The sequence below is a fragment of the Molothrus aeneus genome, chromosome 3 (genome assembly GCF_037042795.1).
Source record: "Molothrus aeneus isolate 106 chromosome 3, BPBGC_Maene_1.0, whole genome shotgun sequence".
Lineage (NCBI taxonomy): Eukaryota > Metazoa > Chordata > Aves > Passeriformes > Icteridae > Molothrus > Molothrus aeneus.
Window position 1 is genome coordinate 68,338,775 of NC_089648.1, and position 262,333 is coordinate 68,601,107.

Sequence of the window (262,333 nt, forward strand, 5' to 3'; positions counted from 1 at the left end):
ACCACAGTGGCTGCAAACTTTACTATTCCAAGTGAAGCAATGTTCAGGGTTTAGCCTGAGTTAGGAAAGGGTGGCTTATGCAGATAGAGCAGCAAACTTTGTCTTCAGACTCAGGTGTAGCTTGAAGCAGCAAAACAAGGAGTGTTTCTTCCTAGTGTAGCAGGAATGGTGTAACTTGTGCTGGCAATGAGTTCTTACCAGGTAACTGTGATACCTGGGCTAGGTATCACAGCTTTGCTTAAATCAAAGCCTCAAAAAAAAAAAAAAATCATGTCCACAACATACATAATTGACCCAACAAACATTTTAACAATGGGCCTTAGAAAAACAGAGAATGTAAAAAAGTCATAGAATGAAAAAAGGAGAAAAAAAAAATTATTTCCAAAAAAGATTCATGAGGATTCAAAGATAGGAAGATCATTGCTGACAGCAACGAAAATCACTGGTGACTTTAGATATGGATTGAAGAATGACTAAAGGGAATGAAAAAGTGGCTCAGATGCCCCCATGGCATTGTATAATTTAAAGAGTAGCATTTTATGGAACCCTTTCCACTTGCCACTTTGTTTTTCACTCCCATGTGCTCACATCTCTTGACATTTTCTCTGCACCCAAGGAGAAGCCCCCTTGGATGCATGGTCCATGAGATCTGTAAGGTGGGAGCTGCCCACCCCTCTGCTCCTTAAACATCCCTTTGTGGGAGAAAACCAAACCTTGAGAGTCTCCTGCTAGCAGCAACATCATCTTGTCATCCCAGAGGCCCTTTCTTAATAAGGGAACAAAGCTTTGGCAAAGGAAGGTGAAGAGATTGTGGAAAAGCAGAGATGTTCTGGTAGGAGATTCAACAGGCTGGAAATGCAGCCATGTCCCCCAGGACCCAGCAATTCGGGGCACCTTCTGCAGGCAACTTCTCACCTTGACATCCTCTGGTGAAAAACTGAGTGAAATGGGCTCACCCTATAGTGCTTGTTATGGGTGAGGAGAAGGGAAGAGAGGCTTTGCATTTGTGTTACTCCAGGGGAACTTCCCCCATGACCTCTCCTGTCTGTGTAACTTGGTTGGTGCTGGCCCTGTGGTGACAGCCACCATAGCCAGACTGCAGAGCAAACACACTCCACTGCACATCCCCTCCACATCCACATCCATGCCTGACCTCCCCTCTGATACCTTCTCCAGAAGCTTCAGAGAAGACACCCAAAGGTAGCTGCCTTCCTCAGGAAGAGACCGGGATCCAGCTCTGAAAGCCACTATAATTTTATAACTGCTATGGCAGAGTAGAATTTTAACTTCAGTTGTGGCTTTTCCATGGGAGTCTGCTAGGCTGAGTGACAGTGCATGGCAAGAACTTCTGTATAAATGAGGCAGACTTGCCATAAATTCTGACTAACAGATGCACACTGAGGTTGATAACACAATTTGATATTGCAAATATGACTCTCCAGAGAAGTGTGAATGACAATGGGTTTAATTTAATGAGTAAAAGGACTTTGTTTTTTTATTGTATGTCTTTTATGAATTGCTTTATTGCTTGCTAAGCAGTAACTTTTCTCCAGGACACTCATCCATGAATTAGTTAATGGTGTACAAGCCTGGTTAACCTTAAGTAAGAGAAGCCTGAGAGATTTAAGATAAAATGCTGGTGAAGTATGAATTTTCTTCTGGAACAACAAATCCAAGACAAACACTAGGCTAGTCATTCACAGCAGAGGCTTGGAATGGCTGGACCTCTCCCTCCTGGAGGGGAAGGTGTCAGGAGCAGCTTCCTCTGCTGCTCTCCAGGGTCACCTCTGAGGTGACTCTGCCAATGCACACATTTTTTCCACCTTTTGCATTGGAGGTCAGAGGTAGAGTACACCTGTATTTCTCAACTAGCACTTTCTAACCAATGCCATCCTTTTCCAAGGTGGCTGGGAACAGCAGAAGGAACCATGCAGCAGGTGAATCTTAGAGAGGTTATCACACACCAGAGCAAGGTGCTGGCACCTGCTGTGTTTGCTCCCACTGATGTCCTTCCCATCCTCCTGCACTGGACCTCGCTGCACCAGCCATGGGATAATTCAGGGTTTACAGTGGCCCTCAGAGCACGAAGTAGAGCCAAAGTCTGCCATTCTGTGGTGCCAGGGTCCACAGGTGCCAGCAGCAGCCTCAATGCCCATTGCAGAGAGTGTTGCTGGATGGCAGATCCCCAGGGAAAGGCAACATGTGGGAATTGCTCTGTGCTTTAAATTTCAGCAAAAACAAAGTTTTAGGGTATTGCCTCAAAAACATGAAAATTGAGGGAAAAGACTCCTGATCAGCATTATATTTGTCTTGGAAGTTGGAAATATTTTTATGAGATGTCGTATTTCTACAGTTTTCCCCCCATTTCACCATGTCACTCATAGGACAAAGGCATCTTTAAACCTGCATGGCATAATGTAACATTAAAAGAATGTTACAACAGTTAACCTCATTTATGCCAGCTGCTCCTACTGAATTGGGACATTTTATCTCATTTTCTAGATTAAATCAGGTCCTTGGTATGTCATCAAACCATCAAAAAATAAAAGCAGGAGATGCTTTGTTCTAGCAAGTAAATGTTTTGACATATGCAAAACTGCTCATGTCATGAGTATGCAAAGAAAATCCAGGTTCAAAAATAAAAATTCCCATCTGGAGATTCTGAATTTTGTCAGACAATTCCAAAGTTTCTCAAAGATTTAAATCACAGTAAAAAAAAATTAAAAGCTTACTTGTTTTTTGGTTTGTTTTCTATGCTTTATATTTATGTGATAAATACATTTTCATTTTAAAAAAATCCACAGGCAGACCCAATGGGAAAAAAAAGCTCTGTGGGCTGGGTTGGGCAAAGAGAGATGCCATGAAACAGCCCAGAAGCTGCTGGCAGTGGGATGAGTGTGTGTACCAGCAAGAGCAGTATCTACTCCATCTGGCTTGGGCTCCACTTCACCCAGGAAGACTTCCTTTTGAAGGGGGAGATTCCAGCCATGATGGCTCCAGCCAGTAAAAGAGGTAGCCTCCCAGATTTACTTATCTCAGCCTTCTTGAAAGCACCCCAAACTTCCTTGGCAGCAGTAACCAAACAAGAGCTGTAAAATACTGTTTTCCCTGGTCTGGCTGAACTCACGACTCAGCAAATGTGGTGGGGAGCTCCTAAAATAGCTCTCTGTTGCCTCATCAGCCTCAGCAGCAATTTGAAAAGTCTTTTGCCTTCTGGGACAACCTGGAGAAGTTTTAAAATGTTTGGACTTATTTTGAAAGTACTGTGAAAGATAAGAATGATCTATTCCAAGGCCGTGTGAACTGAAGGTCACAGCTGAGGCATTGCTCAATAGACCCAAGTAGGTTCAGCACTAAACTTGCTCAGGAGCTGATCAGCTCATCTTCATTGCTGTGGCCACCCCTGCCTAAATTCAGGTTAAAGCTGAGTCCCTTTGACTTGGCACCTCACTAGGCCAAACAATCACAATATCAGTGTCCCAAATATCAGTGAGGCGATGCCAAGGCAGAGGGCCCGGTCCTTCCCTGGCAGAGCCTTGTTGGAGAAGCCTTGTGAAAAAAAGCGAAACAGCCCTGTTTGTGAGGAGAAGCTGTAGTTGCTGCAGGACAAGTGCACTCTCACTCTGGCAAGTTTAATGCACACTTTCTCCTGGTCAAAGGCTATTTACTCCCTGTCTGGATCTTGTGATGTTCCAGGCTGTCTCTAGTTAGAGCAAAACCTGAACAGTTCTTGCTGTGTTTAACAAGGGATATCCCCAAGCTGCTCTTTATTGCTGCAGTACTTCAGTGTAGTGTTCCTGTGGGCTCTGCACGGACAACATCACGGTTTGTGCCCCTGGAGTAATGAAAACCCCCTCCTTCCTGTGAAGAAAGGCTCCTCTTTCTTGAAAATATCATTTCCTCCTGGAAAACGACTCAAGAAGACCATATGCATCTCAGCTTCCCATCAGGGTGGGAGAAGAGTTTTTTTGTTGTCATGTCTCTCATTTCTGAGCACGCTCTTCATGGCCTCAGCCAGAGCCCTCAGTATAACTTTCTGCTGAGTCAGGCTGCTGGTTTTATTATCCCAAATCCCAAACGGGTGGTTTCAAGTACTCCAGGCATTTTTCAAAGACAGTTTGAAACCCAGCCAGCCCCTGGTGGGAGGTGTAACCCTTCTCTGGACGGGTCTGCGGTCGGACTGGTTCTCTCCCAGGTCAGGAGAGCTGGTCTGCAGCTGGCACAGTGCAGCTGCCACCTGTGGGGAAAACCCCCCTCTGTCCCCAGATTCAAGAGAACTTTGTGATTTTTTAGCAGCAGTAAATGATCCTCCTGGGGGTTATTTGAGCACCAAAACTACACTGGCTTGGCTGAAGGATTGAAGGGCCAAGGCCCATGTCAATATGCATTGACAGATATTAGGGGATGCAGGCTGGGGACCCCTGCCCAGCCACAAGCGCCCCACCACCCATTTTCACTTGCTGCTAGAAAGTCAACCCTTCTCCAGGTCCTGTGTAAACACACATCTGTCTGTGACACAATAAAACAGAGCAAAGGCAAATGTGCAATGTAGAGATCCATTATGCTTTATTTACATGCGTCACCATCTCTTTTACAAACTAGATTACAATTTAAAATGGAATACACAAGGCAATATCTACTAACACCAAGTGGAGTAAGCACTGCATCTCTACTTCATTTGGAAAGGGGCAGGTTTTGCTCCAAAACAAACTTCCTTCCAACCTCTGAGTAGTAAGGTAATATATTCCTCCAGGGCAGCATCTTTTTTCTTTGTTTTCCTTTTTTTTTTTTTTTTTTTAAATATAAAATCCTCAGTAAGACTGCAACATGAGAGTGTCTGCTTTCAAATGAAAGTACAAGATAGCCCAAATGAAAAGTATAAACTGTTCAGCTCTTCGGTATGTAAAGACGGCCATGCGCGATAAGGCTGTGGATTTAATATTCTTCCAATTTACATGGCTTGAAACAGAAACAGATAAAACAGTTTTACAGATACTGTATACATATTTTTTCCAATCATGCAACTTTTTAAAAAAAAAGTTAAACATGTGAAGCCAAATGTACAATCCATTTTTTCCAACCCATAGTTACGAAATGTATCTGGTCCCCCTTCGCATCTGTTGGCAACTCCAAAGGTATACTGTGTACTTGAAACACTTACAGGACACCAATTGCCAAGCAATGATATAATTTTGGAGAAATACATGACCTAAAAGGTAATTTTTTAAGCAGTGGCACAAAAATTTCTGGAGTTAAGCAGTGTTTAACTATCCGATTATTCTACAAAGAAAATTTCTTTTACAAAATCATTAAATCAAGCCCCAACCTGTGACTAGAAACTGCATAAATAACACCTTTTTAGACCTTTTGTTTAGTCCAAGTGTTGAAAAGCCAACCATGTAATTGTGACCTTGACCTTCATCTGTTTGACATGATTTCACAAGGACAACTCCTAGGCATAAACATTTTCAAAGACTCAAAGGCCAAATTTTCAAAATGTAAGTTCCTCAAACTAACTATTCAAGGCTTAATTTTGACACCTTAACAACTGGCCCTTTGAATTCAGGGAGATTTATCTAGCACCTCTGGAGTAAAGGGCCTTTGCTGGGCACCTCAGCAGGTGAAGAGGGCGATGACCTTCCCCTGGGCCTGGGGGGACCTGTCCCTCCCCGTCCTTCAAGAAGCCATGAGGGCAGAGCAGCTCGTCCCCTGCGGCCACGCTGGAGTCCCCAACGTTTGGTGCCTGATACCAGGCACTTCTGCTTGAAAATTTTGGCCCCAAAACTGAGTGATAGAAACCAAACCAAACTGAAGAGGCTGGCCAGGTCCATCCCTCTTCAGTGAGTGCTGGGATGTTCTCCAAAGCAGGGGCCCAAGCTGTTCCAGCCACGCCAATGGAAATGCTCCCCTTGACATTGCTGGGAGGCAGGTTAAGCCTTTCAGCCACTAATGCTTTTATTGTTTCTTTTAAAAAAAACTTTTCTGCCATTGATGGGCTGTCTCTAAACCAAGTGGTTTTTCTCCAGAAACAGAGCAGGCCATCGCTCCATCTCTCATTTCTGCCAGTGGAAAGCAGTTCCTCTGAACCCAAGCAGGCTAAGTTGCTGGAACAGAGCAGAATTTGCAGCCTTTTCATTTTTCAACAGGCCTTCCCTTGCCTTTGACAAGACAAGAACTGTATCTGTATTAAGAAAAAAATAAATTATGGGGTTTGCTGACTTTGGCCATACCATCGTGTGATGCTTTACTGATCTGTCAGTGACAAGGGGTCTTTGGGCAGCACCATGGGTCTCACTGGAGGCTCATCTGTGTAGGGATCAAAAGCTGCACCTCAGCACGGGGAGCCACTGAGTGAGCTCTGCTGACAGCCAGAACATGGGGCTGGGGCACAAGTCCAGTCTCAGGGCAGCAGCTGCAGAGAAGCCTCAGTGAAAGAAACACCAGAGGGAAGTCCTTCAGCATACACTCACATTTTGGGGTGTACCAGGAAGATAAGGGCTAATGGCACATGCTCAGGGGAGGCCAGTGATGACCTCTTGACCAATTTCAGTAAAAGGTGTCTGCAACTGGACTCAGGTAAGCAGGGTGCCCAGCTGTGCCACACAAGCATCCTGGGAAGCTGGTTGTTGATAGACATGGGTAATGTGCACCAGCCAGCTCCAATGAATGTAATAAACTAGGCCACATGCTAACAAATAGAACCCCTCAGTGTAAAAAGAAAAGAGAAGTTTTTTTAAAAGGCAAATGATAAACCCTTGGCTGCTTGAAAGAGTTGATATGCGATATGCTACAGGGCTATGCTACCCAGAACTGCACAGAGCCTACAGAGTCGTAACTGGGGGGAGAAACCAAGAGGCGCATCTTTATGAGAGAACAGCATGGGGGCTACGGTAAAAAACCAAAACTTCCATCACACTAGGAGCCACTGTTTCACCAAAATCACCTCAGGGACCTGGAAGGTAAGGAGTGAGGAAGGGCCCACGAATGCGTGTGAGTGTTGGTGCATGACTGTGCATGTGTGGTGGCAGTGGCGAGAGGGAGTCACTCCACATTGCATGGGACACGGGTCGGTGGGAACTCATGCACTGAGACCTTGGGTTAAAATGCTAGTTTTGTCTTCCTAACATCCATGCATAATGATTCATTTCTGTACATAATAAAATATATTTATATATTTATATGCATAATGCTTTTATGCAAAGGAAAAAAAAAACTTCATATATCGCTTTGGAGAATTATGTATACACTGTCCTATTCAGAACCTCTTCATACCAAATTCCTATGTACCACTGGTGTTTTCCCCTCTTTTTTTGTATCCCTCCCTCCCCCAGATACTAATAAAAAGTAATCAAACTTTCCAGATTATAGAGAGGATCTATACAGCACCATACCTTTTATTCATTATTATTATTAATTATTATCCATTTTACAAAAGAAAGTCTTAGAAGCAAAATATATAAAACTGCCTTGTCTTTCAGTGTCATTTATCCTGCTACAATCTATGCTCGTATGAAAAGCCATTTGCATGATACTGTGCCATTCCCACTCCTGCTTCTTCTGCCACAATGGATTATACATAATGAGAAGGAAAAAATAATCAAGGATATGTCCAAAACAACAACAACAACAAAAATAAACAGGATCACTAATGCCATAACACACCTGCAGTGATCTGTGCCTCAGCTCCTGGCATTGTCACTGCAAGTCACCTGCCGACGCGCAGCCGCTCGGTTTCCTTTAATTCCTGTGCTTCCAAACAACATCTCTACAGGTGACTACATCCACCTCGTGTGGCAGCTCAGCCTGTAACCCTCACCAGCCCCCCACAGCAGTGAGGGCAGCTTTGCTAACCTAAGGCAGGAGGGGAGCCTGCTCCAGCGGGCAGGAGACGGGCTCCTGCCTCGGTGCATGTGAGGGCAGTGGCACCCGCTGTCAGTCTGTCCTCATGAGCCAAGAGGCACTCACCAGCTTCCCCTGCTTTGCAACCAGCTCTGGGCTGACCCTTACGGAAAACAGGGGTGTACCATTAAACTTAAGGAAAGAATAAGGAAGAAACAAACCAACCAACCCAACAAACAAGCAGGCCACACACATCCCCTCTCTGGAATCCAGCTGGCTGACAGGACTGACAAACGCTGTACCTTCAGAAAACCCTGACACCTGAGCGGTGCTGGGTTACAGTCATTTCCATTCGTGTGCAGAGTGCCTCAGATTCCCCAGGGAGAGAAAGCAAAAATGGTTCAAAATCTACAGAAATCAAACTGGAGGCTGTAGGGGGGGAGGGTGGGCAGACAGGGAAAACCTCCAAAAAGAAAAACCAACTTAAAACATCCCATAAACCATTAATATATTGAAACACCACATACTCATTGACAAGTAACTAGTGTAAAGGCTACACAGTGTGTTCTCAACAGGATGGTGCTGAACATTGTCTCCACAACAGGTGCTTGGCCATCCCAGAAAAGGAAGATTTTGCATACTTCAGAATGAGTTCAATTTTCAACAAAAAAAGAAAAAAAAAAAAAAAGAAAAAGAGGGAGAAAAAAAAGTAGATTCTTCACTCCAGTAAGGGGCCTATTAACAGTCTGCTTCATTAGGAAAATAATGCAGGGTTCACAAAGGTCGTAAGCTGTAAACAGTATCACTGTCCACTTGCTGACAGCAGATTTGGCAAAGGGTTCTCTCTCTACATCTTGTGTCAGTTTGAGGGCCTGGAGAAGAAAAAGAAAAAAAGACAGTGAGATTGCTGTTTGTAGAAAAAACAAACAAAAACTAAAAAAAACCCAACAAAACAAAAAAAACCCCACCACAACAACAAAGGCAACCAAGCAAACATCCAAACAAAACAACAGCTTACACTGAGGAACATTTCAGGTATATTTGCACCCAGGAACTTCAAACATATAGCAAGGAATAAGATGACCCTGCCTGAAAATACTTTTCCCTTGCCAAGGTTCATGTGTTTATTTGATGGCTTAGCTGCTCCCAAACAGGACAGAAAAACCCTCTCTCTGATGAAAAATGATGGTCAAGTCTGATTTACAGAAACCCAGTGCACTGTCTATTTGTTAAACATATTTCCAGGTAGAAGCAATAAAAGATCTTCCAGCTTTTCTCCATTTTTCACAATCACCTTTTCTCAGCATCACCAAAAAGCTGAATAAATCTTCTCTTAGTGTTTGACATCCACCACCACCCTTGAAGGACAGATGAAGAGGATGCTTAAGACAAACAGTAAGGAGCCACGAATTTCAGTGTGGACTTTGGGGTTTTCCATTTTCCTGCTCACACAATACACCAGCAACAGACAGGGTCCAGCTGGCTTTAAAAACTGGGTTAGGGTCTATCTCATTCTCTAGCCAAGAAACTTCTCTGAGGAGAGAGAAGCATGGGGAAGACACCTTGGATACAACACTGAGATAACTATGAAGAAACATGGTAAGTAGGTAAAACACTGAAAACAGATGAACATTTCAATGAAGGGGGGCAAGGGGACAGAGTTTTAAAGGTATTCAGTGGCTTAGAGATATAGGCAAACACCACATAGGGTTTTGGAAAGTATGTACATTTAAACATTCCCATGAAATCCTCTCACATTTTCAGAAAGTTCACTTGGTAGACATCTGTATTGCTGGGCATGTAGCTTCTGGCTCTGAAATGGCTTCTGAAAACAGGGTTTAGTCCCCTCACACCTCACACGTATTGCCTTTTGAGGATTTTCCCCAAGACGAAAGATTGATGATTTTTTTATACAGTGCAAGAACAAGGGGACACTGGCTGAAACCAAAAAACCATTGAGTTGATTACAGGAATGTCTTTATTTTGAAAAGACCCTGATAGCAGGCACCCTCATGAAAAATGGTGGATTTAGTGGAACTGCTGCTTTAACTAGGATGGGCATCTCCTGCAAGGAAGATCACTCAAACTGTCTCCTGTCTAAGGTGCCAGGCACTGATCCTATGATAACAATTTATTAAAATGACCTATTCTGATAATGCTAAATGATTGATGGAAATTTAATCATTTTGTCTCATGGTTATTAAAGCAACAGTGTGACAGCTGCTCCCTGTGCCATTAGGGGAGAACTTCATTCAGCACAGCTTAGGGAGCAGACAGATTGTGCATTTCACCCAAACAAAATTTGGCTTTAGCCTTAATTATGTGGAGGGGTTTGGGGTAGACTATTTTGTGAATAAAGGGATTTCTGACTGGATCAACATATTGATTTCTTCATTTTCAAAGGGCAAATTAAGGCTGGCCGTTCGTTAATGCGACTGCCTGCCAATGACTCCATTTGGTGTGCCCCGATGGCCGTAACAAGGTCAGCAGGAGATACCCAGACAGGCCTGGCAGCCCCCAGTAAAACCTGGCCAGTGGCTCACAAGCAGCTCAAACAAGTGCAAGCCCATTTCTCTGTTTCTTAAAGCCTGAGCACCAGAGGGGGCTGGAAATGAGTGACTTCCCAAAGCACAACACCCTCTGAAGGCAAGGCTCGTGTCCCAAATGCCACAAGCCCAGCAAGTCAGCCCCCTCTCAGGCAGCTGCCAGTTATGTTGAGCATGGACTTAACTGTGGCACATGTGAGAAGTCTTGCTGACTTTGAATAAAGCTATTGATTAAAAGTAAAAGAGTACAGAAACTCCCAATAAAGCACCAGAGTACTGCTTAATGTTTAAATTAAAAATCTATGTGAAGCATTATCCTATGAAACCAAGTGATGAGAAAAAAACTGGAGGATGGGTTAAGCTGAGCATCTTTTGTGGAAGTGGCACTGCCAAATATTTTTTCTTGTGGGACCTGTACTTCAGACAGTGCCAACATTTTGGAGACAGATGCACAGCTGAGGTGTGCATCATATAGCAAAACCAAACTATGTTCTATTTTCACACCTCTGCTTACATGGACTTTGCAAATGGCTTAAAAATGAAAAGAGCTAGATCAAAGTCTTAACCTGCCTGCCTTCAAATTACCCTGTTAACATCTGTAGCAGACACACACAGTCTTGCTTTCTGTCTCACCACAAAAAGCTTATTTACCCTGAGTTAGCAGCTGGCTATCCCACAGTGATGAAAACTATATCAAGGCAGGGAAACAAGTGCTCCAGTTATGCCTTCATTTATCACAGAATCATAGAATGTTTTGGGCTGGCAGGGACCTAATAGATTGTCTAGTCCAATCCCCCTGAAGTAAGCAAGAACATCTTCAACTAGATCAGTTTGCTCAGAGCCCCATCCAAGCTGGCCTGGAGCACTTTCAGGGATGGGTCATCCACCACCTCACTGGGCAACCTGTTGTGGTGTTTTACCACCCTCATTATAAAAAAAGTCTTTCCTATTATTTTTTCTAAATCTACCCTCTTCTGGTTTAAAACCATTACCCTTGTCCTGTTGGAACATGCCTTGCCAAAAGCTTTGCAAACAATCATGCAGGAGATGAGATGCCCCTTTCTTCTGTCCTATTCTCTGCCCTCCCACCCTCTACCTTGCTACTGACCAGTTACAAATGCTACTCTCATTTCACTCTGCGGCCAAGCTGACCAGTTCTAATCTCCCTCCAGCAACAACATTTCTTCACCTCTGTCTCACATCATTTCACCACTTAACCGGACTCCCAAGCCCCATGCCAGCTTGTGCACCATCAGAGCAGCTCTGAAGAATCATCTGCCACCTGTGGATTTCTCCCTTTGATTCCCAGTGGTGCCAATTATGAAGCACTGGAAATTTCTTCAGAACAGAAAGGTGACGTGGTGATGCTCCCCAGAGCAGGGTGTAGATAATGTGCCCTGGATTATCAGTGAGCCAGCACAGCCACCAGCACATGAAGCTTTCTGCTGGAAGAAAAGCTGTGTGCTCCTTTACACAATTATGGTATGAGAATATGCACTGCCAACACACAGCTCCTCTGTATGGCAGCCTAACATGGATCTCCTGATTTGGCTGGAAGGCTTGTTCAGTGGATCTCATATTGGAAAATATCAACCTTCAGAGGTCTGTAAAACAAGCATTCTCCCTGGGTACCACTTTGCAACTCTCCAGGGACAGGAAATCCCAGTAACTACTTTTACTGTCTAGACACTTGGGAAGCAAACATTTTCAAGGAAACTTGTGTCCTTTAGTGACAGATGTGCATTCGTTCTGGTGCCTCTGCCCTTCGATTTGTCATCACTTCTAGCAACTGAGCTTCTACTCCAAAGTGGGGGTAGGCTCAAAAAGCAAGATTTGATTTCGTGTGGTTAGAAGTTAATATTCTGCCTGAGGTTCACAGCTGAAGACTGAAAAATAATCAGAATTTGCTGAAAAACAAGTAAGGAAGATAGCTACTGTGGCCAGTCTTTCTGTAACAACAAAACTACAGCATGAGATTTATATTTCAAGCACAATAATAATTGGAAATCCCAATGCCCACAGCAGTTATGCCACAGTGACACCCTACAGGCTGCACGAGGATGCCACAGGATGGTGTGGTGCTGAGGGACAACACTGAGGTCAGGGGACAAAGCCCAAGGACAAAAAAAAAGGAGTTGGCAACTTAATGTGGCTTTATTTCCTGAACTTTCAGGCATGTTGCAACTTTGCTTTTTCTCTTTAAATTCTGCTCATAAAAATAGATTTTTCCCAGCTCAGAACTGGGGGCAGAGAATAAGGGTTGAAGGATGGAAAGAGGAAGAGAGGAAGAATGCCAGCACAGAACCAGGACTTATGGGAGCTAAAATGTTGCAGTGCTTGTAGCTGCATAAGCATGTAAGGCACAAAAGTATCTCTTTTCCTTCTGTTGCTGCTCTTCTTCCAAGGAACACTGCAAACCATAGGAGACAACCAAGTATTTTGGAAGTAAATGTAATTTAAGACAGCAGATCGTTTTCTCATCCTGTACCAGTGCCCTGGGAAAGGCCAGAACTGTAGTGGGGTGCCACAACTATTTATAAGCAGGTTATTCTGATATCCCACTGCTCTACAGCACCATATACAAGTCCAGGCTGGAAGAGATCAGCATCATCTGGTCCAACTTTCTGTTCAAGTCAGGAGATGCAGGCAGTGCAAGGAAAAAACAATGGGCAAGACATTCAGCTCAGCTATACAAGTGCATAAGCACAAGCAATTCTCCACAGCATCATCTGGGAAAAGTGGCCTTTTTCCTGGAGGAATGGCAGACAGCCGTGGCTGCACAGCAGCTTCCGCTAGCCGAGCTGTGTCCCTGTCCGATTCCTGCTCAGCAGATGTCCCTCTGCCAGACTCCAATAACTGCCACCCTGTGCAGCAATCTGAGCAGAAAAGCTGATTAAACATCCCCAGCAGACTGGACCAGAGCAGGCATTCCCACCACCCAGCCACAGGTACCTGATTTAACGGGGTCAGCATCCCCACACACCGCTCGGGCCTTGATCGGGGACAGTGCTGATGGGAACATCCTGCTGGAGCTCCTTCACCATTGGCACCAGGAGCCCAGCGTGGCTCCTTCCTTCATCCCCCTTCCCCAGGCCAGGACAGAAAGGCTGGCTAACAGTACTACTCCATCGTGCACTCCCACTGCCACACTGTACCTGGGCTTTTTGGCTGGCATCAACACAAGACTTAAACCTCTCCAGCTGTCAGTTCATCACCTGGGCTGAGTGCCCAATTGATATGAAAAAAAGACCCTGACCTTTCCTCAGCTGCATGACGCTATGTTTCTAAAAAGGAGCTCTTATTACGCACTTCTTCAAGAAAACATGCTTTCATGGGGGCTATTTCAAAGTCTGGCTCAAAGGAAGGAATGAACAAAGAAAATCCACCTGTAACCAGCCCAGTTATCAGGCAAACTGCATACCGAGGGACCAACACTGATCTGCAGCTCTAAACAGTCATTATGGCTCATTCACATGAGAGAGACGATTTGCAAAGACTCATTCTGTAGCAAAACCTGTGCACTGCTGATCCAAGGAGGAAAGCACTGGGGAGACCAGTTGATGCGGGCTGTGCTAAAAATATCAGTTTGTGCTGTCATCTGGTGAGAGTATGTCATCCTGTAATCTTAGCATCTGCAGGGACAGCAAGTTTCTGCCTAATTATTGCTGCTGAATCACATGACAAAGCATGAGGTTCTAAAAAATACATCTATATAAAACACCACCAGAAGAACACCCAAACCACAGGATAAGACCACTGTCCTGGCTTCAGCTGCTTTACACTCACAAAACAAGCCTGTGGAGCCAATCCTGGTTTTTACAGATCTCTTCTCTGGGTTAATAAAACCCCAAACAATAAACCCAGATTAAAAACATACCAGAACAAAAAAGCCCTACTCCCAGAAGGAGTGAGCAATTCATTTGTGTGTCAGCAAGAGCCACAGCATCCCAGCAAGCCCAGGACTGGCCTCTGGATGCAAGGGGCTTTGATGAGCTTCAGTGGGACCTCATGGGGGACAGTCCCAATGGGGTGTGCCACAATATCCCCTCTCCTCCTCCCCAGCAGCCATGAGCACAGAGTTTGTTCCTTTGCCACAGATGTGTTCCCCAGCCACTGAGGAGCCTGCTCAGGGCAGGCCCTCCTTGGAGTTGAAGGGATCCCTGTTCCCCACAAAATACATTTTCTACATAGATATTTTTGTTCAAAGACTAAACTTGGCATGTGTAGAGTTCAGCTAGTCACAAAACCACCTTTCAAAACTTGGGCTGGCAGAAACAACATTTAAATGTTACAAGTGCCACTACCTTAACCACTGGCCTACTAGAAATGGAGCAGCAGAATGTGCTGGTCTTGAATTTCCTCTAGATTTTTTGAAGGCGGACAGCTCCACCTTAGCTCTGTGTAAAAAACCTGGCAGTCCTATCCCTAAGACCTCATTTTTCAAAATAAGAGAAAAGGAAGTGCAGCTGTGGTCCTGAGGCAGTCACATGTCATCAGGTAAGAGGTCCAGTAATTCAGCTTTCATGGGCAGAAGTTTTCTGGCAACAAACAAAAATCATTTCCTTTGTGGCAAACTGTACACAACTCTCTGATTCAAAACTCCATCCAAATGGAGATCTTTGATTACCGGTTTTTACTTTTAAGATGGTGTTGTAAACATGAAGTCATCCTCAGACCAATTTGTCTTAGGTATGAATTGTACAGAGAATTGGCTGAACACCAATTAACAAACTGGCAAGTAGTCCAAGCTGATACGGACTAATGAATGACTAACAGACATTTTGTTAGGGTTCCTAAGATTTTTTTTCACCAGAGATGTTAGTCATCAAGTGTGAATGTTACGTGACTATTTGCAGCTTGTGTATTCTGCAGTAAGAATATGTGGGACCTAGATGATACTAGTGGAAAATGAGTGACTTTAACTCATCTGTCAAGTATTTTACATGTAATTTTCAAATAAATCAACGTGAGTCCAGCACAGCTCTGTTACAGAGCCCAGAGGCACCCTGATAAATGACACACTGAAACCTCCTTCAGAAGATGCAGCTTAGATGAGTTTTTCAGACTATGACACCAACTCAAGAAGTTCCTGCCCTGATCGTGCTGAGCCTTTCTCCACCCTTTGCCTAACCCTGACAGCATTGCTGCCTACATGATGCCATTGTAAACTGGATCACTGAAACAATCCAGGTAAAAGCAACTTCTTGGATGAGTTTTGGTGCTGGAGAAAATGTTTGCTCATGCAGCAACTGCTCACCAGCTCCTGACCTTCCAGGCAGCAGCACAAGTCCTGAAGTCTTCCCTGATGCTCTCTTTTGGGATTATTCCTCGGCAAAAGCCAAGTCCCTTTGAACTTGTCAGGTGAGACAGACCCTGGAGCAAAGTGCAGAGTTGTGGGAAACACAGTCTAAGAGAAGGACCCATTAATTTCAAAATAAAAGGTATTCTAGAGACAGGTGAAGGAATAGTGATGCCTATTTATTGCTAAACCCTCTGAAATACCAAGGTGATGATTATCTGAGTGGGTGGAGGGCATTATGCAGTGCTTTTGGAAAGTAGGTAGAGAGAGAGGAACAGAGGCCCCAGGCAGTATAAGAGGGGGAAATTATGACTGAGTGAATAAAGCAAGAAAAAAAAAATTATTTTCTCTATTCCTTCTTGTTATAGGAAAAAAAACCAAACCGAACCCAAATTCATTTATATGCCTCAATGAGGGCCCTCTGAAAGGCTGGGCCTGGGCAGCCTGATGGGCACAGGTTGGTGGGGTGGGACTGGCCAGGGTTCTTTGCAGGGACCATGCACAGGCTTGTGTGCAGCAAACGTGCACAGCCACTAAACCTGCAACAGTGGCATCTCCTGCAGGGTTTTTTAATTTCCCTATGAAGAAACTGTAGTTGATTTTCTTCCAAAGTAAACCTCCCTCAATACCTAAGTATGTATAAATTAAATACCTGTGTATTTGCCTTCTTTCTTTTCTTCCTGAAAACTGACTCCAATGTTTCTCTTATTTTTAATAGAACACACAGCACTCACTATTCCTTGGTATGCCAATAATCCATTGTAACCACTTTTGCCTGCCTGCAAAGCACACCTGGCTGCCCTAGTGAAACGGATTTAACGTAAGCAATTGCCAGGCTGTTCTGCCAAAAACGTACCCCAGTCTTTGGACTTGTAAAGATTCATTACTGGGGCCATGAACATTGCTGAGAGAAGATTTTAATTCAGGGATCCCTACTGCTGCAGTGGAGAAGTAACCAAGAAAACCAATTCAGAACGATCGCATCTGATGTCATGCGAGAAGCCCCTATCAAAACACGAGATGCTCACAGGGAGGCAAACTCTCAAAGAGTGCTGCTTTACAGATGAGGAAGGGTGATGAACCAGCTCAGCAGAAATCATCTGTGCTTGCACCTGATACCAGAGGCACCCCACAGCAGCCGGTCCACTTGTCAGGGAGAGGGAGAGAGGCTTCCACAGATGACTGGACAGTAATCCAGCGAGGAGAGCTGTCTCGTTAATAAATCTGTCCTCTGCAATGAGACTCTGCTCACACAGATGTGTCAGCTCCTTTATTCAGAGGCAGCAGTCTGAAAAAGATCATGGCAGCTATGCTTTCCATGGATGCCAGCAGCCAGGGTGAAGAGGCAGCAGGGAGCATCAGTGAGGAGGTGGGGTGTTGCGTCTCCTCCATGCTCCCCACACAAGTCCCCCTCGGTGGCTGCCACCTACACGCAGCACACGAGGCTATGGAAGCAAGAGGCTGCCCTACTTACTTGTGTCAAGCAAAACTGTCAATAACATCTATTTTTCAGGCTCCATTTGACAGATTGTACCGCTGGATGTTGCACAGCAATAAAGTCCCTACAGCCTTTTTTTTTTACATCATGCAATGAAGGTTTTTAAATCCACGCAGCACACACACCTGAAGGAAGAGATAAGTGGTCAGCAAGCCTGACCTGCTGTAAACTTTGGCTTCCTCAATTTTGAATCAAATCTCTTTTTTCCCCCCTTTCTTTTCCTAAATTCTCCACAACCAGAACTGAAGAAACCCCAAAATTCATCTGTGGCCCTGGCATTGCCACATTGCTGCCTTGCTCAGGGTTTGTGGGATGTGGTGTCCTCTACAGGCCTTCTCCACAGCCCATCTCCTGGTGAGCACTGCAAGGCTCTTGCTAAGAGTGAGAAGATGTGCAAGAACCAGAGCAAATCCTTGCACTGACAGAGAAAGGACTGTGCACACCAACAACTCCATCAGAGCGGGGAAGCTTTGCAGGTGGACTGAAAGGAGGCTGCCTGGGCAGCCTTGTTGTCCCTCCCAGAGAGCAGATCACAGCACGTATCCTGAGGTGCTCCGTACACACAGGAAACAGGAAAACATTCTCCAGGTTCACCACTGCTGCTCACCTACCACAAAGCTTCCCCTTGAACATCTAACTGTGAAACAGTGAATGAAAACACAATTAAAGATGAAAGGGGCAAATTATGCACTGTAAAGTCAAAGGACACAGACTCCTTCTTTCTGTCCTTCACCTGGAAAATAAGAAAGCTGGAAGTAAGCTGTAAACTGAATGAATGCCTCATTTAACCTCACCACTGAGATGCTCTACATACTATTCTGAAGTTAATAGAACACTTTCAATAATTTATAGCTAACCTTTTATCCTACTACATTTTGAAATTTACTCCCTTATACTAATAAATAAACAAAGGAGAAAGGGCACTTCGTGTGGCACCTGCCCTATGAGTCAGGGAATACGTATGTGTGAGCAGGCAGAGGTATGGGCAGGATCCTGAAGAATCACAAAAGAATGACAGAAACAATGATTACAAGCCCCCAGCTGTGGAAAAGAAGCAACAGAAAAAAACCACATCAATCTTGAAAAAAAATTAATCTGAAGAAGCTAACATTTGAAAAACACCTATGTCAGAATCTAAATCTACAGATATACTCTTGGAGGAGTCCAAAAAAAAAAGATGTTTTTTCCTCCTCCCCCATTCAGGGAGGGGGGAGGAGGAAAACAGTTATTGCATACTTAAAACATTAAGTAGGCCAGGACATTCCTGAGACCAGGATCCCACCAATATATAATTCCTCCATTTGATACCTTTTTTTGGCCAAGAAATACAATTTTACAAAAAAGCAAACCCAAACAACTTTGCTAGTGTTGCTAAGACACAGCAGCAGCACAACTCTGATTCTGTCCAGATCTGTCCCACACACCTGATCCCAAGTGAGTGCTCTGATCTTGCAAAGACACTCTTCCTCCTCCCCCAGAGCAACTCTGCTCCACTGACTGCAGAGCCTCTCGCCCCATCCCTGTGTAACACAGCTTGGGTACACGTGGCATCGGCTGCAAGAGGGAATCCATCTGTTGCGACTTCAAAGAAGACGAGTTAGAGCTCTGTGATTCCTAAAAACCACAAATATTCCACCTTGGTTTGCCTGATTTGTCATTAACATTTCTCATGCCTAAATTAAGAAGGGCGCTGAACACCAGATGCGTGCCGACAGTGTTGCAGTCGAGCAGCTTTTATAGCTTAGCCTCGTTTCCTTCCACACCTCCACGTTTCTTGGTTGTGCCTGTTGCATACCAACACACAGCAAGCCATCACAAGCCAAATTACTATTATTAGTGAGCACTAACTATTAAGAGTTCAGTGCAAACTCCAATAAAACTAAGGAACCAATTATTTTACCACATCTATGGGGCACTGACCTGTTTGCCCGTTTTCCCTGTTCTCAAAGATCCTTCAGCCTGGTACCCAACTCTGTGATGAAGCCTGTTTAGCACCAGTGAAGCTCCCCACATTCAGACTGACAACGTTCTGAGCTGAGATGAGGGAATCAAAGTTAAAATCCAGCCCATCGGCATCCATGAGTTCACTGCGGATAATGGACTCCATGTCACACTCCAGGCTCCCATTGAAAATGTCCAGGTCCAAGTCACTGGGGAACTTCTCGTGTCCCATGACCGGGAGGTTCACGCTAGAGGAGTACAAAGAGGAGCCTGACAGCGGGTCAGAAAGTGTTTGCATAGACTGATTGACAGGTGACTGCTGATGTTTGGTGGATCCCAAGCTGTTGGAGTCACTCAAGCCTATGTTACTGATGGAATTGGACAAGGCACGGCTGCCACTAAGAGAGGAGTTGTGGGACTGGTGCTGGTGATGGGACAGGTTCTGATTGACCAGACCGCCCTGGCTGGACTGCGCGGCAAACGACATCATGGGGTCGTTGCGGAGCATTATATTCCTGCGGGAATTCTGGGCGGACACAGCTGTGCTGGCTTGTGACATGAGTGGGTCAGACTGTGTCATCATGACATCGCTGTGACTAAGCGCATCAGAGGTGAGGAGATCCTGCAGCGTCTGGTTGTTGTAATGAGAAATGGAAGAGAAGGTGGCCTGCTTGTTCTCCTGAATCGTCTGCATGGGCGACTGGCGGAGGGAATTCAGGGACGACGGCCCAAACACAGCGTTGTTGAAACTACTTGACGGGGAGCCCAGCCCTGAACCTTTGGAACCATAAGGAAAACTGGAGCTTCTCTGCATTATCCCTCCTGTGGGTGACTGCTGGGAAGGAGGGAGTGTTATATTGTCCAAGAGATCATCCATGAGGTTATCAGTCAGTCCATCATTCAAGTTCATTGTCCCAGCCATATCAGTCAACCTAGGCAACTCCACAGTGCACGGTTTGTTTACCGACGGGGACAAGCTCGATGGACTACTGTACAGCATGGGAGAAAGTGGAGCATCATCATCTTGAACATCATCGAGCTCGGTGCTTGCCAAAATTGGTGACAAGCGGCCACTGATCGTACTGGCGTTTGAATTTGTACGGGAGCGAAAATCTGTCCATGCGTCCAGCTCGTCGCTGCTGCGGGAGGTGGGACTCCCTGGCCACTTGGAGACCTGGGAAGGGCTGTCCTCACTTGTCTCCTGGGCTGTCTGCAGGGCTGCCTTTTTCTTCGCTGCCCGTCCTCTGCTCTTGGTGTACTTGTTGCTGTTGTCCATTGACACAGCGCGCCTCCGGGGCGCCTTGCCGCCTTTTCCACCATCTGGATTGATCATCCACCAAGAGCTTTTCCCGGTGCCTTCATTCTGCACCCTGACGAATCGGCTGTGGAGTGACAAGTTGTGCCGGATCGAATTCTGCAGGAAAGGAACAAAACAAAGCGTCAAGACCAGCACCCCACTTCTTTTACAACCCAAATCTCAATCATTAAACCAACATCCCATGATAACAGCAACATGAATAAAATCATTGGACCCTCCTGGACATCTCTGTGAATTTCTCAGGTGCTGGATATGGGAGGGCTGGACTGTGACATGGCAGCATCCTGCTGTAAAGCAAGCCCCAAGCTTGCACTAGTTGTGCATTCCTTGTGCCCATCTCCATACCCCTAAAAGCTTCATCCTAAGAGAAGGTGACATTGCTAAGAGAGTGACATTCCTGCTAGAAAGGAGCTAGATGTTTCTCCCTTACTTTTTACTCAGGACAAACTATTACTATCAGTAATCTTGCCATCAGTTCCTTGAAATAAAAACTGCAAAGGCACAACAAAAATCTGGCTGGAGGGGTAGTCACACTCATCGCAGCCTCTGCAAATGTCTTTTTAATTCTTCATCGGCACGTGTGCTGTATATTTGTTATAATAATTCCTGAGAAAACTGCAAGTGCTGTTGCTCCTCTCCCACAGGCACTCTGTGCATGACTAAGCTGTACTTTCTCTCTTGATTAGAGGCACCAGAATTATGCCCATACGGCAGTAGCTGGCCAGCTGTCCCCTCGCTATAGTATCCTCACCATCTTCAAAACATGATGTGACACAGTGTGCAACGATATCCCTGTCCCCGTAAGCTGCTGGATGCAGAGCTGTATGAAGCTGCTGTACACAGCCGGATGCTCCGTGCTGTACAGGATGCTATGGAACACAGGGCTCTCAGGGGAGCCTGCACACAGCCTGCTCTTGCACCCTACCTGCTTGCACTAGTCAGCAGCATCAAACTGCCCAAACACCACATTGGCCCAAACTGGTGATAACCACCTCAGAATCAGAAAGAGCCTGAGAAAACCAGCCCACGGTACCCCCAGAGAAACGGCACCAGATTTAAACCAAAATAACTGAGATGAAAATCCCACTCCACTCATCCTACTGATCTTGTGCTTAAAATATGGAAAGGAAAAGCAAATAGTATTTGTTAGTGTGAATGCTTCCAGGTTTGGTAAACCAACATTTTTTTCCCATGTGGAAATCCAAAAGATTTTTGGAGCGATCCCATATTCCTTTGAGAAAGCCCTTGTGCTATTCCTCTAAGCTTAAAGAGTGTAGAGTTCTTTTTTCTTAAATTTTAGCAATTAGCACGTGTATCTATGAAAAGAATAAGAGTATATTTGTCCTATTCACATCTTTTAAAAACACATAGTCAGCAAGACCATAACACAATCAAACCATTCAGAACAAGTGCCCTTCGTTTACAAAACACTGAAGAAACTCCAGATTTAAATGGGCAAAGAATGAATCAATCGACAAATCATTCACCACAATATTTGCATCCTTAGGAAACATGGATGCTTGACATAAATAAACTGGAGATACATATAAAGAAGTACAGCCCAGCTGTTTTTTAAGAACAATTCTTTTCAGTATAAAATGCCTTTCTTTCCTCATTGTTTTGTGGTTTCTGTCAGATTGTGAAATGGAAAACATGCCTGAAGTTCTCGCACGCAGACAGCAGACATGGTTGTGATTATCACTTAATGAAAAGAGAAATCATATGGACCACGCTTCAAAACAGCAACTGTTATGTTTTAAACAATTTACACAAAGCAACTGATTGGACTTTGCTGACATGCTCAAGAGAAGTTTGGGTCAGTGCCTCAGCTATAAACATTTCCATTTCTGAGTGACTATCATGCCATCAAAATATGGTGGATTGAGTTGCATCATAATAATTCTTCAGCCTAAGAAGGGGAAAAGCTTTTTATTGTTTAACTGATGGCATTTTAACAATATTTTGAGTCTGGCAACAGTCTAACTTCTAATAACTAGGTACCACTCCTTACTTTTTCAGGTTTCTCCCTGTAAAACTGGCTGGAGAACTGATTTTTTTGTTTTAAATAACCTTTCTTGATATTCCAGCTTGTACTGCATCTCTGCAGGTAGCTCTCACCCTCAGTCCCTGTAACTTCCATGGACAACCACTTGTGAGAACATCTTTATGGGGATTTTTCCATGTAAAGTCCAGGCCAGGCTTCAAAAGCCACAGGAGCTATGCTGTTCCCTACCTAAAAATGCTGGGTGAAAGAATACATGGCATCATGACTCTTGCTAATGAAAAATAAATCTCAGAGAGGAGAAACACCTGAGGTGGCATGTGCAGCGTGCCATGCACAGATATAAAAAAACTCATCCAAAGTGCCAGCAGCTAACAGTTTTCAGTCTATAGTATTCTCATAAAAGGGCTTATTTCTGCTGCTGGTATCCGTAGTATGAAAGTATTTGGCTTAAAACCATGAAAAATCCTAAATGGTAAAATTGTGAGACTGAGGCACCTTTCAGGATGAGGACTCCTGTATCTGTGGATATGTATATGCACATGTGTAATTTTCTTATTATATCTTTTTGCTCAGTGTCGGTTTTACTCAAATAATAAAAGAATGTAATAATCCTTCTGCATTGAAAATTGGTAGTTATAAAAAATCCAAGCAGTTTGTTTTCCTTTACATTAAGCACTATGCCACTTATAATCCTGCTTCTGTTTTTCTTTGCTTTTCTTCTGCAGGAAGATTTTCTTAAGCATAATTGTGGGCTAATTTATTTTTGTGTACCCCATCTCCACCCTCTGTTCAAACACTGCCTTAAAACCCACTACTTTCACGTAACCTCCCCCACTAACCTCTTCAGCAACAGTATCTGAGTTTTTGGTTTCTCCTTCTGTTGGGTGCCCTGCCAAATCAAATCAGAGCTGGATCCTATTATCCTTTCTCATGCAAGTTTTGCTACAGAAGCCACCAGGATTGACAACTCACATCAGTGAAGGCTGTTGCACTGTGCTACCAGGTGGCAATCTGGATGGAAATAACTGTATTTTCTACCTGTTTTCTGAGCTGTCAAAAAATATTCCTATCTGCTTAAAAGACAGGAAAGTATATGGGGACAATCACTGCTCACAACTACGGGCATTACTAATATGTGACCATGCAACAAACCACAAAGGAGGTGGGGAAGCAAAGAAAATACAGTTTATCATTTCAACCCACTGCTGATGAAATTAATGGGGATTTGTCTTTGACTTATGTGGGAGATGAATTAGGCCATGATGATGGAAATTTAACACATTTTTCCATGCCAAAATGCAATGAGAAACTTTAAAAGATCCATAAAGGAACCTCCATCATCTGTCCTGGAGACCATATGTAGATGGGAGAGATGCTAGCCAGGCTGCAGACAGCTCAGATACCACCGATGGGTACAACATATGGGCTGTACTTGAGCAGAGCAAAAAAGAAATATGATGAGCTCCTCCCTTTATTAGTGTTGCTATTTATACCACACTTGAAGAATGTCGTGTGCTCTACTGAAAGCCAGAGGACTGAGGTTCCTGCAGATAACATCTAGAGCATCATGTACTGCCCTGAGGCCAGACCAGCTGGGTTGAAGTCCCCTTTGAAAGTGGTCCTGCAAGAAGAGGGACTGTCCCTGGAGACAAGGAAGACTCAGGGCAGAACTGGTGTGAGCAGAGGGTGGTGCAGTGCCATAGGCAAGCAGTGCTGCTGTCCTCCCTTGGCTTAGGCTGATGGCACCAGGAGAAGGGGTGAGCTGGGGGCCAGAACAGCCAGGCCAGCAACACCAGGGCTTATGCCACTTCCCCCAAACTCAGGGACACGCTCTCAATTTCAACAAATGTTGATCCACTGCACTGTGTTTTATTCGGTTAGTACTCCTTGAGGGATCCAGCTACATTTTGCTCTCAGGAAAATCCCCTGAGATCAGCTGGCATGTCCTAATTACACGAGTCTCTCTCAATATTTTGATAAGACTGCAAACGGGCAAGCTGACAGAGAGGACACTCAAACATTTCCAAAGTGCCCTATCCCTAATCTGATACAAACAACTGAATGAGTCTCCCAAGGAGGCTGGGACTGTGTGTTATTTCAACACTCAGACTTGGTCAGACAACAGCAGCAAATGCTTGAGCTTTTAAAATGGAGAAAATTCCCCCTCCCTGTGCCCATTTCAGCCTCTTCCAAGCAGTGTTTACCTTGTGGAGCCTGTCCACTAACTCAGACACCAGCTGCAAGCGCTTCCACTGCAGCACAGAGTCTTTTTTGTCTGGAAGCAACATGTGGTATCAATTTATCATCCTCGACAACGCAACATGGAATCCACTCTCCTTAAAAATAAAATGAGAGTTGTGTAACTTAACTCTTAAAAGTCCCTGTTTTTTTGGTTTTTTTTTTTTTTTTGAAAAAGCCTGAAGATTAGCAAGATGAGGTGCAGCTGGTGGCTGATGAGTCCAAGTTACACACTGGTCTTTCTTTCAGTGTTTTGTAGTGAGTAGCAAATTTCAAATTTCAGATATGGGCTCCTAAACTCTAAAGTTAGAGCTAAAAATCAAAAGCAGTAGTTTAAAAAGTGGGATATTAAGACATGGTGGGAGAAAAACAAACACTATCTGCAGACCGATAAATGCTGCTAATGCTCACTTGGGAGAATTACACTTTATTTTATCCTGTATTAACATATATAATGTTTTTACTTCACCACATGAAGCTGTCTGGTAGCCATGCAGCAGAGAAAGGCATCAGATGTAATACCACTGAAAAGAAGCCATGAAAATAACTCCAGCTTAACTGAACAGAGGGAGTCCAGCTCCTCCATGGCTCTGCTCGCTCACTTGAATTTCAGTTTTCAGCTTATGTCATCTTGCTCAAAATGTTGTCACGCAGCTCTCGTTTGGGATGAACACCTCTAGAGACAGCTTCCACCAAAAAATTATTTTCTTTAAGAAAACCCTACTTTTTTGCCTTCAGTGGTTGACGAAACCAGAGTCTGTTAGTAATTCAATGCATTTTGCCCACCTGTTCAGACCAGTGTCTGTGCCTTCTCATGAAGTAACTCAAAACTTGCTTCAACTATCAGTCTTCACAGAATCATAGAATCACAGGATATGCTGACTTGGAAGGGACACATCAGAATCATCAAGCCCAACACCCAGCCCTGCCCAGGACACCCCAAGAGTCACATCACGTGTCTGAGAGCATTGTCTGAACACTTAAACTCAGACAAGTGATGCTGTGACCAGTTACCTGGGGAGCCCAACCACCCTCAAGATGAAAAACCTTTTCCTGATATTTAACTAACCCTCCCCTGGCACAGCTTCATGCCATTCTCTTGGGTCTTGCCACTGGTCACCACAAAGAAGAGATCAGTGTCTGGCCCTCCTCTCACAAGGATGCTGCAGACTGCAAGGAGTTCTTCCCTCAGTCTCTTTTTTCTCCAGGCTAAACAGACCAAGTGACCTCGGTGCTCCTCATATGGCTTCTCCTCAAGGCCCTTCTCCATCCTTGTGGCCCTCCTTTGGACACTCTCTAATAGCTCAGTTTTATACTGTGGTGCTCAAAACTGCACACAGGACTAAAGGCGATGCTGCATCAGTGCAGAGCACAGTGGGACAATCACATTTCACATATTTTACATTTTGTTTGCTTTAAAGTCCCCATGGAGATTCAGTTGCAAGTAAACAAGAAAACAGATGCAGTGGCTGAAGTTGCCAATTGTGTGAATGTACATAGGAATTCCTGGTGAAAGGGATTTGCAAGCCGAGGGAAGCTGATCTTTAGAAAGTACCAATCTAGTGGTTCCATACAGTCCCTTGCTGCCTAACTGCATAAGGCTGCAGTGCTACATGTCTCAAAGAACTTTGAAGTCCCAAAGTGGCCTCAGAATTTCTTCCTCTTTCCCATGAGCTTTTGCAAAACAGAAAAATGTATATAATTTAATAAAGTAGTGAGGGTGCTCTGCAGATACAGAAAAATCAAGAACTAAAATATAAAGAGAGTTCTCCCACAATATCTATCAGCCATGTTGTCCTGATATACCTCTTTTCCATATAAAACAAGTATTATGTGTTCCAGATTGTTATATTTTCCCTAAAGTATGGAAGCTGCAGGGACAAAAAAAGCATTAAGAAAATTACACACAGAAAAAGAAATCTTTTCTGACACCCAAAGTGGTTTTGATGTCTGATGTTTGGTATCATCTGCACGTTCCCAAGGCAGCTCCCAAAAATCCCACCAGCTGTTCAGCAGAAGCAGGCAGCCAGCACACACCAGAGTCCTGCAGGGTACAGCCCTTCACACCCAGGTGGCGAAGGCACCATCCTCACACTCCTGCATATGTGGGGTGACACAGGCTCAGCCCTACCCAAGCAGGCCCTCCTTCAGGAAAATGGAAAAAAAAAAAATCCCAGAGATTTAAGAAAGTCAGCTCCACATCTGAAGGGTGGTTCTGTGGTTTCCCCTCCTCATCCACTCTTCAAAGGAGTTTTCTGACCTTGGTGGTAGGGGAAGAACACCAGAAGATGCCTCCGCTCTGATCAGTTCTGCCTGCACCTCTGGCCATTGTCCCCCACCCCAGAAGAGCAGAGCCTTGAGAGATTTAAGCTCCTTGGGAGACCAGTGAGTCAGGAAAAGGTTTATCCCCCAAAATGTGCTCGAACAGGAGAGCAGCACACGGATCTGCCTCCTGTGTCCCGCACACGGGGCACTGCACTGTGCCAAATTCCAACAGGAGAAAGTGATTAGCAGAGGGAAAACAAACCCCCCCCGACACGCACACCACGCTCCCCCAGCTGCGCTGGCCACCAGGGCAGGCAGCCAGCCACTTGCCCATCACGGGGCTTTGTGCCCTCCTCTTCCAAAAGGAAAGCATCTCAAAGCATGGACCTATGGGAATTGAGTCATGACTTGAAAGTTTTTCCTAAAAAAAAAAAAACAGTAAGAAAAGTTAAAAAAATTAATTCTAGTTAAAACAACCACTGCTTCACTCTTTGCAAACAGTGATATTGCAAATTGCTACGCTGACGTAAATAAAACTTAGCTGAAAATATACACTGCCTGGAAATTGCCTCAGAGCACCACGCTTCCAGTTAGCAGAAAAATCTCCAGTTATTTTACAGTCAGGCTTGCTCTGACCACATGAGGACTCTAATAAATAACATTTGTTTTGCTGTGAGTAGAGCATGCTGGTTGTCATTTACACTGGGTGTTGGGAGACAGGAAGCAGAGTGCAAGGAAAACGCTGATATTTTAACACAGCTGTGGACCAGGAAGGTCAGGCTCTCCAGCAACCCCCCCCCAGCGTCAAGAGCCAGGTACCTCAGCACCCTTTGCCATAGGAAGTCCCCTAAAAATAAAATGTTATCCTCTGCATGCTGTGGCAATGCTTTTCCACATTAGAATGGGATTTGGGAATCAGGAGGCAGGCACTGCCACTGAGGTTGCTAGGGCACCTTGTCAAGAGACACCTTTTTCAGTCCCTTCCACCCACTTCATATTGTGGCTGCCCAAAACTCAAAACCACAGCTGATTTAAATAAAAGGATTTAAGTTAATTAAGAGCAAGAATTTACCGCGAGGGATTGCTCTTGTAAGGTGAAATCCCAAGGGAACTCATCACAAGCTTGACTGGGACATGAACAGAGTCAGCAAGAAAATGGGAGATGTTGCCCTTATTGAACTTAAGCCCAAGGAGCTGCATACAAAAAGGCTGCAATGGACTATCAGGGCTGGGTCTTTGCAGAGACAGAGCAAAACAGTTGTAATTTCTGTTCAGGAGTGGTATCACCAGCAGGTAACATCTTTCTTTTCTCCTATTGTTTTTCAATGGCAAGCCCTAGCATTTCAAGTGTTTCCACTGTAGGAACTTTGGAAATAACACCATGCTTTATTTGTGGAGCTTCTTCAGCACAGCATCACTGCATTTCTCCACCACACCAGAGAGCCCTCAGAGAAGTGCAAGCACACAGGAGTAATCAACCTGAACACTGTACATAACAGTAACACCCACAAAAGCAGCTACTCCTGTCAGCACAGCCCCAGTCCACCCCTGCTGAAGCTACTGAAGAGTCCTCCCAAACCTCAGTGGTCACCCAGTTAGACCTTAATGAAAACAATGCAATTTTACTGCAAGGCAGACTTTCATCATGAAGGCTTTGGGTTTGTATTGCTAGAAAGAAGATCTAGGGAGAAAAAAAAAAAGCTTCTGTTTTTCATTTCTTAGATGCAAAGATCTACGCATCATTGTGGAAGCCAGAGTGCTCAATTCTATTTTTACTCATTCTCAGCATATGGCTGTTACTATACATTGACTATTTAGAAACACGTATGGGCGTTCTTTCATGCCTTTATAAATAAATGTGAGTGATGCTACTGCTTATAATAATTCACTAATAATAGTAGCTTCCCATGGAAGATCATAAAAGCCTCTCACTGCTGAATCACCTATTATAAATCTTCATTTTTTGAAATCTTTTGCAGTCATGAGTTGATTTTTCTAACACTTTCTATGAAATGCAAGTAAACCAGCAACAACTCCCACCACACAGTGGCAGGGGAAGAATAAAATCTGTGTGGACACAGCATTCCAGGGTTCTGGAAGCCAAGCTCAAGGCTGCCCTGCACGCGGCTCTGCGAAGCACTAGCTCTGAAATGATAGATTGCTAAACACCCGGCCGGGATTAATTGGAAGTGTTGAGCTGCACACACTAAATTGTGAATCTGGCGACAGTAACAGCAAACATGTGACTGATGAGAGGAATAGATCTGATGCACTGTCGCCTGACTGAGTTTGATCAGGCCTCAGCAAGCCCTTCAGAAGCCAGCAAAGGCACCTGAGACCTTCTCACAAGAAAGCCCACAAGCAACCTCCAAACCAGCCCCCAGCATTTCTGCTCTGTCAGCTAATCTGAAACAGGACCCCTCTCCTGTGCTATTTTAAGCACATAATTACTTTCTTATTGAACCAGAAGATACTACCTGATTTTTTAAAAAAACAACAGTGTTTAAAATATGATGTGCTTCAGTGGCAGCTGAGGTGGCAAAGGGAATGGTCCTGTTCCACAGACCTGAGCTCTGGGGGAAGCTGGGGATGCATCTAAGCATGGCTCTCAGTGGGTCTGACCCACTGACTTTTACAGGCAAAAACCCCTTGGGAGCCTCCCAAAGGGCAGCTGGTGTGGGAACACACAGCTGTGACTGCAGTTACTGCAGCACTGCTGTGGACAGGGTGTGAATAAGGAGACAAGGGATAAGTGAACAGAACAACTTGAAAAACAGGTATCTCCTTCATGACTCCAGACTGGATAGCTACCAGTAAATACCTGAGCACTCTTCAAAATGTAATGGCAGCTGTAAAATATTAATGCCTTTTGAAAGTAGAAAGTGATCAGTTTTCCTTCTGATGTATTCTGTTGTGCATTCTGCTTTCATCCTGAGAATAACACATGGGTCCTCTCCAGCCTCTTGGTTACACAGATTCCTGTATTTTCCCCTCACTGGCATTGGGGAACATATTTTAAACACTGCACTTAAGAGTATATTTGAAGAATCCTACAGATTTGCTTTCTGTATACATAAACACAGCTCATGCTGTGCCAGATGACATGGGTGGACAAAAATACCCATCTCCACACTGTTTTTACAAGAACAGTAGCAAGGTGGGTTTACTCCAGCAGTCTTTCCCCAGCCCATTCTTTGATCTGACTTCTACTGATGCATTGCATCAGGGCACTCAGTCCCAAAACCAGGTCTGCCCAGAAACTCACCACCAAGGCATGTGAAGTTAGTTTCCATGCTGTGATGCCCTGGGTGTAATCTCCAAGTTGACAGCACTTGGTTCTTTTTCCCCTCCCTGTGGAAAAAGCTTTTCTGCAGACTTGAAACCCGGGCTAGTGACACCAGCCACCCTCAGGATTCCTGGGGAGAAAGGGGCACCTCCACCCAACATGCCCACCAGCCTGTCTTCTTGTTCTCGTCTGAGAGTGCCTGACCCTCTCTGCTGGTGGGGGTAGATCTGGCAGGCAGGTTTTGGGATGGTGACTCCCAGTGCCCAGGGCATGGCAGCCTCAGAGAGCTCCTCAGGACTCAAACCAAACTCTAGATTCATCCCAGCCTCACCTACCCCACTCATGAGCTGTTTTAGTTTTCATTGAACCTCACTTCACTCAGATGACTTGCATGTTACTGGTTCTACTGGATTTTGAAAATTTATTTTCTGTTTACTGCAGGGGCAAAATATACCTGAGGAGCTGACAAAAGGGAATATGACACCTATTACAATGCCAATGAATCAGCCCCTTGCTACAGAAAGCAGGACATTCCTGTTTCTCATGTAATTGGCAGCAGCACCATCCCAGAAACCTCACAATCCAAGTAAATGCACAAGTATGAAAATCATCTTTTTTTTTTTAAGCTGTTTACCTAATTTGAGAAAATAAGACCACCATCATCGATACAATCATAAACCCAAGTGCTGAATGTTGAGCCTAAAGCTAGACTGTCAAAATGCTTCAGCACTCAATGCTTTGTTCAAGCCCCACCCCAACACCAGAGCCTGAATAGCAGAATGATGAGTGGAGGAGCCTTTTCATGTTCTGGATTTGAACCTGTACACATGAGTAATCCCTCCTGAGGCCAACACTTGGGCCATGATGGGGTCCTTGTATTGCTCCATACATGCCTTTTTCAGAGGCAGCTGAGGAGCCACAGGGCAATGGGTTTTAGGACCTCGACTGTGTCAATAGCAAGAGTCCTCACAAGGTAATGTGACAAGAATTATCTTCCCTGTAGGATGCAGTCTGGTTGAGCTCCAGGTGTGGGAAGGACTGCACCATTGAAAGACACTTGCATCTAAAAGTTTACAGCATCAACAGGCAGACAAAGGAGCACTAACTCCATAAAGATTCCACAGAAAATAAAATCAGGACACTTGTTTTGCTTTCATTTGCTAGCACAAACCAGCCTTGTCTTCCCTGCCCTTTGGGACAGGCCTTGAGCCAACTTCACAGATACCATCTTATACTCTGGAAAATTCAAAGTTTTGACTAGCTGAATCAAAATCTATGCATTTTGGGGTTGCAGCAAATGTATGGACTCTGAGATGCCCTTACAATTCCTCCAGATATATTCTCTCTCAGATAATTTTCTGCTTCTTAGAGAAACTATCCCAGATCTCACATGGGTTGGGTGGACACAGGCCACATCTGGTTTTTAGGGGAAAACTGATGAGTTTTATTAGTGAAACTACACTGCTTGAAGTAAGCTCTTTTTCAACACCTACATGTCCAAGACACAGGGCAAATTTTAAAGGACAATGCCAAGAATGATGATGCCTTTGTACATCATCTTTTTCTTATGACACTGTTCACAGCATTCATAGCTCAAGAATGCAAGGCCTCCTAAGTATGCCAGGTATCATTTTCATAAGCAAAGTACACAAGAAACAAGCACTTTCAAGTTGCAGTTGAATAGATGAGGGCAAAAAGAGCGAGCAATGGCAAATAATTATAGAGATATTTTCCCTCCTTTGGAACGGGAAAGGACCCACTGCACCAAGAACCCTGAGATGTACATCCATTATGACAGGTCTGCTAATACTTTTGCAATATGAGACAATATGCAAAATATAAAATGGGCTTACTAGCTTTGTGCTTTTTATTTCCTTCTTCTTCCCCCTGCCCCCATGATTGAAGTTTAGAGGAGATGGGGTATCTAAAAAAAAATAAATGAACCACCCACTTTCTGATTAAGGTTAGAAAAAGGGGAATAAAAAAAATAAAGAGATGGAAGAGTCCACACTCATCACCAGTTTGACTTTTTTCAGAGCTAGTGGAAATTAATTCTGTTTATGAGGATCTGCTCATGTGCCTGTTGCAAAGTGAGATTCTCACCTGCAAAGGCTTTTTTGCATGCCTAAATGCATATGAACTACTTTGTGTGCTTCAACAGGAATGCCCTCAATGTGTAGGGTAGATGTGCACCAGCCTTTGCCAGACTCTGCCTTGTTGACAAGGATAAACACGAGGAGACATACAGAAATTGCCAATTTTGTTCACAGGCAAGTTTCAAAGCTTGCAAAAGTTAATGAAAACCTTCTAGTACTTTTGTAACAGGCTCTTTTTGAGGTGAAAATGCACCACATTAATTATTTTCAGCAGAAATGGGTTTTTGGTGCCATCCAATCACAGCTATGACACCAGCAGCCCTTCCGCAGGAGAGTGACAGCTGAGTCACTAATGCTAAAACAGGGATAAGAAAAGGAAAATGAAAAAGAAACTAGGCTACTTCCCCTGAGGAGCTAAATACAGTATTTAATGGCATATTTTTATAAGGTTAACAAATCAAATGCTTCAGCTGTGAATTGTTGCCATCATCATAACTACAACAAGGATGACCCCGAACACCCTATCTCCATCTAGGTTTTTTTCCTCCTGTGACACATAAATAAGGAGGAAGAGGCTGGGAACAGCCTGGTCTTTCACCACACTCTGGTCTTGGGGAAACTCAGGACACAAGGACTCGGCAGGACAAACAGCGACGCTGTCAGCGCGGGGGGAAGGCGGCAGGAGGGAGCAGCTGGGTGCTGGTCCTTCCCTGCATCTGCAGCAGCTGCCACCTCCACCAGCTGCTGCCCCCGTGGCACTCTGCCTGCACGAGCTGGAACAGGCAGCACTTGGGCTCCTCTTGTTTAACTCACACTGAAGAGTTGTGTCCCCTCCCTGCCCCACTGCCCTTAAATGAGTGTGTCAAAAGCAATTAAAGTCAGGATGGCAAGAAACCTTAAGGCTCTGTGTACAGAGGAGCATCTTTTTACCAACACCACAGAAGCATTGGCCACTTTGGACTCCATGTCTCAAGCTGCATTTTAATAAGTTGCATTTTAGTGAAGTAGCTAAGAAATATATGCATACTCTAGAAAATATCTGTTCAGCAGAAAAGTAAGGACTGAAACTAATTCTCCACAAAATCAAGTGACAAGGTCTTCTGTGTTAAGAGACCCTATATACAGTCATAAGGTTTTAGAGCACAACAGGATGAAATGTTTGCTTGCTTACCCAAGGTCATGTTTGCCAGCAATAGCCCAGGATCAGGGCTGCACCAGCAGAGCTGCTTTTGCCCCTTCAGGCCCCAACAAATGGTTCCCACCACAAGAGCCAACAATGTAATCACAAATGCAACATGATCATGGGGTGGTTCAGAACACTGCCTCCTGATCTGACAGCCAAACACGGGAGTGCACAAGATACTGGCATGCAGGGAACTGGGCCACCTGGGCAGATAAATCCTGGCAAGATTTATCATGTGCTAACCTTCCTTCTTGAGGGCAATGCCAGGGAGTGCACATTGGACACTGCATTTATATATTCTTTTTAGAGAGGCACTTTCTCTGAGTCCTAGAGGTTAGCCAAACCCAGCCACGCTTGCCAAACACACAAAATTTCTATTTAATTAATCCCATGCATGTCTCCAGCAGACTCCCTATTGAGCTGGCTTAAAGCACCCCATCCACGCCTTATCACAAACTCTGACCGTGTTTTTATGGCTACTTTAAGCATAATTCAAGCATGATGCCAAATAGCAAATAAGTCGCTGTTCGTGCAGAATGTCTGGCTGACCTCTGCAGGACTCTTCACATGAGAAAAAGTTTGCAGGATTAGGACCAAAGCCTGGAAGCAGGGTCATCTCTTCCCTCTGCCCACACCCCCTCTCCCTTGGCTCCAGTATCCAGTACATGCTGTCCTCTTCATTACTTCAACACAGTCCTTAAGGCCTTAGACCTCAATGAAGAAAATGAGCAAGCTCTGTGATTCAGGGTATTTAAAAGTGGAAAAAAAGGGCAACTGTTAGGCAGAATCTGCTAGGAGGAGGAGGAGGAATCGGCAGAGTGCCAAGAGACAAGAGTCCACAGTCTTCAAATTTCAAAGGTTTTCAGGATAGAAGACCTCAAGATACTTTCACAAACTAGTCTGAACAAGTCACAGTTTGGGCTGGTTTTTTCCTCCTCTCCTTTTTTCCACCTGGATAACTTTGGATTTTTTCACTTGGTGAAAGACAAAACAACTTTAATAACTTCAAATAACTTTACTCCCCCGTGGCACTTACATGTCAATTAGTTCTGGATTGCTGCTATATACAGGGACAGTGTACATGCTTGGGAAAGAGTCCCTGGGAATTGTGACACCATGAAATGCCTCGGTGCTTCAACCCTACCCCATCATTCTGGTACACCAGCCAGTGAACACAGAGTGCTTTCTTCTGCCGTGCCCCTCTCTGTCCCCCACTCCATCCACGGAATTAGGACATTGCTGGAACTCAGCACAATGCTATTTGCAGCCACACATGTTTGAAATAAAACATGAAGTCCAGGATTGTACCTCAGGCTGCCTGAGATTCAGGCCCCTTCTGCTACCCAAAACCACAAAGATAGTGTTTGCATGTTTAGATAACAACTATAGCAAAATGAAGACTAAAACTGTAAGCAACCCCTTTTAAATGCAGACAGGGCAGGGAGTGACTGCCAAGACACACTGGCACTAACCAGATGGAGCCTTATGAACATTTGACTTGTTTTACTCCCAGGTTTCCACCCTGAGTCCCACGTGCATGAAGTCATCTGGGGACACAGTTGGGTTTGTTATCAAAGATCTCCTGGACCCCCATGTGTCAAATGACAATGAGCTCGGCTCTTCTGGTGAGGTATTTTTAACTTCAGGAAGTACTTAAAAAAAAGCTGGGGGAGGAGTCCCATGAGCCAAGTATTCAGGGAAGTCACTGAGAAAAAGAAGAAAAATGTCTGGGAAACGTGATGGTGTCACACCATTGTCCTGTCAGATGGATTTTTGGACATTGCCACACATGCTGCAGCAAGGTTTCCACCCCACAGCCCAAGCACTGCAATACAGCACCTAATGGGTTAAATCACATCAGTCCTCCAGATTTGCAGTGGTTCATAGAAATGGTTTTCTTCAGGAACAGGAAAAATCCCAAGCATCCTACAGGACACGATGCACGCTTCTCCATGACCATCCCAACACATAAGGGTAAAATGAAAAGCCTGGAACAGACGTCAGCAGCTCCCAGAGGCCTGACAAGCAGTGGAAAGGAGAGCTTTTCAGCACCAAGAAAAGGCTGGGAGTATCACCTTCCCCTGGGTACATAGCAACAGTTGCTAGTTTTGGCAGGCAGCGAGATGCAGTGCAAGACGTGAGGGTGACATCATTTGATTATCACCTCGCTTCCCTCAGATTCAATTGGATTCCAATAAGAAATTATTTTTAGAATCACTACAGACAAAAGCCTTGAAAACTAATTTATTACAGATTTGGGTAGAGGAGGCTGGGGACTATATTAATAGCAGACAAAGCCTTAAAAAGACCCAAGTATTTGGAACCCAAAACCACAGCAGGAATAGCATGTACATATTAATAGCAAAGGTAATTAACCTTCTAAAAAACACACTTGAAGATGAAGTGGATTCTTCATTGCCTTAAGCTTTTGCATTTAAGGCTGGATATTCTTCCAAAAAGTGGGATGAAGCTGAAACTGAATTTGGGATGTGTTGTTGAAAGATCTGATGGAAGCTGTGATACTTTTACTCAGAAGTCCTGCCCTTAAAAAAATCTAAAAGCCTGCTTGTTGCCTGTGCTTGGGAAGTTAAGTCCTAAGTTTGCTGACATAGGCATTTGCAGTTTCAAAGAAAATTAAGAATTACCAGAAGATATAATGACATATGAAGTTAACTCTCAAGAGAAAGCAGTACAGGGGAAAAAAAGTAAAAGCTCTCCAAAATGTTAAGCCTGAGATTCATTGCTTTTGCACTGGACACAAGAAATGAATAACATCATTTCTTGTTACTCCATGACACTGAGAGCTTGAAAGTAATTGATCTTGCCTCCAATTTCAAGTTAGCCAAGGTGTCTGTTTAGGAGAAGAGGATCACATGACAGGCTGGACCTTCTGAAGGAGACCTTTCCCTGAAGTGGTAGCAGCTCTCTGGAAATAAATAACTACAGGGATTCCCAGGCAGTTGTGGAATTGTCAGCAGCAGTCCACTGCTTTGTGGTGCACAGCACTTCTTCTTTCTGTTTATGCAACTACAGGTATTAGTATTTACAGCAAGCAGCTTCTTTTTACATCCCTTACTTTGAATATTTGATATCCTATATGAATTTTAATGGACTGTTGTACTGTCTTCTGTTTTTTTAGCTTGTCATTTAGTATGCTTGTACAGTGACAGACTAACAAACTACTGAGTGATGTGAGGAACCATGTAGAATGCCACAACAACTTGTTTTGTAAAATAACAGGGCAGAGCTTTCTCTACTTTTATAGCAAAGACACAGTCTCTGCTCTGCTTGCCCCAAACGACAGTGAGAAAAAGTCTTTTGAGCAAGAAGGAAGGAAAACTAAAAAGCAGAACAGAAGTGAAACTGCACTGTCAGGTTTTCACTGTGCTAGAGCCCTTGCAATCAAAGCCAGGAAGGCTACCCAGTGAAGGGCCCTGGGCTATCACATCATCCCCACCGCAAAACTTCTGACTGACGTAAGCAATTGACTTGCCTGCTAATTTGATTTCTACAACTCACTGCATCGGGACGTGACTGATAAGAGCTGAGGAGGAATTCCCACAGATGGGGGCTTTGCAGGGCCTTGCACACCGTGCAGCACGGCCGACTCCACCCATTGCTCTCTGCACATGCCACTGTCGCCCACAAATCTGAGGCAGACACACACCACTCTATCAGCAGGACCATATGTGTCTGCAGAGATAGCAAAAGCCAGAGACTGCCATAATTTAGCCAAATAAACAACTTCACATACAAGAAATGACATGTGGCAGAAGAGATCCAGGAAAGGACACGGTTTAAGCCTCCTAAATTCAGAGGCTTTTTGCTTCAAATAAGAGAGCAGAGGCAAGAGGCAACCCAATAGCCACAGATTTCTCTGCAACACCAATTTCTATTAGGGAGAAGTCAAGAAGGAACCATACCCAAACCATACTCAAAGCAGAGAATACAGACTTCTTCAAAATTGATGCATCTAAATTAAGGATTTTTTGTGTGTGAAAGGCCCTGGATAAATTTTTGGGTAAGAATGGGGAAATAGATAGGAAAATCAGACCAGCAAGTAACAGGAGTAATGTGAAAATATTTGGTGGGGTAAAGTGGGCAATAAATTATGAACCATCTGGCCCATAGAGATTTATGAGAGACTGTCTGCCAGCGAGGCCAAGCAACTCCTCTTTTTGGAGTGTGATAGGAGAGGAAGCACAAGGGCAAAGACTGAGACTCTTGTCCACTGGAAAAGTAGATTTTTAAAAACCCTCAGAGAAGGCAGGAGAGACTTCAAAGTAGACTGCAAAAGCTCAGGCCTCCTGGAGCTACATGCCTTAAGCTGAAGGCTGTGCCCATAACAGCCTCGAACAAAAGATGCAGCACTGCTGCTGGAGGGCTGGGAGGTGCCTGACCTTATCTGCCCAAGTCTCATTGCACCCTCCTTCTCAAGGGCCTGCAAGGATTTACTGCTTCCCCTGGGGTATGCAGGGGTCATAGAATCACAGAATCCTTAAGGCTGGAAAAGACCTAAGATCATGAAGTCCAACCACTAACCTAAACCCAGCGTGTTCAGCTCTAAACCATGTCCCTAAGTGCCACATCCACACATTTTTTAAATGCTTCCAGGGGTGGTGATTCCACCACAGTCCTGGGCAGCCTGACCAACCCTTCAGTGAACAAAAAGGGTCAGTGTAACACAGAGTATCAAGCTGCAACAGACACACTCTCCAGTGTGGCTGCATCCTTTCTCCCTGTCCAAAAGTGCCCACTGAGACTCTGTGACCACAGCTCTGAGGAGCAGCACTCAGAGACCTCGAGTCCTGTTGGCTGCTGATGACAGTGAACCCATGAAAAAGCTTCCTCAAATCAAGATATGATTTACTAGTAACAGAAGGTAGGTAGCATAATGCTTTGTAAAACAGACTCAAAAGAGGGTAATTGTCCCTCCTAGCTTGGTCCTATGCCAATACATGTTCCAGGAGCTGCTGAGAAGTTGAGATTCCCGCGAACTTACAAGCAAGGTGTCTGATCCTAGTGAGTGGCTCTCGAACAACTGCCTACTTTCTGCCTGAAGAGTTTTTTTAACTCTTCGCAGTTCCTTTGATCTGTTCCTCCTTAACATTGGCAAAAAAAACTGAAGCTGAGGAGGTAGCATATTCCCAGTTAATAGCTTCAGCATTGTATCTTAATCCCTCCTGAGGCACCTTCCTAAAGTTATTTTACCAGCACCTGCTGTCTTGCTTGCCTGGTTGTTTTTAAAACTACTTTGATACCAAACCAACAATACACACATCCCTGAAGCAGCCATCCCAGTACTGGGGCATACACCCTCTCCATCCCCAGCTGGAGATGCACGCCATGCTGGGGATAGAGGGCAAGGAAGAGAGGGACAAGCCCTATGGCACACCTTTAGGCATCCTGGATGTCCAAGCTGGGAGCTGAGGCTGCTGAGGCATCCTGACACATTTCAGGCTTCTTTCAAAGGCCCCAGAACAGCCCTGCTGCTCATGTGAGGCACAGGACATCTCAAGCTTTACCATAGTGATTTTCTCCTCTTCCCTCTTTCTGAAGATATTTTTTCTTTGAATTTCTTCCTTTTCATTGCTGGGATTACAATGTCTGTGGAAGCTGTTCTCATCATTGCATACCCAGAGAAACAAACCAAATCATAATAATAGCATATGAAAAAGCAGAAATTTATCTCAGGACCATGGTGTCACCTCCATTAAGGTGACTGGAGGAAAACACTTATGCCCCAAATGACGGTGAAGGCAGGCAGGCAGAAAGGTATGGGAAAAGGAATTAGTAATTGAAACAACATGATAATTCATCTCTACCAACAAAAAGGTGCTATAGACTTTCTTCTTGCCCTTCTCAAATAAATAACTTGTAACAAACAATAAAGGTTTGTCTAACAATAAAACAGACAATGCACTTAATATCTGTAATTTCAGCCTCAGAGAATAAACTATTTAATCCTTCATTTTTAAAATTTCTTTTACTTCTAAAAAAGATCACTAGCTCCTCACTCTGGTGCTTCCACAGCAATTTAGCAGGCATCAAATGATGAGATAAGAAACTGATAAATTTCAGTCCAAAGGAGAAATCTGTCTACCCTGATTCAGAGGAGAAACTTTCCTATTCAGCTCCCTCTTGAGAAAAGCTGGCATAAATAAGTACAGTGCTTTCCTACCTTCCTTATTTAGGAAAAAAACAACATCACCAACATGTGATACAGTCTCAAGACCACAGCTTTCTAGAAAGAAAGGTCAAGTGAAACAGTTCTTCCTAAAGAGCTTTCCTAACTGCAGAAACAGGATCTCACCAAGCAATGAGCAGCAGGACAAGTGCCTTAAATCGCACATCACAGGTGCTTCTCCATCCTCCATGAGGCCAGCATGGACAGCAAAGGAGTGGGGAGGTGTGGGGGAAATACAGGGATGCTGTCACAGTTTTTACATTGACCATACTTTTGCCTGACAGGTCCTGTAGAAGGCAAGGCCACCTGGCCACCAACAACAGCTGGGCGTTGGACCAGGCCAAACAGAAGCCCTCTATCTCCATTCCACTGAGGTGGAGGCGTGGCCAGGTAGAAAGAAGGCAGGAAGCCGTGATCAACTGGAAAACTACCATGAACAAAACCCCAAGTACTACCACAAAAACATGAAAACCCAGGGGAAAAAATCCTAAGAAAATACTGTAATAGGTTACCTTTATGTGAATGAGTCTTCATGCTGGCCTAGACTGAGTCACTCTGGGAACTGCCTCGCGGTCCATCTGGCTGCCAACTCCTGGCTAAACCTGAACATCCTGTGACTGAAATGAATGCATCAAAGCCTAAGGCACCGCAAGGTAACAAGGTTTTCTTTGTCCACCACTTCCAGATGCACCAGCATTCCCCTTCTGCTAACTCTCACATATCCTCTGGGTCTGTGTTTGGTATATTTCTGACTTTCAGTGGCTGTAAAGAAAGGGTAGACTGGAACTTTAATCTCTCACCCTAATTTCATAGACCTCCTCAATCCATCTCTGGCCATGTATCAGTGATAGTATAGGTCTGGATGTAAAACTGTTTACAATTTTTTATTACTCTGGACATAAAATTTTGCTACCACCTATGTAAACAACTTTCAAATACTGAAGGATGCAGTTGCTGCAGATGGATGTAGGCATAGAAACCATTCTGACATGATCATAGACAAAGTGAGACTGCACTGCTGGATACTGCACTTCCACAGTCTTTCAACCCACTTACAGTTGTAGTGGAAGGGGGAAGGAAAAAAAAATATTAAAAAAGTATTCCTTACATTCCCAGCTTTCCTCCCCAAATCAGGAACACACTCCTATCTCTTAGGTGGCAATATAAACTTAAATAATCTTGCCTGCCCTCACTAAAACTATTTTTAAACCAGTAGTCAGGTACAAAACAGATGTCCCAGCTAATGCAATGTGTATTACTCAGTGATGATAAACACTATACACCCACCTAGACTTTTCACTTGATGTGGTTGGAAACTGCTATGTAAGGTGGAAAAAGTAAGGCAGGCTGCTTTATTTTTGGCATTTACTTTAGAGTTTAGGCTTACTGCAAGAGTACATTTACTCTGGCTCCGTGTACTGCTTCCAGCCATCTGTGTAAAGATATTTAGTGGCTATTTTTTTGTCAGGAAGAAAGAGGTACCACCCCCCCACCTCCCTTGTGTCTCCTACTCCACCACACTGCCAGGCTGCAAGAAGGGAGCGTGCTGGGAGGGACCTTCTCCTCATCCGACAGAGCAGAGCTCAGCAAGGTAAAGCTCTGTCTAGCCAACAAAGCTCTTTACCACGAATATCCTTATTAAACACAGCCTTATCAGAGACCAGTTTCTGCAGTCTGAAGCAGTCAGGAATTAACTCTGTCAATATAAAATTTCAAGCCAGGATTAGAGCCCAGACCCAAGGGGATGTGAGCAAGTGTTCAAGCCACAACAGAGTCACCTGACCATGCTCACACCATGTCAGGGGGCTGCCCAAGGTGCCAGGGCTCAGACTCTGCACCCACCACCCTGGTGCTACCCCAGCCCCATAAAGGGCTCACTGCCCAGGCTGCTGCAGCAGGGCCAGGGGGATGCTGAAACTTGTCTGTCTAGCAGGATGGAAGGGAAAGGCTCTGCCAGTACTTCTAAAAGAGGACAGGCTGGTACAGCAGCATCACCTGTGTGAAGAGGGCATGAAAAGCTAGCCTGGAAGGGGCAGACAGCACTCCATAAGTGTAGCCCAGGACTGTCAGCATGGGAGGTTCACCAGCACCTCCCAAAAGGGTGCCACCACCCAGCAAGGTGCACGGCCAAGATACAAACTCATTCAGTATGCTCCTTTGTCAGCCTCTGGCTCTAATCCCCACCCACAGGATCAGGCTGTGTCTCCTGCCTTATCCACAAGACAAAGCTGTCTATCCCCGACACAGCCCTCAGGGCTGTGGCACCAGTGCTGCTCTGCCTTCGCTCCAGGGCGAGCCTCCTCCCTGGCACAGCACGGCACGGCACGGCCTGCAGAAGGTGTGAGCTCTGCCCCACAACTCCATGAGTCAAGGCCTTAATGGTGACCTCGCTTCTCCTGCTACATATTGAAAGCTGGCAGTGCTATTGATGGGGACTCCATGAAACATGTTTGTAATACCGAGCTAATAAGGCAGCAGTGAGGCTACTGTGCCCTGTCATTAGCAATCCCAGTGAAAGAGCCTTCATGCTGCCCTTCCCTACAAAAAAACCTGTCCATCTCCCAGTAAGGCAGAAGTACATTTCAGTGCATGCCTAAACTACAGTCGTTTTTTTTAACTCTTTCCCTGAGCTTATTTTACAGCAGCTACTAAACAGTTAAGCTCATTATGGAGTCCAAATATGAACTCGGGGAAAATACTTCCATCGCTTTTGGCACAGAGTAAGTGCAAAAGTTGCCTTTCTGCTTGACTAAAAGCCTGAAAAGCAAACAATGCACACAGCATACATTGTTCAAGAAGGGAGTGCAAACAAGCCTAAAAGCAGATTAACTTTGAAGGTGTTGTGCGGGAGCAAAGCAGGCAGCACCTACTGCTCCCAGCCCAGCACCCCAGGCAGCGGGTGCAGAACCCAGCACCAGCTGGGAGCCTGACCATTAATCTCCTCGTCAACACTGGGAAAGACAAAGTTGCACTTCAGAAAACAAGCAGCTATTAAAAGAAATTAAAATTTAAAAAAAAGAAAAAAAGAAAAAAAAGAAAGAGGTACAGTCCTAAGAGCTTTAACGAGACAAGGCCTTCACCCCCAGAGCAAAACAGCACACACTCCTTGTTTTAAGACTTATTAATCCTTTTCTAAACAAAATGAAGAAGCTTTCAGCAAGCCAAAACCTTTGGGGAAATTTTTAGTCACCACAGGCAGTAGCACATGCCTTGATTCCTACTCAAGTCTGCAGAAATCAGGTGCCTAACCCATCCACGCCTCTGAAATCCCCTCAGTAACAGCTTAATGCCACAAAAGGGAGAAACAAACGAGTTTTGTCTATAGGCTGCTTCTCAAACAAAGAATACAAATTGCATGTGACATGCTGCTGCACAAGTTTGACTGTATGTGTCTACGTGCAAGTGGAAGGGCTAATGGAGAAGTATGCCAGCTTCAGAAGGGCATATTGCTGCCAGTCATTCTTAATAAAAAAAAAAAAAAAAAAAAAAAAAAAAAAATAGCATCCCAGAGATTCTGTATGCCCCATTATGCAAGACCATTGATTTGAGCAACCTGCAATTTGGAAGTAGCATGTACCACTGCCTGCCCATGGCCATGGACCCCATGGGCCACACAGCTCAGCCATCAGAACTGGATTTACCAGGCACAGAGCACCAACAAGACTTCAACCTACTGTCCTAAGAACTAACCCCAGTCAATCCCAAATCTTCCTCCTTTTCTTTAAAGGAATTTACCTCCATGTCCTAGTGCATCTGTTTAGAGGAGCACAGCAACTCCATGGCTACAGATGTGAAACAGACCTGCTGCCCAGGCCTACCCCTGGACTGTCCCCCTGGATTTTCTGGAGATGATTAGGTGGATGCATGAGTGTATTGTTTTCCACCCCTAGCAGCTCCTTTGTCTAGGGAGCTGCCTGCCTACACACAGCTTCACAACCAAGATGTGGGGAAGGCTCATGTTGGGTGGCACTGCTCCAAACAGGGTTTCCAGAGTCCACTTGTCTCTTTTTTAATCTTCTTCGCTCCTCTCTGTGCTCTGCATCATGCGTCAGTGAGCATGAGACCACCTTGAGAATTCACAGCCATGGCTTCAGATGAAATCAACCAAGCACTGCAAATTCAAGTATTTTTTTAAAAAGTTTTGGTTCATCTTTCAAAAGCAGAGAAAGAGCACAATTCAAAATTTAGATCTCATCTTCCTATGCAGGATGCCTGGACTCAGGTAGGGACCCAAGTCAGGCAGCTATGAATTCAAGTTCTCTCCTGGACCTGCTTCCAAAAGGTTCTTATGCTCTTCACAGCACAGCAACTGAACCATCATCCCCCACCCCCACCCCACCCTTCATCTTCTGCAAATCTCCCTGGGTGATAAACAGTGAAGTTTGTAAACACTGGCATTTTGATGTGGATTTTCAGTTCAAAAATATTCAAAGCGACGCACATTTGGCAGTACCGGAGAAATTATGTGCAGAAGGTTCCATCCTCACACTGAGCATCTGGGGAGAAACATCCAGGAAGGTGTTGGGTGTGCTAATGTGAAATCAGTTTGTAAGGGCCAGCACCTCCCTCACTTGTTAGCATTTAAAAGAGGCCACGGCTTTCAGAGGGACCCAAGACAGACTCATAGAATTTCAATTAGTGTTCTAAATCAAGGCTCTTCTAAAATCAAACCCAGTGCTTACACCTATAATCATACCTAGGTTTTGAAATACCTTTCTCCTTTTGTATGTGTGCAAGTCTTTATTGGGGAAAATCTTTTATGTGGATGGTTAACTACAATACTTAAGTATTTCTTGAAGTAAGCACAACTTAAGCTCATTTAGATTTAAGTAGGTGCTTGCCTGCTTGCTTTTCTGAAGGCAGATGAACTTAATTACATGTGTACCTATTCTTCTAAACAAGGGCCCTTCGGACATCTAGCATTACTTTTTACAGGGATTTTTTTTTTAATCAAGATGTTCACACCACACTTCAGAGTTTATAAACTCAGTTATATTTATATCCTTATAATATTCTCAGACTGGGATATATAAGTACAGAATATACTTACTTGGAATACATTAATTTTCATCTGAAGAAAACTATTTACACATACCCAGTTTCACTACAAATTTAGGCAGCATATTAGCACTAATTGTTGGATATGCTGTTTTACTGTGTAATACACTGATCTTCTAAAACCTTGAATTGTAATGTTTAATAATCTGTCCCTAAACAGGGGTCAAAACTTGGCTTCTCCATATGTTTTGTCTTACTGTATTTGACTTGTTAATTATCTGCCCAAAAGCAGCACTCAAAGGAAAGTAAAATGTAAAGATCCATGTTAAGATAGGCATATTTGGATTCATCTCATTGGAAATCAGTAATGCTAACTTTCACATTCTACGTAATGCTTAAATGAAAGACAGGCACTAAGTATTTTCCATTGAAATGTGTAGAAGTCCTTGACAGTACCTTGTGTAAGATTTAAAAAAAAAAAAAGGCACATGTACAGCCGACACTGAATGACCACTCTCATACACATCTGTGTCTAACTCCTCAGGAACTTGTACCTTGAACTCGTACAAGCACGCCACTTGTCCAGATGAATGTTGGGAGAGCCCAGGACAGGTCAAGGCAGGGACAGTGACTAAGGTTAGCTCACTGGCTGTACCACACTCTATTAAAATTGCAGCTGCACCAGAGTGGAGGTTTTATGCAGAAAAAGAAGTGGCTCTGCCCTTTTGCACATCTGCGATGCAATGCACTATTAAGCAAAATTAACTGATTATGTAGCAAACATGGCAAAATGAAGCCCTGACTCCTCTGACAGTGCTATCTCCTTTTTAATGAGGCACAGAACAATCTGTTACCAGGGTTAGTGCTGCAGACGGTGTTTATGGTAATGGGTCCCAGCTCATCTATTTTTTTAATAGTTCAGTAGGTACTGCAGATGCCAGAGGTACCATACATTAACTGCTGAGCCTACAGGGGCACAATGTTTGGCCATGTCACTGGATATTAACAAACTTGTGCAAAGGGCCTCCAACAGTTTAATATGTTTAATGACATCTATTCCACTCATCCCAATCTGCTCCTCCAGCTTGCCTCACTAACACTCAGTCCAGTGCATTCACACCTGTGTGGCTCATCCTCCTTCATTACCTGGAACCTTCCTTGCCTCAAGTATGTTGTGCTGGCCATGCCTAACTTACCAGGCTTTTGTAAGCCAAGGAGCAGCTGAAGAACATTGCTAGGAAACCCTACAGGCAACTGCAGAATCAGCTGAACGGAGCACAAAATAGGTCACTTCTGCATTATCAAATGCATTTAGTGCAATTACAATCATCAGAGAAATGAAAAAAATACAGGAAAGAACAGAGAAGGAGGGCAGGCCATCAACAGCAGTGAAGTCCTGTTTCTTCACAAGAGAATGCCATCATCAGGTCACCCTCTCTGGTAAAAGAACAGACTTTAAATTGGACACGGTTTTTATCACATAATTAAAGGCTGCAAGGGGGCATATTTAGGTTTTTCAGTACTGTGATAAACATCAGAAGCAAGAACATGGAATAAAGCATTAAAAAGTCTGTAACAGCGGTCTCTGGAAAGGAACCAGATAGGAGCTGCTACCTGTTAAAGAAACCCACTGCCTTTCCACAAAGCCTCCTCATGACTTGTGACTTCTCAGAGGAGCACGTTGCAAAGGGGAAGAATGCACTTTGCAGGGCTTTTAGCCCATGAGATAGAGTAAAAAAGTAGTTTTCAATTCCCAGTTCTTGAGAGCCATGCATCTCTGAAAGACTGTCTCCAGGATTTTCTCCCCAGTCGCCATTAACACCAGCTCTTCTGCCTGGATATCCTGCTTAAAACTCACATCTCGCTTAAAATTTGCTCACAACTAACTCTAATGAACAGGTCTCACAAAAGTGAGGCTGTTCCCCTAAGGAGCCAGGAAGTTTTGTATTTAACATACCCTGACATGTCAATGTCCAGCATTAATGGAGCAAGTTGACACAGGACACAAAGATGACAAGTGCTTTAGTGAGGATCCCTTCCTGCACAAAGCAGTCCACAGGCTGCACTTCTTCCCCTTGCAGACAGAATCACCTGCAATCCATTACAGCCTTGAGCATCTTCATTATTTGAAATCACAAATGTAATTTAACACCTTTAAAAGTAGTAAGGGCTCATCTTGGAAGTTGGGATTCAAACCATTTTGAGTGACACGGTGTGCCATGATAAGCACAACTCTTGCTGTGTGCTATGCAGACTGACAGGAAAGTATCACAAGGTAAGGGGTATTCCATGTCACCCAAATTTTTTCATGTCAATTATCAAATTATTTCATGGCAGTCAAGATCACTCTTCTCTCTTAGGACACACTCCAGACAGGCCATAAGCACCGTATTTGTCAAGGAAGAACTGAAAACAAGATACCTGTTTTGTTTGCTGCATGGTTTCTTGTGCAAGGTGAATGCTTCCATCGCCTAAACACACGTGTTTCATAAATGAAAAATACCTAAAGTGAAAATAAAACTATTCTGACTGCTTGGTTGTTCTCCATACTTCACTTGAGAAATACAGATTGAAAGATTACATACAAGACAGCACTGATGCAGAGGGATTGTGACACCACACCAAACCATAACGAGACTAAATCCTCCATCTCCTCCTAATCCCTCTGAGAATGCAGGATATTTACTTCTATTATCACCATAGCTCCACTTCCCAGCCCTGACTGCTGGTTACTGTAGTACAGTATGTACTCTTCAGAGTTGCTGAGTCAAAGAAAAACCAGCCCAAGTAATTAGAAAACAAACAAACAAAAATAGACTTTTCCTTCTGTCCCTCCCTTCCTCCTTAAATAAAGCAACATTACAGACTGTGAATCACATTGTGGCCATCATATGACCATATCAAAAGCCTTGTATTTGTTATTTCTTTTGCTGTGCACGCAGACAAGATAAAAACGTTTTACTGAGAGCTAGTCATCATAAAGTGCCCACTGAGGCAATCATTTATCTTTGCATGCAAGCGATCTCAAGACGTAGATTGCTGTTTACAGACTACAGGTTTTTTGGAGGAGGGAATATTAACTAGGGAGAAGTCATGTCATATGTTTGATCCTAATATTTGTTGGCTTTGGAGCAGCACGGCTGTGTGGGACTTGTTCAATTTTAAAACAGACCTGCTGATACTGAAAGTAAATGTCTTTTCACAAGAAAATCAACAAATAGAATATATTATGTATACATTATGTAATACACTCTCTCTCTTTGTGCCTCAGTTTGGACCTAACACATAAACTGGACCCCTTAAAGCTTCACTTGAACTGAAACTTAAAGTTAACAATGTGTAAGCATGCCAAGCAGTACATGAACAACAGTCACCATTTAAATAACACCAGAAAAACTGGAATCAATTTACAGTAAGTTTTCAAAACCAGCATTTAACACAGCCCTGAAGTCTCTAAGTGACACAAGAATGCCTACTTCCAGGTAGAGCTACGCTGTGGCTGTGCTGAAAGGCATGGGCAGAATGGAAAATGCACTCACTTCAGCCAACCACGGCCACTGTATTTCTCTCTAAAGAAAGCAAATGACTGAATTATCAACTGTAAATGACTTCTGGGTCACAGAAGGAGGTGGAAGGGTTGAAACCTTGAACTACAGCTGCTGATGCCTAGTGTCTTTATCTCCCTGCTCCCTATGGCGTGTAGTTGCTGGTTATCTCAAAGGATGAACGACCTGCCTGCAATGAATTATGCCTGCTTATCTTCCAGACAGGCTATACACCAAGTCATTAAGTCATCTAAGAGTATAACCCCAAGGGAATTACCAAACGAATGTGAAATCCTGTTCTGCTCTTAGCCCTTGTGACAGACTTCTCCCTGCTTCTGGGTGCAGGCGCCACAGGGAGCAAGAACGGGACTCGAACATCTCTCACCTGTTGGTGTGGCTACTTGTTTTGTCATTTAATGTTTTCTGCTTCAAAGGCTGCAAAGTAAGGTGATGTCAGAATAGTAACAACAGTCATTTCCTTCAGAGGGGGGAAAACACAGCCCCTCTCTGACCACCAATATTTCCAAACCTCCAATGCACCAGCTGAGACAAGCAGCCAACATGAGACTAGCAGAGAGCTTACGGCTATCATATTTGTGTTGGGATATAATGGATTTTGTCCAGATGAAAGGGTGCACTTCTCCTGAAGAGCAGCACATTTTTTTAATTAAAAGAAATTGATTTAGTGACAGGATTTACAATTGGTTATCTGACAAGCCCACTGACCTTCACACACATATACAAACAACTGAGGCTTGATGCATTCAGAGAAACGAGTTCTCGCTTGAAACCACAAAACATTGAGATCGCTGACTCCTACAGAACCCAAGGAACCCCCTCTAAAGCAGAGTGTATCAAAGCAGACAGGATAAAGATTGATCTGCACAGCAAACCTTTCCAGATAACACTTCATGAAGTCAGGGGGATAAATAACATCTTTAAATAAAGAGAGAAATGCATGTCTGACAAAGGCTCACCCATGCTTTATTACAGCCTGACAAAGCTTTAGCTCACCATTTGCCTGGGATGCTGTATTTACTATCCCTATTCCCATTGCTCCTTGTACTGAGCAAGTTGTGCAGTAGTTAAATATTTTCTTTCAGGTATTCTCAGCGCCCACACAAAAGAAAGAGGCTCAGCAGCACCCTTAATGAGAAGAGACACACTAGCACCTCCAGACAGCACTAAACAGTTTGGCACCCAGCCTCTAAAGCTGTTTTCAAGGGGCTGTTGCTCAGGTTTCTTTTTAGTTTCCCATTATCTGCAGCCCGGCTAATGAACACCCTAGGAAGTGTTTCCTTGAAAGTGGTGGTACAACAGCCTCTGTGTTCCATCCTGGCTGAACAGCAACCCAACCTGAGTTCCCTGCTTCTGGGAAGCAAAATAAGCAGGATCCTCCGTCAAAGAACGAGCCTGTCAGAATGAAAATCTGCAGCTTCACAAAAGGGCAATGACAATCTCTAACTTTCTGCCTGGTGATGTCTACAAAATGAATGAATGATGCTCAGCACCATTTCAGGATCCCCTTCTAAATTTAAAATTATAGATTAAAAATAATAATAATTTCTTTAAAGCTCAGTTTTCTTCATTTACAAGCTTTAGTGAATGAAACCCCCCCCCAGCCTGGTCAACCTGATAGGTTTCTCTGAATGCTACAAGATAAAAAATAAAACCTAATCCTTGCTTGAATGTTCCTGGGACAGGGCCAGGATATTTATATCTTTCCAGGGCAAAACTCAAACTAGGCCTTGTGCTGTGCCAAGAAAAGTCCTGCTAGGACAAGGAAAGAGGAAATTGTTCCTGTTTCCATGTGGACATCAGAAAACGTTGTCTGGAAAACAGAAGATGCCACACAGATGGTCAGAGAGCAACCAGACTTCCTTTAGAAAGCTACACACAACACTCCTCCCAAAACTTTTTTTTTTTTTTGGATGATGGCTCAGGCTTGTTGTTCTTCTGTGTGTGTTTTGGTATGCTTTTTTTTTAATCAGAACCTTCTACATTAATAAAAAGTAATCTAAGTAATCTAAGTTTCTTTTTCAATCAGTACCAGAGACATACTGGGCACCTCCACAAGTGTGATTTTAATCTTATCTTTCTATGCATAGTGGTTTATGTAAGGACTTAGGGTTTTTTCTCTTATATAAAACCTATTTTTTCACACTGTACCTCCAGCCACTGCCATAAATGAGGAATTAAACTACATGATGGTGAGAAGTTTTCACTAATACACCAGCTCCTAAGCCTGCAAGCAGTCTGCTAAAGGAAAAATAAAAGCAACAGATTTTCAGTTTTAGTGGACAAGGACGGCAAGGGCTCCCTTGTTAGCTTCTATTTATGGTCCCACAGCAGATGACCTGAATCTCCTCCATACTCATCCCCCTCTACAGAGCCTATAGCTTAGATTATTCACTTCTTAATGAAAACACCACCTGCCAGATGGACAAGAGAATAATTACATTACACTTACATTATTAAAATACATACAAGTCCCATTTGCTTTGCACAGAGCAGTGCTATACATCTGGGTCTGTGTACAGTAGAAAGACTTTCAGAAATGGGATTTTCCTTGTTGTATTTTATGGTAATAGAGATCAGCATCTGATTCATGCAATTGCCTGATGCAGATCTACCTGATGTGGGAAAGGCAGCTCTTGGAGTAATAAGCTGCCTTTCCTTATCATCTGAGCTGGCTGGGTTTTGTAGGCCAGGGTTCAACTATTGCATCCACAACAACGCTGGCATTCCCATCTGAAACCCCAAACAGAATGGAGGAGACACCACCAGAACTACACAGAACAGCAGAGCTCTAATGGGAGTCATATAGAGGTAGGGACCTTATCTGAACTTGATAAAAAAGCTTTGGACTTAAGTCTAGGGGTGAGCAGAAGTTCAAGCCAATTATGCTCCCGTATCCCTAATACCATCCATGGCACCAGCCAACAGCACGTCCTGCCCTGGTGGTGTGTCTCAGGGAGCATTTCCACACCACTGGTAAAAGCATCATTAATAATATTTCTGGGAGCCAGGGGTAGAGAATTAGAAACTAAAATGCCTGAATGGGCAGTGCAGCACATAATAGTTTCATCATTAAAAAGATGGCCACAGAGTGAGTCACTTACTGTATGGCCACAGCTGCATCTGCATTGAACTGAGGAGTGCAGAAAATTGATTTCCCCTCCCGAGAAATGTCCTGAACCTTTAATGGTGTTTATCCAGGAGGGCAAGAAGACCAGGGAATGCTTTCTGCTTGTTGAACCCAATTCTCTATTCCCCCAAGAGAAGCTACATCCTTAACAAAAAAGGCCATGTTTTGTTGAAAACATATTTTAAAGTTTAACATCCATAAATTGTGCTAACATAGAAATTTCGGTAATACCATTTCTTTCTGCTGTTCCACTGCTTCAAATACTACTCAGAAATACTACTCTGGGGCTAATGACACTTTTCCAGCCTATTCCTACTTTCTTGGCTCTTGTTCCTCAGATGGAGCAGAGCTGTAAAAGACCCTTTGGGGACTTATCAATGCATATTTGCAGACACTCGAAGAAACTACTGGTTGGTTTGGCTGAATACATAAATTCTGCCATTCAGCTCAGTGGTATCAGAAATGCTGGATGGCTGTTGCCCTCACAGGGTGAAACAACAGGAGCACGGCGTTCAGTGCACGCTCGGTTCACTGCCTCTGCTACTGGGAAAAACAGTAAAGTTTTTAAATCATCCTTAGAAGGATGATCATGTTTTGGGTAAGTAAATAGGATGGAAGAAGTCCAGAGCTCACACTAAGCAATGCTACAAAAACCTTGTACACAAGCCATCCTGTCTTTCTGGCTGACAACTAAACACATATTTCCTTGAGGGAAGAAAGCATCTCGATCAGTTTGCCTGAGACCCGAACTTCAGTCCTAGCCAGACAGCAGTCCTAATTTCACCAGGAGCCAGACTCCAGCCCTGGATGGTTTCCATCAGGATTCCATTAAGCCTGTGCATGTGCAGCTCTCATAATTTGCAAGAGCCACATGTGTGTTCAAGAGCAGATTTGGATGTTGTGTTTCTGGCTTCGTGATGGTTCTCATGCCCCTTAAGTAACAGTTTGTTTTCTGGAAACTCAGTAATTTCTTAAATATGTTCACAAGTTTATCGCTCTTATCTGGCAAACAAGATTGAAATTATCAAATGTCTGTAGCTTTTGTTTTTACTTTTGAAGACAAAAGACTGTTTCTCTGAAGGAAGATGTTGGGTAGACTGCATAGTTTCCTGCTCAGGAATCTCTTTCCTTTACCAATACCAATGTCTGCAGAGGTCCTGCCACGTACAGCTCCTAGTTTGTCTCCCAGGCTCCACTGAGTCAGTCTAAGGTGTCATAGAACTGGACTAACAACTATTTTATGAAAACAGAAATTACCTCAGAACACAGAATACCCAAAGAAAAGAACAACTTTGCACAAGACATAGTTCAGGTAGGCTGTGATCCCAAGCAATTCCCATTGTTCTTGGCAAGAGCAGGGTATAGATCTAAATTCCCAAACGCAGCAATGTTTATTGCACTACCTTGGTGATTCACTAAGTACAGGATGTGCCCAATTATTCTGTGTATTTTTCTAATCCTATTTCATAAACTTCAGTTGCACAAGTACAGGAATACATTCTTTCTTGTCCATTAAAATTAATTTAAAGAAAGGCCATCTCACTCAAACAATAAAATCACCAACTGGCTATATGTGTGAGGCTTTTTTGTTTTGTTGTTGTAACCATGGAATCAAAAAACTTGGCTGTTAAGTGCATATATTCTGTGATAAAATCGCTTTATTTTTTGTCTCAACCTGCTGAGAAAACTTTTGCTTTTAACTTAGGATGTTGGGTTTGTTCCAAATCCAAAAATTAAAAACAGCAGTTCTGAAGGACATGGATATCTAAGCCAACAACATTTGACTGTCTAACATAAAAATTAGCAGAATTGTTATTACTAAAAACAAACTATTACATCTTTCCAAGATAAATAAAAACTCAGAATTCTGACTATCAGTCCACAAACAAAGCTTCTAATTTAGTTTGTTGAACGCAACACCATGGATAAAAGAGATACAACTTCAACTTTTGTATTTCTAAGTTAATTTCACTACATTAAGCAAGCTGGCTGTAAACTGAAGCTTTACCTCATTTTCCTTCCAAGATGTCTCATTACAAGTAAATACAAGTCTTTGAATTATCAAGGTGACAACCACGCTCCATTGCTACACATTCAAGATTATTTTATGAAGTGTGGGGTTCACTGCAAAAGTAGCAAGGGCAACAACATGCAAGACAAATGCAGTCAGTGCAAGGTCCCCAAGTCCCAGCACAAGGCACATGCAGCGTTTATGAGAACACCAGCAGGCAGGATGTGTCCATTTGGCTGGGATGAAGCAGGTTTCACCTGGAGAGCTCACATCACCCTTCCTGAAGCAGATGGGGCAGCCTGAGGTGCAGCAGTTTCCCATAAGCCACATGGCTCCCTTTGCTACCACAGATGCAAAGGAAACCTGGGTTTCTTAAACCTCCAGCTAGGATCACCCTGGCTGTGTCCACACACGTGGGTGGTCCAAAGCAGTTCTGAAGCAACCCTCCTAGCCATCCCTCCCATTGCAAGATGGCTTTCTTCACAAGGTGCCTCTGCTGGGTCAAAATTAAATTATTTTCAGAAAAAACTAAAAAGGAAATTCAGCTCCAGGACATACCAAATGCCTTCACATCGTTGAATTAAGATTGAAGTGTATGAAACAAGTAGTTTCTGCTTTGGGCAGATTCAACCCACACATGTAGTGGGGACATTTAGTCCAAAGGACCAGACAAAATCTAGTCTGGAATAAAATGTTCAGTTTGAATATAGTGTAGATACAGGAGCCTCTGTACCTGCTGCTTTGATCTACTCATCCTCCCCCACTGTGCCACACAGCAGGTAAAGCCCCTGTCTGTCTAGCATGGCGAGCTGACAGGCCAGCCAGTGCCTCTTGCCGTGTGTGCAGGACACACATCCAACATATTTTTCATGGACAGCCAAGTATTGCACTAACAAACCATTTTATGCTCTGAATGTGAGGATGAAGGTACAACCTTCACACTGCAGAACACAAATTCACAAGGCAGATCAGAGTTCTGATCCAGCTTGTATGAGCTCCTCCCTGACAGGACCTGCACATCTGTTGAACCCCATCACAGAAAGTGCCCCAGAAGCAGATGCCCGCTACGAACCTGAGGCATCCACACCACTGCACAAGGCCAAGCAACACCTGAATCACCACTGATGTGAGCCATGAATGAGATCACCCACTCTTCCCAGCAGCACTCAGACAGCTGAGCCCAAGCTGCCCTGAGACACTCGCATCTGGCAAAGCCGTGCCATCCAAACCAGGTCAGCCAGTTTGAAGCAGGCTCACCCCCGCTCCTGGCAGCAGAGGTTTACCTCCAGCAGCTGCCCAGCACTTCAAGGAAATAAATGTCACCTCACCACTTTGTGCACACACCCCACAGTCACAGTGATTGGTCAGGCTTTGCAACCTCACTGGGAAGAGACACGAGAGTAAGATAGGCCAAATTAAAACCCTAAACCCATTAATCACACCCTCATGACTTCAGATAATGCAACGTGCAATGTGCACCATATGCTTATGTAGGTCTTGCCCTTGGCCATAATCTAGATTATGGAATACACTTGGAGCAGGGCTGTGGTGAAAAAATGAAACAACACAAGGCAGGAGGGACAGGCAAGAGTCACGTGAATTCACTCCCTCGATGGAAGGCAGTTATGCAAAGAGTTCATACCTGAACTCAAATGGCTCAATTAACATTCCTGAAATTAAACTCGTCGATTCTTCACATAAAGTGAGACCAAAAGTGATGGCATGTACCCACTCTTTGACACCCTCAGTGCTTGAAGTGGAGCTCAAATGGATCATTGCTGCTTTGCAAAGTTCTCTGTGAAGAACTGCCAAAAGAACAAAGTTATGTGAAATATCACTTTATCATTCCTAGTGGAAGCAATCACAGAAATGTCAATGGAAGAATGCAGCTGAAGTAGTTTCCTCTGGCCTGCTGCAAGGCACCGAAAAGCTCTTCAGCCTCACTGGAGAATTGCAGGGATCTCTGCATTACAGTGATTTCAAGCCTCTATTTGCAGACAGTGTTGCATGATATTTGTAGAGCTGCATTAGTAGAAATCCTTTAAATAAACAACACAAGTGAAAATTGGACATACTCAAATTGCATGATTTCCATGCCATGCTAAATATTAATGCTCTTTGGTATAACTGTAGACTACTTCACATGGAAAAAAGCCCATTACTTTTGAGGGGGAAATGATCCATGTGGAGATACACAAAGATTTTAAATCAAACACATCAGAAAATGAGTATTCCTATTTAGACCAATTGCTTAAAGTCATTTTTTTTTCTATAAAACTGCAATATTTCCAACACATACACATCTGATATAGCAGGTTTACAGTGGGTAGATGACAAGTCCCAGAGGGAAGCTGTCCCTGCAATCCTTTAATACTTAACATGTTACACAGAATCACAAAATCTATTAGGTTGTAAAAGACTTTTGAGATCATTGAGGCCAACCTATGACCTGACACCACCCCTTGTTAACCAGACCATGGCACTAAGTGCTACATCCAGTCTTTCCTTGAACACCTCCAGGGGTGGTGCCTCTATCACCTCCTTGGGCAGCCCATTCCAATATCTAACCACCATTTCTGTGAAGAAATTCCTCCTGGTGTCCAAACTAATCCTCCCCTGGTACAGCTTGAGGCCATTTTCTCTCATCCTGTCACTGGTTGCCTGGGAGAAGAGACCTGGCTACCATCTCCTTTCAGGGAGTTGTAGAGAGCAGTAAGGTCAGCCCTGAGCCTCCTCTTCTCCAGGCTAAACAACCCTACCTCCTCCTCACAGGACTTGTGCTCCAGACCCTTCACCAGCTTCACTGCCCTTCTCTGGACTCACTCCAGCCCCTCAATGTCCTTCCTAAACTGAGGGGCCCAGAACCAAACGCAGGATTTGAGGTGTGGCCTCATCAGTGCCAAGTACAGAGGAAGAATGCTCTATCAACAGCCCTATTCTCCAGATACAAATCACCTGATTTTTCAGTCTATCTCCCAGTGTATTTTTTCTGCCTGCAGATAGTGAAAGATTGCTTCTAAGTGATAAAACTGTTAATTCCTGCAACTCCACCTGGCAGAAACAGCAGGACACTTTAAACAATGTAGTCTGCATGTAAGACATTTACCTTACAGGTGACTTTTAATGCACACAATAGAAAATGTCCTTCCATCTTCATCAGAAGTTGCTATCAGCTCAAAATCCAATTAACTTAATAAAATAAAAGGAGGGAAAAAAAAGACAGAGCGGGGTTGGCGAGAACAAGGGTAGGACAGAACTGCCCAGAACCTCTTTTGTATCTGAAGAGCCCTTCAGCCCACCTGAAAGGGCTTGTTTATACCTAGGTAGGAACCTAGACTGATGCCAGGATTGGGAAAGTGTCTTTTTCTGACCTTAAGAGATCAAATTTAGATACCTGTGGTACCTAAGTGCTATAATGGAAATATGGGGAGTAGAGAGGGTTTCCTAAAGAGAACGATTCAACACAGCAGGTGTGAGCTGTGTTGTGAGCTCTCCTTGCCTGCAGAGAGCACCTTGGACACACACAGCCACTGCAGTAACACCTGCAGGAGCTGATGGGGGGAGGCAGCCCCAGGTAACACAGATTCATCCTGAAAGAAGCCTGGAGTGCAGCAGGCACAGTAAGAAACACTGTGGACGCAACTGTTTTGCCTGAGCTTTTCAGTTTGAGTAATCTTAGATAATATGACTGATAATAGTAGGTAATAAAAAACCACATAAATATACAACCTTAAGCCTCCTGAACTCCTTTGATCTCAACAAACCATGCTGTCAAGCACTTGCAATGCTGTAAACCTTGCCAGGATGGTGGGGGAGACACCAAAAACACCCCACCAAGAATAGCACGCCTCTGAGAACTGATCAGTGCTGTCTGCTCTGCTGAAAAGGAAGCCACAGAGCAGGAGAAAGGAGAGCACACCCTCCACAGCCAGGGCTCTGCCTGGGGACAAACAGCAGCTGGCATTCCCATTCCATGCACCCCCCAGCTGCCACTGTACAGCGTGGGTGGGCACCCCGCCTGCCCAGCGGGCACAGTAAAGCCATGCTCTCTTCTGCTCGGGGTAAGCAGACGTAAAAGTCAAATACCTTCTTGGACAGGGACTACAGGCACAAAAGCACAAGCCATGACTTTTATTAGCAATCCCTGTGCTGGAGCAAATGCTTTCTCCAAACGTGTCGATATGCACCATTGGAAGTGGACAATGGTTCTACCCCCCCCCCAACCATTCTTGTTGATAAAACACAAAGGCACCATCTTTAGTGACCTTCCTCTTTTAACTCCGCCTCAAGCCAACAGTAGCCAACCACTAAAAATAAAGGTAAAAGCTGCTCCATGAGGGTTCTAAAGACGACAGCAGTGCTGCATGCCTCGAAGGAATCATTTGTCCTCTAACATTTCAGGCATTCAGACAGAGACGGACAGAGAGACACTTGGCTTAATGCTCTTTCCCCTCTGCCCTCCCCTCCTTCTTGGAAATGGTATTCTGTTTGAACAGTTTGCTCCGAGTACCCGTAGCCATTCTTGGCTTTAAATGCCTCCTTCCTCCAGGAATCATTTCAATGTAGGCCACTCTATTTATGCTGCTCTTCTGTAATCGGGGGGATGAAAGAATATCACTTGCAAGACATGCCTGCCTGGTTCACAACCTATCTCCAGGCACTGCCAACAATAGGACTGCTTACAGCTAATCCATTTACTTGGCTTACCTGTTATATTCCCATCCCCTTAATAAGCACTACACAGCAGCTTCACCAAACTTGGAAACTGCTAAATGACCCGTAGTAACCTCCCCTGTGCCACGTACTTGGAAAGCTGTGGATTTGGATTTACACAGAAGCAAACCAAAATTGTCATGGAGCTTCCAGCAGCCTGCCATTGAGAGAAGACATCTGTGACCTTCCCTGCACGGAGACAGTGTTGTTTTTTTGGGTTTTTTTTTTTGGGTTTTTTGGTTTTTTTGGTTTTGTTTTTTTTTTGTAACCATTTGTGGGTACAAGCACCTCCCTCTCCATGGCTAACTTTCAAGGAACAGAAGCCATGTACAACACAAATACCAGCTCCCTTTTCAATATCTGAAAAAAAAAATCACATGACACTTTTTCTACACCCCCATGCAGCAAAAAAAGGTTCCCAAAACGGTGCTGACCTCTGTGGTAAAAGTGCATTTAGCCTCCTGCAAGTGGCTCTGAAATGCTGGAACTCAGAGTTTCCTTTCTTCCTTTCAAGAAGTAGCAACTTCAGTGCTGCTTCTCCCTGCAAATTGCTGTGCAAAGTAAGAGGCAAACAAAAAGCAGCAGAAAACGGAGACTGGAGCTCCAGTCGCTTCAGAAGAGCTGCAGCTCCTACATCTACAAAAGCCCAAATTCTTCATCACAGGCAGAACAAAATAGGGAAATGGATCAAGAATACAGAATGGAAGACCCACATTATTTCTACTTAAAACACTTAACCTATTTGGGTAGGTAAAGAAAACTATCTTTCCCAACACAGAGGTCTAGAGAGGGAAGTGGGGATTTTGAAGCCCTAGCATCAGAAATATATTCAATTACAATGCTAAACAAACAAAAATCCACAAACTAAATTCAATTAAAAGAAAAAAAAAAATCAAAATCCCCACAAACCCTGATGTTGACTAAAAAATCAGCTTCTAATAGAACTGAACTTTAATGGAGACTCCAACTAGATTCTTTGGAGCAAATGAAGAGACTCATATACTATGAAGTGTGTTTGCAAGCACATTTCAGGATGCACTATAGTAGCAATACTTACATAAATTTTATTAAGAAAAGTAAAGGACTACCAGAGTAAAGCCCTAAAAGATACAACTTTCAGGAGGAGCAGGAAGAGTCCAAGGATTCAGGTTATCTAAGAGAACACCTGGTCATTTGTACCTTCCCTGGGCAAAGTTCTCAGATACGAGACATAAGCTGATGTTAGCACACAAAAATGGAATACCAAAAAGCCCAAACAGCGGCTTGACAAGTTCAGAGAAGAAAAGAAGTATCAAGCTTATAACAAAACAAAACAAAAAAAATTAAGGTAATTATCGACTGGGAAAAAGAATTACAAAAGCTTCATCTTAAGTCTTTAAATCAGAACTAGATGCCTTAAGAGTAACCTCAAGCTCAGCCAGAATTCACATCCTTTATGCAGGAAGTATTAGATGAAATTTGATGTCCTGTATGTCACACAGACATCAGATCATGAGCATAATCAGTCCCTCCAGCTTTAAAATCTATTAATTCTATTCTATATGTGTTAGGAATTCAATTACATTTTGGAACCATCAAAATCTATACAAATATTATCACATTGCTGCAAAAGACAAGCTAAAGAAGAAACAGTTCATGAATCACAAAGCACTGCAAAATGAGGCTTCTCATCATGATGAAAGTGTATTAATGAATCAATTTTTTTTAAAAAAAGGTGCTTTATAAAATTCATCTAGACCTATGCCAATTCCTCCTCCTGCTACCACATTGTTAAAACACAATTTTTTTAGTAAAATTTCATGGTTAATAAGTAGTATCAATAATCATAACAAAATGTGTTCACCTATTTTCTACTGCTTGACTGGAAGAAAAACAAAAACAAACAAACAAAAAACCAAAAAACAAAAACAAAACAAAACAAAACAAAACAAAACCAAAACAAAACCAAAAACCAAACCCCAAACAAACCAAAAAAGAGTAAAGGGGAGGAAAAGTCTCTTTTTCAAATCCACCACCTGGACCCTAGTTGATAAGAAGGTGCTCTCTTTACAGATGCTTCATTCCAGAATGGAGAAAAAAAAATCTTAGGGAATTGGAAGAGCAATTTCCATTATTAGCACTAGAACACATTATCAGTTAATGTCTTTCTCATAAGGATGCATCCTCCCTCGTGGCTGGCCTGGATGAGAGACCCACAGTGTTGGGTGCTACCTGAACACAGAGTACCAAGGAATGTCTACTCTTTCAAACAGCTTGTTTAGAGCAAGCTGCCTTTTCCCCACATCTCAAGGAAATGCAGAAGGTAGGTGAGAGAACCGTACTTTTTGGAAACTGCAGCTGTACTTTGTATCACTCCAACATCTCCCTCTTCTCTGTTGTGCCATCACCTCCCATCCCCTCTTACTAAGGTTGAACAGTACATGCTTACTCAGACCTGGGAGTAGATTAATCACAGCTCCTGATACATTAAATGAAGTAGATGAGGCTCTATCATATTTCTACATTAATGCCACTTTACTTAATCCAATCTCTTTCTTTCACTCAAACATTAGGCATAGTTTTCAAATTTGCATTTTATTATTAATGGAAAGAACTTTATGGTGATTTTTTTCCCCTCCCTAAAAAAACAGAAAAAAAAAGGTCTAGTCCATTTTTTTGAGAACAGGCTATTTCTTAGTAATAAAAAGGATCATATGACAACAGTTTTGCAGTGTATCGTGCAAGCTCTGCTGGAGTCAATCCAATTTCTATACAAGTGCTGCCATTTGGACAACAAAGCCGCCTTATTGAAACGGGCAGGCTTCATCTTAATTCTGGCACTACTGAATGGAGAATACACACTAGCTGGGGAACAATGAACCAAGAAAAGAGTTACAAATCTTTCGTGACAACTGCACGCCAAGGAAGAGAAGACGCATTATGATAGTGTTGTTTGCTCTGCTTCTTCCCAAGACCACTTTCAAACAAAGGTGGCTTTTTTGAGCTCAAAGCTGAAGGCTCTTTCCAGATTTTACACATGTACCTTCAACCCCCATCACACATCCAGTGAGATCCTCCACTACTGCACCATTCCTTGGACAACGGTGAGGAGGCTCCCACTCCCTTTCTTCTACTTCCTGCTTTATCTGTCACCCTTCCCTATTTGGAGCCTCCCTTGCTATTTTCACATTTAAAGCACATACAGCTGGACTGTTGTATTGCTCTGGGGAAAAAAAGTATTTGCCCTTTATTAAATTTACTTAACTTACTTCTCAGTGAAATTTAACTTCTGAATTCCTGAGATTTTCTGAAGTTAGGCTTAGTTCAAAAGTGCCTGCCTTGACCTTGGCTCCTAAAATAAGTTTGGCTCACACTGGTCCCCAACTCACCTGGTGACACAAGCAGAAATTCCCCCCAGCATGATGCATTTTGATGAACCATTAAATAAGTGCTAAAGTGTTTATGTGGTACACTATATTGTGCAAGTGTGCATTACAACTCCTACAGAATAGTGTGCATAAAATCCCTTACAAAACAGGTTAGAAAATGCTGTGACCTTCTTAATGTTTTCTCCCAACACGCATTTTTAAGTGGGAGTGTAAGAAACCAATATAACCCCATACAGGGGAAAAAAATAAAATTAAATCTCAAGGTAGCAGAAGATCATGTGCACATCACTCAGTCCTGCCAGTGATTCTCAGGTGACAGCTGTGACACTACCAGGGGAACACACTCACCTGGGCAGAAAGGGATGGTGGCTCTCACTTGTAGTGAAGTTTTCTACTTTGCTTTAGTTTGCACAGAAGAGACTGGGATTGCACCCATACGAGCAGAGCAAACCTTTTCCCGCTATGCAAGGCAATTTCACCAGTGTTTGCAGGAGTTTCAGAAAACCTGGCAATGGGTATTTCTCCTCACCACAGATAACTTTGGCTCTTCAGGCTGCTAGCTTTTTGGTAGGGTAAACACAAGGACATATATACACCCATATAAACATGCACACACATAGGGAGATAGGACAAAACCTTGTGAAACCTGTGAAACAGGCCAGCTCAGTCCACGAGCTTCAATGTAATGAGGTTCTTAAAACCTTTCAGGTATTTACTCTGGCAAATACAACCTGATAATACAGGTATTTGTAATATAAATCAAATGCAAGTAGGTGCATGTTTTTTTTAATTAAAGCAATTACAATCTTTTAAAGATTTGAATATAAAGCTTTGCTTGGTAATTCTGGTAAGAAGGATCCAGGAAAATACTAGCTTCAAAGACTCCTGGAGAGAAATACCAACTCATCACAAAATGCTAGACAATTTACAAAGAGATCTTTCAAGGACAACAGCTCATGTTTCTCTTCATATCCCACCAGTAAAAGCCAACAGGAGTTGAGAGACTAATTCTCCTGGTATACCTGAAAATCTCCTCATTATTCTTCAAACTGAAAACTGGAAAGCATGAATGACTTTAAATTAAAAGGCATTTAAACTAAAGTTTTTTCTGTTTCAGTAACTTGATGATTCTAATGCTGATTTGTACAAAATGTCCCGTGGAAAGGGGGAACGGAGGGTCAAAAGCAGGATGAGTACCCTTCCCATGCCCACACATACGAGATAAGAAGAAGAAAGATCTGGCACTTTCTTTTCCTTATTAATAAATAGCTTTGGATTCTCACTCAGCAAAAAGGAATTAATTTTATCTCCAGTGGATTGCAGCATCTTGGCAGGCAACACAGAACACGAGTTTAATCTTTCTAGACCAAGTCCTCAAGCTTGGCTGATGTGAACGAAAATATGCAATGGGAGTTTTTCTCTCTGCAAATAATTGTATGGGAGGGAGATGAAGCAAGTTACAGACCTAATGAGCAGAATTGCTCAGCTCAGCCATTTGCTGTCCTGCAAGAGAAGCACAGCTTTTGTTTTCTTTGACAAATGGGAATCTTCTGAGACTAGGAGCCTGGGTCCTCAGTCCACAACAACCGCTGCTCTCTTACCTCTAACATGGATTAATGAAAGATGGGGGGAAAATAAAAGCCCTGGAAGCCAGAAATCTTGAGAACATCAGAAAAAATTAAAACAGTAAGAAGTCCAGTCACTCAGAGTACCTGGAGAAGACCTTGGAGCTAGAAGGAATGTGGTTTGGAGCACGTGGTTCAGGCTGGGGCTGTCCTCTCCAGCTAGATGCAAAGGGTACAGAGAGACAATGACAGAGCTGGGTCGTGCCTAACAGGTCCTCCTACCAAAAGTGAATTACAAAACACAATGTGAAAGGTACCAATAAGGAGATAACTACTAACCTGCTAATAAAGGCAAAGGTTGACTGTGTTCAAAAAGCTGCTAGACCAGCTACATGGAGATCTCAACCCTTCATGGAACACTTCCCTTGAAGACCACAGCTAAAGCTGGCTTACACAAATCAGTCAAGAGTTCACCTTTCTGTCCATCAGAGCTGGGGCTCACAGTGCTTACAAACCTGCAAATATGGGTACAAGACACTGCATGGGGCATGCACATGACAAAGATGGATGAGATCTCCACCAGCTGTCAGGGATCCTGAAAGCCTCACAGCACTCTTTGATTCCTAGGAAGTACATCCATATCAAGATGATTTGTGTCCAAAGGCTTGGACTCCTCTGGGAAAAAAAACCTCCAAGTTGTCATCTCCACTGGGTCAATCTTGCTAGAGAAAAAAAAATGCAATTGTCCAATCCAACACAAATTCTGAGAAAAACCACTGATAAGAAAAGATACCGGGTTACATGTGAAGGATACAATGTGCTTTTGTTAAGAAAAATGTACTAACTTGATCCCTAAAACTTTTGATCAAAGCTCTGAGAGAAGCAACTGAGTAGTGAACAAAAGAACCTCCTTCATCACTGTTTAACACATTTAAATCCACAGGTAATAACTCTGATAAAATATACTAGATCTTAGACTCAGTTCTACTTCCCTGCTTGCAATTTCTAAAAAAAACCCTTAGAAAATAAAGAGCACCTTGCAAATCTATCATAACAAGTCCCTAGAGAAGAAGATTCAGCCCACAAGGTTAAAGCTGCCACCCATCCTTCACACAAAGGAAGACAGAAGGTGACTGCTCTGGTGTCTGCCCTTTTGTTCTCATTCAGGTGCCAGTGACTGAGAAATGCAATGCAATTTAAAAAATCCAACAAAGTCAGTTTGTGTATTCTATCTGATTATCGGGTGTTTTAAGATTACACTTGAGTAACTAGATTAACAATGCAATAGGAAAGAAATACAGCTTTGACATAGGGTGCTTTTTTGCAATCCTTTCTGTTTAAAGTATTGTGGAAAGCACAGGTAAATTTCCAGCATTTTCTAGCACAGTAATACTGGAAATCTCCTTCATCTGAGTCAGGAATTCCAAAAAGGAAAAGAGAAAAAAAAAAAAGAAAATGGAAACCAACCGTAAATAAGGAGAAATTTAGAAGTGCCCAGTCTATTCAAGGGAACTTTTAAAGTTCACGAACAAGCGCTTTTAAATCTTCTGCATTTGTCTTTGTTTCCAGCATTATAAATTCAGCCTAACCAAGGGGAAATTAACACAGACTCAGAAAGAAGTACTGGGGAAATAAGATGAGCTCTTTTATGTTTCCCAAGTGAGGAAAGGTCACTCTCTAAAACAATGTAAAATATGGTATTAATTTCAGTTGGTTTGTCATAACTCACTGAAGGTCTGAGCCACTTTTCAGCAGCCCGCCAAGCCAGACTGAGAACTATAATAATAGAAGACCAACTCCCAAGTGGCATTCTTTTGGAGCCCAGAGGCTCCCAACACGGAGTGGCAGGCAGCAGAGCCTTTTGACACCAAATAAGTCAGCTTTTGTGTTGCCTTAACACAAACACTGGCCAAAGGCAGACGTGTCCAGCTCAGTTGCAAAACTGCCCCATGTCCCAGTGATGTCCTCTCATCTTGCCCCTTCCTGTCTCAAGAAGAGGATGTTTTTGGGAAGGTGTTTAACATCCTGAAAGCACAGCCTAAATCATTCCCTATGCCTAGCCACATTGGCTCTGAAGAAGCAATTATCATCTAAAGCAAGAGTTTGTAAAATGATGCCTAAATGCAGTAAATGAAAAATCTCAGTATGTACTTTTATTGTCTGGGAAAGTTGTTCATACTGTTCCTTAAGAACTTTTCACTCTTCTGTGAAAAAACAGAGATGTAGTCCAAAACTGATGTCACATTATGACATTAAATCAACTTTCATTCCCTCCTTTCTGAGTCAGAAGACAGAGAAGTACATCTTGCATTAAACCAAAAATATATGGAATATTAGCTTCATATAAGACTTCTGGCATAATCCTGCAGCTGTATTTAGATAAAATAAAAATGACAAGTATGAAATTTCAAATTAATTTTCTTTTTTTCCTGCTTAGAATCCAAGTAACTGCTGTTGGGTAGACAACTATGACCCCCACACACACTGGGCTAATGAAACAACCTCCCAGAAAAATAATCTCTGGAGACAAAGAAAAGAGAGAGGCTACTGGAAGGTAAAAAAATCTGACTACTGAGAAGTACCTAAAATAAGTAAAGGATTACAAAAGTGTTCTCAAAACCATTCCATTAAATATGAATTTTGAATTATTTCTGTTGAGCAGGAATTAGTTCACCTAGCATATTATGCACCAATATAATTATCAATACATCTTCATCCTGGTACAGAGAAGTGGCTGACAAGTATCCTGACAAAAACAATGATCCCATGATAACTGTAACCCTCTAATATTTGCTACAGGAAAACAATGCAGAAAACACTCAGTCTGTTGATTGTTTGCTCTGAATACACCTAACTGTCTACAACAGAATGAAATTTTTAAGGTCTTGCAAAGGAAACATTCAGGTTTTTGAGTTACCTGCCTGCACTCTGCAGTGAACAGAGCCTTTGAGTCCCATGGCTTTGATTGTCCCTGGTACCTCCCACCTGAGGGAGGACAGCTGTAAATCACACCCCACCAGACCATGTCAACATCCTCCACCTTCAAACAGCCTGGTAGGATCACCCCATACCTGGCAACACTTCCAGCAGCACATAGGCAGTGCTTTAGGATCACAACCTTTAGGATTAAAATTTTGCTGGCCCAACACACAAGGAAGACAGAAAAGCTCCCGAAACGTGCAGCCTCTTCTGAGAGAAACCACTTGCACAATGTGGAAGAGGCTGGAAGAGAGGGGAACATCTTTGGATTTTGCTCATCTTGCAAATACTCAACAACCTTAATTGCTTCACATATTAGAGATAATAGCAAAGGATCTGAGTTGACTCTATGTGGAAACACAGCACTAATTTGAAATGAGCACGGGCTAAAAAAGAATAAACACAACTCCCTCAGTAAAGTACTGGCTGGAGGCGGCAAAGATAGAAAGGCTGGACGACTGTGTCCCAGCACTGTAAAGAACTATTTATTCCTAAAGAAAGATGCTTGCTTTCCCCAGGTGGCTGGGGAAGAAGAGGCAGAAGGTTCCTAAAGACAGGTTGCCTCTGATCCTAATACACTAGATTAAAACAATTTCATTTCTTTTTGCCAGAGGTCTTGGAAACATCTATATCTTGGCTAGCTTTAAGATGCTTAAAAAACAATTCAGTCCCATCTCTTGCTATTTATTTCTTTAAATGACAGCATGAGGTATGAAAGACAAGTTCTTGCAGCCAAAAGGTATTTAAACACAGACATGCTATTAGATTGAAATATCACATGCATTTACACTCTTCCCTTTCTGGCTCTCTAGTTCCTGACTCAGACATCTCCTCACAGGATAACGGGAGTCCTGAGGAAGATGGCGAAGTCCCCACCAATGGATCCCCCAAATGCCTTCAGAAGTCTTGGTGGACACAGTACCCATATCCTAAGAAACCAGCCTAACTCCAGCATAGCAGCACTGATATGTTTCACACAATGGGGCCAGGCTCTCCTGGCAGCTCAATGTGGGGTGCCTCTGCCCATGAAAAGGAAAGAGCAGACACCAATTATCATTTTGCCATCTTAAACATTCTGCCACTGATTTGCCCAGTTTTAACATTAATGCATGTTTTAAACAGGGAAGGACTCACGTTCACCATGGTGAGCAGTAAGAGCAGTGAGGAGTATTTTCGTGGCTTTGAAGAAGAAACCTGGCCTCACAGTTAACTGCACGGGGAGTGTGCCAGCCCAAGATGTCTCTCTCCTTACACCTAAAGGCTGGCCATCATCTCCTCCTTACAATTCAACCCCCTCTGTTGCAAGAGACAGCAGACCCTCAGCCTGAGTGAGTGCTCCCCTAACCTTGCTGAACCTATGACTGCCAAAATACCTCTTATGAGAGGGTTAGGCAGGAGGCAGCCAGCAAGGGAAGGAAGTGCCTGTGGAACTGGTAATGGAGGTGGATATTTCATACACCACCAAAATGGAGCACTACATAGAGGAGTGAGCTGGCCCTCTCTGTGCCCCTATTTGTGTTAGCAACAGCATGCTGGGGAGTACAGATCCTTTTCTTTTGGTTCTCTCTAGCAGAAGTGGGGAGATCCCATCAGAGGAGATGGAAAGTTGGCAGCCTCCCAACTAAAGCTGCTCTGCCTGGCCTGGCAGCATCTCCCCACCAGCCTGGGCAGCAGGGTCACCCCCGAGCTGCCAGAGCTGCTCCAAAGAGCAGAGCAGTCTCCAGCCTGGCGCAGCCCTGCCTCGGCAGCAGGGCCTGTGAAAGGCTTGTATTAAAAACAGGGTGGTAACTGCAAATCCTCAGGGTCTTTCTGGCTCTGCAGAGCCCTTTCAGAGCCATTAGGCAGGGAAAGGCTGCTGCCCCGAGGCACCTGGAGCCACACATGTGCTGATAACCACACAAGTGCACACACACAAATGGGTGCACAGCTAGAAAAGCCACGGGTGAAAGGGAATCGTGCTTAAGATTAAAACCATCAACAAAAATGAAAAAAACTTTCAATCATCAGAGGGCTTTGAATTCCTCCAGACATGGCATTTTCACATAGATTATCTTTAGGTAAACAAAGTGCTTTTATAATTTTTTTAGCCCTCATAAGACACTCATTAAATGCACAGCAACTGCAGGACGCAGAGGTGACAGTCTTACCTAGAACCTTTTTTGTCTAGGAAGCTACTTCACTTGCTGTTAAAAAACAATTTGCACCTTGGATCAAGACCACCACTAAAAACACTTCCTTCTTTTGGGATGAAAAGATCAGAAGCTCCAAATTGCGCCTTTTTCAGAACTGAAGTGCAAAAATACAGAACACTAAAACTCGCTAGTTAACAACCAGAAGGGTTTATATTCATCACCAAGATAACCACAGCTGCTTTTCCTAACCAAAGTGACCAAAATTCACCCTGTGTGGCACCAGCTCAGCCCCTTGGCCTCCTGACAGGCAGATAAACTTTAGCCTTCATATGCAGCATCAACCTGTCCTGAAACCCATGGAAAACACAGAGGCTCTCAAAAGTTCTTAAAAATGTTGTGAACGGCTGTTTTAATTCCCTCTCTCATTACACTTACTGGAAAGAGGGGAAAACCACCACCCTGTGCAGTGCAGCCTTGCAGAGCCACCCCACCCTGAGGCACACAGCCATGTCTCAGGTGAGCTGGGAAGGTGTCAGATTAAACAAAGGCAAGCACGGGACTGTGCAGGGGCCGAGCCCAGGTTGCTGTGCTGACCTGGCACACACCTATCTGCACACCCTGGCAGCTGAGTGGGGCTCAGATCGTCTGGGCATTGTGCAGGGAGCGGACGGCAAAAACCTTCAGGCAAGCAGTCTCTGCAGCCTAACACCAAATTTCTTCAGATACACAAATAAAAAATCACATTCACTGAACAAATACAAGCTACACCTGCAGCAAGCTTGGCTTCATGCGGCAGATCATCCGTCTTCAGCCTTTTTGGAAGACCTCAAACAGCAGGGGAAATGCATGGGTTGGGTTTGATTTTGTCAGAAACCACCCACAAAGTGTGGCAATGGACCAGTGATGGGGAAGGGCCTTTCGTTTCCCCAGCATCAGACCAAAATCCTACCCGGGTCAGCTTCTGTCTGACAGCTGTTAAAAAACCTCTGTGAAACAAGTTGGCTGTTTTAATCCAGTTTCCAGTGGACTGTGTGTAGATCCCAAGGTGGTAAAAGCTTTAGCAATGCAGTGGACAGGAACCTACCCTTCATATAAAGCTCAGTACAACAAATACTAATCAGGAGCAGCCATGCAGGAGAGGAGCCAAGGACAGAGAGAAGGCTGGAAATCCAGTTACCCACTCCATTCCTAGAAATGATTCAGCTAGATTGGACTTACAGAAAACGGGCAGAAGCACAACAAGTAGCTTGTCTTTGCTCCCTACATTTTATGAATAAGTATTTCAGCTCCTGAACCCTTGATCTTTCTTCCCATAAATTGCTATTGCAAAAGCCAACTCATATTTTCCACACACATGGAAAAGTATTTGCTACCCATTCAATTCCTTAACCAAACACACACACTTAATATACCAGCAGCTTTCTTCCTCACCCCTTTTGCATTTTTTTCTTCAAAAATCCTTAAGCTTCTTCTTTTTGGATCTTTCTTTTCAATACTACAATAGTCTTTTTTGACTGTGCCATCACTAACTTTTGGGGGCAGCAGAAATCTTCAGGACAATGCAGTAAACATTAATACCAAGATTTCTGCTGTTTACAACCTTATCAGAGCATGGTGTTTTCCTGTGAGATTTTCAGTCTTTTATAGCAGTTGACAAGTGAATGAAAAATTAGTAAATGCCTTGAGTGCACTGCAATAAAATAACTTTAGGAAAAAAGTCTAAAAGCCCCTAAAGCACAGAATATAGGAGGGGCAAAAGGGGGTGTTTTGGAAATTGTACACGTGCAGTCACGATGGGTTACTTCCAAAAACATACTTCCAGCTGTTATGTATAAATATTGGCTTGAAAATGAAGTCCTAGCCGACATGCTGGCACTTGGTTGGGTCTGTTGGCTGGTGGGGCACTCTCGGGTGACACCACGTACATGCTGTGCTGTCACAGAACGTGCTGGTCCCTCCCGTCCTGGTGTGTCACCAGCATTGCATCACTGCCAGTGAAATAACGCAGCTGCCGCACTGCTTTTTTTTCTCCTTTTTTTAAAGTGACAGCAAATTTCAGTGCAATAAATCTCTGAGCCTGTGCCCAGCTCTACTGCTCACACAGGCCAGCTTCTCTGCTTTGTAGGATCCTTCTTTCTCCTTCAGCATGGCCTCATTTGAGGAAAATAACTTTCTCACCACCTGAAAGATGTCATGATTAAGCCTAAAGTTTGGCAGCCACATTATTGCCTGTCGTTGTCCCTTAGGCTCCTGGGATTACTGCTTTCACTGGCCATTATCACTGCCCTCCCTGAAGCAAGTGAGTTAGTCTCTCCAATAAAATCTACAATCCACCACAAACCTGAACACTGCTAAAAGGCCCCAGAAGTCATTGGCAAATCTCAGCAGCAAGATAGACAAAACTTTCCTGGAGTAAACACAGCAGCAGCAATAGGTGTGGTAAGTACCCTCACCAGGCTGCTGGCCTTCACTACTGTTCAGCAGGCAAGAGGCCATGGCCAGGTTGCCCACGTGGCTTTCAAAGAGCACCTCAATGCCATAACTAATATGCAGAAAAGTTCATTTATCCAGCTTTATCCACGTCTTACCCACAGTAAACCTGCTCAAGTGTCACACTGTATAATGGCAGAGCTGTCTGTAGCCACTATTTGTCATTTAAGTAAGATACCATGGTCCATCAAAACATCCCACCATATAGTTCAACCACAATTTTACAAAATCCACTCGGTTAGCAGCAAAAAATAAAAAAACACCAAAGAAAACCCCACCACCATAAAATAAAAATTCCTTTTTTCTGTATTTTGACAGTGCAGGAAAAACCCACTTTGTGCGAGCTTTCAAAAGGGTTCCCAAACGATGGATGCATGGAAAACACTACTGATCCCTCCAGAGCACCCTCTTTTCATTTTGACAATTAAACACATGAGCATAGAGTTCAGCATCGTCTGCAGCTGCAAACACTCTAGCTGAAACCTGCAAGCTACATACTTGTTCAACCAGATTCATGTTATTATCTTTTCCCTTTCCTTTCGTTGTGGCAAGAGTAACAATTTAATTAGACAGGGGAAGAAAAAAAAAAAACCCGTATTATTTATAACTACAGCGCAATACATTATTTTTAGCTAAAGGACTCTTAAGGAAGAAATAGTGCCCAGACCGATTTTCATGTACAACTTCCTGAATTTGTGATTCACAGCCAAATTTCAGGGACAAGTTTAATTTAGGTTTTGATCCTTTTGACCTTGGCACATTAGCAAGAGCTCCAGATTTAGTGCCTGCAGCTTTGCTTCTTCTGAGCTCTATAGATTTAAAGCTCAACAGGTCCACTGGCTGCAAAACCAGCAACACTTCAGAAAAGGCAGCCTTGGGAGCAACAAAGCTGTCATCCATCTGACTGTGGCTCTTGAGGAAGTTTGGGAGGTGGGGGGCATTCACCCAGACACAATGCCACACTGATAGGAGCGGGACGGATCCCGTTACGGGAACTGTGCGTCCACAAACGAGTGCCAGAGTCACAGGCTGTTCTGGGCCACGCGGCAGAGATAGCACCTACAGGCTTCAAGCTGCAAATCCACCCTCCCCAGCCACTTTTTTTTTTTTTACCTAAACTATATTTGACTTCACTGCCAAGTATTTCAGCACAGCTGCTATTCTCAGGTTCTCCTAAAATACACACAGTAGGTACTGTACTATTGCACATACAAACATCTACCTTCCTACCACAGCTATTTGTGATTAAAATAACTTTTCTCCATTTCTGATTTCATTTCCTTTCCCTGGGCCCTGTTTTACATTGCACAGGAGGTGCTTTCAAGACCAGAACTAGCCTCTAGCATGAAATGAAGAAGTAAAATGTTAGCCTGGTTAGAAGTTTAGAATTTAATGTCCAGTTTCCCTTGTGGGTGACTATAAGCAGGACTTATCTCCGATGCCTCACAGTTTAGGGAAAAGAAAGGACTGAAAGTCAGCAATTAGCTAGGGGCTGGTGGTAGAGAGGAGCTGCCTGTCATCTGGTGGTCCCTCACGTACCACCACTGCCCTTTCCAGTCTCTGCTGGGTTTGTTACATATGTTACTAGGGCTGGCACAGCCGGAGTTCCCTCTAAAGATCTGCCCCAACTGCAGCCATCACTGTCAAAAATTGTGCAGGTGCACAACAGCAGCACTTGGCAACGGTGGATCTTAGTCTGTCTAAAAACAAATTTCTTGGGTAAAGAACACCACACATGCTTTTCAGTTGCACTGAATTAGGATAAAATGGTGGCATAAAATTTAGCACACTTTTCCACCCTTATGGGACACTTCCATGGTTCAGGGGTTCTCTGTGATGCGATGCAAAAAAAAGAGCCAGTGGCTCCTCTGCATCTGGAAGATGGCCTCTCTGAACTGAAATCCACAGCATCACCTTCTAAACTCACCCATACGGATTGGAAAAGCAAACTCACCTTGTTTTCACCCACCCTTGCACCAGGCAAGAGGGGAGGTAAAGCATCAGCACCGCAGTTACAGTGCAAAGGAGGCTGTACACAGGAGCAGACTAAGTTTTTACTGAGCTCCAAGGAGAAGCTCTGTGAGTGGTTGGGGTGCTCCAACAGATGTTCTCAGCACCTGGTTCTTACCAGGAACACATCCCTTAGAGGCATGTGTTCCACTCAAGAGAACCTTGCTTTCAGTGCATGCATTCTTCCATAATTGAATGTGTTAAAGCCCAAAGCTTCTTCACCTCCCAAAGCTTTTACACGATTCCTAACTTCAGCATGACATTAGCTCTGGTGCTTCTGGAGGGCCAAGCAAAACCCCTCCTACTCCATGAAATATTAGGCAGGACATAGTTGACCAGCCTCATTCCTTATCCATGATCATCCTGCCTACTCAGCCAACTATTAAATAATTAACCCACACTGAGACAGAGGCTCCTTTCTGCCTTAGGGAATGGGGCCTCAAGTTTTCAGTGTGAAGCTCCTTTGTACTGAACCCAGTATGTCCCAGAAATCTTTCTGTGGGCAGCTGTACTCTGTATAAACAGTAACAAACAACAGAGATTAAAGGGGTTCATCTCCCGCTGTTAAAGACAAACAAATACAACTGTTACAAATCATTTTGAGGTGATAAGGGATTTGGGGTGAGCAAAGCTGAACCTTGACTCCAAGACCCTGTGGCATGTATCCAAGTGCAGTAAGAGGAAGCTCCCAGTGGTCCAGAAGCTGGGCCTGCAAGCCATGCCAGAAGGGCACAGCACTAGTGCTGCCAGGCTGCACTTCAGCAGCACTGCACTCCATTCTGCCTCCTGTTTGGAGTCACCTCCCCTCACTTACCAGTACCCAAAGCTGGCTGCACCAACTGAACCTTAATCCCAGGTTTTAGCACAACCCAGGCAGCCGGATACCTTCATACGTGCACACACTCAATCTGTCCTTTCCTTACACAATTTGGTAGTTTCCCTAAACAGCTGCTGCTTCCAAAGATCCCTAGCTCTCCTTCTCCTTGCTTTTAAGTTCCCTTTTATTTAGAATTCAGGCATTTACATTTCTAGGATGGGAAAAGGACATTTGTGACTAGATGTTCAAGACACCCTTATACATCAAAAATCAGGGGAGGGACAGGAGTTTAAACTAAAATACCATGATATTACTGGTCTGTGCTGCCTCTTCTTCCTGCTCCACAGCCCACTGCTGGAGGAGTGAAGCAGCTGCTCTCCCTGCTCCAGCACTGTCAGATCCCCAAGGCAGAGGAGGGTACTCTTCTTGACACCTGCCCATTTAAAACAACTGCTGGATTTGCAGTCAGAGAAAATCCCCTTCTTTGTCCTGCCCTCAAAATCAGACTGACAAGGAAGGCTGTTGGAAGATTTTTTTTTGTCTTGACTTCTCAGCAGCAAAATACACAAAACTTTTCCTGCGATTTTAATGGGATCCTTTGGATATTTCATTTAACAGACACGCTGCACCTGCAAGGCCTTCAGTTTTTCCTGGTATCTGCATGCAATACATCGCTGTTCTGGTCTCTGTCTTGTAACTACAGGACTTTGGTTTGCCATAAGGTGACAGAAAAATGCTTTATCTGATGTGCTGTGGGCCAGATTTCTGAGAGACTTTGGAAAAAGATACTCATTGGCACGGGTGACTAGACTAGGCCCATCCATTTCAGGGCCTTTGTAGGCCAGAAAGGTGCACATACATTGCAAAAAAAGAGAATTACCACAAGGTCAGAACCCAAAGTAACATGGTTTTCTTTGAATTTTTTCTACCTACTTTTCACATCTTTCTACTGAAACAAGAGGCTTACAGCATGGAGAGTTGCATCAAACAAAACTCCGCTCAAGAGCCTTATCTCAAATTCACAACATGCTAATTCAAGATTGTTACCTCTTCCATCTCCTTTCCTTGCACACTAGCAAACAAACAAAATACACAAAGGGCACATGGAGAAGCCTCAGTGCAGTACAGACAGGACAGATTTTTGATTCAACTTGAATCTCTTCACTTTCTTAGGGTCTGTTTTACACAGACCCTAAGAAATATGTACAATTCTTGTAGCTACATAAATTGCCCACTTCTAACTGGTGCAGGCTTCAATAGATGACCAGCAGCATGGAAAACAAAAGTTACTTAAACTTCTCCACTCTCCATAAACTCAAAGGAAAACCTCAGCTGGCAGCCAGCACGGTGCAGTACTGAAGCTGTTCCTAAACCTCAGTCCTCAGCATGTATTCCTGCAGACACTTATCTGCACTTTAAATGTGTACATTTGAATGTTTCTGAATGTGCAGAAACCAGGCAATGTAAATAGAAAACAGTTTTAACATGACACAGAGACACGGGGTAATGCTCCCCCTGCATTACACAGCTAAAGCTTCAGCCAACAGCAGGGGCTACATGACAGAAATGCTCCATCAAGCCAGAGCTACGGCTCTGCAAAACTGTAAATGATTACAGAATAATGCCCTGCAATCAAAGAACAAAATGTGTGCTGCAGATTAATCACTTTCCAAGATGGGAAAGGAAAGATAGGCTTGAGAGATAAATCTGGCTGGGGTGTTTATGCAAGCGTATCATGCTCCTTAGTACTGAATGTCCCAGAACTTAGAGAGGAAGTAAACAATGTGCTGGGGGGGCGTGCGGGGGGTGTGCGAGGGGTGTGCGTGTGCCCGCGCTCACAACCCCAAGGAAGACAGCTTGTGAAAAATGCTGAACTTTCAGTTATGAAACACCGGCGTCAGGAGTCACTTCATTGCCAGCTGCACTGCTCCTGCCTGGGAAAATCTCAAACAAGGAGCCCTTCAGACACAGCTGACGCTTCCCTCTGGCATTTCAAGCTTCCCTACAAGACTCCACAAGGATGCCCACGGACTCCTGAGCCCTCTCCCCCATGGTGCCTCAGCAACTCCAGCACATGGGCAGTGCATTTGAAGACAGGGACTACAAGTGCTTCTGGTTGGGATTTACTTCTGGAAGCACACTCCAGCTACCTGCATTTCCAGTGTCCCTCTAGCATAAAATCACACTGCTTTTGGCTGTTTAGGCAATGCCAGCTTTCATGCACTCCTCTTTTCTCTGTAAACATATTTACATTTGTAACTCCTAACTGGCTTAACACTACACAGGCATTTCGAGGAATACTCTACCAGCCCCTGAATTAAATGCAACACACTGACAATCAATTACAAACACTGTAAACTTACAGCAATGGGTGCAGGAGAGGCTGGTGATATGGATTTAGTTCAAGGGCTGCACAGGTTTGTTGGGAAGGCTTTCTGCAAAAGCTCACCAGGGGCCTATGTCTCAGTAGACTGAGTCACCAGAGTGACACACATAACAAAAAAAGTTAGAAAATCTTCATGCTGAGAGTTTTAGTTGTCATCAATGGCTTTGGAAGAGGTAGGGACATCATGCTGCAATTCCTCACCTGAGGATGACAGTTTTATACCAAATTTATTTCCACACAGGAGCTAATAAAAATTTCCTAAAAACTAAAGTGAGAAAGAATGCTGGAGTATGCACTGCAACAGTGCTGCATTTAGGGAAAATACTTCACAGAAACCAACTACTGAGGTTCCTTCTCCCTGCAAATATCTGGCTCTGCATTAAAACAAATTAACAATATGCTACTAATAACAAGACTGTGATATAGCTGTGAGGTTCTCCTAAAGCAAAATCCTACCAATGCTAGTAATTGATTCAGCAATGTGCACCAGTGCAATGGCACAGGCGTCTCCAATTCTTGGGAACATTACATCCACTCTAATTCTCTCCCCAAGGTCACCACAACCATCAGAAAATCCCCATACATCGTGACCCAGAGCCCTGTGTCTAAACAGCCATTATCAATAGCCTGGGAAACTGAAACACTGCACCTGAAAGGCATCAGCCATCACAAGTAAACCCTTCAGCCAACCACCCTGCCAGAGTGGCTCGGGGAGCAGTGGCAGAGAACAAACTGCAGGAGAAAAAGCAGGGCGTGCTAGATTTGCCTTTGCACTATTTGTTGCAATGCGTGTTTGCATACACTTTATTGCAACGGAAAGAGGACAGGACACCCTGTTAACCTGATTAAAGTTTTGAACTTTTATCATGAAGGAACAAGAGTCTCATGGATGACACACTCTATGCCCAAGTTCTTTAATAGGTCAATACAGGGTTATTCACATCAATAAATGACTTGGTCTAGCTAGCACCACAATTCAGTATGAGTTTCTCAATCTAATTCTGATAACAAAACCACTGCCATCAGCTTCCCTAGATGTCAAAGCATTTTACCAGAACCATTAAAGACCAGGCATGAAGTCAGCATCACAGGCAGAAGGTACAAGAAACCATGAAGCAATATCAGAAAAGGTCAGCTGTATCATTATATTTTCAAGTCTAAATCTATTCATCAAGTCAGAGGGTCCTTACTGGAGGACACAGAATATGCTATGACTATGGACTGTACACTTTCATGCACTTCTATGCCTTCTATCTTTTCTATTTTTGGTGAGGTACTCAAATGTCTCCTCTCTTTTCACAGATAAGGAAGGAAAAAGGAACAGCCCCTCACACCATGGAAATAAGAGCAATTACTACCTATACCATTAAATACTTTAGGGACAGCTCAGTAGCCCCATCAATTGTAGAATCTCAGATGCTGTTTGGTGTCTAGGTCAGGCCACAGAGAAGTAAGACATCCAGGTCTCTCTGAAACAGGACCCTCCATCTCTTACACAAATGAGCAACCTCTCAGTACCCAGTATTGGCACAAGGAACAGGATTATCCCAATGACTAAGGATTTGCACATTGACAGCACCAGGACTGCTTACCTAAGGGTGGATCAGTTAAAAATATAAACAGTGTTCTAAATTATAGGTGGTGCTGTGAGCCCCACCTACACCTTGTATTGTCCAACACTTCCTACTACAAAACCCTGTTTGTTCCTCAGCACTAATAACTTTACAAACCTGAACTGAAGCTGGGATTAGAAACAGGATAAGTGTTCCAGGATAGGCAAGCAAGACACAGGAAATACACAGTCCTGGGTCAGGGGGGAAATGTGGAATGGGGAGCTGGGGGGAAAAAAAAAAAACAGACAAGATGGACCAGCAGACCAGATATGAAAACCAGTGGTGGTGGGCAGAGGTGGGGAAGGTCACAGGAAAAGGAGGGAGGAATGCATGGAGCAAGACAGGGAATCACAAGAGAAAGAGACTGGGATGACAGAACATAGTAAGGAGCTTGGGGAGGGGAGAATATCTGGTGCTGGGACAGTGCTCATCAGGGAAGCCTATGGATACTGAGGAGGCAAAAGACACAGACAAGCACACCCAGAAGGGCGTATTTCTTTACTCAGAGCCAAGTGCAACAGCCATGGCACGGGGCCCACACTGAGAGCACAGGGGATGAGCTGAAACCCTGAGCACCCCTTGAAGGATCCAGCCCACCAAGGAGAGCGGGGGTGGATGGAGCCTGTGAGCTCCTTACTAATAACAGTGTCACAACCGGCATGAGAAGTAATTTCAAGTGTTAGAGGCAGCTTCATTTCTGACATTTTGTACTTCCCAAGCACTTAACTTTTATATTGATACTTTTTTTCTGAGTAGATTTTTGGATAAATAAAAAATGCTCTTATTTAGTTCTTCTGCTTAGCCCTTCACTGTTCAGTGAAGGGCCAAGCAGAAGATAGTGAGAACTATCCACAGAGATACTCCGGTGATCTACAGTTTGCGGTCAAACCATGCAAAATCTCCCTGACAGCTCCTAGAAAATGACGAGAGCCCATCACCGGCATTGCTCAAACCCACCCACTGCCTCATGGTACTTCTAGGGAGAAAGCTGCTGACCCCCACAAGTCTGTGATCACCTAGAAGAATTTATGGTCTGATATCTCATACAATTTCCTGCAAAAAATAAGGAAAATACCACCTCTGTGGCAATGAAAAGTTTTTGTTGTTTTTTTTTTTAAACCAAACACAGCCAACAGCCACCAACAAAAATGTAAAACCAGAAAGCAGGCACTCAAAGCTGGATAAATTTAGCAAGATGCCATGATTCAACTACAATTGAAGGAAATCCATACTTAATTTCTCAAACAACTGCTATCATACAATTCAAGCAGTGTTTTCCTTCAGGCTGAGAAGATACCAAATACACACTTATTTCTCAATTTACTACTTTATTCCTCTTTTCTTACTTTCAATTAGAGAACATTGTCATTCGACATGCTTACAAGCCTGAATAGCAATGACACGTGAGAAGTTTTTGCCAGGGTTAAGTCCCAACACAGCTGTTGGAAAAACCCAAAATGAACATTTTATCCTGGCCAAACCAGTGTTCTTTTCACTATTTATACTCTTGGATCCAGCAGCTGCAAGTGACACTACAGGTCACGTTTTCCAAAATGGACAGGGAATCTGAAGATTCTTTTCAAGTTTTGGAGGCTTCTACTTTTGGAGTTCCTACTTCTGTTCTCCCTCTCAGTGCTTCACAGCACTGCTGCACCAATGCTAATTTGCTGCAAGTTTAAGTAGAATACCAAGCTCTGGTCAGAGCAGACTTTTCAGCGAAAATTTCCATTCTTCATAAGAAAGTGCCTTTTTCCTGCTTTCATTTTTCAGCACCATAGGATCAACACTGGCTGCTCAGCTGATAATGCCCCTCTTTATTTGAAATTATTTTTCTCCTTTCACCACCCACATTCATTTAGGACTTATTCAGTATTATTCTGCCTGACACTGGTCCAAGACAGCAAATAATTTCTGTAACTGCACAATAAGCTGAGAAGACCCTAACAGAGCTGCTTCATTGTCTAAGAACCCCCTTACATATTAAAAATAAGGCTGAAAAACTTGTAAGGACGCTAGATACAGCTGTGCCTTTAACAGCTCAACCTCTCTGGTATTTTACATCTGGCATCTGGCATTTTACAAGCAGGGAAACATTTCTGCTGTACTTTGGCCTTCTGTCATCAGAGAGAGGTGGAGATTTATGCCCTTTCTCCTTCTAAATTGGACTACTTCAGTGCCCTATTTTATATTCCTCCTGACAGGTCCCTATTTTGTATAAAACAAAAAGTACTACTGTCGCTGTGTTGCATGGCAAAAGCCCTTTCCAGCTGAAAGAGAAAACTCCTGCCACCGAGTTAAGTGGCAAGATGTAACTTTGCAGTTAAAACTGCGAGGATAAAATAACTTTGCCCAGCAACATATTAATTTCCAGCAGGATTTGGTAAAATTATAATTCACTGTCCAGGAAAAGACGAAAACATTAAACATATTATACTGAGAAAGTCAAAATAGGTCATTCAATCAGCGTTATTCCCCCTTCATTTCACACATAATACAAAGCAGTTAAGTAGTTTCTCTTGCAATTAGCATCATCTTTGTCTCCTTGGTGTCTAAAATACACTGGAGATATGAAACTGCTCTGACAGTACTGCAGCCCAGGCCCTGCTTCCCACCATCACTGACTCCTCAATAAATACAAAGGTGAAATCCTGTCTTCAATTATTTCAACGATGATAATTTTCTTTTGTTATTCCAATTCCCTGGTCTATCATCTCAAACAATATGCCTTTTCCCTCTGATTAAAAAGGAGTACAGGTACACTCAGGAAGAACCCCAGCATTCTCCAGCTGCTAATGCACATCCCACTCCATCTTCCAACCAAGAACACTTGTTACCTGGCAGAGCCCTGCAGAAAGTGGGCTAGAAACAGCCTCCATGAGGAACGGCGGGGTTTTAAGAGATCTTTCCTGGATGTGAGAAGTCTGACATATGGTTCAAATGCATTTTAATTTAGAAGAATGTTGGAAAGATTTTATTTATGTTTCTAATTAGGTAAACAATATGCTTCTTCCACCTGCTTTGAGCTACCCCACTAGGCCCAGTAGACATCAGATGTCTATGAACATACATCAGGTTGATTTACACCCTACTGCTAGCTCAGAGAATCCTTCCTCCTCCCAGTCCCGTATGCCACTACCTTATGGACTACACACTTCCCCTCTTCTTTGTATGGAAAATGGCCTCACTGTTGATTTTCAAATACCTTCCTAAGCACCACAGCTCCCCTCCCCATAGCTTTATATAGTATAGTTCCTCATAAAAGATTTCTCTCCTACCCCAAGCATGCAAACCTTCTAGCACATTTTAATCAGAAGTATTTTTGCCGTGCATGAATCAGGATGCAAGAGCACTGGGGCAAGAAATAAATCTCAACATGCCATGGGAAGTGAAAATCACACTGACAACATCATGATGAACATAATACTAGGTCAGAGCTTTTGGCTGCTGCACAAACTAGGCTGGAAACCTCTGGCCCAACTCATGCAGAGCTCTGACGTGACTTCCATTTGCAAATCGAAGATTTTACATGTAGCCCACTTATACTCAGCTGAGGTTTCAAATTCAAAAAAACGCTTCAGAATTTTTACAGCTCCTCAGTGGCAGCATCATTATCAGTGCCAATGTTCTTGTCCTACAAAGGCATAGAAGGGTCAGCAGCCTCCCATTGTAGGTCTTGATGCATACTTAAAGAAGCACCATTCACTCTGAAACCTGACATCTCACACAAACGGTTTTGAGTTCCCCCATACAGTGAAACTCTCAGGCACAATAGATCATGTTGCACAAAAGCAGGGACAGCAGCTCCACGTCTCAGCTTACAAGCATCTCAGGACACGACTTGAACTGGCATCACCTTCTTGTACAAATTCCTGAAAAAAAACTTCTCTGAAAATTAGTCAAGGCTCAGAGCAGTTGTGCAGAACAAACAGTAAGTTATAGGCTTTCAGGAAACCACATCACTGCTGTCCGCACAAAACCAGTCAGCAGAAGTGGTGATAATGTGAGAACTTGTGAAACACTCACAATAAGACATTCTTTCTTGAGCACTGTTCTCACTTGTCAGATGCCAAATTTTATTTACTAAAGCATATCTAGAACTTAATACGTGAAACTGATAAATCCTCCATGAAGTATTAGCAAATATATTTACACAAGACTGGGGTTCACACAGTCAGAAACTTTTGATCTGGATTAAGTCTCACATTTAAAGGTATGTTTACACTGCAAATTTCAAGTAAGAAAGTGGAGTTAACCTTGGTCACAATGTGTCTTTGGAGAACTGCAATAGGTGTTTGAAGAGATAGTGTGGAGAGAAAAAACCCCAGATACAGCAGGATTTAAAAGAACTGCTGTGTGAGTACATATCAAGACAATTCAGTCCACATTTTAGACAAAACAAATATTCGGCCCATGTTCCAAAATTATTTCTTTAGAATAGTACATTTATTCTTCTGCAACCTATTTTGAAAAAAGCATAGAAACCAACATGATACAGTACGAGAAAACACTAAGTTATAAGGGCAAATTGTCTCCAGAGTCAGAGGTGCTGACTGTCTAGACTAGGAAAGCAGCTTGTATTAGATATTACTAGGCAATTAATACATTTTTAAACAAAGCTTTGTTTACTTAAGTATGACACTGTTACTAATGCTCCCTGGTCATACTCAGTCCTCACACAGGGCTCAGGCTGAGCTGCAACCAGAATTTTTGGCACTGCGGGCTTGAGTCTGTCTAGCACTAATGCAAATGTGTGCTCCTGCCTTGACACAGCCTTTAGCAGGGATGAAACTCAGACCTGCCCTCTTTACTTCATCTACCCATGAAAGCTGCACTGTCATAAACCCACATCCATGCCAACTCTTCTTCATTCCCACTCCCAGCTAAGCAGTCGCAGCACCAGGACGCAGAGCAAAGGCCCAGCAGACACATCCTGATGTTTTTGGGTGTTCCTCTATCTGTCCTCCCACAGCACTCTGTCTTCATCAGTCTTCCAACTTATCTGTGGTCTCCCACTCCTCTAGGGCTGGGATAAGCAGATGTTACCTCCCTGTTCAAGTCCTGGCAAGCAGCCAGACCTGCCCTTTTCTGCTCACATGACTCAGGAGCCAGCAAACCTCCTGGAAACTCTTTCCTAGCACTGAATCCCACCCACTGATCACAGTCCCAGGAGTGCCATGGCCTCCGCTGCTCCCTAGAGACAAAGAACTGGAAGGCCAGGGATGGGGAATCAGGCTGGTCTGAAGACAACACAAGGCTGAGAGCTGGGTTGTGAGGAATCCCAGGCAGACCCACAGCCCAGCACAGAGTGTGAAGGCAGCCTGAGAGATAGGTGTCAAAGGAGAAAAATGGCTTCTTTGGCAGCACTCCTCCCTCCTGCTCTCATTCCAGAGCTCTCAACTGGGTTTTGGCATGGAGACGTCAGCAGGGACCCACCCTTCACCTCAGCAGGGGCAGTGGGTGAAGGGACGGACACAGGAGTGGCGTGATCCAGTGACTCACCCCACGGAAACGCACCTGACGCGGGCAGCACTTGGGTGTACAGCAGCCCCAGGCTGCACAGGCACAGCCCTGCGCCCACGGCCTCCTGACCCCCAAAACTGGATGCACACACTGCAAGGGCCCTGACAACAAGCTGTCAGTGCCACACAATGCTGTCCTTGCTTCAAGTGGTCCTTCCTCCACCAGCTCCTCCAACAATGGTCCGTGGGCTGCCTCTACACTTCTGTACCAGCATGCACCGTCCTCACACCTCTCTTTACACACAGCGAGTAGAAACTTCACCATCAGGGGAAAAATAATAAAGAAAAGCAAAATAATACCCTGCCAAATAAACATGTTCATGTGAGAACCCAGCATTCCATAATTCAGCTCTAAAGTATGTAGCATGTTGTGATAGAGCAAGCAATCCATTTAATTTGTTACCACAAATCTGTTATAAGAGCTAATTTTCACAAGGCATTTCTTTACTAGTACAAATCCACAGAAGGGCATTTCTCTGTGAGATCTTAAGAAGGTATTTGAAAAAGTATTTAAATAGCCTTTATTTTTAATAGGTATCAGCATACAGATACAGAACATTGCCCCAGTAAGCAAAGTCCACGTAGGACACACACAGACAGAGTTATGAAGAACACATCAATGCTACTAATTCCCAACCTCCCTCAAATTCCCTGCAAAACAGCATTATAAGCATATCAATCCTTGAGCAAATGTGCAAGGTAGGTGGCCCAAAGAAAGGATTCTGGCTTTGCAGGGCAAGAGGGGTTCCTCCTGGACTTCACAGCCAAGCACACCACCAGGAGAACTCTGCTTTTTGCACTCTGGCAAAAAGCAATGCTCTTCTCTAGCCCTACTGGAAGGCAGCTTCCTTGCTATTTCACCCCAGGGATGAGGCAGAGCATGGATGCAATCACTCACTTGTTCCCAACTCCTCACACTGAAATGGCATTGCTTTTCATCAGTCCTGTAGACTAATCATCTCCTCGCTGTATCCCCAGCCAAAACTGCCAGCTACAAGCCAGCCCTCTACCTCCCACTGAAGTGTAACATGCAACCCTCCCATTGGTGTTACAGGTGGAAGGATGGAGAAGGTGAAGTAGGACATAACGTCCCTGGAGGGGAAGTTTCTCCTTCCAAGACAGGAATGAGAAACTGGGATATGGGGAATTGAGGCACAGATTTTTTTATTTTTTTTTTTAATACTGGTATTTGGAAAGCTAACATGTCCTCTCTGGTTCTTACTACCCTCACAGGTTTTAGACCAATGATCTGTGACAACCTTTACTCAACACACTGCCCAGGAGATAACTTGGGTAATGTAGTTGATGAATACAGCAAGACTCCTGCTGTTGTTGTTGATCACGCTCCACTCCAGCAGTGTCCTGTTCTCAATGGCTGCAGGAGCCCTAAGGTCCATCTACCTCCTCCACACAGAGCAGAAGATGACCTCCCTGCAAGGCACCACGGTGTGCCCCAGCAACTCCTACATACCCTCTCCAGCCTTGCACACCTGAGCTTTTCCTACTCCTTCACCCCAAAGGTGCTGGGGTCACATCACCACAGGACTCCAGATGCCCCTGCAGTTCCTGGCAGGCTGAGAAGCACGGCTCTTTCTCTGCTGCCTCAACCAGATGAGCAAGAGCTGTACCCACCACTAGCAGAAAATGCTTGGAAACACGCTAGTTTGCTTGGGAAGCTAAACTGTTGTCAAATAAATGCCAAATACACGTGGGTAAAGAGCTGATGCCTATCAGTGGTACAACTGTATCCCACAGGTACAACTAGAACATCAGGAAACTGGTACAGTCATGCAGAGAAGCACGGGATACCCCAACCTGAGTTCATCTGAAACAAGTTAGAACAAAACATCTCACTCTGAAGGAAAATCCCCTTCTGTAGACAAGCCACTTTTTAATAATAAGTGCTAAATGGACTATTCAAGCAGGTAATTAATGTTAATTAACATATGTCAGGCCATAAATTGGCTAAATGCACCTCATTTTCCAAGCTTGGTGTGTGGCAATGCTCAGGAAATTGTAACAGAACAGCATAAGTTTGTAGAAGCACAAAAAGGAGAGCAAATAAAAGGTTAAGCATAATCTTCACTTAACTCATGGTGTGCTGAGCCAGCAGTACAGAAAACTGCATGACTATGCACATTACTCGAACACTTCATTTTGCTCCTGAACCACTGCGCTACGCACATATTGTCAGTCCCAAGAAAAGCCACACCAAAAAATCCCTGCGCTCCCTGAGTGCTGCTATCGGCCAGGCCTTTATCGGGATTGTCACTGTGTGCAGGACCTGAATGTACCTTCTGTTCCAGGGCCTGGCCAAGCTGTGCCCCTTTCCAGAGCCAATTTGAAAATAGCAGTTTTCCATGGCAAGAGGAACAGATCAGCAACAGGGAGGATGCTCAGAGCATGCATTTCTCCAGACAGAGTACCTCCAAAAGAGGAGGGCTCCTTGCCTCTAAAGCAAACTAATATTGCCATTTTGTAATGCTGCCCTTGGGCACATTTTCTGTGACAGACAGAGTAGTAAAGTAAGGCTTTTTTAAAAAGTGAGAGAGAAACAAGAACATGCAGAGACTTTAGTCTAAGTAGCAACTTGCATTAGGAAACACTTTCAGTTTCTCCTTTGGCAATTCGCCACTACACCAAGACTGAGTTTAATTGCATTGCAAATAAGAAACAATCCTCACAAAAGATTTTCCATACTTCCACGCAAAATAGCTGGCTGCCAAAATCTAGCAGGGCACCTTTAGGAGGCTGCCACCTAGAGAAATGCTTTGGCTGCTTATCCTCAATTTTCCCTATCTCCAAGGCAATCCCTTCGGCCTCCCTTTGAAGCCAGCACACCCATTGTAGTTTTCTGGGGTGGTTTCACACTTGTTCACCCCGTGCACCCCAGGCGAGCTGGCTGAAACCCACCCAGCCGCTGCGGGAGGATGCAGGGGGGCTGCCCCAGAGCTGCCTACCTTCCACTCTGGGCTGCTGCTTTGTCCACATCAGCACAAAGAGCTTTCACAAAACCACACAGCTAACCCTAATCACTCGCCTTTCTAAATGCACCAGCACGTGCCCAGCCTCCCCTAATCTCCCAGGATTACAGCAAAGTAGTGTAGCACCACCAAAATGACCCGAATACAAAATGGCCTCGAGAGTAAGACGCCGCTCGCTTCACCAGGACAACACCGAGCAGAGGCAGGATGTCCCAGGGCAGGAGTGCCAGGACATTTCTTCTCCCCGGCCTCAGTCTCAGACAATGTTTGTTCAAGCCAGTACAATACATCAGATATTGCTGCCACTAAGGTGATTTAATTTTTACTGGCATTAACTGGGTGCTTTCAAACACAGAGGTAAGAGGAGAAGCCAACCTCTGACTCTCAAGCTTCCTATTTTAAATATGCACAAATTTTAAATATGTACAAATATTGACACTAATCGATCTATTATAGACAATGTCAATTGCTGCATGACTGTTTTAGGTAACCTTCTGTCTCTGAACAATGGAGGGACATCGATTCCAGCATTTATCATGCAGGTCTACCTGGCAGTGATAACTATCCAGCAATATCACATCATCATTGATTGGAAGTTTCTCATTCACATCAAAATTTGAGTTCATCAGAGCCTGTGATTCTTACCAGCTGAACACATTCACCAAGGTGATGTGTTTCTGTCTGCATTTAACAAGTCCTTCAGCAGAGGTGCTCCTCACTGTCACACTGTGGACCAAACAATGAGAGCGATTCTGGGAGAGCTACTTACTTGGTCTCTCTCTCACTGCTCTAATAGCTGTCACCTGCCTGCATGAGCTGGGGAAAAGTGAGATCTCTGATGTACACTACAGATATGAAATAACAATATGTGCTAATACCTACAAATGGTTTCTACTGGAAAGTTTAAAAAGTCATTTGTTACTGTGCTACTACAGTATACTCCTCTTTGATGAAAGACATTTGTTATCTGATGGTTTCAACCGCTGGAACCACACATCTCTTACACTGCTCAGCACAAAAGTCACTTACAAATGTTTCTGAGTATTTTGTTAAAGCACAACATAGTAAGGCTTTGATCAGGTAAGATGCTTAAGCAGCAAGTTTAAGCACACAAGTAATCCCAGTGAAGTCCCAAGGATCCATTCACGTGCTTAAATCCATGCTCTCCTTGGTAGGTCAAAACTTAAAATAATCAGGCTACAGCTTGTAACTCAAACCCTTCTGTACAGATGAATAAGGCAACACAAAAATATATTTAAAAAATAATAGAAGGTTGAAAAAAATATTCCTGCTAGCAGTTAATTGGGAAACAGAACCTTTAAATAAATAAAAAGAAGTTTAGAAGTCAATAGAGGAAAAAAAGAAACTGACGCAGACTCCAGTTTATGTTGCCACTCCTGATGAAGACATTGTGTGTCAGTCTGAGGAAGGAGAAGTAAGAAGAAAGAGTGTGGTGTTACTTCCTTCTCACATCTTTGCAAGAAGATGATAAAAAGAGTCCGACACATCTTGCATATCAGCATCTGGCTAACAGATTTAGACATCTGTCTACATCACTGGCAAATTTCTCAAGCCTTTTCAAGTCTCAGTAATTAAAGAAGAGACTCATGCATTTGGTACACCAAAGGGACTGCAGCCCTTTGGTACATACTGGCCAATAAAACATGGTAAGAAATGTACAAAGTTTACAAAAACCTCCCCTTCAAAGTAAATATCCCAGCAGCGAGTGTTTATCTTCTATGGGGAAGAAGAATACAACAGGTGGAAAACAGAATAGGCTTCTGATATGAAAACCAATTCAAAGCAAATCAGCTACATTTAAATTTGGGAACTGCTGGTATCTCTGTATAAAGGATGAGACTCATAGTCTTGCCATATCGCTTAGCAAAGAGGAAAATAGTCCCCCTAGTGTACTCTCCATGTAGAAAAGACTGTTTCACAAGATAGTGCTCAAGAAATTACAAAATAACATTGTGGGAAGAGGTATGGAATTACTTAAACTGTAGTGAAACTGGGCATCTCTACTATGTACACAGACCAAAAGGTTTTCCAGTTTCTTATTTCAAGATTACTGAGGGAAGTGAGTGCTTCACCTTAAATACCTGCAAGATAAAACTTGGTTTTTAAGTCAGCACACTAGTTTTGTGACTGCAGGACTTCGATTGGGTAACAGATACCTGAATGAGGAAAGATCTAGTCATCAAGGAGCTCTGTGAAGTACCTGGAACAGTCACCTGGCACAGTGAATTTCACAAGGGTGAAACCAGCTCACCCTCGGATCTGTTCCCCCCTCCGGTGATGACGAAGATAAATACCGACCTTCCCTAAGTATTCAAGACAGAAGCCAATACCGGAACATGCATGGAAACCCTCTCCAGTGGTCTGGAAGTGTATGGGATTGTACCAACCGGGGCAGCCCGTGGCACACAGGAGTGTCGGAGTGCGGCACCTCTGCAGCACTGCACCGTACACCACTGCCCCAGTCAGCTTCAGGCACTATTAGCTTAGCCAATGTCCCACCGGGGCCAGGGGGAGGGGGAAGCAAAGGAGATTGTTGGGGGGGTGTATTGGGCAAACCTTATCCAAATTACCGGAAACGTAATATATGCCTTCCTAACCACATCTGAAATATTCACTTCTGCTTTAATGCCCTAGCCAGGAAAAAAAAAAAAAAAAAAAAAAAGAAAAGAAAAAAAAAGTGATAGTTGTAACTTTAATTTACAGCTCTTAAAATAATTGTTTGAGGAGAATAATCCTGGCTATATTTACGGATTATGGTGTTCAGCACATCTCACTGGAAACAGTATTAATATTTCATATATAATAATACATAAGGTAATAAGACCAAGTTCTCTTTTTCCCTTTGTTTAAAATAACAATTTTCCCACTCAGTGGCAGAGCAGAATATTGTTAAATGGGCTTACTGCCTTCAACAATTAATTTAGCTGTGTAAAAATATTCTAAATTAAGATGAAAGCCTTCTAACACAGAACTATCTTCTGTTAATTTAAAGTCTCAGTGTAACTAGCGATCTGAAGAAGTCTAATGTGAAAAGCTGACATTAGTTCCTGAAGAGTTGTATTCATTACCTGTAAAGGAAACAAAGGTGGTAATTAAGATATAATGTCTTCTAACATCAGGAGACTAAGATGGAGTCCCCATATAAGAGTGCTGCCCCTGCACAAATTAAGCTACTCTCCAGCCGAGAAACTGAAGTAGTCCTCTTCTGAACATATACGCACTTGAAAAAGAAATCCTAGCCTTGCTAAGGAATTACATTTTCCAGTTTTAGATGTCTGGCAAATTATTATTCTTAGCTCCTGACCTCCCCTTTGCCCCTTCCAGCATGCCCCTACCACCCACACACAACTGCACCCACTGTTAACGTGACCGAACGCCTTACCCTAACTTCAGAGATGGCTCACAATCATCAGAGACAGAATTTGCTGCTACCAGTGTGCCTGCATCTCCTGAGAAAGGTCATCCTAAAGGCTTATGAGAAACTTCTGAACTAAATTGTAACAGAAGAATCTCAAGGGATCCAAATTTTTAACATTTTAATTAGCTCCAAGTACCAGTTAATGCTGCTTAGCAAAGGAATCAATATCAAATTAACAGTACAAATTGTCAGAAAAATTGTGATGGTATTAAGGATACTAATCAATGTAAGCACTTCATATTATGGCCCAGATTCTGCTTCTGCAAAAGTGAAAAGGAGTTTTGCCACCAAATTCAAAACAGTGTCAGCCCCGCTGTTAGGTAAATCTTCGTTTGAATCAGATACTGAGAATTTACTGAAAATTCAAAGTACCAGATAAAAATGCTGGATTTGTCATCACAGCTGACATCTAAAGCCACTGCTTCTGTGTGGAACCAAACAACTTACGAAGGCACAGGCTGTCATTGGAAGATGTAACCCTTTATCACACTCTGCATCACACTTGTAAAGTCAGATCAAAATTCAACACCTAATACAGACACAAAAGCTGTAAATAGAATGTGTGGTTTTAAAAGCCTTGTCTTCAACTAGCTATGCCAGAGATAAACTTTGTGTTTGTATTTTCCCCAGCCTGAGACAAGTCTGTCAACTAAGTATTTCCTCTCCTGTGTTTCATTTGGAAGGTAAAAATCATACAGCTACACTTCAATTCCTAGCACCAAGTCCTACTCAGGCACCAAAATACAAGACAGGGCTGCTAGTACAGAAACTGCCAGAAATGTTTCATCTGTACAATATTTCTGACCAACTTGTATACTGAAAGTTATCACCTGATCCAACCTAGATAGATTCAAAGACAAAATTTAATTTCTCTGTAAAAGCATTGAACTTGCTGGCAAATTCACCTTCAGTCATCCACACAAAAACTCAGTGTCAGATGCAGCTAGTATCGGCCCTCAGCAGCAACTGAACCTTGCCGGGATTTCCTTCTGCAAACAGTATCGGCGTCAAGCAGCACCTGCATTTCTGTACAGCTGCAAGTACGTGACATTTTGGCATCCAACAGACGCTGACAGATGAACAGGAAAACGAGAGGAAAAAAAAAAAGTAGCTCTGGAAATCACTTCAAATGTGCTTTACGTGCAGTTCTGGCTCCTGGTAGGCCTTATAAGATTCTTTCTTGAGGGTAAAACCCTGCCTGCCTGCAACGTGCTTTTGCACGTGCTGAGTAAACAAGCCACAAAACCAGATTTTATTTTTTGCCCCCCTCACTTATTAAAACGGTAGTACTCTTAGCTGCTCACTGTCGCAGTGCTGGACAGAAAATGCTGTGCTATCAGTAGACGGTGCTCTCATACACTGGCAAGGCAGGAATCGCACACCAAGCATTCCAGGGGCTGAACAGCCAATAACTCCATGCTTTGATTAACTTTATGAAGAAATGTCAAAACCCGAATTTCCCTCTACGGCCTTTGAGGAACACATAGGCAAAAAACTGCGGGTTTCCTTGACAAAAAGAATAAAGTCGTTCTGTATTTGAGCTTTGAGACGCAGACTGAGCATACATAAAAGCAATTCTGCTCTTTTCCAGCATGAGTTACCTCTGGTGTTACCATAACTTTAAAAAAAAAAAAAAAAGGCAAAACAAAACCCACACACGTTATAAATATTTTTCATTTTTCTTTCTCTCTCTCCCTCTCTCTTTCCTGCTTATGTGCTCGTGCATCACAAAACTCAACTCCGCTCCGGAGTGTACTCTGCCCTCAGAGTCAATAGCCCTCACCGCCCGTACACAGCAACAGGAAAGAGACAAAACTTTCCATAATCTCTCTCTTAAAAAAAAGCAAAGCCGACAGGACGACCACCATCAGCACGACCAGCACCAGCGCCCGGCGGGCTGCTGCCGGGGCGAGCCGCCAGCACCCCGCTCCGCGGCCGCATCCTCCACGGGCAGCCCGCCCGTCCGTCGGGGCGGCGCGGCGGGAGCGCCGCAGCCCCGGGACCCCGCCTCACCTTCCACCCGGCCGAGCTGTTGCTGTCGCCCTTGTCCTTGAAGTAGGGCACGCAGCGGACCATCCAGTCGTAGATCTGGGAGAGAGTGAGGCGCTTCTCCGGGGAGCTCTCGATGGCGCGGGTGATGAGGTCGGCGTAGGAGAGGTTACCCCACGCGTTGCGCCGCGACGAGCACTTCCTCGGCGCCGCCGCCGGGCCCCCGCTCAGCCCCCCGCCGCCTGCCGCCGCCGCTCCCCCCGGCGAGAGGCTCGGTCCCTCCGGGCCGCCGCCGGGCAGCGGGGCCAGCAGCCGCGCCGCCTCCTCCGGCACGGCGGTGGTCGCCGCCGCTTCTCCGGCCGCGGGGGCCGCGCTGCCGACGGTCATGGCCGAGCCGCCCCCCTCCTCCTCGTCGTCCTCCTCCTCGGGGATCATGGAGGCGGCGTCGGCGGTCGACTCGCCGGCGGGCTTGGCTGGGCTGGCCTGCAGCTCAGGCCTCTGCAGGGGCCAGGTGCAGGAGCGGGGGCGGCTCTGCGGCTCGAACTCGGGGTCCAGCTCCACGTCCAGGGGCGAGAGCGGGGCGGGGGGCGACGCCTCTGCCATCTTGGCCTCCCCCACGGGCGGCTGCGGGGCGCTGCGACGGGGCGGGCGGGCGGCCGCCGACCCCGCTCCTCCTCCGCCGCCTCCTCGGTGCCGACGGGAGCCTAGCAGGCAGGGGGCTGCCAGGCGGGCATGCCGCGCTCCGCTAAGGACTGGCCGGCTCTCCGCTGCGCTCCGAGCTCCGCTCCCCGCAGGCGATGCGCACGCCGAGGCTGGGAGGCGGGGGGAGAAGGGGAGGGAGAGAGGAAAAAAAAAAAAAATCAGATTAGGAGCCGGAGCGGCCGCGGCAGCACGGGCCGGGCGGTGCCGGAGTTGCCCGCCGCGCTGCCCTCCGCGGCGGCGGAGCGGCGGCCGCTCCCGCGGTGCGTGTGTGCGTTTGTTTATGTTTCACTCCATGCGGATGCAGAAGTAGCTCCGGCGGGAACCGCGCTGTATCCAGCCGGGAGAGGACCCCCTCACGCCCCCGGCGCCTCTGAGCTCGCTCCTCGTCGCTTCCGCAGATATCTTGCCTTTTGGGGGGGTGGTCCTTCGCGCCCTCCGTCGGCAGGAAGGCAAGGAGAGCGGTCCTTCGGGTTACGGCGAAGACTTTTTCCTTCTTCAAAACGCCCTAAAGGGAGCCGAAGTCTTAGCATACATCCAGCTGCACACTAGCGTAAACCTGTCACTTTGCGGTGCCCCCAAGCCACGCGCAAGCAACCCCCCAAAATCTCACAGCCGGCGGAGCAGGGGGCAGGAGAAGGCCAACCCGGGGGCTGGTCGGTTCAAAAAAAAAAAAAATTAGTAATAAATCCTCCTTCTTGCAGGGAAAAAGCAAACACAACGGGAACAAATCAAATCGCCAGTCTTCCAACAGGTCCAGTAGCTTTAAGCCCTCCCTAGGGCTGCCAAAGAGAATAGGTTTTGTTCCAGCACCAACACCACATTCATAACCTCCTTGCTCCTGCTGCTGCCATCTTGACAGTTTTTCCCCCCTTCACTTAAGTCATTTAAAAAGCGCAGGCAGACGAGGCAGGGAAAGCCACATCGGGAGGGGCGGGAGGCGGCAGGGGGGGTGCTGGATCGAGAGCCACCTCCACAACCGGCAGCAATCGAGATCCGAATTCACGGGAGGAAGAAGCAGCGCTGCTGCATGGTTCCTGCTGCTCCTGCGCCTTCAGCTCCAAAGAGCCTTCCCTTTAAAGGCGAAGGATAGGAAAACGGCAGAGCGCCCGCTCCCCCTGCGAGCAGCCGGCGAGAGGCAAGCGATCCGCCCGCGCCCAGCCCGTCCGCCGCCGCAGCCCGCCCGAGCAGCCTGTCACCCTGCTCGCCGCCGACTTCCACATCCCTCCTCCTAACAACCACCGGCAGCAACACAAAGTTATAGACACACGCAGGGAGGCTCAACCAAACCGCACGGCTCGGCACGGCCCGCCCACGGGCGGGCGGCGCCGCGCTGGAGCCGCCCCAACGGGGCGGGAGCGGCGGGATGGGGGGAGCCGCCGGAGCTGGGCGGGCTGGAGAAGCTGCCGGTACCTGGCGAGGGCAGCGCATCTCTGCTCGCCCTCCCTGCGGCTGCAGAGCCCTGTCCGGCCGGCCCAGGGGAAAGCGCTCAAGCCTCTCCAAGTACCCGGTAAATCTCTCCGAGGGTTGTATTAGGCCTCTTTCTTTTCTGTACTTGTTTTCACTGGTCATAAATTATTGGTGTACGAGCTATTCTGGTAAACTTTAAAATATAGACTAATTTAGTAATTCTTTGTAAACTTTCACTCTGCCTTTGGGTGATGCCAGGAACATGTTCAGACATGTCCACACGTGAATATAGTGCTGCTGCACCTCCTCCTTGGAGGCCATGCCCTAGCAGAAAGCCCTCCAAAGTAGCTCGCTTGAAGATGTTAATTGTGGGTTGAATAAAGGGATGACCCACAAAACCAAGGAACATAAAAGCTATTAATATGGATGTAGTTATAAATACTTCACATGGCAACTTCTATGTATCAGTTCTCACCTGGCTTGATATCGTCCTAGACTGTGGACTAGATTTAGTCCAACAGTAGCATTGTCTCTGAGACAACATACAGACAATAGCATGGACTGAGAAGCAGCGTGCTTCTGAAGCTTTGCTGGATAGAATTAGCAGACAAATCAAACTATTCCTGATGTATTGCATTATAGACAAGTAGAGAGATTTGAAAACCATTCCATTTTATTAGAAAACATCAAGGCCCTAATCCTAAGTCAGTGCCTTACACTGCTGCTAAGTAGGGCCTAAGGGTCTAGTTAGGTTTTGAATTCAAACGCCACTGAAGTTAGGAATAATTTAGTGTGATTTTATTACAAGGGACAGCATTTCAATATGCATACAATTAACCCCTGGTTATCTAAATGTACCAGAAGACACTGAATTAATCAGAATGAATGCAGGTTCGAGTAATGGAAATAATGGCCACAACTCCATTTTGGGTCACCATGTTGAGTGCCTTGCCATGGCTTTTGTTGTAACATGGCCCCTACAGGAATGCAAGGCAGCTCAAAAAGACAGCAGCCACTCTGCAATTGTGACACTGGCATTCATGTATATGATTTAGCAGTTGGTAGGGAGGAAAACCACAGTGGAATTGAAGAGCCAGAAACCAAGTTCAGACAAAAAGACATGGTGAGAAGATGTTTAGTCCAACACCACATCTCCAAGGAGGCTTTCCTTGTGGCTTTCAGCAGTTAGCCATAGAAGGCTGCCTGTGAACCATGACTGGTGCTCAGCCCTTTCCCAAAACTAGGTACTGCTTGGGGTTGATTTTGACCACTGCAGAAACCTCCACATGGAGCGCATCCTGAGGTTCCAGGGAAGCATAACACTTTGACCTTGGGCTGGGTTGCAAGCAGCAAATCTAGTCCTAAATGATATTATCATCTTCATCTATTTATTTAATTGGCATTGCATTACTCTACAGGCACTGCTATTAGGTCTTACTGTACTGGATGAAGGCCCTGCACATGGTAAGAAATGCTCCACTCCCTGGCAGAATTGCAGTCTAAGTGAGGCAGGAGAGGGCGGGAGAAAGGAAATAAGTAAGTAGTAACCCTATTAAAAAGATGATGGACTGCGGCACTGAACAATTACATGACTGTACTGAGGTCATACAGGAAGCCCATGCCAGACCTGAGAAATAAAACTGGATCACCTGAGTGCCAACCTTGAGCAAGATTACCTATCCTCTTCAGAATTCACTGGTATATCAGCCACATAACCTTTATCACATGTCATGATACCAGTTCTTCACAGCTCCATGCAGCACGTGTGTGCCCATGATAATGCAGTTTAGGGGCGTAATTAAAACCACAGTATAATTTTTCCTACACATTTTGCTTATGAAAAGTGCATGAGCAAAACAGAAAGACACAGGAGCTCTGCTTATTGTGATTCCATGGCTGGGTCCTCTGAAATACACATAAAAACCGATCAAAATTGAATCTAAAGCTTGCACAATTTTCAGTCTCCTCTTTTAAGTACTTTCATGCCCCAAGGGTGGGATTTTCCAAAAGGCTCCATTTATGGGAGTTTTATCACTGACTTCAACAGGAATAAAGTTAGGCCAGCCCTCAGGCCATTTGAAAGCCAGCTCACTTACTTTGCCTACTTAGGCTGTGAGTGTTTTAGGGCAGGGCTGCATCTGCCTCTCCTTTTATCTACTATGGCCGCTCAAGTTGATGTGGGTAACCTGTGCCTATCACGGTGTCTGGATTATATGGATCTGGCAGGGTCACAGTCACATGGCAGCTAGAGAAGTGCAGGTGACATTTCTGGCTTCACCTCTCACACAAATATCTTAACTGCAGAAGCAGGGTTGGAGATAAAGTCACATGGGGGGTGGGAGACCTGGAATCTCTTGTCAGTACAGCATTATGGACATCTCCTGTGAAGTGTACTGCCGCTCAGTAAATGAATGTTATATTGCACTTATATTAAACAACGGCTGCATTGTCTGTGTGGACCTCACACAGACAAGCATATCATGGGTTGTTCTGTGAGGCACCTGCAGCCTGGTCTCTCAGCAGTTTGTCTCCTGCAATAACCCTGTGTACCCCTCCCAGTTACACCGTGAGAGAGTGGCTCCCTTAATGTGTTTCTGTTCTTCCCACAGTTCCCTACTGTGTCCTTTAAACACAGACTGGGCAACAGGCAATAGGCTTTGTGGCTGATTCAGAGCAAGCTGGATGCTGATGATTAGAAAGAAATGTCATTTATAAACCAGCCAAATTGATACCCTAAGACTAACTTTTTGGCCCAGTTTGGCTAAAACGGGCTAATGGGTTTTGCAGTTGTTATGGAAAGATTGGCTGACTGGCAGACACAGAACAAGGGTCCAAATTGTGCCATGGAAATTGATGGGTTTGCCAAAGATGGCCACAGATTTCTAACTATAAAATTTTCCCTGAAGTGATGAACAGCAATTTAAAGACCACTTCAAGTTAGCTTCAAGTTGGACTCAGCATTATTTATGAGGCCTGCAATACTGGTATTTCCCTGATATCCCTCTTCTTAATGTCCCATTGAAGGAGCATCTCAGCTTCCATTTTAAACCAATAGCCAAGTTCTTGATGCACCATGGATGTGACCCAAATGTGCTTTGAGGGCTAGGAAGAAAGGTAAGGGGTGGGGAAAAAGCAAAAACTAATTACATATTTTAAACCCTTTAACAAAAACTGCTCTTTAGGCTGACTTTGCTCAAAGGCTTGCTTCATAATTTTTAAATACTTGGGGGTACATGCAGTTCTTGAGTTTATACTGTTAGGGTGCAGTCAAATTGCTGAGATACACCAAGGAATTCCACTTCTATTATTAATCTTGGATTATATGAAAGAATTTTGACTTGTGAAGATAGACAGCTCTCTCCCTTAGCTCGAGCTAGTCTGAATGACCAAATGCCGTTCTGCCCCGCCACGGACTCGTTGTGCAACGCGGCCGTGTCCACTTTAGCCCGTCTCGGTTACCCTCACGTGGGGTTAATTAGACCCACTTATCGCTTAATTGCTCCATCATTATAACTTAACACCTTCCAGCTCCCACACGGCGCGGGGAGGGGGAGCGGCGGCGCTGGCCCCGCCCCCTGCGGCCCCGCCCCCTGCGGCCCCACCCCCGCACCGCCCCCGCCGCGGCCCCGCCCCCACCAAGCTAGGCTGCGCCGTGCGAACTGAATGATGTCATGCTCCGGGGCCGCGCGTGACCGCCGGGGCCCGCCCTCGCCGCCCATTGGCCGCCGCCCGTCGCCCGTCAGGCCAGCGACACCTCCCATTGGTCGGCGCCTCCGCCCCGCCGCCGCCCCTCGGAAAATAATAAACAATCGAGTAAAATGCGGCGCGGGGCGGGGGTCCGGGCGGGCTCCGCGCCCCCTCCCCGGAGCTGCCCCTCGCTCCGGGCCTTGCCTGCAGCCCTGCCGCCAGAAAAGCCTTTCCTCGAGGTGCCGCGGCGCTCGCACGGAAATTGCCTTCAGCCAGAAGGTACTGCTGCACTGAGAACCAAGCAAAGCCATGTCTCGGCTTTCCCCGATCCCCTTGTCTCAAAGCTAAGTTGTGCCAGGCTGCAGGTGCCCTCCAGATGTGAGCTGGAGGCAGCGGAGAGCTGTGTGCGGAGGGAGGGGAAGGGGCTGGGTGGGTACGTGTCTGGCAGCCAGGGGTGCCATTCCAGTGTGCCAGATGCCTAGAGGTAGGGCACCGACAGGGAGACCTGGAAGCCACACCTCTGAAGCAATGTCGGTTGTCTTCGCGGGACCAAAAACGTCCCCGAGGTGACTGTCCTGTCCGCATGGTGCTGTGCAGAGATGCAGCCTCGATCCTTGCTTCGTTGTGGTGGTGCTCACGCAGCACAGCCCTAAAATAACTACCTCTCACAGCCCTGCTTCCCTCTACCTGCAAACAGAAGGCGCGCTTGTCCAGCAGGGGATTTAATCGGGGATCCCGTGACGAGAATGAGGGCTGCGGGAAAGGATTTACCTTTTCTCAGGCTTGCAGCCTGGCCTCTCCTTTTGACAGCAGGTGCCCAATACGGCCTATTTCGCTTCCTCCAAAGAATTAATTATTTTCTCCCGTACGTGGCCCCTGGAGGAAAAAGTCTAAGCACCTCCCTCATGCTGTCATCCTGTATTTCCAGTGATCAGAGCACTTGTTCAGGAGCCGAAGATGTGGCTCCTGGTCCTCTTCCCAGGACGTTGTGTTTTCTTCTCTGACAGATGTTTGATGTAAAGTACATAGAGCACACTTTCAAAAGGGGACTGAAATCCAAGGCTGGTCCCCTCCCTTCCCCATGGCGATGTTATTATTGCTGGGTCATGGCCTCTCCTTGATTGCTCCCGTGAATCCCGAAGCCCCACCCTCTCCCCCAAGCAGCAGTACGGGTTCAACAGGCTGCTTGGAAATGGAGTGCGTGTCAGGCTGGCCTGCCTCCCTGGTAAAGCACTCTTCGGGAAGGTCAGAGCCAGGCATCTGAACCCCGGCGGGCAGAAAAGGAGAAAATGACCTCGTGTCTCCTGGTGTGTGTGAGGGGCACTGCAAGGCACACAGAGGGAAGGAAATCTCCCCTGGGGAGTTGAGGAAGGGTTCAAAAGGGCTGCTGAAGTGTTAAGCAAAAGCAATCAGCGGCTTAGCACATGGTGGAGAAGTTGATTATAAGCATTTGCAGCTGGTTCTCTCTCTCCTACCTCGGAGGAACTGGGTAACTGCTGACTCAGGAGCTGCATCAAGTCGGAGGAATGGGAGGGGGCTCGTGTTTCCCGAGTGCCTGTATAGCCGCAGAGCGATGGGATAGCGCCGGGCACCTCCTACATGCCGTCCCGTCCTGGAAAAGCGATCCCAGCAGCGTGCTCTAAGAAGCCAGAGCATGGTTGGTATGTTGAGATGTGCTGGATGTGCTCTGAGCAGAGTTGGTATGTGCTGGATGTGCTCTGAGCAGGCTACGCAGCCGGGGCCGTGGGTCTCGTCTTGCATGGAAACGTGTCCGAGCTACGAATTCCAGCACTGGGTCCGGGGGAAGACAGGCCCAGAGCTGCCCAACATGGGGTGGTTGTGTGTATGTGAGAGGCAGAATATCCTGTTTCTTGAGATGCTGACAACCTAAAAATAGGACTTTATTGCCTCCAGGATTAGGCATCTAATTAGGAGCAGGGGATTTTGGGAGGGCAGTTCTGAACTTTAATGCCTCGGTTCTGCCCCGGTACTGTTCTGCTCTTAAAGACTTTACATTCCTTGCAGCTCATGTGAACGTGATTCAAACAAGCTCAGGGCATGCAGTTATAGCAGCTGCCCTGCAAACTCTTCCTGGAATCTGAAAAGTTGAATTCTTCCATTTGCACACACCCTTGCCTGCCTTGCAAAATCATTTCCTTCAGTTTAGCAAATCAAAACTTCAACTAAAGTCGTTCACTGCCAGTTTATCTATGGAGAGGCAATGACAGCAAGAGTGAGACTTGATTTTGTTGGTTTTTAAATGTATTTTTCGGGGGTAATTTTATTTTTTGAGCCCATCTAATTGAATACATGCCAATCTGCTAGAGAGTGTGCTGCTTCTAAACACAGTAGCTACTCTTCATAATAGGCATGTCTAGTTTAAAATATAGGTAGAGGTATTATAAACCTTGTTTAGTCAAAATGGACTTGTTTCCTTGGAAGTAAACAGAGAAAACTGGGGGAGGAACTCTAGCTGAGGTCTGACAGATGTTCAAGTATGTGAAGCTTAAAGAGGAACGTGTGCTATTCAGTTTGCTCACGGAGCCTTTGTGACCTGTGTCTTCGCAGTAATGATGACACAAGCTTTTTTGAATAAAAGGAAGAAATTAACTGCCGTGGCTAATTGCACCCTTGCTAGCTTGCTAACCAAGGACACCATTTGACTGTGAAAATGGTTGGTGTACCCAAATCTTTCAGCTGGAGAGAATATCCAAAGTGAGAGTGTTCCCATATCTGTGGGTTAGAAGGGCTATTTAAAAAACTCCCTTTAATTAGAAAATTAAACACTATTGCTTTAAAACAGTGGTGCACTGCTTTGAAAAATTAAGATCATATGGAATCATTTATTGCTTTTCAATATGCATTCAGTCTCTGGTGCAATTTTATGTACTCGCTAATGCATAAAGTCTTTTGGAGCAGGAATAAAGCACCACAAAGCATGATTTAATGCTATAGGGTCACCAGATCTGTTTCACATTACTGGATGTTTCAATCTGCTGAAAAGAAGGGGTTGTCCCCGAACCAATGAAACAATGATGGGAAAGGAGGGGGGAAGCCCATAAATCTGAAACACTTTGGAAATATAGCGCACATATCTAGAAAAACTTTTAAAGGAATCAGTGGGGATTTGGCTGCATAAGAGATTAAAAATCTGTAAATTTATATTAAGAACAGGAAAGTTAAAACAAAGTTGCTATTAACAGTACAATACTTGGTTGCAATTTAAGGTGTCTTAATAGATCATGTTTTCAAACAGTACAGGCCTACATAAGCATGTGACTGTAAGAGAAAATAAGAGCAAGTAATCCGGGAGTGCACAAAAGTGCTTTTGTTTTTAGTTCTGTGGTCACTGGAAGTGCCTATTCTTGTGCTTATTCACAAACACCTCTGGCTCCTTCTTCCAGAAATCCTATCCAAACGTTTCTGTTCTGACTTTGTTAGAAGACTTTGTGCTTTGGTTATTTTCCTATGACTTGTTCAGGGTTCAGTCTTACAAAGTCTTTCCTCTGGCAAGGGACCGAGATGGGTCCGATGTCTTCACGGCTTTCTTTTTTTTTCTTTTGTCTCTTTCCCCCCCAAGAATAACAAGCTGTGGGGCAGTGTTTGCTCTCAGGGCCTGGGCATTTCCCTTTCACTGGTTCAGCAGGGATCAACAAGAAGAGGCCAAGTCTGACAAGTAAACCATGCATGGTTTGAGCCACCTGGCAATGAACTCTGCAGGCATGGGAGGCAACCTTTCTGCTTTTATCATGAGCCTGAGAGCAGTATAACTGTCTGGCTAGTTATAATTTAACAGAAACCCCATTTTTCATCTCACTGTGGTGGTATGCTTTCTTTTAAATGTCATCTGTAGAGTCTCCCAGTGAGTGGGAGCTTCAGTTTTGCTTTGTATTTCTTACAGATACTGACAAAAAACTAGTCCGCCAAGTTACTGAATAAGAGCCATATTGCTTCTTAGAGGCCTAAGCACACTAAAAAGAGTTTGAATTAATTTTAATACTTCCTTCAAAATATTTTTCAGTATATATTTGTCATTTATAACCAATAGAGTAACTGGTTTTTTATTAATTTTGAAATCTTATATTTTCAGCTTTATTAAGCAAGTAAATTAATATTCAGCTTTCCTGTAGCACTGGAGCTTGTTCATCATGGCTGTGCCTTCCATCATTCTTTGGTAATTGATATTAGTAATTTCAAATAAGTTCAGATCTTTTGTTCAAAATAAACAGAGTATACGTGTGTCTTCTGGATCAGCCCCTTAATGTGACCTCTCCTGTCTGCTCAAATTATAGTATCAAAATAAAAATCTCCAGAAAAATGGAGCCAGTTGAATGAATACATCATCAGAATCAAAACCAGTACTATGAGGACTAATTGCTGTCTTCAATTAACTTTTGCTCAGATCCTATATCTTAGCCACTGGAAAATCTTAAATAAAATTCTCTTTTACATCCTCTCGGACTTTTTCAAAAACAGTTGTCAGTTTAGGCATGTATTCCTACTTTAACTTGTATGTATGTTTGTTAAGACTATTGCTTGTCTGTAGATGGCAATAGCATTACAGTGCTGAAGTAGCCCCCAGCCTGTAAAATAAGGCTGTGATGCTGGTGAGCATTAACTTTGAGAATGAAGAGAAAAAAATATCTTGCCTTTTTCTTTTCTGTTTGTTTGATTGTTTTGTTTGTTTGTTTGTTTAATGTCTGCAGCAGTGGCAGTGGGGACTGTTCTACTTGCAGGAATGTTGGGACTAATCATGTGAGAAAAGATCCTGGAGTGATGAGGCAGCATATTTCCCATGTCTGAGGTCAGGATTTGTTCTGTGAAGCTGACCTTTAAAACAGCCAGAAAATGAGGAACGTGGCACCAGAAAGCAGAGCAGGAAGCATGAAATTATGTAAGATATGTTTCTTCTGCATATGAAATAGTTTTTTTTTTAAAGCTCCAGGTTTGTGATTCAGCATTTTCTGCCACTGAGAGATACAAGAAAGGGGAAAATTCTGTAGCAAAAAAAGAAAGTCCCTATTCTTCTAATCAAAACCTAATAAAATATTAGCCACCAGGTACTTTTGTTCCCTTCTGATGAGCTGGGGTTGAGATTATATTTTCCCAAAATCACTCTCCCCTCAGCCTCCTGATCTGAGGACCCTGGAACTGAAGACAAAGTTTTATTTAGGCACAGCCTGGGCACCTTTTCTATGTATAATCTGTGTGAAGTGCCTCCAGCTTTGTTGGCATTGGATTCCTGGGTGACTGCTGTTTCAGCTCTGACAAGCAACTGTAGGACAGGCCTGTGATGAGGACACTCCAGGGTGCTGGTGCCCAGTGGATGTTTGGTGCAGGACAGGCAGGTCAGGGTCTCCCAAGGGCTAAAGCATCAGCTTGGGTGAGGTTGCCAGCCTGGGTTGGATCCCAGCTGCATGGTGATGCAAGCCCTAGACACAAGCTCTCCTCTCTGAGCTTATGCAAAAATGCCTTCACTGCCTTTTTTTCCTTCTTGCCTTTTTGCCCTGTGCCCTTTCCCTTGTTGGGAGGCATGAGGTTGCATTGAGTGGTTTGATGCAACTGCCAGATGCCCCAGCCTGTTGCTGCCTTCCTGGTCTTAGAAATGCTGCTGACCTGTTTGGAAGGAGAAAATGAGGGAGCCATTTCATCCCTCTCCCTCTTTGGAGGCTTGTTCTGTGTTCAGATGGCATTTACCTCTCTTGATAAAGGAGGTGGCAGAGGTGGGAGTACTCCCAGATAGTGGAGCCCAGCTGGGTCCATGGAGAGACTGGTCCCTGGCAGAGTGTTGGCCTCAGGATGTTAGCATTTTCCCAAACAATTCCCAGGTATGGGCCTAAAAGGTCTGCAGTCACTACACTTCGATGGGTAAGAGGGTTTAACAGCCTGTTCACAGCTAATCTGTGCCCATTGGCTCATTTATCCCTATGGATGTGGTCTGGGTGTGCCTGGGGCGATCTGTGCTCAGAGCAGAACCCTGCACAGGGGCAGCCTTGCTCTCCAGTGTTGAATTATGTCACCGGGAAGAAGGAAGACGGCCTTGTCATGCTTCCCCTTTACCTGCTGAGATGGCAGCAGCAGCAGCAGAGGTGACTGATGGCTCTTTTTTGGTTGCTCCAAATGCCAGACAGAAGGAAGCAGGCTTGCATCTGCCTTAGACTCTGAATAGATTTATTTTTTTTTTCTTTTTTTTTAAGAGTCCTAAGGGAGAAGCAAATGGATATAAGCATGTACTGTATTTGTGAGACCAGCCCTGGGATGGCCTGCACATTACAAATTGATGTTGAAAAATGGGTGGTGGAACATTAGAGCCGCGCAAAATGATTCAGAGCCTGAAGAAAATGCTTCGCAATGGGAGACATGAAGCACTTTGTCTCTTCAGTTTATCAAAAAAGGCTGAGCAGAGAATTGATTATGATGGTGAAGGAACTTCCTTGGAAGAAAAATATCAGGTACTGAAAGGCTCTTTAATCTAGTAAATTATGGGAATGTGTTTCAGCAAGCTGAAATCAGATACATTCATATGAAAAACTGGGCACAAATTTATTGGAATGAAGGTGGTTAATCACCATAACAAGCTGTCAGGATAGTTGGAACATTTTCCAGATGTGCCCAAGCCAAGACAGGCCTGTTTCTGAAGGGCGTGCACTAAGCACAGTTAAAAGCATGAGGGACACTGCAGTCAAGTCTCAGGCAAGGTAAACAGGTGAGGTTTGAAGGACTGTGGTGTGTGACAGGCTTGACTAACAGCTCCCAAAGGAGCTGTGAAGATCTAATGGTTCCCATCTGTCCTTAACCTCACAGAGACTGAGAAAAACAGCACTTAGCAGAAAGTGGAAGGGAGGAATCAGAATGACAGACTCATTGCTGGCACACTCCTGTGACCTCTGTTTCTGGAAGGACTGTGTCTTTCACCTGCTTGGGGCTCTGCTAATGTTTGCTCCACTGCCAACACAAGAACAACCTTTCTCCAGTCCACAAGTTCTCTGTACAGATTGGCATCAGCACTCTTCATTTTAGGAGAGCATGAGTAAAAATTTGTGATGTTCAGCGGCTCAGTGGTAGCTAGGATAAGTAGTTTCCTTTTTCAGTTTGGTTTTTTTTTTTTTTTTAATTCCATCTTCATAAGCTTTGGTCTTGCCTGTTCTTCACATCTCCTTGTTTCCCTAGTATCCATTTCCTTGTATTGCCTTTGCCACCAGGCTCAGTGTATTTTCCTGCATTGATAATCTGTGGTGCAGGATGTCTTGGAGAGTGCTTCCTACCCATAATTTGACAAAATAAACACTGTCTTTCTTGCACAGATTTCACACGAGATGGGTATGTCAGTGATGTGCTGTGTAGATAAGAGCTTGTCAGGAACTTTTTGATAAAGTACCTTTCATCCAAAAGTACAAGTTTGTATCTGCTGTAGCTATTGATGGAAACACACTAAGGTGTCTTTGTAAAATACCTGCAGTCTGTATCTCGAGAATCTAATTTTAAAAACAAGGCTCCTTTTCCAGAAAACCAGTTGGTGGTGGAAATCAGGAATTTCTTATCTCCTGTTGCCTTTTCTGGGGTCCCAGTGCTTTCATGCTTGTTGGCCATCTGCCAGGGATGATGCAAGTATTTTATACTCTCAAGCCCTAAGACAAGTTTGCTCACTTTTCCTGGTTCCAAAGGGCAGGGTACAAAGTCAGAGCTGAAACAAGGCAAGTGATTTCCACTCAGCATCCCTGTCTTCAAATTGGAGAGACGTGGATTTGAAAGGTGGACTGTTTGGTAGATAAGGCAATGACTGGATGGATGCAGCCAGAGAGTTGTGGCCAAAGATTCTATGCCTAGGCTGGTGCTGAGTGTGCCCCTTGAGGCTCTGTCTCTTTAGTAACTTTATTCATGACAGTAGGACCAAGTACACCCTCAGCAAGTTTGCAGATGGCATAAAGCTGATCAGTGCAGCTGGCACAACAGAGGGAAGGGATGCCATCTAGAGGAACCTGGACAAACTGGAGAAGTGGGAGCATGAGAACTTCCTGAGGTTCAACAAGTGCAAGGTGCTGCAGCTGGGTCAGGGCAATCCCAGACAGTACAGACTGGCAGAAGAACTCATGGAGATCAGCCCTGTGGAGAAGGACTTTTGGGTTCTCGTGGATGAAAAGCTGGACAGGAGCCAACAGTGAACACCTGCAGCCCAGAAAGCCAAACACATCCTGGGCTGCATCACGAGGTGTTGTCAGCAGGTCAAGGGAGGTGATTCTGTCCCTCTGCTCTGCTCTCAGTCCCCACCTGGAGTGCTGCATCCAGCTCGAGTTCCCAGCACAAGATGTGAACCTGTTAGAGAGAGCCCAGAGGTGGCCATGAAGATGATCAGAGGGATGGAGCACCTCTCCTGCCCAGATAGGGTGTGTGAGCTGGGATTGCTCTTCTCTTGATGGAGAAGAGGAGGCTACAGGAAGACCTCATTGCAGACTTCCAGTACTTAAAGTGGCTTATAAAAAGAGAGAGAGAGGCTTTTTACTTGTAGCACTAAGACAAGGGGGAATGGTTTTAAGTTTAAAGAACATAGGTCTAGATTAGATGTTAGGGAGAAATTCTTTACTGTGAGGGTGGTGAGACACTGGAACAAGTTGCCCAGAGAAGCTGAGGATCTCTGGAAGTGTTCAAGGTCAAGCTGGATGGAGCTTGAAGCCATCTGATCTAGTGAAAGGTGTCCCTGCCCCTGGCAGGGGTGTAGTAACTAGTTGATCTTTAATGTCCCTTCCAACCCAAACCAGTCTATTGATTTTATGAATGAAGGGGTGGAGCTGTCATCCAGTTGTCATGGTATTGTTGTCAATTTCCACAAACCATTAACCTGGTTCATGGACTCTCTAGAACACGGAACTTAGAGGTAGAGCAGGGTTTTGAAGTGACATCTCCAGATAGTGAGAGTCCTGAACTTACTTTTGTGTGGGGAAAAAAACCTTTTGAAGAATAAGAAATGTTGGAGGGCGAGGGTGGTCGTGTTTGTTTTAGATTTGGGGTTTTTGGAGGACACGCAAGAAGTTTTCAACCAGTTTTCCTGAAGTCCTCATGCCTCTAGAAAGCAGCAGAAGTATCTGCATGAGCAAAGAGCTCCAACACAGGAAAGTACAGAGGATGTAAGAAGAATAAGGCTTTACTGGAGAGATGGAAGTGGTGAAGTCCTGCAGCCACTGGTAGGCTTTTCTGCAAAGACTGCAGCTGCAAACAGAGCCTGGCAGGAACTCACCCAGACTTTAGGAAACATTTAGTTTTAGAACTTAAGAACCCCATGTTTTAGTCTGAACTGAATGCATGAGTCTAAAACTTCTTTAAACTCTGGATGAATGTTGCTTTTAACCTTACCCTGTAGCTTGGATCCATTTGTTTAGTCATTGCCCAGATGAAGGTTATTCTTTGTCTCAGAGAAAAGATTTACCTTTGCTCTCTGTCTTAGATTAGCTTACTGTTGTCCCCACAGTTTATCTGCATATCCTGCTGCTAAATGTGGATAAAATTAGCAGATTGTCCTTTTACTCCCTTTCCTTTCAGCTTGTTGATGCAGGATTCAGTCATATGCATGGTAATGTGTAACTGAAGGATGTTGGCCCTGCCCAGCTGGCTTAGATCTCACCTCCAGGCCTGTACTCAAAAAAACCTACCTATTCTGAGCAGCATGGGAAGCTCTCCAGGGCCCAGAATGTGAAAATCAATCAATTCTTGTAGAAATGTTTCTGTAATGCTGTGGAATCCAGCCAAGAGACATGATGAATGTGAAAACTGTTTTCTAGGACATCCAGTTTCATTTAATTTTTTCAAGCCCATAGAACTTTTCAGCAAATGTCTGTATCCTTCCATCCTGCATCCTTTTGTGATGTGGTTACCCTGGCAATCCAGCTGACTTTCCAGAAAAGCCAGAAGTTCATTGACTGGCTACATAAAGGCCTTCAGTAGGCTTCAGCATCTATTGATGCCAGTCCTTTCATGAGCTTGGACTGTTATGAGAAGATATCTGCAGAGAGGGTTATGCTTTAGCATGCTTGGTTGGAGCTGATTTTTTCCTTGTTTCTTCTTCACTCTACATGGACCAAAAGTCTTGAAACACTGAGGTAATTTTTCTGCATATCATCAGACTTCTGTTTCAGCAGATCCTCTATAGGGGTAAAGTGTTCCAGTAAAGGTCTTTTCTTATGTACTTCCCTTCAATGTGTTTATGCAATAGTTTGACTTGAAAAAATCTCAATATATTTTCTTCCTTTAGGCAAGCCACAGAGGGACCAATGTTTAACAAGTTTGTCTATATTTTCCACTTGAATTTAGCATTTTTTTAACACTTGAGATTAAGAAATGGAGCCTAAAAGGTACTTAAGTATGCAGGAACACTGAACATTGAAATGCATGACTCCCTGAGTGCCACATGGAGTGCTTGCACTTTATGAGGGGAAAGTTTGGTGCCTCAGAAGAACAGAACCTGAACGCACAAGGAGCTGCTTGCACCAATCAACAGAGGTATGAGCCTGGAAGGGGAAATCACACGGGGAAGACCAAGCAGACAAGAGCTGCTCTCATGATAAAAAACAAACAACAAAATAATTTTTTAAAACCCAAACCAAACAACAAGTTGTGAAATGTTAAACAGAGGTTGACCCATCCCCTCTAGTACCTTCTAGTTTCCTTGCTCATGTTTTTGGAGAGGATACAGCCTGTACATTCTCCTAGGATGTTGTCAGTGGGTAGGATTTCTCCAAGCTGAACCCTGTGGGAGGAGGAGGAGGAGAAGTGGAGACACTGATGATGAAGGGGTGGAAGAATAGGACTAAGGGAGCTTATTGGAGCTCTTAACCATAGTAAGCCAAAGCAAGGGCCATCTTCTTTTACAAAGGCATGGTCTTGGGGGCATTTTTGAGGAGCCTGTCATAAGCTAAATCCTACAAGTGCTCCAGGTTTCACAGCATTGGGGTTTCAGGCTGGTTCAAAAGCTAGACTCCTCTAAGTCTGTTCCAGATACTGTGATTTTTTGAGAACAGGATCCCAGCAGAAGACAACCTCAATAGATTTCTTCACTGAGATACAGAGATACAACTCATTAACACAGCTGCCCTTTAACATGGGGAATTCACAGGTGCGTCTGAAGTTGTGAGAGTCACTGTTTCTTGTAAGACCACCTGTATGTGCAAGAAGAATCCCAGATTTACTTCAATCCCAGGAACAGATGGCACTTCCAGCTCCATTTGCCAAAAGGTCCCCACATGCAGGGGCAGCAATGACCCCCACCAAGAACTTCAGCGCTCCAGGCTGGAGACAGCCTTACATCACCCAGGCAGCACGCTGACAAATATATGTTCAAAATGATGAGTTGGAGACCGGGATCCCTGCTGCCCACCTGCCCCACACTTCCCTGTCCAGCAGCCGCCCTGCAGCCCCTCACGACCCCTCTGCCCCCCATTTTTGTATCCAGCCTGCCTGACATAGGACACAGTAGTCCTGCACCATCCTCTTGCCTTTGAGACAGATACCTATGCATTAATGGGATACCCTCTCAGTCTTCTCTACTCCAAACGGAACTTTCTGGAAGGGATCTGAGCCCAGGCTAGTACGGTCTATTTGCCTGACTGTTCTCAGCCTGGCGGTGACACTCCGGGGTGTATTTTTACCCTCTCCTTGCCAGGCCGCATCCCCCGCGCCGCCGCCGCCGCCCAGCCGCGGAGCGCGCCCGCCATCTTGTGGGCCCTGCCCGCCTTGCAGGCCGCCCTCAGCCCAGCCCTGGCGGCGCTCGGGGCTTCAACGGGAGATTTCCCGAGCAGACTTAAAATAGGGAAGATAACTGGGACTGGAACAGGTTGCCCAGAGAAGTTGCGGATGCCCCATCCCTGGAAGTGTTCAAGGCCAGGTTGGGTGGGGGCTCTGAACAACCTGGCCTAGTGGAAGGTGTCCCTGCCCATGGCAGGGGTGTGGGAACTTTAAGGTCCCTTCTATCCCAAGCTATTTTACGATTCTGATTCTGCGATTTTGCAAACAAGGGTAGGAAAAAGCCGAAAACAGTGTCCTAAGACAGGCTTTCCCTTTTATCACTGGGAAGTGGCTGATTGTAGAGTGAGTGGATGTGTTTCTAGAGCCCCTGCAGGTGCAAGTCTTGTGGGGAACCTGGGCTATCTGGATGACTCCTGTTATCCTAAAGACAGATATCCCCACAAATCCTTGTCAGTATAGGATTTAATTGGCCCAGCCTGCTAATTTTTTACCATCGGAGAGTTCAGCGTGTGCAGATTCTGGGGAAGATGAGCAAAGAACAGGGAATGCATTTTGACTGGAAGTGCCACTGAATCACAGAAGCAATGAGCGTGGTTGATGAGAAATTGCCTGCTTGGCACTACTACAACAGCCTGCTGAAGAGAGAGTGATGCAAGTGCATGCACACTCCTCTAGGAAAGGGTGAGGAACAAAATTTTGCCTCCCCTGAGGCAAGAGAAGAGATGGCGTGTGATGTGCCCAAGTACAAAAGTATTCCTACAGAACTAGGAGCTAGCTTTCCTTTCTCTGTCAGTCTTTCATGATAATTTACTGTTTATCCTGCCTTAGCCCGGACTCTCCGTTTTGCCTGGATAATGGAACACTTAAAATGCAGCATTGAACTTGACTGTTGTCAGTGATGGTAGATGCACCAAAGTCAGAGGAGGGGGACCCACAAATCCTGACAGCAGTGCTTTCCAGCCTCTCGTTCCCCAGTCTGTCCATACATCCAGGGTTGCCCCATCCCAGGTGCAGAATTCAACACTTTCCCTCATTGAAATTCATATGGTTGGTGATTGCCCAGTCCTCTGATTTGTCAAGGTCTCTCTGCTGGGCCTCCCTGCCCTTGAGAGCTTCAGCAGCTCCTCCCAGTTTAGTATCATCAGCAAACTTATCCAGAATCCCTTCAGATTCTGCATCCAAGTCATTTATGAAGATGTTGAGGGAGCACAGGGCCTAAGATGGAGCCCTGTGGAACCCCAGTGTCAGGCCACCAGTTTGCTATCACTCCATTCCCTATAACCCTTCATGCCTGACTGGTGAGCCAGTTGCTCACCCCATGGCATGATGTGTTTATTCAGCTCTGTGCTGGACATTTTGTCCAGAAGGATACTGTGAGAGAGTATTGAAAGCTTTACTGAAATTAAAAAAGATTACATCAACTGGCTTCCCTTGGTCAGCTAGGTGGGTTCCCGTGTTGTAAAATGAAGTTTGACAAGAAGGACCTTGCCCTCAGGAAGCCATGCTGGCTGTGACCACTGAATGGTGGTTTCCTGCTCAGTTGTGCTTTCCTTGCAAACCTTGTTCCTCTTCCACACCAAGTCACTTATGACACTTTGCTTCTGATTCGTCATTGCTGCCTCATTTTGGAAAACTGAAATAAATGCTGGACAAACCAGGAGAACTGCAGGGCTGCCTGGATGCTGTGCTGTGGAGGCAGGTGGTTGAATTGCAGGCAGCTGGCAGTCAAGCCTGTGAGTGTGATAGAAGGAAGAGCTGAGGTGGAGGAGTGGTATGGAGGGTGCCCAAGCACCATACAGCCCACCAAGGGCAGGCAAAGGGATGGAAGGCAGTCCCTGTTCAGAGAGGGAACACTAGTTAGTCTGAACAGGAAAAGGGAATCTGGCAAGGACAAGTGCGCACTTTTGTAATGGTACAGGGGACCCCTGGAAAGACCGCGAAATGAGAACAATTAATTAACAAGCTGCTGTGGCTTCAGAAAAGCCATTATAGACAAACTGGTGTAATGAGCACATCTGATGCACAGAAGCTATTTAATCTTCAGCCCCTTGCCTTATAAAGCACCTCTGGGGCAGTGGGTAAAGCTGTTAATTATTAAGGTCAACCCTAGCAGACAGAGGTGTCCTCAAGTATGGGCTGCTGTGATACACTCAGGTAATTTCTCCATTATGTCAATAACTAATTTCCTGAATTGTTCAAGAATTGACAGATTAGCATCCATTAACCAAGTCTTAACTCATGGCTGTGGGAGCAGTTACAGGCCACAAGGGCTGCAGAACCCATTTGTAACTCCTTGAGCACATGTAATATATACACATAGACAGTACTGCAGCAACTTGGTGTTAGTAAAACAAATAACCAAGATATGTAAAAAGGCTGGGCAGGCAGTGACAGGCACTGGCTTGAGCAGATGTCTCAATGTTTGTCCTCAGGTGCTCTGAGAGCACAGGATGAAGTCACTCTGACTTTAAAGAACCGTGTATTGAGGAATTGTAAATTAGCAGAATCAAATAAACCAAAATACCCATTATATTCACTACCAAAAGGGCTTTTTTCTTTTTTTTTTTTTTTTCTGGGGAAAAAAAATCCATACAGCAAACATTTAATGGATTTGATAAGTGTGACTTTTTACATTGTTCACCCTTATGTGGCAAGACAAATCTCATTGCTTTTATTTATGCAGGCCATATGATTTTGTGTACCTAAATGGGAACCTAGCACAGCCTATGAAGAACCTTTGGAAACTGCAATACAGGTAGGTAAGAAATTCCTTTGATTCACAAAGTGGTTTTATTGTTTTGCCTCAAAGCCAAGAGCAAAAAAGGAGCTGACCTAAGTGGAGCTGTTGTGAAGGGACACGGCGGGGGGGCACAGTGCTGAGGCTGCCTGAGCCTGGCATAGCGGCTGCGTCCGGCTCCTGGAGGAGGAGGGAATGGCCGTGTGATTGCCCCACAGCGTTACCTGTGTCTGTACTTACCTGCCTGACACTCTTCTGGCTGACTGCCTGGAGTTAAACCTAAGGAGGCTGAGGAGAGACAGCAAAGAGAAGGAAATGAAACTATGGTGGTGATAAAGCCTGCTAATACCAACATTCCTTTAGGGGATCAGTGGGGAGCAAGGTGCTGGAATAACTGCTGCCAGCCTGCTGCCAGAAGGGTGACAAGCTGCTTTACCAAGGCCAGCAATGAACACAAAAAGATATTAAACCCTCCCCCAGCACAGATGAAAGGGCTGGAGACTGGGGGTATGGAAAGAAGGTCAGAGCAGCTTCTCAAGAAGAATCATTACTGGACTTGCAGCTACACCTGGGTGTCCCATCAAAGCTGGGGACAACGGGCTGTGGGAGGGGATTTCAGGGGCTTGTCTATGCTGCTGAAAAGGTGGAAAAGGGGAAGTTCCAAGCACCAACACTTCCCTCAGACTTAGGCTTGTTTTCTGGTTTGTGGCAGGCTTTTGGCTGTACTGCCAGCTGTTCTGCCCCAAAGGAAGACTTTCAGCTGTCCACTGCCGGCTGTTTGGAGGGGAAGGGTTGGCAGGCAGTGTTCAAAGACAGCAGTCCTGTTTAAATGCCAACACAGGGAGTAGTGTGGGTGAGACAGGCTGGGGGTGCCAGCCCAGTCACAGGGTGGTGAACATGGCAGCAGCCCTCATTTCCTAGACTTATGCCCTGGGAGAAATGTCAAAGCTGGAGTGGGTAAGGACACTGCTCCCTTACCTGGAATGATGTCTGGCTTTTTTTTCCCCCCCAAACATCCTTTACCAGACTTTTCCCCACAAGCCTCATCTCACTAGTATTCCTTAGGCTGCCATGGCTGCAGCATGTCTGCAGTACGTGTGTGCAAGGGGCAGGTGGCCGTGGGAGAGGCCACAGTGGGAGAGCAAGCCCAGGTGCACCACAGGCTGGAGCTGTCTGCCCACCGAAACCACCCAGGCGGCTGTGACTGAAATTTAATTTGCCTGGTGCATTCTGTGGACATTTTAATCAGCATTTCCTACAATCTACTTGGCAAAGAGGCTGGATTGGCAGCTGCCTGACTGAATGGGCTTTGCACCCAGTCTAACCTTCTCCATTCGCAGTTTCCAGTGCTGGAAAACCTCTCTGTCTCACTTTCAGAAGTTTCTATAGCAATCACAGCCATCCTAGTGAAGCACTGGAAATGGCAGCCCATTCAGATTGTAATTTTGCTGGACAGTAATTGCTCCTCTCTCCACTGGCCTCTGAAATGTTACTTTTTGGGAGGTATCAACTGCAACTGGAGGAGACTGGTCCTCTGCCTGTGTTTCCAACCAGTTTTGTTCCTCCTGCCCCCTGAGGAACTCTGTTACCTGTTTAAAGCATGTGAACCTTGATTAGCAGGGAAGTGTTGCTGGGCACATCATACCTCAACTACAGGAAAGACCTGACATGAGTGATGCTCTTTACAGGCCTGCAGGAGCAAACCTCCCCACCCAACACAGCATGTTGTGACCTGAACATTATCCATCACTGCATGTAGAAAAAGTTACAGAAGTGTGTTTGCCTTTGCTAATTGTAAAAGACCAGAGCACTCAAAGGTTTTTTCTTTGTGCTGGTGAGCTTACTTTTCCTAGTTTCCTTGACTTCAGCTTAAACACTCAATCTTTTGTTCCATGCTTCATTTTTCAGTGGCTGTGATTGCTCTTAATTACTGTGACACTGAAGAACCATGTGCTGAAAATACATTAAGTAACTTCTTGCAATAAGAGAATGTGGTAGAATTATCCCACAGCTTGTGAAGAAATCAGTTAACCATTTCTTAAGCTCTTGTAATAATCTTCCTCTATACTTTTATGGCTATTGTTGCCTGCTGGAAAAATTAGCTTAAAGCTGAGTAAGGGGAAATGGGGATAAGTGTTTGCAATTTGGCTTTGGACTGACATAGTGTGGTTGCACTCAGAGAATTTGAAGTCTTTGCTCTGGCAGCAGTACTCAAATCTGGGAATATAGGATTCGCATTGGAAAAGAGTGGATTTTTATAACTATTTAAATGAACAATTTCAGCTAGAGAGTAGATTAACAGAGCCAACTAAACCCTTCACCCTGACAAAGAACTGGCGGGAGGACTATAGAAACACATCCAAAATTTTACCAAAATGAATGCAGAGTACTAGGTCAGTGAGAAGCATTTCTGTATTTTAATGGCTCTCTTAGAAATCAATTCAATTTAAAACAAAAGTTGTTTTACAAATATGTGGAGAATGCAGAAGGCTGGAGAGGGAGCAAGTGGCCTGCATCCTCCATCTGCTCCATCCTCCCTCTCCTCCATCCTCCCTCTCCTCTCATGCTAAGAACTGCTACTGCAAGTCCCCCTTCTGGGCAGACACAGAGGCAAAAGCAGGCAGTGCCCTAAAAACAAGGGTCAGAAATGTCTCCCATTCTGCAGGTGCATGGGTGCACCCCCAGACCCCACAGCCTGTATTTTATGTGTGCCAGAGCTCCTGAGGCCCAAAGCCAAGCAGCAGGAAAGTCTAAGCCCAGGGGTCTTGGGGAAGCTGAGACACAAAAACCTGTGCTTCTCCATCAGAAATGAGGTTACAGAACAAGAGAATATTAAGTACCCGAGGATGAGGAGCAATCTTCATTGACAAGAAATGGACATGTTGGGGATTGCTCATCTCTGAGAGCAAATGGATCAGGGTGACACGAGAGGAGCATCCACTGGACAAACAAAGCTGCAAAGGCAGATTGGCAAAACCTGTTCTTGAAGAATTTCAGAAGAGGCAGCAAAGCCTAGGGACCTTTTTTTGAGCAAAATTTCTAATGAAACCCTGACAGCTTACTGCTGCAGGATGTTTGAAAGAAAAACAGGATCTTAAATTGATCTGGAGAAGGGTCTAACATTTCCATGAGTGGCAAGGCATGCAAACATAGTTAAGGGTACATCCTTTTCCTTCACAAATCTGTGTGAATCTGTAATGGGAGAGTAAGACATCCCATTCTGGATGCTCTTCTCAAACACTGCGTACCATAATGCTGCAAGAAAGATACTGGAGCAAGTTAATTGCTCGACTTTCAGTATTACAATATCCCTCTTCAAGAAACGGGAAAATACAATGTTTGCAATAAAAGGTGTAGAAATAGACCCAAAGTTTAACCTAAAAATTTTACACCCCTGGTTTCTCAAGTCTGAACTATGAAACACTGCTTGCCATCTGCCAGCAAGACCTGCGTGTCTGCCCCTGGCTTCCATGGAGAAGTGCCATGCTCAGCAGTGCTGTGTCGCTCTCAGCACTCAGAGGTGCTCCTTTGGGACATTTGCACTGGGGAGCTGCAGCAATCCTCAGACCCTGCCAACCCTTCCATGTGGGGGCTCTCTGCCAGCCTTCATGTCAGCCAACTGCTTCCCCCAGCAATAATCTAAGCTGTGCAGAACCTGTAACAACCAACCACAGAACTAACTGGCTGACAGCACAAGCACATCTTGAACAGTAAGAATCTCAAATTATGAGGGTGAAAATGCACTTTAATTGTGGTTTCCATGCAGCTATTTTGTCTCACCCTCAAGTTGTTGGAGGAAAGAGGCAAAGAGGTGGAAAAAAGGGTTCCAAACTCAAAAATTATGGCTGCTGGCAGCAGTAACTGAGGCAGACAAGTCTAAACTACTGCTGGAGGAGGACCTTTCTGACAAGCCCTGGATATTCCAAAAGCCGAACCATGTGTAGGGCAATGGCTACAGCTTGTGCAGCCAACCACATGCCCAGAAACTGGCAGTGCTGCCAGTCCAGGTTTGCCCCCTGGATACAGACATCCAAGAAAAGCAATCACACTAAGGTCATGAAGACCAAAGGGCTGGAGCACCTCTCCTATGGAGACAGGCTGACAGAGGTGAGATTGTTCAGTCTGGAGAAGGCTCCAGGGAGACCTTACAGCACCTTCCAGTACCTAAAGGGTACTCCAAGAGACCTGGAGAGGCACTTTTTACGAGGATATGTAGTTACAGGACAAGGGGGAATGGCTTTAAACTGAAAGAGGGAGGCTTAGAGTGGCTATTAGGAATAAATTCTTTACTGTGAGCATGGGGAGGCACTGGAATAGGTTTCCCAGAGCAGCTGTGGAGGCCCCATCCCTGGCAGTGTTCCTAGACAGGTTGGATAAGGCCTTGAGCAACCTGGTCTAGTGGGAGGTGCTCCTGCCCATGGCAAGGGAGGTTGGGTTTAGATGATCTTGAAGGTCCATTCCAACTCCTTAAAATTCTGTTATTCTAACTAATAGTGGGTCTGTCTATCCAGAACACATATCTAAAATTAGCATGAGTAAGTGACAAGTTCATAACATCTGGATTTATTAATTTTTATTACAAGATAAATTCTTCTCAAATAGCAGATGGATTTGACAGTGTTCAATTTGTAATATACTAGATTCAAAATGACGTATTTTAAAAAATATTCTCTCTATACAAGGAAAATGCCAACAGAATTTACAAAACCACTGTATTTCAAATGTATAGGATCTGAGGTTGTTATGAATCTTATAGGAAATTCGTTATTACAAGTAAAAGAAAAACCACACAAATGGTTTACAGTTTTAATCACAAATCTCAATTTTTTTTTCTTTAAATAGATTCTTAAAATAGATGCATTAATTAAACAAAATCACTATGAAGAGACGTGGTGTTTAGTGGATGACATTAATTCTGTAACCCAAACAAGGAGACTAATCCACTCTGAGTAGCTAAATTATTTTTTTGCACTATTTACATACTTTACTGAAGTATTTTCATCCCAGAGCCTCAGCAAGCATCTTAGAATATTAATGAGGGAAGCCTGGCAGCACGCCAGAGTTAGCAAGTGAGAAAGTAGCATCATTCCCATTTTATCAACAGGGAAACTGAGGCACCAGGTGTATTCAGACCCAGGAAACTGCAGGAAGAAAAATCCTGAACCTTAATTCTGTTAGCCACGTCATGATGGAGAGACTGTTCTTCCTCCTTGTTATGTGGCTGGTGACCCTACTGGGCACTGTTTGAAACCTGCTCAGTTGCTTTTTTTCATGTTTAGATTGCTGCAAAATAGGTGACATCTATCCAGCTGTGTTGTCATCACAAACACCTTTACTAAAAGAAAAGACATTAATGCTTTTCCTTTTCAGATCAAAACCCAGCAACAGCAAAAAATGCCTCTTCACTCCCTCCAAAGCCTTTGGAAGGCCGTCTTGTTCTACCCAAAATACTGCAATTGTTCCCTCAATCTGCACAGTAACAAATACTGAAAACCAGCAACTCTGAAAGACTTGCACTATTTATTATTAAATTATTATATTATTATATTATTATAATAATATAATAAAAATAAATTAATATAATAAATTTAATTATTAAATTATTATATTATAATATTATTGTATTATTGTTAAATATTGCACTATTTATTATTAAAAAAAAAGAAGTTAAATTTTTGGGCATTGTGAACATTCTTTGGTCAATCAAGTATTTGAAAGAAGTTAGTTGAGAGATTCTCAGCCAGGATGTGACCTTTAGAAAACATGAAGTGTTTCACATGGTCCATAATCACCAGGATTTTACTTCCTATGACAGCAAAATACTATACCACATCAATAAAGGTCACTTGAAAAGGCTTTTAAAAATAACTTGTCAATAATGTTTGCTGAACGACTAAAGGAAATAAAAATTTGTTGCAGATCTGAGATGACATGAATTCACAAGTTAAGGAAAACCTAAAAAGCCAGGACTTAAACTCTGGATAGAAGCATTCAGCACAAATCCAGCAATTTTTAAGGCTATTATGGAGCATGCATAATTTAGTCACAGGCATCTCACTCTTTACATTTTGGCAAATACAACATCTTCATGTGGAATAAAGTCATGGACTGTTGCTGTCTCACAGCAGCAGGAGCAGGCCAGGCAGCAGGGGACAGGACAGCTGGGAGCACAGGTGGCCCAGCACCCTGGGGCACAACAAAACCACTCTTGTCCATGGTATCAGTGAGATTCTGGCCAGCACCAGTTGCCTGGAAGGTGTCTGACCCCAGAAGCAGCACCTCCAACTCAGCACTGGAAAAAGGCTTTATACATGCTACAGCACCATCAAATAAGCAAATAGGGCCTCACTTTCTTCAGGGAGGTAGATGGGCATAAATGTGCTGCTTCTGTGGTTACAGGGGCACCCTCTGCCCTGTCCACATCTGGGCTGGCTGAGAAACCAGTCCAATAAATTTCTCCTTGTGGACCTGACCCAAAAGTGGCAAACCTCCCTCTGCAGCACAATCACAAATACAGCACAGTGATTTAGGCAACTTTTCTTGTTTTCAGCCTCAAAACACTCTGGAATCTTCCCCATTTCTTTTCCTTGATTATTGCTGGTACATACCAGGGACTCCCAACAGACAAATTCCTTGCTGGCCAAGGAAAGACTGCACTATGGTGTTATTTAGCAATATGTCCCAGAAGTAGTGCTGGCTCTGGAAGCTTTTGGGTGACTTCTCTCCTGTGTTTTCACAGAGCTCACCTATATCCTTAGAGGCTTTCAGTGGTACATCAGTCCCACTGCATTTAGGTGGTACATCAGTCCCACTGCTTTCAAAAACCTGGGGCATCTGAGTTTGGGGTGTGCATTCAGACTGCAGAAAAGCCTCAAATACCAATGGGCAAAGCAGCAGCAGTTTGAACACAAACAGGGATCCTGTGGTTAAAGGAGCTTCGTCATCACCCACACAGACAGTGGAGAAACACCTCACTTCCCTGGCCTGAGGCAGTCTCTGTGGGAATGAAGAACCTGCCAGGACCTCCTCTCCCATATGTCCCAGACGTGTCATCTGTGTTCTGCAAAATTGCACATTTCCCCTATACCACCTGACAGAGAAGGACATACAGGCTAAACATATAAATAGTTTTTAAGCAAATGTAAATAAATATCCAGATGCAAAGTGCCTTAGGTTATCTACCACCATCTCCCATTTTCCTACAACACATTCTGGTTCAAGGCAGGAGGCATTTGAATGCTACTCAAAAAAACTCAAGGCTGAAGCTTCAGGAGAGTTATCAGCATAGTCCCAGGCTGATAAGTATAGAGTGCCACATATAAATACAGAAACACACACATTTAAATCATATATATTAGTTTTATCTAGATTTATATGTACATGTATAAATTAAATATACATATGTGTTTGTATATACAGACACACGTGCATGAATGTCAATAGTCCCTCGGTTGAGAAACCTAATCCAAAACTCTGAAAGCATACAACAATTATTTGGATATTCTTAAGTATAAACAATGTATTCTGATTGGAGTTTTCATAAATATGCATTACAATTCTCCATGGTAGTCACCCTTGTGGGAATAATAATACAGTTCCATTAGTTGCAAACTATAAATATAGGCTTTAAAAATTATTTGAAGAGCAGGTATAGCCAGAATAAGTAACTTCCAGGACAAGCAGAAGGGATCAGAACAGAAAACTAGAATTGAGCATGTGGCTCCCTAACAAAAGTAAGTGCACAGGACCTCTCCAGCCCTCCCTGCTGCCCAGAAGGCCCTTTTGGATGCCTTTTGTAATTGTGATGGGAGACAACTTGGTAACAGACAGAAAAAGGTCATGTTGCCAAAATCCAACAAAACCTCTTAAAGTTGGGGACAGTGTGTTATACATCTCCTCCCTAGGACATGAGTGCAGTCTTTTCAGTCCATCTACATGTTTTTTTCTACTCAAAGTTTCTAAATATGCTCTTAAGATTACTTTATAAAAATACACAATAAGCCAATACACACAATACCATGTTTTGTTTCAGTTAGATTAAAATCAAGAATGACACCACTGTATCTTCAACTCTAAAACAGAGTTTCCAACTACAAACATGAGGATGGGTGATGTGTCTTGAGGTATCAGTTCCTATCCTATCTTTTCCATAAAACACATTCCTATGGTAATGTGATGAATTGCCTCAGTAGTACTGAGTACTGCTCCCCCTAGACCAGGGCAGGTGTGTCAGCAGCAGTGGAAGGCTTGGTGTAGAAGAAGCACAAGAAAATTCAGGGTAGAGATGTCACTGGTGTAGAGGCAGCATATCCAGGCTTGCAAGAACCACAAAATTAAGGAAGAATATGAACTTGCACTTACTGTTACAGCATACCCTGTCTTATCAAGGTCTCTTTTCTCATCCATTATTTAAATCTTAATCCTGTGCAGCTTCAAGTACCTTAAAGCTCCTCCTCAGGGTTCTCTCTTGGCTAAAACCATTAGCTTTCAATGAACCAGACTGAGCAACAGTCTGATTTGAAAAAAAAACTCCTGGAGCCTGCATGTCAACACATCGCTAGACTCAAGAGAATAGAAAAAAAAACCAAAACCAAAACACACTACAGAGGAGTTCCAGGAATATCAGGAGTTATGGACAATATCAGGAGTTTCTTAAAGAAGCATTTGATTTTTCTTTTGTGCAAGCAGCATTATACATGACAGAAGCAGTGCATAATCACTGAAATACCCGCTTTGTGACATCATAAAATTACTCTGCATAGTGCCCCGCCCCATTAACTTTGTCTGTAGAACAATTCTCCAGAAAAATTCTAATCCCATCAAACTTCCTGAACAAAGGTATATTTTAGAGATTCATTAAGGTTGGGAAAAAACTCCAAGATCATCAAATCCAACTTTTGTCCAAACCTCACCCTATCAAAAAACCACAGCACTAAGTGCCATGTCCAGCAATTTCTTAAACACTTCCAGATATGGTGACTGCACCACCTCCCTGGGCAGCCTGTTCCAATACTAGACAACACTTTCAGTGAAGAAATTCTTCATCATGTCCGACCTGAATCTCCCCTGGAGCAGCTTGAGGCTCTGTCCTCTCATTCTGTCACTGGTTGCCTGGGAGAAGAGTCCAAACCTCCCCTCATTATAGCCTCATTTCACGTAGTTAAGACAGAGCAGTAAGGCCTCCCCGAGCCTCCTTTCCTCCAGGCTAAACACCCCCAGCTCCCTCAGCTGCTGCTCACAGGACTGATGCTCCAGACCCTTCACCAGCTTCATTGCCCTTCTCTGGACCCACCCCTGCCCCTCAATATCCTTCTTGTACTGAGGGGCCCAGCCTGGACACAGCACTCAAGCTGAGGCCTCACTAGTGCCGAGTACAGGGGAACAATCCCTGGTGCTGCTGGCCACACTGTTGCTGATACAGGCTGAGATTCCATTGGCATTCTTGGCCACCTGGGCACAGCTGGCTCATGTTCTGTTTTCCAGCACCCCCAGGTCCTTTTCCCCTGGGCAATTTTCCAGCCCCTCTGCCCCAGCCCTTAGTGCTGCCCAGGGCTGTTGTGACCCAAGGGCAGGACCTGGCACTTGGCCTATGTAGAACCTCATACAACTGACCTCAGCCCATTGATCCAGCCTGTCCAGATCCCTTTGCAGAGCTTTCCTGCCCTCCTGCAGGTCAACAGTCCCACCCAACTTGGCATCATCTGTGAACTTACTGAGGGTGCACTTTGATCCCCTTGTCCATACCATGCATAAGGATACTGAAGAGGGCTGGCCCCAATACTGAGCCCTGGGGAACACCTCTGGTGACCAGCCACCAGCTGGAGGTAATTCCATTCACCACCACTGCATGGAGCCAGACATCCAGACAGGTTTGAAGAAGAACAAATGAAGGCAGAATTTCACATGTCCACACACTGGTGGTACAGACAAATAATTGAAACCTCATGTCTTAAACTCAAAAAACTATTGATGAAAGAAAACATGGTCCAGATGATAAAGTGCAATTATTATTCAAGTTGTGCTAAAAAATTTTCCAGTGCTTTCCTGAAGCTTTTCCAATTTTTCTTCTTGGCGATTTCATGCTGTAATTTTACTTCTGGGTGATTTCATTCAACTCTTAATTATGTTTTTTTGCTTCTGTCCCCATCATTCCAGTACTGTTCAGTTTGCATTTCTGTGAGCCGTGAGAGAGTACGCTGAAAGGCAAAGACTTCCTCTTCTCCTGTAAACACGGAGAGTTCTTTGGCAGAATCCTACATCAATACACAAAACCAGTACCACACACCTGTGAGACTCATGGCTGTACTCAAGTGCATCCTGCCTAACTCCTAAGGCTCAGTGCTCTACAGGCTTTAACAAAACAAGACAGCAGTATGGCACCAAAACATTAAAACTGATGTCCAAAAATTAAAGAAAAGCACCTATTTCAGCCAGGAAATCCCCTGAAGGAATACATAAAAAGAATAATTTCGTTTTAAAACAACACAGTAACAGGTTAACCATCTATTTTTCCTTTTTTTGACTAATTGTACACCCATTAAAAATTATTTAAAAAGTCATTAGCAATAACTGAGCTACAGGGACAAAGAAAAACAGAATAAGCAACATGCAAAGCAGTACTGTTTGTGAGGACTTTTGAGGCTGTTCTGTAGTCTAGGAACAGGTAGAACAAACTATCTTTTATTTCTGTATTTTAAATGTAGGTGCTAAACTTAAATCAGTGTTTTCATATATAACTGAACAGATACAATGATTAGCATTCAAAATTACCCTAAAACTTAAACAAAATGGTTCTACATATAGTGACATTTTCTTTGACTATGAATAAGTAGCACAACATGTAATAATCAGAGGGACAGACACTGCAAAAAAAGCAGCATATCCATAGTTAAATGTTTCCTTATTCCCCCTCTTAAAATGCACTGCAATGATGAGACTAAACCAAATTTTGTTACAGAAGGGAGACAATGTTAAAATCGTGTACCTGGCTCAAGTCCAAATCATCCATCAACACTCTGTTGTCCTGCAGTTCAGCACTGTCCTGTTTCACCTGGAACAAGCTTTGGAGAGGGGCTGCTGCAGAACAGATAATGCGCACCTGAGAGGAGGAGAGAGGCAACAACAGTGTAATCCCTTGGGCTTTACAGAAATAGGGTAAAATGCACCATCTATGCACGGCAAACTTCACGTTAAATTGGCAGTGTTTTTTCCCCAATGATTTTTCTTTCTCTTATTCGCACTGCTGTTACAGATTTACCTGCTTTAGATGAACTATTAACCTTACAGGATCTTTTTCTCAATAACAACTGATGTAACTTTTACTCACAGAACAGAACTGTGCTTTCAAATACCCAGAATATCTGCTACACAGGCAGTGAGTTCACCACAAAGTTTACTTTCTAAAATGAGAGCTGTACAGTAAGCAATGCTTACTTTTCATCCATAGTGAGACTCCTCTCAGTGGGTAGATACACTGCGCTATTTAAAAGAATACTTAAATTCCAAATTTCCAATTTCCAAATTTCCAATTCCAGAATTACAAGTTTCAGAAGACTGAGTGAAGCCTTTCCTGCCTCCATCTGTGCTACTCCGGTAAGTTATTTGCTACTAAAAATAATGATGCTGTTTTCATGTCTGCTGGGAAGAGATACAACATGCAGTGTGAGATGGGGCTGCAATGAAGACAGACTGAAATAATCCTATAGAAGGAGACTCTTGTTGAGAGCATGCAAGCAAGATGTTTGCGTTGTGGACAGGCATCCACAGATATACTTAGGTATTGTTCCCAACTACTTTTGATGGGAGTTTAACCTTGTGTTTTTCCTATGGAGGAAATAATAGAAAGTGACTGCTTGCAATTCTTAATGACAGCCCAAACACAGAGCAGACCATCCCTCTATTTCTAACCCATTCGTTTAATATTAGCATATTGCCTTAGCAAATGTCCACTTCCCAACCATAAAGAATAAAGAATCTGGCTAATTTGAATGACACTGATTTGAATCTGGCTGATTTGAATGAGACTATTCATACACTGAGTCAGTTCAACACCTTACTGAGTTGGGGCCCTTCTGATCAGCAACCCATGCCAGAACATTCTCGATAAGAGCCAATCCCAACTGACACTTCCAACTGCATAAATGTTTAAGTGTATGCAAATATCATCACATATACGATAGTGTTTCAAACCTTGCATCACTTTTAAAAAAATCACCTTAAGCAGGAACTTCCCTTTGTTTTAGTTACGCTGATTTTGCTTTACAGAGATTGAAATCTCTGTAAATCCACATGAAGTGCTGCATTTATCATTATTATTCCATGAGCAATTCTGCAATCTAATGTAAATCCTATAGTGACTGTTTCCTTTAAACTTTATGATGTAATTGTGCTATTAACTCCTCCTTCCTGATCAAAAAGGCACTGATTCCTGACCAACTGCCCATACAGATTAAAATCTAAAAAACTCCATTTCATTCCAGCACAGTTGGCAGCACAATCTTTCATTATTAAAATAATGACATGGTTTCTGTTGTTTTCCTCGGTTAGGAAAGAACATCCTAATTCAAAAAAGGCAAATGAGCTCAGACTTATATTTATGCTCATACTTAATATTCGTAGAAACAAAAAAAAATCTGTTTATTTGCCTTATTGAAATGGGACCATTTTTTTTTTCTTTTTTCTGTGAAGCTGGAATGATGTTTCTTTGCAGTGCTACTTCATTCTGCTTATGTTTTCCAAACCATTACTACAGAAAGCCTTATTTCAAACCAATAGTAAGAATCAGTTTTAGGACTCCCAATATTATTCCTATGCATACAGGAAAGGCTTGGTTCTCACCTTATGCTCATAAAAGGTATCAATAAGAGTAATGAAACGACGAGTTTGTGTCCTTTTTGCTATTGTAAGGAGTGGTATGTCACGAACAAACACTGTGTCAAAATGCTTTGATATTTCCAAATAGTCGCTGGCTCCAAGAGGCTGAAACAAAACAAACCATAAGCAATGGAAACCCATGACAGAATGACACAAACTCTGTATCTTCACATACTACAGTAACAGAAGAGAGCTGTCAGGTCCTGATCATAATCTTATTTTTATTCCTTTGTATCTCGCTTGAGGAATGCTCGATTGCCCTTAGGGACATAGGTACCTGGGGGTGTTCATACTCCTGGCTTTACACGAACACCGAGAGTGAAAAATGTGGCTCTTCTGCACCCAGACAACATTATGATCTCTCTCTGACAACCTCAAATAAAATAATCACTATAAACCATAATCCATAGAAGACATGTGATTTCAACCTAAAGCATAAATAATTTGAATAGCTATTAGGATGCTTTCTAGATCTTTAAAGATTTGTAAATGCAAATGTATAGGCTAGTTACTAAATCCTAAGTAGACCTGCATTTAGTTCACCCAGGACTAACCCAGCCTGAATAAGTATCTTATTTTTTAAGTATGGAAAACAAGAGGAAACAGACAGAAATACAATTTTGCAGCAGTTCCTTTGTTCACGGTTTCTCCTGTAATGATGAAATAAAAATCTTCAAGAAGAACTCATTAGTTTCTCTTTCTGTATCTAAACCATCAACGGAAAATATGCACAAATAGCAGCAGCTCACTCAAGTACTTTCCTCTAAAATTACTTTTTCATTACATGGAAGGTATTTTTTTATGCAAGACCTGTCCTATCAGTACCACAGGCAGTACTTTATCGTGAGCTATTAAAATCTGTACTCCTGAACTTGTTCCATTAGTTTTACTTGTACAAATACTTCAGAATCATGTTTGCAGCTACTGCAGGAAACAAGTTCAGCAGCATTTTGGATGGTCACAACTCCCTTCCCAGGTAATCACCTGCACCTTGTGCTGTACCAAGTATAATACTGTTATAAAGCACTGCAATACTGCTATTAACTTAAAACCACTAAATATAAAATATTTGCTTTAACTGAAATTATGAGACTAATTTGTTGTAGGCCAAACATAACTTCTTAAATAGAACACTTCTGCAAGAAGTTACTTAAAGCAATTATCAATAGCTGCTCATGAACAGGACTTTAGGTTTTGTTTAGATACTAGAATAAAAAAAAACTTGTAGAAATGGTCTCTACACAAGCACAGCAGAGAGAAGCCCTGATGGCATTCCAAAAATTCTTGGGAATTAATGGGAATAAGCTAACCTTCCAGGCAGGTTCTAAAGCCCGTCACTCTCCACCAGTTCTCCCACTTGCAGTCTCACAAATCACCCTGCTTTCCCATTCCCAAGCACTCAACTTCCCTGTAGCATCTATGGAAAAGAATTATTACAAAATCTTTCAATTCTTTAGAGCAGTGTTTAAGAGTAGTATATGCTGTATTCTCCCCTCAGAATTATATTTAATGCTTATTTTCTCCCTCCATTTCAGTCCCCTAGTTACTACTATGGACTTGTTCATCAGAAACCAAAACCTCATCATCATGAGGGCCCCCAGCAAAGCTTCATGCAACACCTCTGAAAAAACCAAAATCCTATCTGGATAAACCAGAGTAGCTGAACTCAAAATATTCTGATGAAATAAAGCAGGAAAAGGTTTAAGAAAGTGGAAGGAACTGATGGATGGAAACAACACAGAGCAAACTCACTGGACACCTTGCCGCCAGATACAAGTGCTACATCTGGACAGCAAGTATCAAGTGCAAAAGAAAAACAATGGGAGCACTAAAAGCAACACAACCAGGATGCTGCTGGAGATTTTAAGATTAGTGATAAGCAAATAGTTTCAGTACTGGTAATTTTATTCCATACTTAGGACTGAAGCACTGTTAAACACAGAGGAGATCAAGTATGCCTGTGTGATGAGTACCTATGAGGGAGAACAGCAGTAATCTCACTGTACACAAGAAAGGTAAGAATTTCTCATGTCTCCCCTTAGGTAAGAAATTAGAGAAATCACTGCTATGCTGATTCATTCTTTTATCACATGAAGAGCCCAAGCAGTCTTCTGCCAAAACCCTGAGGAATTATTCTGCCCTGACCCAATGTGACACACTTTCTCACACAAACCATACCAATACACCCTCCTCATCTCAAAGCACCAGATATTAAAAAGTGATTCCTAAAATAAATAAATATATAACTAAAAATTAAAGCATACAAACTTTTGCAAAGTGGGCAAACTGAAGTGCCCAACTAATAAGCTATACAGAAAAGTGCCCAACTAATGAGCTATAGAGATAAGAACTTTGGTGGATATCCAAACAGGAGATTAAAAAACCTGGGTAGTCAGAGGGAAGAAACAGGTGGAAGACAAAAATAAAGCTAATGCATTTCAAATGGGAAGAATGGAAGATGTAATACTTATACTGCTTTTCATACAGACATAACATCATGGTTTATAGAAGGTTACAATATGCAGCTTTATCAGTCAAACAGAAATTCAATCTACCTCAGCAGTGCAAAAAGCAAGCAATTCAAGAATTCCTCTAATTAAGGGCATAAAAGGCAGAACATTTCAAGCTTTAACAAGAACCTCTGAAAAACTGACACCAACACTAAGTGATAATATTCTGTGAATGTTAGCAGAAACGTGCCTTTGGAGACTCCCAAATCTTACACTCAGAAAGATTTGAGTCTAGCAGCATGAGTACTTTATTAGAGTAAATTTGGTACCTCCCTGACAAGACTCAAGTCTAGTGAGGCACAACTGAAATGCCAAATCAGCCATTCTGCTGTTACATATGGCTCAGCTGATATCAGCTGAAGTCCCTTACACAGAGGAGTTCTCAAAACTCCTCCTCAAAACAGTCCTGGAGATGAAAGACAAAGCTTTTAATCTTGTTCCTAACATGACTTACTCTTGTCTTGGGAAGTCCTCTAATTTCCTTCTTACTCAGTGTAAAAAGAAGGAACCACCAGCAAGTTTGCAAGTGCTCTGGTTACAGGTTAGAGCCCTTTTTTGTATCCCTCTGTCCTTGCTATAGGCCCAGTTTCCATGCTCCCTGTAATTGCTTCAAAGCTAGTCTAACCCACCAGCTAACTCAAAATGCTCCAAATGCAAGAGACCATGATGCAGGGGCACCCTGGCAGCTTCTCAACTCACATTCTCACTAGCCTGGTACCCCCCAAACCTGGCATGAGGCTGGCACAAGCACCCACATTCCACCTCTGCCACACAGGAACAGAGACAGGGAAATGGGTTCAAGGCCAGATTGTGCCACTGCCACTGCTCTGGCTGTACAGTCCATTTACCAAGGAGTAAATTCCTGCTCTTCCAGCAGCTCAGAGCCCTCCCCTACCTTCACAGCACTGCCTTATTGCCTTCAGGCCCTTTTTCCCTCACCTTGCAGCAAGCACTCTCTGGGTCCCAACTGGCAGCAACACCAGCTCAGACTAGGCTACAAGATTAGAGGCACACGATTTTAGACACATAGCACTGTCCTCTGTATAACTTTCCAGGGCTGAAATTTATTTTTTCAATCTCAACCAATCACAGAAAGTATTTCACTTTAGTTAGCAGCATACATGAAGGTATTTCTTCCTCTGAAGTTGCTAACGAAGCCACAAATCCTCCTAATACTAATACATATATATGTAATCCTCTTACTAAAAGTTTAGCCTGATTAATCTCATCCTCTGAATAACACTGTAAAAATAACTTCATTTGGTGTGTGTTCCTGGTACTGTCTGATCTCTTTTGTTTCATCAATTATTGATCAAAACTCAACAGCAGAACAGTGAGACATTTATGTAATGACCGTCACTTACCATTTGTTACCAGTTCTTTCACATTCTATAATATTATTTTAAAAACTCAAAACACTAATAAATAAGAATCTTTCTTATGGTATTATTGTTTCTGCATGTGTATATATTGTAAAACTGTTGTGGGTTTTTGTCATTAGCTCTGATGCCAAGAGTCAGTATTTTACAAGCATCATACTAATGCAAGACACATTAGCCCTAACATGGTCTACACTCCTGACAAAGTGTTTACTCCACTTCAACCTGCTTGACTGATTTCTCACCTTTATTTGTTTTTGTTTCTCTGTCTACTTAATGCATTTTCAGCTATCATCATCTCAGTTCAAGTAGGATGTTTATTATTTGGAGCTCTCTGTGTGCTGTTTTAGAGTTAGTCATCTCCTGTTTCTATTATAGAGTTCATTTAATTATAGTATAAAGCATCTTTTTTTCTTTGTTGACTCATCAGTGGCCCAGTATACCACCTTTAAGAGATTGTCTGAAGAATACAGAATGTTTTACATATTATAGAAGAGGATATGTCATCTCAATTTGTATTTTTTGTTGATGCTGCAAGATATTCCAGGACCAGTTCCAGCCAATCCTGAAGACGCATGATTGACAGTAACTATAATTTTGTGCAGACACTCTTAACACTCCAAAACTTCCTATAGACAACACCCAGTTTAAGAACAGGTAATATTTACAACTTAAAATCTTTAAGTATAAACAAACAAAAAAAAAGCTCTGTTGTTTCCAAATGAACAACACACTATCACTAGTGAGGCTCATAGAAGAGAGCACTGAGATAATGTGTGAAGGTCATAACTCCAAGAAAGGAACAGAAAAACCCAAGGCATGATATATGATGCCACAGCACACTAAAGTTTAAATAAAAATGGGAAGAGGTAGGGCATGGCTAACTTGGTTAAAAAATTTAAAGCTACTGATTGCAGTGCAAATCACAGAACCATAGAACAGTCTGGGTTGCAAGATCCCTTAAACATCATCTACTTCCAACCAGGACAGCAGGAATATAAGATCTGTAAACCCTGGAATGAAAGACATTTTCTGTACCAAGCACAGCCCCTCGCTATCTCAGGTTATCTCACCACAGAAGCCTGCTAAGAAGCAATTTTCCTTGTTCTTACAACAAAAGTTTTATAATCTCATTTTTCATAGTGGAAAGTTGTTTCAGATCTTTGCTTTTCTGCTTAAGAAGATGCTTGTAATTTCCCATTCTTTTATTTATTTATGTATTTTTTTAAACAATATGCTCAAAGCCGGTTGAATACTGGAAGCATAGAAAAGGAATGTTTCTGCTCTAAAAGCTCTCACTGCTAAATTTCCAGTTCCAACTGCGAAGTATAGCATTATCAATGAAATGGTCTCCAAAAATAGTTAAGGCTTAAAAAAATTATAGGGCTATTTAAGTATTTACACATACTGTTAAGATTTCAAAGCCATGATCAGAAAAGCTCTGAAAAAGAGAGAGAAGTACATTCAAGACTTTAAGAAACAAAAAAATTAAATTAAAAAGGCAAACCCTTAAAACTCCAATGAGCTTCAAAAAGCTTGTATTACCTGGTCTACAAAGTATAGGATCTAAACCCTCAAGGTTTATGCAGCTTTCACTGAAAGGAGTACTCTCTAAAAATTAAGCTTTGATACACATAAAATATAAAACAGAAAGGTGGTTTGATTAACAATATAACTGTACTGCAATATTTACACCTGAAATAAGTTTCTTGGGTTTGTTTTATAAAAAATGCTTGTGAATAAGATAAGCCAAATTTTTTGAGGAGTAGAGAACCTGATTAAATCTTTAAGGTAAATGTAGCTAATAAAAAACAGACTCTCAGTCTAGAGCTTAAGCTACAAAAGCTAATCTCTTAGGAATAAAACTAAGATCACAAACTAAGGAAAACTATGATTCTAAGGTTACTGGAAATAGTGCTTATCTATGGTACATTTATTTACACCTATGCCTGACAATCCTACAATCCTAAAGATGACACCAAATTATACTGTGGATACATTCAGCAGCCTTTAATGAAGATAAAACAGTTCCCTCAAAATTACTCAGAATCATTAAACCACAAATGCAGCTGAGTTATGTCATCATGTAGGGCAGACATTCAGCTGACTCAAAACCAGACACTTGCATTTCTAAATCACTTGATGCATTTGAAAATTGTGAGTTTTTTATTTTCTTTTCTTTTTTAAAAAGTTAGTTACATCTTTTCCTTTGAAGTGCAAGCTATTCAAGTTAAGAACTACATCTTCCTCCTGGTTTATACAATGTGCCCATTGCAATGGAACAGCAACCTAACAGAAACTGTTCACCACTTATTTGTTGTGTTAATCTACACGAAAATTCTATTTTGCCACTTTCAGAAACACTGAATAACTACTAGGAAAAAAATCACAGTCTGATAACCTTTTACAACATAAATACTGATACTAAATTTATTTGCAGAGTTTTAACGCTATCGTATGTTAGCTAATGGTTAGAATGATGTTAAGACACTGCATTCATTGGTACTGGGAGCGGGATGAAGGGATCTATTGGATTACCTAGTGGAAAGCCTAGAGGATCCATGAAGCAAAGCAGCTGAGGCTCTGGGAGGAGCAGGCTGCATGCCCGAGCGGCCGCAGCCGGCAATCCCGGCAGAGGGCAGCAGCTGCTGCGCGCAAGCCCGGGGAGCACCGAGAGCAGCTCGGCACCTCCCCACTCCCGCAGCTCCATCGAGATTACACACCAGGTACGCTGTCGGCTGCGTTATTTACAACAGATCTAACCGGCACTATAAAATTTTCCTGTAGAAATTGTTAAAAAGGGAAGTGAAGAAAGGGAACTGGTAGAGAGTAATTTTTTCTAAGGTGTCAAGAACAGTGTTCTTCATGTGTGAACACACTACAATGGGCAACACTTATATTTGCACAATTGCATATATATATATACACACACACATTTATATGTATGTATATATAGGGATTTTAAAATCAAGTTAATATATACATTTTATTTTTAAAGGCATCTGGTGATCTTTCATTCAGACATTTAACTCAATTAACTAATAATGTTTTGCAAAAATATAACATGACTGGTAGTGTTTCCCTCATTGTATAGATGGAGAAACTGGAAGAAAGGAATTAAAGGCCCCAAAGAATGGAAGAAGTCAACATTAGCATTAAAATTTGGGAACTGTATGTCTCTATTCTGCCTGGTGGCTGTCCCAGCCTCCTGTGGCTACATTTTGATGAAAACCAAGCAGAGTCCTCCTGTCTGATTACACTGGAGAAGCACAATCACAGGGCTCCATTCTACTACTGGGTAACTACTTCATGCCCATGAGGAAGACCAGCACGTGCCACTCTGCCACATAAACCCTGGTGTGTCAGTCTGAAAAACTGCTTCCCCTTTGCTTTAAAGCAACCAAAATAGATGAGTATCCTCTCATCCGGTTTTTTGTTGGTTTTCCACATGTTCACATAGCTAGTAAAGAAAAAAAACAAAGTGTATGAATTTGATATTAACTTAGTTACCTAAAACTTGGGATTGTCCTCATCTGGGAAACCAGGATTTACAAATTGATGCACACAATAGCTTAGCAAGTCAACCGCATGTCCTATCAGCATTGCATACAATATATTCTCTGTATTTTATTTTTATGAACATTAATGAACAACTAGTAATTACCAGTATCTGATGCATTATTTTAGATAGAAGTAATTCTTTATACTCTTGACATGAAAAAGTTTGATGCTAATATATGAAACAAGAATGAAATATTACAATACCAGAAAGGTATCAACTCTTAATTCCCAAGGTCTCCAGGTATTAATTAAAAAGCAGTTATTATGAAAATTCTATTTAAGCTAGGAGATGTTATAAATAGTTACCAATTGCTGATTTGCTATTTTATTAGCTAACATCTCATTAATTCATGTGCTATCAAAGTGGAAAATGTTTCAGTATTTCCCCTTAAAACATAATTTTGATTTTATTTTAAAGGAAACTATAGTGAAAATAAAGAAGTTTTACAGGCTGTTCATATGAAATATTGTTTTACCCAAAATGTAAATTTCAAACACATCTCCTTAATCCTACACCAGCAAATGCAGATTTTTAGGTTTGGATATTTATCCCTTGGAATGCACTGTAACAGTTACCCAAGACCAGACCAGAAGACAGATTGCAGCAATGAAGTGAAAGCAGAGTCACTTGAGTGATAAGCTATTTTGCCAACACAACAAAAGCATCTATCGTTTCACATGTTGATTCTTGCAAAACTTACTCTTTTTTCTGGAACCCTTAAGGGTAATGGACAGCCAAAGGAATCAATTAACCAAATTTTGAGTACAATGCTGTCCACTCGTGCTGCAATTATTACTGACACCCACATGAGCAGCAGTATACAACAGTTTCAGAAAACTCAAAAAATACTACTGCAACTCCAAGATAATGCTATAACTTGTAAGTGCTTCCATAATGCAGACCAGATATGTCAAATTTGGAAGAAAGGTTGCTTGGTATGAGGGAAATGCCCCATAACACTTCCTGTGAAACCCCCCTCAAACCCAAGGAAGTTATAAGCCTTGGATAAACTCAGTCTGAACTGACTGCACAGACTGATTGTAGACTAAGAAGCATTGCCTACTCCCAGAAGTATGAGGGGCATAAGAGCTGGTTATTCCCTCAAGATGGACTGGGCACATTCCCCTGCTGGCTGCTGAACTTGTTCACTGCATGTGCAGGAGCAGTGAGAGCTGCCAACAGGCAGCAGGAACCCTGACTCCCTCACATCCCTTCTTTCAGGCACTTTAAAACCAGAAAAGATCATGGGGTACTTCAAGTTCCTGTATTTTAGAGATGGCTAAGCCTAAAAACTAATAAGTAGCTCAAACACAAAAGCCTCCTCCTAAAATGACATCCAGTTTTGACCCAATACACAGTAAAAGGAGGCTGTGTCTACTCTTAGATGTAAAAAAACCCAAAATGAAACAAACTCTCTCTCAAAAAAAAGTAAACAACCCCAACCATTTCCTCAAAATACCTGTTCTGATAAACTGCACAAAGCATTCTTGTCTTCATTGCTCCTTCCCCATACACACAGTACTCTGTATTTACAGCAAGTTTGTATTAGCATTTATGTTATATTCAAAACTCCTGGAGGAAAAAACCTGTTACATCAGGCTTAGTATAAAAATGTGCTCATTAGAAATGCTACAAACAAAAAACCTTCAGCAATATTTCTTTTTATAGGTTGGTTAACTAACTTCGGAACCCATTTAACAAATACTTTCTTGAGACTGCATAATGTCACTTTCCTAATAAGAACAGCATCTTCAAAACTCAACCCTTCCTATAAAGTCAGGGAGACTGGAGAATTAAATCTTATTTCCATTCTTTAGTCATCCATTGTATGCATCCAGAATTAGCTTCTCCATTACCCTTCCTGGACTAAAATCTCACCAACAGCCTGCAGTTCCACCCATCATCATAAGCATTCTACTTGTTTCTTTTTAATACTGACACACAGAGCATTCTTCTAGTGACATGGAATTTCTCTTGCACTTTAACATTTATAAAAATAAAAAGCTAGTCAAAGGTCTCAGTCTAGTTTTACAGGACTCCAATGATACAAAATGTATGTGCAGGCTCTTTTTAACATATATTAACTATTTAGAGACTGAAAATTATTTCACTATCCTTAAATAAAATTAATATTTCACTCTACTTTACCTAGAACACATATTATTTGCCAAACCTTTTCCTTTTTCCACATCATTATTAAAAGTTCATCCAGCTAAGAATAAGCCAGTACCATTCAGATAATATAAAACATCAAAACTCCAATTTTACTTAAGTCTTTTATGTGACTGGACATATTTGCCCATGACCTTTACTTTATAATTTTCCTGCACTTCATAACTAGTTGCCATTCATTCTGTATTATTTGATTGTCTCAACACTGACACAGGAGATACTTTTACTATCTTCCTCCTCAGAGTTCTTCTTGGGTTTGTGTTGCTCTTTTTGTTGTTACTGTTGTTTACACTTCACTTTCCAGTTAGTCACACTTCCCTTTTGCTTTTGAAAATTACTCTTCCTGAACACTCAAATATGCAACTTCACTGTTTGGAATATCTTTCGGTTTCATTAAAGGCTAGACAATTAAGATTATTCCTACACAACACAAATTTCTAGATTAATTCATCACCACCAGCCAAATGACCTTGTACTGGATGTAGTACATTTTATGCTAGAAAATTATCATTTGCTGTTTTCTGGCTAATTACATTTCACCTTTTCCTGTGTTTCATCTATAGTATAACATACAACGGTATATTTTCTTTATATGCTTCTTATAGCTCAAGGAACAATCTATCTCATGTTCCATATGTAACAGATCCCTACAAGTACTTTCCTTTCAGGTTTGTTAATTAGCAGACTGATAGGTACTCAAGAACTTTGTATTAATTAACTTTAAGGCAGGTACCAGTACCTTCAATGTTGCACACTGCTCTCCACCTCTTTCAGCCACTCTGTCTTTAAGCAGGCTGTAAGCACCCATTCTGTATTATTATTTTATGAATTGTCCCACAAGGTTTCAATAATAGCAATTATCTCTCATTTTCCCCCATTATTGAGAATTTCCCATTTATCATGCTTGTCACCACATCTTAAAACTGTTACAAAACCGACTGCAAATCTTGTTTTCAATTCTGGTACAAGTTTAATGAGCTCCTACAACACCAACTTTAGATTTCATTTATCTACCTGGAAGTTTTGCTTAAGCTGTCAATTAAGCTTCACCCTGGTTGCAACAGGCTCCAGCAAGGAAGATTTCCTGCCCCATGTCCTTTTGTACAATCTGTCTTCCCATGGGATTTTGTCCCCATGTCCTGCACAAAGAAATCTGCAGATCTGCTCCATGCAAATCCAAAAAATTCCCCTCCAGTATTTTCTTTTGTCAATCTTGCTTTTCATTACATCTTTTTCAGCTTTCTACTTTCCTTTTTTTAATAGCAGCACTTATGATGCCTGTCAACTTATCTACCATTTGGCTTCACAAGAAGTAGCAAATATCTTGTTGCTATGTCCCTTAAAGATTTCTGCTTTATCCCTCCACAAATCCCTCCTACTATTAGCAATCTTAGTGGAATATATATAAAAACTTTATACTTCCTGTCATGTTGAATGTCTCCTAATTTGGGGTAATTTTTTGCTATAAACCACCAGTGCACTCTTCTGGATCTTCCCTGTGTCTTCTGTGACATGAGTGGGAGCAATTTCCCTCTCTGACTGTTTAAAAAAGATACTGCATGTTTTAAGTTTTTCCATCAAAATTTAAAAGAATTCATGAAAAAAGGAAGAGGGTTTCATGGGTTGACAGCTGCATTTTTCCTTTTTTGAAGTTTTCCTTTTAGCAGATTTTAATGGCAGCAGGTCAGGCAAACAGAGCAATGGGGCAGGCAAGGTCCTAAACACAGCTTATATTGAAATATAGTGAAATTTTCTACCATTGCTATAAATCATTGCAAAAGTTTACAGTAATGGAAAAAAAAATCACAGTGGAGGCAAGTCTGACCATTCATCTAAATTTAATAGACAATTCTGAAGTTCAATGACTATACTTTTTTGCCTATGAAAGGAGCACACTGATACCCCTTACCAACATACTGATGTAATATTTATGAAGATACATCAGTGATCTGAAGAGAAAAATCAGTGATAACTGAGGAAGCTGTCAAAAGAAAACCATTTCCTGTCTGCCATGTTGTTTTAGTTTTAAGCATGTGATTTTGCTGTAAGGGACTACTATCTGCAGAAGGCATCTGATTTGAGACAGCAAGATTTCCTAAGTCCTGGGCAATCCATGTAAGAATGATCTGAACCTCAAATAATTCTTGAACAGGATGAGAACCTTCAGTCCACTGACATGTGAGCCAATCAGAGCACTTCTACTTAGAAGCAACTTATTATCCCGTTTAAGTACATAAGGCATTTCCTGGACTAATGAATTGTACTAGTATTTGCTGACAGCATAGCTTCCCCATGCTTTAAGGGGCACAAGGCAGAAAAAAATCTCAAAACCTTACGTGAAAAGCAAGCTATTCTACTCATGACACACCTCCACTCTTACAAATGGCTTATTGGTTTTGTCTGAAACTAAAAACCAACTCCAGGTCTAAAACCTGCAGTCTGAAACACAACCAGTATAATTTCTGTCCAAATAGTTATCAACTCCTTTGCTGCAAGGAAGTGAAAGCAAAACATTATCACCAAAAGACTGGTCACCATCCTGAATCAAAAGTGCTATTGGCCAGTTTAGGGTTGTGATCATTTAACAGCAACTTCACACATCAGTACAAAGAACACTGAAGTGCAGTGCAACTCCTGGGGAATTGTCTTCCAACCCACTGGAGGTCAAATACAAGGAGAACTTTTCAAGATTCACATCTCACATGTTTAAGCAGAGAATGTGCCAGTATTTAGCAAAATCTGGAATATTTTGAGAAGGCCTCGGATTAAACATTCCTTGTACACGCAGCTGAAACCAAAGCATGGAACAGTGTGTTACTCTAGTGGTGCCAGGATGACTGCTCCTTTGCTTGAGTATCAAACTGAAATCCCAGATTATAAAAACAGCATTTGATTGCTATTTACATATTGAGATGTTACCACCACTCATACACCAGCACTGATGTTAGGCCAGGCATATACTGCAGTAGGATTTTTGTAGATAATCTGTGATACACCTAAGAGTGAATTTACTATATCATTAAAAAGAAAATTAGTATGGTTCTTTTGAAGAAAGGGGTTTTTCCTGTTAAATTAAAAATATTTCTGTTAATCAAGTTTTTTAAAAAGCCTTTTTAATTCAGTGCATCTTGGGAAGATAGCAAATTTTTGTGGTTTGATTTTTTTTTTTAACTGTGAAAAGCCTGAGCATTAACCGATCTAGATTGGACTGGGTACTCACTCTGTCGCACAGCTCTTCAAACGTGAAGTCTGCAATGGTTCCACATGCTTTATTCAGCCCCAGCTCTCTGCCTTGCACTTTCAGAATCCTTGGTCTAGTTACTATGGGAACATGAACAAAGACTCAATCTTCTCTGGATAATTACTATAAAATTCATCTCTTACAGATAGGAAATGCATAGCTTCATGAATAATAGCACATGATTCAACACATAAATTAGACAAAATGCTGATACAATGACTGCCACTTGAGTGTGGCATCAACCCATATACAGCAATGGAACTTATTAATTGGTCAGTGGAGATTGGGCATTGTGTTCTAAATGTATTCTCTTTCAAGAGAAATTAACTTACGTACAATCATTTTGTTTCTGAGCCAGCTCATCAAACAACTTATCCATGACAGCCTCCACATCAGCTTCACTTGTGCTACAGTGAAAAGAATAATAGAATATGAAATTAATAACACTTGAAGCCAACATCAAACAGCTGCCTGAGCCTGCTTAGCTTTTTGCCCATAAAAAAAGAGAACAGGATGTTATGCTCTAAATACAAACATTACATTTAGAATACACTTAAAAGTAGAGAATATTAACTCTCAGGTAGATGATTCTGCCTTATTTGCATACACTGAAAGACTTCTGTGTTTTGAGCTGTTTCCAGTAATGAGGCAATACAGGCAGAGCAGACCCATTAACACTATGTGTACACAATGAGAAAAAAGGCTTCTGGCTCTATCTTGCATGCAAAATAAGAGCAAATAGACAAGGCAAGGCAAGGCAGTCAAGCACCTAAAGAAGTATCCTTTGAAATTTCTGAGAGGGGACTTTGTGAAATTAAATGTTGAAACAGATTTTTCTTTTTTTTTTTTTTGGGGGGGGGAGGGGTTTGCTGTGTCAAGTCAACCGATTATATTGACCAAACAATTTGCAAAATTAAACTGTGAAATTAAAAATACCACTATCATCTGTTTATTAGCAGTTTTAGCAGTTTCCCAACCTCTGTTCCTAACACTGCTTGGTAAAAGATCAACCACAGATGGTAAAAATGCAAAATATCTGTGCTGATAGCTGAAGTAAAGTTTACATTCATCTTCTGGGCCAAAAGAATTAAAAAATCAGTCCAATCAGAAAACTTTTTTTTAATCACTGAATAGGATAGTGAGCCAATCTTTCCATGTTTTATTCTTAAAGATGAATTGAGAGATAGATAGATAGATAGATAGATAGATAGATAGATAGATAGATAGATAAGATTTCCAGCTGAGAATAGTAAATTACTATTACAGTAGACAACAAACTAGAACTAGGATATATAATGCTTCATAAAGTTGGTGTAAACTTTTGGTGTGAAATCTTATAGATCTTGATGTACTGAAGTCACACTGCTTCACACAATTCTAGACATCCTCTTAACTGACAAATGAATATCAGCTTGTTAAACACATACTCTCCTGCTCATTAGGCCTTAAGCACCTTAAAAATGTTAAGAGCAGAACTGAAGTAACTACTTTTTAGCTAAAGCTTAATGATGACAAACCTTGTAGATACAAAGAATTTGGGAAAAAAAATTAAAAACCCATGGACTTATACAAGTGCCATTTTGAAGACATGAAAAACCTTTTCTGACTAGGAGGTTACATAAAATTCTAGAAGCTTCTCTCAACACTGATATTGGTGTGATGCATTCCTCTGACAAAACAATAAAGAACAGACAAAACACCAGAGAAAAAGGCCATAAAAGGGAGTAAAGAGTGTGTGCATGTGTGTATAAATGTATCTATATATCTGTATCTATCTCAGAGAGTATGTGCATGTGCATGCATATGAGTAACAGAAATTTCAACTGAAACGCTACCAGAAGAAACAGGTGAATATGATGCTAAGGTGAATATTTGTACCTAATTGCCAAGAAAGTTTGTTTTGAAAATAGACACCTGAGACTGAGATCGATGAAGTTGCTTTGATCAGGCATCTTGTAATGGTGTTACACTGACTGCTCTCAGAGGAGTATGAAACAGTTTTAAGTAACCCTCAGTTACATGTTTTAAATGAAGACAGGACTACATAACATATGAAGCATTAAGAGGATTCTTTAAAAAAATATGACAATGATACTATAGCCATTAATAGAAGAACATATACATGTTGAACAAGAACATTTTCTTTGGGGGACAAGCCTGCTAATTAAATTTTAGAATCTGTAGCAAAATACTGTACCCAATTTTAAAACAAACCAAACAAAAGGAATCCCCACATACTAAGCTAGTTCTACAGGGTTAAAGCTCAAATGAACCAATTTGAATAGAAGAATTAATAAGATTCCCTCAGAAGAAGAAAGGATAAAGAAATAAGTACCTAATTCCACTGGCAGCTATGGGGGTTTTTTAATAATTTTTTCACCCCACTGCTTCCTAATGATTTACACATCAAGTTCTGAAGGCAACCAACATCTATCCAGTAAGAGAGAATAAGATCTATCCATAAGACAGAATTATTGCCCATCTCTGCTATTCACTTGATCAGAAGTTTTACAGCAGAACACAATGAGATATTTTGGCTGGGTACTACTCCTGGAATTTGTTTATATTGCTCTCCTCTTAGAGCTGATGCCACAGGCACCATGTTTGGCCTATTACCTGCTAGAAACCACAAACATCCATTTCCTTTCTCCAGATTATGGAAAACAATGTGGCAGGTGCTCTCCACAGCGTCCAGCAGAAAGTCACAGAGTGCAGCAGGCCCAGGGAGCAGCACCACAGGCAGGGACAGCAGCACTCAGGAGGGCCATGATGAGCACAGGTATCAGTGGTGGCTTCAGAAAGTTCTTCTGAGCAGGTGTGACAAAGCACTGAGCAAGTGCAGCCAGGCAAAAATACAGCACAAGAGCTACTTTTCTCAAGTTCATACAGCCACAGTTTAAGGATACAGAACTTGCACTGGACCTGTTTTCCATATTTGAAATTCTGTCACTTCCTTTCAAAAGCAGGAAAAGTTCTACCAAGCAGTATTCCTCCTTCCAGACAAACAGCTACAACATCTAACTTCATTAAAAAGTAGCATGGACATACATGGTTTCAAACACCCATCACAGTGATGAAAATACCCCACCTTTCTGGAAACATGATTTTTAAATCAGTATTTTAAAGATACAACTATTATAAATCTAATATTAAGTGACTGTAGTCTGCTTTGTTCAGGTTGTCACTGAGTAAATAATATTACAAGAGAAAATACAAGACAGAAAAATGTAACATTGCAAAGGTTTCAAAGTATTAAGGAGGATATTCCTATAAGGCAGATTTATGCTGCAAGCAGAAACACATCTGCAAATATATTTTAAAATATATTTATTTGCAAATATAAAGTGCTAAAGAAATTTTGTCATGATAAACAAAAACAATCTGTCAAAACAGAAGGGTGTTGGGTTTTTTAATCCACAGCATTGGAAACACCCAAAATTAAATAAATCCTTGTCATTGGATTTCTATAAATACTTAATTACTTAAATACAATAAGGATGTTATTCTATTATAAGAGAATTGTGCAGTCTCTTACAAGAGGATATTCATCACTTTCTAACCATCTGTCACTTCAGTTCTCCAAATACCACACCTCCCCAAAAAATCTAATTAGTTTTTATTCAGTCACACATTATAAATGATGCTAGTGTGGTTACCAAAAATGTAGTTTAATGAAGTTAATATCAAAGCATAATGGAAGGCGGTTTGCTGAACAAAATGGACCAGAAGGCAAAGAAAGGAAAAGTCACACCCTGCTAATTCTACTTTACAATTTTCTTTTCCCCTTGAATAGGAAATTATTGGCTAATAAGAAGGAAGAAGGAAGCTAATACAATATCATAGATAAACTTACAGGTAGTAAAGTTTTCCAGCAGCTGGAAGCTCTCGTTTTCTGTAGTCTATTCCAGAATCAAGCTGGACTGTGCTGCAGTATTTCTACAGAAAAAAAAAAAATAGCTTTCCTTGAGCCGAAGCTGTATTTACTATTGTCTGTGATACAGAGAAGACACACTGCTGTGATAAACCATCAGCATGAATATCATCTGCAAAACTGAAATTCAAGATCTAAAAGCTGAAGTCTCATTTGCAATTATCGAAGCAAAAAAATAAGCTGAAAATCACTCACATATGCAAAACAAAAAGGCCTATCACAAGTCCATCAACTAAAAAATTAATATAGATTAGAAGCACATGGGATGAAATGAGGGTGGATATTCCTCATTCTCTCTAGGCACCGCTTTGTTGCAAAAATTATTTTCACATTAAAATATATACCTTTTGAAATACAAAATTAGAAGCACTAGAAGTTTGATAGAACACAAATTCTAGCAACAAGTGAAACTACTTCTATTTTATAAGCTAAAAATAATTTTATCTTTTCCTTTTACTAAGAGGAGTAATAATTTTTGATCTTGATACAAAGATCAAACATGAACTACAACAAGTTTTGCAGCAAAATGGATGAGGGGGGAATAAAAAAAGCTCTGTACCTAGAAGATTTTATTTCATTTTTGCAATGTATGAATTAACTCAGAAGAGGATCCTTTCTGCTCTCCTTTAAACAACCTGTAGGAGTCTAAGTGTGAAACGGATGTCCCTGAGTAGTTACACTAATTGCTTCTGTTAAAAAACTTAAACCCAGCTGTACTAAAGGGTGCTTTTTTTGATTCAAGGCCTGAGGCTGACAGTAAGATTCTCACTACTATCAGTAAGATCAAGATTTTACCCCCCCACCCCACCCCAACAAAGGGAATAGCTCTGCTTATCTGTTATGACTATTTCCAACACACACAACTTCTGGGTGTTATATAGAGCAAGAAGCAAAAGAAGCTATAGAAGAAAGAGAGGAAAGTTTTCGTATTTTAGAAAACACAGCTGTATCAACAATTAAATTTAAGCAATAAAACATTTTTTTTAATGTAATTCAACACCAGTAAAATTCTTCCATTTGCTAGAATCCACTAAATTAGTCTGCTTCTTCACTGCACTGTGAACTATCTTGGTTTATCTTTAATATTCCTGTCAAGTATTTCATATTCTGCATGTTCAAAATTTTCAAGGCCTCCTTGAGGCCAATCAAATAACAAAATTGGAAACGTCAAACCTCAGTCACAGCAACTACATTGCAGGAAAAATATTTAGAAGAACTACCATCAGTGATTTAGGGAACAATGGCCCTTTTGAACAAATGCATTGCATAGGACACAGACCACAAATATCTGCAGGAATTACTGTGATGACTCATTGCACTAATTTTTTGCCCTTGGCTATTAGTGAAAGCTCTATACCTACTTTTAACCTCCAACTTCTCTGCAAAGATATACAGCTGAAGAAAGAAGGTAAAACAAAAATCATCCTGAAAGCACAGAATCCCAGGAAAATCCATGTATCTTTAATTCCAGTTAGTGAAAAAGCCATGCTAATCAAATCATTATCTCGGACTAAGGCTACTGCAAACACAATAGCATCGGTGCTACAATATTATTATAATCTATTCCCTTTCTTTTCATGAGAGCTCACAAAGAAAGAGAATAACAGAGCAGAAGAAAAAAGTTCCAGAGGCATGTAATAAATAATATGCACAGGGGAGGGAGGATGTTTAAGCTTTTCCTCAGCATCAGTCTGGCAGCCAAGGCCAGAAGGAAGATTACTGAAATTTCACAGCAAAGCTAGTTCAGTTATTTTTTCTTTGCCAGCATCTTTCCACCTAATGGTTTCTTTTTCCAAAGTAGTAGAATAACTTAAGTACTATTTTCTTTATGTTTCTTTATGTGGGAAAAACCCCACAGATTACTACTACAGCTTTGAGGATGATGAGATTACTTGGATTAACTTTAGATACTTGCAAATTTAGTAATGCTGTTAATCAATATGGCTTGTTTTTTCCTGGAAACAAGAGATGGGACTTTTACATGAATTCAGCCTCATCTCTTTGGCCTTCAAGTCAGATTTATAAACTCTACTGCTCCCTTAGGGTGTTGTGTTGCACATAGTGAAAAGTGAACATAGACCCACATATACTTGAGAGTATTCCATGGTTATGGTAGAGCTGAAAAAACAAAAGCACACCTGAACACTGTAGCTGGTGTAAAATTGTTCCCTGATATTTACAGTGGTGCTGGAGGCCCAGCTGCCAATGACAAGCAGGTGTCCTGTGCACTCAGATACAGACTTGTACTGGGCTATGTTATGCAGGTCTGTGCAGCTTGATGAAACAGAAATGGGTGCCCAGTGCTACACTGTTTTAGTCCACTGTGTTCCACTTACAAATTTGTCACTCCTTCCATGCACCGACAGCTTTTATGACTCCATGACATAACACTGAATGAGTTTCAGTAAGAAAGGTAAGAACCATGAAACTGAAGATGTAAATACCACCAATACAGCTAAAGAGAAGATGCCTTTTTCTTTTTTTTTTTTTTTCCTTCCTTCTCTTTTCTCTGTCTTTGAAGTAATTAGTATTATCACTCTTCAGGAAAAAACACTATAATTAGTGACTCTAGTTAAAAAGAACTTCTGTGTTCAAAAAATTATTTAAGTTTTTGGACCTCTTTTAAGATACAAACATTGCCTAACAGAGATATTTCCTTCCCTATAAGCTTTGTTTGTTTTGTCTGTAATGATGTACTATTTTTGATTCTAATATGATACAACATGATGTAGTTTATTTCAAAAAACCCTGTTAGATGTAAGACCTTTCAGCCAAAAATGCAATAGCAGAATCCAGTTCAGAGATCTATAAAATACAATTCATATAGTCCTAGTGATTTTTTGCTTCCTTAGGAGGCAGAAGTCAACTGAACCAAATGTAAACAAAACGGAAAAACAGAATTCTGATGTACAGCAGTTTTCTGTAATGCACAGTGTAAGCATAAAAGCAGAGGACAGCTAAGAAGAGCCAAGAAATACTTAGTTCTTTTGGAAATATTTGGCATTTTACTCCTGGGAAGTTCCTATTTAATTGATATGTTTGGTCTCTCCAGACTGATGGTCAGTTCAGGAAAGTACTCTGGCCATTTAGAGATCATATTCTAAATACAAATAAGAGCCACAGGAATTCCCTAACCCTTCTACAGGTTCAGGTGTCTATCCATACTCATTGCTAATTATTTTCACTGAGACACTTCAAAGCTCACCCACACCTATTGTGTTAAGACACTCTATGAATATACATAAAATGAACAGCTCCTGCCATTCAACTCAAATATCATCATCTGAATCACAACACACTCTCAGAAAACAGCCCTTTAGGACATGATCCCTGCAGTTAGAGTATAAGCTACCTTTGCAGGGTAGGAACAACCTTTCCTTATGTGAATATGTGACAAGTACAGATCCATAGGTGCTAAAGGAAAATAACATAACAAAAAAACCCCAAAGCACCAAACAGAAGTGGGAAATGTTATTTACACAAACTGAGCTCAGCATAGTAGAGGAGAGAAAAGGTGGGACAGCAGCAGCAGCAGTGAACCGAAGGGCAGTAGTAGGAGGATTGCTCACACTGCCAGACAATAACACCACCATCTCTTCTCTGAGCTAAGAATGTACCCTTGGAGATAGCTCTAAAGAGAGATGCAGCACATGGTGATCTTTGCTCACTCAGAAAGGTCACAGAGAAGTTATGTGCTGAGTAGAGATCCAAAGATTTTCTTTTTGGGGTCTCCTTCGTCAACAAGGATACCCACCCTGGTTCTTTATTTCTGTACACATAAACATTCACTTATCTGTTTCACAGGAAAGCAGAAGGAAAACTATGCATATTTATAACTTTTTTTTAGGATACATGGCTAAATGTTAAAAAGACAGCATATAATCAGAATACACAACAAAATAAAATAAAGCACACAAAAAAAAAATGTAAATGTTCAAGCTAAACATTTAAAATACTAGATCTGGAAAAAAGAAAACCAGATGCATGGTAGCATGGTACAGAAAAACAAATCCTGCTCACAGTGTAAAAATGAAATACTGAACATCAGAGAGAGTGTCTATGTGAGTATCACCATGCATCTTGTCTACCCTTCACAGGTATCAGCAATATTATTCTCCTGCATCATGGTACTAAAAAATCACTACTATAATTTAAAGATCCTGGAAGTTTGGAGAGGGGTGAAAGGATAGGCTTCTCTACTTTTTACCATTCAGCTTCTTACAGCATGGGGAAAACCCCTACTAAGATTACATATAGAAGTTCTTTCTTTCTCCATCTTTGGACTTCCTCATCCAGCACGGGACTGATTAAAGCTATGGATGTGATTGCATTCTCACACTCATTAATCACCATGGAATCCTAATCAACAGCCAAAGAACTAACTGGAGTGCTCAGGTTGTTAGCACTTAATTGTCAAACCCATAACTATAACAATTGGTTTCCATTTCTTAAGATGGAGTTTTAAATTTGCAAATTTCATTTTGGGCTAAAATCCTTTTGAAATACATGCTTAATATTGAAGCTACAGTCAGTCTGCTGGAACCATCCTCAGTTTCCAACAAATTTTTTATTCTATTGAGATATTTAAAGTCTGACTTACCCTATTCAATTCAAATGCATAAAATTAATTAGTTATTATGTATTTATGTGTACAAAGAGCAAATACAATTACAGAATTGAAAATGCAATTAGTAAGTTGAAAATGCAGTGTAAGCATGGACTCACTCCCACTGAGTGGCTCAAAAACTTTTTATTTCAGAAGGGAAAAAAAGGTAAAACGTCATGGCTCAACTCAAGACACTTAAAACAACCACCTTTAGACAGAATAGATAAAATTAGACTGTCAAAAGATCTATTCTAGAAAGTTATTAAATACAGACTAACAAATACTTTTTTTTTCCAGTAAGCATCTCTGATATTCCCTTATTGCTGCAATCAAGAATGGTAGCTATTAAAATGTTTAACTGCTCAAGAAATTAAAGCACATGACAGATAGATTATTATGAAGAAAGAAACTTCAGAAAATTTCAAAAGGCAATCTACATTTGCTGAATAACCTGCAAGTTCTCAAGTTTTAAGTTTTGGCAGTAAATATTGCCAAATATAATTTTTGCAATCAATCTTTTTATTACACTTGTGCCACACATGTCTCCCCTGTGTCACAAAAAGCCTTGAAATGCCATAGATGGCCTTGCAGTCCACAACGAACACCACACTAAGTACCATGTGCCCTCTGAGCTCACTTATTGTGATCAGCTTGTAACACTTGATAATGCAGGTGAGTAGATACTTCTTAACCTTGAAGATCACCCTAAGTTAACTCAATTATCATTCTCTGCTCTGAATTTTAATGGTATTAAAACAAAAATAAAAAAAAAACAACATATAAATCATCCTATTAGACCACAAGAATAGACAAACTAATCACCCCACAGTTCTAATCAGCAGCCAAAGAACTAAGTGGAGTGTTTAGATTAGCACTTAGCTGTGTCCACCTGAGGACCTCCAGAGAAGGTGTAGGGGAGCAGAGATACAAGAGTGCTTCAGTTTAGGAGGATCGTCACCTTAATTCCCACAGGTGCTGAGCTTCCACAGCCTTTCATGCCTGGATGAAACCAGACACCTGGAAAATGCAGTGGCAGCACTGCAGTATCAAATGCTGATTTTCCATATGAGCAAGGAAGAGTACAGTCCTATCTCCAAGCAGGCAAAGCTGCACAATTCACACTCTTGGCCTCTGAACAAGCCCATCAGAACACCTACTATTAGTAACCATGCCTATCTAAGAAGTGCAACTTCCAGCCACTCTTTCTGAGGAAAAGTAATCACAATTTTCACATAGATCTCACCCTCCTTTTCAAATGCATCCTCTGATTTGGTCACAGGATCACTAGTACTCCTTTCCTCCAGCAAACCAGAAAATAATTCGATTGTTCATTTGCAATCATTCTTTTCATACATTTACATTCAGCCTAAGGTGTTCTTCCACATCACACAACATGTAGATGTGATGAGAGTCACCAGCTAACAGAGAAAGAGTTCCTCAGGTAAACAAAGCTCACTAGACTTAACCTTTTTTATTTTTCATTACTTGACTCCATATAGTGTTAAATTATCAACTAGCGTATTATTTCTTCTTTCTTAATATTCTTCCTTAAGCAATTTAAAGAAAAGGCTTCTCCATCCAAAGGATACTATTACAACTGCATTTTCTATAACCATGGCAGAACAAGAATCATCTTCAGCAAAAATGTAGTATGTAATGAATAAAAATATTGCTGATATACAAAGCATACCCACAGGTTTTTAATTCAGTGTACTTTCAAAGTCACCAGCCAGTGTACTTTCAAAGTCACCAGCATGTGACAGTCACCAGAATGTGAAATTTCAGAATATGAAATTTCAGAATGTGAATCTGGAGCTGGACTGGTCTGTCCACAGCCTGCTGAGAGAAGTGTACAAGGGTAAGTGCAGTTTCCTCTCTGTTGCAGCTCTACAAGGAGATCAACCAGACTGTTAGACAGGAGTATGCATGGTACAGGTGAGGCACCTTCAAAGGGCTGCTTCTTTTCTCCTTTTGCCTTACTTGAAAACAAAAAAAGAACAAACAAAAAAAAAAGGAAATTAATCAAGTTTGTAGCGCTCCTAACTTTCTGCTCCACTAATCCTTGGGATTGAGATGTACTCAGGAATAGGAGGAAGGAGAAAGGGAAACACCAGGTATTTGGTGGTGAAGAAAAACTTGGTCCAAGCATTGTTGGATGTACATATAGTTTTGTCTCCTTGTTCAGATGTTGTTGAAACAGTAGACTTTAAAGAAAATGTCAATGAATCCTCATAAGCACTATACATGACCTCTGGGGTAATTAGCAATCATTCAAAAGCAACAAGACTAAAGTGTTCTATTCTTTATTACTGTCAGCTCTTTTCTTGATCAGCATTTTAATAAAGATGGTTCATTGCTAAGACAGTTTCATGAATCAGTCATAATTACATTTTGACATGCAGTGAATAGTAAAGCAAAACTAAGTATCACTTCATCAACCTTTCTAACCTTTGTGCAAGTATTAACTGTAAATAATTTTTACACAATCTTACAACAGAAAATCTGCATATTTCTTAGCTTTGTACATACTCTACCCTAACTGAATTTCTTGTGACCTATACCTGAAAAAAAACCCCAACATTACAATCAGGAATAATTACTTATCTGGCGTGGTATTCAGGTACTGCCTTTCACAGACCAAATTAACTTCAAGCAGAAAAGGCTATTTGCTCTACAAAATAGTGCAATGCTTTACAGGGTTAACTAAAGATTTTTTTACAATCTTTTCCCCTATATTCTTCTGCAATAATTAAATATGGGAAACGATTGCAATAGCCTCAGATACTTCATGTTTATCCCAATTGCAAACATTGTAACAAAACTAAACAAAAAAAAACCAACGAACCACATGAACAAATTTTGAGGAAAACTTTCTAAATGTCATCCAAAAATCCTGTACAATATCAGGGAAAGCAATCACTCTCAAGCTGATTTGGGATAACAAACATTTTGCTTGCAAATTATTTTTCAGTGGACTTAGAGCAAAAATATCTGGGAAAATAAATATTGCCAAATATAACTTTTGCAATCAATCTTTTTCTTAGACTTGTGACAAGAACATTAAAACTTTAAACTGAAGAGTTTAGCAGAGATAAACTGAGAGGCAAAATTCATTCAGTGGAAGTTGCAAAAGTTTACATTACAGCCTTCAAAACTTTAACAACTAAGAAACCCCACCATTCTTGCAACCACAAGGAACATACGATCTATTGTACAACTTTTCAATAACTTATTTTAATGTCTAGCTACAAATCAGCTACCCCCTAAGAAGAGGAAAAATAGACAATTAACTTGTAAAATAATGGTGCATGAATAAAAAGAGAGACTCTTAAAATGTACTGTTCTGTGAATAGTATTTCAGATATTCAGACAAAAGTGAAAGAATTCAGGAGGTACAGATGTGGCTGTGCCGGCTCTGAGACAAGTAGCCTCTCCTTTTTCCAGTCAGGAAACAGAAGAATGGCAGAGTAAACTTCCATGCACTAAGAATTACACTGAACAGTGCTCCCCATTTCCCATCACTTCTGAAAAAAATCTTCCTTGCAGAATAAGAATAAATACAAAAGGAAAAAAACCCACCTGCAAACCACAAATCACTGCATAACACCCAGTTTTGCTGAAGGACCAGTAATGACTGTAACTTTCAATCTCCTAATAAGCAAGCTGTGCATTCTGTGAGAAACAAACACCAAGAGTTCACGCTGAATTTATAACATGATGTTTCGTAAGCTAAGGGTCAAATTTATCCCAATACATGTACTTCACTGGAATTATATCCTGGACAAAGTTATTTGTCTAGATTTCTTTTATGCTGTTGTTTTTCTTTTTAACATTTGATTTGTATTTCTTTTCCCCAGTATTAGCCTTTGCTCCTGCCAGAACTGTTGGCAGGCAGGAAAAAAAAAAAGGAAAGGAAAAAAAAGTAGTCATGATTTACAAAACTGAATTTCCCAGAATAATAATAATAAAAAAAAAGCGATTAAGATCTAAACAAAGGCTAAAGATGGCTTACGCTTAGCTCTGATGAGGTCCACTACCTCATTACCCACAACTGAAAACTTCTGATGCATTTTGTTTCAAGGGAATCCAAAAGTCCTTGCTGTAAAGCAGGCTGGGGGGTGCAGGGTCCATTCACTCTTTCTGTATCACAACCATTATGTAAGAAGTATAAAACACTGCCTTTATGCTGCCAAACCACAATGACTCTTCTTACATCAAAGGGTTTTTGCCACTAGGGTTTTTTTTTCTCTGAAATTTATTCAAGGCAAGGGCAGGGAGACAACAATTCATACACGCTAATTACACCTAATTATCTATTCCTTTTTTTTCCCCCTTTCCACCAGCTTCGGCCAGTGTTATTTGCTATCTGGGTTTCTCACAACCTCCCCTTGCCCTGTCCATCCAACTCAACAGCAAAGTCTTTGAAGAAAACAGTTGTGGCTTCTTAGAATTTTAACAATATAAGGTTCAACTCAAATTAAATTATTCTATTATTAGTTTTGACACATTTATGTGTTAAATATGAAGGCCTCTTGGTTAATTTGGCAAATTCCTCACATCTCTTCACAACTAGAATTGCTGGTAACACCCTCTCTTGCAGGAGCTTCTCCTCATGCTTTCTTTTCATGATCTAAATGAAATGTTTATTGGATTAAAGTTCTTCTCTGCAGACCTCCATGGTGGCCTGTGACAAAGAGCTTAAAAGCTTTATTAATTGGCTCGGGCTTTTCAGGGGGAGGCAGGACCTCATTTCACATTACATCACAAGCAAACAGAACTGCCACGTGTAATTAGACTAATTTACCCTGATACAGCAGGAATCAACTATTCCATATCTATGATATGCTTTCATTTAGTCATTTTAATCAAGGAGCAAACAAACCAAGCAAGAGCTCAGGAAAATCCTAACAATTTAAGAAAGGGAGAAGGCAGGAAGCCTGGCACAGAGTTACAGTAGCAACTATTTAATCCTAAAATAAAGTTCTGATCTGCATCTAAATAAGCTGTCTAGGAGGAAGTACCTAAAACAGATATAAAAGGTAAACAAATTGAACACTTCATCCCTTGAGAACACAGTAAAGAAATAGATACATTATAAAATATTGTAACAGTTACATGCTCTGAACTACAGAATTCAAATAACCCTGGTGTTTAAATTTAACACACACATAGAGGTTTAGAAGGCTGAATGCAGAATGGATTGGTAGCTTCTAATCTGACACCTTGCTTTCTATATATAACATTTTATTACTTGATAGTTTCACAAATTTATCAAACTAAGATTTCACAGAAATTATACTGAGGTTCAAAAATACTTGCAGCACAAAATACTTGCAATCAGGCTGTATTTCCTATTTTTATTTTTTCTATGTTTAATTAGGTACACTTCACAAAAGATGAGCACTTCTATTACTTGCACAGAGAGAGAACAAGAACAAATGCTCCTTCTACTTAGGAGTTTGCTTGGTTACATACTAAGAAGGGAAACAAAAGGCCCAACATCTTCAGTAATGAAAAAGTCAATTGATAGGCGAAGCCATCACAATATCAAAGGCCTAATCCCTGCAATTCTGACTCAGGTGACAGTTCACAGGGGTCAGAGTGGCTGACACTGACCTCAAAAGCAGGTTTTAACTATTCAGCATACTGAAAGCTGCTGGGCTATCACACCATTAGACTGGAACAAACTGACAAATCAATTTCATCAAGGAGATGACTTTTTTGGGAGAGGGGGGAGGAGAGAGGCAGATCCGCCACTCAACAAATCCCTGCATTTCTCACACAGGTGGTTGGACAAAAGCTGACTGCACCATCAAAGACATTTTATATCTACCAAATGCCTTTGTACAAAACTAACTCCCACAATTTCCTTAGAGGCAGCTCTAAATGTTTTTAAAACAAGTATTTTTCATGTTCTCATACTAAGCTATTGAAAACTGAAAATGCTTTTCAATTCCTCAGTTTGTTGCTTTGTAGGAAAGGGTACACTTTAATTAAAACCACAGCCAGCAACATTCTAAATAAATAATCATTAACTGATTTTAAGAAAGACAGGGAAATACAGTGTATAAATAATGCATTGCTTTCTATTTGAGAGGAGTGTACAATGCTTACTTATGGTTAAAAGTCATTTTAACCGAACAGTTTTAAAATAAATAATTATTTGGTCCCTAATAGCAGAAGGAAAAAAAGAAGGGAAAAAAAGATGTTGAAAGTAAATTCATGTCCCACTGACAACAGATTTCTAGCTCATTCCTCTCCTTTACTCAAAGCAAAATGCAGGTAGCCAAAGCCTATGTTTTTTTTCTAAAATTTGGCCTTTTTAAGTTATACTCAGACTATGAAGGGCCCTAAAACTTTTTGACTTTTAGTTAAAATTTAGTGTAGTGCAAGTCTATTGCATGAAGAAAACCTGACAAAACACAGAAGTTACATACTTGGTACTTCAACACAGCTTGACATTTTGAAGCTTCATGCTACACTTCCAGGAAACCTTTGGAATCACAAGAACTGCTCACTCAAGTTACTGACTCTACACAACAAATTATTTGAGGAGCTTTCCTTCCTGATTTTCAGAGAATGAAACATTGAACTAGCCATTGAATTAGAGTTAGGATTTCAGAACAGTTGAGGGTTGATGTAAACGTCTTCATTAAATGTCTGCCAAAATTAAAATGTTGCCAAAATTACTGCCAAAACACCAAAACAGTAAATTAAAGCACGCTTTCTCTCCCCCTTTTTTTTTTTTCCAAGAGCCTCACATAACACCTTACATCAAGTTGTTAAAGATTAGCACAGTGTTGATCTGCCTGGGGGCAGGAAGGCTCTGCAGAGGGATCTGGACAGGCTGAATCCATGGGCCAAGGCCAGTGGTGTGAGCTTCAACAAGGCCAAGTGCTGGGTCCTGCACTTGGCTCCCAACAACCCCAGGCAGCGCTACAGGCTGGGGACAGAATGGCTGGAAAGCTCCACAGCAAAAAAGGACCTGGGATTAAAATTTCTTCACCAAAAGAAAGGTTTGTCAAGCATCAGAACAGATTGTCCAAGGAAGCGAGACACCATCCCCAGAGAAAAGACATGCAGATGTGGCACCTGGGGACATGGTAGCGATGGGTTAACAGTTGGACTCAATAGTCTTCAAGGTCTTTTCCAATCTTAACAATTAATTGTGTGATTCCAAGATACACAGCTTTATTTGTAAATCAGCTTTAAAACATTTAGAAACTTTGTATATTTCTTTTAGGTTGAAAGTAACAATTTTTAGAGTATTTCTGCTCTCTGCATTTGAACAAAGTAACTGTGAGCAATCAATGATTTTCTCAAGAACTGTCTTTAAAAAAAAAAATCACACAGGAATTCCACATACTTTAAAATGCTCAGCAAGAGATCCTGTGAGATTAAAAGCTCAATCGGAAGAGACTGAATCGAATTACAATTATAGAATTAAAAGATTTTTCTTCCTAATACTTCTCTGTAAAGCTCTATCTTTGTAAAATTTCATGGATTGAAGAAGCACTCTTATCTGTTGCAGAAACTAAACTCTTTCATAAGGAATACAGTGTCCCAAAGAATCATAGCCACAACAATGAACTGATGAATTCAGAGTTTATAAAGCTTTGAGTTAGAGGATTAAAGAATCACTGAAAAAATACATCTCAAACTATTTATTATTTCAAGAGAACACTGGGATAAGATCAGAATTGAACATAGGGCAAAAAAAGCTGCCAGTGGTGTTACTGACCTGCCCAATGACACAGACCTGGGGCTTTTATGTGGCTACCAGCTGTAGGACCTGAAGTTTTCATGTGGCTCTAAAAATTGGAACTTTTCAGTTGCAACCTCACACGACAATCACTTGTCCCAGTAATCTACCACCTAGAAAGACAATATGGACAAACTCTGGAAGATAACTGTATCTTCTCTAGAGTGCTATTTCACCCTTTTGCTTATTCCACAGAAACAGGTTTACAGTTATCTTTGTAAGAAATAGAATGCAAACACAGATATTGGAATTACATAGACTGTAGAAAATTTAAAAAAACTTGAGGATGAACATGGGTAACTCCAGATCTGGGGAAGAAACCATTACTTTTGATCATTTGAAGACAAGAAAAGATATTTGTGTAACAGTTACCCAGGTATCTAGAAAGTATGTGTTCCACTGACAAAAATGAAAAGAGCCTGAAAGCTATTTCAAGTGAAGCATTTCTTCACAGAAATATACTGCCAATAGTTTCCATTCATTCCACCTTCCCAAGAACACTTAAAGAAATTTGAAACTCCTGTGCTGAACTTGAACTACTTTTAGTGCTCAAGTCTTATTTTAAGGTTTATGATCATAAAAGTTAATTACTGAAAAAAACAAACAAAACCAACCCACCTATTCACTCCCACTAAACCCCAAACAAAGCCCTCTGGGAGGCTTTGAGCCCAGAGAAAACTAAGCTAGGAGTTAGTCCCAGCTGTCAAAGCCAGTACCAGGGGACAGGTCAGATGAGACCAACAGACACACATGGCTTAAGAGTGAGGGAAAGGTTGAGAAGACAGTAAATCAAACATTTGCAAGCAACCAATGCAGTATTTTCCTTCCCACTTTCACAAAAATCCTAGAAGAAATCATATTTACATTTCCTAGTCACAGAATTATGCGCATCTGAGGCAGAAGCTACTTTATCCATTCACACCAATGTCATCACACAGATTCTACACATTGGGGAGGCCTAAATCTGCATTTCTCAAACCACAAAAGCCAGAGTATCAATGTTCTATCCACACCTTTGTAACATAAAGGTCAATGGTTAAAATCATACTCTAGAATACATTCCAGTGTGATTTTTAAATGCTGACTTCTGCTATATTGAATTAAAAATGTAGATTTCAATATTTTTTTATTAATAATTTTAATATCATGCCCTTATCCTTCCACTTCCCAACCAGGGTCAGAGAAGCATTTTGTGAATAAGCTTTCTCTGATCCAGCTTTTCATTACATCATTATGTCTGTGGGAAAGAATATTGCTACACTGGTAATATTTATTAAAGTGACATTGAAGGCACATATATTTAGAGCAGTGTAAAAACACAAAGGTGCTGGGAAAAAGAACAAGTACAGGAAATCCAGTATTTGCCCTTGCGAATTACGTTAACATTTGCTTCTCCCTTCATTCATTATGATGATAATATTCATCTGCCTCTTGTCTGGGTTGTGCTACTTGTTTCTTTTTGCAGTACTCCATTCTCTAGACTAAGCCACCTTTACTGCTTCTCTCAGCATTCCATCTATTTCCTACTAAAAAATTTTTATTACCTTCCCAGTCCTGATGAGGTGCTCTGATGCAAAAACTACATTTCATATTTTTTAATTCAGCTAGCTAAAAAGACAAAAAAGGAAACTATAAATAAGCATACATGATAGGTATTCTTAAAGCCTGATGATCACTGAAATGGAAGAGTCTTATGTTTATCAGGGAGAAAACTAGGAGTCAACAAAGAAAGACATATAGAAAAGAATGACCCGCCATGGTTGCTGCATTTCAAAAAGCAAATGCATATGAAACTACCTCTATGCTTGAAAATACTCTATGATTGGGAGTTCTCATCCTATGCAGACAGCTACAAAATAAGCCCTTTTCAACGATTTGAAATGGAAGTTGTATGTTAATTTGTTTTTATGTTCCTTACTTCTCTAAAGCCATCCAGGTAAGAACCACTCTCACTAGTAACCTCCCTGACTTCATATACAGCCATTCTGAGATGCACCAGAGTGCCATAATCATGTCAATGGCATATTAACTTTTAAACCTGATAATTGTACAAATGTCAACATTAGATGGGATTTTCAAAGGTTCTTAGGCAATTAAGCAATCTTATAATTCTGAGAGGGCCCACTGAAACTGCTAGGGACTGTCAGCTGCTTTGCTGCTGACCATCTGAGCAGGAACATCCAGTCAATGCATCAATTCAGTGATTCCAAATCTCCTATCAAAAAGCCAAACCTACCTAAACTCAACCTTACAGTTCTTTTATCCTAGATACCAATATTATTTAACATTATTTATGCTTTTATTCTAGCAATACTTCTGTGAAGTAGGGAAATGCTGATATTTCCATTTTACATGTCATGTCAATCCAGAGCAGGATAAGAGACCTGTATGTTAGCCCCCAATAACATAACAATACAATTGTAGCTTGGGAATAAAAAATATCTGCAACTTGTCCACAACTTCTAAGTGTCATTTCAGCTTATACTCTTTTTAACAGCAAAATAAGCACCAATTATGTTATTCACAGAGGAAGGATCCTCCATTTTTAAATTTAAATGAAGCTATTATAGTTTTTGACCTCCCACAATACAACATGCAGACTGAAGGAAGCTTGCTTCAGAGCCACTGCTTCTTGAACATTATGTGAAGCCTCACAAACAGCCATTGAAAAAAAACTACTTACACACGAGAAAGACCTAGAAACAAGGTAATTGAGAAGTACAGAACAAACCCGACTTTCCTTACATCAAAGTAACTGCAAGCTGTTCTAACATTATAAATGTAAGATATCCACAAGTACAACACAGTATAAATATTAGAGGGACACTATGTTACACAGCATACCTGTGCCAGCAGGAAAATCTTATCCAAACACACACTTTCTGCTGCCTTAGTCAAAAAGATAATTTTTTCTCATGTTAAAAAAGTCCAGCTTTAAAAACATGTTAATTCCAGAAGGAAAAAGTCCCTTCTTGCCTTACCTTCAACTAGTTTTGCTCAAAATAGCTAAAGCAGATATATATAATGTGGAAACTTGCATCAAAGCAATCCTCTACAAATCTCCTACAAATTAATTAATAAAGCAGGCAAAACTGAAAAGCATTAAACAAGTGGCTCCCCTTACCTTCAGCACAGCAATGAATGGTACAAAATTAGCCCTCTGAAGACCATTTTTATAGAGATCTGAAAGAAAAGAAATCAGTACCATTTTGCTACTTAGTCTTAATAACATCGGCTTGTCTTCTAGTCTAGCAAATAAAACTCAGTGTTGCTGGAGACAGGAGGAGGAACAGGAGACAGAAGGCAGAAAAGGAAAGCTAAAATCCATTTCTCTTATTTTACTATACAAAAACTCAAAACAACCTTAAGGTAGAACGGAACATCCCTAGAAGTGTGAAAACAGCAGGAAGCAAAAAATGACTTAGATCTCTAATGACATAAAACTAATTCTAGCAGAAGAAATTAGAGCAGCATCTGTTTTAAAGTAAGGTCTTAAAATATATCTGTAATACTGGGTATACATTGGTATAGATTGTAAGGCCAAACTATGCAACTGCTAAACCCAAGTATTTGGCAGAGGTCAAAAACCCCACACAAACTAAAAATATACAGTTTGTCTTTGCTAAGTTAGCATCATTCTTATTTGATGTTCTGTGATATGCTTTATCTTCTAGCAATCCTGCCAGGTACACTTCCTCCTCAAAAGCAAGAAAAAGGATCACCCCTAAGGCCAAAAACCTGAAAATTAAATTAATATGTAAACTTAGGCAAAGTTGCTAAAAATGCAACTGAAGAAAGAAAAAAATAGTATATTATGTAACAAAATGCAGACCTGCATCATCAAACAAAATACAAATTAACAAAAACTGTAAAGCAGCATTTTTCATCTTACTTATCTCTATATATTTATACAACATAAACTTTTCTTCTCTGGAAATAAACCAACTGCCCAACAAATTCATAACAGAATGACTTCTTTGAAAACACAATAATTTAAAACTGTATGATGATCTGCTCTGTTTCATTAATATTCAGAAGCCATATAAAAAGGCAGCTTAGCACCTATAGCTGACGAAAGGAATGAATAAGAGAATACAGACAGCTGGCAGAGATATCACCAAAATTCCACTCAAAGCACGTGCCAGGTTATGATTATCCTTTATATTCCCCATAAGTCCTGAAGCCACAAATACACTAAAGCTTTTATGCTTTACCAACACTTCACAGTGGACAGAAGATGCTGCATCCATGAGACAGCAACAGGCCACCTACAGAATGGTTTTCACAAAATTGGATATGTATGTGGAAACATTTAGAAAAATTAGCAGTAAAGATAATTCCATTGCCCTAATTACTAAAAAAAGTTCTAGGAAACCATGTATCATGCTCATTCCCAACTCAGCAAATCAGCATGGTCATACATTTGTTAAAATATATAGCAATCAATTGCATATTTACTTGCAAAAATTAGTAGTGTAAGACAGCTACTCCCATTAGTTCTTCTAGCTGATAGGACTGTGAGCTGTGTATTATGTCTCTGTTTCATGAGATCAGAAAAATAAACAGTAATTTTGGAAATGCTGTTCTTGTCACTCTCTGGGGTACTTAATATAGGTGGATGTATTTCAGGTTGATACAGTGACTTAATGTATATGAAAAACACCCATACAACCATAAAGGTCACAAAATGACATCTTGATTTAAAGCACTGGCTACAATCCTCAGGTTATGGTAAAAAATTCTCCTGAACTTTAAAGAGTAGTCCTTAAAAAAAATCCAAGGATGGCTCTCAAGTGAGTAAAGCACCAGCATTCAGTCCATCTGTAGTCAACACAACTACAGTAGTTACAATTCCATCTTTTTTGTGCAGAAAAGGAAAATAAGCCAATGGGAAATAATTTTCTCCCCTAATAAAAACATTTGGGTGGGTTTTTTTGGTTGTTTTGGGGTTTGTTATCGTTGTTGTTTTTTGTTTTTTGCTAAGATAAAGTTCATTGTAGAATTGCCCGTCATTAGTGATTGTCTTTTACTCAATTAATTTGGGTAGGAAAATTAATGGCTGTTACAGTTAACAATTAAGGTAACTCTTCAGTATTTGAAATTGATCAATCTGAAATGTCATAAAAGTTTATGCATTATGCTAACTGCTAATGCTCTACAACACAAACATTTTTCTCCTTCACAAAAAATTACAGTTACTGAATGGTTAAAACCCATACAGATTTGGGAACTTTGTAGAAGGACCTACTTCTTGTAGAAGGATCTAGCTAATCACTAGAAAGGACTAGTCACTGTAAGAAAGAGGTAGAAATGGAAAGAGCTCTCCACTTAATTCTCTCAAACCAGCTTGTAAGAAGGTAAGAATGGCATCTCAGTAAGTGGCTCTCCTTCAAGCTGGTGGACCACATCTGCAAGTTTCTGAGTTAGAAACTGGGAAGCAATGTGCTATCATTTCCCTTCTTTGGCAGGATCTGATCTTTTCCTATCCTTAAACACATTCAGAACAGGCAATATTTTACTCCTCTTCAACTGCCCTGTGCCCAAACACCCTCTCACTGGTTTGGATAGAGTAGAGGAGATCAGAAAACACAGGAGGTTTTGAGAGTGGTGGAGGAAAGAACACTGAGTTCAAGATACAGGAAGGGTAAGATTAAGTGAAAAACCTTTCCTTCTTTAAGAACAAGAAAAAGTAGGGGACAAGCTGGAGTATCTCTGATTCTTGCAGTCTACAGAGTTCCTTAGAACTAAATACTGTATGATACAAATACAACTGTTTTGTAAGATACTGAGATTCACTGGATTTGGGTAACACTGGTACAATGTTTGTTTTTACCTTCTGGCGGCCTGTTAGATGTCGCCACAACGACAACCCCATTTTGGAAGAGATTTTCAAAAAGCTGCTTCAGAATCATGGCATCAGCAATGTCAGTGACCTGAGAAGACAACACATTTGTTATATCTTGCTTTCAGCTTCTGCTGCAATAGATCTGCAAGTGGCTTTGTAGCTAGGAAAATGCTTGTTAGTGAAAGCCATGGAAAAAGATTCTAATTATTGCTTGGTGAGAAAAAAATAAAAGGGATAATTAATAAGCAGTGAATGTACCACAGTCTTTCAAAACTTGCCCATTCTTTATTGCAGAACTCCACCATTTCTTTACCAATTGCTAAATGATTCCATGTTAACTTCTATTATGAAACTACAGGTGGGAGACACAGAAAACAGACCTAAACATTTAAGAGACTACTTAATTAGGAACAACATGAAAAAAAACAGAAGATAAAAAGAGATACACACTGGCTGTTTTACATTTCTATTACCTTTGAGGCAAAGGTTTGTAGAGGTGAATTTAAAATGGTCATGGGACTTCAGAAAATAAAGACAAGTAGCCAACTATACATAATCAGCTGCTGTTGAAAATAGAATGATATGACATAGATACTATTGTGTGATTGTTGCAAAAAACAATTCAACAGATGGCCCATCACAAAAATAAGCAATTTCATTGTTCTTTTTAAGTGCCTTCTATTACTGTCCATGAATAATCAAAAGGCAGGCAGTCACTTCCAGCACAGTCAGCCTCTTCTAACCTTCAGGCACAAAACACGAATGAAAAATAAAAATGGGTAGAACAAGAGATACTGGGGAGGGGTAAGGAAGAAAAAATGACTACAAGATAAGCCATTAAGTAAAATTTCTTTAAGCATCTTAATTTTAACCTAACGAATTTGCTTTATAGTACCATGAAGTAAAAGGACACAGGAACAATGCTGTAAAGAAATACATCAAGTTTTTCTGAAAAACCAGCAATTCATATTTTACAGGAATTCACCACCTTAATACATAAACCACCTTTATGATAATTACACTCCATTTTCCTGCAGACCCTGTAGTTATTATAAAGACACTTGTTGCATTTTGGCTTGCCAAAACAGACCACAGTTCTGAGGAAATAAACCAGTGGTGGCATGCTGGGAGTTATTCCCATTACACAAGAGACTGACAGATTGCTGAGCTTTCACCAGCTTAGATGTGTATGCTGTGATATCATCACATGTGCCATCACAGAAAGTTTTACCAGCATAATGTTTTCTTCTACTCCACACCCCTTCACCCCCCCATAATTCTCCCATTTCTAAATTACTTTTCAGTGCAGAAGAAAAAGAAAGGTAATACTACACTAGAAACTTAAGTAAAAGACTTAGGTTTCATTTCTGGCAACTAGTTTTGAAGCAGTAACATTCTTAATGAACAATACATAAACACTAGCTTCCTTCTTCCAAAGATTTTTTCTATTTTGCTCTATTAATGCCTTAATATGGATTTTTTTCCTTTATAAAAAACAAACTTTTACATAATTACACATGCCTCAGATTTGCATCTCTCTGCTACCTAAGAGCTGATATTAAAAAAAATAGTAATTCACTATCATACCATATGTTTTACACACTTGCTTATGTTTCACTTATCAATAATTTATTTCTTCCAGATACTAAAATTCAGGAACTTGTCCCATTCCTAAGAACACCAGACACACAAGGAATCACTATAGATGTGCATCTTAGGGGTAACTGAATTTCTTGTACCACAAAGCACACCTAAAAGCCAAATTTTAAAATTCTATTATAGAAATAATTTTGTTACAAACCTTTTTGTTTAATAGCACTACAAAGATGCTGCCTCTAGCAATCAGGGAATGAAAGAGTAATAATGCTCACATAAAAAAACCCAATAACAATCTCCTATTAAGAAGAACTGGTTTTTGATGCAGAATTCTGAGCTCCATTACAAAAAAGGAAAACACAAAAAAAACCCCAACAATAACACACAACCCCCCCAGCCCCAAAAGCCAAAAAACCAACCAACCAAACAAAAAAAAACCCCAACAAACCTCTTGAAAGTTCTGTCAAAAAGCAAGAGCCATTTTGAGGACAAGGATGCAAATGTGAGCTCTTTTTATCTAATACACTTTAGAAAAGATAAACAATTTCTACAAGGTAAAGCAGGTAGAAGACAGTAACTAAAGGATTGTAAGTTCTCATGTTTTTTACTGTATCCAGCATTTATTGCAACTGATAACAAAAGCAAAGCCTACAAATTACCAATAAGGAGGGCCTGCTAGAGGAGAGAATGGAGAAATTTCATTAGCATTTAAGAGAAAAAAGAAAAAAAAAGCGAAGACACTAGACTAATAGTTAATTTACATGTTTAAGTGCCTGAGACTCAGTCAGCCACTGATTGGTACAGTTCCACGTAATGAATGACAAACATAAGCATGTATTATCAGCAATTAGTATTAGCACAAAAATAAGAGCCTAATTTTTATTAGAGGCTTTTAATAGAATGTAGGTTAGTAAAAACTCCCTAAATTGTTAGTTCACTTTTGTAGTCCAGATGGTACCATTGGTACCTTAAGGTTAACACTGCATCATCCCTCAGCTTCCCAAGAAGGAGAGACTCTGGTTTTATTATAAATAATAACATAGGTTACAGTCCTGTGCCAAAATTAGAGCTTCTAACTACCTGTGTATAGTTATTTGGTCACTGCTAGCCACCCCTGTGCTCTGAAATCTCATCATTACAAAAAGCTTAATTTTAGGGTTTTTCTTCAAAGTGAAGATATTTTCAGAATGGCTTAAGAGTTCTGTGATGAAAAAAAGACTTTAATATTTCCAGTAAACTGTATGACAAAGATCAGTAAGACACAGCAATGCTTTAAGAACTTGACAGCCTGGGGCTCAGGCAACTGTTGACAAAATCCTGCTTCAAAATGGACAAACACAGAAGCATAGTGCTGTCACTGAGGTCCTGGCCATCACGCAGTATTTGCACAAAGAAACATTAAAATATAAATTTTAATCCAACAATACATTGGAACACAGAAAATTACTTTTAAAATAAGTACTGAAATATTTTTCTAGATCAATTAGTCAATTCTCCATTTGCTTAATAGTTCTCTGGGTTTTGCAGGAAGATTCACTTCAGAATACTTCTGTTTTGCTTTAACCCATTGTCAATGAGGAAAATGCAACCTCAACAATGCTTTTGTCTTCTGAAGTTCTGCATTTGGTTTCCTCTGCAAAATGAGCATTAACAATATGTTCTGCTGTCCCTGTTTAAAATATCTCATATTAAAATATCTCATTTAAAATATCTCATATTAAAAAACTCATCCATGTTTCTGTTCTTAAGATAAATGAATAATTATTTTCAACTTATTCTCCTTTTTTTTGTTCAGCAGGCATCTGAAAGCAACTTGAAGTGTTTAAAGCAAATCTCAATAGTTTTCTGATGTTGTCTCCACACACTATTATTTTGCCAAAACAACCTCACTTTTCATCTGTCAAAACAGAGGGTTGCTTTGTCCAGAAGTCAGAGCAGTGTATGTTCTAAGCCTGCAGCTCTTTCCAGTTTCATTTTAATCTAGCAATTCTTTAAATACTAGGAAATCAGACTGCAGGGAAATAAAGCCATGAATCTCCACTGCAGAAACGAGCTGCAAACATCCCAAATTAAATATGGCTCCTTAATATTGTTAACTGTCTCACCATATGAGCTCCTCTTCCAGCCACTGCACTACTTTATGACTATTTAAGCAGAGGGTTTCTTATCCCGAATTCATTGCCTTCTGAAAAAATTCAGAAAGCTGGAACTCGTCCTATCAGGCAGAATCTGTGTAGAGTTCCACGTTACAGAAAATCAAGCAAGAAATCCAGCCATTCAGAAATCTGTGAATGTAGAATATTAGTATAACCAAACCAAGTAGATTTTAAAAATTCACTTATCAATGCAAAGTCTTGGAAACACATTTAAAATGTATAGTTCTTGTATTAATTTCCCAACTGCGACAGTTCAGCAGAACAGGTGATTTTTACAACTGAAGTCATTGGTGTACCTCAAGCAAGTCAGCAGGGGGAGCAGGCAATCAACTTGGGAACAAAATATCCCCCAGTCTCTCCCTTCAAAATGTGGAAATATGACAGACAGTCTGTAAACACCACAGTACTGCCACATGAAAGCAGTGAGCATTTATACAGAAAAGCAGGTATTTATACTAATACATGGTAAAGCCATTTTCTACCATTTGAGCATTTAATGCTGTGACAATTAACACTTCCCTCTCCCAACCTTCTCATTTCTTCATTGTGTAAGTACAATTGTCTCTGTATTTAGATTTTACACTCAGGTTGTGGAAGCCCAGCATAACCATATTCACTGGACAGAGCACAAATTAAATGACTGAACAGCAGCAACTGCAATGACCCCACACATTCTGAAATCACTCCTGCCTGAAAAATGCAGGAGAAATTTAAAACAAGAACAACTGTTACTTGATCAAAAGCCCCTTCATGGCAGCCAACCATAGAACAGTTATTTCCTCAAGTGTGCAGGTTTGCAAAATAATAGCTAGGGGACATAAACTGGTCCATCCATTTCAGAAATGTGTTAATTTAACACCATAACAGACAATTTCACTTAATAGATTATTTTACTATTGGTGATTTGAGAACTAACATAGATCTGTTCATATCTTGCTCTGCATTTTCTGTCTGAATTAAAAAAATATCTCAGCTGGTTAAAGCTGCCAAATACCTCTAGTTTTTTTATTAAACATTTGTATAAGGAATTTTACATTTAAGTTTGTGACATTAACATTCACAAACTGTGTAAAACAAATGAAATAATCAAGTTAGCTTGGGTAAAGATCATTTTATAAACTTATTTTTAATTTTCACATTTAATTCAATAGAACTTTCTTAAAATCCTTAATCACATTGAGAGTGTTTGTTGCATTATATGAACTACAAAAGCAAAGATCAGTGGCAAGCAAGCATCAGGTGGCACTGTACAGACTCAGCACAGGATGATGATCCCTGTCCTGAAGAATTCATGAGCCTCTAGACAAACTCTAACACCTCCTTGTATGATCAATGACCAGACTGGTAAACAAAAGCACTGTAAGAGGACTTACACTGCTAACTTGCATCTTGTCTGTTGTGGAAAAAACCCCAAACCCTACCATCTTCAAAACTGTAAAGTGACTTCTAGTCTTTAACTTCTACCAGTCACTACTGGCCAGTGATTCAAATATGATATTCGCAGTAACAAGTATCGTATTTTAAGATCAAAAGTAATTTTATGAAGTTTCCCTTGAAATGAAGGAGTAATCTATGACTTACCTGAAACTCATCAAAACACAGGAGAGCAGCCTCTCTGCTTATTTCCTCTGCCACAGGTGCAATTGGGTCATATGATTTGGCCATAAATCCTGCTTTTCTCTTTGGTAAGTTCTGCTTAAGGCGATGTATTCCTTAGACGATAAAAGGAAAAAGAACAAATATTTCTTATTTCTCTTTCTAAGATAGGAAGAACAAATTACTTAGCTAACAAATAAAAAGTAAACTAGTCCAGTAAAAATAAGAAAGCGTCAAACTTAATCCAGTTTCAAGAGGCTAAAACACTTTACAACCACATCCACACAACAGTTAAAAGCTCACAGATTTTGTGATTCTTATTTTGTTTAGAAGGCTGTAAAACAAATGTCAAAAACATCTTGAATGCTATGCACTCTTCTATAAACTGATACAAATTGGAGTTTTATCTTGCTCTGAAGGTATTCTTAGAATGCATTTAGCTGAAAGAAGGCAGATGTAGCAATGCAGTTATACTTCAACACTTGAAGATGATGATAATGGCATATGGTAAGATAATTAAATCCATACTTTACTGTCTCATGGATTGTATTGCACCTGACTATAAACAAAGATTCAGGAAAAAAGGATCTTGAAGAAGGAAGCTACCCTTGTTAAGATTAAGCACAAATGACAAGAAATGGAAACAGAAAATCTCAAGTGACCCAGCAACGATTGAAAAGTGGGCACTAAGAAGTGGCTCAAGTTATCTACACCAGTGAAAGCTTCCCAAGAAAAATGCAGCTCTTTACAAGTCACAACACTTGTAAAATAAAGCAATAGTTAACAATTTGACAGTATTTTAAGGTCATAGAATTTAGAAACAGAAGCAAGTTTTAAAATCTTCAGAACAGGATCCCTGTCAAAACAAAATGCCTTATTCAGCTGATCAGAAAACTTTCTGAAACTTGGAATGTGCTTCTTTCTATTGCTTTTTTCCTCTAAATTACTGACAGTTATTACTAAGTTACTCAACCAGAATAGGTCCCATTCTCCTTGGCATTTATATCTGATTTAGTTATTGCTTATTCAAAATACAGAGTGAGTTTAACCTTTCCATTTTCAGTTTTAGGAATTGCCTTCTTCAGATTTCAGGTAAGCTAATTGGCACCTGGAAAACGTTTCATTAAGTATTTCATTCTAAGCAATATACTTGAGTTATATATACAACCAGGTATGTATATTTTTCTTTCAGAAAAGATACTTGAAAAATAACATGCAATTAATATCTATGCTGGTATGATAAACAATTCTAGCTAGCATGCATTAACTTTTCTTCTATTTTTTTTACTTTTTTTATGCTTAAATATTTAAATAAAATTACAGTGATTAATATGAATATGAGACAGATTTTTTAATAGATACTGTATTTTATAAAATTCTTGTCAATACCTGTGTCTGCACTTACTCTGGTGTACATCCAACATGAAGCCATGAAAATGGACTCTCTTTTTCTTTTCTACTTCTAAGTGAGAATAGAACATGTCCATCACCATTGTCTTTCCTGTGCCTTCAAGTAAGAACAATAAAAATCACTCAAGAGGTAGTTAATTTAAGAGCAGTATGTACTGATTACAGTAATGACTGTTTGTCAGCTTGGCCCTAATGAAACTCTAATTTTCCACAGGCCAAGTACAAGACCAGACTGCTGTGAGGAGCAGTTATGTTTTCTGTTCAAAATCTTGGAAGAACTACATTTTTATTTTTCTGTTTTAAAATACAGACATGGCCCAAAGGTTGCACAAATTACTCCCCATACACCCATAAAACATGTTAGTATTTCATTTAGAAAGCAAGTATGTTTTCATGCTGCACTGTTACAATTAGAATATATGAACTCTCTCCCACAATTAGTTCCCAAATTCTTAAATTGCATTCTTAAATATAAGAGAATGGCTAATGCTGAAAACAACTACACACAGTAATGTGGTCCAATCAAACAGCTTCCAGCATTCAGAGTGTAATTATATTAAATAACATTATAATGTTACATCCAGTAAGATCCATTAAACCAATAAAGCTACATAAACATACAGCTTCAGAATTCAAATAGACATGAATTTAGAAAAAATTCTATTGGATGCAAATGATACTTACCAACATCTCCATAGACATAAAGACCTTTTGGGGGGTCGGTTTTGGCAAAGAGCTGCAAGTCAAGAGAAAAAGAGTAAATATAGATATAGGTTAAAATAAAAGCAAGCACATGGCTGTGATAAAGTAAGAAAGAAGCTACACTTAACCACAACAGTAGCACTAGGCAGCAAAGCGTAACCTTGACTAAATCATTAGCTCAGAATTCATAAGTAATGTTATCATTGTGCAAATTCTATATAAGAAGCAAAACACACATGTAGGGCTTGGGATTTGGGGTTTTCTTAGATCACTGCAAAAATATCCCCATTCCCAGCCCTAGCATATGTACCTTTTTATCAGAACACATAAAATGATTCAATGTTTCCAAATCCACCATCATCAAAATAAATCCTTTTCCTCATTAAGCCATTTGAGCAAATAGTCTTAGAAAAACAGGATATAAAGTTAAGCAGTATGGTACCATGCATAGACATATGTACTAAATACCTATTAGAGCAGACCTGCTAAAGACATAAAGTACTAGGACTCAGAAAATCAGTACTGCAAAGCCCATGAACATTGTACATCCTATTCTCTCAGCTTTGAATACTAAACCCAAAATTATCTCTGGTTTAAACATGGTTAAAATCAATAGAGTCACAGTAAAAATATGTACCTATATGCACATGCATGTGTCCTTATATGTATAAATATATAAACATATAAAAATATTCTTTCAAAGTATGCCTTTTATTAACCATTTTTTCAAGTGAGTTACTTTCATCTGGAATGAATATTGTTTAAAAATTTTAAATCTCTTAATATTATTCAGGACATATGTTATGACACTTGATATCTATTTTACTCAAGTATATATTTTTATGCAAAAATTTCCAGAAATGCTAAGATTTTCTATTTGGAATAGTTCTCTTTCCCTTTCCCCCACTACTATGCACAGCCACTTCCAAGTATAATTCAAAAAAGAAACAGTTTCTAAAAAACAGGAAACCTTACCAAAATTCAATCAAATCCATGAAACTGAATTGACATCCACAAAACACACTGCAAAAGAGTATTTGCTTATTTTAAAGTGCTCCACTTTCAGAGCTCTATGGGCTGAGCCAACACAGAAGAAAATTAAAATTGCAACCCTGTGGCTGTGGTCTCATTTGGAGCTGGGTAATTGCTAAACAACTTGAATCTAAAGCACTTTTTGAAAATACAGTGCTGTGGTAAAGAAATAGAGGAGTCAGTACAAAACACTAATTAAATATAAAAGAAAATGCATGACCAAAAAGTAGAAGGGTAATATCTCGGGTTTATAGTACCAGCTCACTCAGAAAATATGCAAGCATGGCTCTTACACAAGAGCCCCTTTTAGATTTAATTTGGATCTCTATTAATAGGGTAATCAAAAATTTGTATCATCAATCTGTGGCTGGAAAGGGTTTCAGATGTTTGGAAACTATTCCATTAATTTACAAGGCTGCAGCTATTTGCTAGTACTTTGAAAGCATTGTAAGACAATTTAATTGTTGAATATTTTTCAGTGTGTACTTTTTAAAGAGCTTGTGCTCAATAAAACTACTCATGCTCAAAGTTACAGGAGAAAAGAAACAGAGACATCCAAATGAGACATTTTCAAAATAATTTCTTTGGATTTAGTTTTAGATTACCAACAATCACTTTAACAATATAATGGACTATAATATTCAAATTATTATACAGAAAGGCTGTATTGATGTGATTTGCAGTTTCACAAGAAGCAGCACAAAGTCAGAAAAACAAATCAATGTGTAGAGTACAGCTTCACCTGCTTTTTTGCAAAGGTTATACAACCAGAACAAATAAAAATGCCTACATTTTTATACCAATATTTTAATTGTAAAGCTTTTATTAATTTAATTTAACTACTTTAATATTTGTCTTTTTAGGCATACTTATTTCCAGATAACATGTTACAGAAAAAGGAACTTTTGTTTTGACTAAAGGAAACAAAAATAATGGCCTGGCCTCCATAAAAGTTGGTTTAAAAATTTAAAATTGTTTCCTTTTGAAGGCAGTAATTTTTGAACGATATCTGCTATCTGCTAAAAAACATGGATACTGTGGCAGAGCCAAGTATATTTGCTGATCATCTCTAAAAACAAATCAAATGTCAGAAAACCTTCTTTCCTGTTTCAGCAATTAAAGAAGTTTGTAGAAAATATTTTACATATAATTCTAAACATCACACTATTGATAGCTTTAGGATAATGACTTCCTCATTCCTGTCAGATACTATCTAACTCTAATAATTTCTTTTTATATTCTTTGGTTGTTCTGTTTTGTCCTTTTTTTCTTAACATAGATTTTATTTCAAAAAGTAAAACTTTATCAGTAGATTTTTTTTTTAGTACTGACAACTCAGGTATCCTACCAGTCTCAAGCTATTTTGCATGATCATGAAATGGATTTCTTTTCTTTTTGTTTTAGTTATTCTAATGCATCTTCTGAAGCCTGGAAGCTGTCTAAGAAAAAGGGAAACCTCGACTAGGATTGCTGATAAAACCCCATCAACATTTGATTCAATTTAAATCACAGCAAGCAGCCAGTCAATGGTATGTGGGGGCAAAGAAAGCAGAATACTGATCTTGGTTCTATGCAAACATACGCTCTGCAAGAAGGAGGGAGGAGATCTAAGGCAGAAGATCCTCCAGTCACGCTAAAATAAGGACATTCTACTTTATTTCAGGCAGGAAAGGGAGAAAAGTAGGAAATGTAGGAAGACGAACTAAATTAATGATTTCTCCTTGCTCATTTCCATATTATCCTGAGGTACATTTGGAGTCTCAGCATAACAACGTTAAATTTGTTGACAATATGTTTTCTTTGACAACAGTGGTAAGATTTAAGTATGTTAATACATACTTAAAAGACATTAAGTGATACACAAAATTTGAGTTTGAAGGGGAGAATATCTTTAGTAACACGCCATGTCTTCCCACATTCTCCCCTGCTCAGACACCAGAAGAAAGCAAATCATTTCCTGGCAGTATTTACACCCTGATTGGAAAAACTTTTAAGTGCAAATGCATGTCAATACTAAGATGGTTAATTAAAATATGCAAAATTCAAGACAAGTCTCCCAACAGCAGATTTTTTTTTTTTAAAACCTAACAAAACTGTCTCTTTCTCCCACTCTTTCAAGACTCCTTTTTGGCTGTTGTTGTAGCTTGAAGACATTTTCAAGGTCTTGAATGGTGTTTACTATTGTTCATACCTCTTTTCAAAACATGACCTCACTTATAATTGAGCTTATTTCAAGTCATTAGTACAGCAACTCAACAACTCTTAAGATGTCCCAATTGGTATTATTTTGAAAGGCTGGAGATCTGAAATGTCTATGCAAACTCTTACAGCCTTGAACTTCAATTCAGAGGATCTCAAAATATCTCAACACACAAGGCCATGCTTTCACCAAGTTGAAGATCAAAGTCCTTGTTCAAATTTGAGGAGTAATTTTAAAAAACAGAAGCCTACTTGGTTGGCAGCAAAACTAATTGTTTTTTTCCCCTGAGATTCATTCTAAGCTGATGTCCCAAAAAAACCTACATCATAACAAAATAGTTTTATTACCATGAAAAAAATGGCATCTGGTGTGTCTGTGTGCCCCAGACTACTCATTTCAAAAAGGTTTGGCCTGTGAGGTAACACAAGTGTTCTGGGTAAAAAAAAACCTGAAAGGCCTCTATTGTATCTGATACAAATATTTGCTCCCTAATCCTACTTTTACCACAGTTTAGTGAATAAAACTATTCAGAGAAAAAGTGACAAAAGAAGAACAAAGCTAAAACCAAAGCATACCACTCTTGTAACAGTTCAGAAGTGCAAGAAGTTTCTATTTCTGGAATAGTTTCTGCTGTTTTGGAAGAGGCTTCTGCAATTCTATCACAGAAGAAATCAAGCAATAAAATAAGAAATATCAGACTATAGAAGAGGCTGCTAGAGAGAGGTTTCTCTTCCACCACCCCTTTTTCTTCACCACAACCTCTCAACCACATTCCCTTCAATAACAGAGCCAGAAAAATGAGCACACTTGAAATGCCAAGCACCACTATTTTCTTTAAAAAAGCTGCCAGTAGATTAATTTCTTCTCAGAACAGGAGATTTCATACTAAAAGTGGGCTATTCAAGTTTCTAGAAACCTCTTGAAAAAGAACTGAACTTACAAAATACTAAGTATAACTGATAAATTATTTCATTTTTTCAAAATATATCCTTAATTAGTTTAAAAAACATCCATTTGTTTCATTTACATCTATTAAAACTCACCAAGTACAAAACAGAAAGGAAATCCAATGGTTTTATTACACAAACATGACAGTATTCAAAGTTACAAAGTACCTGGCCTCCATGACAGGAGACTGCCAACAAGCTACTCACAAATACAGGATTTACCTGTATCATTAGTATTTCCTGGAGAAGCCTTCAACTGGTCAGAATGAATTCCACCCATAAACCTATACAAATCCTATTCAACCAGGCCAACTCCAGACAGCAGTACTCAGCACCAGCTCTTCTTGGCATCAAAAGCCTTAGCTCTAACTGAACCAAGTCTGCAGCAGCATCACTACACTGAAAGCCCATAGCAAAAAACCAAGTATACTGCTTACTGAGGAAACCCCTCAATAGATACAAGCATATGATAAGCATATGATTTCACAACTACCTAGTCACATTTGTGACTTATCTGGGGAAACCTTCATTAAGATGTTGATTACAGCTTTGCTGAAGCAAAACCTGGCCTGCACTAGAATTTAAACTATCATCTGTTTGGCTTCATTTTATCTCATAAGGAGCTCTGTTTGAACTGGCAAATTGCTTTCTCAAATATAGCAGAAGAGGAACAAAGCTGTTGTGACGACTTCTCCCTGAATCATGATTTCAATTGACCTACACAAGCTAGCAGACACTGACAGATTTATGGAGAAGTCACTGCTCTCCTTTTCTGGGGTTTTAATGTACGGCATGGCACTATAGTGCTCAACCTGTTACCAATCTTAAGATTTCTATAGAAATATCAAACTCCAGAAGAAAAACCTCAAACTGTAGAAACACCCCTGTAGCAAGTAGTTCTTCAGCTGCTTCTCACTGACTCATTAGTTCATCAGTGAGCCATACAACAATTTTCAAAAGTTGGTTTAAAATCAAAGCAATGTTAAATGCAGAAGTAGAATGCTTTAAAGAAATTGGTGAAAAACACATTCTCAAGTAAAAAATGGCATTTAAGTAAGAAAGTGTCAGTCTGGCTTTACTGCAATTAGCTCTGTTACATACGGACATAGTAGCATCATAATTCCTAAATAGAGTAAGGCTGGTAATTTGTTCTCTGCAATACAGGCTTTCTCTACTATTCACACTTTCCAATCAAAGAATCAGTAAATAACAAACCCACAGAATGCTTGATCTACAAAGCCATGACACCTGCTCTAACAATGATTGGGGGCACTCCAGTTAACACAAGTCAGCTCTCAAAATTATTCTCCAGGGCAGTGCTTTTAGAACTTAATAACCAAATGTCCACAACTTCTTGCCAGAAAAGATCAAAATATTCTAGCCTACTGATCCCTCAGGTTTGGCAGTAAAGGCAATGCCTTCATCATAACATTTTTTTCTCAGGCTTTGGTTCCCCTTATCTTGTGCTACATCATTTAGTCTTGCCCTGCAATCTGCAAACATGACAGTATTTGTGCCAGGTAAGAGAACAATCTGGTATGGTTAGGTAACAAGTTTAGAGTAGCCTATTTAAATTTATGCTCATGAGAAGAGGAGTGTGGTGCAATGAACGCTTAAAAAGGCTGACATGGAGATTTGTTAGCAAGGACTGCAAAAGACATTTATTGACCATAAATGTTAAAGTTACTTCTGATGAAAAAAAAAAACCCTTAAGTGATGCAAGAAAAGAGTGAAATCAAAAGAAAAACTCAGAGTCTAGCTGGGGAAAATGCTGACAGATTCCCTCCTCCCAGGGACAAGGAGGTCTCTCCAGGGTGGGAAAGTGCAGGTGAGACAGCAATGTATATTTTGCCATGCTTTTTCCCCAGCACTATACTTTTATCATCATACTTAGTCAAACACCCCACTCTTTTTGTTTCATCCTACCACAGCTTACAACTGTGCTGACTGAAATATGTTAATCAGGTGCAAATGAAGCACATTCACTGGGCATTCAACTTTTGTGCACATCTATGCCAATATTTAGCAATGCATTAAATGTCTTATCTGCTTTGCTAGGTGCTACATTTGGTTTTCTGGGATATACACTCAGATCTACAAAACAAGAGGCAAGGAAAGCTGAAGAGGGAATTCCCACATCGGTTCTAGTTGCTTCCCATGAGAACGTGCCATACCAGTGCTATCAATATTTGCAGGTGCAAGGCCACCAGAGCAGCAATCTGAGAATAATAGCATGACAACAAGAGACGTGGAAAATACTGTCAAAGAGAGTCTAGAAAACATTGTGTCTAGAGCTTCAGGTAAAAGTTACAGAGATGCAACAGCTGGCTAACATCTCTGTAATTGTTAAGGCAATGTGCAACAGGGATATAAACTTTTGTAAATCTTTGAAAAGAAACTGTGATGCCCCCAAAAACACAACAAGGGTGCAGATTATACCAAGGCCTTCTTTCCTTACCTCACGTGGAAACTAGCGACATGGAGCTGTTTTTAAAAGTCACATTTGATACATATTATAATGTGGAATTATTTGTGGAATATCTGTTAGAACACAAAACATCAGTGTTCAGTTTATCTAATCCAAACACACAAGTATAATACCAGTGCTTGAGAATTAAAACCTGGTTTAGGCCCTTCTCTCCTAGAGCCAAATGATGTTTTTGGAAAAGTAGGCAGTGGACCATAACTAAAACCACATTAGATTTTCTTACAGAATTATTTCAATAGTATCTAATTTGGCTACTTCTAGAGTGCTACTGGATTTTACAAACCAAAAAAGAAAGAAGACATATTGAAACATGAAGAATCATCTATCTGGAAAGATACATTTGCAAAAATAAGATTTGTGCTCTTGGCAGAAATTTATGTATTTTAAGCACATTCTTAGGAGGAAATATAAATGCAAAAAATATTTTTATTATTATAAACCTCACCTGTGAAAGAACATTTTTCGAATCAATGCTGTAGCCTTTAAGGCTCTCATGCAATTTCTGCAGGTGCTGCACAACTCTTCTTTGTTGCTCGTCATTCTTCAGCTCTTGATGCTTAATCAAAAAGTCATAATGTTCTAAAGGTCCATTGCAAACCTGTAAGGCTCTGGCATGAGCATCTGTAGGAGTAGCAGGGCCTGTCTTTTCATCTGCCTGAGCTGTGTAGGCTGTAAAAATAAAAGTAGCCAATTAATAGAGAAGTTCTTAAAAGCATCTCCTTATAAACAACATATATTTCTAGCAGTTTACACACAGACATATATACATGACAATGTTTTACCTATATAACCACTGGTTACCCCTTCATTTTTCATTAACTCGATTTCTAACTTTTTACTAACTCTACCAGTATGTTTTAACATTCCTTTATTTTATTAACAAGCACACATTCTAAGAAGTCCAGCTACAGAGTTGGTAAGATTTGGCTGAGCTGTTGCATGGGAGGTTTTGACCCTTCTTTTTTTCCAAATTGGGGTAAAACCATTTACATTTCCAAAGTGCATTTCTCTAAATAGATAATCTTTTAGGTAAAACTTCAAAAATATTTAAAAGTCAACAAATGAGACCAAACGAGGAGTTCTGTAAGGAATTTGAAACAACCTGTCAAACACCACACTAAGCAAGGCAGCAGCTGTGAAGCCCTGCAATGCCACAGCCTGATCTGCTGGCATTATCTTCTGCCTAGAAGAGACAGGGACAAGTCTAGGAGAGACAAGGACAAGTCTAGGTAGGAATACTGTCAGAAATAAGACATTAAAAAAAAAAGTCAGAATTGCTAGATATAAAACAAGACATAACTAGGGAAAGAAACAATGCACAAGATTACAAAGAAGGCTTGCCAAGTCATTAATATCAGAAACAATGGCATACATTGGAAAGTTGTTAAATATCTTTGCTTCCAGTGTCATTTAACAGGTTAAGTATAATAAAGAAAAATATGATTTCTTAATGGCTAAAGGAATATCATGTTAATTGCGGTAACACTTTTGTCCCATAGCATTGCCATCTATAAAGCAGGGAAGAAAGTTGCTAGTGAAAGTACTTTTAAGCAGGTACAAAACAGCTGGAAAAAGAATATGTGGTAAATAATTACTACACTTAAACCAGGTGTATATCTGCAGCAGAGTTTCATAGAGAGCTCAGGATCTCATCTTGGTGCAACCCTGAATTTCCATCCATATATGGAAAAATAAGGTAAACAGACTGGGAATACAAATAACAGAAAATCAGGAGAGGGGTGCAGACACTTAGGAAGGCAAGTAAATTCTGACAAACTGGACAAATAAACTAATAAAATTAAGATGTAATTCAATAGGGACAAAGCATGTTATTTAGAGGAAATAACTAACTCAGGATAGGGGGAATGACCAGCTAAAGAGCAAAGACCTGCAAAAAAGGATCCAACAGCTACACCGGATTACAAAATGCCAGTGAGACAATAAAATAACACTATTAGAGGAAAAAATAAACTAAAATAAAATAAATACAAGTCCTCTGATATAGATACACAGAGAGAAAAAAACACCCTGTTCTATTCAATGCTGGCATAGTCTGCCCTGGAAGACGCTTTTCCATTTTCACATAATATGTTATAAAAAGTATGAACCAAATGACAGAGTAAATAGAGATTTTTTTTTTTTTTTAAATATGAGTCACAACCCAAAGATGCCATAAAAGGCACAAAAAGAATTTTAAATAACAATAAGAAAGATAGAATATTAGAAAACAACAAAACTGAACTAGGAGATCAAATTATGTTTACTTATTGCAAGTAACAGTTTTTCCATAAAAAGACAGTCACTGTTTATATCTGCAGCCAATAACTGCACCAAATTCTCTTGTTCCTGGAGGAACTGAGTTGTTGCTTTGAATTAAGAGTAATTATCTCTATCCAAAGAGATCACATAAAGAAAGTTGAGTTCAAAGTATGTTATTGCAAAAGTGTGAGTAAAACCTGTAGAGAAGAAAAACATATAGCTGTCTCCAAATACATACAGTGTACTGAGAAAATGAAAGGATATAGTATTTATACAGATAACTTAATAACTGTAATTAAGGTAGTGACATAGATTAATAGTCTAGAAGCTGTAAAACTTCCAAAGATTTGGTGTGAATTTTAAAAATAACTTTGAGGAAAATCTGTCAGGAACAGGTCAGCAAAACCTGATCTGCCTCTGAAGGGAAGGGGAAAAGAGAAGATCACACAATTATAGAATGGCTTGGGTTGGAAGGGAGCTGAAGTATCATCTAGATCCAACACTCCTGCCATGGGCAGGGACACCTTCCACCAGACCAGGTTGCTCAGATGATCTCTCAAAACTTTTTCATCTTGTTTTCTACTATTCCACTCCCAAAAAAATCCACCTCAGTCCCGTGATCCATACCTCTGAACTATCTGTGCCTTTGCAATATGTAGAAGTTGATGGCCCCAAGAGCTCCAGCGTGCCCCCTTATACCTATAAATTCTGAAGTTCTTACTTCTTACAGACTCAAAGAAAAATAAAAAATAAGCTGATTTAGGGGTAAGAAAGGGTTTGTGGCTCATTACCTTCCTGGCCATAGACAAAGCACATCAGCAGCAGGACTGCTCAGAAGCATGGGCTCTGTCTCAGATTACATGTTCTCACAGCTAACCATCCTGGGAGTGGGAGAAAGTAGTCATTAACATGTGACAGAGGTGGAGACTATGCCCAAATGGCCATAGAGGGTGTCCTGGCACAAATCACTCACTCTTCTCATAATATAATATTGAACACTGGGATTTAAATATCACGGGAGAACACTATAGTGCACTACCAGGAGACACCCAGTAACTGGTAAAGTGATAAACTCACACCTGTAGCTGCAAAAAAAAGGCAGATGTTACTGAAGAGCATGTGGGGTTTTAGAGATAAGAGATAAGTCAACAGAAGGTACAAGTGATACAATATTCTAAGAGACAGAAAAAAATGTGCACCTTCCATTCTAACCTGCATTTTGTGGAACAGATTGCAAAATCTATCACTCAACTACAGGAGCCACCTATGATTCAGTGTACTAACTACAGTCCTACAGCCCTCTTCTCCACACTGCAAAATAGGGGTCTTCATTTATTCCTTACTGTTTCATTATCTAATCTTTGTATTACAGAAACTTCAACTCAATTATTTATTATTTTCCCTTCTGAAGTCTTCAAGTGTCACACACAGAAAAAACATCCTCCACACCTATGCAGTGTTCTGGATACAACTATAGAAAAGCACAACATCAATTCACTGTTCACACAGTTTTACACAGAACAGTGTAAAATGAGACATGGTTATCCATAACCTACCTTTCCCACCTTCAGGACAGTGCAGGATGTTACCACATTTAACATGATGTTCCCTGCTTCTTTAAATTTGACACCAAGCTGCAACTTTTTTCCTAAATTCCTGTTCCCAAAACATACATATGTCAGTATAATCTCACTTTATTTCATACCATGTAATTAGGTCTTTGCATGTGCCTTTCTGCTTACACATAAAAGGATCACAGACACAGCTGCAGTGGAAACCTACCATGACACACCCAAAAAAAAGAAAGAAATTGGAGGGGAAAATCTCACCAAGGCAAATAAAACTTATTTTTAAAAAGGCCAATCTGGAATTATAAGAAAATTTTTTTCAAGAGGGGTACTTAAGACATATTTGGTAAACTGACATCAATTTACCACTGCAAAGATAATGAATGCCTACATAAAATTATAAAAAGTGTTCTTAACTCCAGGGACTTTCTGACCTGGAGAAAAGCAGCAAATTGGAAAACTGATCAGTGTGTTGTTGAGTTTTTCTACTGATACTTAGAACTGATGTCTGAGACAACACAGAAAAAGGGATATGAGTTTCAATGACACAGCTTATGAAAGCAACAGTCACTTCTGAGGCAGGCATTAGAGTTATTTATGCAAGAAGACAAACTGAAATGGAAGTTGAGTTGTGGCATACCAAAACTGATCCTGACAGCAGCCAAAAGAGAGAGCACAGAAGGGTTACCAAGCTACCAGGTAGAGAATTAACACTTCCTCCTTCCTTCTTTGCTGTTAATTACTGTTTGTCTTAAAAACAGAGAAGATTTCCAACTGCAAAGAAATGCAGAACTGCAAAGAGTTGTGAGAACTGCATCTAAACCAAACTCATGTAGGTTACAACTGCACCAAAAGTCAGTACCCCAAAATCATCCGAGTGCCACCTTTGCTGACAGTCAAGATCAAGAAGCTGGAATAGCTTCTACTAAATCAATGTTAATGCAAGGTACAAGGATCACATCTGTTTCATTACTGCTCTGCCAGCACAATCTGCCTTGAGAGCTTTTCACAAACTCTGGAATTTGTGTGGAGAGAGGGGGAAAAAAACGTCATAGAAACTAACTTTTAAAAACTGTCATGCTTTCAATAATCCAAGCTGAAGTTCAGAATATCAGTTTGGGTCACAATGAAGCCAAACTGCTTCAAACATTAAAGCTCTTAGTGTAAAGCTGTTAAAACTGCCTATGAAACACAACTGCCACGACAGAAAAAGAGGACTTGGGAGTCAGAGGGCACTTTCATCAACAGGTGATGGTGGTATCAGAGACCTAAACTCAAGATTAAGCCAGTAATAGAACTGCTGCAAAATGTATCCTTCTTAGATGACACCACAGTGACGAGGACGGGCAATGGTAGTCTTGCAGCTCCAAAGGTTATTTTCCTGTGTGAAAATAGGAGCAAAGGTAGCAAAATACCAGAAAGAATTTATTTTCATGTTAGTATCTGTAAGCAATAATCATGTTCTCTTGTATCATTTTTTGTTAAATATATATGCAAGTTTTGCAGAACCAGTCTCAAGCAGGTAAATTGCCCCATGATGTATAAGGATTTGGATAAATAAAACACGTGTGTTAAAGTTAAGCACACGAATAAACCTGCAGAAGAACAAAGACTTGTCATGTAAGCTTCTTGGGAAAGAGGTCATGTGCTAGGTATAAAGCTAAAAATACATTTATAGTCCTATAATACACAAATGTTCCTTTCAAAATATTGCACTATGATTAATGACAAGAATGTAAGAGGAGGTGATCTGAAAAAATTATTTACTTTCCAGTGCTTAACAGAAAGCTTAAAAAATCAAAATCCAACCAACCATATTGAGGGGGGGCATACACACTAAGTTATCTGCATGAATTGAAGATGTTAGGCCTATATAATGTAAAATTCATAAAAGCCCCCCCACATGCTAAAATTAGTGGTTCAAACCAGAAGAAGCAGCTTGCAACTAAGACAAAAGGACAAGGATTTACATTTTTGTCTCATTATATGACCTCAGATGAATCACTGAAGGCCATTCATTCAGGCAGCATAAGACACAGTATTTAATCTTCTAGAGAAACATGAGTTGGAACTAGAATTCTACTTTGTGCATAAGTGCCTGATACATTATTCTGCTAGAAGATTACTTGTATTTTTTCCATGCACACCTCGTTTCACAACCTGACCTATAGATGAAAGCAGAGACAAGAGAAGCATACCAGTGAAACTCTGACTTCAAAAATACTTGTCATGTCTTTACTTAATTAAGGAAAAGGTACACAACTGTGGAAAGCAAATCACAAAAACAAAGAAAAGACTATAAACCAGTGATCATAAAACCAAGATTATAAATCAATTCCATGATGGCAGCCCATCCCTGCAGTGTGATGTCCTCAAACAACATATGCAAGGACTACCTTTTCTTTGACACAGAAGCTGACAAACTGCCTGAAGCCTCTAAATTTGCTCAGACAACTTTTTCTAAATACTAGTATGTTGTTTATAAAAAAAAAACAAACCTACAGAGAGTCCAAGTGTTAGACCAATATAAAATAAAACACACGCAACTACAGTACTACCTGCAGTGCTTGTCTATTTTTCTTAGGATGTATAAATATTTTACAATCACAACATAATGTGTGGATGTGGACATTTATCAATCCTGGGACCCACCAGTCACCAGCTGAATTCTCACACCTTGGCCAGACTGGCAGAGGACGAACAGCTCTCACTGAGGAAAAACGATCTCTGCTCCTAACCTAAGCCTCAAGTTAACAAAACTCCATAAAGTTTTGTACTGAAGAGGCTTTCAAAGCAAGGCTGTGAAAGCACAGCTGTCGTTCGTTATACCCCGGAGGGTCCTTGAGGGAGAACAGTCCCCGAGACTCCCCAAGGCCCGGCCGAAGCGCTGGCAGCCAGCGGCGCACTCGCCGAGTCCCGGTGCAGCCGCAAGGCTTTAACCGGGCAGCGCACCGAGGCCCTATTTGCCAGGGGAAAAGCTCGGGAAGCCACGGGCCCCCTTCGCGGGTCACCCGGTGGCCGGGGCCGACTCTCGGTGTCACCCCCGCAGGCAGGTCCCCTCCAGGGCTGTGTGGCGGACAAGCCCCGGCCGGAAATGCGAGAACACCGGCAGGTCATGGCAGAGCGGCGAGGCCCGTGCGTGTCCCGGCGGTTGCCGTGTGGCCCGCCCGGCACCGCCACCCACCTCCCCTCCGCCGGGGACAGACCCGCGGCACGACGGGGAGGGAAGGCACGCACCGGCTCCTGCGACCGCTCCTCGGTGCCCTTCCTGTGCGGTGCCCCGGCAGCCTGCCGCCCGCCGGGGCCTGGCGAGCCCCGGAGAGCCGCGGCGGCGGCACTGACCTCTGTGCGGCGGGAGCAGGCGGCCGCGGCAGCCCAGAGCCCGCAGCAAGCAGCGCGCAGTAGCCAAGGGCGACACAAGGGCCGCCATCTTCCCGGCGCGGCGGCGGCGGCGAGAGCGCGGGGCGCGCTGGGAAATGGAGTCCCGCGGGGCTGTGGGGGAGCCCGTGCGCGGCCGGTGCCGGGCGAACCGCTCCCGTTGGGTCACGGAATCACAGGGTCGATTAGATTGGAAAAAACCCTCTGAGATCATCGAGTCCAACCTATGACCTATCATCACAATGTCGACTAGACCATGGCACTAAGTCCTACGTCCAGTCTTTCTTAAAAACTTCCAGGTACGGTGCCACCACTTCCCCGGGCAGCACATTATATCTAATCACCATTTCCGTGGAGAAATTCTTCATCATGTCCAACCTAAACCTCTCGTGGCACAGCTTGAGGCTGCGTCTTCTCATCCTGACACTGGTTGCCTGGGAGAAGAGGCCAATTCTCACCTGGCTAAAACCATCTTTCAGGGAGTCAAAGGGAGCAATAAGGTCAGCCCTGCGCCTCCTTTTCTCCAGGCTAAACAACCCCAACTCCCTCAGCTGCTCTTCACAGGACTTGTGCTCCAGACCCATCACCAGTTTCATTGCCCTTCTCTGGACTCGCTCCAGCCCCTCAATGTCCTTCCTGTGGTGAGAAGTACAGAACCAAACACAGGATCTGAGGCACAGCATTGCCAGTCCTGAGTACAGAGAGACAATCAATGCCCTGGTGCAGCTGGCCAGATACAGGCCAGCATGCCAGTGTCCTTCTTGGCCACCTGGGCACACACTGGCTCATGTTGAGCCACTGTCAACCAGCACCCCCAGGTCCTTTGCTGGTCCCTGGCTCCTTCCCCCTCTTTTCCCCCAAACTGTGCCGCAGGCATTTTGGGAGCCCCCAAGGAGCCCACCTGTCTGGTTGCCCCAGGGCCACACTCCCTGCACAGCCACTTGGTACAAATCCACTTTCCAAACCCACTTGGAGCCTCACACAGCACCCTACTGCCCTACCCATGCACTCCAGTTTCCAAACTGAACTTCCTCATCCACCTCAACACAAGGAAGAGCTTCTTTACACTGAGGGTGGCATAGCACTGGAACAGGCTCCACAGCAAGGTCATGGACTCTCCCTCTCTGGGGACTTTCAGACGTTTCTGTGTCACCTGCTCTACGTGACCTTGGACCTGCTAGGTAACCTGCTCTAGGTGCCATGGACTAGATGATCTCCAGAGGCCCCTTCCAACCCTAATGTTATGAATAAGAAGCTTGACTAGGCCAATATTCAAGCAGCAATCAGTTTATTATGTAATATGGTAAAGTATGAGCAATACAGCGCTGGGTACAGAGGGGGAAGTTTTCCCTCCAACTGCACACCGATAGTTGAGGGTTACAGGTATTTATAGGGTACTTATCAGCTTTTTCAGCAGTTTCTATTTCCAATTTTTACTCATCAGCAATTTCTAGTCCAAATTATTACGTCACAATTCTATACACTATTGTGATTTTAGTTTTTCTCAGGATGTAACTCAAAAGGAGTATCCCCAGATGGTGGTGGTCCAGTTTCTGAAAGAAGAAAGACAAATCCCATCTGGTAGAGCCCAGCTCCCCAGATGTGGGTCCACCTTTTAATTGCAGAGACTATAAATCTCATAACAGTGATGTCCAGCTTCCCTTGGTCGAAACCATAAATCCTTCAGGTGATGTTCATCTTCCTTTCTCAAACTGTTTTTCTCTGCTTCAATAAGGCGTGAGATAAGCATATTTCCTTTATATATATTCTAAAGCTATAGTTTCAAGGATATAAGTAATATTCTAAAATTATACTTCAAAAGGTTGTTATTGCAGAGCTCTTTATGGATGAACTGCAAGCAAAAAGCAACATCCTTAACGCTTTAATTCCAATGCTCCTAAATCAACCAGGGTTAATTGCAAACAAAAGATAGGTTCAAAGGCCTTTTTCCATGCTTTATTTTCCTCAGTTATTATTGGAATTCACAGCTCTCCCACTGTCGGACTCCACACATTTCGCACTCACAAATACACACGTCACCTGCTTGTACCTGACACGAAATACAGCTTTGTATTTCACACTAACTATTCTGTGAGTCTGTAATTTTTGTATTGTGCTGCACCATGCCTGTATTGGGTGCCACAGCTGTCATCAGGGAGTTTTGGCAGCTGAATTTGCATTTGTGGATAATTTCTGTCTTGTGCTATTTGCTTTTATCTCTAAAAACATGGACCATGAAATACTAAGGATAGATATTTGTAAAATATTAAGGACAAATATCCTTGGCCAGAGTTACAACCTATCTGCACATCAGCAGTATCAGTTTTACATCTATCAGTATAATTTTTATGCCTATGAATGTGTGTTTAGAATGCAACAAGAAGATATGTTAGCATAAAAGCAGATTTCTCTAGAGATAATTCAAACCCTAGAAGCTGATTTAGTCTCAGTGTCTGCTTAGTATACAGTAGACCCTGTCTTTGGTATCAGTTCAAATACCCACATGGGATTTCTGAGAACTCCTCGGGAGAATGCAGACCACCTTCCTCCTTTGGTAGGTACCTGACTGCCTCATCCAAGCACCTCCACTGCAACTACAGTGGAGAGAGAGAAAGGCACAATGAAAAAAGCCTGCACTCCGAGGGAAGGGCACTGGCACTCAGGAATCACTAATCATAACATTGGCCAGCCTGTCATTCCTGAAAGAAATGCACCCAAAGGTCAGGATGGGGCTTCAGGAGATGTTGTCTGCAGAGTGCATTGTGCAAGAAATAGTTTACAAAGTGTCTGTTCCTGGTAAAGCACGAAGGAAGTGCTTAAACTGACTTTTGGTTTTGTAACATCAGAATTCTTTTATGTCATTCTAGCATTTAATTTCTGAGCAACATGAGAAAGTGAGCAAATAGTTTTCATAGAATATCAATGAACTTTTTTTTAACAAAAGTATTGAAAAATGTTGCTTTAGGGAACTACAGAACAGCTTGCAAACAAAAGTTGATTATATCCTGAATAGTATTGCTAATTCTAAAAATAATGTTTATGATCTTGAAAATATTAGCAGTCATTGAAGTTACACTCTAACACGTTCAGCTGTTTAAAATACGTAGTTGCTCCAGACACATCTTCAGCGCTATATACCTAATTAAGTAGTGAATTAAAGTGCCTATTTATCACATCCTAAAAGAGCTGTTTTCAGTGCATTTTCTTTCATCTTTCCTCTATTGGGCATTTATTGGTTTTGACTCATTCCAGCATATTATAGCTATCAACACCTGTGCCCATTTAGGAATGAATTCCAGTACAAATCATAGTGAATTGAATAGGCATCTCAAAGATGCATCACAATTGTTGCAATATATTTAGAAACTCAAACAAGGAAACAAACAAATTCTGTAAAAGTGATTTAAATAACAAATAAGTTATCTTTATAAACAGCTTATCTCCTTGAGAACAAAGAATAAACAAGGCAACAAGAGCTGGGTTTTCTTCCATTATTAACTCAGATCACAATATGAATGGGTGAAATGTCAAGAATAATTGGAGAAAATGACAGTATAATCTTCAGCAAAAACATCTGATTTATTTAAATTGTCCCTGTTTTTTTCTTAACCTTGCTATGCAAGGCAGCATAGAAAAACTTCTCATTTGGATCTATTTGGACATCTTCTACTTAAATGAATAAACCCTCTGCGATGCTCTGAACTTTCTATATACTGGCCAATTGAAATGCCACCATTCACTGCACTGCACATCCCAGGAAATCACTCTCCTTTGGCTGTAAGCACTTGGCAAAAGCAAGTTTTGGTGTTAACCTAAACAAACAGGACGTTCAAGTACATTTCTGGAGATTACCATGGTTTATGTCCTGTAACAGGTACAGATCCATCATGTGGTACATTTGTACCCTTCATTTTCTGTACCCATGCCTTTGCCCACCTTCAAAAATGTGACACTGAAACTGTGTAGAAATGAAATTGGCACTTGTTCAACCCTGCTGCATTATTACTCTGCCAGCTAGCCAAAAGTGGCCTGCAGCATGAATAAAATAGGAATAAAAATGAAGGGTAAAATCAAACCACTCCAAGTGTCTTCTACGGCCTCTGCTGGTATAAATGCACTGCTTTTAGAAATTTGGATGTGCTGAACCCTATGGGGATGGATATGTCCAAGAGTCTTTGGGTCTCTTCCAGAACCATTCCGAGTTTCTGCAGAAGGAGGGCTGGGTTTACCTGACTGCAAGGCTCCAAGATATTCCCACCATGGGAAATATCTTTGGTTCCCAAACACAAAGACAAAGACATTTTTGATATAGAAGTGACCATTCAGCCTACTCTGCAAAAATGGATTTTGCAGGTAGTTTTCATCAACACAGTTTCCATCAAAAGTCATTTTCCTTGGATTATGTCAAGACACTTGGGGGTAGACTTGATATTCACCTCATCTATTTTGAGACAGTCAAATACGCTGTTAAAAGTCTACATTGCTTATAAACCCTCAGGTTAACAAAGCCATGAAAACATTCCCAAAATTATGGATTTACAGCCCTTTTCACTATCTGTTTACAGTTTGCATCTCAGTCAGCTCAAATAGCTCAATGTGTTAGAAATTCACTGCAGTATTTCAGCTACACAGTATCTCTCAGAATAGGAGTTCACAGTAAATGGATGTATATATAAATGTAGATATTACAAATTATGTTTAGAAGCATATTACTGTCTTGCAGGCAGGAGCACAATGCAGACATTCAACATCTTGTTTCAAAGCACTGGCAGCTACTGCAGGGATCAGGAAGTCATTTTTCCACACAAGGTATTTCACAATTAGTTCCATGCCTTGTGGGTTTTGCCTTATCCCGAGTCAGCATTTCCCACAAGTTCTAACAAAATATGCCTATGCTGTCTAAAATGTGCTAACCCGGACACTTGTCAGAAAGGCTGGAGAGTCTTAACTGGACAATGGAGAGATTGTTCCCTTTCCTGTTAAATGTGAGTCTTTCTTTCAAAAAACAAAGAAAGAAGCAAAAAAACTACTGGAGAAGTATTACTGCCCAAAATTCCAGGAGTAATCATCCATTCATATTGCTTGTATCGGTTTGTGCTGTGAGACTCTGGTATCCATTTTGCCACTTGAAGTTATGCCAGAAAATCTTTGTGTCATGGTTTGATAAACAAGGTGTAATTACAAATCATTGAATACTTGATTGTTAAAGAATTTAGGTTCACTAGGATTTTCACTGATATGACAGAATATACTGACTTGGAAGGGACCCAGAAGGATCGAGTCCAATTCTAAATGCTTGACCTAATCTTCAAAACTACAAACACAGCTGACCTCTCTCCCTCCAGATTTGAAATTTGGCCCAAAGTGCATGTCAGAAACAGAATTAAAACTTTCTATTTTCTGAGTTTATGCTCACCTTCATGCTTAGAAATGAACCTTTCTAGCATGAAGAAACAACTACATTTAACATAACTCTAGTCTCATGATCACAAAAAAATCCCTGGAACATGATTCAAAGTAAACATGAGGACTGGAAGGAAACAAAGAGGCTCGAAGGACTCTGCTTTTCCCCTACCTTTATTCCTTCTCCTTGCCCCATTAGCCAGTGTGGCATTTATGCTTTCTCATGATGTAAGGGTGGCTCTAGTCATGAAGCTAGGCATCTTCCCCTTCATCTCCCAGGTTAGAGGAGTTGTATTTGACTTCAGTGGGAAAAACAGAGATGGGACACCTCATCAAATCACTGCAACCCCTTTATATACCCATGCTGTTGACAAGTGGGGACTAAAACAGTCACTCCCTGTAGCCTCCACAAGGCTCTCCACCACCAGTCATCCCTGACAGGAAAAGCAGACAGAATAGTGGCACTGAGAAGGTGTGGTGTGAGAAAAGCATTCAGCTTAAGCCTCACTCTTAATAGCTACCCAGCATGAGAACAAATTCTTTATTCATCACAGACACAGCAACTTCCCAAATGTACAGCACTGAACACTTTTTTGTTGCTTTGAACAGATAACGAAACCAGGCTTGGCCAGGAGACAGACAACGTATTGTAGTTAAGACAACACCAGTGCTCTGTTTCTTTTTCACATTTGCAGTCAGATGTGGCAGCATAGGTTGTGTAACAAACAAAAGCTTTTCCAGATGCATATGTCATCTCAGTAGAATTAATGAGTTTTTTCTGGCCTTGCAGCACGACCAGTTTAATAACTAGTATAACTCAGGTAAATCTCCCCTTCATTCCTGCTTTGTAAAACTCGTGTCAGCCTAATTTCTGTTTATAATTATAAAGTGAATAGTTGGCAGCTACTAGTGGAAGTAAGGAAGGTGCTCTAGTATGTGGGAGAAATAACACTGAAGGACTGATGACAAGGAAATTCACAGAAAAGTTACCAAGCAAATCACCCATGGTATACTGGTTATGGGGATGAACTATTTTTGAACTTTGGAATCATCTCTGCTTTCTGATTACCTTTTTATTAACACAGACAACAGCTAACTAAACTTGCCAGATGTTAACTTTGTGTCTCTCAGATGTGATTTGTGGGCAGCCTGCCATTTTACCTACTGCCTACACAGATTTTTGGAAAAAATATCACTAGTTTTCACACAGTCTCATTCAGCCTGGATAGTAAAGGAACATTACTAGAACTCTTTAATAAGAAAAGACAGAAGGAAAGTGATATATGCATCTAATTATTGGAGGCGTACTTTTAACAGGTATTTAAAAAGTCTGAAATCCTCCAAGATAATAGAAAAATTTAGAAGTAATAGCGGATTGATATAAATTCAATTCACTGACGTTCTAGGTAAATATTGCACTACTTTCAGAAATACTTCTTTTATCATGACATACCACTTACTTAATCAGATAATGAGAAATAAAGACCTTATGTCTTAGAAGGGGACAATTCTGTCAGCTCTGCTCCCTTTCTCTCACTCTCTTTCTTGCTCTCTCAAGTAATTTTAATAACTTACTCTGTAAACATTATTTTCCTTTCCTATCCTTTAAGAACTCTTTAGCTTTGCAAGCTATGAGAACAAAAAATCTGACCCCGTTGGTAATATTATTATTAAATGTGTATAATTTGTTAAAATTGCAGTAAGTTTTAAAAGGTTTCAGGCTACTACAAACAACAGCGTCACATCGATTGCAGCTTGAGTCAGTGACTTAAGACTTTGTTCTCAATATCAAAGCTTTTGGCGGGGATCTCCACCAGCCTACGTTTGCAGCGGGCTGATTCATTTTCCATAACACCTTGCATATAGAGCATTTCCCACCCAGTCTTTTCAATCCCCGAAGAATGAGGATGTGCTGGCAGAGCAGAACCACCCCCCACAACTCCCCCGCCTCCGCCACCCGCACCCGGCCGAAGGGGTGGGCGAGCCTGACAAATCAGCGCGCTCGGCCAGCGCGGCGCGCTCCCAGCGCCCGCTGGGACGTGTAGTTCAGAAGGCGGGAGGCCGCGCCAGGCATGAGCAAGCGGGGCCGCCCCCGAGAACTACATTACCCAGCGTGCCTTGCAGGCGCGGGCGGGCGGCGGGTGCGCGTTCCCAGTCGGTCAGCTGGGCGCAGGGCGGGCGGTCGGGCGGCGCGGGCGGTAGCGGCGCTCGGGGCTCGGTCGCTGGCTCAGGGGAGAAGGCGCCCGCTCCGCCATGGCCGAGACGATCGCAGACACCCGGCGGCTGATCAGCAAGCCGCAGAACCTCAACGACGCCTACGGGCCGCCCAGCAACTTCCTGGAGATCGACGTGGGCAACCCGCAGACGGTGGGGGTGGGCCGCGGCCGCTTCACCACCTACGAGATCCGCGTCAAGGTGAGCCGGCCCGGGAGCGGGGTGGCGGTGTCGGGCTCTCGTGTCGCCCGAGGCTGGCCGGGGTGGCGGTGACGGGCTGCCGCCGCCGTGTCCCTCAGGACCAGTGTCACGGCTGCTGCGGTGCGGGGCGCTGGGAGGCGGTGGCAGAGCCGCAGTGGACTCTCCATCCTCGGCCTGGGGTTGATAACTCTGTGACGGGCTCCTGGTAGCTAAGGCGGTGCAGCTCGTTTCAGATAACCAAAGGACAAGTGCTCTTTCGGCTCCGCTGTGTACAGCTTGTCCTCAGACTTGAAATACCGCTGTACTGTGAGCCATTGCTTGTCTGTCTCCAGGTAAATAGAGGAGAGCAAACTCTCCGCTCTCTGAGATGGGGTAATATGGGTAGATCTGCCCTGAGGAAGAGGTCAAGTTCAGGATTTCAGCGGCTTCAAAAAGTACATAGAGAAGGTGTAAATAAGTCTAGTGGGCACACGTGTTTAGATCAGAGCCAGCTGAAGTGATAAGGTGTCTGTGTGTGTGTGTGTGTGTAGGTATGGAGGAGGGCTTCCTGGTTTTTTTTTGTACTTGAAATAAAATTGTAGTGTTTAATAAATAGGGCTGTTTCTCACGATGTGCTGCTGTCAAATGCTTCTTATTAACACTAGAATCCTTCCTAGCTGGAAGGGCTGTGTTCAGTGACTTGCCCCAAAGGCTAGTAATCTCAAGCTTGAGAAAAGCTATGTGAAGTCATTACTGTGTTCCCTAGTCTTTCTGGTTTCATAGACAGGGCCCAGAGGAATGGTCAGAAAATGCAGTGTCTACAGCACAGTCCTTGCCTGTGTCTGGTAGGGCCTTGAGGCGGGGAACCCTTTTTGGTGTACATGGCTAGAAATAAGCTGTGTTGAGGAAGTTGGATACTTACAGATGGGGTTTTTTTATAGTTTGTAGTTGAGTCTTCTACCTTGTATAGCTTTGCTCTGTTATGACTGAGCTCTGTTATAATTTTTCTATGTTACATATGATTGAACCTGGTCAGTTGTTACAGTCAGTAATAAAAGGTGAAGCTTCATTGATTTCCTGCACACATTGTCTGCAATATGTGTTCTTCACAGCAGGGAAGGATACAGCTGAGGGCTGCTGCCTTGGTCACCGAAATTCACCAGACAAGACTTAACCTTGTGTAAATTTTCTGGTTTTAAAGGTCTAAGTCCCCAGCTTGGTGTAACCTTACTTGAAAAAGAAAAATCACCTGAAATGTAAAGCTGCTAGGGAGGATACTTCTTTATTTCTGATGCTTATAAATTGTCATATTCAGTAGCTATTTCTGTGTTTCAGGATGTGTCTATGGGGCAGGAAGAATAAACTAACATGCTTGGAGCCTATGTTTGGCCTCAGTGTGAAGTCAAACTAGAACTTGCAGATTTGTGTTGCATTGCACTGCCCTTATCAGAGCCCTAGCAATCCACTTAGAAGAAAGATGTAATTCTATCTTGCTGGAAAGTATTTGCACCTTAAGTTCCTGATGACATTTCTTTCCATGAGACTGAGCATTTGGAATGGTTGGATCCAGGGAAGATGATCCAAAAGGGACTGGGCCATGATATGGCCTTGGGAATTATGTCGAACTTCCTAAGTTCTTAATCAGAAAGGGAAGCAGAAAAACAGATTTTGAGACAGGTTAGTCTTAGCCCACCTGGTGTTAGGGGTAGAAAATTCTGGATTCCTGTTGTAATGAAGCCCAAGAATGATTTGAATAAATGTACACTGTGATAGTACTGTGACCTTCCTCTGTTCTTCCTCCCAGACTGACTGTCTTGTAAACATTGCATCCTCCACCCTCCTTGCTCACATCTCTACATGCTGGTATATGGGACTGTCTCCTGATCATTCCCTTTTCAGTTGTGCACTGCCATACACATAGTTCATAGCTGCCATCAACTGTAAATTTGAGTTTTATGTCTCTGTGTGCTGGAAGGCTACAGAGCAGGTAATACAAGTCATGCAGAATTATGTTCACTGTCTAAACTTGTATCAATTAACTGCTTCTCAGCAGAACATGGACCACGTTGCTAATACACAAATTTCAGCACAGAGGGAGAATTCAAGCATGGATTGCTGTGGTATTGTATTTGTGAAAGATAGGCCTAGTACCATAACCTGCTCATTGGAGTGTGGCTAACAATAGTCACCAGTGGTCTCTGTGGTTTAACAAGTGCCTGTGGTCACAGAAAGTAAGAAAGTAGCAGCTGATATGCAGTTTCCTTCAACAGTGCTGGCAGCAGCAGCAGAGCAAACCTGAGAAGATGGTGTGAGTTACCTGTGTCATATCTGGAGAGCTGTGTCTTCAAGTAACACCGGCAGTAAAACGTTAAGTGTGCAGAAATGGATGGCTTAAGTGCTGCCAAATTCTGGTGAAAGCTAAAGGACTGCAGCCTCATGTTACAGCTGGAGAGCATTCTAAGCCAGAAACATTGTCAGAGAGGACGCTGAAATTCAAGTTTGTGTTGAGACAATTACACTTGTACCATTGTCATGGTGTTTACAGACTCTGTAATTCTATCTTTGTCTGAATCTCAAAGCTTCACTTTTGGGGTTTTTCGGAAAGACTGAACTTGCCAGCTGACTCTTGAAGTGATATCTGATTAAAAGTATCTTGCAAAACATATGTGTGTGAAATACTGCAGAGTTTCCCCAAAACTTTTATTGGCAAGCTTTCTACTGGTACTGCAGTTGAAGCATGTCTGTTGTCTGGAAAGCAGCAAGTGGAACAACTTCATGCTTTAGTTCTTGTAATGCTGTACTCATCAAGTTCTGGTGGAAGTCAGAAAGCCTGATGGGGAACTCTGAAGTTTTGGGTAGACTGCTCAGCAGTACGCTGCTGCATAAGCAAGGCAGTAGTGGTTTGGAACTGAGGAAGGTTTGTCACAGTAAATGTCTCTGTGCAGGGTGGCTGTGTGCTGGGGTAGTTGAGTGGTGCTTTGACAAGCGTTTAAGGAGTCTTAAATGAGAGGAGTGTTGCAGGTAGACCCTATGCAGCACTTATAGCCAGGCAGCTTACTTCACAGATGGACAGTTGGCCAAAGTATTGACTTTCTGAGGCTGAGTCTGTGCATTAAATAACAGGCTGTTCTTGGCAAGCTGGACAAGGTGATGACAGAAAGCTTTCCACTGTAGCAGCCACTGTAAGGCACACAGTGTGGCAACGTGCCACTACAGTGCAGCCTAGCAATGAAAGTCAAACATCTTGTTTGGAAGTAAGTGATAGAAAGTGCCATCCTGCTGTGCTAAAATAGCAAATTTGCGTGGGTCATGTTTTCGAGAGGGTACTTGAGAATTTGCTTTCCATCAGCAGCATCAGGCAGAGCATTTGTACCATTCTGAGGTGTCCTTTGTGTGTGAAGGCTTAGGGTGAGCTAGACTGGGAATAATGCAGCACGGTATAAAGCTCTAATTGCTTTGTCTAGCGAAATAAAACTTGATAAAGTACTTACCTCATCTGAAGGTATCTAGATGATCACAATATGGTGATTGTGCAGCATTTAAAACTAACATAATCAACTAGACTGCCTGCTAAAGGAATACAGTAAACTACTTAATCGCCCTTTCCTCTTGAGGAAAAATGTGAACCAAAAGTCAGGTTCTCAGTGTAAATACCCCTGCATGCTGTTTCTCGTAAGTCCTTATTAGCTCTTCTTATCTTATAATTAAACCTTTTCACAGTGGGCTTGTTCAAGTCAACACTCTTGAATGAGGGCATGGGAATACCTTTAGTATTTATGGACTAAAAGCCAGTTCTCTCTCTGAATTTCAGGAAACAAACAGAACAAATTACAATTATCATATTAACATCCTACAGCATGTATTTAGTCCTCAGTCCAGTTCCAGGTATCATTTGTCTTCTACTGGAGTTGAGACATAGTTTTCTTGATAAGTGGGTCAAAAGGAAGGCCTTTGCTCAAGCAGATTCTGTGCAATAGCTTCAGTTGTTAAATCCTTTAAGGAGACAAGACTTAATCTTTACAAGCTGACTGATCCAGTGGCTGGTGTCACACGTCACAGCCATACACCCATTGTAAAGGCAGTGCCATAGGAGATAAGCACTTTGGTTAGAATACTGTCAACAATGCATATGGATATCCAGGAACTTGCTACATTTTAGGAAGTATCCCTTTGGCAACCCTGAGAATAGCTCAGTTGGTTAGTGCATGGTGCTAAATAACACTAGGCTTGTGGACTCAATCCCTGTATGGGCTCTTCTCTTAAGAGTTGGACTTCGTGATTTTTGTGGATCCCTTCGAACTCAGAATATTCAGTGTTCTGGAAATAAACTGTTAACACTATTCCATCTGGTTTTGTTTCTGTAGAAGTAAAAGTGACTTCTGTGCTGCCCATTTTGGTTGGGCTTATCACCTAGACTGAAGGGTTAAATCATCTGTTCATGGTTAGTGAGAACTTGCAGAGAAGTCATTGATATTCAAACTGACAGAAGTATAATAAAATACCTGTTACAGGAGCTATTAGTCCAAATAGTTAAAGAATTCTTTTTTTGTCAAACCAAAGCCAAACTAAAAGCCTTTGTCATCTTAGCTCTGTTCTTTAATGTTCAATGGCCTCTAATCAGTATTACTAAATTTGGCCCTAAGGTTTACCTTAGATTTTTGATATTCCATAGTGCAGTTGCTTGTCTTGTGGTGTAGAAAGGGAATGTCTTGCTGTGCTTCCATTGTGAAATGCCATAGTTGGGTGGTACTAGTGCTCTTTAGGGCAGCAGTCAGGTTTCCTACATGTTCTGCAGACCTGCAGAGGTGCTCGACTGTGTAGGTCCAGTGTGGGGAAGGAAATGAATACACAGGCTGTAAAGTGCCTGCAGTATTAGGAGCAGTATTGGTTTCCAGGGATTGGGGAAGTTTATCTGAGTACTGCTGAACTTGCATTGCTTGTGAAAGTCCTGTTCTCTCCTTAACGATTTTTTTCAAGACCTAGTTTGGATACAATATTGACATTTCAGCATGTTTATAGTGGACTGACTTGTGATTAACTGATTGTTGTCTGACTGCTGTGATCAAGTCAGAGTAAGACAGAAAATGAACTGAAAGTCAAACTTGCTCAGAAAGCACTTACCTTGTGCCATGTTTTGCAAAGTAGTGCTCTTGAATGTGTTTTGCAATGTTTTGTCCTTGAACAGTTCCAAATGTCCTGCCTTTCATGTTAGAAGCTGCAAATTCTTCCCCCACCACAAAAACAATCAAATCAGCCATTCCTGTAGTTGACTTCAGCATTGCACAGTTGAGTAGTTGAAGCTTGTGGTGGAGTCATGACTAAACACTGACTCAGTGGGGATGTGTTTATGGATGCATAATCAGCAGTAATTCTCTATTTCTCTACTACTACAAATCTTGCATAACACTGCAAGTCTGCCCTAACTATAGTAAATTGTGCTTTTAAAACCCATTCTAGACACTGCTACCAGTTAGGTATTCTCAGACTCCTCTACAAAGAATAAAAATGCAGTGATTCAGGTGAGCGTTTTTCTGTTCTACAGCCTGGGTACTGCATCTCACAAACATCTACTATTCCTTCAAGCAGTAATTCAGAAAAAGATAACTGGAAGGCTAAGAATTTCCAAGGACACTGATTAGGGAGACAGAGAAGTAGAATGGCTTGGATGAAAGAAACTTCCAAAGCAAGGAAAGTGGATTTACTCTTGAGCTGTTGTTTTTTTTTTCTGTAGAGGTTTGTAATTAAACTAGGTTCGAGAGGCTGGTCCAAAGGTTTGAACTAGTTTGGCATTGATATCTGTTACTGTGTAAGTAAAATAACCAAGTTTCTGAATGGTGCTTCTTATTAATATATTAGTTTAACTGATGACTTGCCCTCCTTTTATTTTAGAGCATACAGTGCAGTCATGTTTTAGGATTGCACTCTAGTACAGTGCAGAACAGACCAAATCAAATGGAACAATGACTAATCTTTATAGGACAGATGGCTGTAGTCCAGGTAGGCATGTGATGCCAGGGAGTTTTGATACGTGTTTATTTTTAGATGGCTTGCTGAAAAAGTGTCAGCTTGAACTTTAGAGCAGTCTGGTCTCTGCTGCTTTTCATCTGGGGAAATAAATGATGCAGCAGAAGTTTATGTCTTCTAACAGTAAGGGAAGTATTTTATTTAAAGTTTTTTCACTTGGTAAAGCAATGCAAGTTGCACTACTGGAGGCTGTTTTAACAAGTGCGTAATCCAAGTACCCTGTGGAGCTGTAACACTGAGTAAAGGGTCTGAAGTTGCTATTGTTGCTCTAACTTCTAACATAAAAAGGATGGATTTGTTTTTAACCTTCTAGTCAAAGTGTAAAAACAAATGTTCTACCAACTGAATATAGGTCCGTGGTTTGGTTATTTCTTTAGAATCAAATTCAAAATCTGTGTTATACCCCAGAAGATTCTCCTATATGACAGTATACTTTGTGTTGGCCACAAAACCGATTTGAAAGTATAACTATAAGCTAGTGTATAGCAACTTTACTCTAAAATCCAGAAGAAAATGAAACTATATATTAAGTGGTTTAGAGCCACCTCTAGACCTGTAAATAAAGCTTAGAGATTATTTCTATAGGCCTAAGCTGTAGCACCCTCTAAGTGTTAAGATATGCTACAAATTAATAAATAGGAGTTGGAAGCCTTTCTATAGCTTTTAGTGGCTACTTAGGAGTGTTGTGTTACTGTTCCAGTAAAACTGGAAATATGAAGAGAATTTTTTGCTACTTAGTAGACCCACTTTTAAGTTAGTTAACTTACTGCTTTTTTTCTTGTGTGTTTGAAGTATAGGGATGCTAGACAGTCTCTAGCTCACAAAGCATATTAAAAGTTTAGTTTTTGATAAAAAATTAGCAACTTCAGCAATTCACTGAATTTTTTTATTCCCATCTGACTATAGCTGATAATTATCAGTAATGATGCTAAAGCATCAACTTAATGTGATCCCTTTTCAGTCATTCCTAATGAGGAATGAGTAAGAACATTACAGTAGGTCAAATCAGAGCCATATGGCTGTTGCACCTTGAATTGTGTAAAAGTAGCAATCCTTTCTCTTTCAAATCAATATTTGGTATTTCACAGGAGGCTTTGACTTGCTAACCCCAATCTAGTTACTAGTTCTATCTGGGTGTTGTAAAAGTCTTTGTCCAAATGTGTCCTCAAAGCAGGCTCCAGTTTTTATTTTTGGCTTCTGAGCATGGAGCCTGAAGAATTAAGAATCACTAAGCAATCTCTTTTTCTTAGCTTACCCTATTCAGAGTCTTTTAACTGTGGCATGCCATAATTCAGCTGTTCATGATGTTGTTGAAGTTGTTCAGGTGATGATAGATGCTTTTTGGCAAAAATATGGGCATCCCTATGCTCATTTTTCAGAGAGCAACTCTGGACTCAAAGCACTGGATTTGGCAAAGGTTATGATAGTCTCTGTCATTATGTTGCTATTAGGACTTCACTGTCTTAGTGTTCAAGGTAGAAAATACCCTGGCCCCATAGCTCCAATACTGCAGAGTGGGAAGCTCAAAAGTTCATGGTATAGTTTAAGTCAGCATTGTTTAAAAGTTGCATGGTCAGATCTTTCAGTGTTCTCTTAACTTTAATATGACGTACCTTCAGTAGATCTGGACACCACATGGAGAAAAGGGGAGATAGATCTCTGTTTTGATGAAAAGGACTGAAACTTAGAAAAATAACAGTTTCTAGTCTGACATTTTGCAGTGGGGAAAGAGCTTTCCTTCAGTAATATACCCACCAAAAATCTAAACTTCTAGAAACTGAAGTTTAAAGCATGTTTTCCTTCTTTCTTGCTTTTCATAATTGTAGGAAATTGAGAGGTAGCTGCTTATGTTGAGTCGGGAAGGAAACAAACCTCTGGCAAGGTTTCTGCAATAACAGTGGACTACTGGAGCCAGTTTCTTGTACTAAAGGACAGCAGACTCTTATGTTAAGAAAATCATAATGCTTTTTTTATCCACTCTGAATGCTATTTACTGTGGTACCCCAGAGCTCTCTTTGACTGTAAATGTAGTCAAAGAGTGTAGGCTCTTGACAAAGATTACAGCTTGCATGAGACAGTCAAGATGCTTGAATTTTGCTTCTATGAGTCAAAGCCACAAACTTTTATCAAAAGTGAGCTGTGTGCTTTCTTTCACTCTATTTTAATGGAAATAGAGTTCTCTCAAGGCTACCATAACCTACTTGAAAAGATGACATCAAAGTAGGTGCTGTGGCAACAGTGCAGCTTTATTCTTAGTCTGTTAGGAGTGGGAGACATGGGCAATGCAGTGCTACTGCGGAGTGTTATGGTGGCAGATGAGGAAATCAGCCAAATTTACCTCCAACTATGCCGAGCAACAACATATGGGGAATTTGCTATTGTGGGGATGGACTGGACTGCAGTGTCACACAATCTTGTGGACTGTCAGCATGCTCTTTGAAGGAACCCAAATGCTATTTGCATTTGATTTATGTCTGGAAACAAATTTTTAGGAGCAAGTTTGACTATTTGCAAGACTTCCACTCAGTCTAAAAACTAAGACTTAAAAATATTTAGAATTATTTTATTAATTGAAACTAATTATAAACAAATAAATTAGTATAGTTTTCCTCCTGCATTTAAGGTAATTTGTTTACCAGAATGGCTACATTGATGACTGTATCTGAAGCTGAATGGACAGTTATGACTAGTACTCCAACTACGTGCATTCTGCTTGTGAAATTCTCTTCACTTGCATACAGAAACAATTTTTCAGCTTCTGACTGGGCATAGCTTGGGGAGTGACTGTTTAAGAGCTGGAAGACTGTTACCTGGTTATTTAAGCCACTGTCTTAGGATTGTCATTTGCTTCTGAGGTGAACTGGGAATCTCCTGAATTTAGAGTCAGGCTCAAAGTTGAATATGTTATGGTGACATAAATGAAGCTGAAGAAATGTTCTTACAGGGAACATGGACTTTGCCCTGAAGTCTGTTGGTACGGAACCACTGCTTTCCATTTCTGGTTTGTCAAGCACTAGCCAAATGACTGTAGAAAGTTTGTTTGGCATCTGAGTAGAGAAATGCAGGAGTGACTTAAGGATCTGAGTTTGTCACCTGTTGTTTAATTATGCAATGTAACTTGGCACCAATTTTGACAATATTTCTTCTGGTGTACTGGCTGGCCATTAACTGCCCCAGCAGAATACAGGCTGTTCGACAGTTGTCAGAGAAAGCCTCATGGTGTCTACATATAGTCCAATAAAGGGACAGTGCTACACAAAATCCATCTTGACTTTCTTTGGATTTTGGGCTCTGTGTGACTTCTGCAGAACTGGTTTGTTTGTCTTTCTGCAACAATGCTTTATCTGCAATTCTGACTAGTAATTTACAGTTGTCTAACATCTTGGGTGATGCATAATCCTTTCAGGTTGAGGGCTTGCATTCAAACTGCTAAGCAGCATGATTTTGGACTAAGAAGCTGTTGATGTTTTTTTTTTTCCAATCAATTTTATAATTATTGCACAGCTGAAGAAAGAATTTCTGCTGAAATTGTGCTGAAATTGTTTCAGGAATAAGCTGTGCTCCAGGGCTGTTCCATGTTTCATGCTGTCATGAGTTTTGTGACAGTAGACTTAGCAGATCAGCAGGCCGGAAAGTTGACACTATAATGCTGAATAAGCATGGGCAGAAATGCTCATAAAAATGAAACTAGCCTGACTTCAAGTTTTGTGCCTTACTCTGCTCTCTGTTCTAGCAGACAACCAAAGCATGGGAAGCGCTCAGAATAGCTGGTAGCACCTTAGTGACTGAACAAGGATAGCTCGACATAAAATGTCAAGCAGAGAATACATTTTTGATAGCCTGCATGGTCTTGAAATAACAGTTTAATAGAAAATGGAAGTTTCTGTTGGCTCTTCAGGATTGTCTCCTTCTACCAAATTCTTGTCCAGTGAAAGCCCATGCTTCAGAACATATCTGGCTTGCTTAATGAAAACTGTCTATCCATAGGAGATGGAGGCGGTAGGGCGTGCAGAAGTCCAGCCTACTGAAGCAAAGGGTGATCTGTTCAAACAGGGCAATAATCCTTAGTGATAAAGGCCCATACAGCAACTTCAGATGTGAATATAGCCTGAATTAAAAATAGGGACCTAAGATATAAATAGGTTAAGCGGTCTAAAACAGGACTCTCAAATTGCATTTTTAAATAGATCCTTCCTAACAGCTGCTTACCTTAGGAACACTGCTCTGTCAGTACTTACTTCTAGAGGAAGGAGAACTGCTGCAATTTCTGGGTTTAAAGAACATGAGGTTTAGAAATTGATCTCAGTAGATGGCTCTAGTTCGTATCCAGACCAGGTGAACATGTACTTTGTTTTGGAATATATTTGTCAAGTTGTGACTTGCAAGACACTTAATTTAGTCTATGCTTTTTGACATACTTTACAATCTGAATATTTATGGTACTTATGATGAAAATTTGAGAAGATTTTTCAGTTGACAGGGAAAGCAAAGAACTCTTGCTTTTTAGAAACAAAAACTCCTTTTCTCCTACTTGCTAGCTGAGCTAGCATGTCAAAAGTTGAAAAGGGAATGTAGAAGGTAAAGTGAGCTCAATGGCACTTCTACCCCCACATTGCACTTGTAAGCCTGATATGTTGTTTAGAGATTAACTTTATAGACTTCATGCCTAGAAGCATGAAAGAGTTCCTGAAGACCTGGGAACTTAAGTTTTTTAGCTGCTTTTATCCAATTCTAATCCCTTTTTTAGTAACTTGAGAGAGAAATTAATATTTTCTGCAGGTGAGAACCTATATGTTAAATATTTTAAAGGTCTTTCTACCAGAGACACTGACAAAGAGTTGATGTACTGTGTAATGGTGAACTTGGTTTAAAAAACAAAAGCTGAAATCAGAGGAGAATAATCCAGTACCTAACTTCTGGGTATCTCCTTCATGCATTCAGGGGAGCTTAGCTGTATTCACTCTTGAGTAGAGTATTCTTACCATCAAGACAAGAGTGTTTGTTTACAAAGCCTGACATCTGACATTAGTCTTAAATACAATTTTATTATTAGTCGCAAATACAGTCAACAATCTTTTACCTGGGAAAGAGAGCTTGAATACTTTCAAACATTTAGCAATAAGATAACAAAATATTGTTCTAAACGTTACCACCTGTAAATTATGAACTAACTTGCATGATGTGAAAGTACACAACTAACTTATCAAGTACTATTGTATGACTGGCTGGCAGCAGTACAATGACGCAAGTCATGGACCTGCCCAGTGCAGGAAAACATATCTGCAATTAAACCTGTTTTGAGCAGCCAAAAGTATTCCCTAGTCATAGCTTAAGCATAACTTGCTACAAATGATATTGCACAGGGGTATCTACTCAAACAGTGACCAGATCCTGAGTTAGGTGGCCTACAAGATAAAAACCAAAACAACAAAAAGTAGAAGGCAATAGCTGAGAATGACTGCTGTGCATCTGCCATCAGGAAAGCTGGAGGTAAGTGTAGTCCCAAATGAACATCAGCTTCCTAGAGTGCTTCTCAAGAGGCTTCTTTAAAAGTACACAAAGACTGTTATTGAATTTGTAGTCTGAGAACAGTAGGCATTATTCTGGGACTTCTGGTTGTGTATGGTAATTACAGGCTCATGCTCTTATTTTTAGGAGGTCATAACTCCTAGAAACAATTTTGTAGTGTTCTAGCCAGGATTTCATTAGGAGAGGATTCTCTCAGTGTGTATTTTTAAAATAATGTGTGAGTTGGATTGCAAAAGTGAGATAACACTGCACCACAAGAATGAACAGAAGTAATGTAGGCTCTCACACAAGTTAATATAAGGACTTGTAGCAGGGTCTTGTGCAGAATTATAACCTTGCTCCCATGTGATGTCCCTTTCAAGCGTATTGAGTTTGAGTGCTGCCTCCTAGCCTTGTTCAGCAAAGCTCTACCTAGTCATGCTCTGCTTGGTTTAACTCTGTAGTCAAACAGTCTGATCTCCTCAGAACTGAATGTTGTAAGGCGTCTCAGCCTTGTTGGCTTCTCTGTAGCTACCCAAACTTGGCAGCTTGTGCTATCAAATCTTCATCAGTCCTGAATGGATTCACTGTAAGACTTACAGGTTTTGCTTTTGAAGATGCTGGAGGCCATGTTGTATCAGGAAGTAGAAAAGTACAGGAAGTTTTGTTAATGCCCTATGCTGATATTTGAATGCAGTAAGAGAAACTTGTGTGGAATAAGAATTTCTTCCCCCTTCCCACCTCCAATTTTGTATGTATTGGGAATTCAGCTCCTGAGACAGTAAGAACAGCAGATGCTTCTGCAACCTTAGAAACATCTCAAGTGGCCAGAAGGTCAGATATTCTGCTTGGTGATATGATGACAGAATACCAGTAATTGGGATACCATATAAATGAGGCTCATAACTATGGAGTTCAAGGCACAGCTTACTCATGTAGCTTAGAGCCTTATCTCTATTTCTGTATCTTGAATGTTTCTCAGTACTACTGTTGTTGCTTAAATGGAACTACTGTGTAACTTAACAGCTTGGTTCTTGTTTCTGCTCATCAGAACTTCTAATCTGTCTAATCAATAGCTTATGTTCCTGTTTTTAGACAAATCTACCTATCTTCAAACTGAAAGAATCTACAGTCAGAAGAAGATATAGTGACTTTGAATGGCTAAGAAATGAACTAGAAAGAGAAAGCAAGGTGAGTAAAGTGAAAAGTAAATACAAGTCTTCAGAGACATACAAAGAGTCATGATGCTGAAAAGTTTTCATTTTGTTATAAAGCATGTATCGTATAAAGCAGATACTGTGGTTGAAATTGCCCAGAAATAAACCAGTGTGTCAGTCTTTTTATCAAGCCTCAGTGCTGCACTGCCAGAGGCTTTTTGTTTTAATAGTTTTGAGTAATTTCAGAGATAAACTACTTAATTTGAACTTATCTGTGTGGGCAGGTACTGTTCTTCTCTGCTCATGTTTTATTACTTCACTAGAAATGTGGTGAGTTGGGTCTTCCAAGAGGAAGAGGTGGATGAACTTGCTTACAGGCTGCACTTAAGGACACTTGTGTAAATCTTTCAGGTTGTGGTACCACCTCTACCAGGAAAAGCTCTTCTCCGCCAGCTCCCCTTCCGAGGAGATGATGGTATATTTGATGATTCCTTTATAGAGGAAAGGAAGCAGGCTCTTGAACAATTCATAAACAAGTAAGTGTTGGATCTAGTTATTTAGAGACAAACCTGGAGCTCAGCCCTGGAAAACTGAATTGAAGCTACTAATCCTCCTAAGGATGGTAACTGCACTAGGTTCAGAATATTAACTTTCACATAATCTTGCAGTAGGAGATACTAACATTACTCATCCCATGCTTAGTTTGGGTATCTTAGTGCTTACCTGAACAGCTGAAATGACTGTTAGTGTTGTTGTTAATTTATGCAAATTGCTACTAAAATTAGTGTTCAAAATAATTCTACTTTATAATTTCTGGAAAGATATCTTCCAACTGGGTGAACAGTAGACTTACAGTGGACTTAGAGCAGTTTACTTTGATTGCAGATGTGAGGTATTATCAGTTTGTGTGATGATGCATATTTTCTCTAATCATCTTGAGAATCTTTCTGAAGATTCTGAAGTAAAAACTACTTGAGGTATGCACACATGGTTTGAAATAGTCACTGTGGATTTTGTCCCTGCCTTTCAAAAGGTGAGCAGAAATTACAGTAACAAAGTCTTTTGATTCTTTTTCCACCATCTGACACTACTAACCACTGTCTGTACACTGACCTGAGTAGCTGGTTTAGTCTCTTTAACAGTGTAGATCCAAACAGTGGGTAAGGAGTGTTGTCAATTAACCAACTCTTCTGGTTAATGCTGTTCAGACCAACTGGATTTGGGACTGCTCCCTTGGGGAGTTGAAGCCTGTCAGTTCCCCTGGCATTCTAATCTTGTTCAAATAGTGATGCTGTTTAACAGGAACAGAGGATGCCTGTGAGTTATGCCAGAACTTACAAAAATGTGCTTGTCAGTTACTGTTAGTTCAGGCATGTGTCTTGGAGGTGCAAGTGACTGGTTCACTAAAACTGTCTGTCCTGTACAAGTCAGTGTGACCATATGAAATCTATGAAATTTTTCTTCACAAAGGTGCTTCTTAATTCATTTTAGAATGGTTCTGAACTGGTAAAATGCTTCAGACTGCTCTTTTTGCTGTTCAAAGACAAGTGGAGTGAACTTCCAAGACATCCAGTAGTAAGATGGAATATGTTTGGGTTTGCTGTAAAATAAAGGCAGTCATGGCTGTAAAGTACAACCTTTATCCATGCAGACTTGGAACTCTATCTTAAATGGAGAAAAAGTGCACTCACTGAAAGTTTTGTATGCTGAGTCTAGCAATATGCATGGATGAAGACGGTGTTCTGAAGCAGCTGATGTGAATCAGTCATCTTGCCCTGTCTCTCTGAAAAACTCTGTATAGCTGACAGAAATGGAATGGCCAGTTTATCAGTATCCATTTTTCAGTCTTGCTGCAAGTAATAAATTGATTTTGTGGAAGTGTAAAACTTATTGATTATTTTTTACTCCTTTGAAACATAAACAGTGATTAATGTAGATATTGATGTAGTGGCAGAGTTGAGTACATCTGGAATAAAGCTTTTCAGGCACAAATCATAGCCATTTAACTCATCAGTATATTATAATGGCATGACCAACTCATTAGGTAAATATTACTAAAGTTTTGAACCGTGTAGAAGCTTTAAGGCTTCTGCCAAGTACTCTAGGCACAGGTGAATTTATACCTGATGGTTCTTTGCATAGTATATTCACATTATTGCATAATCCAAGTTGATCTTTGCTTCCGGAATTAGAGTGCCTCAGATAACTGATACCACTGGAACAAAAAAAATCTTGGTGCACCGATGCTAGTTCTTAATATTCAGGAGTGTGAGATGGATGTTATGGAGAAGCTTTGTCCCTCTAAATGTAAAATCTGAATCACAAGAGTGCAGCTTGAGTCAGTTCTCTTGGGCCAGTTTGCTGGCAGCACTATCAATACTACATACAGTGACATTCACAAGGGTGGTTATGCCTCAACACTTGTCTGTCTCAACCTGACTTTGAAATAGATGAAAATTCTTCAAGTAGCAGCTGCTATATGTAAGGGTTACCTTGGTGAAAAATATTGAGGGAAAGCCAATGCAGAGTAAGGTATTCCTGTGAAACCAAAAGCTGAATCAGAGATCAAATCTAGTCTTGCAATTCAGCCACCGATTTTCAACCCTTCCTGAAAGGAAGAAGGAATTTACTGCTGCCTCATCCTCTCCTATATCTTTTCCTTGAAGTTTGACATCAGTAACTTCATTCTGATGGGGTAAGAAACTCAAACTAGTTACTCTAGACTGTCATCCTTATGAACTAGTTCTTGAGACTGCTGGCCTTTTTCTAGAACCTGGCAAGATGGATACGTTTTTAAAACTGCTCTTGAAATAATCCATCAATACTGAATAGGAGGGCTCAGCTTCCTCATTATAGGTTACCCTTAATGACAAGTGAGTATGTTCTGTGATGAAATAAACACTAATAGATAAATTTGAAGATGCACAGAAGTGCTTGGAAGTGGTGCTGAGCCACTGGAGCTGAATATATTTTGCATGTGTTCAGCCAGATGAGTAGAAATGTTCTGACAGATATGGAGGCCACAAGGCTTACAAAAGCTGCCCTTGGGACTGTGGTGGACTTTTCTCTCCTAAGAACAAGCCTGTCTTGATTGACCAACTGGATGTAGTTTTTTTCAAACCAAACTGCATTAGATATTCATGTCCATAAATGATGAACTTTCAGCTATCTGATTCTTTTGGATTTTTACCTGCATGGTAAAAATCGTATTTTAAGGGTTCAAGTGCAGTACCTTGTGATTTTCTTCCAAGTTTGTGAGTGTCTCCTAATTAAATTTCAGCTCCTTTACAGTTAAAAGGATGGTTTTTCAGCTTAAATTAAATTTACAGTAGAGATCTGGTGTCCCCTAGAACAGGCAAGTTGTGTCTCCTGTGTTTGCAAGCTACCACATGTGCAATGAGCAGAAGGGCCAGTAGCCCCTGGCTGTGTGTAGTGTTGCCCATCCAGGCCAGGACATTGGTTAGGGTCCAGTCTCTGTCTGGAGCAGTGCCTGAGCCTTTGGAAAACCTTCACACCCCCTGCTGGAGCCAGGCTTCAGCTCTGCTGTGATGAGCTGCTGCTCAGTGACGCTGAAAATGGAGGAGATAAGTGGCCTTTAAAAGGGTGTCCCATGGCAAAGGTGTTAAGACCTTTTTAAAAAAAAAATCCTCTTGCCTTTCTTAGCTCTAGATTTCCTGATGCTAGAATAAGCACTTACTTGGATAGTCCCATCAATTGCAGGTGACAGATGATGTAAGGTGCTTCCACGGCATCAGAGGTAGCTCAGGGTTCCTATGGACTAACTTCATCTGGGGAAGTGTGATAAATCTTGCTACTAGACAGCATTCTAGTTGCCAACAGTGAAGTGAAAGTGGGATCTGTGCCCAAGTGCAGAACAATAGGTTATTGGTACAAACCTTGATCTGCAGGATAGCGGCAAGTAGGCTCAATTGGGTCACACTAATTCTTGGTTTTTTTTCTCTCCAGGGTTGCAGGCCACCCACTGGCACAGAATGAGCGTTGTCTTCACATGTTCTTACAAGATGAAGTAATAGATAAAAACTACACACCATCCAAAATAAGGCATACTTGAATTTTAAAAGCATCTTCTCAAATATTAGTGGTTCTTATGCTTGGTTTTAAGAGGTTGTAGTTTGTCTTAGCATGCTGAGGATGAACAGGCACGAAGTCTCCACTAACACCAGTACACTGCTTGGTCTTTGCATATGCTTTATAGCATTTAAGAACTCACTTGTCTTCTAGCTAAATCCCTCTGAATCCTTGATTTAAGAGTATTATACTATGAAACCATCCACCCCTTGCAATGTCTCACAAACCTTTCCACTATTATTTGCAATGACTTAACAATGTTTACTGACTTGGCCTTACTTGAACTTTCACAACTGTAGTGTCACGTGTTCACTTGTATTTGACTAAACTGCTATGCTGTTTCTGAGGTAGTCACCTGTCTGAATGTCTGTAGAAAGACTGCTTTATTTCTGATATCCTGTATGAGAAACACTTATGCAATTGTCTTCAAGCTTGTAAAACACTTTATACTGAAGTAATGAGGGAATTATCTTTATATTCTGTAAGAGGAAAAATATGAATTTATATACTAAAGTAACTTGTCTAAAGTTTTGAAATAAAAGTGAAAATGTACTTCAAATGTTTTGTCACTCTTGACCTTGAGTGTGGAGTGTCTCATGCTTTCTGAGGAGGAGGGGTTGACTATGCTAAGTGAACTAGTGTCACAGCTTCACTGTGATGCTCTTCCACAGTGTGGTTGTGTATTACTAACAGCCAGCACTAAATACCCTTAGATACTGGCACCTGCTCTGGAAGTGTTAAAGAGCACATAAAGGTATAAAAGGCTGTTCCTGTGTTGTGGAACCAAAGCTGGAATACCACTCGTGAGAAGCAATCAACAGATCTGTGACTTTAGTAACTTTGGGAAAAGGGTACCTTTCTGCCTGGCATGAGAAGCATCAATCCAGCTTCAACTAGGTAGTGAAAACTATGCCATCCTATAGAAAAAGGAATGTTTACATAATTTATATTATGACATCATTCCTAGTTTAAAATAGCTCTGCTCTACAAATAGACTTAGGAACATAAAGTCATACAAGTCTGGTGTAAGATGTGATCGTAGACCACAGACCAGCATTGTGCTGCTTTGACCACTGGTGCAATGTAGGTGCTGGATGGCGGAACTGCAGTTCACAGGCAGCACTGCTGAAGTTGTCTTTTATATGGGAAGGAAGTGAGCTAGAGAAGCTTCCTTAGTCTTCAAAATATGACATGGAAGTTGCCTGTCCAGATGCTCTTGACAGCAGATTCCAGGATATTCTAGCAGCAATCTGCTCTAGAGTTTTGTGCTATTTGGTAGCTATGTATTGGCTTAGACTCAGCCCTGCTGCTTTTTTCCTTCTTATGACACTTAATCTCTGTAAAGAGCATCCTAGAACTTTCTGGCAAAATTAGTAGCTTCTTTTAACTAAGACCATTAACCTCATTTATGGAAATCTGAATGTAAAAGACTGAAGTGACAAGGCAGTAGTGGCTGGCTGAATTACACATAGTACTATTGATTAGCTGCACTGAATAGATAGATGTTTGAAAAATTGCTCTGCATAATTTAAATTTAGGTGGAAACCTCATACTTAACTGAGACTGTGCTGATTCTCTCTAACTGTTCTATTCATGAAACCAAAGACCAAAGCCAACAGTCCATTTGCAGCCCAGGGCTGTCGCTTTTCTAGATGTTCTTGATAATGTAAATAATTTCCGAATTTCTCTCTCCTTGTTGAATCACCCCTAAAAGTTGAGTTATTCTTGTAAAGAGGGAAAGAAGGATTAAATATATTGAAGTTTCATTATGTAGGTTTAGATACAGAGTAAGTTATTTTTCTTCTCTCAAATGTTATTTTCTGAGAAGCTTCTTTCAGAAATCAAAGTAAATGCCACATCTTAAACCTGAAAGATGATGACACAATCTCTATCATTTGCCATGGAAGAAAAACTAAAATATTTAAGCTGAAGAGGGAAAAGCTGCGTGCTTGATGTCAAAGTATTCCTATTTCCAAAGTGAGGACTTTGGAGCATTAGTCTCTTAGAATGACAGGGTATTTGCATAGCACTCTGGGATCTCAGCTAGCCTTAAGTCCTTCAAGGCTAGCTAGAGACCCTAATCCTAGTGTGGTGTAACTGGTTGTGCTTCAGTGCAATGTGCAGCAGTGGGAGCAAGACACAGTCTGAGATAAGCTGTGCCTAAACCATAGGGATCTGGGCCTTGTCCCAGCTTGTGAATCTGCTCTGCAGCTGGGCCAGGTCTTGCAGGTGAGAGGATGAGATATGGGTGTGGTCCCATCGCCCTGCCTGCTTTGCCAGTACTCTCTGTTTTGTCCTCTGGCCTGGGCAACAAGGGACTGCAGCAAACTGCAGGGTGTGATTGCCTGGTTGCCTAGCAGGGTGGATGTAGTTCATGCTTATTGCTGCTCTGGGACAGCAGCATGAATCTTGCTGAAATGAATGTTCTGTGATGGATTCTGTGCAGCACTGGGTTTTACTTCTCTAGCTCATAGACTAAATTGCCACAGAGTTGGAGAACTGCAATTGATTTTTCTACCCTACTAGATTCTTTTCAGTGTAGACAGCAGAAGATAGTTGGAGATTATTACAGATGCAGGAAGAATGAATTATAAACAGTTTGTTAGTTTCTTTCTAAGAATGCGCTCTGCCCTATGGTAAGTGCATTTTTAAGTGCTCCAAGCTAGTTTGTATAGAAGATACTTTGAGGTCCCTCAGCCTGTGACTCATCTTGTGTATTTATGGACTGTCTGTCTTGGAAAAGATAGAATGTGAGACCCAGCAGACTGCAAATGGAAGAGAGCTGGGGTTAAAACTGTGACCTCTGAAACATGTGAGATTTTTGAGCTTGGAAGTCAGCAGAGCTAGGATTTCACTTGTGACCTGTATTCCTTGACACTGCAAACCAGTGAGCCATCAATACACACTGTATATTTCTACCTGCCATTTTAGCATGCATAGTTCTTCAGTTACTCACTGCCATATGAACAATGCATTTCCCTCCTACAATTGCCAAGTTGTTGTGTTGATTAGGAGTTGTTTCCCTCTTTTTTTGGTGTGATTATGCAGTTAGACACCTTAATAAAACCTCAGTCTTTAACTGAAGTGGCGCTTTTGTACTTATCACCTTTTGTTAGCTGCACAGTTCACTGGTACTAAAAATTGTAATAACATTCAACAGAAGGCACATACTAGGCCTCTGATGCACTTAGTGTTGTATCCTAGAAAAAGCTACCTGTCACCTTCTTGAGAAAGAAGGTGGTATTTATTTGGCAGCTGGTATTTATTTGGATTAGAGAAAATAGCTCCATGTAGGATCTCACAAGGCAGGATCACCTAAGCTACTCCTTTAATGTTTGTCTAATCTGTTTTTAAAAACCTCTGATGATGGAAACTCCACAGAATCTAGGGCAATCCATTTTAGTAAAGAATACTTCTATTCCCTGGTAAGTAGGGGACAGTGAAAGAAGCTGATTAAGGACAACGGTTAAAAGAATAGTGGAAATTAATTTAAATTCAATATATTTTTATTCTTTGTAAATACAATGAGTACAACTTTTTAACTTCACAAATCGGTTAATCCACTTTGTACAGGAAAAGTTTTACTCATTCTATGATAGTTCAAGTGCTGATCTTTCTCAGTGCTAGTTCCTAATAACAAATCAAATTTTGAAAAGTACAGCAGCTATCTTTAAATGTTTTTTCTTTCTACATTATTCGTACATCAAATAAGCAGCTTATAACATTTTTGTGTGTGAGAGGGTGTAGGCGAACAAGGCTTCAAAATTAGAACCTGGAGTTTTCTAAAAAGGCATTGGAGACTTTTGGAAATTGTTAGCATTGTATCAGTCAACAACCTTTATTTCTTTGAAATAAAATTCCTTCCATTGATTTTTTTATAGTCATTTCATTTCTCTGCACATCTCATTGACAAAGAGTTTGGCCACCGTTGCCTTTGGTTTCAGCACTGTGCCAACGGGACAGCCAGCAGATCACTGAAGCGGTCATCTCCATTGTATTTGGTTTTGCTGTTTTAGTCTTCCTTTCTTGTGTTGTCTCTTTTCAGGTGTGGGTGGGGGTGTGTGTGTGGGTGTGTGGATATGTGTGTTTGAATGTATGTCTGTGTGTGGAAGAAGGAGGGAAGGTCGGGAAGGAAATGTATAAAGCTCTTCTGTCTTTGAGATGTTAACCGAACAAATTGTGGTGACATCTGCATCGAAGATCACCAGTTCACTTTGTAGGAAGAATGGAGCTGCCGTCATAAGCTACCTTTTAATCAGTTCTGAAGGCCACTTCATGATGCATTATAGCAGAAGCAATGTTTTGGTAACTTGGTCTCAAATGTTGCCTATCGTATTAAAAACATTTTCCCAACATAGGCTACTTTTAAAACAATTCTGAAGGCCACCACATCTTGTGTTACAACAGAAGCCAAGTTTGGTCACCCGGTTCCAAATACTGAACAAGCTAAAGTACCTTCTTTCACATTTTGTCTCAGATCTGCCAGTTGAATGAGAGAATAGCAGAGTCTTTGTTAACTATGACTGGCATCTGAATTGCCTCCATCCTGTAGTAACAGGAATAGCAGCCAAATTCCAACCACTTTCACTTTTTCTGTGGAACAAAGCATTCTCTCCATGATCTAAATCACTCTGTTCAGAGCAGCAGAATCATATCTACTGGGGTATTTTTTGTCAATGAGTTTAAGGACTAAACATTCCCAGGCTTATGCTTCCGGTAGATTTTGTTAGTTGAGGCTTATTCTCCATAGATAAAAGTTCTTCTCAAACTGTCCATCCTGATTGTTTCTTTTAAGGTAATTTATATGTCACTGGATTTGTACATATCTGAAAGCAGTCTTGTAATTGGTACATTCCCAATGGTCTTTTTGAAAAACACTTCTTCTATTGTAGATGGACTAATTGAACGTAAAGCTGGTAAAAGCAATAGAAGTTTTCCAAAACGACAGGGTTGTGTGGGATACCTAGAGGCAGAGAGAAAAAGAATTTCATTGAAGTTTTAAAGTATTTTTTCAAAGGAAGGACTTTGTTTTATAGAAAAAGACCAATATTTACTAAATTGCACAGGTGATGCTACCTATGTGTCCCAGTTTGAGACAAATTTTGGAGGAAACGCCAAGCTCAACCTAAGTGCAGTCTGCATGGTCTAGATTGACTCAGAATCTAGTGGGATACTATTGTCACCCCAGGACAACTGTGCCAAAACCCTGTGTTTTGTACTTGTGTGAGCAACAAGGTTGACTCCAAGGAAAACTCTCTGCGGCAGTCAGCAGAGCACGGGACAAGCTTTCTGAGTTTTGTTTAGCTCCTTTGTTCATTCCCCTAGAGCAGTAGGAATACAAAAACTGGACCTGCTCTGATGTGTCCCTCATACAGCAATGTTCTCAATGCAATACAGGGAAGAGCTTGAGTTGAAGTAACTGCCCTGTCATTTGAAGTACAGTTTAGAACTAGCTGGATTGTCATGGTAATCACCCCCTTTTGGTTAGCAGATACATTGCATACCAATTGACATTTGTAGAGTTTTTGTTAAAGAAGTTGTGCTTTTCCCCAGGTAATGTGTTTGTGTATAGGTTGTTTTCTGTCCTTTCTCCCAGCTTTTGAAGCCAGCACAGCACAGGATGTGCATTTTTAGCTGTGCTTATGCTGTCTTTACAACAGTGATTCTCAAACTTCTGCTTACAGAGGTCTCCCTAAAGGGAAGTGTAGGTTGTTTGGAGAAACATGCTGCTTCCCCAGACTGCCCTCCTTTGCATCCTCTTGAGAGCAACTCCACTAGGATCAAAGGGCTGATACTGCAGTGATATTGGCAGGAGGGTAAATTCAAGCCTGAGGATGAAACACACAGGCTGAAAGCCCTCTCAAAGGGAGTCTGAGTGAGAGTCCTGTCAGTGGACTGCACATTTCCCTTGTAAAAGGATATTGTTTACAACATGCACTGGGTAGCACAGTATCTAAATACTTCTGGCAGCACAGAAATACTGTGGAAAAGTTGATTCCTTGGAAGGGAAGATGTGGCTATATATTCCTCCCTGGCTTCTCTCTCTAACAGGCCCTGTCTCACTTAAGGTCTCCAGGGAGCAATATTCATGGAAAAGGCCTTCCTTAAGAATAGGAAGAGACCACTATGCAGCAGTTCCTCTTTTTGCTCTGAAGCAGCCATAACTGGATGGAATTTGCATTTTTACTTCCATCCCCAGTGCAGGCCATTCCCTGTAGACTAATAAAAGTGCTTCAGAGACTGCTACCATCTAATCTCTGATACTGATAGGGCTTCTGCCTGATAGAGCTACTATGACAGCAAATCAAAGTTTCAGAGGGGAAAAAATGTATAAAAGTTCCTCTTCCACTGCTCCATCTCTAACTGTTTTAGTCTCATGGACATCCACTGCAACTAAAGGACTTTGCTGCAGCACCATAATGGGATTCACAAATTCTGGGGTTTTCATTTGAACCTGACCACAAACTCCAGGTGACATCTTGGAAGAGCCACTTAAGCTCCTTGTGTCCTGATTTCTGTGTCTGCAAAATGGAGGAGCTTATATGGGAACTGGAGATCATGTATGAAAGGCACTCATGCCAACTGAGATGCAATGTTTTGAGCATCACTTTTAGTGGTATTTGATTGAATAAAACATAGATGAAATTTAGCCCTCTGAACTGCAAAGTGTTGCACAGCCATTATCACTTCCCAGAGGAAGAGCTCTCCTTTTAACACCTTTCTGTTTGTTTAAAAACACCCATGTGCTGGAGCACACTTGAAGGGGAGCAACAAAGGTGGTTAAGGGTCTAGAGCACAAGTCCTGGTTAAGGGTCTAGAGCAACAGCTAAGGGAGTTGCAGTTGTTTAGTCTGAAGAAAAGGAGGCTGAGGGGAGGCTTTATCACTCTCTACCTGAAAGGAAATTGTAGTGATGTGGGTTTTGGTCCCTGCTCCCAGTCACAAACAATAGGACAAGAGAAAATGGCCTCAAGTTGCACCAATGGAGGTTTAGTTTGGATATTAGGAAAAATTTCTTTCCCAAAAAGGTTGTCAAGCATTGGAACAGGCTGCACAGGGAAGTGGTGGAGTTATCATCCCTGAATGTATTTAAAATGTGTACATGTGGCCCTTGGGAACATGATTTATGGTGGACTTGGCAGTGTTAATGGTTGAACTGAATAATTTTAAGGATCCTTTCCAACATTTTCTATGGTTCTATTTCAGAAATCCCAGCAGGCTGGCAGCCAATGTATACTCTCCGTAGCAGCCTAGTCCCCATTTCAGTCAGTGCAAATGCCACCTTGTGTGCAAGGAGAGCAGGATTTCACCCCTCCACCTGCCAGAAGCACTGGCAGAAGACACCACTGACCTGGTGTGAATGTAGCTGTTCAGGGTGAGCTGGGCTTCGTCTTGAAGGGCTGCTATGGCAGCAGCATTTCGGAAACTCCTCAGTTCAGAACCACTGTGTGTGGGCACTGGAAAGCAGATCAGTTACTAGTTCAGCTTGACTCTTGGGTGGATCAAAACAGTTCAGCTAGTGCTATCAATGGAAATTAAATGTTCCCATTAGTTCCCCAGCACTCCACTGTCAGCCCTTTCAAAATGCAGCAATGACTATTGGAATTCAATACAGGGAAACCTACTGGGTGATTCAAAGCTATGCCTGGTTTAAAACATCACTTTAAAGCAGCAACCTCATAGTTATCAGACCAGACAAGTGAGAGATCCTTTCTGCTTACCAGCTTTAAAAGTGACAATGCATTTGAGACAGGCAAATTCAGTAGCATCTAGCCGAAGTTGTCTAAATCTAGCCACAACCTCCTGTAAGGCCTGTATTTCTGAAATAATTTTATTCAGCTTCTGAGAATCTGTATTGTCACCGTTCATGCCTGAAACAGAAACAGATGAAATAAATAATATTAAAGGCATTTGCTTTATTTCATATTGATTTCTGACAAAATCCTCTGTATCAATGTCCTCTCTATTGTCACACTTGTCTATCTGGTTCCATGTAAACTGACTATATTGTATGAAAGTTAATATAAAATCTTCTCTTGGATGATAACAAACACAGTAATTTGCATTTAAATGACAATGCAAGCAGTCATGAATACAACAAAACAACATTATTTGCATTTAAATATAGATTTATAAATGACAGGTATGCTCTATTGTTCAGTAGGAATTTGTTATTCTTTACATGTTGTTCTTTTTTCAGTAATGTATTTTTATGGTAATTTTTGTAACAAAGTCATTAAATTGTGCAATTCTTACCAGATACAGCCAGTAGAGTGTTAGCATCAACTGGAATGGCCCATTGTGCTATTCCTAGAACAAACAGTTCTCTCCAAGCATCTTCCAAAAGCATCAGCTGTCATACAATAGATGTACAATATAACATAGTGTATAATTTATAGATTTATAAACAATTTAAATATGTAAATTTCTGTTATTTTAAAAACTACTTTAAATGCCTGTCATGGTATTTCCCCCACAGCATTCATTAGCTCTTCTCTTAGCCTTTTGAGAAGGTGTCTAGAAAAAAGTCTATGCATTGTAGAAAAACACTGAGGGTTGGCTCACTGGGCACCATGTTGTGGACCAAAAGGGAAGAGAAAGAAAGAGAGAATTCTTTTCCCAGAGCATTTGCTCACAACATGAACACACCTGCTTTCTCAGCATGGTATGTGTTCTCTTCTCCTCCCCCTCAGCACTTATACAGCTGTTCTAGGACAGGTCTTTCCTCTTGATCTCTGGGGATTACACTCCTTTCCCTCCAGAAGGCAGGATTTTGTGAAAAAAAGCCTGGATAACATCCTGGATCAGTGTAGGGAGCAGTGCTTTAGAGCACACATCCATCTTACCCTTCCTTACTAAGCCACTCTCTATATATGTCAAGCACAGCATCTGAACACACGAACATCAGTGTCACTTGTTTTTCTGGGTTTTTTTGCTTAAAATCACTCAGAAATTCCAGGCACTAAAAGCTGTTTCCTTTCAGAGATGTGAATATCCAGGCACCTATGCTGACAGCATTGCTAGTTCTCTGCAGTTTTTGCACATTGCATGTCTGTATGGAGGATGTGTTTTTCTCTGTTTTCCCTGAGGCAATGCTTGTGATTTCCCTGAAGAGGCAGTGGTGCATCTGAAGAGGAGACAAGACTTCTGGAAATGCAGACTAGCAAAGCCAGAACAGACATATTTAGTCTTGAGGGCATCTATGGGTTGTTAGATTGTTAGTTTAGACCAACTCTTAAGAGAGGATTGGAGGACCTCTGGTTCAGCTGAAGTGCATGGCCAAAGGGCACGTGGTGGTGTGTACATGTTGCTGAGACCTTGTGTCACAAAATAGGGTGGGAGAGATTTGAAGGGGTGAGAACTGTAGTGGGCTCAGAAGATACCTTCTAGCAGCTCCATGCAGTGAAAGCAGATTGCCCAAAAAAAAATGAAGCCACCAAACCAGAACCCCAAAACCTGCAGTCATTGATGTTTCTATGGTCCCTGAAACTACCAGCAGCTTAGCTTCTTAGGAAAAGAGGAAGGAGGCTATTTGAAGTATGTAAAGAGTCTATAAAGAAGAGCAAAGTAAAAAAAGATGCTGTACCAAATGAATGATGATATCCTTGGAATCAGGTATGTGAAAGTAGTGGGTGATACAGAAAGCATCAATAAAAGCAAATCCTTCATCTATGTGCAAACTCTTAACAATACTGCTATTCAGGACAGTGTTACTTGTTGCCAGCCACTAGTACACCAGGCAATGGACAGAAACTGCACAGGAAATTCTACCTGAATATGAGGAAAAACTTCTTTACTGTGCACCAAGCACTGGAACATGTTACCCAAAGTGGTTGTAGAGTCTCTCTCAGTGGAGATATTTAAGAACTGCCTGGACACAGTCCTGTGCCATGTGCTCTGTGATGACCCTGCTTGAGGCAGGGAGGTTAGATCAGGTGTGATCCCTTCCAACCTGATGCCTCCTGTGATTCCATGATTACAAGTTTTAAACCATCCTGTTCCAATCTGAATTCTCAACTTGTCACTGCAGGGTTATGTCCATTTCATGCCTTTTTGCCCTGTGTGCTTTGTGGAACTTCTCCATAACTTAAGGGAATTGTGACAGGAAGGTACTCGTGTCTCTGCATACAGTTGCTGTTTGAAACACTTACATTGGATTTCACAGTACCAAAAACTGCCCAGATTATTGCCTGAAATGGAGACGGGGAGGGAGTGCTGTGTCTGGAGTGTGGTGCCCATCTCATCGTTCTTCTGAGAGCAGATGAACCTGCTCTAAAGTTTCCTAACCACTGCAGCCTGCAAACCCAGTCGCTCCTCTGGATAATCCCACCTGATGGATGTGCAGGTGTCTGTATGACATAGAAAATGATTTGCCAGCCTTTCATTTGCTTTTGTCATTTGCTTTCATTTGCTCTTTTTTTGTCATCCATTCATGCAGATACAATGGCAATGAATGGTGGTTCCTCGAAGATATCAATTTCATATTTTTTTTCCCACTAAGCCTTTAAAGTCAGAAGACTTTAGAAATAAGAGACTATTCCAACAGCAAAAGCTTTCTTCATGCCTATGCATAAGTCTGTAAAACCACCAATTAAAATAATTCATGCTGAAGTCATACTCAGCCCTCTTTCTTCAAAGAAATAACAAATACCAGGCTTTCTGAACAACTGGTTTTGCTTCTTAATCAACCCCATCCTTGCTGTGACCTTTTGCTGGGGACCTGCATTGGGCCAACCTGTCTTACAGGTAACGTGGGCAGGTGTGCAAGCCAGCAGCACTAGAAGCATGGCATTCTTTGTTGTGTGGTTTCCAGTTCAAAATGGACTTATCTGTATGATTCTAGGGAAGGGACACAGCCTCTGTCTTACCAGAGGTAAAAACGCAGCAATGCTCAGACTTGTGTTTTATCAGCAAATTGGTTTCTATTTATTTCCCTGCCTCCAAGGTAAAACTGCCCCAGAGGTCTGAAATTACAGTGCACTTGCCTTTTTTAGAAGAGCACAAAAAAAAGCAAAATTCAGGAAAATATTTTAGTTTCTCCGCAGCCAGATGTCAGGGATACCAAAAGAGAAATGCAGACATTTACAGCTGGGCCATTGTCAAATTAAATAAAGCGATAGTAATGTTATAAAAAAATCAACTGTATGATTATTCATGAAATAAGGTGATTAAAATCAGAATTATTTCTTCTCCAGCTCTCTTAAGTATGACAGGGGAATCATGCAGGAAGAGGCCCAAATCAAAGCTTTTGAGCTGAGCAGCTCTGAGTTTTGAGGAAGCTGACTTGCAATGAGCTACAGCAAGTGAGAGTGATGTTGAGCAAAGGCTGGGTTTTTAATATGTTCCTCACTAAGATTAGTCCCTGCTATGAAAGTGAAAGAGGCAGTGGGTTATTTAATGGGAGCACTGTGGTGCCTATGGTAGGTAAGCAGGCTGTGCTTGGTCACACACCAGGGAGATCTCCCCTGCTTGCAGATCCTGCTGCCTCCTCCTCTGCACACGAACAGAGATGATAGTGTGGGAAGTGCCTCCCTGTTATGTCAGATAAACCCTTTGCCTAGGGAGCCTCCTGTGGACATCACTGGTCCAGAGATGGACCCAGTCTGCTCCTGTGTGCTGGGGCTGCTGCTGGAGCAGCTCACCTGCTTCTTGTCCCTGACACTTGAGCCTGTTTCTTTGGTTGCTCACTGTGACAGACCCAGTGCTCCACAGGATTAGTGGCAGCAGAAGACACAATTAGAGAGCAGCAGGATGCCACTCTGGGATTCTTGTCTTCCTACTGGCATGTGTGACCTTCCAGGCCCTATCTCATCTCTCCCCTCATCCTCACTGCATAGCAGGACAGCAGGTAGAGCTCAGCAGCATTCCTCTTTGACTAATTTCACAACAAGGATTTCAAGACGTGAGTTTGGTGCTAGAAAATGAGCATTTTTATATACCTTAGCTTTATAACACATTGTGACTATTATTTACCTTTAGATTGAAAACATTATTGGTTTTCTAGGAAGCTCTTTTCTTGTAGCTCAAAATACATATTTGCATATCAACTGCAACACTTGTACTGTGCTTCTGGGGAGAGGAACTAGTTCCTCTGATGACTGCTATGTAACATCTATGGCACAGTTTTTCTAGTTACCATTTTGGTAAATTAGCTCAATCATATCAAAGTAATAGATGTCTTTTATGATTGGAGCTTTGTGTAGATTTCCACCCTTCCATTTTACAATTATCTGATTACTTTTTTAAAAATTGGTGCATTATACAAAGCACACTGAGTCCTCATCAAGAATCAAGTCATTAAGAAATTGTTTCATCTTTTATGGTTCACCTATGATTTACTTGAGGCAAAGGGAAATTATCATAGAGGAAAACAAAACATATTAGGGAAGATTTTAATTAATGGTAAAAAATATTGGAGGCTGGCCAAATACTGCTTCCACCATATTGATGTAATTGTAAGCCAAGGTGAATAAGGAAAAAATGTTGTCTGTGTAAACAGTTGAGAGGAGAGGAGAAGAAGAGGAGGAGGAGAAGGAGGACGAGGAGAGGAGGGGGAGGAGGAAGAGGAGGAACTGGTGGAGGAGGAGGAGAATTGGTCTTCAGAAACAACCTCAGTCATATCCTGAGACCATAAACTTAACTAAGCATTTATCATCCCTAAATAGCAAAGTAAGATGCTATTTCCCATTTTATGGAAGGAAAAGTTGTCCTACAAGTAGAAAAGCAGTTTGGGCATACTAAGTTTGGTCTGCAGCATGATGATTTCTCCTCTAGCACTTGTCCTTCCATAATATTAGTTTTATGTTAGATTCCTTTTTCCTGGATTTTCTTGATTTTTCACTTGCTTCATGAGAAAAAAGTTGGAGGAAGGAAGTTTCTAAATCACTGCCTGGTTTTCAGGGACAGACTGAAACACTGCACTGAACTTCAGAGCCACTGAACTCCATTACGGATTTCAAAGTCTAGGGCTGGAAGTCCAGGACCCAATGTGAAGTCTGAGCCTTCTTTAATAGGCAGGCCATGCCGTTGCCACTCCCACTGCCACTGCCTTACCTGGTCTTGTAAGGACAAGGTGGAGAAGGCTGGGACACTTTTGGCCCACTTGATGCTCATGAACAGAAGTCTGGCTGCTGACTCGCAGACGGATTCAGTGGCCACTTCGTACAGATACATCGGGGTGCCGTTGACTTCATGTGGGTACTAATGTCAAAGAGAAAATAAAGCCATTTCATACAGTGCCACCAAGGCAGCCTGGTCTTCCTCTCCCCTACATCCAGTGCTCCTGCTCATGCCCAACACAGAGTGTTGAGAGTGCACTCTTGTGTTCTGCAAGCAGAGGGCATTGCTTGCAGTGGGCTCACTTCAAACTGCTCCTTGCTGCTTATCCATGTGGATGAGCTGTACTAAAGAAACTGTTCAGAGCAGGAGTTTGAAAGGAGAATGAAATTATTGCATCAGAAGGGAAAAAGTGTACCAAAATTATGTGTCATGCTTTACTCTGTTACTCAAATAGAACACCTCTGATAGGAGAGTTAGAAGAATAAGAATTCAATTAACAACATGTAGTTTGTAACCTTGCTTCAGAAGCTGATTTAGCATTCCAGCCCTGCTCAGCAAAGCAGTAAATATTCATTTAGCCTAAACCTTCATCTTGCTCCCTGACTGCAACAGGTTGTAAGTAGATGCACAGAGCCAAGCATAACTATTCAGAGGCTGTGTAGGGTTTGAATGGAGTTATGTTTTCAAGTGTGTGCTACATTTTCTTGCCAAATAAATTCTGATTCAGCATTTTTTAAAGTTACTACGTAAAACTATATGTTGTGACCACGTTTATGATGGGTTCTGCCAAGCTCTGAAAATGCAGAACTATTTAAGCAGTTTCTTCTGTGATTTTCTAGATGCTGTGAAGACACAAAATGCCATTGCAAATGGGCTAATGAAAAACATCACCTTTCAGCTAATTCCTCTGCAGTTGAGGCCACAGCAGTGCTTCCACTGGGCTGCTCAGGAAATGTCACAACCAAGAAGTGCAGAGAGCCAGCTTAGCCAAGTTTGAGTTTTGTGTCTGTGGGGACAAGCTGCAGGCTTTGGTCAGTACACAAAGTACTTTCTGAACTACACCACCATGGAGACTGGCATTTCTCTGAAGAAAACTCATTCACAGGGATTGCATTCCTTGTGAAACAAGGTCTAAAACTGACTTGTGGATGGGCTCCAGGCAGGAAAAGCATTTCTGCATTCATGAAGGTATAAGAATGCATGAGACAGGGTTTGTATGGAGCAGGTTATCAGCTGCTCCTGCTGCATACCGCTTCTCCAGAGGGATTGCATCTCATCTCCTCACAGCCTTTAGGGGTGTAACAAAAGTCCCCACCAAAACCCACAAAGCCTCAAGCCTTGCCGTTTGCCATGTCTACCCCAGAGGCAGGAAGAAGCCGACAGGTTGCAGGCACCTCAGCAGCAAGGTTTGCAGCCCGCGGGGGGCCAGGGCAGGGGCTGACCTTTGGGGTGGGCTGTGCCAGGCCCACCAGAGCCTGTCTCTCCGGGGTGCCGGTGACAGCGGCCAGCTCCAGGCCATGGGGCTCCAGCTGGGAGACGGCGGTGAAGAAGGCGGGTGGCGGCAGGGCGGCGGCGGGGAAGTGCGGGGCTCCGCCGCTCTCCTCCTTGTGCCCGCGGAAGTAGAGAGCCACCTGCTTCCGAATCGTCGACGTCCGGGGGCCCCGCTCGTGCTGCACCGCTGTGGGCACCAAAGAGGGGCGAGACAGTCACCACTGGGTGCCCCGCGCTGCTCGACCGGCCTTCCCTCCCTCCCTCCCTCCGTGCAATTTTCTGAGGCCGGCCCTGTGCCCCCCGCCCGAGGGGTGCCTGGGGAGAAGTGTCCGAGGGTGCCGTAGGATGGGAGGGTCATTCGGGGCCGGGCCAAGGAGACACCGGAGTGACACAGCGCTCCTCAGTTCCGAGCAGCTCCCTCCGGCTGCCCCGCCACCCCAGCCCCGGGAGAGGGGGAGCAGGTACCATCTTTGTTCATGTTGACCTCCAAGCACTTCTTCAGCCGGCAGGCTCGGCACTGGTTCCTGTGCGTCTTGTCCACCGGGCAGCCTCCCTGCAACACAGCCAGCCGTCGGGCCGGGGGCAGCAGCGCCCACCCCGCCGGGCCCGGGAGGCGCGGAGGGGCCGGCCCTGCGTGCGCCGTGCCGGGCCGTGCCGGGCCGGGCCAGGCCGGGCCAGGTGCTCGGCCTCGGGACAGGGCGGGCCGGGCGGGGCGGGCCGGGCCTCCTTCAGCACCCGAGACAGCGACGGCGGCACCGCCCCCTCGGGGCTTCCGCTGCACCGCGCATCCCTCCGCGATCCCAGCCTCACATCCCCGCGGGGACGCTCCCGGAGTGGGAAGGAGAGCGGCCGGAGCAGAAGGGGAAAAGCGGGGCTGCCTCCGCCTGGGCGCGGGCACGACACCGGGCGGCGTGTAAACCCGTGTTTGTCCATCGCCTGGCATCGCCTCCTCAGCTGTGCTGAGGCTCACCGGGAGGCCGCCCCTCTCTGTCCTCCCGTACCCAGGCGATGTGCTGGCTCTGCCTTCCCCCTGCCCGCATCCCTCTTTCTCCCTGAGCATCTCCCCCATCCTCTCCGGTGGGCTGGGGCGGAGGGACGTGCAGGGGGAGGCGGGCAGGGGCACCCAGCGCCCGGCCTCGGCCCGGGACCCGGCAAGGGAGGGTGAGGCTGCGCGGCTGCTGCATCTCTTGTTGCGGGAGTCTCTCTGTTGGTGGGGCAGGGGCAGTGCGAGCCCCTGGGGAAATGCAGGGTAGGGGGTGCAGGCGGTGAGGGGGCTAGGCTGCTGCTGGTACCTGATTTCCTGATTTGCAAACATAGGTCCTATTCCTCCTGATGCTCCTCTTGAAAAATCCCGAGCACCCATCGCAGGCGTAAACCCCATAGTGCTTTCCGGAGCTGCGGTCCCCACACACTTTGCAAGGGATGTCTAAAATGCGACCTGAAAGCAGAGAAGGGAAAGAGGGAGAGAGAGAGCTCTCAGCAATCTGACCTCCGGAGGGATTAGCCCCAGAGCCGCAGTACAAGCAAATAATGAAGTGATTTTATAGCCAACTTTCTTTTCCTTGAGCAAGTGTCAGTTTTCTACAATGAGCATTATTCATGCCCCGCTACGTTTATTTGGATCTTCTATAATCGCCAAGACCCATTTTGGAAGGGAAGATTACAGCAGCGGGAGCAGCAGTCTTGCCTGCGAGAAGTGAGGATGAGGGGGAGGGGAGGGAACTCGGGGGGTTTGGTGAAGGGGGTGTGTGTTTCCCTGGCTTTCTGGCACTCGGCAAACAGGACGGCACTTTCCCTGGGCAGGAGAGCAGTCAGGAGACCGATGCACAAAATAAACAAAACCAAAACAAAATAAAATGATCGGGAAGCCAAGCAACCTCCTGTCCCCGCTAGCAACCCTGGCGAAAGGGGGCTGATTTTCACGGCAGGGAAGGCGTGCCATTTTCTTCACCCCAAAACCTGCAGCAAAACTTTCCGCCTCTGTTTTGTGCGCGGAGGAGCCAGCGGACCTGTGAGCCTGGCGGGCGGGCAGTGTCCCCCCGTTCCGCTCCGCTCCGCCTCGCCGCAGCCCCCGCTCCGCCGGGCGCTGCTTTCGCTCCGGCTTCCACTAGAACTGCAAATACTCTCAGGGAGGTGTAAAACTCGTACAGAGACGATTGCAGCCCCGTTTAAGAAACCCGCCAAAACCCCGCTCGGCTTCTGCCTTTTCTTCTTTTTTTTTTTTTTTTTTCTTCTCACTTCTGCTGTTTCTTTTTCTTTTTCTTTTTCTTTTTCTTTTTCTTTTTCTTTTTCTTTTTCTTTTTCTTTTCCTTTTTCTTTTTCTTTTTTCTTTAATTTTTTCTTTTCTTTTTATTTCATTTTCCTTTCCCTTGTTTTCTTTTTCTTATTCTCTTCCTTTTCCTTGTTTACTTTTTCTTTTTCCTTCTATTTTTTCTTTTTTTAAATTTAATTTTCCTTTCCCTTGTTTTCTTTTTCTTATTCTCTTCCTTTTCCTTGTTTACTTTTTCTTTTTTCTTTAATATTTTTGTTTTCTTTTCATTTCCCTTCTCTTCTCTTCTCTTCTCTTCTCTTCTCTTCTCTTCTCTTCTCTTCTCTTCTCTTCTCTTCTCTTCTCTTCTCTTCTCTTCTCTTCTCTTCTCTTCTCTTCTCTTCTCTTCTCTTCTCTTCTCTTCTCTTCTCTTCTCTTCTCTTCTCTTCTCTTTCCCTCTGCCTCAAACAGCCTTCTCCCCTCTTACCAGACCTTAAATTATAAATTCAGTCCCTCTCACCAAACCTCGGTCTCCAAACTCTAATGGAGGGCTCTCGGGGCCGCTATATTTATTTGGCAGTAGTTCAGGGACAACCCTGGCTACGGGTGGGTGAAGATGGAGAGGGAAAAGCGGCAGCGTGCGGAGCAGTGCTGGGGGGCGGGAGGGGGCAATGGAAACAGGCCGCAGGGGCTCCTCTCGCTCCCTAGAGAATTTAGGAGTCCGAGATACTTTCAGACATGTCTGCGCTAAGGTTCTAAGACAATGCCTGCTGGCAGACAATAGGGACATTAGATAAAGTGTTAACTTAATGATTTTGCCCATTGAAACTCGTTTGACTGCCTCCAATGAGCACAAGCTGCCAGCTTCTCCCCTAAATGAAACCCGACAGCTGCTATACACAACACGGCGAGAGGGACGGGGATTAGGTTAGGGACTGCGAGAGGGAGGGGTGGCGGAGGGAGGGAAGGTGGGAGGGGGGGGAGAGAGGTTAAAGAATAGAAAAGTTTTGCGCAATTAATAAGGAGCGCAGCTGAAGGATGCCCCCCCGCACAGCACTGCCTGCGAGTAAACTGCGGCTTTGGAGCTGCAGGTAGGCGCCCGTGAGGAGGGCTGAGGCCAAGGCACGGTTTCTGGGAGTGTGTAATTACAAGCCCTCCTTGCCACCTGCCTATTGGGGCACCAGTGACCCGTCAAAAAGTGTAGCATGGGAATTCGGATATCGCACAATGCAAACGGGGGAAAGCGCCCGACTTCCCTCTCCAGTCCTTAGCATCCACGGGGAGAGAGAGGATCCACACGCACGCACACAAAGGAGGAGGAGGAGGAGGGGCAGGCTGGGGGTGGGGGCAGACACACTGAAGCGGTACGTGCGGCGGTGGTGCATCCCGGTGCCGAGCGAGGCTCTGCCGCGCTGCCCCCGCGCACCCCGTCCCAGCGCCGCTCCCCTTCCCGCGGCTCCGGCCCCGGGAACACCCGGTCCCGCACACCCGGGCCCACCGTGTCACCGCCACCCGCCCGGGGCACCGGGCAGCCACGGGGTCCCCGCTTGCCCGGCCGGCCTGCGGTGTGGGGCGGCCGGCTCCTCTGCCGGCGCTTAAGTCGGCCAGTGGAGACGGAAAAAACTTGTGTTAGTTTTCCCCACATAGATTTTAAGTTTGGGAGCCGCTTTGGGAAAAAAAAATCCTATGCACTATGTAGTACATATCCACACCATGCATATAAACACACGGCCCATGTACTCCTTACACGTCCCCGTATTCCTGCCGTGGATGGCGAGCACCTGGAGCACCTCACCAAACCCACACAAGCACGTTTCCAGCGGCCCGAGCAGCGTGGCCGGTCTGCTGAGCTCCGTGTCCCTGGCGAGGCGGGGGACGGGGTGGGGGGCACGGCGGAGGCAGCGGCCGGAGCCCCCCGCATCCCGCCTTTGCGGGGCCGCCCCGTCCCGGCCGCGCTCTGCCCACCCCCTCCGCCCCTGGGAGCCCCCAGCCCTGCCCCGCGGGGGCTGTTATGAGAAAACTTTCTTGCTGGGCAAAATATGAAATAAATAGACGGGTAAGAGGCAGGGCGGGGGGTGGGAAGGGAAAAATGTAAGCTTGACACGGGGTCATGCGATAACTGATTAACTCTGTTTAAAAGCGCTCCGGTTCCCCGAGGTACCGCTTCGTCTCAGAAGTTTTAGCGCTAAGAAAATGGGATTTCTGTTCAGCAGGGAAACCGTTTTGAACATCCCACGACAGGGGGTCCTTGGGGGCTTTTTTTGTGTGTCATAATTGCTTAAAGGATATATGGCAGCCCCGATTACTGTAATTACCATCAGAGGCTGTTGAAAGAAGTTAGTCTGGGCTCGGGGGACGGCGGGATGGGGTCTTGTTACCACCCAGGCAGACATCGCAGTTGACATCGCCGGGCGCCCACCGGCGGGCAGAAAAGCCAAGACGCAGCTCCCTCGCCCGGGAGCCCCTCAGGACCCCCGGGATGATCGCCCAGGCCCTGGGACAGCCGGTCGGGCTTTTGCATGCGCTGCCGAGGCCGGCTGGGCTCGGGCCCCGGCGCTGAGGAGACACAGCGTGTTCCCGTGCCCGTGGGGTGGGACTGGGTCGGGCCTCGGGGTCCCTTTAGGGAGGTCCCCAGGGGTCGGGGGGTCACCAGTGAAAGCGGCGGCGGTGGCCGGGGGATCGCTCAGCGCCGTGGGGCCGGAGGAGCGATCCAGCCTGGCGGGTTTTCACCTCCGCAAAATGTCTCCGGCAGAAGCTCCGCTGCCCTTTGGGGACAAGACTCCCGGGGCTGCCTGCCCCTTCCTCATCACCCAGAAACCTGCCAGGAGCCCCGGCAGGTCCCAGCGCGGCTGCCCACGGGCCCGATCCCGCTCTGGCTGCCTCGCACCACCCGGGCAGCCTGGGGAACCCAGTCGGCCGAAGCAGCCCCGGCCGACGCAGGTTTTTTAGCCCCCGTCGCCTTCCCCGGTTACCCCAGTACCTTAGCACCTCGACTACAATTTTATTCCCTTCCTCGCGGGGCAGGGGCAAAAAGATGCCGCACTCACCCCCGAGGAGGAAGAGGGCAAACCAGCGACGCCGAAGCGGCGGCAGCTCGGCCGCAGCGCCGGGGGCTCCGCGCCGCCGCCTCCTCCACGCGCGCCCTCCGCGCCGCGGCCCCCGCTGCCCCCGGCCCCGCCGCCGCGCCCCCGCCCTCCTCCCGGCTCCCCGGCCCCCGCGGACAAAGGGCGGACTCGGGTCAAAATAATGGAGGGCAGCGGCGAGGAGAAGGCCGCGGGGCTGGCGGGGGGCGGCCGGTGGCAGGTACCGCGGCGGGAGGGAGATTTGCCTCCCTTGGCCGCCACTCCGCAACCCCGGGAGCCTGCCGGAGCGCAGAGGAAATAGCTGTCCGATCCATCACTTGTCAGACATTAAATTGGATTGGGTATTTTTCCCCCCTTTGTTACTGACTCCATCCATATTACAAACTCCGAAAGTCCCATTGGGATTATACGAATTGAGCCATTCTGTACGAGCGGTTAGTCATGCTTTAAATTCCCCAGTTATGAGGTGCATGGATTTAGGATTAAGGAAAATGTGACTTTTAAGTTGTTTCTGCTTTCCTCGTTGCAGGATTATTTGTTGTAACTAGGAATGGTGTGCAAAGTATTGCATTTAAATCCTCCTTCGACTGAGTTGCTTACGCGATTCCGTGTAATTGAGTGACCGGAGTTTCAAACTCTTAAAAAGAAATCATTATGTCGCAGAAGGTTGCATAAAGCCCGTGAGAAAACCAGCACGTTTAAACGCCGAAATGCCTTTTAAACCCAAACCTTCCCCCTTCACCCCTGTGCCGGAGACCCGCACGTAACCGGCCGCGTCCCGGCGGGACCAGCCCCCTCCCCGCCGTCGGCGGAGTCGCCTTCCCGGGTGCTCGCTGCCCACGGGCTTCTGCCCCGGTTCCCAGCCCGGAAAGCCGGGGCACGCAGCTGGAAAACGGCTTTTTGTGAGCCCCAGGCCCAAACTCCATCGGGGCGACCCCGAGCCTATATACTCGTTGCCACTCCGGTTGGAAATATACACTTCTTTTTCAATTGGGCGCGGGGTGTGGGGGGGTGCAAACCCAAGCCACAACCCCCCCTCCCCTTCCTCTCCCTCCCCTCCACCTCCCGCCCCCCAGGCCAGGCTGCAGCCGGCCTCGGAACGGCTGCTCGAAGCCTCCACCGCGTTATTACCCACTTGTTGATCCCGCCGGCTTGCTCATGCTCGAAGCCCCCGTGAATCGCTAAACTCGGGGCGAAGTGTCGGCGCCGGGGCGAGGCGGTGCGGCCCCCCCGGGGGCCCCCCTGCTCCTGCGGGCAGGTGCTTCCCTTGGGTGCTCACTGCTGGCTCCGCCGCGGGGGCCGGCACATCCTCGCCGCAGCCCCGCTCCCCCAGCGATGTCCTCCCGAGGGAAGGGGACACGCTGCGGGGACGCGGAAAGGGGGTGGGGGGCGCGGAAAAAAAAAAAAAAAAGTGGAGCAAAATGAAAAAAAAAAAAAGGAAAAAAGAAAAAGAACAACGAAGTGACCCAAAGTCGGCGGCCGCCGGCTGCCCCTCTCCGAGTAGATGGTCTCGGGACCCTGGGAGGGTGCTGGGGGTGCGACTGTGCTCGCCACCGCGCTCCTGCAAGGCAAGCGAGAGCCACAGCAGCCAGGACAACAATGAGGCGAAGGAGAAGGTAGGATAGGGAGCGGGGCTCTGCGCCGAGCGCCTCGGTGCAGCAAGCAGGGAGATCAGAGCCTGGAAAAATAATGGAAGGGGGGAAAAGGCGTCAGAGGAGGCAGTCTCTGCCTCTCAGAAACTGAATGGTATAAAAAGGGAAAGGTTTCCAGAAGTTCATTACACTGGCTGACTTCGCGCTTTGAGCTCCAGGCTTCGGCCCCTATAATATCAGCAGAGAGGCTGTGACAGGCAGCGGCGGGGAGGGGAGAGGGACGCCCCTTGCCCACTGAGCTTCCCTCGCTTTCCCCCCAACTCCTGCCGCCGCGTGACGTCACCCCGCGCTGGCAAGGGGAGGGGGCAGGGAGGGGGTTAAATGCTAATGATATTAATGAACCCCCGAGCGGCTTCCACACAAAATGCAGCGGCTGCCGAGACGATTCCGCCTCCTCACTCGCCTTGTGCCCTCGCTGTCATAAAAAGCGACAACTCCCCACCCCCCCTCCGCAAAAAACCAAAAAACCCCCAAACCAACAAAAAAACAACAAAACCCCAGAAAAAAAACCACAACAGAAGACAAAAGGAAAGCAGAAAGAACGGATCAAGATCCCGTTTCTTTCGCATTTTCCCGTGCTGAGGTGAAGCCCGCCTGCGGTTCGCCCCTGCCCTTGCCCTTGCCCCGGCCCGGGCAGCGGCTGTGCTGGCGGCCGGCGGGGTCGGCCGGGGTGTGAGCCGGGCCGGGCCGAGCCGAGCCGGGCCAAGCCTCCAGATTTCCCTGAGGGCAGCCGGACCGCCGTCCTGCCGCGGGAGGCGGCGGCTGCCCCGGGGGGAGCAGGGCCGGCGGCTCCCGGAGGCGCAGGGCGGGATGTGCTCCCGCTGCCCGGCGCCGGGACTTGTTGCACGGCGGCCGTGCGAGGAGCCCGCCCGTGCCCGGTGGGGCTGCTCCGAACCCCGGGCACCGCCGCCCTCGCTGCCCCCCAGCTGCTCGGCACCCCCGAGCGTCCCAGGAGCGCTGCCAGAGCCGCAGGGGGCGGCGAGGGGCCAGAGGTGGGACCCTTTCTCAACTCCGGTTTCACCGAGAGGCTGCCGAGCTCTCCCACTCCTGCTGGGAACTGAGAGGTGAGAGCTGCTAGAGCAGCCGAAGGATGGTGAGAGGTGCGCATCTGGGGAGGAAGGGAAGACTGTCTCTGCTGCCGATGCAAGCTGGGCCGGGCAACGGCACCAGAGAGCAGGGGCGGCAGGTGCTGTCCCTCGGTCCCTTCCTTCTCATCCCTGCCACTCGTGTGAGGTGTTGATGCACCACAACTGACTTCCCCCTTGTTGGTTGTGATCCCGGGGGAATGCGATGCTCAGCCCAGTACCAAACACACTGTCCCCATCCTCTTGCACTTCATATTTCACCCTTGTGTCTTTCTATCTCAGGTTATGGGTGATTCCTCTTGTGCTGATACTGTAACTGTGTCGCGGGGCTGCGTGACTCTGGGCAGCGCTGGAATCCCAGCGACTTTCTGCTCCTTGCTCCCCACGAGACCAGTGCATCCACGGCACAGAAGGAAGCCTTGAACCAGGACAAGCCTGGTCCTGCCTGACACTGAGGGACACGGTCCAGAGGACTGGGAAGTTGCTCAGGGAGATCTCAGAAAGCAAAGACTTTCAGGGATCAGGGAATGCAGACAAATTCACTCCAAATCTGCTTCCAGGGAGGCAGGGAAAGTTCACCTCCTTGAGCAATGTGAAAAGCAACAGGGAAGGAGATGCTGCATTAGTGAGGTCTGAAGGCCAAAAGAAAGAGGATTAAATGGCAGCAGGGCCCAAATCTGGCCCCGGGCATCCCCTGCTCTAGAGAGGCAGATCTCTGGCCTTATAGCAGCCACAGTTGTTTGTGTTGTAAACTCAAAGCCACCTCAAAAACACTGTAAAGGCTGATCAGATCATGTCCACAAGTTTCAGACGCACCTGAGAGAGGCTGCTCTGACTGCAGTCAGGGGTTTCCCTCCCATGTACAGGCTCTGCCAAGAGAAAAAAAAAGAGCTCAAACATCCCACCTCTCCACCCAAAACTCCACTAACATAACCCAGACACCAAAAGCTGGCTCTGCATGTGGGCTGGGGCTGCAGTCACTGTGGAGAGAGCAAACCACCAGCCCTTCCCTCTTTCCTGGCTGTGTCTGGCATTGCTTTGTAAACCTGTACCAGCTGAGGTTTGTCCTTTGTCTCTTCAGAGCCTTTCCTGCGTTTTCTGTGATGGACAGAGATATCTCACCCCTGAAAATGAAGGCAAGAGTACTTCCAAGAGTACAGGGAAGAGCTCTCGCCCACCTCCAGCTTTTAGTTGCTGGTTCTATCAAAGCTGTTTCCTGGACCATTTGGACAAAAAGTATTTCAGCTTCCAAAATATGAGAAATTACAGTTAACATTTAGTACTTGGAATGATTACCATTGTTGCCATTTAACATATTGTCCTGTTTTTTGATGGAGTAGCGGTTAATTTTCTTTATAGTAGCTAGCATAGTGCTGTGTTTGGGATTTAGGGTGAGAATAATGTCAATAACACACTGATGTTTTAGTTGTTGCTGAGTAGTGCTTATACTAAGTCAAGGATTTCCAGCTTCTCATACTGCCGTGCCAGAGAGTAGGCTGGGGTGTGCAAGAAGATGGGACGGGATGCTGCTGGGACAACTGTCCCAAACTGGCCATATGTATATCCCATATCATACAACATCATGCTGAACAAAAAAGCTGGGGGGAGATGGCAAGAGGACTGGCTGGGCAGCAGTCAGTTGGTGGTGAGCAAATGTCCGTCACTTTCACTGTATATCCTTTTACCATTATATTACTTTCCCTTCCTTTTCTGTTTCTTTAAGCTTTCTTTATCTGAGCCCACAAGTTTTACCTTTTATTTTGATTCTCTTCCTCACCCCACAGTGCTGGCAGTAAATGAACAGCTGTATGATGGTTAGCTGTCTGTTGGGTTAAACAGATCTTGTTTACTAAGAAGGCCTACATATACAGAAGATACTAATGCAGCAATGAAATTTACTGTCTCCTTCTACTGCCTTGGAAGTACAAATAGTTGTCAATCCTGTGACAGGAAATGGCATGTGCTCCCTTCCAAGTGTATCTCCTCCAGGACCCTGGACTCTACTGTTATATGGTGACATTTCTCAGCATTGTGCCATGGGCTCTTGCCAGGTATCTTTTCTTTTCTTAGAGTATTAGCAGCAAAAAAAATCCAATGTGTGACCCATCTTCAAGTACAGCACTCCTGCCTTTATCTTGCTTTTCTCCTCTGGTCTTTGGATGGGGAGCCAAAAGGTCTTCAGTGAATAAAAAGAAAAAAAGGAAACAGTGAAGAAGGTCAGGTAAGGAAAAAATTTAAGATGCCAGAGGTGTGTGGATATAGCAGCAGAATATATGGAAGTGGAGTTTTCATCTGTTTCTCTCAACAGGAAGCAGATGGGTAAGATAAGGCAAATCTAACACACCTGTTTTCTTGGAAAGGTGATAAGGAGAGAAAGGATAGAGCTATTTTCTCCTGGGAGGAGGAGCTGCTCTTGCTTTGGGAGACTTGAGAAGCTATCTCCACTCCCCTCCTTTGGTGCATGTGCTGGGTGATATCCAGAGATGTCCCTTGGTGCCCTAGGCACCCCTATGCAGGGAGCTGAGTACAGCAGCAGCCTTGAAGCATAAAAATACCTTCAGGGTTAAGTTCTTTCAAATCACCCCAGAAATCTGAGGTGCCTTCCCTTCTTTGTAAGTCACAGTCTGTGTTTTGGTGGCACCACCACAAATCCCTTCTCTGTATCCCCCTGCAGGCAGATGGATGGGCAGCATCACTGGGAAAGCTGCTGAAGGGACCATGCTGCTCCTTGGCTGTCCCACCACACTCCTGGTCTGCGACGTGGCTTTACCTGGTCCCCAGCTTGGGCTGCTCCCTGTGTGGAAATGCACTTAACAAGCTCTTTTGTGGTATTGAGTTTTCATTGCAAAAGCCCCTGCCCCAGGGATGCATTCCTGGGAGGGCCCTGCACTGTAAAACCAGCAGCGGTGGCATTGGCCCTCCTCTTGTTCTTCCTCAGCCATCTCACTGTGCTGGTTTTGGCCATCCTCTTGTCCTTCCTCAGCCATCTCACTGTGCTGGTTTTGGCCATCCTCTTGTCCTTCCTGGGCCATCTCACTGCACTGGTTTTGGCCAAGGTAGGTGATTTTCTTCACGGGAGCTGGCATAGACCTGTGTTTTGGATTTGTGCTGGAAACAGTGTTGATAACACAGCCATGTTTTCATTACTGCTGAGCAGCATTTGCACAAAGTCAAGGCCTTTTCAGCCTCTCCTCCCATCCCATCAGAGATGGGGTGGGGGTGTGTGAGGAGCTGGGAGAGGATACAGGACCCCAACACACTAAAGGGATATTCCAGACTGTATGGCATCATATAAAGCTAGGGAGGAAGGAGAAAGGGGAGGATATTTGTAGTGATGGTATTTACCTTCCCAAGTCACTGTTATGTGTGATGCAGCTCTGCTTTCCTGAGGATGGCTGAACACCTGCCTGCCCATGGGAAGCAGTGAATGAATCCCTTGTTTTGCTTTGCTCACATGCATGGCTTTTGCTTCACCTATTAAACTGTCTTCATCTCAGCCCATGAATTTTCTCAATTTTACTCTTCCCATTCCCTCCTGTGTTCCACTGTGTGGGAGTGGGCAAGTGGCTGTGTGGGGCTGAGATGCCAGCTGGGGCTAAGCCTCACACACACCCAAAGTAGCTGATCCCGGTGGCTGAGGATGCTGTGTGGCAGCTGTCCTGGCAGCCCATCATGGGTGCCCTGGGGCCAGGTGCCTTCCAGGGCTGCAGGAGCATGCTGAGAGCCCCAGCTAACTAACAAAATCCACAAAACAAAAATATATCACAGTTTGGTGCTGTGAATTTTCTCCAGGTAAATCAAGAAAAGGCTTTTTCCCCAAAATGTGAAAATTCAAGGCACAGAGAGATGACCTGGTGAAGTCTGTCCTGCAAGCACTTCCTCTCTTCTGGTGCAAGAAGGGATTTCCCTGTACCCTCTGTAAAGCAAAACCACCTTCTGGCTGCAGCTGGGGATGACTTTCCCTGAGCTGGTGGCACCATATGTTCCATCTCTGTATGCTGACGTGTCCCACAGTGAATGTACCAGTTACCTCTGGCGGATTTGGGCTTGAACAGATCCCAGACCATCCTCCAAGTGGGGTAATTTATCCAGCAGAGCTCTGGGGAAGACCCGTGTTCCCTGCAGATGCCAGTGAAAAAGTGGTGAGTTTCTCCCTTGTGCGTGTGTGTGCTCGGTTAAGTAAGATAATGGCTGAGAGCAGCAGCAACTGTACAGCTCAGTTTCCACATGTGCATCTGGAGTGCACACCAGCATTGTGCAGAACAGCAGGGAAATTTATACCTAGGAAATTTATACTGGGGAAAGAGTATTGCTGTAAGCCATGGCACTTCTCCTCAATACTTGTATTCAGGGGTGGAACAAGCCTGAGTTCACTCGCAGCAATGAAATGCCCCATTAATCACGTATGCCTTTGAAAAGGATATGTCAGGCTTGGCTTATACGCCTACATTGGTACCTGATCCCATCTAGACAATGCCAGACAAGCGCTTGACAAAGCCGCTCTAGTTAGCAACTTGACTTATTTGTTAGTTTGCTAGTTAGATATAAATCAAAGTGTCGTAATAAGCCAATGATGTAGCAACAGCTGCAATCTAATTTAGAGAGAAACGGCCTCATTTTAGTTTCCCTGACATGAACACAAAAGACAGTATCAATACTGAAGCTGGCAGAGACACAGCTGTATAAAAGAAGTGAAAGGTCCAAATAAGAGGGCAAATAAATATATTATAAAACTAATAAAAGAAAATTTAAAATAAGATTGGTCTTTAACTATTTTAATTTGTCAGCAAAAGAATTCCGACTGCAAGGAATAAATACATCTTGGAGCCATGCTGTAACATTTAAAAAACATTTTATAAGTATAGCAAACAAATAGCTCTGGCTACGTGTTAAGTACTTGGGTGTGCATAGGAAAGACTTGCCTCAGCTATGACCCTGATTGATTGTCCTTTCAATTTAATAATTTCTGTGGTAGACTGGCCTCCCAAATTTTGCTGTAGAAGCCTATTAACAAGCTGACCTTTGAGGCAATTGCAAAAAATACTGTTAGTGGCAGCAAAGAATGCTCTTAGAGAGGGCTGTATTTCTGGCTGGCAATGTAATGGCTCAGCTCCATTGATTTCAATTTATCTATATCTCTTGATTTTGGCTGGAGACCAGATCTGTGGTATCTATTTTGGGAAATGAATTTAAAAACAACAACAATAAATACTTCCAGATGCAGCATTGAATCAGCATATCATATTCAGTGCTGCTTGAAACTATTGAGTCGGTGCAGAGAGATTTTTAAGAAGACATGTACAGTTTAATGACTGACTAAGAAATTTATAGACAGGCTTGGTTTATCTCTTGATTCATAAAATATAGGTCACAGAAGTATCCTTGCAGGTAGAGCAATTAGTGGCAAGTCCAAGCAGAGGAGAGCACAATATGCATCACTCTACAATTAGCTAAATGTATTAAGAGGTTGTTTGGGGTTTTTTGCCTTTTGAGATTTCAGAAATTGATGAGAGCAAGATGGTGAGCTTGCAAACCAGTGGCCTGAGCCTGTGTAGCAAAATCTAGCACTCTTACCTCTAAGAAAAGTGGAAAGCAGAGGTCTGCCATGTTCCTCTGTAAATTGAATTAACCCTGCAGCTATTTACGTTTGTCCTGCCTGAACAGAAAATGAAGCCCAGTGAAAACACACCACTGAGGCAGATTCTGATCCTACAGTCTTCCCTCATAAATATGAAATAAGTTGTATTTTAACCAACTTTGTCAGGATTGCTGGGGTGCACAAGAGCTGAAAATGTGACGTGAACAATCAAAGTTTTAGGCAGCCTATCAAAGTTTTTCCAGCCTGACTGAAAGAGTCCTGTCAGCCCTCAACTAAGATTTCACCATTAAAATTCAATGCATATCCTTGAACTTGAGATATATTTTGGTGATTTTCAAACCCCGGTGCATGGAGTGCTTTCTTCAGTGTGGGGCACTCAGATGCTACCAACCCAGGGATTCTGAGCTCTAAGTGCTCTTAGAAGAGACTTCAGATATTTTTTCTCACACCCTCACATGATTTTGCCAGATACAGTTCTGCTGCAATTGTCACAAGAACATTTTATCACTATAAATATCAGAGAATTACAGGTGTATGTGTATAGGAGATGATTTTCCCTGGTGAGGTGTGATCCACTATCTCTGTATCCTTCTTTTTTATGAAGCATGGCTCTATTAACCAAATATAAACCAGGGGAATGTGTTATGAGAATGCCAGGACAGGGTTTTACCTTGTGACTTCATTCTTCATGCTGCAACACAGAGCACAGTGTTGAAGCACTGAATCAAAAACTCCGAGGGTTGGCATGGATGCCAATCCACCATGGAATGGTGCTTGTGGATTGATAACAACTAGTAATGCTTAACTGCTAGGAATACCTTAACTAGCAATACCTTAACTGCTTTTCATAATTACTCTGTTCTGTGACAGTGCTGACGCTGGTAAGCAGAGTTGTGTGGCAGATGACTCAGCAAAATCAGTAGAAATCCAATGTACAGATTATTGCTCAGCAATGGTTTTATTCCAACTACAGGTGCAGAGATTATGCTCCATAGTAAATCATGATGTTTAGGAAACCCCAAGAGTGATCCAAATACCATAATTTTGCTGCAAATACACATGGTAAGTTGTTACAAACCTACTGTGTGGTTGGTCAACCCGTTTTCTTCTGTCAGGAGCATTTGTTTGATTCTTATTTAAATTTTCTATATACTGCCATTACAGTCAGTGTTGGCTGATGTTGCTAAAATCCAGACAGCCCTTTTGCTGGAATGAGGTTGCTGTGATTCAGAACCTGACAGGCCAACAGTGGAAATGAGGTCTTCTTCTGTTCTTTTTATTACGCACATGGTATGCACACTGTAGGTAGTAGAATATTTTCTGTCATATCCAGTAGCCTTTCTTTTCTTTTATTGAAAATCATAAGCAAAATTACTACTAAAGAAAGAAGTGTTTTCCAATTTTCTCTTGGAATCCCATAAATTTGATTGATAACCAAGGCCAATCGTGCCAATGGAATAAAGGGTAGGACAGTTAAGCTTCCTCAGGAATACCATTGTCCCTGGTATTGGTGTTCCTCCCATGCCAGGAAAGAGCAAATGGTAATTTACACGTGCATTTCCAGGATAGTTGAAGGAGTGAGGCCTCCGCTGGAGAGATGCCATATGGAGAAAGCTGTGTTTGCAGGTATTTGCCATTGTACTGCTTGACTTTCAGCTCATCTCAGTGCACTGTGCCATGGCAAGTTGTGTCCATCCTTACTCACCTGTCCTTATGGTCTGTTAAAATTCCTCTGCAGATGGGGAAGGTCTTAGCTCCTACATCTGCCTTCTGGGACTGAGGATGCTGCTGCTCTGCAGCTCTTTGTCCCCCGTGGTGAGAACCCAGAACATGTGACTGCCACTGGTGTGGGTGTATCTTGAAGTGTGGAGCCCAATGCTTCAGTTTTAACTCAGACTTTTAAGTCAGTTTCCGGTTTAACTCAAAGCATTCTAGATCTCTTGGAAACCAAATCACTTGGAGCAGACCTAACCTAATAGTGAACAAACCCTGCTTCAGGCTGAGTTATAATTAGGTTGCAGCCACTTGTGCCTTTTTCCCTTTCCAACAGCAGGTGTAAGCAGGCTTAGGGGAACTTGGTGGGTAAAAAGCAGGCTAGTGACATTTTTGGTGTCACTTTAAACTCAGTCTTCATATCTTTGTCTTTCAGGAAATGCCTTGGGAAGGCCATCAAATAAACAAGAGTGGGCTGGGCTATACTCAAACAATGAGGTTCTCTGAGTAACATAGATAAACCCCATTTTAGGTACAGTGAGACAAAATACTCTGATAGAGTGCCAGACCACCTGTCACCCAGCAGTGGAGTTTCCAGAGTTTGTTTCAAAGTTTTTGGGATGCTTTGCATCCATTTCTCATGCTCTCCTTTTTGTCAGATGGTTGCAGCAGATCTACATGAGCAAACTGGATTTCTTCAGCTTCATTTGGGCAGCCAAACTGCCAGAGTGGCAGCAGATAAGCACTAAGACTGCAGCAGAACCATTTGTTCTCCCATTAATTCGGGTCCTCTGGGGAAGAGCAGTCTATGCTTTCTGTGTAGGTGATTAGATGATGGTTTCCCATATACAAAAGGCCATTCGTGTCAGGCTGAACAACCTTTCCCAACCCTTCCTAGGGAAAAACAGGGCTCTAGATTTCAGCACCATGGTGCTCACAGGAATGTGCTAGCCCCTCACCTCCCCAATTGCTCAGCAGGTGTAACAGAAGGTGGAGTCACAGGTGAGAGTAGGCACATTTTTTCCATTTTTACCCAAAATTTGTGCTATTAGAGAGAATGGGAATTCCCTGTTTCTGCTCTCCAGTGTGAGAGCCAGTCTGCAAGAGTCTGTCTGTACATGGATCTGGATCTGCTGGAATCCAGGCTGTGGAGAGAGTTTCCTTCATGTTTTTCTGTCCTGGTTTTGGAGTTTGGGAGGAAGTTTTGTGGGGAAGAGCAGGTTCCATGTGTAAGCCAGGGATATTGGGCAGTGCTATGCTCGGAGGGTGGGAGCAAAAGCAGTCAGTGCCTGTGAATAAATGCAGTTTGCAGCAGAGCATGTTTGACTCTGTCTGTGCAAACAGACCTTGAAGTACGAAGGGTGTACCCATGAGGGGTGCGGCAGCATCAGTGTAGGAAACACACATGTGTTTGGTTCCCCTTTTCCTGCCTGGAATATGAGCCCCGCTACATTGTGCATAGGGAAAGGTACACAAGCCTGTTTGCAAAAGAATTCTTCCATTGGCCTCAATGCAGTTTTTGGTGGCAAGGCCATAGAGAATGAGGCCTGCTCCTCTCAGGGTTGAGCTGCTCTTGGAGTATTAGAGGCTGAGAAACCCTGGCCAGCCTAGCACATTGCTGTGTAGCAGGCATGACAATGCCATGTAAAAGAAGTTCCCTGAAAGGCTTTCAGAAGTCAGAGCTGGTATACAACAGCCTGGGAGCTTGTTAGCTCCCTTGCTACATCTGCCTTGAGATGAACAAGAGCCCCCATCAATGCCATTTTGCCCTTCTGTACCTCAGGCCTGGCACCCACCCCACCTGCTCAGGACAGGCTTCTAGACAGACAGACGGACAAGGATGCACTTGCTCTTCCCCCCACACTTCTTTTTCTCCCCTTTTTCCTCCATGGCTTTTTGCTTTTAAAGGTTGCTGCTGACAAATCTATCTATTTGGGGCAAATTGTCAGTGAGAAACTTCCGCTCGAACTCTTTGGGACAAAACTGCCTCTTTGAAAGGGTAAATCCCGTTGCATGAAGGTCTGAACAATGGCCAAATGTGTTGCTGCTACTGCTGCCGCTGCTGCTGAGGCCGGGGCTGTGACAAAGAGCGGATTAATTGGTGCCGCGGCTGACTGGTTCGAGATGGCTCCACTCAGCCCGCGCCGCGGGGAGCCCCATTGACTGGGCCCCGAGTCCCACTTTTCACAAACTCCAAACAAAAGTCAATTTCTTTTTTATAAGGCGAGGGAAGAAAAAAAAAATCAGTTCATGTTTGAGCTCGGGAAGTTGACTTGTTGGATTATAGGGCGTCATGCTCTCTCTGTCTGTCTCTCCCATGCTTTAAAGTTGCTTCTCCCACTAAGAGAAGAGTGAAGAGGGGAAAATGGAAGCAAAAAGGAGAAGTTCTCATCAGTGTGAGCATGGGTGTGGGCTCTGGGAATAGAAAGCTACCCAGCACAGTTGCATAGTTCAGGACCCATCCTGAACTATGCAACTGTGCTGGGAACCAAGCAGGGGCTCTTCTTTGGGGGTTTAAACTTCTCCAGCCATCTGATGCTGTTCTGAAAGGTGTCTGCAGGACGTTCAGTCCTTAGGCAGATAGTCCTGCCAGGGCATGAAACGGAGACAACATGGTCAAAGACAGCATATCCATGTGGTACTTCATGACCAGCAGTGTCTCCTGGCTTTTTCCATCAGGGAAGATTTTCTCACGTGGGAGTGGGTAACACAGATAGATGTCTTGTGTCCTTCTTGAATAGCCTTTGACTTCCTCTGACTCTAAGCAAGTCAAACAAGGAAATGTAGAATGAGGCTCCCCGGAGGTATATTGCATGCACTCAGAAAAACTACAAGATATATATAGGAGCAATCAGAGAAAGAGAGAGGAAAAAGAAAGAAGACTACAGGATTACTCTTGTGCATACAGATGTTAATAGCCATTACCAAATTGGCACAGTTTCTGCAGCTGAGGTTATACTGGAGCATTTTTTGGGGAGTTAATCCCTGTAATTGCTTTGATAATCTTGTGGTATTTAAGGTATCACTTAATCAATATTTAGCTATTCTTTTAGAAAATAGTGATCCCCAATAAAAGAGAGAGGCTATTATCAGATGTAACTGCTGACCCTCTCCTCCTGGAGGTGGTATAGTATCAGATCTCCAGGTTACCTGCAATTTATTTGCATACACTCTGTCTTTGCAGGGGGATATTTATTTCACACTGGATTCTATCTCTCCTTTTTCTGCAGAGTGGATCCTTTGATCTAACTCTCACTTATTGTTTTGACACACAGGGGAGGGAGGAGGGCATCCGACAGTTAAAGTTAATTCCCTTGATTTTTTAAAAACTGTTTTCTGCAACTTACTCTTACTCTAATGGAAAACACAGTGTGACTTATCATCCACAGCTTTGCTGCAGACTTTAAGGAGAAAAACAGCTTGAAGTTAGAGTAGAAGAGTACAAGAGTGCAGCATTTTTATCTGAAGTCAATGATAATTCTTGTGTGTTATATCTCTGTGCACTTTGCTCATGAACTTTTGGTATTTTAAGGTCCACATAAGGTGATTACAGGTTACATTCTGTTTATGGTTTAAGTAGAGCTATCTTTGTAAAAATGGATACAGCAAGAGCCAAACAGTAGGAACATCTGTTCACATTATCCATATAGCTCTGCAAGTATAGCTTAACTTGAAAAGAGCCTCTGGCTTCACTACTGAGCTGGAGGATTTAACACCACACCACAGAGCCCCCTCCCCCGAACCTTTGACTGTGACCTTCGCTATGCCACTGCATTTGCTTTTGCCCTCTGCATGTTCTTTGACTTTTGGCTAACCTGACACAGGAAAGACTCAGCTATCTTCCCAGGCTGATCCTCTTTTTGTCTGTTTTGTATATCTGTATATAGTTCTGAATTAACTAATCTCTGATTTTATCAGTGAACAGAGAAAAATGGGAATCAAGAGATCTGTAGAAAGGTGAAAGTATTAGTTTCCTTTATTTTCCTTTTTCTTTCTCCTTACAAAACTCCATCAAGGAAAATCCAAAGATATGAAAGTGAAATTTCCTTTATTATACATTAAGTCTGGCATAGAGGTCTATAGGAAGCAAAGAGATCCTGTGCTGGAGTTTTCCCTACTGTTGGGTATGCCCTTAAAATTTTCATGGTTTCCTAAGAGGGACTTCATTAGTGTGCAGAAGACAATAGAAAGAATTATCGTTTTCATTGTGCCCCTATTCTGGCTGCCAGCTACCAAGCTCTTAAATGAATTTTCAGCACAGCAGCTGAGTTGTAGGGGACTCCAAGGGAAGGAATGGTCTGATACGTCAAAGGTGTTGGAAAAATCAAAGAGAAAGGGACTGGAGAAGAGGTGGTTAGAATTGACTAGAAGGACATCATTAGTGATTTTAGAGAGAGCAATTCCTGCAGAGTGAAGTGGCTGGAAACCAGACTGCTGAGTGTCAGAGAGGTGAGTTCAAGAGAATGGGAGTAAACTGGTCATTTGAAAGGATAAGAGGTAAGGAGATGAGAAAGGCATAATGGTATGTAGAGAAGGGTTGTTTTTGCAGAGACTTCAGAGGCTTTTTTGAAAACAGACGAAGAGGGTGATCCATAGAAAGAGTCTGCTGGTGAGTCTGGAGAAAGAAAGTGCTAATGAAAGAACGAGTAGCAATGGGGGAGGCTGAAGGGACCCTAGCAGGGAGTGGGTGAAGAAAGGATTGTTTTCCAAGCATAAATGCAAAGATGCAGAGGACGAACACAAGGGTCTAGAGAAATTCACCAGACCACATGCTTGGATGAAATAAGGCAGGATAGAGGCTGGAGGAGTTAGCAGTTAGTGCATGGGGAAGGGCAGAGATGGAAGCTAAGAGGAGAGCTGGGGCTAACTATCACCAGGAGTGACAAAAAGGAGGGGAAAAAAAGACAATCAGAGTAGCCAAAAAATAATTGGACAACGCACAAGGTGTAAAAGGCAGAAACAGCTATGCAGTGAGATCAATGACTCTCTGTTGAGCTAGCAGCTGAAACTGGAGTTCTAAATATGGGAGTTAAACTGCAAAAATCAGCAGGAGAAACCAAATCAGTGACAGTGAGGATGAAAAGGAATGGTTACCAGGATCACACTGTAAGGCAGCAGATAAAAGAACAGGAGAAAGGGACTGGCACCACAGCTGGCAGACATAATGGAGGCCACAGTGAGGAGAGGAGAACTGGGGACACAGCAGTGCTATTATGTACAAGGGATCTCGACATATTAATCCAGTTTGAGGTGTGGCCATAAAGGCTTCCAAAGCCTGTGGTCTTGATTCAGTTGATATAGTTGGGAAGTATAAAGGATATTCTTAAAATGAAACAATGGCATACAGGGAAGAATCTATGGATTCCGTTTTGTATTTTTCATCCACATAAACCCCTTGGAACCCTCAAAACTTGTCAGGTATTTGGAATTGGATCTTGGACAGATGGATCTGTCTTCTGAGCCTGTCATTTTTGCTTCCTATCTAGAGAGTCTAGCACTCAGCAATGGCTTTTGCACTAGGACTGAACAAAGTGCTTTCCTTTCAGTCCACATTTTCTCTTCAGAGCTCAAGATCAACATACAGGTTCCTATATCAACCAGGAGGCACTTAAAAAACATTATTTTGGGGATAAAGCATTTCCTTTTCTTCCTGTCTGCTATGGGATGATGCTGAGCAGCTCAGTCGCCCTTCTTGTGTCTCAAACTGTAAGTCTAGTGCAGCTCATGCCCAAAGTTCTGACACTGTACGGGGCCTGTGGAGAAATAAAAAGGAGAGTTGTGCTTTCTTCTATCTTTAGAGCTATTTAGGTGGTTTTGGGCTTCTAAGAGAAACAGACCTACTGTACTGAAGCTTTACAAGGGTGATCTGTGCATGGGCACTATGTTTGCTGGGATCAGTTAGACAACAAGGTAGAGTTGATCTTTCATACCTTTTCCAAGCCTTCTGCTTCTTAGAGCCCAGGCTGCTTCTGCCAGAGCACCAAGCAGGGAAAGAAACACTGTCTTTTTCCTGCAAAAGAAACATGTTTGGTATGAAAACCACCAAGAAGTAGCAAATGTGCAGCTTTGCGGTGTTTTGTGCAGGGTCACGTTTGAGAGTTGAGCTCACCCTAAAGTTGCAGAGGACAAGGACTGTCATCTCTCTTTTTGCTGAGTCCGTGGGCTTCTCACCCACAGAAAAGTTCAGAGGACAGAGAAAGCCCATTCAGACCTCCTGGGCTGGAAAGCCAGCTCATCACACCCCTCAGGGCTGAGAAGGGGGCAAGGAGGAATTTCTAGTTCAGGCAATAGTACTGGAGCTGGAATATTTACATTATCTCAGGTCCAACTCCAGTCTTGCCAAGGCAGTGCATTCAGTGATCTGGGCTGGACCTCACTCGAGTTTGACCTAAAAAGGTTCATGTTTCTGTGGTGACAAGACAAATTAAATGCATTTTAGGTGCCCTGGTTTACATTCTCTGTCCATAAATCCTTTTTATAGTTATTTGTATGACATTGTTATTTCTAGATGACATCTGAGCCTAATTTAATTTAACTGCACACTACCAGGATCTACACTATCTGGTAAAAATAATTGATTTCCTCTGGAAAATGAACTGCAAGAAGGCATCTTTCACAAACTGTGAAAAATTACTTTAATGTCAGAGTCAGACAGTTAATTCTAGTTCTGGGTAAACACAGCCCAGTATGCTGTGTCAAGAAGGTAAATAATGAGTGAAGCTGCTGTGAAGTATTTCCACTGATCATTCATTTAGCTTCAAATAACAAGTTTAAAATTGTTATGTTCATTACTGAGTGTCCTGGTTTTGGCTGTTAGAGAGTTAATTTTCTTCCTAGTAGCTGGTACAGTGCTCTGTTTTGGATTCAGTTTGAGAATAATGTCGATAACACACTGATGTTTTAGTTGTTGCTAAGTAGTGTTTACCCAAAGTCAAGGACTTTTCAGTTTCTCATGCTCTGCCAAGAGGAGATGTACTAGAAGCCAGGAGGGAGCACAGCCAGGACAGGGGACTTGAACCAGCCAAAGGGATATTCCATGTCATAGAACGTCATGCTCAGTATACAAACCAGGAGGAATTGTCTGGGAGGGGCTGGTAGTAGTTCCAGGATGGGTTGGGATTCGGTCCACAGGAGTAAACAAGTGTATTTTACATCACTTGTCTTTTTTGGGTTTTATCTTTTTCTCTCTTTTCATTGTCTTCCTTTTCTTTACAATTATTATCATAGTGCTAATATTATATTTTGGTTCAATCATTTAACTGCTCTTACCTTAACCCATGGGGTTTAACTTCTTTCTGATTCTGCTTCCCAACCCCACTGGTGGGAGGTGTGTGTGTGTGAAAACAGCTGTGCAGTTGTCAACTGAGGTTAAACTGTGACACTGAGAAAAATGTTTTACATTTTATTCTACTGAGTATTAACTAGGTTTTCCCAATTAATTAGTCATTGGATTACTTAAGATGCAAAGAGCAGTTCAATGAGTATTACGAGAAATTGAAACTATTTTTTTCAGAGCCCTCTGTTGTGATTGGTACTGTATAAACAAACAGAGATGATTAATTTTACTTGACTTTAAAAATCCAAATTGCAGACTTGGTTATGTTCACTCCCTTTGTGCTGAGAAAAAAAATATGTATTGTGATGCACTTCTCAGATCTATTTTAGATTTTGAATTTGGATGATATTAATTACTTCATAAAAATAGCAATTTAATAGATGCTCTAAAAGTAACTGTCTATTTCCTGTCAGGTGAATTCTAGACAGGTCATTGAGGGCCTTACTGTTTAAGAGGGGAAAAAAGAGCAGAAAATGGAAGAATGGAAAAATCATCATCTCCTTACAGATGGGAAACAAAGGTAAAGAGGGACTGAAGGTGGGATTCATCTGCCCTCAGACAGCCATTGCATTGCTAGCTGCAAATATTCGAGTTTTGTATGTGGATTTTTCATAGTTGATAGTGGGAAAACTCTCCTGGAGCACAGCTCATTCTTGCTGTACCAGACATCCAAAACAAGAACTTCTTGGTTAGTAATTTTATGATTTCTTACTTTCCATTGACTCTCAAGGCATTCTGTCCCACAAGGCTCAGGTGCAGAAAACATCACATGGATATTAAAAGTCAGGTGAGACGAATCTCCCATAGTCCATGCCTCATGGGAGGTTTGTCTTGGTGTCTGAGAATGAGCCCAGTTTTCCTGAGAATTTAACAGTGATTCCTTTCTCTGAAGACCCCTGGCTTTAGCACCAATACTCCTTCTGAGGGAGAGCCTGATGCTGGGGGCCCTGGAAGTTTCCAGAAGCTATAAAGGGCAATACATGACAACTGATGTGGGGTGGCTTGTATCTCCTCTGAATGGTCAGGAAAATCATTGCCTGGCTGGGGTGTTCAGCAGGGACAAAGTGGAACACTGGGCCTCCAGTAGTTCTCCAGCTATCCAGAGATGAGACTTCTAGAGGGAGGGAGGGAGGTTGAATTGCTTCTTTTCTGTATATTGATCCTATACCTGTAACTTGATTCTTTTTCCCCATCAATCAGTCACACATGATGCCAAACATCCTTCACGACACTGCAGGTGGAAACATACAAGGCGTGTCCAACTGAGGATATTTTTGATAGGTGCCATGATTCAAATCTCCTCAGAAATTTGGGTCTTGTTTATCCACAGCCAAGACACTTGTAAGGCAATCAAGGGACCCTTGGGAGTATGATTAATGTACTTTGTGCCACCTCTCTGGAGAGTAAAGAGCCGTAGATGTCAATGTACTTCCCAATTATTCTACTAGAAAATATGTACATGGTGGCAGAATCAAACCATCAAAATAAGAATTTCAAGAACTCTGACTCTTGGTCAGGCATGTTGCATTTTGCATGACTGCAGCTTTCACACCTGATTAGTTCAAGGCCTTTTGGGTTTTTTTTAATGCTACTTCACTGACTTATAACTTCTCTAAAGAGGGAGAAACTGCGTCAAGGTCAAAGCTGACATATTCCACTGTGAACTAATGGCAGTGAAGGATAAGTCTGGAGAAAGCCTGATTTTCAGGCCTGTTTTAATTACTATAACATGCTTCCTCCTCAGTTAATAAAAAAATTTCTCTAAACTGTACTCTTTCAGACGTTTTTCAATGTAAATTTTAGGCTCAGTTCATTCTGTCCAAGAATACAGACTGCAGAGTCAGATATTTGTGCAGGGATGTATGTTTATATTGGGGAACAATTATTACTCTCTTCTATTCCTCTCTGTTGTCCTCTGCTGAGTAGAAAAAACTTGGAACAATTAATTTCATGTCTCTTCCATAAGCCAAAGAAGCACTCTAAATCTTTACTTTCAAGAAGCAATTAACTTCAGGTTTATTAGTCAAGTTATGCTATGAAGTTTCAATCTTTCATTGTACACTGTGAATTTTAATTACAATTTATTAAAATAATTTAATTGACTTCAGTCAATGGGCGTGAATGAGGGCAGAATTTCCCTGAGAAAGCTGTAGACAGAAGAAAAGGCCACCCATCCTAAATGCCTTCTGCCTGCCCTTTTTTGGGTTGCATCAGACTGTTTGAAAGAGGGCTGCATTTATCATCTTTGATGCCTCCAGCTCAATGGTCAATTCATATTAGATTCCACAAAAGGCAGTGAACCAAATTCATCTCTGATACAATTCCATTGACTTCAATGGTCTTACCACAGGGATTAATCTGGCCTAATATTATAGTGTTAGAATGTGTGTGTGTGTGTACCATTAGCGCAGGCTCTTTGCTGGAGATCATGCCATGTAAAAGCTGGTGGCTGTTGCAGTTGCAATTTGCTCAAGAAATCCAATTCCTTTTGTCGACCCACTGAAGTTCTCATTCCAAAAAAAAAAAAAAAAAGACAACCAAAAAACCTCTCCAAATCTCTAATCAATTTGGAACTGCAGCTGAATTTAGATGTATATTTGCTAATTTGGTGTATTATGCATGCAAATATTGGTATAAAAGGTGTTTCAATTATTTTCTAAGGCAGGGACCTATGCATTCTGGCAGTCACAAAGAGTTTAAATGGAGTTATTTTTCCCTGCCTATAATCGTTCTCCCTTTTAAGTACCCAGGCAGAAAAAGTAAGTTTACTGCTTCTAGCACAATGGCTCTCTTCACTTTTAGGTTTGGGAGACCTGGGTGACCTACGAAAGTTAATTAGAAGGTTAACAAAGACTAAGGCAGAGTAGAATACAGCGCCTCTCCTCCAGCCAAAGATGTCATCCATTAATTAGGGAAATCGTTAAGGTGGCCTTCATTGAATCCATAGAAAATTGTCAGTTTGCCGTCGACAGTTTTGATCAGATTTTCTTCTCCCCAATAACACTACCCTTAATCGTAGGAGCCGCGGAGGGTTCGGGATGGGCCGGGAGGGGTGCGGGGGAGAGTGTGTGCACATAGGGGGAGTGTGTGTTTCAGCGACATTACAGTTAAACAGCCGCCAATTGTGACGGCTTTGATTCTCAGGCTTACATGGCATACTTATTCCATGATGTAATCTTTATTGAACCTGGAAGCTTGGGGGTGGGGGGCAGGGGGCAAGTGAAACTCGCTGCTGCTGCTGCCGCCGCTGCCTCTCAGCCGCAGGAAGCTCTGGGAGTTAATATTGCAGTCATCATAGGCAGAGCTCGCTGCTTTTGCATGGTAATACGCTATCTGACTCCCCTCTCCTCCCCACTGGAGAGTGTCTGCTCCCAGCGATGAGAGCAAACAGCCATCTGCACAACAGACCCTTCACTTCTCCAAGAATACGTTCGCTTTAAAGTTGAAGGGCCTTTTTGTAGATCTTGGGGTTTTTTTTATACTCTCTTTTGCAACTACAGTACCAAATTGGTGTTGCTATGGAGAATTTCAAGTGAAATGTTGGACAGTCCTGGAATTTTAACATGTATATTTTTCAACCTGCTGGGAGAACTGGCTAGCTGGAGTTTTTACCGGTCTGGTTGTGACAACTTTCCCTACACATTGAAGGAAGCTGTGTCAAGGACAGTGGCTACAGCGAGTCCAGCCTGTTCAGTGTTGAGACCAAGAAAGTGACCTAGCATTGAAGAAGTGTTTTGTTTAGACATGGGAAGCCATCATTTTCCAGGGGAGGAAGGCAAAGACAAGGGCTACTGCAATCTGGGATGTTTACATTTAAACAATGCTGTCCTAGCTCTAATGTGCTGGAAACTATTGCCTGGAGCCATTGGTTTGAGGGTTTTAAACATGAGGAACCAAGACCTGTTTGGATATCTAGAGGTCTATATCCTATGCAGCATGTGGAGCATTATGTCTCAGAAAGATTTTAAAAATAAAACAATTATATTAAATATTATTAACTATATTAAAGAATAATACTCTAACTGACTGGTTTTCAGGATAAATTAAGCACAATTCCGGGCCGTTAAAGACCAACATGCCATTAAAAATATCATGCACTTATTCTTGCACTTCAGATTCTGGTAAAAATCTTCTTCATGTTAGCATGAATTTCTCTACCAAAAAGAATTTGCCTGTAAAATGCCAAGAAAAAGCAAGTTTTTATATTTACAGGGCACACATCTGCCTCATTGCCTATAAATTTCTATATAATGTATTATTTATACGTATATACAATGTATGCATATTATAATTCAAGGGGTTTTTTTTTAATAATTCAAGTTTGTGTTTTTAGAATGCAGAAGATGTCACAAGTATCAGCACAGAAACAGTAGCAAAGAAATGCTGAGTTGCTTCTGGTATGCTCCGTGGGACTATCAGCTTTTCTGCGTCCTTCCTGTGCCTAAAGGAATGTCCTGGTTTAAGCTGGGACAGAGTTAGTTTTCTTCCTAGTTAGTTTTCTTCCTAGTATCTTGTACAGCACTGTGGTTTGGATTCAGCCTGAGAGCAATGTTGGTATCACCCTGATGTTTTAGTTGTTGCTAAGTAGTGCTTACCCAAAATCAAGGACTTTCCAGTTTCTCATGCTTTGCCAGCAAGGAGGCACAGAAGAAGCCAGGAGGGAGCGTAGCCAGGACAGCTGACCCAAACTAGCCAAAGGGATATTCCATGCCATAAAACATCATGCTCAGTGTATAAGATGGGGGAGTAGTCTAGGAGGGGCTGCTTGTGCTTTGGGAACAGGCTGGGCATTGGTCAGTGCATGGTGAGCAATTTGTGTTGAGTATAATGTGCCTCTCTTGGAGTTTATCTCTCTCTTTTTGTTGTCTTTCTTTTCATTACTACTACTGTTTTAATTATTACTATTATTATTTTATTTTCAATAGTAAACTGTTCTTATCTCAACTGATGGGTTTTATCTTTTTTTCCTATTCTCCTCTCCATGCCACTGGGGTGAGTGTCTCTGTGAGTGAGTGGCTGCCTGGAACTGGTTGCCAGCTGGAGCTAAACCATGTCAGGGAGATGGAACAAGGTATATTCCATGAGCAAGGCTTTCTCCATGTGTTCAAGGGCTCCCAGAGACTTGTGATTTGAACTGGAGAGGCACTGTGCTCCCACAGCTCTGTTTTGGACATTTTTCTGGTTTAGGCTAAGAGACAAACTAACTCACCCATTGTGTAACTACTGAGATCCCCAGATAAAGTGCTGTGAGAGGGCCACACACTATTATTCTTTTATTAAGGAGCAGCAGAGGCTGTACAAGAGTTACATTGGATTTTTATATGTTTTCCTACTTCCTTTTGTGTTCTAGTAGCAGTCCTGTAGCTTTGAGAGCTTTGGACTCTGACTAGAGCCAGGTTCCTAAATTTAGGGTGGCATCCCTGGGAGGCTTTGGAAATCATTCTGGGTAGGGCAACACACGGTCTCTGTTGCTTAGACATGTTTTCATGCCACTACATATTCCATATATGCGAGATCATGTCAGTGCTAACTTTGGCATTCCTGCAACGAATTTTCTGGCACTATGGAACAGCATTGGAACAAAACCTCTGATAATCAGTGCATTACTAATGAAGGTGTATGAGCAGGATCAAATCTCAAGTGTGGGAGAAGCTTATTATACCTACAGCTATAAGAAACATACCAAGCAATAGATTATAATGACTTAGAGATAATTTTTTCTCAGCTGATGGTCCTGGAGTTGCAGACCAAATTTGTATACTTGGTATGGAATTTTACTGCATTTTTTGTGTGATTTTTTTCCTCCTTGGCAGCTGTGACTGGGAGCAAAGCAAACAAAAGTCATTGCAAACACAATTTTACAGTGATTTCAGTTAATACAGCTTTGAGAAGGTTGGTAAAAGATACACACTAATACTGCTTTTATACTATATTCTATATAGTAACGCTTGAAAGTGACAGAGAAGTCTCTGGCTTTGAGGGTTTTTTTACTCAAATTTCTTAAAATGGCACAGGAAGGAACCAGTTACAGGAGACAAGTCAACAGAAGGCCAGTCAAAACTGATGGAAGTTCTCTAGAGCCTGGTTCTGGCTGCTTGTGCAGTTTCACCCCCTGCCATCTTTAAAAGCATCATGGAAGGTATTTCAGGGAATGTCTGAGTATCTAGAAAGTAGATAATTCTACTTAACTATAGTCATCTGCTCCTGTTTTTGTGTCCTGAGTGTCTTTTTCTATTCACAGTGGGCAGGGGACCACTTGTAAATCTCACTATTTCAGCCTTCCATATCAGGATAAGATGAACTGTGCCCTGAACATGCCTACTCCCCTCTTGGAGTACAAAAAGGATCTGGAGAATTCATCTGAGTTAGGCTCATTCTTGAAACTGAGTGCTTCATCTAAAGCAGAAGCATTTTCTTGTCAAGGGACTCCCGAGTATAACACCTTGTGGGAGGAATGAAGGACCACTGCAGAGCTATGAGGTGGAAAAAGAGCTGGCTAGAGAAGAGAAGACAGTTGGCTCTGCTGGGGCTATGCTGGAAAGGAATTTCACTCCTGGAATATCTCAAGATTATTTATATCTTTAATAAATAGATGGATGGATACAAAGTAGAGCAGCATCAGCTATAAAGAGTAGGACGGGACTATTCAGGAACAGATGCTGGCCTTTATAAAGAAAATGGAGATGGTTTGTAATTGTGCAAAATGCTTTTAAAGGTGCATTGGAAGCGTCTCTGCTTGAAACCAGAAGTTCATTACATAGAAATGCAAAAAGGGGAATAAAAAGTACCTCCTTCTCTAACTCACCACACTCTGACCATGAGACTCTAAAGTTATAGGGTTGCCAAGTAGGCAAATGCAATTCCAGTTTATATCAAATGAGCTGTTTCCAGTAGAGAAAGGAAAACAGGAATGCTGTGCTCTGCCATGCACTGAGACTTCCTGTGGAATTCTATGAACAAAACCTGCAGAAATGGAGGCTATCACAAGTGACTAAAATAAGGTCTAAAGACCCAAGAAAAGAGCATGAGACCTCGCAGAAGGGATTAAAGCAACATCTGAAGGCTTTGCTGAAAGGCTTAGGGGATGGCCTGAGACTGGAGGTAAAATTTTTTAGGGGCAGCAGAAGCTGGAACAAGTTCAAAATAAATGAATAAGGAACCAGTAACCAGATGGCTGAGGACCAGCAGCCTTTCCGGGGACAGAGGAGGCCAAGGAATCTTTGGCAAGCTTGGAGGTTACTAACTGAGCAGGACAGCAGTGAGGATTAAAAAAGCTAAAAATACCAACAGCACAAGGAAATCAAAAAGTTGCAAAAGTCAGAAACCTGATGTGGACTTAAGTTTGTCAGAGGACTTCTGCTGCCTAGCTTTATAACACTGTCACAACTGCAGAAAGAGGAAAGAAAGAAGTCAAACTGTTCTAATACATAAGAAACTGGCTAAAAAATTGCAGTGAATGATCTGAGAAGGCGTGCCCAGAACCCTTCTGTCAGAGAAGATGGACAGCAACAGTGTTTCCCAGGAACCAAATAGGCCTGAAACATTACCTGCAGAAACAAACAAAAAAAACCCAACAAAAATGAAAACAAAAACAAACAAAAAAAAAAGAGGTTTGTTTCTAAACTGGAGCACACATTCCAAAGCCAGAAACCATCCCAGTAGAATGGGGCTCACTGGGGTCTCAGGGAAGAGAAGGGGAGAATCTACCCAAGCTAGGAAGAACCTGGGGAATCTTCCCTCCTGGCACACCTCCAGCAAAGTCTGCCAAGATGCTTTGGCAATGGACCAGTTTAGAGGGACTCAGCTGGACTTGGCCTGGCCTGCAAAGACCAGCAAAAGGAGGCCAGAGCCATTCTGAAAGGTGCTGGAATTTGTCACGGGGTTCAGCTGCAGCTGTGTGCTGAAAGGGGACATTGCTGCAGGGCAGAGAGAGAGGAGCTCAGTGCTGCAGACACCAGGAGTATGGACAAGAGTCTGCACACAGGATGGGAATCCTCCTTGTGGCACTTCTGTGTGATTAGAAGGAAGGATAAAGTTGGTTTGTGCAAAGGGGAAAATGTTTGCTAAGCTCTGTTAACTGCTCATTTAAGGGGAGCAGGTAGAGAAATGGCACAATAACTACAGCCTGGAGTGTGGCCAAAATGGAGCAACTGGTGGTACCCAGTGAAAGCCCTTGCCCAGTTTGAAGGGGAAAAGGTGCAGCTTATTGACCTGAAAGTACAAGGAAGCAGAAGGGTCAGAGATAGTAAAAGAAAGCTGAGGAGGATCCAAGATGCACCTTGAGATCTGGGAAACCCTGGCAGGAAATGCTGCTGTGCATCAGGGCTGGTGCCTGCATAGGCAGGTTGCTTTGGAGCAGAAGTGCAGGTTTGAGGCTAATACTGTGATGATTCTCACTTGCTGCAGGCTGGCTCTGCCACAGAGCCCCCAAAGTGCCCACAAGCTCATCTCCTGTCAGAGAACACCACCTGGGCAGCAACACTTGTGTGGTGGGCTGTTTGGGCCAGAGAGAAGCTGGCTAAATGTTATATGAAGGAAACTCCCCCAGGCTGCAGGCAGTGCAGATTTGGAGGCCAATAATTGTTGCAGTCCTCTGTTGAGCCAAAATTCTTGCTAACACCAGCAGAGCCAGAACATATGGTGATTGTGCAGTTGTGAGTTATGGGCAGCAAACAGAGAGAGTGTGAATGCTGGGTCAGATGTCTTTTTAATGACTCTAGTTAATGAAAAAAAACTGTGAAGCTCTGCCTCTGGTACGGGATCAAGGATAGCTCCTCTGAGTCCTGAAGTCACTTGTTCTACTCAAGGCTCATCTTTAGAGGCAATGACCCATTAAACTGCCCCACTCTGTCTGGGGAGAAGGCATTGTACAGACCACTGAAGACCTAAAGGTGCCTTCAGCAGTGACTTGGATGCCATCCACAGGTCTGGAGAGGGGAGGTGGACAATGTGGAATGTGCTGAAAGAAGTAACACCACTGTAGGTGCAGCCACTGCCGTGAGAAAATAAGAGAATAACACCTTGGATATTGCTGCCTGCTTTCCATACTTAGTTTTAAGAAGAGTTGGCAAGTGGAAGTGGAAGCAAAGAGCAGGGCTGAAGGGCAGGAGACAGCATTTCTACTGCGTCAGTAAGCAGCACTTGAAAGTGCCGGCTTCTGGCTGACACCGAGGGATCTTGGAAGCAGTCACTGCAAAATGGGTCCCTCTCAGCCTGTCTGCTCTGCTGAGATGGCTCAGGGCACACTCAGAGGCTGCTGGTAAGAAAGGCTGCATTTACAACTAGCCTGGGATCAGATCAAGGCTACCACTGAACTTGAGCTTCCTGAAATGAGAGTTGCTCTGAAAAGGGGCTCCTTCTCATGGACACACAACCTGGCAAGAGAGAGTTTTCTCTAGCAAAAGGAAAAATATGGCTGTGCACAGGACTGGGCAATTTCCCAGGCAGTCACAGATGTGCAGAGTTTTGTGGGGCTCTGAATTTACTACGAAGACCTTATTTGTGGGTTTGCCAATATTGCAGACTCACTTTATAAACTGGGTGAGAAAGCACCAACTGCAGTGGCATGAGAGATTTAACCACTTCAGAATTAGGGTTTCCTTTTTCTTGGCAGATCCAATTTTAAAACCCCGGGGGGGGGGTTGTAGCTCCTCTGGACCCAGATGCAGGTCCCCGCAGATGGGAAGATGCTCTGAAAAAAAGAATATGTAGGTTATATCAATGTGAAAATGTAGTATTTAATTTATAAAGTTAAAGATCTAATATCAAGGATGGTCTAAGTAATCAAGAGCCGTAATAAAGAGGAGTTCAGAGAGGCAGGTTGCCAACAAGTGGGAGAAGTAGTAGCATATATAGTCACACCCACTCCCTGGAATAAGTAAGGTTCTACAAACAACTTGTCCCAGCTGCCTGCTGGAAGTCAGTTTCAAACGTTTCCCTGAGCCAGATTGCTCAAGAGGGGCGCTCTAAAAGAGAAGATAGCCCCTTGACTTCCGTAACACGGTTCAAAGTTTTCCAGTGTGTGCCCTGAAAACTACTCTAGGATCAGATATGCTAGAGAAATGTAGATACATCCCAAAGGTTCTGCTTTGGATGTAACATGTTGAGGAACTAGCAAATTTATTGGCAAATGTAGTCATCCCTGAGTACTGGAGAATTGTCACTGTCAAAACTGTCATTGTCTCATTAAAGAGGAAAGTATATAAAAGGCAGGAAAACTTATCCAGAAATGGTTCTGGTACAAGCCAATGATCCTAAATACCTCACAGCTCAGTCCTGAATCATACATGAATTTTGAAACCGTCAGACATTTGGAGAATGCAAAAAAATTTGGAGAAACTATTAGAGGATTTGTGATCAGTAAAACACCAGTAAAAGGCATAAGAAATTGGGCAAGAAATTAACTCCTTGCAATAATTAGGATGTTGGGATGCAATAGACATACAGAGTAAGGAAGAAGCTGGCTGACAATTTATTAGAGAAGGGATGAAGAAAGAGAGCCTGTGAGTGTTTCAGTCTCCTGAACTCTTCCTGCAAACAGGGACATCCCCAATGACGAAGACAACCTGTTACATATTATACAAGGCATGTATTGTACAGCTGAGGACTGTAGGTCACATCATCAGCTGGAAGAGAGAAGCACAGCTTCATTTACTTTCATGGAGCAGAACCCACACCCCCCAGCTGCAGATTCACCTCCTCTGTGCTCTTCTGCTCCATCAAGGCAGCAGTTTTTTCTCAGCAACTTTGTTTTCTGAGGGTTGCTTTTTGCTGTGAGCACTGGCAGAAGACTAAGCATGTCCTCCAAGGGTGGACCTTGGAAATAGTTGAAAAAATAACTCCTTACACAGCCACCCTTTGCCAGCTTCTCCTGCACCTGAAGTGAACTTAGCATATTTGGTTGGGATAGTTCTCTCACTTTCTCTTACTCTGCCTCAGAGAGGGATCTATCCTCATGACTTCTGCCATCTCTGCAGTGTGTGTAAGACCTTCATATCAGTCTCAGGAAGAAAAAAAAAATTGTTTGCTTTTCCAGTGAGTGAAAAAAAAGCAGAGATGGGTCCTCAAAAGTTACCTTGTTCTTATCAATCTAAGTCCCTGTCTAAACTTCCAGACCACATAGACAAACTACACTTATGAATGCAGTGAATAAAATGTAACCCCACCTGCTGCAGTGGAAATGAATGAGAGAAAAGATTGGGAGGGGACAGGATAAACTGAGAACCTGACATAGGAGACAAAGCAAGGCAGAGACCGGTTTTCCCCTGCAGCACCTTGCCCAATAACTCTGTCTGCTGAGAGACTGTGGGGCTTTTCTATGGCATCTAAAACTATGGAGGGGGTTTTGATAGGCCCAAAGATATGGAACTGTGTCCCTTGAGCTGGGGGAATCTGGGAGGGGCAGAGGCACCCACAGGGAAGGGATCAGAAGTTGGTAGGTACAGGCTGAGGCAGGGTGGGAGGTAGGAAGGCAATGAGGTCATGTCACGTTTGCAGCAGTAAGAGACAATTCTGGGGATGGCAGGGGCCCAGCTGGTGTGGAAAGGAGAAATCTCTGCTTGGAAGGAACATCTGCAGGAACATCAAATGTCTCTCTGCTCTGAGTCTGTTCAGCAATGTCTTCTGGTCCATCAGGATGGGGGAAGTAGTGCCATTGGGAAACCTTCTCCTTACCTAGTCCTGCAGGACTTACTGCCTCAGCACTTAGTCCTAGAGTTCCTGGAGGTCCTAGGGGAGTGAGACCTCCCCAAATGTACTGGGGAGAGGGGAGAGTGTTGCATACCCAGCAGGGCTGTCCTGCTCCAGGGAGGCCCAAAAGAGATGGAGGCTTGCCCTGAGAACTTGCTGCTTCTTAACCAACAGACCTTGCTTGAACAGCCGGTGGAACAGACACCACTTCCTACCGTGCCATATTGCTTACAGTGTTGCCACATAGCAGATAAACTGAAATTCTAAACTTCCCAGGTCATGAACTCTGGGCTGTCTCAGGCTGTGCCAGGGCACGGCGGAGCTCAGAGCACAGCAAACCTCCCCGAAGCAGCGATCACACCCACAGCCCCTGGAGGTGGCTCGCTGCTCCCTCCACCAGGGCTGCTATCCAGGGAAGCTGAGCAGGATGTGCTCTTTAACTCCGGTGGGCTTGGGATCAGGTTCATATTCCTTTTGAAATCCTTGCCACATGTGCAAACAAGTTGCACTGGGTGGTGTAATTTGAGAACGAAATTAAATGAAGAGGTGACGTGCCAACAGCGTACACAAAACAAGGGGAGCGTTTCCAAATCACAAGCTGCCACGGAGCAACGAGTTTTTACATAATAGCAAAATTAGGGTTTGGATGACTGGTATTCTTCAACAAACTTTTCAGAAATATTTCCTGGAGCAAACCCAAAGAGAGAATCCTCATTTACCCTATTCCTTTCATAAGTAATTGAATTCACTTGTTTAGGGTTTCTGCCTCCTCCACCTTTCATTCAGTGGCAATGTGAATTCTGCTAATCTCTCTACAAAACAGTCAATCTCCTCTAGTCTCACTAACCATCATTCAGCCACCCAGTAATGAAAAATTGCTTTGATCCTCTCTGTTTGCTTCATCTCCAAAAAATATCTCCATTAAAAAAAAATTAAAAATCTTTAATAAACTATTCCACCTGAAGGAATATGTATGATTAGTTCAGTAGATTTTTTCCCCCTTGCAGTGGGTTGCTTGAGAAGCCCTGAGAGCTAAGAAGATTGCAAAAGTGGCTCAAAGCTTCAGGAATTGGTATACAGCATTAGCATGAGTGTCCAATGGCTATGCAAGCCACAGAAAATTACATAGATGAGAAGAGGAAAAATGCAGGGAGCGGATTAGTAGGCACATTTTCTTTCTGGATACCATATTATGAGTAAATGTGGGTTACAGATTTTTTCAGACTGCAGCCGTCCTGCTGCATGCAGCTACCCAGTGCTGTATTCACAACGTATTAACTTGGATAAGCAGGATGGTGCTTTCGACATCTATTCGGGGAGGAGATCTGAAAACCATCTCCCCAGGAGATTACATTACTTGTCAATCATCTCTCCACAAAACAGAAAACTTTCCTCACATTTTGGGATGGGGGAAAGGGGGAAGCTTACTGCAGCCTGTCCATCTTCATTGAATGTGTACTTTTCTACTGGTTCATTTTCCAATATGAATTTTCACAGCAATCGGCAAAAATTAAAACCTGTTCAGAAAAAACACACCCACAATCCTTCTTCTTTGTTCTCCTTGGGAAAAGTACAGAATTGCAAAAGGACTGAAAAACATTGCACTTCTGTCTGAGAAGAGATAGATAAAAATTAATGCCTCCCAGTCCTCTTTTTCTCTGGTTCAGTGGAAGCCACAAACACAATCATTTCTTCATTGGTGAAAGTAGGTGTTTTTGTCTCATTCATCTTCCTCCCTTGGAAAAGAGAATAGCCAGCCTCATACAGCACAAATCTCCGTTAATTTCCATGATGAATTTACAGGCTGATTTCCTCCTGCTTGCTGTTCTGAGCCATCAGGTCCTGAGATTTGCTGCTGTAAAATATTCTGTAACACCTGGAAAAAAGTTACCGCGCTTTGAAGTCATGTAGCACTCTTCAGGAGAGAATCGGAGGCACACTGTAAACACTTGGAGCCAGATCAAGGGAACACTGCTAGTGAGTCATTTTACTTGAATGAAACACACTTCCATTCCCCACACAAATATGTGTCTATATGTGTGCTTTTATTTTCCTAGACACATTAGTTTTAGTTATTTACCCATTTGTGCTCCAGATAATTACATGCTGCGGATTCAATTGGATGCAGATTTATTCTTCACTTCCTGTCCTAAATTCTCTGCAATTAAACAGCTGCTGTGTGCTTGGTGTAATAAATTTACACAAAATCTGGGATGGTTTGGCATAGCAGAAAGGTTGTTTGGCACGGGCTAAGGACGGCTACATTACGTACAACTGGCAACCCCTGCGCAGGTTATGCTTTCTCTCCCAAATGAGAATTGCCCCACTGCAACCAGAACAGGCCATTTGCATGACAGAAATGTTTACAAATTTATAACTTGTTTTGCTTGGCTACATAGAATATTATGTCCCAACCTGAAAAAGAAAATTTCCTAAGCTTTCCTGAGCTAAGTCTTTCAAACGACCTAGTTGAAAAGGAACAAGGAGAATAGATTCTCTGGAAAACCTCTGTCTGCAGAAATACCTCCACTTAATTTTATCAGGTGGAGCTTTCTCCCACTACTGTTGAGAAGGATGGGAAATAGAGGAAAAGCCTTTTTTGCTTATTTCTGTGTATGCTACAGCATACATATGTATTTTGCAGCATTTTGCACTGTCATTAAACACACAGATCAGATGGTGATCTCATCCTTTGCCAAGGCACTCGCTGGCTTCCATCCTGTTCTGATCCACCTCCCTCGGGAGCAGTTCTCACACCTCCAAAACAGGCATCTCCCCTTTGACATGTGCCCATCATTCACACAGCATCCCCGTCTCCTGTGGCATTTGTGGGCTCAGATGACTGTGGTCTGTGTGCCAGTGTGAGCAGCACACTGCTCTTTTGGGGGAGCAGATGTAAAGTCTGCTCTAGCGGGGCCTGCAGACTGGAATTAGAGATGTACTTCTGTTTATGAGTTAGCACACGTGTCTTTTTGTTTCCTGATACCTTCTGCATAATGAAGTCAATGAGAGTTAAACTCCTCAGCTGTGATTCACATATTCATTAATCTCCTGCAGTAACAAGTACAAATTTTACAGCACATACAGTGAGCTTATTACCAGTGTAAACAACTTGCTGCATCCAAAAAAAGTGTTGCAGGAATTAGGTCCCATTGTACTGAACTGAAGGAAGGAAGGGTTAGAACAAAATGCTGTGCACTGCTACCTAGGCTCAGATGGCTCCAATCTTGTTATTGCATGGCTGTAATTCTGGATCTTGGAGTGAGAGCTGCCCACATAATTTCCACAAACGCCATTGGGGTTTGCTGGGGCCCCGCAGGAATTAACAGGGATTTAGCCAAACATGGGAGTCATTAAAATATGCCTAAAGAAACAACATATCTGAATGTAAAAAGGATTATTTATTGAATTTATCAGTTTAGGGGTGAAATAATGTCGAAGCAAAAGTGGAGAGCAGATCATGTTGTGTTTCTTCAGCAGGAATTCCCAAGGTAGACTACTTTTCAGGGATCGCCCCACAGGCTGACTTTGGAGTCACATGCAGAGGCATATCCCTTCTCAAAGGGCTCTGATGGCATTTTTGTGCTGTATCTGCTCCCAGCCCATCTTCCCAGAGTTGAACGATTGTGGTTCCCTTCACAAACCCACACGTGGTACCCGTGCAGCTGCAGGACTGCAGATGCCTCTGGGATTAAAGAGAATGTGACATGCCCAGGATAATCTTCCAGAGGAAAGGCAGAAGAAATACTCTTCTTTTCAAGAAGAAGCATCCATCTCATTATTCCCACTCTTTCCACAGCCTGTGACTGTGTCTACCCCTTCCCTGATAATATCCAAGTTGCTTTGACTTAAATTGATAAGTCAAGCACTCCCTCGGCCATTTGATATAGGATCATTTTCCAAACCACTTTGACTCAGGTCCTCTACAGGTTATGGAGGATTTTCCCTTTTCTTCCACCTCTCCATCTACTGAGTTGAAGAGGAACAGGATCATGCACATGATGTGATAAAATTTTTCTTGTGTTTTATGCTTCTCAAAGGTTCAACTCTAATCCACATTTTCTTCCTCCTGCGAAATGCTTCTGATTCAGCTTTGAGGGAGCTCTGAACAAGATAAAAATGCTGAGTGGATGGGAGCAGGTAGCAGGTTATAAGCTTGAGGCTGCCTATAAAAATGTATGGAGAGGACCATCTCTGCAAAGGAGGCTGGCATGTTTAGTGACATAAAGTGGCTTGACTGTTAGCTTCTTTTTTTTTTTTCCTTGCTAAATGACAAGACAAAGCCACCTCTGCTCTCCTCCAACTCCCCTCACCCTCCCAAGCCATCCCCTTCCCCCTAGATGCTTGGTGTTTCTTCTTTTAGAGGGAAAAAAAAAAAAAAAGAAAAGAAAGGGAGAGAGACATTTTCTTTCACACAAGCCCTCAGAATTACAGTTCATGAACTATTCAGTAAACTGACCGGCATGAACCTCCCTTCAACGGCCTAATCTAAGGGGTGGATCTATGTGTTTTGTTGCTTGTCAAAAACAATCACTGCTCGGCCCATTACATTTACAGCACGTCGTCCTTTAATTGGTGTAACACACTGAGGGCTGAAAGGAAGAAAGTCCTACAAAAGCCCCCGAGTGAATGAACCCTGACTCACACAAAAATACTCTTCAGAAGTTCAGAGCTGGGCACTAACAAGGGAGGTAGAGAGTTAGTTTGAAAAGGGGTTAAGTTCAGAAATGTGCCACCTTGAAGACCCTCCCATCAAAGCCATGATAGCATTGACAAGATGCAGGGGGAAAAAAGTTAATATTCTGGCCTTTGGGTTTGAAGGGAATGCGGGAAAGCACTGAAGACTCCTCCCGGCTCCCCTTCCCGGCCTTACCCTTTTCACTTCGGGGCCGTTCTCATTGTGTCCTTCCACTGCTTAAGAAAAATACGACAGAAAAAAAAACAAAAAAGAAAAGCCCCACGAAAAGCGAAATGCAGCCCGGGCCGGGCCGGGCCGTGCCGTGCCGAGCGAGCGCTGACCCGGCCCGGGACAAAGCCCTCGCCCCTCGCAGATGCCACCTCCAGCCCGGTCCCCTCGCCAGGCGCTGTCCCGGCCCCTAATGATTAAACTAATTAACAAAATCGATGTTTAAACGCCCTAAGCCACACTTCTGGGGAGGGGCACCGAGGGTGCGGGGCCCCGGGGCGCCCCCGCTGCTGCCCAAAGGAGAGAGCGGCGGCAGCGGGGGCTCGGCGGGGCCGGGGCTGGGCTGCCGCTCCCCTGCACCTTCTCGCCGGTTCCGTATCTCCGCTCACACCATCTCCTGCTCCTTCTCCTTCCCTCATTTTCCTTTCCTTTCTTCTTTCTACTTTCTTCTTTCTTTCTTCTTTCCTCTTTCTTTTCTTTCCCATTTCTCCTTTCCTCCACCTTTTACATGGACTGTTGCTGTAGAGGGATTTTTTTTATCTCTCTAAAGATACAATAACTATTTTGATGTAAATGACGAGGCTTGGGTGGGTCCCTGGGGTAGAGAGTTAATGATTCTTCCTACACCGGGCTGTTCTTTCACTTTTCCTGCGCGCACCATGTTAATAAATTAATGCACCTTTCATTACTCCTACACGCATCAAACCTCAGCTTTGTATTTTGCGGCCTGACCCTCGTTCCTACACTTTTGTGAGCAAGTTGCCCTCATGCTAAGGCTAGGGCACTTTTAAATGCAGCCCCATAGTCCTACCCAGGTTTGTAATCCGTCAAAAAGCCGTTGATTGCTGCAAGCGTTACTTTTCATTAAGAAAACTTAGAAGCAATTTGGAAGAACCCTTCTCAATGAATACATTTACCCCCAAATGCTTTTTATTCTTCGCCTATACTTGATGAGTTTCTCTGGCACAAATCAGTTCTTACAGGCACAGAATGGGCAATCCCCTGATCCCCATCAATTGTCATCCAGAGTTTGGGCCACTTTGACCGCCAATAGTGGGGAAGTCAGAGCTAATCCTCAGAAGGAATCACGGGAAAAGAAAAGCAACAATAACCAAGTCAAGCGTAAAAAATGAAAGAGAAATCTCTATTATCACTCACTACATTTCCCAGCGATGTACTGAAAAAATCAGCTCGTTTGTCATTCGAGTCAGACACCCAGAGAAGAATATGGGGTCGTGGTGGGTTGGTAGACTCACACGACGTAAGGAACAATATTTTAGAGCAAAAGGCCTCTTCATTTGCCAAATCCTCCTCACATCCGCCATAACCATTAAATACAGACTGACTTTATTCTCTATGGGAAGAACAAGGGGAAAGGAGCCTTCAGCCACATAGCCAGACAAAAGTCCAAAGAGCCGGGGACCGGGGAGGCGAGGCGGGAGGAGCGCGGCCACCCTCCTCCTCACCGGCCCCGGCTGGGGGGTGTGCGAGGGGACAGGGGGTGTCGGGGCCGGGGGGACGTCTGTCAAGCGGGGTGTCTGTCTGTCTGTCTGTCTGTCTGAGAGCGTGTGAGCAGGTGAGCTTGCAGGGAAGGTGGGGGGCGCATGTGCATGTGAGAGTGCTGGGGTGCCGAGAGGTGCACGTGTGCGAGAAGGGATTTTGGGAATGCGAGGAATCCGCGCACTGCGGACGGCGACGCGCGGGTGTGAGCGCTGGCTCCCAAGTGTGCACGAACCGGAGCGGGAGAGGGGTGTCCGTCCGTCCGTCCGCCCGGGGATGCGGGGTCATGGATCGCGGGGGCGGCTGAGGAGGGACACGTGTGGACAGAGCGAGGTGTGAACGCGGCAGAGAGCGGGAGGAGGCTGCGAGGGCTGCGCGCAGCCGGGACACCTGGTCCTGCGCGCAGGGAGCTGCTGGGGGCTCAGAGACACAGTGAGACTTTTGAGAGGCGGCAAACATTGCCGCTTTCCACGCTGACACCTACAATTAGCCCAAAGAAGGCCGTGAATCCTTTACTCCCCGGCCAAGCGAGGGGCAAAGTTAGCGCTGACAGCCAGCTGCCAAGCCTCCCGCGGCTGATACCTTTCGGGCAAGTAAACAACTCGATAGCCACCAGCCCGCTGCGGGCCCCCGGCTTTTGCGGGGAGCTTCCCCAGAGCCCCACGGGTGCGGCGTCCTTCCTCCCCGGAGGGATGCCCGAAGCTGAGGGGCTTTGCTCGGGTTTGGGTTCGGGTCCGTCCGTGCGATCAGAGAGGGCGCGGGACAAGAGGGGGGACAAGGGAGAAGGGAGCAGCTCTGGTGAAAGGAGGGGGCGATGGCCCCACTCGGGCTCCGTGGGGAAGGAGGTGTTCGGGAGGGAGTGGCTGACCCCAAGCTCGCCTCCCGGGAGGTGGGGGGCGGCGGGCGCTCCCCATTCCCCCCACAGATGAGGGCTCTGCTCTCAGCTTGCCGCCAAGCTCTCTCCCTAGTTTTAGCAACCCGCAGGCTCACAGATACCTTAGTGCAGACTTCTTACTTTTCATTGGTGCGAGGCTTATTTTTTTCACTCTATTTTTTTTTCAACCAACGAATAAACCTTTCAGCGAAGGTTTTGGCTTTGTTTTAAAATTTTTTCCTCTTTTTTTTCCCCTCTTTCTTGTCCTGTTCCCCCCACCCCGCAGATTTCAGTGCAAACCCTCCGCTCGCTGCCGCAGTGTTTTCCCCGAGTTTCCCGGGCTGCTCGGTGCTGCGGCGGCCGCGCTCGCTGGAGCCCGCATTGGCCCCGGGGACCCGGCCCGTCCCCGCTTGGCAATCCCTGCCGGGGAGCAGCACCCCGGTCGCGGTGTCCTAGCCCGAATTTACATAAAAGTGCGGTCGCTTTGCATCATCCCTCATCTCTAAAGGGTGCTTGAAGAACTCGAGACACTCTGCAGTCCTAATTAGTGATTTTTGTCCTCTTGTTACGGGGCTCAGCATCTCATGCAAATGAACTCTTCATCGCCGGCACCATTACCCCTGCGCCAGAATTAACTGAC

General features: G+C 42.7%; 4 protein-coding genes and 1 long non-coding RNA gene across 6 annotated transcripts; 2 read left to right on the forward strand and 3 right to left on the reverse strand.

The window, feature by feature from the left end:
- Positions 1 to 4,542: 4,542 nt before the first annotated feature.
- FOXO3 (forkhead box O3) lies at positions 4,543 to 92,360 on the reverse strand. Of its 2 annotated transcripts, XM_066547131.1 has the most exons (3): positions 91,432 to 92,360; positions 19,103 to 20,537; positions 8,598 to 8,711 (listed from the first exon to the last, which is right to left on the reverse strand). In XM_066547131.1, exons 1-2 carry the CDS (start codon positions 92,008 to 92,010, stop codon positions 19,137 to 19,139), a joined length of 1,980 nt encoding a protein of 659 aa, XP_066403228.1. In that variant the 5' UTR covers positions 92,011 to 92,360; the 3' UTR covers positions 8,598 to 8,711; positions 19,103 to 19,136. The 2 variants fall into 2 exon arrangements, with proteins under 2 accessions (XP_066403229.1, XP_066403228.1); XM_066547132.1 differs by lacking the exon at positions 19,103 to 20,537 and having other exon boundaries at positions 4,543 to 8,711; positions 91,432 to 92,107.
- Positions 92,361 to 97,358: 4,998 nt separating this feature from the next.
- Positions 97,359 to 117,208, forward strand: LOC136554831 (uncharacterized). The gene is made up of 3 exons (XR_010783387.1): positions 97,359 to 97,482; positions 111,620 to 111,691; positions 117,044 to 117,208. It is a non-coding gene; the product is annotated as an uncharacterized lncRNA (long non-coding RNA).
- On the reverse strand, positions 116,232 to 180,938 carry AFG1L (AFG1 like ATPase). The gene is made up of 14 exons (XM_066547133.1): positions 180,851 to 180,938; positions 174,127 to 174,350; positions 166,997 to 167,048; positions 166,308 to 166,409; positions 164,888 to 165,018; positions 159,543 to 159,642; positions 156,834 to 156,892; positions 141,264 to 141,346; positions 137,747 to 137,817; positions 137,390 to 137,490; positions 124,511 to 124,651; positions 122,658 to 122,771; positions 121,433 to 121,926; positions 116,232 to 119,988 (listed from the first exon to the last, which is right to left on the reverse strand). The coding sequence occupies exons 1-13, from the start codon at positions 180,936 to 180,938 to the stop codon at positions 121,795 to 121,797; spliced, it is 1,398 nt and encodes a 465-aa protein (XP_066403230.1). The 3' UTR covers positions 116,232 to 119,988; positions 121,433 to 121,794.
- A 7,510-nt stretch (positions 180,939 to 188,448) lies between these two features.
- Positions 188,449 to 206,020, forward strand: SNX3 (sorting nexin 3). The gene is made up of 4 exons (XM_066547135.1): positions 188,449 to 188,704; positions 201,311 to 201,406; positions 201,784 to 201,908; positions 205,339 to 206,020. The coding sequence occupies exons 1-4, from the start codon at positions 188,543 to 188,545 to the stop codon at positions 205,442 to 205,444; spliced, it is 489 nt and encodes a 162-aa protein (XP_066403232.1). The 5' UTR covers positions 188,449 to 188,542; the 3' UTR covers positions 205,445 to 206,020.
- A 2,929-nt stretch (positions 206,021 to 208,949) lies between these two features.
- Positions 208,950 to 226,721, reverse strand: NR2E1 (nuclear receptor subfamily 2 group E member 1). Its single transcript, XM_066547134.1, has 9 exons — positions 226,476 to 226,721; positions 221,302 to 221,447; positions 220,475 to 220,562; positions 219,961 to 220,196; positions 218,513 to 218,659; positions 213,716 to 213,812; positions 213,181 to 213,330; positions 212,811 to 212,916; positions 208,950 to 210,424 (listed from the first exon to the last, which is right to left on the reverse strand). The coding sequence occupies exons 1-9, from the start codon at positions 226,498 to 226,500 to the stop codon at positions 210,262 to 210,264; spliced, it is 1,158 nt and encodes a 385-aa protein (XP_066403231.1). The 5' UTR covers positions 226,501 to 226,721; the 3' UTR covers positions 208,950 to 210,261.
- Positions 226,722 to 262,333: the final 35,612 nt, after the last annotated feature.

Coding starts and splice junctions, on each gene's coding strand:
- FOXO3 (XM_066547131.1), bottom strand. CDS start 92,010: ATGGCAGAGGCGTCGCCCCCCGCCCCGCTCTCGCCCCTGGACGTGGAG. Junction 20,538..91,431: donor ACAGCTCGGCCGGGTGGAAG/GTGAGGCGGGGT, acceptor CCTTTCCTGCAG/AATTCGATCCGGCACAACTT.
- AFG1L (XM_066547133.1), bottom strand. CDS start 180,938: ATGGCGGCCCTTGTGTCGCCCTTGGCTACTGCGCGCTGCTTGCTGCGG. Junction 166,410..166,996: donor TTATGTCTATGGAGATGTTG/GTAAGTATCATT, acceptor TCTTACTTGAAG/GCACAGGAAAGACAATGGTG. Junction 122,772..124,510: donor ATACCTTTTATGAGCATAAG/GTGAGAACCAAG, acceptor TCCTCCTCTCAG/GTGCGCATTATCTGTTCTGC.
- SNX3 (XM_066547135.1), top strand. CDS start 188,543: ATGGCCGAGACGATCGCAGACACCCGGCGGCTGATCAGCAAGCCGCAG. Junction 188,705..201,310: donor CCTACGAGATCCGCGTCAAG/GTGAGCCGGCCC, acceptor TCCTGTTTTTAG/ACAAATCTACCTATCTTCAA. Junction 201,407..201,783: donor AACTAGAAAGAGAAAGCAAG/GTGAGTAAAGTG, acceptor TAAATCTTTCAG/GTTGTGGTACCACCTCTACC.
- NR2E1 (XM_066547134.1), bottom strand. CDS start 226,500: ATGAGCAAGCCGGCGGGATCAACAA. Junction 221,448..226,475: donor CAAGCCGGCGGGATCAACAA/GTGGGTAATAAC, acceptor CTCTGCTTTCAG/GTCGCATTTTAGACATCCCT. Junction 220,563..221,301: donor TTTGCAAATCAGGAAATCAG/GTACCAGCAGCA, acceptor GCTGTGTTGCAG/GGAGGCTGCCCGGTGGACAA.